Source organism: Heterocephalus glaber, unplaced genomic scaffold (genome assembly GCF_053883595.1).
Source record: "Heterocephalus glaber isolate CG9 unplaced genomic scaffold, H.glaber_assembly_v1.0 deba00000331, whole genome shotgun sequence".
In the NCBI taxonomy this organism is placed as follows: domain Eukaryota; kingdom Metazoa; phylum Chordata; class Mammalia; order Rodentia; family Bathyergidae; genus Heterocephalus; species Heterocephalus glaber.
Genome location: NW_028258142.1, coordinates 6,188,841 through 6,408,062, shown reverse-complemented (window position 1 = coordinate 6,408,062; position 219,222 = coordinate 6,188,841). Strand labels below are relative to the sequence as shown.

The 219,222-nt window shown below is 39.1% G+C and overlaps 3 protein-coding genes, 2 long non-coding RNA genes and 2 pseudogenes across 14 annotated transcripts; 3 read left to right on the top strand and 4 right to left on the bottom strand.

Moving 5' to 3' along the window:
* Positions 1-11,992: 11,992 nt before the first annotated feature.
* Positions 11,993-60,308, bottom strand: LOC106010817 (uncharacterized). Of its 2 annotated transcripts, XR_015443098.1 has the most exons (5): positions 51,162-60,308; positions 32,591-34,329; positions 22,703-22,835; positions 20,150-20,217; positions 11,993-20,049 (listed from the first exon to the last, which is right to left on the bottom strand). It is a non-coding gene; the product is annotated as an uncharacterized LOC106010817 (long non-coding RNA). The 2 variants fall into 2 exon arrangements; XR_015443097.1 differs by having other exon boundaries at positions 22,703-55,405.
* Positions 60,309-69,377: 9,069 nt separating this feature from the next.
* Positions 69,378-104,266, bottom strand: Cyb5a (cytochrome b5 type A). The gene is made up of 5 exons (XM_004861957.4): positions 103,996-104,266; positions 79,136-79,264; positions 77,245-77,274; positions 71,484-71,518; positions 69,378-69,739 (listed from the first exon to the last, which is right to left on the bottom strand). The coding sequence occupies exons 1-5, from the start codon at positions 104,122-104,124 to the stop codon at positions 69,658-69,660; spliced, it is 405 nt and encodes a 134-aa protein (XP_004862014.1). The 5' UTR covers positions 104,125-104,266; the 3' UTR covers positions 69,378-69,657.
* A 14,294-nt stretch (positions 104,267-118,560) lies between these two features.
* On the top strand, positions 118,561-171,612 carry CUNH18orf63 (chromosome unknown C18orf63 homolog). 9 transcript variants are annotated; one of them, XM_087191192.1, is made up of 13 exons: positions 119,046-119,122; positions 120,572-120,737; positions 123,231-123,309; positions 126,541-126,597; positions 130,879-130,990; positions 131,767-131,808; positions 134,039-134,115; positions 141,282-141,391; positions 143,297-143,393; positions 143,503-143,588; positions 147,463-147,646; positions 166,464-167,459; positions 168,860-171,612. In XM_087191192.1, exons 2-13 carry the CDS (start codon positions 120,604-120,606, stop codon positions 168,872-168,874), a joined length of 1,989 nt encoding a protein of 662 aa, XP_087047318.1. In that variant the 5' UTR covers positions 119,046-119,122; positions 120,572-120,603; the 3' UTR covers positions 168,875-171,612. The 9 variants fall into 9 exon arrangements, with proteins under 9 accessions (XP_087047315.1, XP_087047318.1, XP_087047305.1 ...); XM_087191189.1 differs by lacking the exons at positions 119,046-119,122; positions 168,860-171,612 and adding an exon at positions 118,561-118,712 and having other exon boundaries at positions 166,464-168,835; XM_087191179.1 differs by lacking the exon at positions 168,860-171,612 and having other exon boundaries at positions 166,464-168,835.
* On the bottom strand, positions 119,189-126,328 carry LOC110345281 (uncharacterized). The gene is made up of 3 exons (XR_002388500.2): positions 126,284-126,328; positions 122,750-122,855; positions 119,189-119,463 (listed from the first exon to the last, which is right to left on the bottom strand). It is a non-coding gene; the product is annotated as an uncharacterized LOC110345281 (long non-coding RNA).
* Positions 171,613-173,661: 2,049 nt separating the features above from the next.
* LOC101722964 (vacuolar protein sorting-associated protein 26A-like) lies at positions 173,662-176,356 on the top strand (annotated as a pseudogene).
* Positions 176,357-196,154: 19,798 nt separating this feature from the next.
* On the bottom strand, positions 196,155-198,078 carry LOC101711005 (cytochrome c, somatic). The gene has a single exon (XM_087190127.1). It carries the CDS (start codon positions 196,853-196,855, stop codon positions 196,538-196,540), a length of 318 nt encoding a protein of 105 aa, XP_087046253.1. The 5' UTR covers positions 196,856-198,078; the 3' UTR covers positions 196,155-196,537.
* A 19,690-nt stretch (positions 198,079-217,768) lies between these two features.
* Positions 217,769-218,542, top strand: LOC101722628 (mitogen-activated protein kinase 3 pseudogene; annotated as a pseudogene).
* The last annotated feature ends 680 nt before the right edge of the window (positions 218,543-219,222 follow it).

Genomic DNA, 219,222 nt, shown 5'->3' with positions numbered 1-219,222 from the left:
GGGGAAAAGAACTTGACATACAGATAAGTGAGGCATATAGGACTCCAAATAGCCTTGATCAAAAAAAATTTACACATAGGCATATAATTGTTAAGATTCCATGAACTCAACAGAAGAACAAAGTTCTACAAGCAGTTAGAGAAAAGAAACAAATCACATATAAAGGAAAACCCACCAGAATAACAGCAGACTTCTCAACACAAATCCTCAAGGCAAGAAGATCTTAGATTGACATATTCCAAGCCCTAAAGGTAAACAACCTCCAACCCAGATTGATGCAACCTGCAAAACTATCTTTCAAAATTGATGGAGAAATAAGATATGTTCATGACAAAGAGCACCTTAGGAACCTCATGAATACCAAAGGAGCATTCCAAAAAATTTCAGACAATATTCTAGGAACAGACAATGAGGATCACAACCCCAGGAAGCACAACAGAATGAACCCATCAGGTGTGACAAGAAATTAAATGTAAAGGGAGAGAATCCAATAAAGAAGAAAGAGTCATGACAATGATAAGTCAATATGTATCAGTTATAACCATCAATGTTAATGGTCTCAATTCACCAATGAAAAGAAATAGACTGGCACAATGGGTCAAGAAGCAAAATCCAACAATATGCTGCATACAAGAAACATAATTCAAAAAGAAACTCATAGACTGAAAGTTAAAGGGTGGAAAACAATACTCCATGTGACAGGAACCTGAAAAAAAGAAGGAGTACCTATCCTCTTTGCAGATCAAGTAGATTTCAAACCAACACTGATAAAAGAGGCACAAAGAAGGACACTACATCCTTGTAAAGGGAACAATCCAACAGGAAGAGATGACAATCATAAATATCTATGCACCAAACACTAGTGCGCCCAACTATATAAAACAAATACTAATGGACATGAAAAATCATATATGCACTAATACAGTTGTAGTGGGGGACCTCAATACTGCACTGTCACAAATAGATAGATCAACTAGACTAAAAATAAGTAAGGAAATACTAGAACTCAATCGAAGTCTTGAAAAAATGAACTTAACAGATATTTACAGAGTCTTCCACCCCACAAAATCAGAATACACATTCTTTTCAGCTGCACGTGGGTCATTCTCAAAAATAGACCACATACTTGCTCATAGAACAAATTTAGGTAAGTGCAAAAGAATTGAAGTTATCCCCTGTATATTATCAGACTGTAGTGTGATGAAATTGGAGATCAATAGCAAAAGAAACTGCAAAAACTTTATAAACACATGGAAATTGAACAGCACGTTTCTGAAAAACCAATGAGTCACAAAGGAAATTAAAGAAGAAATCAGACAGTTCATACAATTAAAGGACAATGACAATACAACATATCGGAGTCTGTGGGAAACAATAAAAGCAGTCTTACAAGGGAAATTCATAACAGTGAATACTCATATCAGGAAAACAGAGTGAGCCCAATTAAACAACCTGATGCTGAACCTCAAGCTTCTAGAAAAAGAAGAGCAGGACAAACCCAAAGCTCATACAAGGGAGGAAATTATAAAGATCACAGCAGAAGTCAATTCAATGGAGACTAAGAGAATGGTACAAAAAAAAATCAATGAAACCAACAGTTGTTTTTTCAAAAGAATAAACAAAATTGACAAATCCTTAGCCAAAAATATCAGAAAAAGGAAAGAAAAGGCCCAAATCCACTCAATTAGGAATGAAAGGGGTGAAATTACAACAGACCCAGCAGAAATCCAGAGGATCATCAATACCTACTTCCAGAACCTATACGCCAATAAGATGGACAACACAGAAGAAATGGACAGATTCCTAGATACATATGAATTACCAAAGTTGAACGAAGAAGACCTAAAAATTCTAAACCACCCAATATCAACCAATGAAATTGAGAATGTAATTAAAAATTTACCAACTAAGAAAAGCCCAGGTCCTGATGGCTTCACTGCTGAATTCTACAAGACATTTAGAGAGGAACTACTGCCACTACTGTTGAAACTTTTCAATGAAATTGAAAGGGAAGCGATACTCCCAAATTCATTCCTGGAAGCAACCATCACCTTGATCCCCAAAGCAGAGAAAGACCCAACCGAAAAAGAGAACTAACTATAGGCCAATCTCACTAATGAACATAGATGTAAACATCCTTAATAAGATCCTGGCAAATACAGTGCAAAAGATGATCAAGAAGCTCATACACCCTGACTAAGGGGGATTCATCCCAGGGATGCAGGGATGGTTCAATATATGCAAATCAATAAATGTAATACACTATATCAATAGAGCCAAGAACAAAAAAAAAAATCATCTCAATAGATGCAGAAAAAGCATTTGGCAAAAATCCAACATGCATTGATGATAAAAACCCTACAAAAAATTGGAATAGGTGGTGTCTACCTCAATCTGATAAAAGCCATCTATGAAAAACCAATAGCCAATATCATACTAAATGGTCAAAAACTGAAATCCTTCACACTAAAATCAGGAACAAGACAAGGATGTCCACTATCACCACTTCTACTCAATATAGTTTTGAAAACATTAGCCGCAGCAATTAGACAAGAGAAAGAAATAAAAAGAATAAAGGTAGGAAATGAAGAAGTCAAATTGTCATTGTTTGCAGATGACATGATACTCTATAAAGAAGACCCCAAGAACTCCACCAAAAGTCTTCTAGACTCAATAACCAAATTCAGTAAAGTAGCTGGATACAAGGTCAACACACAAAGATCAATAGCTTTGCTCTACACGAACAACAGACTCACTGAGAGAGAAATAGGACAAAGAATTCATTTCACAATAGCATCCAAAAAACTGAAAAATCAACCTCACAAAAGAAATCAAAGGCTTCTTTTCTGAAAACTATAGCACTCTGAAAAGAGAGATTGAAGATGATATCAGAAAATGGAAAGAAATCCTCTGCTCCTGGCTAGGAAGTATCAACATAGTGAAGATGGACATACTTCCAAAATTGCTATATAGATTCAATGCAAACCCAATTGAAACCCCAGCAGCATACTTCATGGACCTTGAAAAAACAATCCAAAACTTCATTTGGAACAAGAAGAGACCTAGAATAGCAAAAACAATTCTAGGTCACAGAGACATGGCAGGGGGTATTACAACCCCCAACTTGAAACTGTACTGCAAAGCTACTGTGATAAAAACAGCATGGTACTGGCAAAGAAACAGACCTGAAGACCAGTGGAACAGATTACAGGATGCAGAAACAACTCCAGACACACTCAGCCATCTCATCTTCAATAAAGGAGCCAAACACCCTCACTGAAGGAAAAATAGCCTCTTTAATAAATGGTGCTGGAAAAATTGGGTTTCAACTTGCCAAAAATTAAAAGTAGACCTATATCTCTCACCATGCACTAAACTAAAATCAGAATGGGTTAAAGATCTAAATATCAAAATAGAAATCCTGAAGTGGCTGGAACAGAACTCTCGGAGACACTGGTGTAGGAAAAGATTTTATGAACAAAACCTCAGTTGCCCGTGAACTAGCACAAACAATCAACAAGTGAGATCTCTTCTTACTAAAAAGCTTCTGCACAGTAAGAGAAACCACCAGCATTGCGAAGAGACAATCCACAATGTGGGAAAAAATTTTCACCTGCTGTTCCTCAGACAAAGGCCTACTACCTCAAATCTATAAAGATCTTAAAAAGATCAGACCTCCCAAATTTAAAGACCCAATCCAAAAATGGGCATCTGAAATGAACAGCCATTTCTCAAAGAAGTAGAAATAGCAAATAAACTCATGAAAAAATGTTCAACATCACTGGTTATTCCAGAGATGCAAATGAAAACAATGCTGAGATTCCACCTCACTCCAGAAAGAATGGCTGCTATCATGAAATCAACCAATAACAGATGCTGGCAGGGCTGTGGGGAAAGAGGAACCCACCTGTACTGCTAGTGGGAGTGTAGACTGGTGCAACCACTATGGAAATCTGTGTGGATATACCTCAAAGAATTAAGACTGAAAGTCCCATTTGACCCAGCTATTTCCCTGCTGGGTATCTTCCCCCAAAGAATTAAAAGAATCATACCAGAGTGATATATGTGCATCCATGTTCATAGCAGCACAATTTGTAACAGCTAAAACTCGGAAGTAGCCCAGATGCCCATCAACTGGAGACTAGATAAAGAAAATGTGGTTTTTTTATAAGATGGAGTACTACTCAGGAAAGAATGAGAAATTAGAGACATTTATAACTAACTGGATGCACACTGAGGTGATATTCTTAAGTGAAATAAACAGGACACATGTGTAAATACCGAATAGTTTCTCTAGTGTGAGAAACTAAAAGAGTAAATAAGGACTAAAAGGTATAATGGATAGTGTGAAATTGGAGGAAAAGGGGTAAACGGGAAGGGGAAGTGGGAGGAGTAGGGGAAAAGAAAGAAGGGAATGGAATTAATATGAGAAAATGTAAAAATGGAAGCAAAGTCTTTGTGAATAGGGAGGAATAGAGGGGTTGAAGGGAGGGCAGGGGAAGGGTGAAAAATAAAAACCAAGAGAGATTATGTAAAGGTGCAAATTTCCAATGATGAATGTCATTATATTGTATACCTAAAATGTGCCAATTATTAAAATGAATAATTGATAATGCACAATAGGAAGAAAAGGTCCAAAGGGGTAGGGGTAGTGGGAGGGTCAGGGGAAAGGAAAGAAGTGAAAGGAAAAATTATGAGAAATAAAAAACTGGAAACAAAGTCTTTGTAAGTAGGGAAGGGAGGGCAGGGAATGGGGGGAAAATAACCAAGAAAGATTATGTAAAGGTGCAAATTTCTAATGGTGAATGTCATATTGTATACCTAAAATGTAGCAATAAAATTAATTTTTAAAAATTCACCTTTATTGCTTTTCTTATTGAGAAATATTCTAAGTAATATTGACCTTTTACCACATAAAATTTAAAATTACTTTCATCAAGGTCTGTGGAAAGCCCTCTGGAGATTGTTTAGTCCCACCACTGAATCTGTAAAAAATTTCAGGGACTAATTCATCTAAAGATTTAATAATGACATTTTCTAAAAATTGCCTATCATATATCTAATGGCAGAACAAGTAAAACTTTACCCAGATCCTTCAAGGTAGAAGTGTATTTAAAAGACAACAACAGTTGTACATCTCAGGCAGGACTGTGAGTCCTGACATTTCCATATTTACGTCCACTTCAAGCACACATTCTGATTTAAGCCCTTAAGGGCTCCCTGGCTGGAGCCCATAGAGCCCATCAAGTTTGGTACTGAGTAAATGCCCCCTCAAGTCCCTGTCTTTAGATGACATGTCCAGGTCTGCATCCATCTCTTCCACAGTTAAACATCCTCCAGCTTCCTCACCTACTACCCTGCCCAACTCCTTACCTGCATCTCCTTTCATGTGGCCCTGGAGAACCACTTTGCAAACCTACTTGGCTTGGACCCAGAACTCCTTTCCCCTTGAGTTGACATCTTTGGTCATTCTTAGAGATTAAATCTTTCTCCAAATCCAGCAAGGTCATCTGACCTCTGACCAAGGCATGCCAGCAAGGATGCTGGCAAAGGTTTCTTCCCTTCACTATTGTCTGGCCAGGAAAATGAACTATCCATCATCATCTCAGACTCATGAGACTACTCTGAGCTGGAGATGCTATCAGTTTTGGAAGTATGGCCATTTTCACTATGTTGATTTTTCCTACCCAGGAGCAGGGGATGTCTTTCCATTTTCTGGTATCGTCTTCAGTCTCTCTTTTCTCCTATAGTTTTCAGAGAAGAGGTCTTTGATTTCTTTTGATAGGTTGATTCATAGGTATTTCAGTTTCTTGGACGCTATTGTGAAAGGAATTGTTTTTCCTGTTTCTCTCTCAATGAGTCTGTTGTTCTCATAGAGGAAAGCTGTTGATTTTTGTGTGTTGACCTTGTATCCAGCTACTTTACTGAATTTGGTTATTAAGTTTAGAAGACTTTTGATGGAGTTCTTGGGATCTTCTATATAGAGTACCATGTCATCTGCAAATAATGACAATTTGACTTCTTCATTTCCTATCTTTATTCCTTTTATTTCTTTCTCTTCTCTAATTGCCATGGCTAATGTTTCCAAAACTATATTGAACAGGGGTGGTGATAGTGGACATCCTTGTATTGCTCCTGATTTTAGTGTAAAGGATTTCAGTATTTGACCATGTAGTATGATATTGGCTGTTGGTTTTTCATAGATGGCTTTTATCAGATTGAAGTAGAGAAAGTCTATTCCAATTTTTTATAAAGTTTTTACCATCAATGCATGTTGGATTTTGTCAAATGCTTTTTCTCCATCTATTGAGATGATCATAGGGTTTTTGTCCCTGTCTCTATTGATGTAGTGTATTACACTGATTGATTTGTGTGTGTTGAACCATCTCTGCTTCCCTGAGATAAATCCCACTTGGTCAGGGTGTATGATCTTCTTGATGATGCTTTGATTTCTTTTGTTAGGTTAATTTGTAGGTATTTAATTTTTTTAGATGCTATTTTGAAGGGAGTTATTTCTTCTCTTCCTTTTTCAGTAAGTCTGTTGTTTGTGTAGAGGAAAGCTATTGATTTTTGTGTGTTGACTTTGTATCCAGCTACTCTTCTGAATTTGTTTATTAAGTCTAGAAGACTTTTGGTGTAGTTCTTGGGGTCTTCTATATAGAATATCATGTCATCTGCAAATAATGACAATTTGACTTCTTTGTTTCCTATCTTTATTTCTTTTATTTCTTTCTCTTGTCTAATCACTGTGGATAATGTTTCCAAGACTATATTGACCAGGAATGATGATAGTGGACATTGTTGTCCTGTTCCTGATTTTAGTGTGAAGGATTTCAGTTTTTGGCCATTTAGTATGATACTGGCTGTTGGTTTTTCCTAGATGGCTTTTAACTGGATGAGGTAGAGACCATCTACTCACGTTTCTTGTAGGGTTTTCATCATGAATGGGTGTTGAATTTTGTTGAATGCTTTTTCTGCATCTATTGAGATGATCACATGGTTTTTGTTCTTGGCTCTATTAATATAGTGTATTACATTGATTGATTGGCATATGTTGAACCATCCCTGCATCCCTGGGATGAATCCCACTTGGTCAGGTGCATGATCTTCTTGATGATCTATGCATTCTATTTGCCAGTATCTTATTAAGGATTTTTGCATCTATGTTCATTAGTGAGATTGGCCTATAGTTCTCTTTTTCGGTTGGGTCTTTCTCTGCTTTGGGGATCAAGGTGATGCTTGCTTCCAGGAATGAATTTGGGAGTATTGCTTTCCTTTCAATTTCATTGAAGAGTTTAAACAATAGTGGCAGTAATTCCTCTCTAATTGTCTTGTAGAATTCAGCAGTGAAACCATCAGGACCTGGGCTTTTCTTAGTTGGTAAGTCTTTAATTACTTTTTTAATTTCATTGATTGATATTGGGTTGTTTAGAAATTTTAGATCTTCTTCAACTTTGCTAATTCATATCTATCTGTTCACTTCTGTGTTTTCCAACTTATTGTTGTATAAATTCTCAAAGGAATATTGATGATCCTCTGGATTTCTGCTGAGTCTGTTGTAATTTTACCCTTTTCATTCCTAATTGCATGGACTTGGGCCTTTTCTTTCCTTTTCTTTTTTCTGATAAGGTTGGCTAAGGGTTTGTCAATTTTGTTTTTTGTTTTGAAGAACCTACTCTTTGATTCACTGATTTTTTGTATCATTTTCTTAGTTTCCATTGAATTGATTTCTGCTCTTATGTTTATGGTATCCTCCCTTGTATGAGCTTTGGGTTTGTCCTGCTCTTCTTTTTCTAGAAGGTTGAGGTTCAGCATCAGGTTGTTTTAATTGAACTCACTCTGTTTTCCTAATATGAGTATTCACTACTATGAATTTCCCTCTTCAAACAGCTTTGATTATGTCCCATAGATTCCGATATGTTGTATTCACATTGTCATTTAATTGATACTGTCTAATTTCTTCTTTAATTTCCATTACCCATTGGTTATTCAGAAGTGTGTTGTTTAGTTTCCATGTGTTTGTGAAATTCTTGCAGTTTCTTTTGCTGTTGATGTCCAATTGTATCACACTACAGTCTAATAATATACTGGGGATAACTTCAATTCCTTTGCACTTACTTAAACATGTTTTATGAGCGAATATGTGGTCTATGTTGGAGAACAACCTGTGTGCATCTGAAAAGAATGTGTATTTTGATTTTGTGGGGTGGAACACTCTGTAAACATCTGTTAAGTTCATTTGTTCAAGAGTTTGATTGAGTTGTAGTGTTTCATTTTGATTTTCTGTTTACTTGATCTATCTGTTTGTGACAGTGGGATATTGAGTTCCCCCACTACTACTGTATTATTGCTTGATTTTTTCAGATCTGTTAGTATTTGTTTTATATAGTTGGGTGCACCAGTATTTGGTCCAGATACATCTATGATTGTCACCTTTTCCTCTTGGATTTTTCCCTTTACAAGGATTTAGTGTCTTTCTTTGTCTCTCTTAATCAGTGTTGGTTTGAAATCCATTTGATTTAAAAATGAGATAGCTACTCCTGCTTTTTGGGGGGGGGGTCCTGTAACATGGAGTATTGTTTTCCATCCTTTAACTTTCATCTATGAGTTTCTTTTTGAATTAAATGTGTTTCTTGTATGCAGCATATTGTTGGATCTGGCTTCTTAAACCATTCTGCCAGTCTATTTCTTTTGATTGGTGAATTGAGACCATTAACATTGATGGGTCAGTATATTGACTTATCGTTATGACTTTTTCTTTTTGTTGGATTCTTCCCCTTTGCCTTTAATTTCTTGTCACACCCAATGGATTAATTCTACTGGGCTTCCTGGAGTTGTGATCCTCATTGTCTTTTCCTAGGAGTTTGTCTAAAATTTTTTGGAGTACTGGTTTGGTATTCATGAAGTTCCTAAGGTGCTCTTTGTCATGAAAGTATCTTATTTCACCATCAATTTTGAAAGATAGTTTTGCAAGGTACATCAATCTGGGTTGGAGGCTGTTTTCCTTTAGGGCTTGAAATACATCACTCCAACCTCTTCTAGCCTTGAGGGTTTGCATTGAGAAGTCTGCTGTGATTCTGATGGGCTTTCTTTTGTATGTGATTTATTTCTTTTCTCTAACTGCTTGTAGAACTTTGTTCTTCTGTTAGGTTTCTGGAATCTTAACAATTATATGCCTGTGTGTAGATTTCTTTTTTTTTTTTTGATCAAGGCTAGTTGGAGTCCTATATGCCTTCCTTATCTGTATGTCAGGTTCTTTTCCCCTCCTTGGGAAGTTTTCTGCCATCACTACTGTAAACAGTTTTTTAATGTCATCTGCACTCTCTCCTGTTTCTTCATTGACTCCCAGTAGTCTTATGTAACTCTTCTTTGCATCGTCTAGTAGTTGCTGGATTGATTTCTCATGGCCCCTTACTATTTTAAAGCAATTTTTCTTTTCCTGGTCACTAATTGCAATCTTATCTTCTATGTCTGAAATTCTGTCATCACATTGGCTCATTCTTCTGTGTAGACTTTTAATGGAGTTTTTAATCTCCTGGAAATCTGTTTGCACCTTTTTTATGAATTCCATTTGTTTCCCATGTTGGGATTCCTTCATGTTCCTCAGCTCCTCTCTAGATTTATTAATCATGTCGAGCACAATCTCTACTGTTAGCTGAGAAATTATTTCTGATTTCATTTTTTCCAGTTTCTGATTTCATGTTACCAGTTCACGGAGTCCAGGTGGTTGAGCATCAGTGTTCCATCTCATTTCCCTTTGTGGTTGCTGTATGTGATCTGGAAGGCTGATTTTGAGACTTGTTTATGTGTCTTCTCATTTCAAGAAGGGGAGGGGTGTGCTGCTGGCACCCCCATGGCTCACCTCCTCTGTGCTGGGAGCGACAGTACGGAGCCCCGGAAACCTCCTCTGCACTGGGAGTGGTGGTATGGCAGCCCAGTACATAGAGGTCCATAAATGGGTGCTCCAAGGCAGAGTGACACATGGCAGTGGGGCAACAGTTCACAGCAGTGGAATACAGCAAAAGCAACAAGAGCTATACTTCTTTTTCTATTTTCAGATGGTCCAAACTCACTCTGTAGGCCATGTTTCTTTGTTTTTTATTACCAGAGACCTCTACACTAGGTTCCAGTCTCCTGCCCAATGTACAATGCAGGGTTAAAGAAAGCCTCAAAAGCAGAAGTAAAGAAAAAAGTTGGAAGCCAGGACGGCCAGAACTGAGCAACCAGCAAAGGCCCTGGCCAGTTCAAGCCACTGATTTTTATTGCTAATCAGATTGGGGTAAAGGGGAACTACATCCAAGGACGTGCAGTTGTGTAGTTCCTATGGATACTAATGCAGGTAAGGCTTATAAAGGAAAAGACAAAGCATTCTTGAATTAGGAACAAAACAGACAAAATATAGAGTTGTAATTAGACCCTTGTCCTTCTAGTTAAGAAGGTTTTAGTCATGAGAATGGAATTTGGGTGCAACTTACTTCAACCTCAGCTATGATGTTATCTCATATTGAGCCGCACAGCTTCACAGGCCATTTATCTGGTCTCTGCTGCAGCTATTAGCGGTAGGTTCATGCTAACCTGCTAACTTGCACACTACTATGGTGCTTATGAGGTGCTTCTATAGGTCATATAAGCTTCAATCAGACTCACTTTTTTTTTTTGGTACCAGAGATCAAACTCAGGACCTTGTGCTTGCAAGGCAGGTGGCAGCGCCACTGAGCTAAATCCCTGGCCCCAGACTCACTTCTTAAAATGAGCCAATTTCTGGGTTAACTCTTTACAGCCTGTACTTCTTAAAGCCTGCTTTGGGCATAATCAATAAGGTGGTCCCCTACATTTTATACCTTTAATAAATGTAAAACCTCACTACTTTTTGTGCTTGTCTTGATCAGTTCTTTGTTCAGGACAGAAAGAACCTAGAAACCACCTCTAGAAGGAGACTCCAGCATCACCACACCTGGTACACAAGGTGCCCAGAAAAATACTGAAAATCTGGTTCTGTTGAAACCTGCTTGGCACCAAGGCTGGGGGTGGAAGTTCACACTCTCAGCATGGGCAAGCTGGAGATATAGCTTACTCAATTTTTAAAGATCTTAATTTTTAAAGATACTTTTTTAACCTCTCTTATTATTGAATGAGTTCTTGGAAATAAGTGGAATGTCAGAAAGGGGACAGACTTTAGAGTGGTGAGTTTTATTAGAACATGGCAGCCATCACTCCAAAGAAACATTAGCTCACTCTGTCTACTTACTTGTCTTCTATAATTGACAAATTTCACAAAAGATCAGGAAAAAAATGAAAACATCAATAAATAGAATAACTTAATATAACCTAATGACTTTCATTTCCTAATTATCTTGAATAAAAATTTTATTTAATGGAGGGAAGGTCAATAATTTGGCTTATATAAATTATATAACATGCTTTTATACTTGTGTTCTTACTAAGAAAAATACTATAGTGAGTGCATTGCATTGAAGAAGAATGTCATTTTCTCTGGAATGTGCCTTGTGGACTGGGAGCCTGGTGCAGGAACACAGAAATCAGGGGCTGTAGTACTGAGCAAGTTAATTAAGACCACCTAATTGTTACCAAATTTCCATGTGTCTATATGCTGGACAATTTCACTTTTAACAGGTCTCTATAATAAATTCACAGAAAGAAAATAAACATATTAACACATGGAAGTAGCAAAAAACAGTGACAGTTGTTTTTTAAATGTAATTACAATTAGTAATTTAGCTCAGTGGCACCATGCCTGCCTCAAAACCACAAGGTCCTGAGTTCAATTCCTAGTACCAAAAAAATGCATATTACAAATTCACAGGCATTACATTCTATGCCAAATTCATGTATAATAAAATTTTTTTAAACAGGGAGTACCATTTAAAAAGCTCTTAACTGTTTTGGCAGGTCTGGTTCTCCTATTGCCTTGTAGACAAGAAAACAATATACAAGTATGAGAATCTAGAGCGAAGATCTTCAAATTGGGCTTGGGAGTGGGTCGGGAATATAGCTAGTTAGGTAGAATTAAATCACAAAATGTGCACAGTGAAGGTATCACCAGACAGGACCCAAGGAGGTCCCCAAAGTGGAGAGGAGGAATCTTGACTCACCTCACCTATGGCATAGGATGCAGGTTCACTGACTTCCATCACAGAAAAAGAATTTTCAGAATGCTTCACTAAGAGGCATAAAGAAGTTTATTAGACAGAACTTAAAACCACTCAAAGTGTGGTCAGTAACTGGTACCCACCTGAGATGTTTGTATCCCATTTTGGATGCTCTGAGGGGAAGCCCTGCTTCAGCATTTCCTGTGCCTCCTCCTCCTCCTCAGATCACCCTCCTAATAGGGCCTTTCTAGCCTCAGCCCTAATTTGTTCCCTGTCCTGCACTGTAAAGAGTGTCAGTACTAGTTGCTGGCAAACATCCCAGGTTGGCAGATGAGTCCTGAAAATAGATTCTGTCAAAGATATTAGAACCTAGGTTTCTCTGAAAATGGTGGATTCTGAGTTTTCCAGTTGTAGAGGTCAGAGGTGACTACCCTCCAGATCACCTGGGCTAGGGCTGGGTCTAGTGAACCTCCTGAAGGCTAACCCACTCCAAAAGAGACCCAGTCAATTTCAAAGAAGGTGCAGAGCTTATTCTTTGACATCTTAACCCCATAGTCACCTGGGAATCCTGAGGAGAAATTTTTAAGCATGCAAGTCAATGGGGAGGAAGGTCGAGAAGCATAGGACCCCATAGTAGGGACAAGTTCAAGGGGTACTAAAGTGTAAAAAGAGGGCAAGTCAGGATATGCAAATCAGGAAACTAAAGGCAAACAAAAGGGTCCAGGAGACAATTAGAAGGACCCTCTTTCAACTAGCAAGCAGTCCTCAGAAACCACTGACATCAATCCAATGCCAAGAAGAAAGGCAGTTAAGATGACCAGGGGGAAGGAAGGCCAGTAGAGCAGTGGGGGAGCAGCTCAAGAAGGCAGAACAAAAATTCACAGGGCAGTGGGGATCCGAAGTGCGCAGTCCTATGGTGGGACCCACAAGACCAGTTACAACCAGGAAAGTGGGGCCTGGGTCCAGGATAATTTGGGCACTTCCAGAGGCAACATTGATAGAGCCACTCCTGATATAGAAAGAGACACCAGAAGGCCAGGTGTCTGAGTGGAGTCAGGAGTGTGTCAACAGTGAGGTCGAGGAGGGAGAGGGCCTGGTAAGGGGGAAGAAAGGGGTTTTGGGAACAGCAGGTCCAAAGAGATGGATGGTGAGTGGGATCAAGAAGACAGTTGAGAGAGGAGAGACGGTGGGGGGCAGGGGGTTGATGAGCAAAGTTCGGGATAGGCTGGCAGTAGAAATAGTTAAGGAAATGAAGGAGTCTGAGAGGTCCCCAAGCATATTCATTGGGGGGTTAGGCCAGGTGGTAGGGCAGAAGGAAAAGAGGCAATATGACAGAAAAGATGGGGCAGGAGCAAAATCCAGATGGGCCCAGAGGGCCAGGGAGGGGGCAAAATGCCAATTAGAGGAATGAAGAGACTTTGGGTGGCGATGACAATAACCTGGGAGGAAAACAACAGCACCCTGATGAAACCATGTAGGGCTGGAAGATGAGGCAAAAGAAGGGGCACAACAAGGGCACTCCGAGGGAGATCGAGAGAGACACTAGGTTAGAGTGGAATTCCCGGCCCAAGGGAGTCAGCAGAGAGCTTTAGAAAGAAGAGGGGACCTGTCACTGACAGGAAGCAGGGATGTTCTGTCATTCGGCAGACGGAGTGAAGGAAGAAGCTAATCCTAAATAGGTCAGAAGGCCAAAAAGAAGGCCCAAGTTGTCACAGGCAGAGTGACCAACCCGATATCCCATAACAGAACAGAAGGGTGAACCTAGTCAGACTCAGCGGGAAAGCAGTCAGGGGAGTCCTGGCAGCAAGAGATCAGCCACAATTCAGAGAAAGAAGACAGATCCGAGTGTCCGGAAACAACAGGGTGTCAGGACATAGAGAGAATCTTTTAGTACTTATGTGGTGCACCCTTGAATGATGTCGTGTGGAGAGCCAACAGCTCTATAAGTATTAAGATGGACAACTTGGATTTCCTATGAAAGGGTTAAGTGAAATATTGTAGAGCTTGCTGTCCAGCTCTGAAGAAGTTAGGCATAGGAGAAAGTGATAAGAGCAGCACAAGGACACGGAGCTAGGGAAAAGAAAACACGGGACTGTCTCAGGCCTGGGGAATTTCCAGATGTGCCCTATGTAAGATGTTTTCTATTCTTGAGTGCTATAAAAGAGAGCAGTAAAGTCAATAAAGTTGTTCGGTCTTGCCTGGGAGCCCCCTTGTCTTCTTTTCTTCAATCCTCACGCCCCGTTTCAGGTTCTGTTCGACTTGCCCCGGCTGGTCCGCGGCAATGTCGTGACAAAGGGAGGGGGTGTTCCTCTCTGTGAAGAAGCACTCAGTCAGTTGACTGCCCACAGGCCTCTCGGCCACTTTAAGGACCATCCAGGCTTTAGGGTGTATTTATCTCATCACAAGAGTACCCACTTGGCCTTCCTTAGATGCATCCATGGAATCACAGTACAACCTCATTCAGACCCCGTAACTCCAAGCGGGGAGAATCTCCCCCTTTGTCATGGGGCATGGACGGAAAGGTCTATAGCTTACACTGTCCATTTCCAGTCATACACCCATTCATACAGCAATCATTGAGAGATTAAAAACATTCCAAACCCTTCCCCAGGGATTTCCCAGATTGGCTGATTTGCAGCCAGACCAGAACAGACCAGACCAGAAGGTCACCTCAGTCAGTGTCTTAACCTTAGGAGGGGCCTAGGGGATGCCTTCCTCAAGGACTATTGTTCCCACCAGAACAGAAGGATCCTTACCTTCAGGCCAGACCAGATGGACTCCGGAAATTTTGGGGGATGTCTCAGGTGTTTCTGTGGTCTCCTCAGCGTTGGCAGTGAGACTACAGGGCCCTGGAACATCTCAGGGGGGCCTCCCATATAGTTTGCTGCCACAGACGGGAGGGACCACAGCGAGGTCAGTCCACACATAGAGTGTCTATCTCCCTGGGGCCTCCAACGTTATAGAGCTGGATGAATTGGAACTATAGAGATCTACCACACTCTGAATCAAGTTGAGTCCTTTATTATTGTCATAAGCCAGTGATCAAGAGTGACTCATGCCAGAAAAATTCTTGACAAAGGAAAAGCAGCTTTTGGGATCCTTTTAAATGGCTCTTCTAATTGTGGAAGGCTCAGGGAGAGGGGGTGTGCAAGTTTAATTTCACAGGAACAGAACTTTGCTAAATTAGTGGGGGTCAAGGAAAGTTTCACAAAGTTTAATTGAAAGAAAATATCACACAGGTGCAGAGCATACTGTTTACAAGATAGTAAAGATAACATAGCTGCAAACTTACACAGGTAAAGAGTACACTGTTTACATGGTAGTAAAGATAACATAGTTGCAGATTCACACAGGATGTGGCAGTCTGTCATGTATTAACTGAGGGGACTCTCATGGGGGAAGGGGAAGGTGACCACCCAGAATCACTTGACTTTATACAAATGGAGTCAGGTTGACTATCACAGGATTCCATTAGACATAAAGTAAAGGTGTGCAGTGGAGTTTGGCAACTGATGGATTTGTTACAGATTCTGGGATAGTGGAGTCTCCTTCTAGAGGTGTTTCTAGGTTCTTTCTGCCCTGAGCAAAGAATTAAGTCAAGACAAGTACAAGCGGTAGCAAGATTTTATTAAAGGTAGGAAAAGAAACTGGCTCTGCAGAGCAAGTCTGGGCAAAGTAAAAGTAAGAAAAGAAATAACCACACAGCGTGAAGGTGGGCCACCATGCAAGAGAGGACACAGAGGCTAAAAACTCAGTGTGGGCTATCTTTTTTGTATCACCCACTCCTCAGGCTGACATCAGGTCTAGGCCATTCTATCAAAAACCTGCTCGAGTTTCCATGAGAAGTCCACAGGCAGGGCTTTGGGAACTATTCCACCCACATATTCCAAAATCTCATCATACTTCCTTTCTCAGCCAGTCTTGACCATGCCCTACTTTCCTGTCTCAAGTTAAAGACAAGTGGTCAAAGTTCTTACACATCAAGGGAAGGATTTAGACATAAAACAGTTTGTGCGTGTGTGTATGTGTGTTTGTGTATATGTGTGTGTGTGTGTGTGTGTGTGTGTGTGTGTGTGGTACTGGACCTTATGCTTGCCAGGCAGGTATGGCACCACTGAGCTACATCCCTGGTCAAGGGAAGGATTTAATCCTCCAGGAAAGGGAGGCACTGGTAGCAAAAGAAATACTGGATCAGATTTATTCTAGTAAGGACTATTATCCCCAGAGTGGGAACTATACTGTTATGGATGATGAGGTCCCAATGTGGAGAACTTTAAGTGATTCTGAAGTGAGATAGAAGAAATAAAGATAGGTAGAAAGGAGGCCAGGAAAAATCACAATTTTAAAAATAAAAACTGCAGCTTCAGAACACAAACCCAGATTAATTTTTTCCTGTCTTTTCTACCAAAATACAAGAAGCCTGGGCAATTCCTTCTTACCTGCAAATTGGTTCAGCCCTTCCCTTTTTACTTGCAAATAGACTCTTTCACCTGGGAGTAGACCACCTCCTTTTATAGAAGATGGTTCATTTAGTTAGTTTATGAGTAAGGCAGCTAGTTAGTGGAAGGGCCTGAGATAGAGTTGGGTGACCAGTCATACAAACAACAAATTTCCTCAGGCAGTGTGAGATGCAGCCCATTCCCTACAAAAGGGAGTTGCAGTCACTCCTTACTAAGCTCTTGAGTTTTTAAGGAATTTAAATACATTGGACTTCCTCAGCCAGTGTGAGGTGCAGCCCACTCCTTACCTTCTTCAGATGTGCCCCATATTACTGAAATGGGGAATAGAGGCAAAGATTTACATAGTATTCTAAAATATATGGAGTGGTTATTCTTATTTTAACATTTTCCATTAATCTAGAGAGGATAAGGAAGACAGGACTCATTTTATTCTTTACTGCCATGTGTTTAACTTTTCAATAAATGGCACCAAATGTTTTCAGAATTTTAATGTGTTGATCAGCAGAGGGAGCCATAGTCTCCATTTCTCTAGCACCTTAAATCTGGCTGTCCAGCTTGTTTTGTAACTAGAGGAATAGTAATGAAGATCCCATGTGAAAGTCCAAGGTTCTGGTGAGTTCGCTGCATGGTTGCTGCTTTAAACATTTGTCTTTTGCTATTGTCTTGTTCTGTCTCCACACTGACGTGGTTTGCTCTCTCCTCTCCCATGAATCCCTCAGAGCCACTAGAGAACCTACTGACACCACTATAACGAGTGAGCTCAGCAGATTCGCTAAACTGAGTTGTAATTATTTACATCATAAAGGCATTTGTTAAAACAATTATTTTTTACATGTTGTTTAAAAGACATTTATCTCTTTAAGATTCATTTATATAGCACTTACTTAAATTTTGAGATTCTTTAGTAAGTCCCATTAAATATACAGGGAAAATATTTCATAGGCTCTAAGCATCCAACACATTTTTAACTGTTACATCCTGCATTCTCTAAGTTTCCATACTAGATCCTGAGGCCACAACATTGAGAAATTACATGTGTAAAGCCAAGTGTGGTGGTGCATGCCTGTAATCCCAGCACTCAGAAGGCAGAGGCAGGAGGATCACTGCTAGTTTGAAGACAGGCTGGGCTACATAGTGCACTCAAGGCCAGCCTGAACTACCTGAACAACATAGCGAGACCCTGTCTCAAAAAAAATTACATGTGTAATACTGATCTGTATGTAAACAAATGTGCATTTTATATGAAAAATGAGGCAATCTATATGCTCCCAACACGTTTATTTACTTGAGACATAAGCATGGAATCATTTCCACACTTTCCCAAGGGGCATATTTGGTGCACCATTCGCTCTACAAAAGAAGAAAGAAAAGAAGGAGCTGGGAATTCCAAGACCTAACAGCATTAGAAAGTTCAAGATGCCTAGTAAACACCTCTATGATGTTTTTCCCATATAAAAAACTGAATTGTTTTCCAGTACCAGGGATTGAACCAAGGGCCTTACACATTCGAAGCAAGTACTCTATCACTGAGCCATAGCCCTAGCCCTGAAATTTAACTTTTAAAAAAAAGGTTATTTTTGAATTGAGAAACATTTATTTTAAATATATCCTTTCTAAAAGCCCTACTGTAGACGGTTCCAGGGGCCCTCTGGATTTGAGAAGCCAGTACAATGTGAAATAGGCCTGGTATGTCATGATATCCTATTTTGGGAGAGGGGGCATCCATCTCTCCTGTTTTGCCTAACAGAGCACAAAAAGCCACAGAACACAAGAGGGAAGAATGTGAACATGGAAATCCCTGCCAGTCCAAAGGCCTGAGCACTTCCCTTTGTGCCACTTACCTCTGCCCTGGGTGTGGACCCTGACTAAAAATTAATCTAACTCAGATAGAGCTCAGGGGAAGCTCAGCCTCTTAACTCCCAGGAGCTTTCCAGGATTATAAACTAGGGTATAGAGAGCAATCTGGGAAATAATGGAGGACCCTCAGGCAATTTTCTCTCTGCAACCAAGAGGCAGCACCGTGTCCATGATTCCTAGCCCCAGGGTCTTGGGGACAGGGATCAATTAACCAGAACCACCACACTGCTACTAAGGGAAGTACTATTTGTAGTCCACAGACTAATAATATTATTCAGCTATGAATTTATTCACAGTTTGAGATTCTAAAACAGAAGAGTATTGGTGACATGAAACTGAGGCTGTGACTCTCATAAAGCTTCATGGTGTTTAGGTCAGAATAGCACCATCTCTAGTGCTGTGTGGCTATGCCTCAAGGGATTTTAAGAAAAGCTTGTTATCATTAATCCTCACAGGGATGGCATAAGAAATGAATAGGATATATGTTGTGTTAGTGGGTTTTCAATTATAAAAATCTATATTGTACCAGAAGCTCCTGGTTTGGGTAATATAACTGCAAGAACTGTGGACCCTGCTGGGGCTTTCATGTGTGCTTTGGTAATGACAGGTGGAGGCAGCAGAGGGATATTTTCATTCAGAATGCTACTGTTTATACTAATACAGGAGGGAGGCTGTTGCATCAGAATATGGTGATGTTTGCATTCAGTAGTAGCTTATGAAAAAGGCTAATGAGCCTATGGAGTTTGGGATACAAATTAAGGCTATGAAGAGTAGAAGTCATGAGCCAAAATAGGGAGAAAAGCCTTGCACTTAGTTATTCTTGTGGTTTCAGGATTAGGGTTACTTCAAAGAATACAATTAGTTCTGTGGCTCCAAGGACATAGTCTCCCTGCCTGTTAACTAGAATACCTGGTCAAGTAACAGAACAGCAATGCCAATTGCTCCTTTGTTCCCACTTCTGAAAGCACACTGGTGCCTGACAGGCCCTCTTTGATGACGTGGTTTGACTGAGGTTTGCAGAGTCCTTTACATCAGTGCCTGTGCAATGGCCAGGGCTGCCCAGGTAAAGCTGCCTTCACCATCCAGGATTCCCATTAGAGTGTTACCTTCCCACAGAGGAGGTATTGGTAACCTGAAGCTGTTAGAACAAAACCCTGTGGGTACTAACCTAAGTTTGTTGTGGAAGGACTTTGACCATATGGATTGAGCTGGATGCTCTGGAGCAGGGCTTGTGGGGAGGGTGATGCCAGTAGTCTGAGGGGCCTTGCATGGATGAGCAGGAGAAGCACTGGCTCTAACCTGGCCAGAATGGGATTTTAATCCCAATTCTGCCCTCTCACAAACTCAAACCTGACAAATGACATCACTGCTCTAAACTTCGGCTTAGTCATCTATAAAATAAAGTTGAAGATTAGTTGAGTTCCTCAAAAAGATATATGAATGGTGCCTTATGTGGAAATAAACTCTTTGCAGATGTTGAATACATAAGTAAATGAAATTGGGCTCTGTTGGATTCAGGTGGGGTCTAAATATAGCTTCAATGTCCTTCCAAGGAGAGGGGATTCACACGGAGTCCCAGGGCTGGCGGCCATGTGCAGACAAAGGAGGCTAGAGTGGTGCATCTGTAATCCAAGCAGTGGAGAGGATCAGCAGCCACCACCGGAAGCTGGGAGAGGCAGCTCCAACATCACCACCACCACCCCAAACCCAGCCCCAACCCACCTTGAGTCTCCCGAGGAAGCACACACAGTCAGGCCAACAACTCGATCTTGGACTTCTCACCTCCAGAACTGTGAGAGAATGATTTTTTCTTGTTTAAGCTAACCAGTGTATGTATTTTAATGGCAGCCCTGGGAAACTAATGAAACCTACTTCATGGGCAGGTTGTGAGGATTAACTGAGATTACATAAGTAAATTCTTATTAAGTATTAGATATCAGCCCTTTTCTTCCTTCTTCTCAGGGCCTGGAAATAGAAAGACATTCAAGAAGCGTTGTGGTAACTCTGCTGTTACCTAAGAATTTAAAGGTGAGTGCTATTGAAATTTGGCCAATCTGATTTAAAAGGCACAGCCAAATTATGCACTTAGAGGCTTAATTTCTGGAGCTGGAGACTTCTGCTCTTTCTCTATGGGCACAGCAATGGAGCCCTGTGTTGTGGAAGGCAAGCAACGGAAATCTATGCACATTGCTGCTGTGTGTTACTCATGGCCCCTACAGGTGCATATCAGCTTCCACAGACCCAGGGTAGAATACCAGGCAAGGGCCTCTCACAGATTGGATATATCTTCCAAAATTTAAATGTTGGAGCCTAACCCCCAGTACCTTAGATTGTGGCCTTAATTGAAGAAAGGGACTCTAGAGGTAAGCAAATTAAAACGAGGTCATTAGGGTGGACCTTAATCCAACAGGACTGACATCCTCATGAGAAAGGGGTATTTGGATGCAGCTGCACACACAGGGAAAACAGCATATTCAAATGAAGGCAGGGATCGGGGTGATGCTTCTACACACTAAGGAACACCAAAGATCACCAGCAACCTCCACATGCCAAGGGAGAGGCCTGAGACAGATTCCCCATCAGAGCCTTAGAAGGAAACCATCCTGCAACACTGTGTTCTCAGATTTCTAGTTTCCAGATCTGTGAGAGAATAGCTCCTGTTGTTTAAGCCACCTGTGATGTCTCCTCTGGCAGTCCTGGCAAGGAAGAGATACAACTTTGTGGGTCACCATGGCCTGACTGCACTCTCTGGAGTTAGTAACATTCAAACAGATGAGGCTAAATTCCTGCTGGGCTAGGACACAGGCCCTGCCACACCCAGGCTGTGTAAACTGGGCCACTATAGCATTCCTCCCTGCCCGTGGGCCTTATCTGATCAACTGAAATTGTGTGAATCGGGTTGCATAAAAAGCACCTTTTACCATTCCCTACACATTATTTAAGTTCACAGTGATTACTTTTAGACAGTCAGTGCTATGAGAAAAATCAAGGCACGCGGGAGCCTTAGAAATTAGCAATAAGAAACCAAGCAGAGGAGAGAGCTACTCTGTCTAAAAAGAGGTCCTGGAGGAGATGGGGGAAGTGTTGTGTCTCAGAGTCGCTGAGACCTTGCAGCTGCTGCCATGGGAAACACTTGTCCCATAACACTCCGTGCAGGAGCACAACTCCCTGTGGGAACATTTGCTTGCACTTTCTGCTTCCTTGAAGTCATTGTTTCTGCAAGAACTTCAGTCATGCAAGTATAGGACCTTCACAAGTTGGCTACTTATACTGGGGGAAGTAGCCAACTTGTTTGAAATTGTGAAACACATCCAAAAACTGAATGTGTCAGGGAAAATTTCCAGTTTGTTGTATTTGGGCAGATTAATGATGAAGGCTCCTGAAGAGGAAATTTCTCTCCCAAGCAGCAGAATATGCTGCTGAGCCACTAAAACTCAGAACACTTTTCTATTAGGGCGCCCTCACCTTGTGGTTTCCACACATTGCTAAGGGGAAAGTATACCTAACTCAAGTGTTTGTAAAAGAAAAAAGAATAAATACAAAATAAGTTGGAGTTTTAGATCCCTTTGAGCTCCATTTTAGAATGTCTCAGTCCTAATGTATGAGGACGGGTCCCAAAGTGCCATGAGGCAGAAGAAAGAGGCAGGCAGGTCCAGAATTGCACCACTCTATTTTAGGGGTTTTTACTGACAGATGCATATTCCAGGGGGGCAGCAAGAGGAGTTAGATTCTTAACAATTTGGGTCAGAAGGAGGGCGTTTTTGTGACTTAGGACAAAAGCAACCTCATCCTAGATGGAATGTTCCCAGTTATCTTAAGATAACTGGGCACTTCTCTGGAACCAGGGTCTAGATGTAAAGCTCCACATCCCCCTCTAATGATTTTGTCTGTTATAGTTTGCTGGGAAATTCTGTAGGAAAAACAACTAGGATTACTCTGGGGCAGTCATGGCCAGTTCAACTCAAAATGCCTGCAGCAATGTCAAGCTGAAGCCACATAAACTTTACATGGTTTAATTAAAGTAGTAGTCTGAGAAGAAAGCATGAATCTACATACCAGGAAAATGATTAGGCACATTACATTCTGAGAACATTTTCACCTCCCAATATGTTCTCAGAAAGCAATGAACACATTTAAATTTATAATTACTTAAAAATATATTTTAAACTATAAATAAAGAAGTATATTATTATGATAAGAAACATGCATAGGGTGATGAGCTGCACAGAATCTAGAGAAAGTAAGGACTGGTCAGGAGAGAACATATGTGGATACCTGTATGGGTAAAGGCTGCGTGTCTCAGGCGTAAGCACAGTTATCAGAAGCAGCACTGCAGGGGACAATGGCAACTGCCTTGCTCTGGAAGCGCTCAGACCTCTTCTTCCACCTTCTATAGCTACTTCAGCTTCTGAAGTCAAACACAGCAGATATGCACGTCTGAATGCAATTTAGTAATAAATTGCTGACATGATACCTAACAAATTAATCTTGTATACATTGTGCATTTTTAACATCAAATGTCAAAAACCCAACTCCGTTTAGGAATAAAGAAATATTACAGCATCTGGAATCTGAAGAAAAGTTTGAGCAGGCAAATGTAAAAAGGTCATAGCTATAGCTGGCCTCAAGGACAGCTGGTAGCAACCTTGACACCCACAGAAATCTTCTCTCCACCTGTGGCCTCCTTCCTTTCCACGTGGCCAGCTTCCTTGACCACAAACAAGGACAAATAGCTCTAGCCCCACAGTGCAGTCTGCAAAGGTCAAGGCTGGTTCCTCCTCAATTCTAGTTGAACAAGTCCTAGCAGATACCATCCATCCCCCTGAACCAGCCATCTGTGGTCTGGATGTGGGGTTAAAGGGAGGCCCAGCAGTTCTGCCAAAGCCACATGCCTACAATCAGGAGTGGGAGCTAGACAGGGAGCCATTCCCAAAATAAATGACAAGTTGGGGAAGGGCCAGAGAGGAAGGGGATATCCCCAGAAGACCTCCCACCAGACCCCATCTGGGTCTGGTTTCCACTCCATCCCAATAGAACCAAACTGAGGACTGAGTCCTTAACTTATGGACTTTTGGGAACCATTTACAATCCAAACGATAGCAGGCACACATAGGTATTTCAGGTGTTAGGACAAGAGCCTAGGATCCAGGGATGAGGAAGATCTTGTCCTTCTTAAGGAGCCCTTTTAAATGTCACTGGGCAACTTATTGAGCCTCTTAGAACCTCAGTTTTTTGCCAGAATAATTGAGATAATTCATACCTTTCCAGTTGCAGTGAGGCACATGGCATAGTTAGTACCCACTACCCTTTAACATTTACTTAACTCACTACCCATAACATCTACTTAACTAATCTTGGATGTTATGGGTAGTGAGTGTTCGGTCATATATCTTATTAATATTAAACATGCACTACCATAATTTATCTCAGTTTTGGAAATCTAATTATGGTAAATCTTACTTATCTTCAGTTTCCCACAATGTTTACAATAATAATACCTAATATTTGAATTATGACTGACAATTTGAGATACTTAGGCTGTCTAATTAAGTCATGTAATAATCATGCCTCATTTATCTTGAATAATTAGAGGCTTAAAATAGTAATGGAATTACATGAAAATGTAAGGCCTTAGAAATAAAGTTAAAGAAAGAGGAGTTCAAAATTAGAATATTTTTAAGATTTTATGAGTAATGCCATTCATGTACAAGAAAATCTATGAAGTACAGTAAGGTATACTTTCACCTTATTGATTTATTTTTTTCAGTAAACAAGAAATTTTTTAAAAATTAATAAAGATTGTCCGAGTACTACAGGTTTTGAGAGCATTTCTGAATTTCTGGTAATTTAAAGCTGCCACACTTAAGTGGCCTGTCAGAGAACAGCTCACCTTTTTTCAGGGGTATGAGTTAGGTTAAAAAGAAATTGATTTCATTGGCTGTAAATGAGCACCCAGGAACCACTTCTAGAATGTTCTGCCTTATAGAAGAGTGGCAGCAATGATGGGTGGAGGTGGGACTAATACCAACAGGGAAAATGCTGTGAGACATTTGGTTTGGTTTTCTTTTGTTTCTTCCTTATAGAGGAAGTGCTCCTGAGTGTTTTCAACCTAAAATTCCTTAATATGGAAAAAAGAGAAATGTCATTCTGACAGAAAAAGTACTATTTATGTGATCTGGGAGTATTACATCCAAGCTCAGGAGGTATAGACAACAAATAATCAAAAGAGGGTAACTTTGTTATTCGAATGGTATAAATGACAGACTGGAAAATACAAGGGCCAACAGTGTTTAACAGTAAAATTAGTGTCTGCCCATTTCAAATTCTGTGCCGGAAATGAAGCAGCAAAAGAAAATGAATACTTATATTTGATGATCAAAATGTTGAGTGTTTTATAATAACTTTACTTAGCTCCTTGTAAATAATTAAAAGGAAATAACATAATTCTATTACACTGCATTGCCTCAGAATTAATTGAATATCTTCATGAGAGAGGTATAAGGCAAAATAATAGATTTATTGCAAAATGTTTAATTTAGGCTAGTGTCTTCTGCATATTAATTTTTTAAATGCCATTGTATATCAAAATAAGCAAACATCCTTCTAATGCTAGGAAAGGATAGATAAATGAAATCCTAATTTTAGATTTACATGTCCAATAATGTTTCTATTAATTAAATCCTGGCCCACATTCCAGATCTAGAATATTTTTCACTCTCCTTTGAGTTGTATCTTAATAAAACTGTTTTTAAAAATAGAGCATATGTGCTCACTTCAGCAGCACATATAATAAAAATAGAGCATGCACTGACCGTAGCCCAGTGTTTAGATGTCACCAGTATACACGTGATAAGTTTGCACAATGAACATCAACCTGGATAAATATCACCTTACTATCAAAATCCTGACATAACTGATATTATTGTACACTTACTGAGTATTATGAAACACTCCCAACACTTCATGGGAATAATATCATTTGATTTTTATGAAAACTGTGATATGTCAGCTTGAATGTATTAAGAAACACATGGTAGATTAGTGGAAAACAGTTTTGGGTGTGTCTGTGGATGACTGACATGTAGGTCAAATTCCAAAAAAGACCCCTTCCCCAGCGCACAGGAGGTGAGCCGCTCCCAGCACCCCGGAGGAGGCTTCCCGAAGGAAGTAACATCCCCTTCCCCAGCCCACAGGAGGTGAGCTGGGCGGGTACCAGCAACACCCCCCCCCCCGTCAAAAATGAGAAGACACGAAAACTAGTCTCAAAACCAGACTTCCACATCACCGAGAACAACCCCAAAGGGAAACGAGATGGAACACTCTGATAGGCAACCACCTGGACTCCCTGAGCTGGCAACAAAAGAGGATCTAGAAAAAATAAAATAAGAAATAATTTCTCAGATAACAGCAGAGATTGTTCTCATAGTATCAGACATGATTAATAAATCTAGAGAAGGCACAGATAAAAGAATAGAGGAACTGAGGGACATGATGGAATCCCAACATAGGAAACAAATGGAATCCATAAAACAGATACAAACAGATTTCCAGGAGATTAAAAACTCCATTGAAAGCTTACACAGCAGAATGAGCCAATGTGATGACAGAATTTCAGACATAGGAGATAAGATTGCAATTAGTGACCAGGAAAAGAAAAATTGCTTTAAAATAGTAGGGGACTACGAGAAATCAATCCAGCAGCCACTAGACGATGCAAAGAAGAATTACATAAGACTGATGGGAGTCAATGAAGAAACAGGAGAGAGTGCAGATGACATTAAAAAACTGTTCACAGTAGTGATGGCAGAAAACTTCCCAAGGAGGGGAAAAGAACTTGACATACAGATAAGGAAGGCATATAGGACTCCAACTAGCCTTGATCAAAAAAAATCTACACATAGTCATATAATTGTTAAGATTCCAGAAACCCAACAGAAGAACAAAGTTCTGCAAGCAGTTAGAGAAAAGAAACAAATCACATACAAAGGAAAGCCCATCAGAATCACAGCAGACTTCTCAATGCAAACCCTCAAGGCAAGAAGAGGTTGGAGTGATGCATTTCAAGCCCTAAAGGAAAACAGTCTCCAACCCAGATTGATGTACCCTGCAAAACTATCTTTCAAAATTGATGGTGAAATAAGATACTTTCATGACAAAGAGCACCTTAGGAACTTCATGAAACCAAACCAGCACTCCAAAAAATTTTAGACAAAATCCTAGGAAAAGACAACAAGGATCACAACCCCAGGAAGCCCAGCAGAATTAATCCATTGAGTGTGACAAGAAATTGAAGACAAAGGGGGAGAATCCAACAAAAAGAAAAAGTCATGACAATGATAAGTCAATACATATCTGTACTTGCTATTTATCATCTTCTTATGTCTACTTTTTAATTGGGTTGTCTATTGATGAGCTGTAAGAGTTTTATATATATTCTGATCTTAGGTTATATGTATTATATGTTTTTTTGTTTTTTTGGTTTTTGGTACCAGGGATCGAACTTGGGTCCTTGTACTTGCGCAGCAGGCGGCAAAACCACTGAGCTAAATCTCCAACCCTATATATGTATTATAAATATGGTCTGTTTAAGGAATACTTTTCATTTTCTTAGTGATGTCATTTAAAGTTCTAAATTTTGATAGAATCTCATTTATCAATTTCTTTCTTTTATACGTCATGTTTTGTGTATCCTAGGAAATTCTTACCTACCCTAAATACATGAACATTTTCCCTTATAATTTCTTCTTAAAGTTTTATAGTTTTAGTCTTTCATATTTAGGTTCATAGATCCTTTCAACTTGTTTTTATGTATGGAAATAAAGGGTTGAGGTTAATTTTTTACACAGGGATACCAGGTGTTCTAGTACCATTTGCTGAAAACATTATCTTTTCCTCTGCTCTTGAATTGAGTTTATGTTCTATAAAATGTTAATGTTAAATAATCTTTCAAACCTCAGTGGACCATATATGTATGGTTCTATTTCTAGATTCTCTGTTTCATTCCATTGATCTATATGTCTTTCCTTATGCCAACACTGCCTTGATTACTGTAGCTTTAGAGGAAGTCTTAAAATTAGGTAATAAATGTCTTTCAACACTGTTTTTTTTTTCTTTTTACTTTTCTAGGTCCTTTGTACTTCTACATAACTTTTAAATTTCAATATCCAATTCTTCATTTATAGCAAGTATACATAGACCTGAATTTTTATATATACCTTGTGTTTTCTAATCCTGCTAAATTCAAATACAAGTTCTAGGGGCTCCTAGAGATTTCTTAGTATTTTCTCTGTAGATGATCATTTCATCTACATATAAAGATTTTACTTCTACCTTGTCAATCGTATGCTAATTGCTTCTTTTTATTGCCAGACTATTTTGGTTTGGGCCTATTTTCAAAGTTTAATGGACAGATGAAGAGTAGGCATATCTACCCTTGTTCCCCACCTTAGGGAGAAAGCATTGTATCTTTTCCGTTCATATAAGGCATTTTTGCTGGAAGTATGGAGTACATGGCTTATCTGTTGAGAAGGTTCTGGTCTACTTCTAGTCTCCTGATAGCTTTCACCATGAACAGTTGTAGAATTTAGTCCAATACTTTTTCTGCAACTAGTGACAGGATCACATGGCTTTTTCCTTTCCTCTGTTAAAATGATAACTTATGGGGGTGGATCTTCCAATGCTGAAGCAACACTGCCATCCCTATAATAAAACCACTTTCTACATACTGCCAGATCTGACTTATAAGAGTTTGTTTTGTTAAACAAATTTTTATTTATGTTCATACTTTTTTCTTCTATTATCTTTATCCAGTTTTAGTATTAGCACAATGCTGATTTCCTAAAATGAGGGGAGAAGTGTTCCTTCTTTCTTCTGCTTTAAATGTTTGATATAATTTATCAGTTAAAATGTATATGAGCCTATTGTTGTCATATAGGTAGGTTTTCAAGCTAGGAATATACTTTCTTTAATAGGTGCTATTCAAATTTTATATTTCCCCCAGAATCAGTTTCATTAATTTGTCTTCCACGGTACTTCTTAGAAGTTGTCAAGTTTATTTCAAAAAGGATTTTTATAATATAATTTCTATATCCTTTTAAATTCTGTAAAAGCTGTGGTAATGTTCTCTAAATTTTGACATTGTAATTTAAAAAATGTATAATGATATTGTGTATTAGGAAGAAAAGGTCTAAAGGAGTAGGCGAAGTGGGAGGAGTAGGGGAAAGGAAAGAAAGGAAAAGAAAAAATCTGAGAAAAGAAAAAAAATGGAAACAAAGTCTTTGCAAATAAGGAAGGGTGGAGGGGGTGAAGGGAGGGCAGGGGAAGGGGAAAAAAAATAAGAACCAAGATACTCATGTAATGGTACAAGATCCCAATGATGTATGTAACTATATTTTATACCTAAAATGTACCAATAAAGTTAATGGGGAAAAATGATAAAAAAAAATCCAAAGAAGAAATAAAGACCCTGGATGTGGGTGGCACCAACCGATAGGTTTGCAGTGCAGATTCTTCAGCCTTTCAGTGCAGACCTTTTGGTCTCTGACGTGGACTTGCACTGGACTCTGCAGGGAGCTCCAGGCCATTCACCTTCAACTGGATCCTCCCTCTCCAGTATGCAGATGGCTATTTTGCATTCTTCCCTTCCTGATTCCATAGGCTGCCATTGTAAGACTGCTTAGTAAATCTTTTATATCATCATATGCATATATGTACATATATAATATATAAATGATACATTTATATTTTGTATATCATACATAAAGGATATATTTATATTCAATCTTTCTCTAGTGAACCCCTAACTAATAAATTTTGGTATTGACAGTGGTGGTTACAGAGAAATAGAAATGTAAGGATGAATTTCTCTCATCAGTTTAGTGATTGCTGGAGTTGGATAATTTAATAAGATCGAAAGTTGCCATGGTCTCTTTTTCTAATAATGTGGAGAGTACTGATAATCCATGGTATGAACTGTTTAAAGTAATATACAACAAAGAGCCATTTGATTATTGTAATTCACCACTTGTGAAATGCAAGGAATTAGTGACTCTATATATAATTCTTTTTAATATTTTTGGAAGAATGGGAAATGTAAGGATAATGCCCTTTGCACCTCTTGACAAACTAGTAAAGGAAAATTATGAGCTCCAGACATACATAAACAATCTAAAGTCTTCTAAGGGTGAAGACAAATTAATAAAGGAAAATAAGGTGTTCAAAGATTCAAATTCCCAAACACATATAAAGACTCTAAAGGTTTCTCAGTGTGTCCTGAAAAAAGAATCTTCTCCCCTTTAGCCACAGGGCTGAAGTCGCAGAAACCCAAGCACAAGCCCTCGTAATTTGATTGACTGAATTACAGTGTAAGTTTAACACTGCCTCAAAGAGTATCTGAAGTGAAAAGAGGGTGCTGTTCAGAAAAGAATGGAATCTTGTATATCAGGATGGAGATGTTTGGGAGAAACTGGATGAAGCCAGGGACACTGAGCTCCTGAATCTTGATGAGATTATTTCCCAGAAGAAAGACTTCCCCACCCTCCATGCCAGAGGCGTCCCCAACCCCAACCCGCGTAGTGCTGGCCTTTCCCGGTATACTTGAGGAAAGTAATCCTGTTTTGCCTATGAAAGTAATGCCATTCCTAGTACAGTTACTGAGCAAATGGTGGTGATACATCTCAACATACACCCACTTTTGCCCCTAGGCCTATAGCCAGGCTCAAATCCCAGAAAGCTCCTAAAGGTGAGATATACAGCATGACCCATGAAAAGGTTTGCCATATTCCTGAAGAACTTCTCAAGGGTTTTTAAAAAATTCCTATAAGCAGAGGTCTGAATAACAAATATGGGAATGGATTTTAAAGAGTGTGGAATAAAGTTGGAAGAAACATAAACCTGGCTCAAACTGAGCTTTTCAATATGGACCCATTAACTAGATTTAGAGTATAATTTTGGAGCTAGTGGAGTTAAAAATTATTAATAGTTTATTTAGCTACCTGGTTGAAGTCTGGATCAAAAAATGGCCCATTGTGAATGAGCTAGAGATGCCTGAAGGACAGTAGTGAAGGGAAGTCTTCACAATGGGCAAACTTTGTTCAGTCTACCTGGTCATACATTTTTTTCCTGGACAAAAAATGGCCAGATGTGTGACTATATACTGATGCATGGGCTATAGCCAACGGTTTGACCAGATGGTCAGGGACTTGGAAGGAAAATGACTGAAAAATTGGTGACAGAGACATTTATTAGGTATGTAGATAGACCTCTCCATACTGATGAAAGATATAAAGATATGTGTATCTCACATAAATGCTTACCAAAAGGTGACCTCTGGAGAAGAAGATGCTAATAATCAAGGGGATAGGATTACCATTTAGTGGATAGCAGTCAACATTTCCCTTCAGCCAACCCTGTCATTGCCTAATGGGCTCATGAACAAAGTGTTCACAGTGGCAGGGATGGCAGCTATGCATAGGCTAGCAACATGGCTTTCCACTTATCAAGGCTAATCTGGCTATAATTACTGCTGAAAGCCCAGTATGACAGCAGCAGAGACCAATATTGAGTACCTGATATGACACATCATGCAATCAGCCTTGTTTGGTGACAAGTTGATTATATCTGACTGCTTCCCTCATGGAAAAAACAGTACTTTGTCTTAACTAGGATAGGCACTTATTTCAGGTATGGATTTGCATTTCCTGCACATAATGCTCCTGCCAAAACTATCTTTTGTGGACTTAGAGAATGCCTCATTAACCATCATGATATTCTATGCACCAATACTTCTGACCAAGACACAGATTTTATGGTCAAAGAAGTGAGGCAATGGGCTCATACTCATGGTCTTACCATGGTCCTCACCATCCAGAAGCAGATGGATTGAAAGAAAGGTGGGATGACCTTTTAAAGATGCAATTACAGTGCCAGCTAAGTGACAATACCACACAGGGCTGGGGCAAGGTTCTCCAGAAGGCTATATATGCTTTGAATCAGCATCCACTATATGGTACTGTTTCTCTGTAAGCCAGGTCCGGAATCAAGGAGTGGAAGTGGAAGTGGTACCACTTACCGTTATTCTTACTGACCCACTAGCAAAAGTTTTACTTCCTGTTCTCACAACCTTATGCTCTGCTAGCCTAGAAGTCTTAGTTCTAGGGGTGGGTAGAGGGCTGGTATCAAGAAGAACAACAATGCATCCAGTGAACTGGAAGCTAAGATTTCCCTCTGGTCATTTGGGTTCCTTATGCCTCTGAGTAAACAAGCTAAAAATGGAGTTACAGTGTTTGGGAGGATGACTGATCCAAACTACCAAGGGGAAATTAGACTATTACTCCACAACAGAGGGAAAGAAGAATATATTTGGAGTGCAGGAGATCCCTAGGGCACCTCATAGCATTACCATACCCTGTTATATAAGTCAATGGGAAACTACAACAACTCAATCCAGGCAGGTTGACAAGTGTCCCAGAACTTTCATGAATAAAGGCACAGGTCACCCCTCCAGATAAAGAACCAGGACCACCTGAGGTGCTTGATGAAGGCCAAGGAAATGTACACTGGGTAGCAGAAGAGGTAGTTATAAATACTAGCTATGACCACATGATCAGTTACAGAAATGAGGATTCTGTCATGAGTATTGCTTTCTTATTTTGTTAATATGCTTATGCACATATACTTATGTATTAAGCAACTATCTGTTTCTTTCTTTGTAACATAATGTTGATAGACAATATTAGTTCTTAAATATTATTAAATCTATATAATATTTAAGTTATAAGGAGAGAAGTAAGCATCACCCAAAGAAAAACTTTGCTTCTATTCTGGGGAAGGAATTAGTGTATTTCCATTGGTATGCTGGAGACTTGTATCACGTCAGGTATAACTATGAACTTGCTATTGTATCTGGAGACTAAATATGGTTTAAGAAGATGTGTATGGTTGTCAAGTTCACAAGGGGTGGACTGTGATCATTAATTGTGATATGTCAGTTTGAATGGATTAAGAATGCCTAGTGGATTAGTGGAGCACAGTTCCAGGTGTGTCTGTGGATGACTGATGTATAGACTGCAAACTGAGGAGGGAAGACTCACCCTGGATGTGGATGCCACCAACCAATTGTCTTGTAGCCTGGACTGAATAAAAAGGGAAAGAAGGAAGTCTTACTTTTGCTTCTTTGGAGGCACTCCAGCCTTGCCCATTGCCTTCGGATGTTCATCTCCAGTTTGTTCAGGCCTCCAGTGCAGACTTTTCAGCCTTGCAACACAGACCTTTTGACTCACACTGGAATCTCCACTGAGCTTTAAGACTTTGACCTTCAACTGGATCCTCTGGCTTTATAGTACACAAACGGCCATTTTTGCATTCTTCCATCTCTGACTTCATAGGCTGCGATCGTACACCTGCTAAGTCAATCTTTTATATGCTGTATAATCATATATTTTATTATATTAAATTTGTTCCCCTAGTGAACACTAATTGATATACCTTTACTTTCTCTATTATTTGAAAGAGGAAACTAAGAGTTGTCCAAAGTCACACAGTTGGGAAGAGAGAGCAACAGAGCCAGGTGATATAGCCCTGAGTGTAGACACTGTCATCTGCTGAGGTTACAAAGGTGTGGGTTCTGAGACCAGGACACAAGTGCTGCATTTGCTCCTCCTCCATCAGCACCTTGCTGGAGGCTCCAATGGACCTCAGTCCCACCCCTATGCCACTGTGAGCCCCTTCGAAGCTCATCATAGGATCACAAAAGGGTATAGAGCCAGATGTCAGAATAACTGAGTCTACATAAAGTAGTTATGCACTAAGGGAGGTTGGCCCACAGGGAAGTGAAGACCTCCAAGTATTAACATCCTACAACTCCGGGAACACCTGGAGACTGACTTCATTCCAGAGTAGATGCAGGTCACAGGCCCTGTTAGGGGCTGACTTTGGACTAGGGACCCCAGAGCCAACCTTGAGCACAACCTGACTCAGGCATGACCTCGCTAGCATGGCTTCACTGCAGGTTTCAACCATGTGCTCCTTACTACTGCTCCCCCAGTACAGAAGCCTAAGCGTCTGAGAAGGAGAAGCTGGACCCTGTGCCTTCTCTTGCCTGAAACATACAGAATTCCAGGATTGCTTCTTTGCACTCTGCTCCCTTAGCAGATTTTCTTAAAGGTTGCAGTGTGGAGTGTGGTCCTGCTCATAACTCTGTGAGGGTTACAGATGCAACCCACTTTCTCAGGGGACCCTGAAGGACAAGGACTGCTTAAAGGTCCCTAACTAGCACTGTATCTCCCTCCAAATCTATTGAAACTCCACAGATCTTACCTCAGACCACCTCCACCCTTCACCTGCCCTCAATACCTTGCTGCTCACCTTGGTTAATGTCTTCTCTTGCATTCTGATATTTTCATATGGAGATTTATTAACAATTTGTCCATTTTCACCTTTCCCTCTAGGTGATCAAACATACTGTTACCCCAACTTCAGAGCTTCACAGATGCCAAAAAGACAGATAAACAAAGTTTGAAATAGCTCTTTATGACATGAAAGATTGGGAAAGCAGTGAGAGAGAACTTCCAAAGTTGAGTTTAAGACAATGCTTTTATAATCTTATCTTTCTCCAACCCCATCAGAATCAGCTTCACGGCAGTTCAGGAGGGTGAATGTTCCAAAGACAGCACAGAGTCAGCTCTCTGGGTTCCAGCAGCAGCAACAAACAAGATGCATGTCTTTTTTGTCTCTCCTGCAGACCAGAGTTAAAATGCGCGTGCATGCACACGGGTGCGCACGCGCACACATACACACACACACACACACACGCGGATCAACAGAGAGGAAGCTTTTCTTTTCTTCTGAATTTACTCTTGATCCTCTGCTTTCAGTCTGTTAATTTAGTAACTCTTTTCTCTTACCTGAAAGGTGATACAATTATAAATATTTGACTTGCCAATACTTTTCGACCATTAAGTTGTTCTCCAGTGTCTTAACCAAACAGTGAGTTGCCCAAGCGCAAGGACCCGAGTCCGATCCCCGGTACCAAAAAAAAATACACCAAACAGTGAGCAAAAGCAGAGAAAAGATAAATTTCAAAGAGGTCTCGTGGTTCTTGTTAGCTGTCTTGCTGAAAGGTCTGTTCAATAATTTTTTAAAACAAACAATTTGGTTTGGTTTTTGTTTGATTGGAGATAAAGCATAATAAGGTATTCAGTTTAATTTGAATGACAGGTAAATAACAAATAATATTTTATGTAAGTGTTTCTAAAATATTGTATATTAGACATATATGATGTATATTTGCACTAAAATATATGCATATTAATTTACTTACAATTCAAATTTGACTGGAAAGTCTCCATTTTAATTTTTTTTTTTTTTTGTACTGGGGATCGAACTTGGTACCTGGCGCTTGCAAGGCAGGTGGAGGAATCACTGAGCTAAATCCCCCACCCTGCATTTTAATTTTCTACATCTGGTAACTAGATTGTTTCTATGTCTTATCACAAAGTACTCTTGACAAGCAAAAAACACATTATTTGAGAGCCTTACAAACTGAAAGGTGACACATAAAAGATTCATAAAGCATAAATTCCTTGCTCTGAGCTCAAAATACACTTACAGAAGTAAATAAGACTATGCTAGTTACCATGGGAGCGAACCAAACAAATGTTTCCTGATTCATGTGTAAGTGTAATATTACCTCGTTGAAATTGGAGGGATGGTTCAATATGGCTGCAAAATTAGTGACCAAATAAAACAGAATTTTGATTTTTATTTATTTTTTGCAAATCTTGAATGCTGGTTTTGAGGGTTTCACTAATGGAGAAGACGGTGCTGTGATGATGTGATGATGTGAGCCAGTTGGAAGAGAACTTTGGGTCTTGCCAAGGACTCTTGGCTTACAGTCAAGTGTGCCTTTCTTATTTCGTCTCACTTTACCTCTCTGCCCACATCACTGCCTTAGTGTATGTGGAGCAGCACTGCTCACAGTCATAATTTTAACTCTCAAAAGAATCAAGGAACTGGGCATGATGGTGCATTCTTGTATTCCCAACTACTGGGGAGGATGAGCCAGGAGGAACCCAAATTTGAGACCAGCCTAGGCAATTTAGTGAGACCCCAAATCAAAATGGGGGGGGGGGAAGGAAGGAAGGAAGGAAGGAAGGAAGGAAGAAAACATTGGGGATCTAGCGCAGTATAAATACCCTGGTACTGCAAAAAAGAAAAGGCAATCAAGGGAAAGAGAGGCATTTTCCCATATGGTTTGGGAGGAGGGGATAAAAGAAGCAACCAAAAGAAAGCACAGCAAGGAGAAGTTAACTGAACTGTGAGTTCCACAGGGGAGGAACGGAAATGAGACTGGCCACAGCCACCAGATGATCAAACGGCCATGGACATGCAGCAGCTGAGGAAGCAAAGGGGCATGGAGAGAATGACTGGTCTTCATCCAGTCATACAGCCTGGGGTGAAACAAAATGTCCAAAAGCCAAATTTCAACTTTGGGGGTAATTCTATCTCACAACTATATTCATTTCATGGTCCTTTATGATTTTTTCCAGAAATATTCATTCAAAAGAAGCCTTTACTTGCAAAGGAGGATATGTGTACAATATTGTTCTAAGACAATTCTCTTCCTAAATTTGACTTTTCTTTTTTTTGAGACAGGGTCTTGCTATGTAGTTCAGGCTGGCCTTGAACTCACTAGGTAGCCCAAGTTGGCTTCAAATTTACAGTGATCCTCCTGCATCAGCCTCCCAAATGCTATGATTACAGGCGTGTGCCACCAGGTCCTGCTTTGCTTTTCCGGGCAGGGGGTGTCTCACTGTGTAGTTTAGGATGGCCTTGAGCTCATGGTGATCCTCCTGCCTCGGCCTTCCCAGTACTGGGATTATCAGTGTGGATCACCACACCCAGCCCAATCTGACTTTTTAAAATCATGCTAAGTATCTAAACCAACACATTTGGAGCTCTAGTGTCAAGGAACACCCCTAATGATTTGATTTTACGGACCCTGAAGGCAGTCTGGTCTGCAGGATGGCTGTCATTGGGGGATGCAACCTACAGCCTGGGCTTGACTTTCCTGGAGTTGCTCATTAGCTATGTGATCCCATCTATATTTCCTCCATTGCAGAGTCAAGTTATAGCACCTACCATCAGTCAGGGGCAGATCAGAAAACCAGAAACCATGCTTTTTTTTTTTTTTTTTTTGAGACAGGGTCTCACTATGTAGTTGAAGCTGGCCTTGAACTCATTATGTTACCCAGGTTGGCTTCAAACTCACAGCGATCTTTCTGCCTCAGCCTTCTGAGTACTGGGATTACAGGTGTGCACCACTATGCCTGGCCCATGCTATGTATGTAAAAGAGCTGGCAATGGCAGAGCTAAAATGCCATTCAGGGATCTGGAAACCAGCCAGGGGATACAGCAGCAGAGGGCAATGGGAGGGGTAAGAGGGAAGGGAGGCAGAGCAAGGGGCCAAACCAGAGTCACTTCAGCCTCTCCAGTGCCAACAAGGCAGGACCAGGGAGGTGCCACACATGCGCCACCTGAGACAGAGTGGAGGGCAGCTCACTCAGGCTTCTTGATCTCTCCTGGTCTCCTGCCAGGTGCATCCTCTTAACTGAGATCAGCCAGAGCCAAATGCCTCTGGGAGCTTAGGAAATGTACCCTGCAAGGTGGCCTTGGGGACACAAAGCAAAATCAGAAAGGCAGGAGGCCAAAGTGACAATAAACAGGACCAGCCTAGTGACTCCCTTAACTCCTTAAGGCCAATCCTTCCCTCACCTGTGTGTAACTCACTTTTATGACCTGAGGTAGCTACCACACAGATGAAGTCACTTTCCTCATCCCTGCTGGCCAGGGATGGACGCACTCCCCTCTCCCTTCTTCAGGGCACCAATGCTCCTCCTGACCCCCAGTCCAGTCAGTGAAGCCAGTAGGATAAGCACAGCTAATGCATGCCGTAGCAAAACTGTAGGGTCCAGGGAAATGAGAAGACCCACAGCCATAGTGCCACCACCAGACTGGTCACCAGTCCAAACTGGTCACCAGGCCAAACCTAATGTAGTCAATTCCCACTATTCGAGGATCCATACTCAAAAATTCCTCTACTTGCTAAAATTGATCTGCAACCCCAAAATCAATTCCTGGGGCACTTTTGTGGTGATTCATGGACACCCAGAGTGGTGATAATTTTGAGTTACCTGAGTGGTACATTCCTGGTCCACCTTCTCATTTAAACTCATACAGCAAACAAGTGTTCTTTTTTGCAGTTGTTTAAGCACCACATTTTTCATACTTCTGTGCTTTCAGTTGTTGATTTTGTTTCTTAGAATGGCCCCAATGTGAAATGCTGAAGCAAGGCCTAGTCCTTGCAAGGTGCAAGACCTGGATGTGCCTTGTGCCAAAACTGCTTGTGTTAGATTAAATCTTCTCTCAGGCTAGAGTTACAGTGCTGTTGGCTATTCAATACTGATGAACTGATAAGATATATTGAATAAAGTGCCTTCAAACAGGAGCACAATTTGAACAAGGTTACCTGTAGATCAGTTGACAATAATGTCATGAAAGAAAGTTCACAGGAACTCAACCTTGAATTTATGGTCAATGTTCAGTATTCAATGTTCACAGAAATTCTACAAAACATAACTACTATGAATAGTGAGAATCTGCTGTATTTATCACTCTCTTTTTCTCTCACCCATTCCATTTCCCTCTTCCTTCAGTGCATACTGACATTAGCCAAAGTTCTTTCCCTGGTGGATGACCCACACCTTCACACCTGCAGTTTCTGAGCCCTTTGAGATCTTGTCTCTATTGGGCTGCTGAAATCTCTCAATGACCTGCACTGCAGGATGTGGAATACCATCCTATATACCAGTAATTCCCTACTCCCATGCACATCCCTCCCTGTCCCCACAGGGGAGTAGCAACCCAATTTCCTCTCTGAAGTTGGATTAATCTACCCAAACATTGGAATACCCCCATCTGGCCTGTGGGACACAAGGAGGTCAAGACAGTCAGGTGATCTTAACTTCCCATGTGATGGAACCACTCAGCCACAGAACTCAGCTACACATCCCATCCTGTAGACAGAACCCTTACTTCCTAAGGTGCTGCTTTTTGGCCAACATGAACTGTTCCTCTGCTCTTTCAAGTCACCTGAGGGGGCAGATGACAAGGATCAATGAGCCCAACACTGCAGATCTGCCTTTTTGGGGAGAAGAGCTCCCTTACATAGGGAAATAGAACATGGGTTTGCCATGCCTGAAGCCCACAAATGCATTTCAGTCAAAGAAGGTACTGTGGTATGGTTGCGGTGTCCCTCCAGGCTTCAAGTGTTGAAATTTAATCCCATTGTGAGGTATTAAAAGGGTGGAAATTTAAACTGACCATGGTATTTAGAGGTGGGGGCTTCTAGAGATGACTAGGATTAGATAAACTCATTAGAGTGCAGCCCTCATGACTGAATTCTGATGGCTTTACAGGAAGAGAGTGAGAACAGAAGAGACACACGTGCATGCTCCCTGCATCTTGCCATGTGACCCCTGGTCCACACTGTAACTATGCCAGCAAGACCACTGTCAGTTATTGACCCTCAAACTTGCATCTCCAGAACTGTGAACCCTAATAAACTTCTTTTCTTTATAAACCACCCAGTCTGTTGCAATGTGTTACTAGCAATAGAAAATGGACTAGTAAAGGTAAAACCATTCCAGAAAATATGCCTTTTAACCAGGAGGAATCAGTCCTGGTGTGATGAATTCCTCATTTAACTACTTATGTGTTTAATGACTGTTTAGACTTACAACTTGTCTTTTTTTTTTTTGGTACAATTCTGTGCATCTTATTTATAGAGCCTTAATGTCTCTTTTGTCAGTACATCTTATTTATATAGTATTATAATTTTTGTTGATTGTACTGTACAGTACAGTGCTATAGTTTTCTCTTATACTTTATAGTACTGCATCTAAGTTACACAAATAAAAGCCAAGTTATCAAGTTGGAGTATCCTTTGACCGTTTCTTTATTCTGTGCATACTATACACAATTCCTCATCTAGCGAGCAATTCAACAACCTAGTCACAGGAATGGAACTTGGTCATTAATGAGAAATGGCTGCATAAGGAGTCAGGTTGCAATTAGGCTTCTGGCAGCACTGCCCACTTCCCACCAACAGACAGTAGCATCCTTTAGTACTGGGACTCAGTATTGGCCTTGCTGTTGGCAGGTTGGGCCTTTAGCAATGGTGGGAACAAGACTGACAAGAGAAGGATAATGTCCATGCTGTCAAGCCTGTAGGTTGCCCCCTGTCTAGTGCCACAACTTCTTGAGTAAGCACTGCAGTATCTGCTCTCCACGGGAAAGATCACCTTGTCCACTGGGAATTGCCTGTCTCCTACACAGTGGGTACCCAAGGAATGCACTTACATGGAACAAATATCCTCATGTTCTGTGCCCATTCCAGCAGAGTCCCATGTAGATCTTCACTCCAGACCTCTAAGTTATCTATTTCTGATTTTTCTCTTTCAAAATCCATGAACACTGGACAGTTTGGGCCACCACCTGTGAACTGGGGTAAATGCAAACCTGTGTGTGTCCCCTCCTGAACAAACTGAACAACCAGGAGGTCTGCTCTCTAGGAGGATTTCATCATACCTGTAAGTTTCAGAGCCTTCCCTGTATGGGGCCATGATGGGACATAAGTCCCAGTGAGCTCAATGACTGTCAGTCACCACTGCACCCACACTGTAATCATCCAACCTGGAAATGGGTGAAAGTCACCAGATGCTTCCACTGGTGCATTAACTCTCTCATCTTGAATATTACACACAGACCAGTAGCTTCACTTGGTTCAATCCAAAGCTATATTGTGATCTACTCTGTGTAATACTCAGTGAATCTATTCCTTCACATATAGCCCAGGGTTAGAAGTTAGCAAACTTGTTTGTGGAAGAAGCTGCCTGCTCAGGAAGCAAAACTTGGAATGCCTCCTCCCACCAAACCTCCCTCAGAGCATGCTAGGACTCTAGGTCTAGAGGTGAAGGCCGTGGGTCAATTAGGTAGTCTTGAGAATAACACACAAAATATTTGCACAAGGAAAAGCCTGCCTTCCTCAGACATTAAGGAATATAGAAAGACAGGTTAAGAGGAATCTTGAGTGAGAGCATCAAGGTTTTTGACTTGGTTGAGTCTCCCTCAAATGTCTCCTTCCCATGACCCTGGTTCCCACTTCTTCCCACTAATGCCATGAATCTAACATAGGGTTTTAGAAGGTTGCCATTGCTGTAATCCACATGATCAGAGATCCTCAACTATACCTGCCTTTTCATTTCATAAGCTAAAATTTTTTTAAGGTTGTTCTCTGCATACATTGTGCCTTGAACCAAGACTTCCGGCTCTGGTCTCACTATTATTTTTCTGAAAAACTCCCCAGCCAGAACCATCAGATATTCCCCAATCCTGTGATTATCATTGCTGGCACATCAGTCAAATACTGCCTATATTTAATCTCCCAAAGTCTTGACCCCAGCCAGCACCTCAAGCCAGGTAACAGTAGTAAGGATGTGGCAATCATGTTGCAACTCCATGTCACAGGTGACTGGAACCCATCCTTCATCTGCAAGAATGCCACCACCATGTGCTCAGATAGGTGGCAGCCCAGTCCCAGAATCTTGTCTTGTCTTATAGATCCCATGCTGATTTTCTTTTTCTTTTTTTTTTGGTACCGGGGATTGAACTAGGAACCTTGAGCTTTCGAGGCAGGCGGCAGCACCACTGAGCTAAATCCCCAGCCCTGGTCCCATGCTGATTTTAATTCTCATCCCAGAAAATTTGTTAGTCAGGGTCCTATTTGAAAATTGAAGAACATTTTAGTATTTGAAACAGAAGGAATCTTGTATTGGCTATACAGGGGACAGAAGAGCAGAAAAACAAAATCAAAGATACGACTAGAGTTACAATGAAGAAGACACACTATCCTTTGTGGGAGGGAAGGGAGGCTTCCTGGAGCCCAGAGTCCAGGGTCACTTGGTGGAAGCGGGCACCACAGCAGGCCCAGCTGACAGAAGCCCGGACTAGAGAGAAGATGGAGCCACTGCCTGAGACACAAAACCAAACAGAGAGGAAAACCCTGGCTTTTCCCCTCTCTGCCTCTCTCCAGTCTCCGACCATTGTCCCATCAGCCAATCAGCTATGTAGAGAGTTTGGGAAGTGGAGCCTGAAAGGATCACCCACAAAGGTACAGAGCAGAACAGGGGACAGGAGAGGAAATCTGAAAGCAGAAACTGCTGTGGAGTAACACTCTACATAAAACAGGCTGTGCTGAAAAAAAAAATTATCTCTAGCTGATGTGGAGAGCTGTGGCTTTGAAGGATGATGTGAATGAACTTTCATGACTTGTAAATAGGACTACTAAATGTGAATAAACAAGAGGAAAGAAAAAAATATGATGTCACAAGAATCAAACAAGCAAATATTTATGTTAGATAAAGGGTTCATCATTCCCAATGTGGCGTTCTGGACACAGTGGTCCTTTTGAGGATACAAAATAGAAGAAGGTGGACACTCAGTTTAAGGTTGCAGTGGGTGCTGAGCGTCTCACCTACTTGCCGTCACACTACCATCCCTGAGATGTCTCTAAGTACCTTGCTAAGAGTTCCCAAAGGTAAACATAGAAGACATTTAAAACATCTCTTTCACAACAGTCATTTCCAAGATACATCAAAGGTTTCAAGAGATGTAAGATTAAACTCTAGCTCCCATATGGGGTTAAAATACTGGGAGCCAAACTTGCAAAGCTGGACTAGGTCTTAGATATGAACTTGTTTATAAATGAGCCATCGGAATGCAATAAACTATCACCAAATTTTCTATTTTTTTAAACTATCATCTTTTTTTGTTTGTTTTTTGAGGTACTGGGGATTGAACTCAGGACCTTGCACTTGCAAGGCAGGCGCAGTGCCACTGAGCTACATCCCCAGCCCTGTTTTTTGTTTTTTGGTGGGTTTGTTTGTTTTTTGTTGTTGTTGTTTTGGAGTTTTTTGTTTGTTTGCTTGTTTGCTTTTTGAGACAGGGTCTCACTATGTAGTTCAGGCTGACCTTGAACTCACTATATAGACCAGGATGGCCTCAAACTCAAAGCATTCCTCCTGCCTCAGCCTCCCTAGTGCTGGGACTAGAGGTGTGTGACACCATGCCCGGCTTGGTTTTCTCTTTTTAAGACAACCCATTAGCATTATTTTCTTTTAAAGTGACTCTTGCTTAACAAAATGTTGTTTATCACTGATTTATTATTTAACAAAGAAATTGGAACACAAAGAAACCACCTGACTCACTGCCCAACATCACACAGTAATTTAAAGGCAAAATTCAAATTTAACATCCAGTTTCCAGCTCCTAATCCAGTGATGTTTATGGTTGCCAAGAACAAGAGATGTGCTTATTACCAGTAGTCGGTTTAAAATGAAGCAACAGCATGTTGCTTCCCAAAGTGACCCCAGAGGTCAGTCCCACTGACCATTGCACCTATGTTGCAAGATGGTTTCAACTATCAGTTAGAATTGTACCAGGCTGGACTTCAAGTGAAAAGTGTGCGTGAGAAGAGGTCTGACTTTGGCCAACTATAACTCTTGTTTGGAAAGAGCATGTTATACTTCAAATACTTCATGTCCAGTGCACTCTGTCTTTGCATGCCCTTTCATCCTGAAGTCTCCAAGATTTCATGTAAACCTTTGCCACAGCATGTGGACCACTGGGTTTCCCTTCCCTACTGCAACTGCCTCCCACTTGGCCTATGTGCTAGCAGCTCTGCACCTCCAGTGATGAACGTCAATCCCAACGCATCCCAGCACCTGCTGAGTAGTTGCTCCACATGTGAATGCATGAATGAGGATATAAGGCATACTGCTCTTCCCACATGGAATTCTTTCATTTGGACTTTCTTGCTGTGAGAACAGGAATTTACAAGACCCAAATTAGCCCCAGTTCCAAAATATGCCCTCCTCATTTGAAGCTCATGTTTATATCAGTCACCAACCTCTCCCACTGCTAATTTCTTTTTTATTTTAATGTTCTGTCTCACAACAAATTCAATCCTAGGTAAGCTGTTTAAGGATGTGCTCTCAATTTCTAGAGACTCAAGACAGCATTAAATTTTTCCATGCACAAGTATATTGAAAATCAATATTTTATTATCTTAATCATTTTTATGGGACGAGTGTAAAGAGGACTCTATTTAGAGCACAAAAGGCTCAGGAAACTTAAATGATTTATGGAAATATTTAGAACATGAAATATGTGTACAGCTTGGGCTTTCATCCAATTTTTGCTCTTTTTTTCTTCTTTCTTTTTTAGCATAAGCCCTTGTTGGTAAGCCCAAGAAGAAAAGCTAGTGGAAATCTCTAGGGCAATGTTTTTACATTAGAAAGCACATCTCAGATATCAAAATCATTTTCACCTGACTTCATTAATTACTTTGAATTTTAATGAAATGTTATCTTCTTACAAGCTTCCAATCATGGTTTAGAATAATTAATATATTTATTCAACAAATATTTGAATCCATACTATAAATTAGGCAACATGCTGGATCCTGATGATAGAAATCCAAACAAGTCAGACCAATTCTACCATCATGAGCTCAGAATCTATCAAGTGACTTGCTATTGATATTTTATCACTTCTTTTTTTTTTTTTGGAAAAAACACGTATTTATTAAACATGATTAACTTAAAAACACCAAGCCAATTTGTTTTAAAGTGCTGCTCATCCAAAACCTTAGACAAAACCATCACCCCAAAGTAAATTTTTAAAAAAACAGATTACAAGGTAAACACTGACAATAGAGAGGTGTGGGCACTACCAAAAAATGCTATTTGCTCTTTAACTAAATAATGTCATTTTCAAGTGATATGTAACAGTCACCTAAACAGAATTCCTTCTTCGTATAAATATTCATAAATAAAAAATTGTCTCTAGGTATTCTAAAGAGCTGCAAATGACACCTTACAACAGCAGCTTAATGTCTATTTTAAGGAGAATAAAAGCACTAAAATCTTCTTCCGTTGAAAGCCATTTATTTCTCTGGTTTGAGGGAGCAAGGTCACCACAATATTAACCTGTTTTGTAGAACAATGTAAATAACAGTGCATACACATCTTAAATTTGGAAGGTAACAAAAGTTAGAACGCAACCATCTTTTGATGCAACAAGATAATAAATAAATAAATACTTAAATACTCGAACTTTAACCCAACATTTGGTATTGACAAATCAGTAGCATCGACTTCACATATGAAGGACAGTAGAGTGTTTTTTTGAAAAATGCTCAATTTGGGCTAAAGATATTTAGCATATTAAGTTTTTCCTTTTTGCTTAAAGGAACACAATTCAATCATCATCAAGCTGCTATCATAACTCACTTTAAGCTGGGGTAAAGTGACCTTTTGGTCCATGGCACAAGTTACATATATCACACTTCTGTCAAACTGAAACCTTGTAAGATTTCATGTTTATAAACTACAATACACACTGACCAAGCTATCAGTCCCTCATAGTTTTTTAGAAAAATGGCTACATTTGTCTTTATGGATGTCAAAATGTTACACCATCATTTGTTTAAAAATAAAAAGATGCACATTCATACTGTGAAGTTATTAGGAAAATACTCTTGCAAATAAACTATATAAAGATAAAATACACTTCAAAAGTATGTGAGTTTTTTATTTGCCTGTTTTACAATATTCTGTAAAGTGCAAGAAATCCTAAGTAAAGGGAATATCACTTCTTAATAATCCAGGACTGATATATAAACTGGGCTCTATGCATTTTCTAATCTATTGAAAAACATTTGCCCATTTTATTGACATTCAGCAGATGTAGTAGAAAAAACATAAGGAGGAAACTAAAGCTAATTCATTCTTAAAACTTTCAAGCATATAAGAGAAAATTTGGGTTGCTTGCTAAAATTACCTTTATAGTTCAAGTGTTTCCAATTCCTAGAACAACAGTATACCACATAAAATGAATTTAATATTTTTTAACTTTTTAATTTGAAAAAGTTTTCAAATTTACAGAACAGTCCTAAAAAATAGCTCAAAAATATTCCTATGCCCCTTAGTTTGCTAGTGGTTCCTATTTTATAATTTTGCTATCACCGTGTTTGTAATTTTTCTAAATCATTTGAGAATAAGTTACATACATCTGACCTTTTCTCTCTAAAATGTGTTTCCCTAAAACAGATATAACCTCTTACAGGCTATAGGACCACTGTCACCTTCATTGACTGTAACATAAATCTGTGTACCTAATACACCACTGGTATTCTTCTCTTTTTGTCAGTTGTCCCAATGACAGTTTTTCACCACCAAGGCAAGATTTGGCATTGCATCTGTCGTGCCTCTTTAGTCACAGTTACTCTGGAACATTCCCATAGCCTTTGCTTACCTTTAATGACATTGCACTTCTGAAGAATAGCTCTCCTCATCCCCAACACAGTGCTACAAACAGAACTATCCTCATCTGGGGCTGGCCTGGTGCTTCCCACTTGTTTGCCCTCCTACCCAATAACCTACACAGGTGCTGCTTCATCTTTCCCAGAGAATGGAGCCATTCTAGATCCATCAGTCCCTTTTCTTGATGTTCATTTGTAGTACAAGCCAAGGCATTTCTCTACTGCATCACTGAATTGCTACTGCTCCCCTGCAATGAGTCAGCAGTCTGTGGAGAGACACTAGAAGACCTTGCCCAGATCCTGATCTTCAAACAAAAATTCCCCTTGAACTTAGCAGCCTTCAGTGATTCTTCCCTGAATCAATCCTCTCGGTGATGGCTGCAGATGATTTTCCATCTCCTGCACTCCTTTACATTTACCAGACCTATGAATAAGAGCTTGCCTTTCTCTCTCCTTTACTTCATTTTTTATTATCATTATGGTCTCAAAGATTCATTTTTTTCCCAATACTATAAGCTAGTATTGTACTTTACTGTCTTATATGCTCAAGTTGTACCAGACTAGCCAATTGGAGCCCCTCAAAGTGGCCCCCTGTGTCCTTTTGATAAGCTTCATCTTTTTATTTTAATCAGTCCTTCTTTTGTAGCATGATAAGGTACTCCATATTCATGCTAGACCTGTACCATCCTAGCCCTGGAACTTGCCACTTCTCTGAGGAGTGCTGGCTCCTTTCAAAAGGAAACAGTGCTAAAGATTACAGTCCGAGAACCATGTGTGCTCATGGATACCACAGCACACTGGCTTCCAGGGCCTTTCAGAGGACACAGAGCACAAGGACCCCTGGACACAATAAACAAATCAGTGCACTTCTAGCATGGAGATGAACTATCCAAGCGTCAATTTTTTGAACCAGCATTATAAAACAAGATTTAAGTTTTTTTTCTAGGACAAAGAGTCCAAGAGTTCAGACTAAGAGAAGAAAGTCAACACAGGTGCAGAAGAGATAAAGGACCACAGCTCACTGTGCAAAAGGCCATGAACCATAGGGCTCTACGTGAAAGCAGCTGCTCCCCATTCAGGACAGAGCTTTTAAGTTGGATCCCAGCCCAGCTCACTTAGTTTTCACATTTATTATGGGTTAAGGCTGCAAGCCACGAGGTTATGCTCACTGGAAAACAGTGCCTTTCTGGGACACTCGTAGGACCATGGGAATCGACTTGAGTTCTGCACTTGCTCTCGTGTGGATCAAATGACCTCAGAGACACTCACTGTGCTCCTCACACAGTGTACCTTCCTAGGCATGGAGCTGAAGCGGCTTTGGCACGAGAGAGCACACAGCCCCTTGCTCTTTTACTTTTTATTCAACATTAAAGCAAATATTTTTTTCAAACATGTAGAAGTCACATGCAGTCACACTAATTATTCTTATTTCATCTTTTTTGCCTTGCCCCCCCCCTTTTATTTTTTTCCAGTACTTGGAATTGAACTCAGGACCCTGTGCTTGCTAGGCAGGCACAGCACCACTGAGCTACATCCCTGGCCCTCCCCTATGTTTTTAGAAAGAAAATTTTAAAGAAAAATTATAAACATACTTTAATATACATCTCTTACAGCTATCATATCCAACAGATTTGAAGTAACAATCTAACATCATCTAAAAGTACATAGCTATTCCTTTATTTTCTCCAATTATCTCAAAAATGTCTTTTTATACCTGTTTACAATAAGAACTAAACAGCCAGGTGTGGTGGCACATGCCTGTAATCCCAGGACTCGGAAGGCTGAGGCAGGATTGATTTGAGTTCAAGGCCACCCTGGGCTACATAGTGAATTCAAGACTACCCTGAACTACATAGTGAGACCCTGTTTCAAAAAACAAAAAACCAAAAAACTAAACAAGGCTTATACATTATTCTTGATGGATGGATCTCTTAACAGTATTTCAACCCATAAAAGTTTCCCTCTTTTTAAAATGTTATTTACTTGGTGGAATAACTATATAGAACTTTCCATATTCTGGTTGTAGGTGGCTGTCATTTAGCTCTTGATATTTAAAGAAGGTTTACCTGAGGAGAAAGGATCCAATGGCCCAACTACACGAACCTGGCTTTGATACAGTGATAAGTACAAGAGAAAGGACACATGCCGAGGCACAATTTAGCAGGTGACAAAAATCCAAAGGAAGGGGCAGAGGGAAGGGGGCAAGGCAGTCTCCCTTTTGAAGTGAGGAAGCAGCCTCTGGGAGCCATGGCACAGGTCAGCTGGAAGAAGGCTACCCCACCAGGGAGTTGACTCCTTGGGCATCAATGAGCTGATGCCATTTATTGCAGGAAACCAAATTCCTCTTTTCCAAACTTGTAGAAAGAGCCACAGAATGTTTACATGGCCTTGGCCACCTTTCTTTTTTGATAAGCTGTTCTCTCTGTGGCAGTTCATATTACCAGAAAGTATCAGCATTTGCATCATTCTTATTGTGGAGAAAAAAAAATCCGCAGTTCATTTTATCACTTTTCAAATAAAACAAAACACTCTAAAATCACTTTTCTTCATGTGATAATTTTTGTCTAATTTACACCTTTGATTTTTCTAAATACCTGAATATGGTATGGAGCCAAAGTTCACAGGTACAAAGTAACCCAGTAATTGTGGAGGAACATGAGGGCGGCTCAGTCCTCCCTGATCAGTTGGCTCAGGACACACACTCCTTTGTTTTCTGTATTTATTTCCTTGTGCTGCTTAAAACAACACAAACTGACCTTTCACAGTTCAAGAGGCGGATTGTCTGGCATCAAGTGTCCTTTAGGCTAAGCCCTGTCAGAGGCCTGCAGGTGAGAAGCCTCCTGCCTATGACTGGTGGGTTGCTTCAAGTCTAGGCACTCCTGGGCTCTGAGGGGCTGGTGGCGCACACCTGTAAGGCCACTCTGTGCTACATAGTCTAGTCAAGGCCAATCTCAACTACACAGTGAGACCCTGCCTCAAAAAAATCCAGGTGTTCCTGGCCTGGCGGCTGCATCCTTCCGATTCCTCCTTTATGTCATATGGCCTTCTCTCTGGGTGTCTCTGGCTTCACGCAGTGATCGTCCTAAAAGGGCACTAGGGACTAGAGATATAGCTCAGTGATTGCCTAGCATTCTTGAGGCCTTGGGTTCAAACTCCAGTCTGGGGGGGCGGGGGTTGCTAGTTGTTTTGGTTCAGGGTACCACACTATTTCAGTATGATCTCATCTTAAATAATTACCCAGCAACAATTCTCTTTCCAAATGAGGTCACATTCTCAGGTACTTCAAGTTAAGAGTTAACCATATTATTTTGGGGAAACACAGTTCAATCTATAACATCTCCTTTCATAAATGGGTTCAATATAATTGAAGCATGCATATGTAGGTGACTTAACTTCTGAATTTCCATTTCTTTATCTGTAAAAAATGAAGCAACCACATCAGACTCCACTTCCTGCTGGCTTTTCAGGCTTTTCGGGGTGGTCAGTGTGCTGTACAGACAGGCTCTTTAGGGACCCAGTCCCTGAGAGTGGGCAGAGAGGACAAAAGAAGAGCAGTCTCATTGCAGGTCAGTTACAGGCACACAGAGAAGCAATCAAGACATGGGTTTGTGTGAAACAGTGTGTAGAAACCTTTGTAAATCTCAGCATTCTGACCAGGTGTTCATGGAGGAAACTTTAACCTTAAGATGTGCTCTGTTGGATAGGCACAGAAACAAACTAAGACAAGCAATGGATACATTCTTTGTGGGTGGGCAAGGTGAGAGACACTTTGATAGTGTGCATGTAAGACATTCCTAAAAGATAAGAAGCCTTGTTATCTGCAGTAGGAATTCAGAGGAGAGTGGGTGACACTTCCTAGGAATGTGAGGAAATAGACAATGAGTTGTCCACTGATGTACATGAAGGGATGTTAGAAAGGGGCCATTTGGATGCCTTATTCTGTAATACATTACTCCATAGAAATCACCTCAAATGCACATAGATATGAGCAAGAAGCCAAAAGGGACTGCAAATGTAAGATGTGTGTAGCAAAGGTGGCTTGAATTATGGGCTACCTTAATTATGCTTTATGGACCCAAATCGTGGTGAAAAGATTTCACAACATAACCATGTAAATTTTGTCCTGGACTCCATTCTTCTGCCTCTAGTGCCGTCCATCTGTGGAGTGTGGCAGCTGAGGTCCTGCACCTCTGACTTCACTTCTTTATACCCGCTTGCTCTCCATTCATCTACTTCTTGTGAGGATGACACAAGCCTAGAAGGAGCACAGGGAGCTGGGTGGCCCCAGGAGCTAGCCCTTCAGTAACTCCCTCCTGTGTTCTCCAAGGCAATGTGTGAATTCTGAGCATGAGCAGAATCCTGGCAGTGCCTGGTTCACTGGTCACTATGCCTCTTCAGAAGGGAAACATCAGTCAGGACCTGTTTCTCTTTCCCCTAATGATGGTAAGACCAATTTCTGGGACAGTGTCTTTCTACTTTGAAATTTTAATTAAATTTAAAAATAGGCCCTGGGATACATTCTCCCTGAATATCTGGTTTAATTTTGGGTTTAGTGTTTCTTATGGGTTAAACTGTGTTGCCCTCTCCCAATACCACATGTTGGCATCCTAGTCCCAGTATGTCAGAAAGTTACCTGATTTGGAATTGAGTCAACTGAAGAAGTCATTAGCTATGATGAGGCCATCCTGGAGTGGGGTGGGCACCTAATTCAACATGTCTGCTGTTCTTATAGAAAAAAGGAAATTTGAATGCAGACACACACATAGAGATACCAAGTGAAGATGAAGGCGGAGGTCAGGTGATGCTTCTACAGATCAAAGAACTCCAGAGATTGCAAGCCACCACTGAAAGCTGGAACAAAGGCCTGGAGCAGATTCTCACTCCCAGTCTTAGAAGCAACCAACCCTGTAGACACTTTGATCTCAAATTTATAGCCTCTAGAATTGTGAGAAAATAAATTTCTGGGGGAAGTTGAAAAAGGGAAGGGGACATAAAAATTAAGATGTGTTATGTACATGTACCAACTCCCAATGATGAATGTAATCATCATGTACTGCAAATATGTACTAATAAAAATTAAAATTAAAAAAATGAAATTTCTGTTGCTTAAGCCACCTAGTTTGTGGTACTTTGTTATAGCAGCCCTACCAAACTAATACAATTAAATAATACACTTAATGTATTTAATTAAAATATTGGCCATCTAACAAATTATAATACACTACTAATATTTAGCTTATATATAATCCATAATGACAATGATTTCTCATGGCAATACTTACAGTTTGTACTTACAGATCAGAAAAGTCCTGTCTACTAGAAACTCTTCCTGTAGCCCATCTCATCACAGTGAGTCTTCTCTCGGCCTGTCCCTGCATCCCGTGTGGCCATTCAGAGTGTTTGGAACAGTGGGACGAAGATGCCATCCTGCAGCAGATCCACCGTGAGAGGGACCCCCCTACCTTGGAACTGGTGAAAACAATGGGCCAGAGTCTTTGCCACCTAACAACATGAAATATAAATCAATAAATGCAACATCAGATACTCCCTCATCCCTTCACTTCCCCAGCAATGTTGGCGATGATACAGGTCAACCTCCTATTAGTTTCCCACATAACTAACTGCTTGGCATGAAACATGAGTTTTCTTACTTATTAGCTACTTTATCGTTATGTTTTTTCCCCCGGTGACTGGTGGTTGTTAACAAATTAAGATCCAGGTTGCCACTGTAGCCTGCATGATTGTACCAGTTTCCAAAAGGCTTTTCTAGCATATTTCCCTCAAAAGGGAGCTCGATCAATTATTTCTTGATTGTTACAGGTGAACTTATGTTCACCTCTATGAACTTATCATAGAGATAAGAACTGATCTTAGTGAAAATATATATGCAAAATTATAGTACAAATCTTGTGCATTATGAAATCTCTACTTGAGACCAGTCCTTCAAAGCAGGCACACTTGGGGTCACACGGCATGAAGCAGATCCTACTTCTTTACTCATGCCCACGCAAGAATCAAAAGCAAGTTAAGCAGTGCTAGGCCAAGTATTGCCTTCAACCTCCAAGGTAAAAGGTTACAATAAGAATAATTTCTTCATCTGAATATTAAAAAAAAGTCACAGCACTGGGGAATCCAATTTTCATATCAGAAAAAGTGCTGAAAGGTGCTCAAATCTGACTCCTGCAATAAGATCCCACTGAGTTCTCTACATTGTACCCCTTAGGAACTGGGTGCATAAACTGTAATTTTTACTTGAACTTCAGCTTATGTAAGGAGAGTGATTACCTAACAGGGTACATATCAACAAGTTAAACTGTCTTCATATGTCTTAGCTCAGTAAGGAATACGTAAACTTTTTATCTGGGTCAGATAGAAAGAAATAAAGCAGTAGTAGGGCAGATAGAAAGGCAACAATGTTTAACTAAAGAACACAGCTGAGTCAGGTCTCCCAGCCTGGCATACAGCCACAAGAAGTCCTTGGATTTGAAAGGTCTGGGCTCTGAGAGTTGTCAACAGACTGTTGCATTGTATCATGATGAAAAAGCTATTCTCTCACATTGGGAAATAGAAAAGCACTGGCAGCCACCCCTGACCTCCAGTCTGGTACACTTTAAGAAACGAGTCATGGTTCAGCGGGAGACCCAGCTCCTATCCCTGCAGAAAGATGAAGATGGCAGAAGGCCCCTCTGAGCACATCCTCCCACTGCCCAGGGCTCACGCTGGCCCTGCGATTCGCGCCAGGCTCCACAAAGCACACATGAATAGACAGGAAACCCGCACTGAAGAAGTTTCCATGCAAACACTAATGTGATTTCTCCTCCCCCCAGAAGGCAAATAGTGAAACATGGTGTGTTAACTCCACTTCGTTATGACCTCAAGCTTAGCCTGTAGTGCACTTAGTGACAGAGAAACCAGTTGAGCAACAAGAGCAGGGGGGAAAAAACCCCAACAGTTTAAATCTTTTGTATTCTAACCGAGAAAAAAAAAGTTTTCACTTGTCACATTCAAATCCCTTCTAGCCATTCCCAAACACTAACTTACAGTTAAAACCAAAACCAAACAAAAATCAAAAAACAGCCTCAAGCCTGTGCTTGTATCTTGTAGGGAAAGGCATTCACGCTGGGCTGTACTGAAGCTTAAGGCAACAGACAGGCAGTCCTCATCAGACACAGCTGCCAGCACAGCCTGCTGCTGTCTCCCACACAGCTCCTGTGTAACTCTCTCCCGTCAGATAACCTGAGCTCAGAATCATCATCCATCCAGGATGGGCTGACTGCCTGGGGACCACCAGGACTGGCTCTGCTGGAAAACAGGCTGGTTTAGCCGACCCCATGCTCTTTTGCATCACCATGGAAGCCAGAGCTCCTCACTCCTGCAGCAAACTTTTGCATCTCTGTGCTGCCCAAGCTTCTATAGTAAAAGGAAACAGAGTGCGCACCAACAGCACACAGACAGACTCTGGGCACTCAGCAGTGAGATTAGGGGTGTACCTCTCCTTGCTCCATGCTGGATTCTAAGATCTAGGGTGTATGAGCTAGAAGTCTGTGAATTGCAGTGATGAAAAATTCGCCTGCCTCAGACAATCAAGGGAATTAATGAGTTTCAACTGTCAGGTTGAAGTGAAAGAAAATGACATTCCCATAGGTCAACACTTCTTAAATTATCAGCAATACCTTATGCCTCCAATCTAATAAAAAGCCCTGCAATTGATCTAGATTCAAGAGAGACATGGTCCAATAGTTCAGCCAGTATCTCTAAGGATTCCAATTTTCCAAGTATTGCTTTAGTTTTTCATTAAGTTCACTAACACATTTTATGTATAAAATACAGTTACCTTCATCATTGGGATCTTGTACCTTTACATGATGTATCTTGATTCTTATTTTTTTTCCCCCTTCCCTTGCCCTCCCTTCACCCCTCCACCCTTCCCTATTTGCGAAGACTTTGTTTCCATTATTTTCTTTGCTCATATTTTTTCTTTTCCCTTCTTTCCTTTCCCCACCCCTCCCACTTCCCATACTCCTTTACCCCTTTTCTTCCTATTACACAAGATCAATTATACATTTTTTAAATTACCATATCAAGATTTAGACTACATTACCACAGATTTTATAGAATTTAAAAGGATATAGAAAGCATATACAAAAATCTTTTTTGAAATAAATTTGACAACTTCTAAGAAGTACCTTGGAAGACAAATTAATGAAACTAACTCTGGAGGAAATATAAAATTTGAATAGCACCTATTAAAGAAAGTATATTCCTAGCTTGAAAACTTACCTATATGACAAGGCTCATATACATTTTAACTGATAAATTATATCAAACATTTAAAGCAGAAAAAAAGGGAACACTTCTACCCTCATTTTAGGAACTCAACATTGTGCTAATCTTAAAACTGGATAAAGACAATAGAAGAAAAAAGTATGAACATAGATAGAAATTTGTTTAACAAAACAAACTATTAAAGTCAGATCTGGCAGTATGTAGAAAGTGGTTTTATTATAGGGATGGCAGTGTTGCTTCAGCATTGGAAGATCCACCCCCAAAAGTCATCATTTTAACAGAGGAAAGGAAAAAGCCATGTGATCCTGTCACTAGTTGCAGAAAAAGTATTGGACTAAATTCTACAGCTGTTCATGGTGAAAGCTATCAGGAGACTAGAAGTAGACCAGAACCTTCTCAACAGATAAGCCATGTACTCCATACTTCCAGCAAAAATGCCTTATATGAACGGAAAAGATACAATGCTTTCTCCCTAAGGTGGGGAACAAGGGTAGATATGCCTACTCTTCATCTGTCCATTAAATTTTGAAACATAGGCCCAAACCAAAATAGTCTGGCAATAAAAAGAAGCAATTAGCATACGATTGACAAGGTAGAAGTAAAATCTTTATATGTAGATGAAATGATCATCTACAGAGAAAATACTAAGAAATCTTCTAGGAGCCCCTAGAACTTGTATTTGAATTTAGCAGGATTAGAAAACACAAGGTATATATAAAAATTCAGGTCTATGTATACTTGCTATAAATGAAGAATTAGATATTGAAATTTAAAAGTTATGTAGGAGTACAAAGGGCCTAGAAAAGTAAAAAGAAAAAAAAAAAACAGTGTTGGAAGACATTTATTACCTAATTTTAAGACTTCCTCTAAAGCTACAGTAATCAAGGCAGTGTTGGCATAAGGAAAGACATATAGATCAATGGAATGAAACAGAGAATCTAGAAATAGAACCACACATATATGGTCCACTGAGTTTTGAAAGATTATTTAACATTAACATTTTATAGAACATAAACTCAATTCAAGAGCAGAGAAAAAGATAGTTTTCAGCAAATGGTACTAGACAACCTGGTATCCCTATGTAAAAAATTAACCTCAACCCTTTATTTCCATACATAAAAACAAGTTGAAAGGATCTATGAACCTAAATATGAAAGACTAAAACTATAAAACTTTAAGAAGAAATTATGAGGGAAAATATTCATCCTAGGCAAGAATTTCCTAGAATACACAAAACATGATGTATAAAAGAAAGAAATTGATAAATGAGATTCCATCAAAATTTAGAACTTTAAATGACATCATTAAGAAACAGACCATATTTATAATACATATAACCTAAGACCAGAATATATATAAAACTCTTACAGCTCATTAATGGACAATCCAATTAAAAAGTAGACATAAGAAGATGATAAATAGCAAATACAGATATGTATTGACTTATCATTGTCATGACTTTTTCTTTTTGTTGGATTCTCCCCCTTTGTCTTTAATTTCTTGTCGCACCCAATGGATTAATTCTGCTGGGTTTCCTGGGGTTGTGATCCTCGTCTTTTCCTAGGATTTTGTCTAAAATTTTTTGGAGTGCTGGTTTGGTATTCATGAAGTTCCTAAAGTGCTCTTTGTCATGAAAGTATCTTATTTCACCATCAATTTTGAAAGATAGTTTTGCAGGGTTGGAGGCTGTTTTCCTTTAGGGCTTGAAATACATCACTCCAAGCTCTTCTTACCTTGAGGGCTTGCATTGAGAAGTCTGCTGTGATTCTGATGGGCTTTCCATTGTATGTGATTTGTTCCTTTGCTCTAACTGCTTGTAGAATTTTGTCTTCTGTTGGGTTTATGAAATCTTAACAATTATATGCCTATGTGTAGATTTTTTTTTTGATCAAGGCTAATTGGAGTCCTATATGCCTCCCGTATCTATCTGTATGTCAAGTTCTTTTCCCCTCCTTGGGAAGTTTTCTGCCATCACTTCTGTGAACAGTTTTTTTTATGTCATCTGCACTGTCTCCTGTTTCTTCATTTACTCCAATGAGTCTTATGTAATTCTTCTTTGCATCATCTAGTAGCTGCTGGATTGATTTCTCGTGGTCCCTTACTATTTTAAAGCAATTTTTCTTTTCCTGGTCACTAATTGCAATCTTATCTCCTATGTCTGAAATTCTGTCATCACATTGGCTCATTCTGCTGTGTAAGCTTTCAATGGAGTTTTTAATCTCCTGGAAATCTGTTTGTATCTGTTTTATGGATTCCATTTGTTTCCTATGTTGGGATTCCATCATGTCCCTCAGTTCCTCTATTCTTTTATCTGTGTCTTCTCTAGATTTATTAATCATGTCTGGCACTGTGGGCACAATCTCTGCTGTTATCTGAGAAATTATTTCTTATTTTATTTTTTCTAGATCCTCTTTTGTTGCCAGCTCAGGGAGTCCAGGTGGTTGCCTATCAGAGTGTTCCATCTCGTTTCCCTTTGGGGTTGCTTTCAGTGATGTGGAAGTCTGGTTTGGGGACTTGTTTATGTGTCTTCTCACTTTGACAGGGGTGGGAGGGTGGGGGGTATTGCTGGCCCCCCCACGGTTCACCTCCTGTGCCCTGGTGGAGGGGGTGGTACTTCGGCCTGGAAGCCTCCTCTCTTTTCCCAGTATTTCTAATTTGACCTCTGTGGTGTCAGACTCAGTTTCAATCTCTATGAGATCTACTCCAGAAGGACCAGATACTTCGTGATGTCAAAACAGCTGCAGCAGTTCCAGAAAGCATGTATCATCCAGGGGAACAAAAGTAGTCTCTTTTTACAGCACACACAGAATAGGAAAGTTTCCTTGTCCATGAACATGGCAAGCATCTCTCTTACCTTCTTGGTTCTGACAGAGTAGAATAGTTCTCCACTATGACCAGGAGATAGGATGTTTTTTGGCTCAAGCTAATCCCACCCATATTACATAGCTGAGAATGAGGGAGATGAATCTCCTAAAAGTTGCTTTGCTATAACCAGAAAGGGAATATATATTTGGTGGCAAATAGAGATGCCATGAACACTGCTAGCACTGAGATGAGTGTAGACAGAGCAAGTCTTTGGCCCTATGAGTCCTCTGGGAGACAGGATTCACCTCCAGGACAGAGTCACTCTGGGGACAGAAGGACCTGACCTCCTACTAAGGAGCATGTTGAGCTTTGAGATAGCATTTGGATGGACACTGGAGAAGAAGTTTGTGTCCAAGCTTCAACACCAAGCACCCCACGTACAATGGTTTCTTTACTTGACTTTAAGCCATCCACCCATCTCAGTAGAGTGGGCTCTAATACCTTCTCAAATCGATAAGACTGAAATCACACAGGGAAATATGGGCATAAGGGCACCAACAAGCTGACTTTTTACAAAGCTGAAATGCCATCAGTCTTATTCTGCCTTTCTCCTGGCAAAGAAAACAGACAGAGAGGTGCTACTCTGTAACTCTGAGGGGGAGAGAGCTGTATAACCAAAGCACACACAGATGAGAAGGTAGAAGCTGTAAGTTGGCTCTGGTGAGAAAATGTTACGGGGACAGAAATGACAGCTGTGGAATCTCAAGACAGCTGGAAAAGTCCAGGGAACCAGCCAAAAATGGGCACAGCTCTCAGTAAAGATGACTCTGAAAAACAATAAAGGGATACACAAAGAGCCATTGGAGATAAAGGGGAAAGATCTACTCCATGTTTTCCTTAAAAGGATTTTTCTCTGACATGTGAAAATTTCAAACCAAAACATTTAGCTGCTTTAAATTACATCTCCTGGGATCTACAAAGTGCTTGGTGTCTAAAGGCCTCAGTGACCAAGCTGTACAGGAGAGGACAACAGTGCCTTCTCTAGTTATTGCCAGGCCATACGAGGAAGTCTGAAGTGATGGAATAACTTGCTTTTTCACAGGAGGCGGGTGTCACTTGGGAGTCTCCAACAGCAGAAGGCTTAGGACCAGACATACAGCCAAAAGGTGAACTTCATCACCAGAGAGGAGTCCATGGCCTCAGGCTTGAGTCAGTGAGCTGCAATTGTGAGATACTGCCACATGGCAGAGATAAAGAATGACTGAGCAAAAGTTATCAGGCTCCAGTCCAAAGCACAGAACTTCCTTGACCTGGGAGGGCACAGCCAGCCCTTCGCTCCTTCACTTTTGCTACTGATAACCTTCCACTTTCCCTTCAGTCTTGGGACAGACTCCAAGATCAAGGTAATAACTCAGCCAGCCTTCAGTATTACATAAGCCACCAGGACGTAGAGTGCGAAGAATATTAGATAGCATATTCTTCTTCCTCCTTCTCCTCCTCCTTTTTTTTTTTTTTTAGACAGTGTCTCACTGTGTAATTCAGGCTGGCCTTGAACTCACTATGTAGCCCAAGCTGGCCTGGAACTTGCAGCAATCCTCTTGCCTCAGCCTCATGAGTGCTGGAATTACAGAATTACAGGCATGCACTGCCAAACTATTAGAGTCTAAATGCATCTATGCTCCAACATACAAAACTCAGAAGAAGCCTTCTGGCTTGAAGCTCTCAACACCCCCAGCAGAGTGCTTTAACTGAGCCTTGAACTTGGTGCCATCACTGGAGTGTGTGGGCAAGAGTGACAGCAAGTTAGTGTCTAATGAGAATAATCTAACTATCATGGGGACCAAAGAGTGAAAATAGAGATTAGAGGAGACTTCAGTCTCAGCTATTCAGTCAACACGTCCCAGGAATTGGAAGAGGCTCTGAGGATACAGTGCAGAACAGACAATGGCCTGGGAAGACCAAGTAAGACCAAGTGAGCGCTTGTGGGAGTAATTCAGGAGAGAAGAACCATGGCTGAGGCTACAGTTGCGGCACTAGAGGTGGAGAGAGGGCATGGGTGTTAGGGCGGGTGGACAGATCAGTGGAGCAATCTATCAATGAATTCTACATATAAATGATTAGCTTACCTCCAATTGCCAACATCATCTACTTAACTCAGTCAATATGTAAGTAGATAATATAGAAAGTAAAATGTAAAATTCCCTCTTGCAGCTTGACATCTCACCCTAAAGGCGGCCACTCAGACGGGCTGGTGATGGTAGGAAGCAGTGTAGAAGAGGAGATTTCTGCTGTGATCTTTATAATTTCCTCCCTTGTATGAGCTTTGGGGTTGTCCTGCTCTTCTTTTTCTAGAAGCTTGAGGTTCAGCATCAGGTTGTTTAATTGGGCTTGTTCTGTTTTCCTAACATGCCTATTCATTGCTATGAATTTCCCTCGTAAGACTGCTTTCATTGTGTCCCATAGATTCCGATATGTTGTATTGTCATTGTCATTTAATTGAAGGAACTGTCTGATTTCTTCTTTTATCTCCTCTGTGACCCATTGGTTATTCAGAAGTGTGTTGTTCAATTTCCACGTGTATATGAAATTTTTTGAGTTTCTTTTGCTATGGATCTCCAATTTCATCGCACTATGGTCTGATAATATACAGGGGATAACTTCAATTCCTTTGCACTTACTTAAACATGTTCTATGTGTGAGTATGTGGTCTATTTTTGAGAATGATCCATGTGCAGCTGAGAAGAATGTGTATTTTGATTTTGTGGGGTGGAAGACTCTGTAAACATCTGTTAAGTTCATTTGTTCAAGAGTTCGATTGAGTTCTAGTATTTCATTACTTGTTTTTAGTCTAGTTGATCTAACTATTTGTGACCGTGGGGTGTTGAGGTCCCCCACTACAATTGTATTAGTGCATATATGACTTTTCATGTCCATTAGTATTTGTTTTATATAGTTGGGTGCACTAGTGTTTGGTGCATTGATACTTAGGATTGTCATCTCTTCCTGTTGGATTGTTCCCTTTACAAGGATGTAGTGTCCTTCTTTGTCTCTCTTAATCAGTGTTGGTTTGAAATCCATTTCATCTGCAAAGAGGATAGTTACTCCTGGTTTTTTTCAGGTTCCTGTCACATGGAGTATTGTTTTCCACCCTTTCACTTTCAGTCTATGAGTTTACTTTGGAATTAAGTGTGTTTCTTGTATGCAACATATTGTTGGATTTTGCTTCTTGACCCATTCTGCCAGTCTATTTCTTTTGATTGGTGAATTGAGACCATTAACATTGATGGTTATAACTGAAACGTATTGACTTGTCATTGCCATGACTTTTTCTTTTTGTTGGGTTCTCCCCCTTTATATTTAATTTCTTGTCATGCCAGATGGGTTCATTCTGCTTTGCTTCCTGGGGTTGTGATCCTCAATGTCTGTTCCTAGGATATTCTGTAAAATTCTTTGGAGTGCTGGTTTGGTATTCACGAAGTTCCTAAGGTGCTCTTTGTCATGAAAGTATCTTATTTGTTCATCAATTTTGAAAGATAGTTTTGCAGGGTACATCAATCTGGGTTGGAGGCTGTTTTCTTTTAGGACTTGGAATATGTCACTCCAAGCTCTTCTTTCCTTGATGGTTTGTATTGAGAAGTCTGCTGTGATTCTGATGGGCTTACCTTTGTATGGGATTTGTTTCTTTTCTCTGACTGCTTGGAGAACTTTGTTCTTCTGTTGTGTTTCTGGAATCTTAGCAATTATATGCCTACGTGTAGATTTTTTTTGATCAAGGCTATTTGGAGTCCTATATGCCTCACTTATCTGTATGTCAAGCTCTTTTCCCCTGCTTGGGAAGTTTTCTGCCATTATTTCTGTGAAGAGATTTTTTTCTGTCATATCCACTCTCTCCTGTTTCTTCATTGAGCCCAATCAGTCTTATGTTATTCTTCTTAGCATCATCTAGCAGCTGCTGGATTGATTTCTCATGTTCCCTTATAATTTTGAAGCAAATTTTCTTTTCCTGGTCACTAATTGCAATCTTATCTTCTATATCTGAAATTCTGTCCTCACATTGGCTCATTCTGCTGTGTAGACTTTCAGTGGAGTTTTTCATCTCCTGGAAATCTGTTTGCATCTGTTTTATGGATTCCATTTGTTTCTTATGTTGGGATTCCATCATGTTCCTCAGCTCCTCTCTAGATTTATTAATCATGTCTTGCACTAGGGGCACAATTTCTCCTGTTATCTGAGAAATTATTTCTGATTTCATTTTTTCCAGATCCCCTTTTGTTGCCAGTTCAGTGGGTCCAGGTGGTTGAGTATCAGAGTGTTCCATCTCATTTCCCTTTGGGGTTGCTGAAAGTGATCTGGAAGTCTGGTTTTGAGACTTATTTACGTGTTTTCTCATTTTGACTGGGGTGGGGGTCTGTTAGTACCTGCACGGATTACCTCCTCTGAGCTGCGAGAGGTGGGACAGGGGCCGGGAGCAGCGGTAGAGATGGTGACCCAAAAGCTCTTTCCTGTGGGCTGGGAGCAGCAGGAGGGATGGTGACCGGGAAGCCCCTTCCTCTGGACCAGGAGCAGTGGGACAGCAGCTCAGAAGCCCCTACCTTTGGGCTGGGAGCGGTGGGAGGGATGGTGGCCCAGAAGCCCCTTCCTCTGGGCTGAGAGCAGCAGGAGGGTTGGTGACCGGGAAGCCCCTTCCTCTGGGCCAGAAGCAGCGGGACTCAGTACCTTGGTCTGGTGGTCTGGTGTCCTCTGCGTTTTTGTAGTGTGGAACCAGGTATCTGTTTGTCTGCAGCGGGGCGACTCGGCGTTCTCCGCGTGACTCGGTATCCTCCGCGTGACTCAGGACCTCGGCAGGGCGTGCACAGACCTGCCTGTCTGCAGCGGGCTGACTCGGCGTGTTCCGTGCGACTCAGGACCTCGGTAGGGCATGGGCAGACCTGCCTGTCTGCCCAGAAGCTTTTTAATAAGATGAGATCCCATTTGTAGATTCTTTATTCTAGTTCACATGCAGCTGAGGTTTTGTTCATGAAATCTTTTCCTATACCAATGTCTTCAAGAGTTCTACCTAACCTCTCTTCCAGCCGGTTTACTGTTTCTGTTTTAATATTTAAATTTTTGATTCATTTTGATTTTAGTTTAGTTCATGGTGACAAATATAAATCTAGTTTTAATCTTTGGCATGTTGAAGCCCAATTTTTCCAGCACCATTAATTAAATAGGCTATCTTTATTCCGGTGAGGGTGTTTGGCTCCTTTGACAAAGATGAGGTGACTGAGTGTGTCTGGAGTGGTTTCTGCATCTTCTACTCTGTTCCACTTATTCTCAGGTCTGTTTCTTTGCCAGTACCATGCTGTTTTTATCACAGTAGCTTTGTAGTATATTTGAAGTCTGGAATTGTGATATTCCCTACCTTGTCTTTGGTGCCTAGAATTGCTTTTGCTATTCTAGGTCTCTTCTTGTTCCAAATGAATTTTTGGATTGTTTTCTCTAGTTCGGTGAAGTATGCTGCTGGAATTTCAATTGGGATTGCATTGAATCTATATAGCAGTTTTGGAAGTATGGCCATTTTCACTATACTGGTTCTTCCTACCCAGGAGCAAGGGATGTCTTTCCATTTTCTGATATCCTGTTTAATCTCTTTTTTTTCCACAGTGCTGTCATTTTCAGAGCAGAGGTCTTTGATTTCTTTTGTTAGGTTGATTCCTAGGTATTTCATTTTTTTCAATGATATTGTGAAAGGAGTTATTTCTCCAGTTCCTCTCTCAGTTAGTCTGTTGTTTGTGTACAGGAAGGCTACTGATTTTTGTGTGTTGACCTTGCATGCAGCAACTCTCTTGAATTTGGTTATTAAGTCTAGAAGACTTTTGGTGGAGTTCTTGGGGTCTTCGATATAGAGTATCATGTCATCTGCAAATAATGACAATTTAATTTCTTCATTTCCTATCTTTATTCCTTTTATTTCTTTCTCTTGTCTAATTGCTGTGGCTAATGTTTGCAGAACTATATTGAACAGGAGTGGTGATAATGGACATCCTTGTCTAGTTCCTAATTTTAGTGTGATGGATTTCAGTTTTTGACCATTTAGTATGATGTTGGCTGTTGGTTTTTCATAGTTGGTTTTTATCAGATTGAGATAAAAGCCATCTGTTCCAATTTTCTGTAGGTTTTTTTTTTTATCATGAATGAGTGTTGGATTTTGTCGAATGCTTTCTCTGCATCTATTGAGATGATCATATGATTTTTGTCTTGGCTCTGTCAATACAGTGTATTACATTTATTGATTTGCATATGTTAAACCATCCTTGCATCCCTGGGATGAATTCCACTTGGTCGGGGTGTATGATTTTCTTGATCTTCTGCATTCTGTTTGCCAGTATCCTACTGAGGACTTTTGTGTCTATATTCATTAGGAAGATTGGCCTATAGTTCTCTTTTTCAGTTGGGTCTTCCTCTACTTTGGGGATCAAGGTGATGCTGGCTTCCAGGAATGAATTTGGGAGTATTGCTTCCCTTTCAATTTCATTGAAGAAATTAAACAGTAGTGGCAATAGTTCTTCTCTAAATGTCTTGTAGAATTCTGCAGTGAAGCTATCAGGACCTGGGGTTTTCTTCATTGGTAAGTTTTTAATTGTATTTTTGATTTTGCTGATTGACATTGGGTTGTTTAGAATTTTTAGGTCTTCTTTGTTCAACTTTGGTATTCATACATATCTAGAAATCTGTCTGTTTCTTCTGGGTTTTCCATCTTATTGGCATATAGTTCTCAAAAAGTAGGTGTTGATGATCCTCTAGATTTCTACTAGGTCTGTTGTAATTTCACCCTTTTCATTCCTAATTGCATGGATTTGGGCCTTTTCTTTCCTTTTATTGATAAAGTTGGCTAAGAGTTTGTCGATTTTGTTTATTCTTTTGAAGAACCAACTCTTGGCTTCACTAATTTTTTTTTTCTTTTTGGTACCAGGAATCAAACTTGAGTCCTTGCGATTGCGAGGCAGGCAGCAGAACAACTGAGCTAAATCCCCGGCCCCATTCATTGATTTTTTTGTATCATTCTTTTAGTCTCCATTGCATTGATTTCTGCTCTGATCTTTATAATTTCCTCCATTGTATGAGCTTTGGATTTGTCTTGCTCTTCTTTTTCTAGAAGCTTGAGATTCAGCATTAGATTATTTGAGCTCGCTCTGTTTTCCTCATATGAGTATTCACTGCTATGAATTTCCCTCTCAAAACTACTCTCATTATGTCCCACAAATTCCAATATGTTGTACTGGCATTGCCATTTAATCATAGAAACTGTCTAATTTCTTCTTTAATTTCCTCTGTAATCCATTGGTTGTTTAGGAGTATGTTTTTCAATTTCCATGTATTTACGAAATTCTTGCCATTTCATTTGCTATCAATCTCCAATTTCATCACACTGTGATCTGATAATATACAGGGGATAACTTCAATTCCTTTGAATTTACATAACCATTTTCTATGAGCAAGTATGTGGTCTATTTTTCAGAACGACCCACATGCAGCTGAAAAGAGTGTGTATTCTGATTTTGTAGGGTGTAACACTGTAAACATCTGTTAAGTCCATTTTATCGAGTTTGGTTGAGTTCTAGTATTTCATTTGTTTATTTTCTGTCTAGTGGATCTATGTGTGACAGTGGGGTATTGAGGTCCCCCACTACTATTAGTTATTTGATTTTTCATGTCTGTTAATATTTGTTTCATATAGTTGCATGCACTAGTATTTGGTGCCTATATATTTATGATTGTTATTTTTTCCTCTTGGATTTTTCCCTTTACAAGGAAGTGGTGGCCTTTGTCTCTCTTAATTAGTGTTGGTTTGAAATCCATTTTATCTGCAAATAGGATGGCTACTCTTGCTTTTTATTGGGTTTCCATCACATGGAGTATTGTTTTTCACCCTTTAACTTTCAGGCTATGGGTTTCTTTTTGAATTGTGTGTTTCTTGTATGCAGCATATTATGGTAGGTATATTTTTATTGCCTCAGTTTTATTGCCTTATTGGATTGTTCAGAGATTTTGTATCTTAGTGGTTCAGTTTTAATGATTCTTTTGTTTACAAATCTATTCACTTCTTCAAGATTTTCTAATTTGTTGTTATATAATTTTTCTTAGTTGTTACTAGTGATCTTCTGGTTTTCTGTGGTGTCTGTTGCGACTTTACCTTTTTCATTTCTAGTTGATGTCTTTTCTTTCCTTTTGTTAAGATTGGCTAAAGGTTTGTCTACTTTATTCTTTCAAACAACTGGCTCTTCATTGATTTTTTTTTATCTGAATTTCAGTGATTTCTGCTCTGATCTTTATGATTTTCCTCCTTGAACCAGGTTTGAGCTTAGGTTGTTCTTGTTTTTCTAGTATCTTGAGGTGTATTATTAAGTTATTTATTTGAGTCACAGCAATATACCTCCCTCATAGAAGTACCTTCACTGTATCTCACAGATGCTGGTATGTTGTACTGGCATTATTGATTTAGGAACTATTTAATTTTTCTTGATTTCTTTTGTGACCTATTGAATAGTCAAGAGTTTAATTTTTAGGTGTTTATAAAATTTCTGTGGTTTCTTTTACAAATTCTAATTTCCAAGTTCTATGATCTGACAGTACACATGGAATGATTTCAATTATTTTATATAAAAACAGGCATTATGGACTACTACATGGTCTTTTGGGGGGGGGGGTACTGGGGATTGAACTCAGGTCCTTGCACTTGCGCAGCAGGCAGTGAAACCACTGAGCTAAATCCCCAGCCCTTATATGGTCTGTTTTTGAGAAAGTTTCTCATGTGCCCCTGAGAAGAAAGTGTATTCTTTTCTGATAGAGTAGAAGACTCTGTAGATAATTATTAAGTTCATTTGTTTGAGGCTGTGCTTAAGTTCTGATATTTGTTTATTTTTTGTTTAGTTGATATATCTATGAAAATGGGGCATTGAGGTCATCCACTATGATTGTGTTGGTGTTGATTTCATCCTCTATGTCCAGTAGTATTTGTTTGATGAAGGTAGGTGCACCAATATTCAATGCATATGTATTTACAAATATATTTACAATTCTTATCTCTTTGTGTTGGATTGTTTGCTTATTATGTAATAACCTTCTTTGTCTCTTCTAATAAGTGTTAGCTTTAAGTTTACTTTGAGAATAAAATTTCTATCCCTGCTTGCTTTGGGGGTCCTGGTGAATGGAGTATTGTTTTCCATGCTTTGGTTTTTAGTCTATGAATTTCTTTCATGATTAATCTCTTGAATGCAACAATTGGGCTTTTTTTAATCCAGCTGGCCAAATCTGTCTACTAATTGGGGAGTTGAGGGCAATTACAGGGATAGTTATTCTAAAAGGTATTGATTTATTCCTGTTATTGCATTCCTTTTTGTTATTGACTCCTTTATTTTTCCCTTTTTGTTTAACTGCTCACCTTACTTGATATGTTCACTCAATCTGACTTTTGGCTTTGTTGTCTTCATTGTACCTGTTTAGGATATTCATGCTTTTTCCAGGGCTGGTTGGATGTTCATGAATCTCTTAAAGAAATTGTCATGGAACATCCTTTTATCTCTATTAATTTTAAAAGATAGTTTTTTGCAGGATATATTACTCTGGGTTCCAAGTGTTTTATGGTTTGAAACACCGCACTACAAGTTTTCTTGGCCTTTAAACTTTGTGTTGAAAAGTCTGCTGTAATCCTAATGGGTTAACTTTTGTTAAGTGATTTTTTGCTTTTCTGGGACAGCTTTTAAGATTTTGTCTTTGTTTTGGACTTCTGGGCTTTTGATTATGATGTGTTGTGGGGAAGCTTCTTTATTCATCATAGTTACTTCTGTTTTGTAACTCTTGCTTACCTGTATGTTATCCCCACACACTCAGAAATGTTTTCCAGATTGTTCATCTGTACACATTTTTTATACCATGTTTACTCTCCTCTAATTTTTCTAACTTCAATTAGCCTTAGGTTAGTCTTCTTAGTGTCATCTAGTAGCTGTTGGATGAATTTTTCTTGCCTGCTTATAATTTTTAAGGTTTTTATAAGTAAATTATGTATTTTCATGTTGTTCCTGACTACTGTTCCTATGTTCACATTGGCCATCTCTGGTGTTTATGAGTTCAACAGAATTCTTTATCTCTGTGTATCAGTGAGTGCTCACTAGAGAAACAGATTTAATGTAAAATACATAAATATATATGGATTTTCTGGGCATGGTGGCACATGCCTATAATCGGGCAACATAGTGAGGCCCTGTCTCAAACATACACACACACACACACACACACACACACTATATATATATAATATATATTATTAATAAATGTTTAAATATATTTATAAAATATTTACATATTATATATTATTTAAATATATATATATTCACAAGGTAGGTTTATAATGGCCTCCTGCAGGCAGGTATGGAAGACTGTAAAAGGGTTTATGCATGCTGGAGATCGAAAGGATCCAGTCAAAGGTTGAGGGCCTGGAGCTCACTGCAGTGTCCCATGTGAGTCTGTATCAGGAGGCTGAATGGCCTTGATGGAAGGCTGATGAGTCTGTGCTAGAGGCTGAAGAGTCTGCATTGGAAGCTAGGAGACACGACGTCCAAGGTGAAGGTAAAGACTGAAGCTCCTTTGAAGAAACAGAAGCGAGCCTTCCTTCTTCATTCCCATTTTTATTCCACATAGCCCATAAGTCCTTTGGTTGGTACCACTCACACCCAGAGTGGGTCTTCTGTCTTCAGTAAATCCATTCAGCTACATCCAGAAGTATGCTAGTCCAACTAATTGGGCACTTCTGAGGCAAGATGACACAACAGTTAACTATCCCTTTCATGGAGTTGTGATAGTTAACTGTGGTATCAACCTGAGTAAGAAACACCCAGCTGATTGGCTCAGCATAATTCTAGAAGTGTGTCTGATGGATTTATTGAAGAGGGAAAACCCACCTGGGTGTGGGCAGCACCAATAAGCCTGTAGCCTGGATTTAATAAAAAGGGAAAGAAGGAGGTCTCACTTCTGTTTCTTTGGAGGACCTCCGGTCTTTACTATTACTTTTGGATGTGCAACTCTAGGCTTCTAGCATACTCTTCAGTCTTTGAGCTCAGACCCTTCAGCTTCCTGATATGGACTCCCAGTGCTTTCACCTTTTGACTGGATGCTTTGGATCTACAGCTTGTAGATGGCTCTTTTGAATTCTTCTATACCTGACTCTTATAGGTGGCCATTGTAAGCCTACTTTGTAAATCCATATATATATATACATTTTATGTTATATCTGTTCCTCTAGTGAACACTGACTGATACAGAATGGGTTTTTTTTCTTTTTTTGAGACAAGATCTTGCTATGTTGCTCAGGCTAGCCTTGAACTCACTATATAGCCCAGGTTGGTCTCAAACTCCTGGCGATTCTGTCTCAAATTCTATGATGCTGGGATTAAAGGCATGCGCCACCACATTCAGTTATTTATTTATTTTTGAGGCAGGGACTCACTATGCAGTTCAGGCTGGCCTTGAACTCACCATGTAGCCTAGCTGGCCCCAAACTCATGGTAATCTTCCTGTCTCACTCTCCCAAAGGCTGAGATTACAGGTGTGCACCATCATGCCTGGCCAGACTTATTTCTTTGGTATATTTTTCATACATATTTTGAATTGTTTTGGTCAGCTCTTTCAATATTTGATTCGCCCATAGCCACAACGGTCAGTTTGTTTGATAGTTCCACTCTCTTTTGGGTCATGTTTTCTTTGAGCTGAGTTTCTTTGCTTCTTCAAGATACCCACTTTTCTCCAGCACTGATTCAGAGACACTCACCCTTGCTGTCACTCCTAGGCAGCTATCTTCTCTCCTTGCCACTTTCAGAAACAATTCTGGAACTCCTCTTTCGTGAATATCTTTAGGTTATACTGTCGTGGCTGCCTCACTGTCTTGAATCATTTCAAAATGTTTACCTTTCATGGTCATTTTCATTTTGAGGAAGAATCAAAAGTCACACAGTAATAATAGATTTGGTAAACAGGGAGGATAAGGATACACCATAATATTTTTACAAGCCTGTTTTTCCACTGGATGGCATGCCAACAGTAACATCCACTGTAGTTTTGACTACAACCTATAAAGATACATATAAAAAGGATTTCCTGCACGGCTTCAGAAAGTAGCAAAAATGATAGGTAAGAGTGTTTGAAGTGTGGGAGAGTATTTTGAGAGGGATTAGTGTCAGTCTGTCTCTTATTATAATAAACTTTTATTTTTTTTATTTTTTTATTTTTTTTGGTACCGGGGATCAAACTCGGGTCCTTGTGCTTGTGCAGCAGGCGGTGAAACCACTGAGCTAAATCCCCGGCCCTATAATAAACTTTTAAAATTTAAACATTTATCATATGTTTTGATCACTCCTTGTATACCCAACAAACAGGCAAACACGATGGTATATTTTAAAAGCCAGATATATTTTTAAAAGATCACTCAGTAAGTAAATTATGCAGTGAATAAACATCAAATGAGGCTCATGAATAAAAAGGCACATCTGAAAGGTTTAGGAGAAGTAGAAATAACAGTTCTTTTCTTTCTAACTCAGGAGGAAAGAAAAACAGACATATTAAAATTATTTTTTCAGGTGAAAGTTTCTGTCAGTGGAAGTGATTAACACTGGCTTCTACTCTCTCTTGTCCAAGGCAGTCTTTGCTTTCCTTGTCTTCTAAGAGGTGTTCAGTCTTCTGCTATGTAGAAGCGATACATCATGGCAACAGCCAGAGCTGAGATGCCTGGGATCACCCAGTTGGTCCACCAACTACAAAAAACACATGAATAATGATGCTTGCCTGAAGTTCAATGCAGAGAACATAGCTGCTCTCTTTGGTAGAAAACTATCATGGCATGCTTTTCTTACCTCTTTAACCCATTTGGCTAAAAAGGTAACTCAGTTTTGCTAAATGTAATGTGAGTATAATGCATGCCTAGAATACTAGCAATCACTCTCCTCTGCTGGTGTTAGGACATAACTAATGTCCCACCAGCTCTGCTTAAATCAATTGCTACACACTTTATACAGAGAGAGCTGTAATCCCCCTCTCAACACACTGCCTAGGAGAAGTGACTTTCTCAAGGACTTAAACTCTGGATTATGTATTGCAAGGTAAGAAAAGTGAATATTCTCAACCTATTTTATTATAGATATGTATACTAATTAAGAATTTTTAGTGGTACTAAGTTGAGAATCAGAAGTTCCAGGCTCTCATTTTGGGTGAACTGTCAGCAAGTGCTACAGTCAAGGGAAGATCATGTCTTTTGAGTTGTAAAATGAATGGGTCTAAACCAGATGAGTACAAGGTGGCCACCTATACCTTAGCTCTTATACTCTGGATCTGCTTTGAAAATCTTATCATGACAACTGTGCTTGGTATATTTAAATTGTTAAGAAACAGCATGCCCAAAGTAATTAATTTGTGGTCTACAAATTAAATTAAATTACAAAAATATCTAATTTGCTCACTGTTTGTTTTTGATGCATAAAATTTCATTTCTATTTACTATAAATTACAGAAAATGGGTTAAATCAGGACCAGTACTGAGAAGAGCATCATTTTAGACTTGAGTCTTTAGATTAGATTTGAATTGATTTAGATTTCAATGTCTTAGACAACAGAAATCCATATAGTCTTTGGCATCCAAACTACGTATACATATATTTCCCATCATAAACTTTTTATTCTTTAATACTTTTCATACATCAACCTATTCAAAAGTCAAGTTCTATATAAAGACTTAAAGTGCAAAAAGATTACAAGTGTGATTTTTTTATCTCATTGGGGTTTGGTGAGTTTTCCACTTTCTATTTAGAAAGAAGACACCATAACAGTGGAAAGTCAGATGAAGCAGTGTAGGGAGGCAGGGAAGGTTCAAGAACACCAAAAAGCTAGATAGTTAAATATGACATGATGAAATGCAAACATGTGGTTTTGAGCTTGGGTTCTTTATCATCACCAACACTACCTCCAAAAAAAAAAAAAAAAGTCAACATGGTAGGCCTGCTAAAAACACTAATATGACCTTAAACTGTAATAAAGACATCAGGTCCTGAAATTGGATTACTGGATTCAATTTTAGGGCCAATTCAGTGACAAAGAAAAACTGAACCATGCTTAGAGAAATGTAATCACCAGAGCTGAAGATGACCAAATATAAAAGAGGAAGGAAATGCAAGTTTTGCCTGGAGGGGGCACTTATGGTACTCATCATCTGAAGGGCTATCACGGGGGACATGGACATTTCATTTGTTCTGCGTGTTTCTTTGCACAGAGGCAGCCAGAGGGCAAGATCTGGAGTCACTATGGGAAGTGTTCATAGTTGATGCTGATAGTTTAGGACAGAAAACCTTGAATGGTCTGGGCAGTCAGAGGAGGTGGCCCAGGACGACCACAGGCAGGAAGATCAGTGGAAACCAAAGTACAGAAGGTCAGAGAGGGGAAGTGCCCAGTCCAATTCTGACTTGAGCCTTCCAAGCCAATACTGCTTTTAAAAAAACTACCACATACCTGGAATTAGACTCAACAGTAGTAATAAGACTTTCCTGGAACACAAGAGAAAAAGTAACTACATAAGGCAATGTCTGAACATTTATTCTGTTGACTGAACACCTGTTTTAAAAGACCACAATATTTTATTCAATGCCATCTTTTAAAAATGTTGAAAAAAAATCATAATCTTTTCACTAAAATGCCGTACCATTTTTTCCAAAATGCAAAAATTAGTAATTATCTATATTTAAATTACTTAAGAATATGACCTTGAAATTTGAAAATATTCAAGATTAAGACTTACGTAAAATATCCTGCACACAACAGGCACCTAAATACTTTGACAGAGAAACTGAAAATAGATATCCAGGAATACATAACACAACACTATCATCGCCGTTATGTAGGGCAAATTAATCTTCAAAAGCATGAAAATGTGCAATAAAAACATCAATTATTTCATTCAAAACCAATAGGATGTAAAAGCGTACCTAAATTAAATATATGTCAACAAACAAACAAAAAACCCTGTGATTTCAAGCTCTAAAATTATAGACCACCTTTTCTGAACTTCCTTTAGCTCTGACCAGAAGGTACCCATAAGTGCCTGGAGGCCATGGGTACTGTTCTACCTGGCCTCTAAATAAGGAAGCCTTGTTTGTACCTTCCAGCACTTCCTGAGAGTAGCCATTCTTGTGAGGCTCAGAGAGTGAACTGACAAGGTCTCTGGAAAAATGTATGCATTCCCAAATGGCTAGAAAACTAAGGACTGGTGAAACAAACTTTTCTGGGCTTGAAACCATGTTAAAAGCATTCTTTTAGTGCTCCACACCAGCAAAATATTAGTGCTTCACATGAAAGAAGCCATTAATGAGGCAGTTTCAGCAAAGACTCTGATGTCTGCAGTTTCCTGCAGCCCAGATATAAAAGCATTAGTAAAACAATAAGCTGTTTGCAGTGAGGCACAGCTGCACTCTGCTGAGTACAAAGCCTATTAAAGACACTTCCGTGAAAAGGGAGAAAACTTTCAGGGAAGCGGAACCAAAGCAATCATAAGATACACCAACCTTGAAACATCGCCTTTACAATTCCTGACACAGTAGGGGGAAAAAATTAGTCATTTAAAAAGAAAATTTCACATTTATTATCTATTTAAGCAATTTTAAATCTTAGTATCTATAAAACGTACTCACAACTACTACTGAATTTTCAAATTTTGTATATGTAAATAAAATTAATAAAGCAGCAGAAATAATCGAACTATGTAAACAATGTTATTGAGCTATTAGAAGAAAGACAATCAGTTCTGAAAGCACAGACTTCACTGAAGGTAAATTATTATTGTGACAATGGAGAGTTAGGTATGAGACAGTAAAGAGAAGGCAAACACACACAACCATGACTTTGTTACACTAGGCATGAGTGTATGCATTTTACCAAACTTGCAACTCTGCAACCTCGGCTGGCTTCTCTTTCTTTAGCCTTCTTAGTTGACATCAGTTCTAATGTTAATATACCACCCTAGTGCTAACATACCAGCTGCTAATATGTAAAAATGCTGCTATCATATCATTACCATCAGCAACAATGACTCTCTAAAAACAGAACCTACAAAAAAATACACTTTTTGATTTTTTTTTTTTTTTTATTATCTTCTTGGCTCTATAATCCAGGCCTGAAGTACTGCTTAGCACTTGGATGTAAAAGCAAATTGTCTTTAGTGACCAATGCTGTGATGGGTCTCTCAGTTGGGTTTAGGGATGACACGATCAAATATGTCAACAATTGACAGGGAGAAAAGATTATAGTTTGTTTTGTTTTGTTTTGTTTTGTTTGGTACCAGGCATTGAACTTGGGACCTTGTGCTTGGGAGGCAGGCAGTGGAACCAGTGAGCTAAATCACCGGCCCAAGATTACAGTTTTTAAGACAAGCTCTGCCACCTGTTTAATCCACAGCCTGGAAGGGTTCCAACTTCTAGTAAAAAAAAAATTGATAATTTAATTGGGATATGTCATGTATAATGATTTATAAAAGGCATGTAAACAGTATAAATTATAAGCTCCATATTACACATCCAAAGCCCAAGAAACTTTTGCCAATCAGTCACTTCATCTAATTTAGCTCACTCCTCAGTAAAAAGACTTTTTCTTTTAAAATGCTGACAGTGTACCTTCCTGAGAAGTGCAGGGCCTGTGGAAGCTTAAGAGACCATAACTGACAAGCCTAAGGTGGGTGCTAGACTCAGTGCTGGATGGATGGGTGGTTTTGAGCAAGGTGCTTAACCAAGTTTCCTTGTCCTCCCCATCCTTGGCAGGTCTGTGGGTCTCACAGGAACAAGGCAAGAGCCAAATAAAAATTTACATAACAATACTTGGAAAATTATAACCAAGAAAAGGTATTGCTACTACTAATACATTCGACCTAAGCAAGTTTGAGATATGTATCTATATATATAGCTATATATATATATCATATATAGATGGATACATTTAATTTAAAGTGAATAATTTTGATGTATAGAAATATCACAATCTGGCAATTTAACGCTATAGTTCCTTCGGGCAAGTTCAAGTTAATTATCTTCAGTGTACCCTATTTCACAATTCAGATAAGTCATTTTAAGCAGCTCAATTATTTAACTTTTTTTTCCCCTTCTGTGCTGAGATAAACACCAAGGTCTGAGCATAGTAGGCAAGTGCTCTATCACTGAACTATATCCACAACCCAAGCAAGGAACATTTAAAAAAAAATCAAACTACATAACCTTAAATCTCACATAGTTTCTCTTATATGAGAAAGTAAAAAAGAATTTTTATATATATATATACAAAAATTTTACATATATATTTATAAATATACACACACAAATAAATAGCAAATTAGAAGGTAGATAAACACAAAGTAGGGAGAAGTTCAAACAATTCCAAAAATTACCTATTCTGTTGGTTCAGAAATATTTAAATATATATGCTAATTTGTTCCATTTATATATATATACAAAAATTTTACATATATATTTATAAATATACACACACAAATAAATAGCAAATTAGAAGGTAGATAAACACAAAGTAGGGAGAAGTTCAAACAATTCCAAAAATTACCTATTCTGTTGGTTCAGAAATATTTAAATATATATGCTAATTTGTTCCATTTATACTACTAGTTTTTCTTAGTTCATTGAAAAGGTTTTGTGTTATTATCTGTTTGTTTCTTCTTTGTAAGAGAATCTTCTTGTCTTGTACTCTGAGTACTTTGAAGGTAATGAAATACTGTATTAAGAATTGTCATTCTCTTACTATTTTGTTATTTAATTTTATTTTTTATAAAATAAAAAATATGGGCTATAGTATACATTTTCCAGCCTCAAGACCGCTAGTTATAGACACACAATTAAGAATATATGTGCACCCATGTTCATAGCAGCACAATTTATAATAGCTAAAACTTGGAAGCAGCCCAACTGCCCCATCAACTGGAGACTGGATAAAGAAAATGTGGTTTCTTTATAAAATGGAGTACTACTCAGCCATAAAAAATGAGAAATTAGAGACATTTATAGCTAAATAGATGCACATTGAGGCCATACTCTTAAGTGAAATAAATAGGACACACATGTGTAAATACCAAATAGTTTCTCTAGTGTGAGAAACTGAAAGTGTAAATAAGGACTAAAGGGTATAATAGATAATGTGAAATAGGAAGAAAAGGGGCAAAGGGGAAGGGGAAGTGGGAGGAGTAGGGGTGGGGGAAAGGAAAGAAGGGATTGGAATTAATATGAGAAAATGAAAAAATGGAAACTAAGTTTTTGTAAATAGGGAGGGATGGAGGAGTTGAAGAGAGGGCAGGGGAAGGGGGAAAAAATAAGAACCAAGAGAGATTATGTAAAGGTGCAAATTTCCAATGATGAATGTCATTATATTGTACACCTAAAATGTACCAATAAAATTAATTTTAAAAAAAGAAATATCTACAGATCACCCTTTCTTCTTTAAACAAAAACACAAAGAAGACAGACCTAGAAAAATGGTCATACATTTTCTTATATTTCATTTGTTATGGCCTCTAAAATAACTAGTAGGTTCTTGTCCTATCTTCCTCCAGCTCTGCTCTAATTAGAGCGGTCATAAGGAAAAGACTTATACTTTCTGTTATTTATTTGAAGCCAAACTTCCCCCCACAGTTCTTTAGTTAATAATTTATTTTATAATGAAACACTCAAAAGTTCATACATCTGTAAAATTACAGAAGAGAGTACAAAAATCTTTAAAAAGTGTGATTCAGACTCCAGTGAGATCTTCTATATCCAGCAAGCTGATCAAACATCAAATGCTAGTTTTGAACTGAAGTAATATTCAAAACTGCTGGCTCTAGCACCATGTGCCAAGAACACTTTCTTTGATGTTGAAATCTTGATTCCTAGAATTTAGCAGGTAAACTTTCTCTCTTTTCTCCCAAGATAACCCAAGAATCTAAGTGACAGTGTGTTAAAACAGACAACTAATGTGCACACCCAGAGAGGACAGCAAATAGCAATGGGCAATGGGCAACAGAGCACAACACACCTATGCTAAAAGCAAATGAAGAGGGATGGAGGCTAGCCTCCAACACAAGGTGGCTGTGGCAGGAGACTGCTCAGCTCAGCACCTCAAACCTGCACTGGGCATTATGTTTAGGGGCAGGGTCGCTAGCCACACCAAATCCTTGTTTATCTCCCTGAAGTGCTTATATCAACAACACTGAAGTTAGGCCTTTTTATTTATTTATTTATTTTTTGAAAAGGGAAAGGGAAAAATATAAATGAAACTGATTTTTTCTAAACAGCACTACTCAAGACTTTCATTGGACTATCTGAGGGACTGAGGTCAACATGGCCTTTACACTCATACTACTGAATGAATTACTTTGTACTATAGATGGAAGACCACATCCTGTCAGCACCGGTAGCAAAATCAGTTCACCAGTTCTTACTACAAGCTCTGTGGAATGCTGTTGTCTGTCTTCACTCCAGTAAAACCAGCAACATACACCAAATGAAAAAGTGTTATTTTTTTCTGTCATTTGTTTGAAGCAAAACTCTCCTTTGTTCTTTAACTATAGACCAGGAAATATTTTGCCTATTTGTACTTTTTAGATACTGTGGCTATTCTCATCAATTCGTACTCTGAATTTATCTTCAAACATAAGCAAGGACAGTCAGCTCTGAAGGAAGAATTAGTGAACCAGTGTGTAAGACTAGTGCAGCTTATTGAACACCTACTCTGCCCAGAGACGTAGAAAAGAGAGAAACATGGGCAGTCCCTTCAAAGATTCAGGCAAAAGGCTTCAACTCAGTCAGGCTTTAAACTGTGAAAACAGGGCTCATGTCATAGCTTGCAGGTCAGAAGCTCAGTGCTACCGGTAAAAAAGTAGCTCTTTGTAAGGTTAAATTGTTTTGTTTTTTTGGCTGTACAGGGTTTTTTGTGTGCTATGTAAACAATCGTTCCACCACTGAGCCATGCCCCCAGACATGAAAAGGTATTTACTGATAATTATGATGAAATAATTTAAGTATTGAGAGTTGTACAAAAATAACACACAAGCTCTCTGCATAAAACATACCAATTCGTCCTTTCAAATAAAACTTTTGTGGAGCCAGCAGCTTAATTATTTATCTTATCTACAAAGAACTCTGCCTCAATCAGGTAAGTAAAAGACCTTTGCCTTGAGTTTGACAGGTATTAAATAAAACGAAGATAACCCCCCATCCACTAACACATCTGAGATAGTCACACTTACCGAAGGCTTGGCTAACTTTGGTCTGTCATCCTGCAAAAAGTAAAAAGAACCACATTGTATAATAATGAAACATCTACAACTGTGTTCCTTTGAGATTTGTTTTAAAATTACTATTCAGTAATTAGCATTTTGGGTTGAGCATTCCACTGTTAAACACAAAGTCTGATGGCTTCATAGCAGATGACGGATGATTTAGCGGCAACGGGTATATTCTGTGTAGAGTTTCAGAGCTGAAAATGGTATTCATGACAGTTCTACTTATTTGTAGATGTGTGTAGGCATTTACTAGACCTGTATCATGATCTGTAATTTGAGGAGCAGCTGATTCCTTCCTTCTCTCCTGTTAAATTCCCTTTGAGACGTTATCTCGTATTCATGTGCCATCCTCAGTGAATTCCTGCAATTTCTCATGCACTATTTAAAACTTAGCCTGAGGATGTCAAACACCAAAGGTGTCTACAGGCCAAGCACAGGTAAGCTCAGCAGGCAGGTAAAGAAGAACTGCTGTAGTCATGGCCTGAATTCCTCTCCCCATGCTCACAAACACTGGATGGGGAAAACAAGGATGGGATGGACCTCTCTGATTACCATGAAACTATTTCATTTCTGGAAAGTATGGTGATGAAAATATAGAGGCATATAAATTTTCCAGATAGGTGAGACATACTCCTTCAAAATATACATCTCTTACCACCAAAATGAAACAAACCGAAGCAAAATCCTCCTTACTCAATGAAGGTTGTTTACTCAATGAAGGTTGTTCTAAGATGGATTTCCTACTTGCCTACTTTGTAGGCCTTCTACAAAAAGCCCAATTTAACCTTTCCTTCATTTACAGTCATTAAAAAGCATCATTTATATCTAACTCTTGTAAATGTAACTCTTTTTTTTTTTTTTCGTATTGGGGATTGAACTCAGGACCTTGTGCTTGCAAGGCAGGCAGCAGCACCACTGAGCTAAATCCCCAGCTACATCTAACTCTTTATGTATTTTTAAATCTTTTTCATAGCTTGATCACTTGAGATACGGCTATTGGCTGATGTTTCTCATCAGAGAAAAGCCTGCTCCTGGCAGCTTCCCCACCCTGGCTGCTGCTTGTGATGTACCAGGAGCCAGGGAAGCAGAAAGGAGCTAGATGATGTCTTGCGGCAGAAGACAGTTTAACACATGGCCTGGCATCCACTGTCTACTCTGAAACCCAGAGAAATGAAAGATGCCCTCCCAAGTCTTCACCTATGTACCCAGTAAGTCAGTTAGGTGACTGACTACAGAGCTCCATGTGGTCACTCAAAACTGCCATAGTAGGATCTAACTTCATACTACAGCCCTGTGTTTATATAAAAGCCAAATGGGGCCAGTGTTTTTCAAAAGTCAGGGAATCCACTGGGACCAAAGGTCAGGGGAGAAAAGTGAACAGAACAAAGACAATATACGAGTTTTACATAAGACAGAGCCTATTTGTTTAATGTAGCATGGCCCTTAAAATCTTTTAAAATTAAAATATCCTCAAACGAATGAAAATAGAAACGGAATTTCTTCAGAAAAAAACATGTTGGTCAAAAAAACAAGGAAAAAAAGCTATGCTGAGTTGACAGTACCACCACCTTTTAAAATATGCTACTTCATGAAACTTTCATCAAAGCCTGAGATGTGCTCTCCCACCCAGCATAGGCCCTAGGGGCCAAAGCATTCTGACTCAGGGCCAGTGAAAAATGCAACCAATGAAATCCAATGAAAATTCAGGTTGACTTATTTACGATAAAAAATGGTTTTCTCAAATTAGGAGTTGCTTTTGTCTTACTCCTTTTAACTTTTGTGTACATACAAATCTTCACTTGGGTTAGGTCCAATAGTCTTAAAAAGAAGAAAGAACTCCAGAAAAAATACTTACAGGGTGGACCTCCCCAATGATAAATGTTTTAGACAGTTCTCTAGCATCAGTAGAATGCCCGACATCTTCAAAATTCTCTGTAGCATCACCCCCAGCTTGTTCTCTTAAGACTTCTTCCCCACCGGGATGCTATTCAAAGGATAGACAGAATAAAGTTTAGTATGTTCTCAGGAAAATTAGTTTAAAGAAATGATACGCTTATTTAGCCAAATAAGTCACTCCAGAAATCAGAAATGACAATGGGTAACTGCAATTGTCTACAATGTGCATTAAACTTACTCTTTTGCACTCAGTTTTCTTCAGAAAAGTGCAGTAGCGCCTTCCTCTGTTATTCTCCTCCATGTTGCTCACATGGCAACAGAAGTTTTACAAAGGTATCATGAATGTTTTAGTAATGTCTGCTTTGCTTGTTCATAAAGCTGTCAAGACTGTTCCCTTTCATCTGTACCTAATCTATGTCTTTAGTCCTCCACTTGAGATTTTCTCAATCTAAGTGTGGACTTAGGAGTGGCTACTGGCCTGAGATAACAATTTGCAAAATGGAGAAGAGTATGTTATTTCCCTTTGGGAAGCATATCGTGCACCACTTTCTAGTAGGAAAAAAAGAAAAGTAACTTGCCCACGCTGCTGCCATCAGAATATATTACTGATAGGGATCAGCAGCAACAAGGAAAGAGGCCATTTCTACAGACAGAAGAGGTGGGAAGAGCCTCCTCCCTTTAATAAGTGCATGTCAGTAATACAGAACAGCTTTGTTCATTCTAGGGAACTGGTACACGTATAGAACACATCTTGATCATTTTTGATACTTTTACTCGCCTTTCCTTTTTCTCCCATCTCCCCTGATCCCCTTCCCCATCTCCAAGAATCTACTTTCAAAGTCTTTTCTATACTAGCAGCATTTTATCTGCTTTTATTGGTAAAACAAAGAGCACTCATGGGACAGGGAGAGAATTTTTTTTCCTTTTAAGATGCTTAGTAAGGGGCTCCATCACTGGACATTCGTGAGGAGATCTAGAGATTCTCAGGTAAGAGAAGGCATTCTCAGACAAGCAAAAACAAAATGGTGCTTGACTAAATCCTATTTTATAAAGTGGGAGGGGACCTTTCTTAAATGGACCTTGAGGATTATCTTAGATCAAATTCACCCTGACCACAAGCATATCACCAATAAGAGGCCAACAACAACAATTATTACTGTTTGAAGTTATATTTCATATCATTTTGTTCGTAAAATTATGTGGATAGAAATTTTGTCTACCTTGTTCACACTATTTATCCCATAGTTCAATGCCTAGAAGTATTTGTTGTATAAATAAATAAGAACAAGTCGGGCCAGGGATTTAGCTCAGTGGTTTTGCTGCCTGCTGCACAAGTGCAAGGACCTGAGTTCAATCCCTGGTACCAAAAAAAAAAAAAGAACAAGTCTTCATATGTTGGTTTTAGAACTATTATATATATCTGTTCAGTAGCTGATGTGAACTTTGTCTCACTCCAATCAGTTCATACAACTCTTTTCCCTGGACCGTAAGTTCTTACATTCAGATCATTTGATTTCACATTTAACTGCTGCCTAACTCATTTAATCAAAATATTTCACAAGCATGTGCAAGGCACTGTGTAGAACACAAGAAAGTCTGTGGAAAATCAATGTAATTTCATCCTGAAGAAGCACACGATTCATTTGGAGTAAGAAATAATGGAAAAGACCTCTAGCCTTCACAGATATGGCCTCACAGTTTTGACTACCCATGAACAATGCCACGGTTCCCAAACACGCAGCATCTGTGCAGTAAGGCAGGACGGAACCAGTTCTAAAGAGGGCAGTGTGAAGGAACCACCTGCCTCAGGGCTCTCCAGGGCCACTTCACAGTGCAGCCTGCCCATTCCTAACTTATCTTTTTTTTTTTTTTTTTGAGATAGGGTCTTGCTATGTAGTGCAGGAGGGCCTTGAACTCACTGTGTATCCCAGGCTTGTCTCAAACTCAAGGTGATCCTTCTGCCACATCCTCCAGATGTGTACCACCACACCCAGCCTTCTTATCTTTTTTAACTTTAAAAAATCTCTCCCAGTTTTGCTAAGGTAAAAATGACTAATACATACCACAGAATGTACGGTATATAATGTAACATAATATTCTGATATATGTTATGAAAGATTCACTCAATGTACTTAACCTATTACCTCACACACATATCAATGTTCTTGTAGGGAGAATATTTAAGATCTACTCTTAGCAATTTCTAAGTACACTTTATTATTAACAATCACCCCTTGATATACAACACATCCCCAGAATGAGAGTTCAGCACAAACCAGCTCTGAAAGAAAAAGCTTTTGGCAGCTGATTCATCTTAGGAGAGGCCAATGTACAAGGAGTACGTGACCAATGACCGAGTATGCTTCTGTTTTAAGATCAAGGAGAACCTGTTTTACCATCTTGTCAATCCAAGGGCATGAAAGGGTAAGGGGAAGTTCTTATCTGTAGAATGCAATGAGAGCTTACAAAATACAGTTTAGCTTATTTATACTAATTTTATATACATTAAGAATTTTATAGCTTTAGTCCTTGTTTTACAATCACTAAAGGTCTAAAGTGTTTTTCACTTACACTTTATTTAATGTGAGAAATACAGTTATAACTGTACTTCTAAGTTTGAGGATTTACCAAAGTTCAGGGTGTACCAAATACATTCAAAAATGAAAGGAGTCAAGTGCAGTGGCACACTCCTGTGATCCCAGCACTTAGAAGGCTGAGGCAGAAGGATCACCCCACAAGTTCAAGCCAGCCTGGGCTACATAGTGAGTTCAAGGCCAGTCAAAACTATGTAGGGAGACCTTGACTCAAGGAGTAGGGGCGGTATGGGGAGGGATACAAATAAGGCAAGAAACGAAGTGTTGAATGAAATCAATAAATTCAAGGAAAGGAGAGGAGATAGGTCATTTCAGTTAGGAGGATGAGCAACAAAAGAATCCTCAATATGCCAAATACTGACAGGGAAGATGAACTATTCCTCAGTCCAATTACCCCTCATTCCAATTAAAGGTACTCATTGAGCCTGGGTGGACTTAATCATCTCATAGGGGTATCCAGGCTTTCAGCTTGCTGAGGCCACAGTGAACAAACAGGAATTGTCCTGAGCTGCATATAAAATACAGATATAATACAGTTAATGTATGTAACAAAAACTCCTTTATATTTTTATGCTTGTTATTATCACATTAAAAGCAGAGGCATCCTGTGGGTTATAGGTTGAACCCATCTGAAGATATACACTGGTTTTCCAAGAAATTTAAGAGCTTAAAATGAAAATATTATAAAATTGATAAATTATTCCTCACTAGGCAACAAACATCCATAATGAATTAAACACAATTTACAGCCTCTGGACAATGCTAAAAAACAGAAGTAAGCCCAGAATTGCATTTCATCTTCCATTAACACTGCCAAGCAATATTTTCAGGTACTTGTTGAGTTACTGGCTGTGGAAAAGCAACACACTTAAAACTATGACCAACATATCACACTTTACCTACAAGCCAGCCATGTCCATGGCCACACCACATCTTTGCATTAAACCCCAGTGGTAATAATTTGCTTTAATCTAAAAAGCACTCAATATGAGAGAACTTTATCTGCTCCTGGGATTGCTTCCTTCAGTAGAAAAGCCAAGGTTATCAGGATTAATCATACTTAAAGCCTCCCTCTGAGGCCACATGATAAGAGTCATTCACAATCAAGTTCTAAGAACCTCACTAAGACACAAGGACTGCTTAACACTAAGGGGCTCAGTGGTTTACACACAGAGATTCGAAAAAAAAAAACTTAACCCAAACCTTATAGACAAAGAAGCTCTGGTGCTCATAGATGTCACACCCCACGCTGCTCATATGGCGAAGCCTGTCCCAGCAGGTCTCATTCATCTGCACCTCATTCTCTGTCCCTCAACAGTCTCTTCTTCAATAACAACTAGTACTAGTATTACATACAGCAAGCAACATGCAATCTTTTCCAAATGAAAATGAAAGAGTCCAATTTCCCATCCGCAGGAAAAAAAATAAATATCAAGTAAAATAGAATGTGCTCTGTAAAAGCACAACAATGGAAATACAACAAGTGTCAACAACAGAGTAAATACCATTGATAAATGTATGATTTGGGGGTTACTTTTTATGTTAAAAGGCCAAGAATAATTAAATATGCACATGGAATGTGATGTCTCAAATCCTTTTTAGAGAGGTCAAAGAAAAATGTTAAAGGTAAAAATGCATTAGTATAGATTCCACAGTATTCAAGATTTCTGAAACTGCAGTAAAATCTATTTCATATTTAATAGTGTGCACTAAAAATGGAGTAAGATAAAAACTGACAGGATACTATTATTATTAGATTATGTATTATTAGATACTATTCCAGGTACAGACGATTCCAATAAATAACAAATTCTTAATATGAAGGCATTAACCTCAAGGAGAAGGAAAATGTTGCTGTTAAAGACAAAGTCACTTTAGACTCACATATGCAGAATGCAGCTATGATTTACTCAGAAACTGCTTACTAAGTAAAAACAATCTCCAGGCCCATTCTTCTTCCTGTTTGTTTCTATGGCTATTTTACAGTTCCCAAGACTCTACCCAGAAAATAAAATGGGCATATTTTTGGAATTAATCTTTGCAGTTATGTTCCTTTGTCAGAAATAATTTAATATAATAAGACTGTCTGAGGGTTGATACAGAATATTTTTGTTTAGTAGTTGTCCTTAAGCCCTATAATTCCTATATTTTATTGGCACAAAGAATAAACTTTCAAACTCAAAGATTAGATGGTCTTGTTCATGTGACAGGAAAGTCTTGCATCCTTGTCAAGGAAACCAGGGGGGCTTCTCATGCATTTCATTGCTTCAGCCACCAACTGGCTTTCTTTGTTCCAGTCCCTCACCCATTCTTGCCCCTCTGATGTAGCACTATTGTAATACTCATCCTCAAATTGTTTTGACCATTTCTTGTACCCTACCCAAAAACTATATTGGTGAATTACTCAAGTCAAACGCCTGTCGAATTTCTCCACCAAGGGAGTACCATCACCTAAACAGCACAGGTGCCTTCAGCTGAGCAACTAAATCAAGTGGGGGAAGGTTGTTCATTGCTCCAGTCTCTGTTTCTCCTTCCTCCATAATACTTAAATTTTTAGTTGAGAATCAGCCAGTAAATATAGTTCCAGCCTCCCTTGCTGCTGGGTATCCCATGCAATTAAATTCTGGCTAATGGAAACCAAGCAGAAGTGTTTACAGAATGTTCTAGAGGTCTTTCCTTTAGAGTGCTGTGTCCTTCTGCCCTCTTTTCTGCATCCCTTAATCTTACCTGAAATAGGGATGCTGCCACTGAACCTGAAAATGAGGGCAATGCCCCAGGCAGCCCAAGAAGGGAACTAGATTCATGGACTCCTCAAGGCCTAATGGAACACAGTCATCACACAGCCCTAGGGAATAAGTCTAGCTTCTTCATGACAGATGAATAAACTCCTATCCTGTTTAAGCACAATTATTTGGGGTTCCACTCAGCCTAATTCTAATCACTATATTAATTATTTAGTCAAGAAATATAGCCTGCCAAATACCATGGCAAGTACATAAGCATATTTCTAAGCCTCAAGAAACTTAAAGCAAAGTCAGGGCAAGTGTCTTGACATATATGAAACAAGTCAAGAAATGTTAAAGGGCCACAATGAATTGGTAACCAAACAGTATTTTTAGACTTCTATCTAGAAAAGTAGAAACTTTAAAGAAATAATCTAAGTCCTTTTCAGATATTCAGAATTTGTATAAACCAAAGAGATAAATAAAAATGAATGAGCCAAAGAGGAGTATCAGCTCATAAGAAGGGTTGCTGTACAAAGCATGCTTGGGGTTGGGGAGGAAATTAGTTTGAAGAAAGAAAAAGTATGTAAGGCTGGATATGGATGGTTAGAATGGAGCCAAGTATGTAGGGGGTGGAGGGCCAGTGTGATGTGAAGGATAATGACCACTCTGAGATCCTGAAGGAGAATGTAGCATGACAGTATGCAAGGGGAATCTGTCTACAGAAGACCAGAGGGGCTGAGGGACTGGGCAGTGTACATGCCAAATGCACCACAGCTCCATGGCAGCATAGCACTGTTGTTACAGAGTACCCTTGTGGCACGACACCAATGAAGCATGGCATGGCACTGTGAAGAATGGCACCAGAGTGCAGGACACCAAAGCAGCTCAGCACTACAACACCCAACACCAACACTGTTATGCAGGGGCCCCATCCCTAGGCATGACACCACCACAGCTTGCCTCATCTGACCCAGTCAGGAGCAGCACAATGTTTGGCTTCTTGGGCCTGCCACTGCCCTCAGCCCATCCTAGACTCCAGCCTTAATGAACCACTCCCAAATTCCTGCAAAGTCTGAGCTCCATTATAGCTTTGAGCCTAGCTCAAAAGCATATAAAGCTGGAGCTTTTGACTCAAATTGGCAGGCTGAAGCTTAAAAATCCCAGAAGGCTAGAGTTTTAAAGGACTCTCAGAGACCCAACATCCTAAATTTACAGGTGGAGAGAATGGGACTCTAGGGCTTGTATAGATGTTACCCCCAAAGCCTCATGTGGACATCGGTGGAGCTTTCAAAGGTGGCTGGATCTAGAGTATGTTATGCTGGAATCTGATGCTGGGATTGATACCCTAAGGGCAGGTAGCCTGGATAGAATATAAGGGACAGAAAGAGGGTGACTTGTCACTTGTCACTTGCTGCATGCTACTTTTGCTGCCTTCTGCCTGCCATGAAATGTTTCTCCTCTGCAATACCCCTTTGCCATGCTGCCCTGCCTTAGAGCCAGTCAATTATGGACTGAAACCTCTACAAACTGTGAGCTGAAATAAATCTTTCCTCCTTTAACTTTGAGTGTTGGGTATTTTATCTCAGCATTGAGAAAAAAGTAACTAAGATAGGGACCTAGAGAAATATGCCCGTGCCACACTGATAATTAGGAAGAAGGCAGGCCAAAGCCAGGTTTCTGAATTTTAATATAACTCCTCTCCTTTCTTTAAACTTGCAAATTAAATGACCATTTTTATATTTTAACAAAGTAAAAATAAGCACAAAAAGGTTATCTTCAAAATAAAGTTTCTTCATAAATTTCTGTTTTGGGAATTTGGAGGGAAACCTCTCATATCCTCTAAACCTAAAGAAATTTTCTCATTTGCTTTACTTTTCTGGAAATTATCAAGAAAGATTCAAAAGACAAACTTCTATGACAATACTCCAACTGGGTACAATGTTATCCCAATTAAAAAGCCAAAAGGTTAGGCAGGTACACTATAACATCACAATATGCATTCAGTTAGTGTCTGGCTCTCTGAATTTGCTTAAAAATAGGACTAAACAGCAAATGAAAAGAAAACAAAACAAACAAAACCCCCAACCCTTTGCCACCTACATGTAATCTATGTGGACCAAAAGTCCAACATTTCTGGCCCTGAAACAGGCTCTTTCATTCCAAATACGTACACTGCAAAAAAAAAAAAAAAATGTGAAGTGAACAGACTGTCCAAAAACAATGCCTAAGCCAAAAAATAAAAAATAAAGGTAAAGATAAACCAAAAGAGTTTGAAGAGCAAACAGTTCATGTAAGATTTAAAATAAAGTAACAAGATAGCCTGACCAAGTGTTTTCTGGATTGTGTTTTTCTAAGATAGGTTATCTAAGATAGCAAAGGCTGACTGTCTCAAAGTAGGTTTGAGTTCCTTAGATTTCTTCCTGCTGGCCCTGGACTCTGTGAAGGAGCAAGCACCTGCATATACGAAAGGCTCACCTCCTCAGTGAATCCTCACAGGCACCATCTGAATCACTTCTCCCCCTCCTATTTTGATGATCTGGACATGAACTTCACAAGAGCTCCATTTGGGCATTACCTGGCTGGCTCCCAAAGCCCATCACTCAAACATCTGCTTAGCGCCACGCCAAGCACTGCAGCCACCAAGATAAGAAAGTCACAGCCTCACCCTCAAAGAGTGATTCCCTTAAGGAAACTGACATGTAGACCAAAAAAGCTGAGTATATTAAGTACCAGGTACAGGAGCCATGGCACAAAAGATGGAGCAGAGAAAGGGCCAGCAGAGTTGACAGGGTTAGTAAGGAAATGGACATCACAAAGGCCCAGGGGTATAACATAATGGCCTTGATATGGAGAAACCACAGGCAGCTGTAAATAACAGTGGAGGACACTTTATGTGGCGGAGGTGAGGGATCCTGCCTCTAGTGGGAATTAACCTATTAACCTGCAAAGACTGGACAGGAAGGGAGAGCCCTTAGAGTTTTGGCCTGAGATATCTGCATTTCACAGGCCAGGGTAACTCTGTCATCCAAACTGTCCATCCTTTCTAGCTTTCAGTCTCTCCTTTCCACTTGAGCAGTTCGGGGGGAAGGACTAGGGGAAAAAATGATATTTAACAGTGGGTAATATTTAATGAATGCCAACTTATCAAGAAGTGTTCTCAGAATGTGGGTATGGCCTTTCAACTCTCAGAACAAACCTACAAGTTAGTTATCCTCATCCCCATTTTACAGATACTCAAGGTGACAGAGTTAGGGAGGAAATGGGGCAGGAACAGGAACACAGGCAGTCTGACTCCAGACCAAGTTTCCGCATCACTGTGTATCCTGAGAGGAAGATATCTTCCTGAGATCTGCTAACACATCTAAATCCAGGTGCCACCCAGCAGTCCACCACACAACCACCAGCCCTTTCTCCTTCCTCTCTAGATGTTCTCTGGTGCCTCTTTGCTGCCCCAAGGTTGTCTCTGCTAGTCAACTTAGCCAGATTTCACAAGTATAAAAATGTGTTGTTTAATCGTTTGTGGTATTAAGATGGTGGGAAAGCACTGTGGAACAAGAATTAAGCACATATCACTTCCCAATATTTTGTAAATAACTCTCATGTCACTTATTAAAATGTTAAAGTAGACCCTCTTAAAAGATTAAATGCTATAATTAGTATGTCTGGCATGTAAGAGGTGTTCAAGTAAATCTACTCTCCTTTCTTCCCACTCCTGTTCTCTCTCTCTCTTCTTTCTTTCTCTTTCCTCTCCTGTTTTCTCTCCTTCTTGCTCTCTCACTCTCTAACTCTCTAGCTCTCTTTGCCTTTCTCTGACAGGATCTCCTTATGTTGCCCAACCTGGCCTGAACCACCCAATCCTCCAGCCTCGGGCCTCAGAGTAGCTAAGATTATAGGTGTGAACCACCATACCCATCCCCCACTCTGTTTTACATTGCCACTAAGAAGTGTATAGTTCCTGGCACATTTTGGTTTCTATAAACTGTTAAAGCCCAATTTTAGCACCATACCCCAAAAGATTCCTCTTCTTTGCAATGTCCTTCACCTTCATGGGATTTCTATGAATTTAATCAGCTGGCTAGATTCTACTATGCCACAAAACCAAAGGACAAGGGTTAACAGAAACATAAGAATAATCAATATTTGTACATGAGATCATTTTCCAGGTAAGATTGAGGATAGACTGGTACTGCAGATGTTAATGGGTTGGCATATACCCTGAATATCACTAGTAATTCTCTTTCCTTGAAAAAGAGGAACAAAACTCTTGTTTTTTAGAACTGAAATAATGTTTGGCCTAAAATGAATCATAAGTGAAAGACAATTTTGTGTTTGATCAGCCCTCATCAACATTTTAAATTCCACCATTACTAAATCTGTCTCAGTAGGTTTAAAGCAAGTAAGCTAACTGGAGATCTAACTATTGCTCTGATTCCTAAGTCTATTCCTAACTATTGCTCTGTCTCCTAAGTTTCTGCTTCTGACATGATGATGTTAGGGGAGAGGGAAGGGCTGGGGCCAGGCCTACTTCTGAAGGACAGGGACAGGGAGCACTGTGCACCGAGCCACCTCCAGGCAGGAGGTGGCAAAAGCAAAACCATCAAAACTGGGGCCCAAGGGCAAATGATTTTTAACCTAAGAGGAGTTGCTACTCTCTTTGTGTGATCTACCTTGAATCAGCATGGCTAAATGATGAGATAATAGAACCACCTCCTTTAAAGCCAAAGATGGGAGGAAATAAGGATTGATAGTAGCACTATTCCTGTCCGATACCAAATAATTAAGCCTTCTTTTCCTTTTATGTCCAGTGTTAAGAATAATAAATTGGGTGGAAACCTATATATGGGGCAAGGGAGAAATTAAACAAGGTGCCAGGAAATTACTCACTCTGGTCCAACAGCCACTCTGTATCAATTTTCCAATATTTTATACATAAACTTTTAATTATTTAATCAATAAATACTTATTGAGTCCTTTCTATGTGCCACACTGTTCTAGGAAGTGGATATATTAATAAATAAAACAAAAATGTTTGCATAAAGCATACTAGTAGGAGACAGAGAAGCAATAACATAATAAAAGTAAATTACATAGTATGCTACAAGGTGATATGTGCTATAGAAAAAAATAGCTGAGGATGTAGCTGAGAGGTAGAACACTTGCCTGGATGCACAAGGCCTTGAGTTTGATCCCCAGCAAAACACACACACACACACACACACACACACACACACACGCAGCAAAATAATGGTTCTCAGGAGGTCAGAAGGCTAAAGACTTGCATAATTCAAAATAGTGGTCAGCACACAAGTGGTTTCTCTTATATGAGAAACCTAAATTATAAATAAAGAGCAAAATAAAAGACAGATAAGAGGAAATAGCTAAATCTTTTGCAAATGGGAAGGTGACCAAGAGATGGAAGGAGGGGGGAGGGCAGGGAGAAAAAGAGGGAAAAAAGAAGTGAGATGTGTTATGTACATGCATCAACTCTCCACAAGGAATGTGAGCATTATGTACTGCAAACATGTACTAATAAAAAATAAAAATTAAAGAAAAATAACTAAGTAAAAACAGTGATCAGGACATGCTTAATTGAGATGATATTTAATTAACACTTGAAAGAGAGGAAGGACTGACCCACTGTATTAGCATTCTCCTCACCAAGACACAATACCAATACCCACAACTTAAAAGAGAGGTTTGATCTGCTCTGGGTTTCAGTCCATAATCAGCTGGCTCTGAGGCAGAGACATCATGGTGGAAAGGTTTGCTGGAGCAAAGTCCTTAGTTCATGGTGGCCAGAAGGGAGAGTAAAACACAAGTTCCAGAGCAGTAGGTGCCAGCAACCAGATATAGACCCAAGGCCATGCTTCCATGATCCACCTAGGAGTGTGCTCCACCAATCCCTGAGGCTGATCCCAACCCAATCAAGTTGAAATGCCACCCTAACCACCACAGCTGTGCAGATATTTCAGGGAATAACTTTCCAATGCAAAGGACTTAAAACAGATCACACTTCCACTACCTCAAAGAACTCTTTACCTAGGAAAAGATTTTATGAACAAATCCTCAGTAGCACGGGAACTAGCACAAAGAATCAACAACTGGGATCACATCTTATTGAAAAGTTTCTGCAATGTAAGAGAAACCACCAACAGAGCTAAGAGACAACCTACAATGTGGGAAAAAAATTGTAACAGCTGTTCCTCAGACAAAGGACTACTATCTGGAATATATAAAGAACTTTAAAAAATCAGACCTCCCTAAAGACCCAATTCAAAAATGGGGATCTGAAATGAACGGAAATTTCTCAGACAAAGACGTAAAAGCATCAAATAAACATATGAAAAAAATGTTTGACATCACTGGTCATTCGAGAGATGCAGAAGAAAGCAACACTGAGATTCCACCTGACCCCAGAAAGAATGGCTGCTATCAAGATATCAACCAATAACAAATGTTGGTGGGGTTGTGGGGAAAAAGGAACCCTTCTCCATTGTTGGTGGGAGTGCAGACTGGTGCAACCACTGTGGAAATCATTATGGAGATATCACAAAGAACTAGGACTAGAGGTCCCATTTGACCCAGCTATTTCTCTGCTGGGTATCTTCCCAAAAGAATAAAAAGAATCATACCACAACCATATACACACACCCATGTTTATAGTGGCACAGTTTGTAATAGCTAAAGTGTGGAAACAGCCCAAGTGCCCATCAACTGGAGACTGGATAAAGAAAATGTGGTTTTTAAAAATAAAATGGAGTACTACTCAGCCGTAAAGAATGATGAACTAGAGACATTTATAGCTAAATGGATGCACATTGAGGGCATATTCTTAAGTGAAATAAATAGGACACACATGTGTAAATAACGAATAGTTTCTCTGGTGTGAGAAACTGAAAGTATAAATAAGGATTAAAATGAATAACTGATAATGTGAAATAGGAAGAAAAGGTCCAAAGGGGTAGGGGAAGTGGGAGGGGTAGGGGAAAGGAAAGAAAGGAAAGAAAAAAATATGAGAAAAGGAAAAAATGGAAACAAAGTCTTTGTAAATAAGGAAGGATGGAGGGGGTTAAGGGAGGGCAGGGGAATGGGGAAAAAGTAAGAACCAAGATACATCATGTAAAGGTACAAGTTCCCAATGATAAATGTAAATGTATTTTATACCTAAAATGTACCAATAAAAGAATTTTTTAAAAAAGATCGCTCAAAAAGAAAAAAAAAGAACTCTTTGCCTAATCCTAGCCCCTTCAAAAAAGTTCCATGTTTGGATCTGTGGTGCATTTTGAGTTCTTTTTTATGAAGATGTGTTTTTAGGTCAAGGTTTGTAATTTTCGGCCACTGATGCTGAATTGCTGCAGAACTACATATCTGTTGAAAAGACTATCCTTCCTCCATAAAATTTTCTTACATCTTTGTCCAAAATACTTGTAAATATTTGTGTGAGTCTATTTCTGGATTCTTTTTTCTGTTCCACTGATCTGTGTATATTATATCTCTCTGCAAGCACCACATATTTCTGACTACTGTAGTTATATAGCCTAAATTGTTTTGGTTTGGTTTGGTTTGGTTTGGTTTTTTGAGACAAGAGTCTAGCTATATAGTTCAAGCTATCTTTGAACTCACTATGTAGCCCAGGCTGGCCTCAAATTCAAGATGATCCTCCTGCCTCAACCTCCCAAGTGCTGGGATTACAGGAATGTGCCACCATGCCTGGCTAGGCTAACTTTTTAAATCAGGTAGTATAATTAGCCACTACAGGATTTAAACAGTGACTTCCCTCTTAAATGTCACTGCATTGTGGTGAGAAAACACTACGTAGGGCAAGGGAGACCAGAAAAGAGATGATGATGACAAGAGCACAGACAGTGAATACTGGTCAGATTCTTATTATCTTACAAAACTTAAAACAACCAAATATTCTGGGGAATTGGGTATGGGGTGTGAAAGAAAGAAATGAGTCAAATATGATCCCGAAGTCTCTACACTGAGCAACAATAATTGAAAGGGAGCACCCAGAAGGAAGCTCCCCCACCGCCTTCCGATGCTCCTAGGGCAGAGAAGGTGAGTCGGTCCCAGGACCGAGAAAGAAGCTCCCCCACTGCCATCCCATGCTCCTAGGGCAGAGAAGGTGACCCGGTCCCAGCACCCGGAAGGAAGCTCCCCCACCGCCATCCCAAGCTCCTAGGGCAGAGAAGGTGAGCTGCGCGGGCACCAGAAGCACCGCCACCTTGGAAATGAGAACACACGTAAACAAGCCTCAAAAACAGACTTCCGGATCACCTACAGCAACTCCAAAGGGAAACGAGATGGAACAATCTGATGATACTCAACCACCTGGACTCTCTGAACTGGCAACAAAAGAGGATCTGGGAAAAATGAAATCAGAAATAATTACTCAGATAACAGCAAAGATTGTGCTCATAGTGCAAGACATGATTAATAATCTAGAGAGGACACAGATAAAAAAATAGAGGATCTGAGGAACATGATGGAATCCCAACATAAGAAACAAATGGAATCCATAAAACAGATGCAAATAGATTTCCAGAAGATTAAAAACTCCATCGAAAGTCTGCACGCAGAATGAACCAATGTGAGGATAGAATTTCAGATATAGAAGATAAGATTGCAATTAGTAACCAGGAAAAGAAAAATTTCTTTAAAATTGTAAAGGAACAACGAGAAATCAATCCAGCAGCTGCTAGACGATGCAAAGAAGAATAACATGAGACTGATTGGAGTCAATGAAGAAACAGGAGAGAGTGCAGATGACATAAAAAAAACTGTTCAGAGAAGTGATGGCAGAAAACTTCCCAAGCAGGGCAAAAGAACTTCACATACAGATAAGTGAGGCATAAAGGACTCCAGCTAGCCTTGATCAAAAAAAATCTACACATAGGCATATAATAGTTAAGATTCCAGAAATCCAACAGAAGAACAAAATTCTACAAGCAGTGAGAGAAAAGAAACAACTCATATACAAAGGAAAGTCCATCAGAATCACAGCAATCTTCTCAATGCAAACCCTCAAGGCAAGAAGAGCTCGGAGTGATGTATTTCAAGCCCTAAAGGAAAACAGCCTCCAACCCAGATTGATGTACCCTGCAAAACTATCTTTCAAAATTGATGGAGAAATAAGATACTTTCATGATAAAGAGCACCTCAGGAACTTCATGAATACCAAACTGGCCCTCCAAAAAATTTTAGACAATACCCTAGGAAAAGACAATGAGGATCACAACTCCAGGAAACCCAGCAGAATGAATACATTGGGTGTGACAAATTAAATGCAAAGGGGGAGAATCCAACAAAAAGAAAAAGTCATGACAAGGCTTTTAAAACTTTTGACTTCATCTCCCTAATGAGCGTATAATTCAATCTTGTTATTGTACTGATTAGTATTTTTCTGATTCTAGAGTTGCACACCTTTCCTTGTGCTGTACTGGCTATATTATCATCTTCTTACGTCTACATTTTAATTGGGTTGTCTATTAATGAGCTCTAAGAATTCTTTATATATTCTGCTCATAGGTTATATGTGTTGTAAATATGGTCTGTTTAAGGGACTACTTTTCATTTTAATGATGTCATTTAAAGTTCTAAATTTTGATGGAATCTCATTTATCAATTTTTTTCTTTTATACATCATGTCTTTTGTATCCTAGGTAGTTCTTGCCTACCCTGAATTCATAAACATTTTCCCTTATAATTTCTCCTTAAAGTTTTATACTTTTAGGCTTTTATATTTAGGTTCATAGATCCTTTCAAGTTATTTTCATGTATGGAAATAAGGGGTTGAGGTTAATTTTTTATATACGGATACCAGGTGTTCTAGTGCCATTTGCTGAAATCACTCTCTCTTCCTCGGCTCTTAAATTGAGTTTATATCCTATAAAATGCTAATGTTAAATAATCTTTCAAAACTCAATGGACCATATATGTGTGGTTCTATTTCTAGATTCTCTGTTTTATCCAAATGATCTATGTGTCTTTCCTTACACCAACACTGCCTTGATTACTGTAGCTTTAGAAAAAGTCTTAAAATTAGGTACTAAACATCTTCCAAAACTGTTTGTTTTTTTTTTAAACTCTTCTGGGTCCTTTGTACTCCTACATAACTTTCAAATTTCAATATCCAATTCTTCATTTATAGCAAGTATACATACACCTGAATTTTTATATATACCTTGTGTTTTCTAATCCTGCTAAATTCAAATACAAGTTCTAGGGGCTCCTAGAGATTTCTTAGTATTTCCTCTGTAGATGATCATTTCATCTACATATAAAGATTTTGCTTCTACCTTGCCAATTCTATCCTAATTGTGTCATTTTATTGCCAGACTATTTTGGTGGGGGCTAGGTTTCAAAGTTTACTGGACAGATAAAGAGTAAGCATATCTGCCCTTGTTCCCCACCTTAAGGAGAAAGTATTGTATCTTCTCCATTCATATAAGGCATTCTCACTGGAAGTATGGAATACATGTCTTTAATCTGTTGAGAAGGTTCTGTTCTACTTCTAGTCTCCTGATAGCTTTTACCATGAACAGCTGTGGAATTTAGTCCAATACTCTCTCCAACTAGTGACAGTATCATATGGCTTTTTCCTTTCCTCTGTTAAAATGATGACTTTTGGGGGTGGATCTTCCAATGCTGAACCAACACTGCCATCCCTATAACAAAACCACTTTCTACATAATGCCAGACCTGACTTCTAATAGTTTGTTTTGTTAAACAAATTTCTATCTATGGTCATACCTTTTTCTTCTATTATCTTTACCCAGTTTTAGGATTAGCACAATGTTGATTTCCTAAAATGAGGGGAGAAGTGTTCCTTCTTTTTCCTGCTTTAATTGTTTGATATAATTTATCAGTTAAAATGTATATGAGCCTGCTGTTGTCATATAGGTAGGTTTTCAAGCTAGGAATATACTTTCTTTAATAGGTGCTATTCAAATTTTATATTTCCTCCAGAGTTAGTTTCATTAATTTGTCTTCCAAGGTACTTCTTAGAAGTTGTCAAATTTATTTCAAAAATTTTTTTTGTAATATGCTTTCTATATCCTTTTAAATTCTGTAAAATCTGTGGTAATGTCTCCTACATCTTGATATTGTAATTTTAAAAATGTATAATTGATACTGTGTAATAGGAAAAAAAGGTCTAAAAGAGCAGGGTAAGTGGGAGGGGTAGGGGAAAGGAAAAAAGGGAAAAGAAAAAATAGGAGAAAAGGAAAAAAATGGAAACAAAGTCTTTGCAAATAGGGAAGGGTGGAGGAGGTGAGGGGAGGGCAAGGGAAGGGGAAAAAAATAAGAACCAAGAGACCCATGTAATGGTACAAGATCCCAATGATGAATGTAACTGTATTGTATACCTAAAATGTACCAATAAACTTAATGGGGGAAAAAAAGATAATTGAAAGGGTCATTAAATAAATAAAGTTCCACTAGTACTAAGTGATAAATCTTCTGGATCAGAATTTCCATAAATGTTCACTACCACTAGTATGTGCATTTGTGTGAGAGGTAGGGGATAAGAGAGCAGTAAAACATAAGGCAGCATATGTATTCCTCCACTGGACTGGACTCTTCCACCACTGAAGGATTATCTGCCAAGTAATTACTACTGCCCATCAGGCAGCAATGAGAGGCTGGGCAAGAAGCCTGCCAACCGATGAAGGGACAACAAGCACATGACAAGGAAAGCAGCAGATCCAGGTTCATATAAGTGCTAGAAGAAACGTAAAAGAGAAAGATATGACAGAAAGTTATCCTTCTTGGGCTGGAACTTGAAGCTGTGACGTAGAGAGCAGTGATCAAAGGAACACAGGCTGAAAGGAGAGCAGAATAAAGGTTTTTGAGGCAGAAACAAGCTAGGCTGGTTTGAGAAACAGAAAGAGCAGGGTGGGAGAAGGGGATAGCACTAGCTGAACTGGGCAAGGCAGGCAGGCCCCGGTCACCCAGTGCTTTTTAAACCAGGGCAAAGAGATTGGATTTTACTCTACAGGTAACAGGAAACTATTGAAAGGAATTAAGCAGAGAAATGACCTCTTTCACAAGATGAAGTTTTGCTTTTTTTTTACAAAGTACATTAATGTAATGATGGCATCTATGACTTAAGCTGAGACCTCATAAAGGCCACCACCCATTGGAGGGAACCAATGAAATACCAGGGCTTCCTCCACAGGGCCACTGTGAGAGGAGCTGCAGATGCACGGGACAGATGCCAGGGCATCTGCTCAGTCTAGAGGGAGAAAGATGTCCTGGCAACTCAGGTGGCAGTGTGACATATCAACAGCAGTGGAATTACAGGGAGAGATCGGAACTGAAGACAGGAAGGAGCAGGACCCACTGAAGGAGTCACAGAGCAGAATGAGCCCTCCCCAAGCCAGTTACTTAAGGGGCATTGTTCAAAACAACCTTACCCTCCTCACCCAAGCCTGACATACATGTGAGCAAGCTCTTTCCTAAGCCCCTCGGATGCTGAAGAGCAGGCCCAGGGGAGTGGGTCCTCTGTGCCAAGAACAAACTGGCCCAGGATTCTGGAAATACCACTATGAGAATCAGGAATGGTGGCTTCCTTCACCTTCTAGAAAGCAACACAGTAAAGTGACAACAGATGGAATTAAAGAAGGCACATCTCTTCCTTTTACCTTCCAAGGATTTTGCTGTGCTCCACTGTCCCACTTCCCTTTGTTTTCTCCCTGGTTCCTACAGAGAATTCCCCAACAAGAGGCAAAAACCTCAGAGCAAAAAATTGCACCTCTGTGCCAAGGGGATGGCTTCTTTTAAAACTATGCTGGTTCTCTTCAAAGCTCCTTAGGACTTGTGCCCTGTTGGCAGAATTAGCAATGAAGAACTGGGGCTGTGCTCGTTCTTGGCGGGAGACTTGAACAACTTCCCCAACCCACAGACTCACGGGTGTTCTGAAGATTAAAAGTACAAATGCAAAGAAGGTCTTATGCATAAAAAAGCATGCATCCACTATCTACTACATGCTGAGTGTTAATAAACGTAAGATTCCATGTTCACTAATATACTGTTATTATTAGCTCACTGGGGATTATATGAGAGAAGGGAGAAATCACTGAATGGCATTTTACCTTAACACTTTCTGAAGAAGACAGAGAGAGGGAAAGCAGGCTGGATCTATTTTGTGCCCTGGTTAATTTTGGACACAACTGCACACCAGCTCTGCCAAACAATAGAAGGCACTAGAAGAAACAAGCTGAAAACAGATATCCCCAAGGCTTTCAAATACAATGCCTGAGTTACTGCATTTCAAACAAACTGGAAGCCAGGTAAAGGTGACCTTTCACTGAGCCTGGAGGGTGTTAAAACCATCTTCTGCTTCTTCCTCCTTTCCCTACCTTTCCTCTCCTTCTACCTCCTTACCCAACATTCACTCTGCTTCCAGCGCCTTCCCAGATTAGTGCTGGATGGAATGCCATCATTTTGCCACGGGACTGACAAGAAGCATAATTCTGTAACTTCTATCCATCATCCACAGCGATGTCAGCTCTCCCTAAAGACAGGTCATTTACCAATGGGCTGGACAGGCCAGATTCTATGTACCCAGATGAACTGAGTTTCTCCCATCCAATCTTCAACTCATTCTCCTGCTTCCCATGTTAAAATCTAATAAAAGGCACAAGGAGCTATACACCTAAGTGTATGTTCTCAAGAAAATTAAGTTCAAAGCTTGGGGGGGGGCATATTAAGTAAAAGGGAATGTCTTTGGGCCACTGCCATTTTGATTCTCATTCACTGTGCTGTCATTTCCAGTCACTTTTCTGATGGCTTTGAACTTCTGAACAAGAGAGTGCTGGAAATGATGACTAATGTTTTTCATGGGATAGACAAAGTATTACTTTCTGCAGCTGCACTTTTAAGAGAATGTATATGCTAAGGGTACTAAATTTTCAGTACATTCACTTCCTAACAAACACACATAACCAAATAATTTAAGAGAAGCAAGTTTCTCAGTTACTAAGATAACTAAGACCCAGGGAAACAAACACACTGGTGTGTGAGCCTTTACGTATGATACTGCAACCACAATATTTCAGGGCATGTTGGTAACACACATCAAAATACTGTATTAAGTATACATTCTTTCAGCCAAGAATCCCACTTACAAAGATTTACCATATGGAGGTAATCCCAGGTGGAGAACTAAACAAAACAATATGCAAGAGAGGAGTGGTTACAAGTGTTATGATCCATCTACATAATAAAGCAGCCAGGAAATATATGATCACTGAAATAAAATGGCATCCTCAACACAGAGTTCAGTGGGAAAAGCAGCAGGCTACAAAATAGCATGGAAGGACTCTTTCCATTTATGTAAAATATATCCATGAGCAAGCATCTATGTATACAGAGCTAGCTGGAGAACATTCACCAACCAGTTCATGGTGCCTGCCTCAGGGGAGTGGGATTCTAGAAACCTTTGACTTTTTCCATGTACTTTTCCATATCATCCAATTCCTTACAATGATCATGTATTCTTTTCTTCCACAAAACAACAAAGTTACATGTGTTTTAAAGCTCCAGAAAGGAAATGATTTCTAATCATAGAGCATATTCCTGGAAATCCAAATTTCAGATAAATATTTGTATTTTGACTTGTTTCTTTTCATAAAGGTGAACACCATAATTTCTGAGATATGTTTTCTGAATAAACATGGGCCTATCACAAAAATTAATTAAAACAATTCACAAGAAATAAATTTTTTTTCTGGTGCTGGAGATTGAATCTAAGACCTTGCACATGCTAAGCGAGTACCATATTCTGAGCACCACTGAGCTACTTCATCACCCCTAAGACAACTTTTTAATCAAAACATGTATAGTCATGCAAGTGCCTTCTCTTTATATACTTTTCCATGTGTTTTCACCCACATATCACTTCTCCCAGTGTTCACAGACCTGAGGTAGATGTGAATGACAGAACAGTCATTATTTTACAATGAAGGAACTGATTTAGAGAATACCTGCCTAACACTAAGGCCAGAGCTAGTTTTCCTGACCTGTTTTCCTTTCTTTATATTTAATTTCATCCACTTTAAAGAAAAACAAAAAAGCAAAAGTCAAGGTGGGGTTTTTTTGGTGTTGTTTTGTTTCCCCTATTTCAAAACAAAGTAGCTTCCAAGAACCTGTTCAAAAAAGTATCAACTGGTCACCAAAAAAGAAAAAGTAGAAATATATAAGGTGGCCTTGTGAGATGCCTAATTACCCAAGATGCCTAAGTTACTGTTATCAGTGATCCTTTACATTTCCCTCCTTGGATTTCATATTTTCTAAGTTATTTTTACAAAATATATATATATATATATATATATATATAAAAAATAATAACTAATGTTCCCTTCTGCATTAATCAAAGGCATATTTATGTAGTAGCAATGGCGGCTTTTAGTAGCATGAGAATAAAATCAAACTTCTTGCAAAAAGTAAAGGCATTTAGTATTTTAGCCCTAAAAATGGAAATCCTATCAATGGTAAAGTTATGTGTTTCTCAGAATTAAAGAAACAAAGCCTAAATACTCATACTCTCTGCCTCGATCTCTGGGAGACAATGGTCCCCCAGGCTCAGAACCCTTAGTCCACACAACTTAGGAAGCCATACTCCATGAAAAATAACAAAAAGTAAATTTCCTACAACAAAACCTCTGTAAGCATCCAAAAGCCAAAGTGAATAAGGAACCAATAGCTTCTGTGGAGCAGAAGGCTGTCAATGAATATTTAAGACTCAGCCTCAGTAGTCTCTCAGAATCCCCAAACCACTAAAAATATTCTAAAGAAACAAATTCCATCTTTAAAATAAAGAAGGGGTCATAACTTGCACAAATTTTCAGAGAAAATTTCTACTTCACATGTTAAACACCGACTGATTTTAAATGAAAGTGATAACTAAATAACTGCAATAACATCATACAATGTTATTTCCACACCTCTACTGAAAACTGAATAAATGCTGCTGCCCAAATTACAGAAGGGGAAATGCAAACCGCCCTTCCATCCTAATGGCCTAAGTCTTCATTTCAAATAATTGTCCCTCAAACTCCTATAATCATTAACCCAGCTAAATATATAACCAGACATGACAGCCCTCAATTTCACAAAAGCACTCCAGAAAACTAGAAGTTAGGACTAAAACAAAAAACCTAGCTCAAAATATGTAGGCAAGGACATAATCTTCTTGGCAGGCTTCAGGAAGTAGCCAAACACCTGCTGATATTTAGACTGCCCTTACTAATAAGTCCGCCCTCCCTCTTAGATTTCCAACCCTCCTCTTGAACAAGAGAACATAGCTTATTTCAGAAGGATAGAGCTCACATTGCATAACACCTAAACTGCAATCTCTTCTCTTGACCAGAAAGATCATTTTTATAATACTTTCCTGTTTCAATACCACCCATCAGATTTTTACCTTTATCTAAAAATGCATGTTAAATATTCAGCTACATATGGTGTTGCAGAAAGAAAACCACAGCTCAACCTAGACCCCTACTGCAATTAAAGTTTACAAATGTATAAAAGCACCTGCCATCAGGCTACGTATTTAACATGCACTAATCTGTTTAATTCTTATGATAACTACATGAAGTGGGCACAGAGAAGGTGCAGATAATACTCAGCCACACCTGTCCCTATGGGTAGGTAAAGTCAGAGAAAATGGAGACACAGTTCATTTTAGAGGTAGGAAGGACCAAAAAAAATGGGGTTTTTTTCCATATTTAAATAAATTAGGGAGCCGGGGATTTAGCTTATTGGTTCTGCCGCCAGCCTCACAAGCAAAAGGTCCAGAGTTCGATCCCCGGTACCAATAAATAAATCAATTAATTAATAAGGGAAAGATAAAATATTGTTTAGCTAACATGCTTCATGAAATTTCTGGAGCCTTTAAAAGGAAAGAAAAAAGGGCAGGGCAAAGGGGTAAGAGAACCAGACATTCTGAACTCATTTCTCTCATTTAAAGGTAGGTAAAAGATAAACAGGGTTGAACTAATAAATAATGGAAACCAGAAGACTTTAGGAAGAAGGAAAACTATGTAGCAGAATGTCCTACTAAAGGTCTAAGTAGAAGACACACCCAAGTGAGCACAAGAAGCCACCTGCAGGGAACCCCGGAACACTGGTATACTTAGAGACCGGCCCAAAGGCCAAGGCCATGCTGGGAGGTAGGGAGCCAGTGACTAAGACACTGCAAGAAGCAAGAAATGGTCACAGGAAGTAAAAGTAAATAATTAAAATGGCAAATGGAAAAAACATGTCAACCAAAGGCAGGATGTGCAGAGAAGGAAAAGTCCTATTCTAAGTTCCAAGCCCCTAGAGCACGTTGGCAGAGTGAGTGCAGAAATGAGAAAAGTTCTGATGCCTTAAGACCCCTCCAAATCCTTAGTCAACAAGACCAAAACCAGACTGGTTATGTTTCTCCCAAACTCAAGACTCCTCACACTACTCCATGTGGCTGTCTAATTTCCAATGATCATCCCTCTTTCTCTTCATGTGATTTGAGATACATTCTTCCCAAACCACTTTGATAGGGTCCTGAAAAGTTTGTGAAGGAAAGAATAAAAGAATGTTTTTCGCTAATGTACCCAATTGAAGAGATTGTTATCCCTTCCAGTTTTGCTCAGATAAGTTTTGTGCAACCTCCTCTTTCTCAACTCGTATGAATAAAATGTATAAGTAAATGGTTTTGAGCAAATTTATTATTTTTATTATTACTAATAATCTTTCCTTCCTTATGTATTATCTCCTGAAAAATATACCCTTAAAATTTGTGCACAATGTTTTAGAGCTGTGATTCTCAACTAGGAGCAACTGTGTGCCACATGGGGCATCTGGCAATGTCTGGAGACTGGGGAAAGGGTGTTGGGACACCTAGTAGGTACAGGCCAGGGAGGCTGCTCAGAGTAGTGCAATGTCCAGGGCAGACCCATAACAAGGAATTATCTGGCTCAAAATGTCAATAGTGCCAAGATCCAGAAGGTACAAGGTAAGTTAGAATGGTTTGAGGTGGAGGACTCTTCATAATATAAAATATCTCAATACTCTTTCACAAATGCTACCCTCTTTAATAGACACAGAATCGAAGTGCACACTATGTCTTACAATTTCATAATTATATATTCCATAGGGGAGAGGGTGAAGAGATAATTGTACATGAAGACTCAGAGTTACATGGACCCCCGATGTCATCACATGGGACTGATAGTTTGAGAAACTGATGGTAAATATGTCCTGTAGCTCAGAAGCAGAGTGGGCAGCTCTGATTTCACATTGTAAGCCAGTCTTTTTTTTTTTTTTGGTACTGGGGATCGAACTCGGTGCCTTGTGCTTGCGAGGCAGGCGCCGGAACCACTGGGCTAAATCCCTGGCCCTTGTAAGCCACTCTTAATCGAATCAGAACACTATTTTATCTTCTGGCACTCTGCCAAATGACAACTGAAAAGTAAAATGTCTTACCAAGAAACAATTCCAATCTTAAAAAAAAAAAACTTTTCTGGTTTTGTCCTAACTTTAGCATTCTCTGCAAAACAAAACTCCCTTGATGTAAACTGCAATCCAGCTAAGATCAGGCCTCTATTTTTCTACATCCCTCCCTTAAAACAAATTAAAAAAAACCCACTGTGGATTATTCCCATCACTGTTCATTGTCATTTATGGGGGGTGAGGAGTGGGAAAGTGTTATGATTCAAAAACTCCCCCAAAGCCACGAATTACATCCAGAAGCAGTAAAGCAAGAAACGCCCCTTAGGCTGTGGAGCAGAAATTAAAATTTAATGCTAAGGATCTTAGCAAAGGAATATCATCCTTGCCAGAGTTATTGTACAACTCCCAATGTTGCTCAAGGATCAACTCCTACTGGCAGACTTCACTCTGCTGCTTGTCCTTTTCTCTTGTATTCCTCAAGGCACACACCACTGAGTGCTGACCCTCGCTGCCAAATCACCACTGGATGAAGTTATCACTGAGTCCCCGCTGGGTGTTGGCGTGTAGGGGAGGGTGGGCTCCTGGATGTCAGAGAGCAGTCTGAGACTGCCCCCATCCTAACTGCGACCCTAGAGCCCCTTCTAGCTTGATCCTACAATTCTCGGGCTCTCCACCCGGCTGATATTAGAAGTCCACTCCACAAATAACACTGGGGGGTCGACCTCAGTCCCAGATGAAGATCAGCCTATTCAAACTCGGATATAAAAGGGACTTTTAAATATCCTAACGTAACTGCACTCTCTTCTAGAAAGTGTATAGTAGACAGCGTTCTGGAATTCTCCAGCACAGGGTCTCAGGAGCCAGTTCCGGAGCAGACAGAGGTGTGCAGGCATGGGCTGCGCTCCCAGGTGTGCACACACAAATGCGCACACTTAAGGCGCAGATCCAAGTGTGCAGACTCGGGGCGCAGACTGGGCCACAGCGCCCCAAGAGACAGATCAGAGCAGGGAACCGCCAAACCCGGGCCACGCTCCCTGCCGAGGTCGCCCTCCCCAACTCACCTCTTCCAGAAAGCTGGTCAAATCGTACACTTTGTAGTGCAGAATCACCCAAGTGCTTTTGTTATTTTTGTGCTTCTGAATCTCTTCCAAGGTGTAGTACTTTACAGTCTGGTCCTCCTGCGCGGCCATCTCGGTAAGCAACGAACCACCCTAGGCCCAGAACACACAGCCGCGCTGGGTGCAGCACAGCCCGTGTCTCAGCCACCTCCAGTCGGGACATTCCCTGTGAGTCCTGGCCTGGTGCCCGTCGCTGGAAGGGTGCGCAAGGGAGGGGCCGGGCAAGGCACAGCCTCTGAGGATTGGTCGACTCCCTCCCCCAGTCCAAGCGCGCCCCCGCCCAGTGTGCGGTAGTTGATTGGCTGTGGGAGGTGCATTTCACAATCACCCGCTGCTAGGGAGCGGAAGGCTGGGCAAGGCAGGACTTCCTTGAGACTGTGTAGTAAGCAGCGGAGAGGTTGCGGTGCTGGTGAAAGCTCTGGCAGTGGGCTGAGGAAAGGCGCTGGGAGCCTTGACCTGCGGAGTGAGGTGGACAAGTAGCGATGGGGCCCTTGTAGGCTCCATCCTTAGTGAGGTCAGCAATCCCTAGGAGTGTTGTTTCCTAATTAAATCAGATCAACTGTAGGGTCCTACGTTGTTTACCTGGTGGAGTGACCCATACCTTCATTCCTGAAGGTTCTGGACATTTGTCACTCTGCCCGAATCAAGTTGTTCTTGTTTCCCATTGACATTTATAATGGGGCATAGTAGTAATAGGAGGCTCCCTAAGGGTCTCTTGCACTCCAAATATATTTCTCCTTCCCTTCATTGTACAATCCCCCTCGACCCCCTCCATGGCTCTATCACCACTGCCAATATCGTAACTCCTTTTCAGCTTGTTTACTCAGAGGATGAGGAGCCCAAAATGACCACAGGGAATACTTAGCTTCCAGTTCAATGGAATCATTGTTTTGCTTCCTGATACAAGCTTCCTTGTTCTGGAATTAAGACTTTTGGCCAGCAGAGCATAACATGGCAACAAGAGGCAAACATTCTGCTAGTGGGTCACTACGGGTAATGGTGAGTTGTAACGTTCCCATTTCCACTCCTTGATTCCTGGACCTATGAATCCTGGCTATGGGAGAAGTAGTACCATATACTGGATGCTAATTCAAAGCCTTCTGGAGAACATAACTCTGGCACTGCAGTGTATTGTCATCCAGATGGCCCTGAAAGTTCATGTTAAAGAGGCCTTCCCACCTTTCTCTCAATCCAACTGCTTCTGGATGGTGAGGAACATGGTAAGGCCAGTGAATTTCATGAGAATGAGCCCATTGCCTCTTTTCTGTGGCCATGAAATGTGTTCCTTGGTCAGAAGCAATGCTGTGTAGAATATCCATGACAGTGCTTGAGGCATTCTGTAAGTCCACAGATGGAAGTTTTAGCAGCAATTTTATGTGCAGGGAAGGCAAATTCATATCCAGTTTCTGTGCCAGCAAAGACAAAAGAGCTGTCCTTTCCATGATGGAAGCAGTCCGATACAAGCTACTTGCTACTGGATCATAGGCTGATCATCGCAGAAAATGATGCTCTATCAGGACTCACTGTTTTTCTCTGTTGCTGGAAGACCAGGCATTCAGCAGTAGCTACAGCCAGGTCAGCCTTGGCAAGTTGAATCCATGTTGCTGAGACCACACATAACCTCCAACCCTGCCACAATAGCCATTCTGTTTATGAGCCTATTGGGCAATTACAGGAGTGGTTCAGACAAAAGACTGACTGCTATCCACAGAACAAGTCATACTACCCTCTTGATCATTAAAGTCCTCTCTGCTGAGGTCACCTGTTGGTTAGCATTTACATGAGACACAAATATCTTTACACCCTTTGCCCATTTGGAGAGGTTTATCCACAAACCTCTTCCCCAAATATCTTTGTCACCAATTTTCTAGTCATGATCCTTCCAAGTTCCTGACTATCCAGCAAGACCACTGGCTACAGCTTGTGAATCAGTATAGAGTCATACAACTGGCCATTTTCTTTTCCAAGCAAGATGCACGACCAGATACACTGCCCAGAGTTCTGCCCACTGTGAAGATTTCCTTTCACCACTGCCTTTCAGGAATGTCCTGGAAAGGGGCTGGACTAGTGCAGCTCTCCACTTTCAGGTGGTGCCTGCATGATGTGCAGAACCATCTGTAAACCAGATCCTAGTGCTCTCTTCCTCTGTCAACTAATCATATAGTACATCCATGAAACCATAGGCATGTGCTGCAGGACAGAAGGCAGTGTAGCAAAAGTAGGCATGGGCACTTGGGCAACTTTTTCATGTAACTTGTGCTTTCCAGATCTGCTCAGGCCCAATCACATATATACTTCTAACATTTAATAATGGATCATTGCTATGCACAATCAACTTTATGATTTGGTGGGTCAGGTGGCACCCAGTTCATGATGGACAGCACAGATTGCAAGGTAAACTGGTGTCCTATCATCAAGCTTTCAATTACCACTAAGGTCTTGTAGCAGGCAGGAGCTGCTTGCCAAAGGGAGAAGAATTGTCTGCATATGATGGCAGAGCCTTGCTCCAAAAGCCTAAGAGCATCTGCTGTGATTCAACCACCATAGGCTCCAAACAGCATCCCTATCTGCCAGTAGCACCTCAAGTACCATTGAGCCTGCTGGTTCATCCCCCAGAGGGAGTGGATCCTGCAAAGCAACCTGGAACAGGTAAAGCCTTCTCTTATTCTGGGTCCCCATTGAAAACTAGCAGCCTTTCAACCCATTCAGAAAATGGGCCAAAGTAATTCACCTATGTGAAGAATGTGTTACCTATAAAATCCAAATAAATAGACTAGGTGTTGTGCCTCTTTTCTTGGTTGTGGGAGGAGCCAGATGCAGTAACTTATCCTTTACCTTAGAAGGGATATCTCTTCTTTCCCCATACCACTGGACTCCTAGAAATTTCACTGAGATAGAGGAACCTTGAACTTCAGTTGGATTTGTTTCCCATCCTCTGGCAAACAAATGCTTTACCAGTAAGTCCAGAGTGGTTTCTATTTCCTGCTCACTTGGTCCACTCAGCATAATACCATCAATATAATGGACCAGTGTAATACACTGTGAAAGAGAAAGATCTTCAAGGTCCACGCAAACTAAGTTGTGACACAAAGCTGGAGAAATAACATACTCTTGAGGTATGATAGTGGTGTATGCTGGCTTTGCCAGCTGAAAGCAAATTGCTTCTGGTGGGCCTTATGGATAGGTACGGAAAAAAAGTCATTTGCTAAATTAATAGCTGCACACCAGGTATTGGAAGATGTGTTAATCTACTCAAGTAAAGAGACCACATCTGGTACAGCAGCTGCAATTGGAGTCACGACTTGATTAAGCTTATGGTAGTCCATCATATTCTCAAGATCTGTCCCTCTTCTGCACAGGCCAAATAAGAGTTAAATGAGATATAGTGGGAACCACCACTTCTGTAACTTTCAAGTCTTTGATGGTGGTACTAATCTCTGTATTTCCTCAAGGGATGCAATATTGCTTTTGATTTAATGTTTTCCTTGGTAGAGGCAACTCTAATGATTTCCACTTGGCCTTTCCTATTATAATAACCCTCACACCACAGGTTAGGGGGTCAATGTATAGATACCCCAGATGCCATATCTACCTCAATTATGCATTTTGGAATTGGGGAAATGACTACAGGATGGATTCAGGGACCTGCTGGACCAACTGTGACTTGGACTGTCTAAAACTCCATTGATCACCTGACTTCCATAGGTTCCTACTTTTACTGGAAGGCCACAATGATGTTTTGGATCTCACTGAATCAGCATTAGTTAGAAACCAGTGTTTAGTAGTTCCCAAATTTTGATCATTTCCCTTTCCCCAGTGTACACTTATCCTTCTGGGAAAGAATGGAAGAAAGATTAACAGTATAACATCTTGATAGTGCCCCAGAGTTTTTTGTAAAGGAAGCACAGCCTCCTCTTTATTCAAGAGATCCTGGGCCTGTAGACTGGCTCAAATCTGTGAATTGGTTGAGGGGCCATGATTTTCTGTTACCACAGTTTGAGACAGATTTCTGTTCATTTGTTCTAAAATTTCCCTGCTTATATAAATCCAGTAAAAATTTAGTAGGCTTCCTGTCTATTTCACTTTTGGGACCACCATGAATAATTAGCTAACACCATAGGTCTGTTTACATGTCTCAAACCATTCTGATCATTGCTTTGCTTCTGTTATCCATTATGGTTAAGTGCACCTTGTCTTTGGTAGTTGAACACTGTCACTTGACATCTGTTACTCCAGTATCCAATTAAACCCAATGCCTTTAAGTTTCTCAATTGAATGACTGTAGTCCCTGCTGTAAGAGCTGGCATACAAAGAAGAGCAATGATAGGGCTCTTCAAGAGTGCTAATATTTCTCTCACAATTCTGTTTCTTAAGATAATTGTGAAAGTCACACTTTCTGTATCTTCCCAGTGTGGAGAATTAGGTTTAACCTGGCAAATCCACTCTACTATTTCTATTTCTTTGAGCCTTTGGCTCCTCTCATTAATAGTAAACCAAGGAATATCAGACATCACTAGTTCATTTACAGTGAGCCATCTTTTGATGTATACTTCAAACAACCAGTCAATAATCTATTAACACCTTTTTTAAAACTCCACAAGCTGCAACACTAAATTCAGAATCTCTGCTTAATGTGACCCTATTAAGAAACTCACCCTGAGCCAGGTTTATGTTTCTTCCACCATTATCCCACACCCTTAAAATCTATTCCCATACTTGTTCCCCAGACCTCTGCTTGTTTTGTTTGTTTTTGGTTTTTTGAGACAGGGTCTCACTATGTAGTTCAGACTAGCCTTGAACTCACTATGTAGCCCAGGCTGACCATGAACTCACAGCAATCTTCCTGCCTCAGCCTCCCAAGTGCTGGGATTACAGGCATGCACCGCCCCCCCCCAGCCCCAGACCTCTACTTGTAAGAATTAGAAAATTTATGATGTTCTTTGGAAATATAGTTGACCTCCTCATGGGTCATTCTGTGTACCACACCCTCGGGAGACCTCTGAGATTTGAGCCTGGTTATAGGCTGAGAGGCAAAAGTGGATGGTGAGGGTAAATCTTGAGGAGTGTCAGCACTGTCATGCTTTGTAACTGCACCAGAGATGGTCTTTACCAGTTCCTTAGGCAACACAGGACTGGTTTCCTCAGGTATAGGAAGAAAGGCTAACGCCACAAAGGGTAAGGGTGGGGTGGGCATGCCTCTGCCACTGAGGGTGAGGAAATCTCTAGAAAAATAATGTCATCAGGATTTAGGTTGTTCTCAGAGTGTCAAGGTTCCTCCCAAATGTCTCCATCCCAATTCACAGGATCCCATTCTTTTCTAATCAGAAGAGGAGATTCTTTTGCAGGACATATTTAGAAACCTTTAGATCCTTTATGAATGTCTGGAGCTAGGAATATGAATCTTTGAACTCCATATTTTCCTTTATTAATTTATCTTCACATATAAAAGACTTTAAATTGTTTATCCATGTCTGGAGCTCATGATTTTCCTATACTTGTTTGTATAGAGATACTAAGAGCAAGAATCCAGCAAGAATCCCACTCTTCCAAATATATGCAAAAGACCAGCCAGGGATGTAGCTCAGGGGCGCTGTGCCTGCCTGGCAAGTGCAAGATCCTGAGTTCAATCCCCAGTACCAAAAACAAACAAACCCAAAACCAAATATATGCAAAAGTATTGTATATACAGTCACTAAATGTCTTGCATGTCTTAAGTGGTTAATTAGGATAATCAAATCCATCTATGTTGTGTATTACTTTAAACAGTTCAAACCAAAGGCTATCAGTACTTTCCACATTATCAAAAGGAGAAATCATGGCAGCTTCAGGTCTCATTAAATTAGATAGCCAACTCCAATATGATTGTATAAAAGATTTACAATGACTACTTGTGGAATGAAGGGTAGAAGATGCAAAATGGCCATCAACATGCTGGACAGCCACAGGGTCCAGTCAGATGTCCAAGGCCTAGAGCTCACTGCAGAGTACAGTGCAAGCCTGTATTGGAAAGTCAAAGAGTCTGCATTGAAAGACTGAAGACTGTGCTGGAAGTCTGAAAGAACAGGAGATGAATGTCCAAAGGCACTCATGACTAAGGGACCTCCAAAGGAGCAAAGGGAACACTTCCTTCTGTCCTTTTTTATTCTGTCCATGCTATAAGCCTATTGGTTGGTGGCACCCACATCAAGGGTGGGTCTTCCCTCCTCAATTTGTGGCTTACATGTCAATCACCCACAGACATACCCAGAGCTTTACTAACCTTTACTAGGGGTTTCTTTTAAGTAAAATTGACATGTCACAATTAATAATCACAATGAACTTTTGAGATTGGCTTTTTTAATACCCTTGAGATCCATACAAGTTGCTGTGTATATCAATAGTCATTCCTTTTGATTACTGAGTATTATTATTGCATGGTATGTATGTTCTATGGTATCATTGTTTTAACCATTCACTTGTTGAGGAACATTTCCATTGTTTTCAGTTTTTGGTTACTACAGTGTTGCTATGAACAATCATATACAGCTTTATGTGAATATAAGTTTTTTAATACAATAAATGCCAAGAATATGGCTGTTCAGAAATATAACTAAGTATATGTTTAAATTTAGAAACTTCCAAACAATCTTCCACAAGGCCTATGACATTTTACATGCCTGTCAACAATGCATGAGAGATCCCATTTCTCCATATCCTCACCAAGATTAGGTATTGTCATCCTTTTATATTAATTTTGTTGTTGTTGCTTTGGTCTTGCTATGTAGTTCTGGTGGGCCTTGAACTCACTATGTAGCCCAGGCTGTGTTCAAACTTGCAGCAGTCCTCCTGCCTCAGCGCCTGAGTGCGGGGATTATAGGTGTGACCACCATACCCAGCATTACATGTTCTAATATTGTACAGAGTTGTGGTCCTAATTTGGAACATTTTTACATATGGGTAGTAAATTTTAGGAATGTCATTAAGAGATCTATGAAGGTGATATAAAAGCTAGTGGAAGATAAGGGTTACTTTCAAGAGTTTGTTACCCAGTTACTAATCTCTAATGACCAAGGCTATTTTCCAACCTTGTCATGGGAAACACATGCCTTTCCAAAAAAAAAAACATTCTAGCCTGTCGCAAGTAGGAACAACAGGCTTTATTACTCTTTCTTTCTAAAGTCACCATTTCTCAAATGATTTTAGCTTGAAATAAGCAATGTGCCCATTCAGCATATTTTGGGATGCTATACCCCTAACTCCTATACTATCCTTCATCCACTAAATTGCTTTTTATCTTTATCAAATATTAGTTCATTGTACTTGTATTGAGCTAATTCTGAATTCTATGTATTATTTCATTGATCAATGTAACTATCCTTCCACTAATACCATACAATTTTTTTTGGTACAGGGGATCGAACTTGGGACCTTGTGCTTTTGAGGCAGGTGGCAGAATCACTGAGCTAAATCCCAGGCCCCATACAGTTTGAATCAGTGTAACTATGTATTAAGTCCTGAAATCAGCAGTGATTTCTTCTGCTTTTATTTTTTTTCCCTCAGAATTGTTTTAGCTATTCTAGTGTCTCTGCCTTTATGTGTAAATTTTAGAATAATCTTGTCCATCAATATATTGTTGAGATTTTGACAGGAATTTCATTAAACCTGTATATCAATTTGGGGAGAATTGTAATCTTTACTATGTTGACTTTTCTAATCCATGAACACAGAATATTTATTTACTTTTTCAACATATTTTAGTTTCAGCACAGAAGTCCTATGCATAGTTTTTGAGTACACACCTAAATATTCTTTTTTCAAAAGTGATTTATATGGTATTGTACTTTTTTATTTGTTCCCACAAGTTCAATGCAAATATATAGATATACAACTTTCTTGTGTCCTGAAACTGCTGAGCTCAGTTTTTTATAGATTTTTTGGAATTTTCTCTGTAGACCATTGTATCACCTGCAAATGATATATGCTTTTTAAAAAAACTTTTTTATTGGTATATGTTTGTGACACATAAAATTTACATTCATTTTGAGGAAGTGATATATATATATATTTATTTATATCTCATATTGTGATTACTTTTGGTGCCCTTTCTTTACCACCCTCCCCTCCCCATTTAAGCCTTTAATTTCCTTCCTTTTTTTTTTCTTTCTTTTTCTTTGTCTTAACATGTTGGTTAGAACATCCAATACTATATTGAATGGCAGTAGTAAGGGTGTACATGATTGTCTTGTTATCAGTCTTGGGAAGAAAGCATTCAGGTTTTCACCATTAAATACAAATATGATGCTAGTTACATGTCTTTCCAAATGCTTTTAATCAAGTTGTATCAAAATGAGACAAATGAATTGCATGAAGATGAGAAACTTCTCCACTGTGTTAGTCAACTTTTTGTTGCTGGAACAAAATGCTCAACTCCTGTAACTTGGAGAAGTTTATTTTGACTCACAGTTTCAGCAGATTCAGCCCATAGCAGAAACAGCACAGCTGAACAGCATTTTAGAGGAAAGCTCCTCACCACATGGTAGACAGAAAGCAGAGGGAGAAGAGAGGAGCTGGGGATAAGAGTGTATTTTACCAAGCCTTATCAGTGACTCACACCTTCTGACAAGGCCCCACCTCTAAATGGGACACTTTTGTGGAACATTTTCAAAAATTTAAACCATAACATTCTGCCCCTAGCCTCTAAAATATTCATTTGGGAGGCTGAGACAGGAGGACAGTCTCTTCTAGGCCAACCTGGGCTACATAGTGAGACCCTGCCTAAAAAAATTAAAAACAACAATAACAAAAAACCACTTTAGGGCCAGCAAACCTAATCATGGTTTTGTGACTTATCAGGTTCATGACAATGAGATAATAACTATTCTAAGCTACTTCCTTATAAAATGCTTAGCACAGGGTATGGCACATAGAAAGTAATCAATACATTTTAGCTAACGCTATCATTATTACTCAACAAGATTTCCTAATAAAACAAGATTTCCTCTAAAACACAGGGATGAGGAGGCATCTATTTGGCAAGTACTCCACTATAAAGTAAATCTAGCCAAATTTAGAGGTAAACAAATCTTAAAGTAGAGAAACACAAATATTTACAAATTCTCCTGACTTCCCCTAGAGCAAAGAAATTTTTATGAACATTTCTTTTTTGTGTGTGTGTGGTACCAAGTGACTCTTGTCAGTCTCAAGAGCCCAGAATAGAAGTTTGCACTTCCTTATATACCTCTTTTACATCTATGAAGCTTAATTCCATTCGAGTTTCCCTGGGAATACAGCAAGCAGGATTTACACAAAGTAGAGCAGCAGACGTGGGGAGAACAAAGAGTTCTGGCAGGACTTTCTGAGTCCATTAGGCTCCTTTGGTGACAGATTAAAGAGGTTGTCATGACTACTCAGGTACATTCTACAAAGAGCATAGTTACCTAGTTAACCTATAGTTTCCTAATAACACAGTTCTTAGGAAAAACTCATAGTTGCCCAATTCTATATGGATGGCTGGTCTCCTCTCTTAACGTCAGACAATAAGTTAATTATGTAGAGGGCATTGTATTGTACTAATTATTTGTAGTCACATCTACAAATATTTTTGTAGGTCAATCATGAAGTAGGAATAGTTCAGTAAGCTTAGTAAATGATTACAGAATATACTTAAAATGGTAAATTTATTTTTTTAATCCTTTGCTGTCTACAGCACAAGTAAATGGAACAAGAGTAAAGTGATATAGATTTTTTTAAAGTACAAATGACCTATTCAATTTTGTAGTGTTCATGGATCTAAACTTCATCTTGGCCAAAAGGCCAAGAAGCAATGAATTTATGCTTCTAGACAGCCATATAAAATACAGCTGATGGTGTCGCCATCATCAGGTCACCCAAGTCAGAAGCTTGGGAATCACTCAGGTCATCCTCAGAATCAAATCCATCACCAACAGATTCTATCTGCTAAACATCTCTCTAATCAGTGGTCTTCTCTTTATTTCTACTGATTGCTCCAGATTTGCCTCTGTGATTATTTTCCCATGCTGCTTTTGAAACTCAACTCCGGTCTTGAACTCCTCAGATCCACCCTCCATAGAGGATTGGGCCCCAAATTAAAATCTGATAATATTACTACTTGCTTATAACCTTCCAATGCCTCCCTAAAACCAAAGTTCACATTCCTTACTGCACCGTGCAAGATCAAAATCTGGTATCTACATTTCTCTGTCTTCAGCCTCTTTTCCACCTAAGATAGTGAATAACTTTCAGTTCTTCGTACAGCACATTTTCCTTTCCTTACTCTTTTTTGCCAAAATAGAGACGTGCTATACAGTAGGACAGGCCCTTGCCTTGGCTCCATTTTTTGCCCCCATAGAATGTTTTGTTTTGGAAATGTAAGCTTGTGCTGCCAGGCTCCTGCCCAATGTATCAGAATGGTTTGTGGCTGTTTGAACTGTGTGACCTTTCCGGAATGTTCTGTTGAATTCTGTCCCCTCGCATGAAGGTCCTGTTAAACTCTCCCCCCTCTCAGGAATGTTCTGTAATTGCTCAATTTGTGCTCTGGGCAGAGCTCCCGCCCAATGTATCAAAATGGTTTGTGACTGTTTGAACTGGGTGACCTTTCAGGAATGTTCTGTTAAACTCTGCTCCCTCACAGGAAGGTTAAACTCCGCCCCCTCAGGGATGTTCTGTAACTCCGCCCCTCTGTTTCAGGGATGTTCTGTAACTCCGCCCCCTTACTTAAGTGAGCATTCGCACTTACCCGGTAGGTCCCTATGTAAGGAGGCTCTCATTTCCCGTAGAGCTCTCAGGCGCCTCTGAGCCCACACGGGGCTCACTGGTGTAATAAAGGTTTATTTTTCCACCTCTTCAACTGACCATCAGATTCTCAAGTCTTCAAATTAGGAGAGCTATGTTCCAGAGCTGCCACACTGAGCTGTAAAGCTCAGCTGTGCCTCGAAGCTGGAGATGTGGCACTTGGCTGCAACATTGAGTTGTAACACTCAGCTGTGCCTCTGAGCTGTGGCACTTAGCTGTGACATTGAGCTATAACACTTGGCTATATCACTGAGCTGCTCTGCTCTGCCGAAACACTACAGCACATTTTCCTTTCCTTACCCTTTTTGCCAAAGTGCTCTCCTTATCGCTTTTCTTCCCCTGCTTTTGCCCTGGCTGAAGGCTCAGAATGTGTTATGATTCAGCCTAGGAGTTACCTCCTAGACAAGGCACATGATGACCACAGCCTTCCCTCCTATTAGTGGTCTTCTAAGTTCTCCCTTGATTCTTTTGTTATATTCTTATCACAAATATTTGCTACATTTGTGTCTACATGGCTGTCTTTCTCATTGGGCCCTGGTTTCCCAGTGCAGACATACTTACGTTGGATCCCCAGCAGTGGGCACAGTGCCTGGTGCACAGCAGATGCTCAATTTCTTTTTTAATAAAAGTATAAGTGTGCTATAGAGGATAGACTTCATACACTTAGAAAATAATTATTATACTATAATATACTGAGAAATGTAGATTAATTCATTTATCTGTCACTAGTAAAAGTACTAGCCATGGTTTTACATTTTTTTCCAGGCCTTCTACTAAGAAAAAACATTTATTTATTTTCCATTCTAGAAAACAGGTGGAAAAGAAGGCTAAATGCAGCAGGGGTATGAAAATACAGAATCTGCCAAAAATATACAATCCAGGAAAAGAAGAATTTGTATAAATATTTTAATACTAAATTTATTGAGACATTATGAAAATCCTAATGTGGACAGAGCAGTCAGTTTAACTGGAGTCAATGTCTACTGTATATTAAAATATTTTTACAAGTTTTTCTTTTCCTGGAGTATGTATACAAATTTTGAAAGTTTAAAATGCACAAGCATACTATAACTTAGGGTGAGTTCAAGGTCTTCCATCCACCCAGAAAAGTGCAAAAGTTAGTAAAATGAACCGATCATCTCGTGAGTGTGTATGACAGTATTTCCAAACATTTCATATGCATTATCTCATTTACTCCTAACAAGAAGGTTCTGACCTATTGACTTCTGTATTACTCCCATGTAGCATACGGTCATCACACAGTAGCATAGAGAAGTAAAATATCACCTCCAAGGACACATAGTAAATATGATTAGTATCTGAACCATCAGAGACTGTAATACTTCTTCCCCATGGGTATGGCATTAACTACAATTGACACTAATGGTCTTTAACTTATATAAAGCATTGATATAAGTATTTAATACATAATTTCTTTTTATATGAAAGGACATGTTAACACCTTAATAGGTACTATTATAGTACCTGTTTATAAAGTACTGAAACGGAAGTGCACAACAAATAAGCATCCTACCTAATATCAATGTGTTAGCTTTTGCATCACTGTATCAAATACTTCAGAAAATCAATTTATAAAGAAAAAAGGTTTATCTCATTCTTTCTTAGTATAACTTCTGAGTCCTGGAAGGTATGATATTGAAAAGTAGCAAATCACTTATTTAATAAAAATGTCCTGACATTCTTTCCATCCAGGTGGTTCCTTCATATCACTGTAAGCTTATGTAGGGAGTATCCCAGGATTAAGTATGAGGATTTCTTTTATTTATGTAGTTTTTTCATAGACTGTTCAGGTTATAAATGCTCATTCTTAAATGCAGGTCTTTCCCACAGGACTCCTCTCCTATACATTGCCCTACTCTTTAGTTTTGTTTTGAATAGGGTCTTGCTATGTAATTCAGGCTGGCCTTGAACTCACTCTGTGTCCCAGGCTGGCCTTGAACTCTCAGTGATCCTCTTGCCTCAGTCTTGAGAGTGCTGTTATTACAGGTGAGTGCCACCACACCAGCAATGCTCTGCTCTTCTTCCTCATTTCTTAATGTCATCATGTCAAAAATTAATATAAATTCCTTCTGATCTTCATACCCAAACTTGCTCCTCTCACGGTCTTGCCCTTTTTAGTTAATGGGAACCTCATCTTCCCAAGATTGTAATATGAAAACCTTGGACTTAGGCTCGACTTCTCTTTCTCTCAGATCTCACATTAATCTATAGCTAAATCTCATTATATCTAATTTCCAGAGTCCAATCCCATTTCATCCATTCCACTGTCACTCTTCTGATCCAAGCCCAATCACCTCGCCTGGATTATTGCTGTTGCCTTCCAACTTCTCTTCTTTTGCTTGCACGGTGCTATTTCTTTCCTCCTTGGCTGCAGCCACAATAATGACTTTCAAGCGTTTATTCCCCTATTTTCTCTCTTGCAACATATTCTCCCCCTAGACATACATACACAATGTCACCGACTCTCATCATCATGTCTTGAACACAAATGTCACTTCTCTGAAACCTTCCTGACCACTCTTAAAAATAATGGCCTTTCCTCCTCCCATTTTATTTTTCTCCAAGGCTCCTATCTGATCATACTAAGATTTTCTTCATTTACCTTATTATCTGTTCTCTCTCAACTTCTATCAACCCAAATGACAATCAGAGAGAAAGAAAGTGTCCAAAGAATATTAGGAGTGAAAAAGCATTGCAACGGGAATATATACACCATAGTAAAGTATGGGTATATTCAAGAAAGGAGAGGAAAGATGAGCTTTTAAGCAAAAAGGAAGACATTTATGTAAACCACTTGGATATAAAATTCACTGGCCCTTGAGAAGTAAGGAAAGAGTTGGTATCAGCTCGTATGAATTATTCTGTTGAGAACATCTGGTTTGAATGTTGTAGTCATGAACGACGTTAAAGATAAGCATTACAGCACTGGGGATATAGCTCAGTGGTAGCGCTGCTTACCTAGCATGCACAAGCCCTGGATTCAAACCCCAGTATCACCAAAAAAATTAAAAATAAAAGATAAAATTTGTTACAGAAATCGGTTCATATCTGTAAAGAGAGCTCTCGTTTGGACCTTGGAACGCGTATTTAAACAAACCTGAGCCCTCTCCCTTCATTTCTTCCCAGCTCTAATTTCATGTGCGCCTGACAAGAATGTTTCATCTTGGTATCACCAGGACAAAAACATAGGCAACGATGTAAGCCTGGAGTCAGCACGCGCACCGAACCCCAGACTAACCTAAATAAGCCTCATTAGCATATATTTAAAGTGTGGTTTGCCCCTATGCCCCTTTGTATAGGACCACAATCATGCTCATTAGGGCCAAGACCATATAAGACCGGTAAAGACCCACTGCCGGTTGGCGGCGGGGGGGAGCCACAGCCCTTGACGTGGTCTCCAAGGTCCGAAAAGCCAAGCCCAGTCCTGGGGGCTGCAGCCTCCTTCAGGCCCTGCTCCTTCTCCCTGTCCGAGAGGACCTGCGATCTCTCAGGGCCTCCGTTTTCACCCGGGTCCCCGCTTATCTCCCAATACATTTGCTTGCTAAAACTGCTCTTTGTTCATGCTGTGCTCTTTCCACTGGGCGGGGAGGGGCCTCCTTGTAATTCAGGGAAGACCCAACAACCAAGACTCCTTTCATAACTGAGACCAACCTCTGGTAACAGGATCTGACAGGACACGTGTTCCACGACCTGCCGGACAACGCTCAGAGTCACTGAGGGGCGAGTGACTCCTCTGCCTTCCTGTTGGGCCGATCCAGCTTTCCTGTCTTGTGAGTCAGCCGCACCAGCTCCAGCTATGGTCTTAAGCAACAGCGAGGGCTGCCTGACTGGCATCGGGCAACGCTGAGGTGGGCGAGAAAAACTGATAGGCTTGGCGTGCAAGAACATGGGGCATTCAGGGTATGCCAGGTGCACTGCGGGCGTGTAGGACAGCAGGGCATGGGAGCGGTTCCTGGGGTTCACAAAATGGCGCCGAGGCACTCTGTGAAGAAAGCTTGGACTATGGAGCATACCAGTAATAAGGTGTCGGCAGGAGCGCAGGGCCTCCGGGAGCACGGAGCCAGCCGAAAGCACAGAGCCCTCTAGAGCCAGTTCCCAAGAGCCACTGGCAGGTGAGGGAGACCGCAGGGCCTGCTGGGAGCGGCGACGTGGCTATTTAGTCAGGCCGCGGGGAGCCCAGGGGCTGCTGGGAGCGATTGCTGCCCTGGCGAGGAAGGCGCTGAGGAGCTGCCAGAGCCACCATCTCGGTCCTAAAGAGGTAGCAGCTGCTTAAGCGAGTGAGGCTGCTGTGGGCTTTGCTGACCACTCTGCCCTTACCGTGTCTCATGGGTAGGCCTGGTACATCCGTGCCTCGGGAAGCGGTGGCTTTGGAGCTTTTTTTCTTTCTGTCAGGAAACAGTCCGGGTAGAGAAGAGTAGGGAGGGAAAAGATCCTTTGTTGAATTCTTAGTCGGTGATTGCTTTTCTTCTTTGAGAAAATTTGTTGATAATTACAAGTTTAAAGTACTAGAGTCCAAGTTACCTTCCACAGATGTATTTTGCGTGTTGGAGTACTTGAGCTTCAATACATTGCTTTACATTTATACAGTATTCCAATTTTCTGTAATACATAATATAAAATTTAAAGATGCCCCATGTGAATTACCAGCTATAAAACGTGCCCAAAATAAAAGGGTTTTTTGTTTGTTTGTTTTGAGACGGAGCTTCACTACGTAGTTCAGGCTGGCCTCGAACTTGCAGTGATCCTCCTGCCTCAGCCTCCCAAGTGCTGGGATTACAGGCAAATAAAAGTTTTAAAAGCCAGATAACTTAGTGGAAAACAACTTAGAAATATTAATAAGCATAGCAATTTAGGTATCTCAGTAAACATTTTGTTTCATGAAGAATGAAAAATAATATATTCCTCAACCTTGAACTGCTTTATAGAAATAATTTGAAATAACAGATAATTTGGCTATTTTGATTTTTAAATTGTATTGTCAGAGGAAATATTTTGTTTTCCTGAAAACAAAAGGAAACTTAAGCTGCAAAAGGAATTTATTAAGTAAACATAATATGGTAAAAACATAGGAAGAACATAGAACAGACTAGGCATTTAATAAATTAGCTGGTGTTTTGTATTATTTGTCTTTATTTATTTACCCTCCCCTACCAGGATCGAACTCAGGACCTTGTGTGGCACCACTGACCTAAATCCCCGCCCCTATTTGTCTTTAAATTACTTAATTTGTGTTAAACAATTGATTAAAACTATCTATTGGGCTGATGAGAATGTTCTAAAATTTATTGCATTGATAGTTGCACAAGTCTGTGAATATAATAAAAAACATTAAAGTGCACACTACTAGTGGGTAAATTGTGTGTTAGATTAACCTTAGCTTAATAAAACTTGAACCGAAAAATTCTAGAACATCATTAGAAAACCTTAAAGATAGATTGCCAGTTTGTTCACTAATTTATTATTCTAACACTGCATCAACTTTTTTCTTTTTCGAGACAGGGTCTCTCTAGTTCAGGCTGGCCTTGAACTAACTATGGAGCCCAGTCTGGCCTTGAACTTGCAGTGATACCCCTGCCTCAGCCTCCCAAGTGCTAGAATTACAGGCCTGTGCCACCAAGCCCAGCAGCAACTGTTATGTGTTGAGTTGGTATTGAAACTCTATTGGCAAGAAAGTTTACTAATTTCTCTTTGCTGTTTGTGTTTAAAGGTCTGATTGCTGAGACACACAGTTGACAAAATATGAATGAGTCTAGGCAACAGTCACTGTTCTTCATCACACTTCCAGATTTACATCAACTGTGTGCTGTCCCAGTAATATTAAGTAACAGGGTGGTGGATACTGAGATTAGGAGTACACAAATGAAGATGTGCAGGTAAAAAAAAAATCTTCTAGCTAAGTTTTATAATCTTTAAAGAATCTATGCAAATTGTTTAAGCAGTATTTCCTTTAAAGCAAAATGTTCAGTTTATATATTTAAAATAATTAAATTTCTATCAGTGGATTGCATTTAAGATATTGAGATCTTAAAATACTTGAGATGGAATGTCTCACTACTGAGTTTTAATATTTGTCAATTCTTCTGGCTTTTTAAAAATTTTAAATCTTTACAGACATTCATGAATTAAATCAGGCACATAAAAATTTAAGAGATACTAATTAATACATACTAACCCACTATGGAAATCATTATGGATATTTTTCAATAAACTAAACGTAGAAATTCCATTCAAACCCAGCTATATCTCTTCTGGATATCTTCCCAAAAAGAGTAAAATACATCATGTTACAGTGATATATGTATATCCCTGTTTGTAGTAACGCAACTCACAATAGCTAAATCTTAGAATGTCCATCAACAGATAAATGGATAAAGAAAATGTAGACATACACAGTGGAGTACTGCTCAGCCATAAATGAACACACCTTCAGACCATAATGCAAAGTAAAATAAATCAGACACAGGTTGAATATCACATGGATTCTCAAAATGTAAATTAAGGAGCAAAATAAAAGATGATGGGAAACAAGGAGGTAAGACCTTTTGCATTTGGGAAGGGGATCTAGGGATGGAGGAAGAGAGGAAGAAGGGGAAGTAAAAAAGGACTAAGATGTAATATGTATATGTACCAACTCCCCATGGTGAATGTATTCATTGTGTATTATAAACATGTAGTAATAAAAGTAAATGTTTACTATCTACTTTTTGCATAACACTTAAAGATATTCTCAATGGATTGGTATAATTTCTCAATTTTCAGAGTAATGTAAGACACTGAAAAATATTTCTCCAAGAATTACTTTGACATATCTGACCCAAGATAGTTTTTTTTAACTGGTTTAGTTGAAGCATAAAGTATAATTCTGTGATTACTGAGGAATCACTGTATGTTCATTCCTGAATTTTTTTTTTTTTTGCCCTGGTATTGATTTTTTTGTTTTGTTTTGATACTGGGGATGGAACCCAAGGCCTGGGCATGGAAGCACTGCTGAGCTACATCCCCACCTCATTCCTTAAATTATTTGAGCTACGTGAAGCACTCATACAGTGTATGACAAGATTGTATCTTTAAGTGAATTTTTTAAAGAACAAATGCCTGTAGGATGCTAGGGATAAGAAATGAGGAAGGCTCTCTTAGGGTGTCCTCCATTTTCCTCGTATTTGTCAGATGTTCTCACCATTGCATATTTCCCCACCCAAGTCCATCAAGGAGCCTGCATTCTTCCTGCTTAGGTATAATATAGTGTCAACCATTGAGGATCTACCTGGGATCTTTTGGGGAAATACTGAAATATGTAAACAAGTGAGATTTTCTTCTGTTTGTCCTTGAATTGAAGGCAACTATGCTCATAGAGTAGGGCTGTCTTAACCCACGGTGCTAATAACAGCTGGCCCAGAACAGAAAGCAGAGATGAGGCCGTGTCAGATAAGGGCAACATATATGGGTTACAACAAATATGAAGCCACTGGAAACAGGTTGGCTCATCTTGCATTTTGATGTAACTCCATATGCAAAACTCATGGTCATCTAAATTTTTTCTTTCATGATAAGTAATACTGAGAATTTTCAAATTTCCAACTGTATTCCTTTTTTTTTTTTGAGACAGGGTCTTACTGTGTGCCAGGGTCTCACTGTGCAGTTCAGGCTGGTCTTGAACTCACTATGTTGCCCATGCTGGCCTCAAACTTGCAGTGATCTTCCTGCCTCAGCCTCCCAAGTGCTGGGATTATAGGCATGTGCCACGATGCCCGCCTTCCATTTTGTTTTTCCTTATTTTTACCTTGGCTTTTGAAACAAAATTATTGCTAATAATTTGCATTATTATGATTCTGTCATAAGTTCACTTAGCTGTTGAAAGCTAAACTACTAGAAAACTACTACTCACTTCTTTCTGGCTTGGAAAGAATTTCCTTCTTGAAGGAAAAGACTCTAGTTAATGGGTGGAATTTTGAATCAATAACCACTCTTGCTTCCAGTGCCACCTCCCATAACTGTAAAAAAAAAAAAGTGGATAAGATTTAAAAGAGGTGAATTCCTCACAGTATTTAGATTTTTTTCTAGTCTATACTTGCAACAGAAACGGAGTTTTAAAGAATTTAGATTCACAGATGAAAAAGATTGGCAAACTCAGATGCAGGGGCTGGTTGCCAGATTAATATTGGTATATAAAACTTTATAATTCTTATTGGTTGAGTCTCTACCATGTTCAAGGTACAGTATGGGGACAGATGCAGAAATTTGTAGTAGAATCCTAGCCTGATGAAATTTGAACTTTTTAACTAAGAAAATTGTCCATGTATTCCAGTAAAGTATAAGCATAGACAGTGGGCAGTCCACACTGAAAGTAATACATTTCTTCTCTACAGACAATTGCTACTTTTGCATGAAGATATTCTTATATCACCTGTCCCTGGAATATTCAACCAAATTTGGGTGGTGATGACGGTTAGTATTACTAATTATTAGGAGCAATTTTTGTTTTAGCTTTTTTTTTTGAGACAAGGTCTTACTATGTAGTTCTGGCTGATGTTGAACTCACTATGTAGCCCAGGCTGGCCTTGAACATGCAGTGATCCTTCTGCCTCAGGCTCCCAAGTGCTGAGATTACAGGCATGTACCACCACGCCCTGCTGTTGGGAGCAGTATTAATAAATGATAATTCAGATACTATAGCTGAAATTGAAGCTGGTTTATGAGGATTAATCACTCTGTTATAGTTTGATTGAGCTATTAACAGACTTAACTGTGATATGCCTGATGTTTAAATTTTAATAATTTAGGTGTCTCTGTCATAAATAGTAAGATAGGCTACTAATGACATTATTATTATTATTATTATTATTATTATTATTATTATTATTATCATTATTACTGGTGGTGGTAATACTGAGGACTGAACCATAGGCCTTCATACTGAGCTACATCCCAGCCCCCTCCCTCTTTTTTTGATGCAGGGTCTTGCTGTGCAGTTGAGCTCACTACGTATCCTAGGCTGGGCAATCCTGCTTCAGCCTCCCAAGTGCTTGGATCACAGGCATGTGCTACCACACCAGCCTTTTTTTTTTTAATTTGTTTTTGAGACAGAGTCTCCCTGTGTAGTTTGGGCTGGCCTTGAACTCACTGTATAACCCAGGCTGGCCTAGAATTCATAGCAGTCCTCCTGCCTAAGCCTTCCATGTGCTAGGATTACAGGTGTGCACCACCATGCCTACCCGTCCTCTCCCTTTTTAAATTTTTATTTAGAATCAAAGACTTGCTAAGTCTCAGAGTTGCCCAAACTGAGCTCAAACTTATTGATCCTTTTACCCTAGACTTGCAGAGTGCTGGTATTACAGGCTATGCCACTACACCTGGCTTTACAGTATAATATTTAAGAAAGCATAGGCTTAATGCTTTTTTATCATATTTTAGTCTTTAGATTTATACTTAAGGAAGAAGCTTCTCATTTCATTTCAATAAATCAACTATATTTAAAGAATTAAGATCAATATTTCTTTTAATTACAAATTTTATTTAAAGAATTTTTATACTTAGTGAAATTAGAAATATATTTCCCAATGTTGGATATAACAGGAATGATAAGTGCCAAAAATCTTTATAAAAATTATGTCCTGAGATTTTTGTCAAAATATCTTTCTGAACTAGGGCTAGAGGTCCCATTTGACCTGGCCATTCCCCTGCTGGGTATCTTCCCCAAAAGAATTAAAAGAATCATTCCACAGTGATATATGTGCACCCATGTTTATAGTGGCACAGTTTATAATAGCTAAAATTTGGAAGCAGCCCAAGTGCCCATCAACTGGAGACTGGATAAAGAAAATGTGGTTCTCTTAGAAATATGGTTCTTTATGGAGTACTACTCAGCCATAAAGAATGAGAAACTAGAGACATTTATAGCTAAATGGATGCATATTGAGGCCATACTCTTAAGTGAAATAAATAGGACACACATGTGTAAATACTGAATAGTTTCTCTAGTGTGAGAAACTGAAAGTGTAAATAAGGACTAAAGTGATTAAAATGAGTAGTTGATAATTTGAAATAGGAAGAAAAGGCCCAAAGGGGTAGGGGTGGTGGGAGGGGAAGGGGAAAGGAAAGAAGGGAAAGAAAAAATTATGAGAAAAGAAAAAAATGGAAACAAAGTCTATGTAAATAGGGAAGGCTGGAGAGGGTGAAGGCCACACAGGTAATGGGGAAAAAATAAGAACCAAGATACATCATGTACAGGTACAAGCACCCAGTGATAAATGTAAACGTATTGTATACCTAAAATGTACCAATAAAAGAATTTAAGGAAAAAAATATATCTTTCTGAAAATACTATTTTTCTGAGATTTTTGGATCCTCAGAATCCATTAAAACTACCCTTTACTAACAATATAATTAAGTCATCCAAAACCCTCAGTTCTTTTATTGTTCTTCTAGATATTGGCAGTATGTCCATATCTTATCTTCTTATCTTTAAAATAATTTTCAGGATAGACAAATTGTTAGACTCTTTGTTTGAGACAGGGTCTCACTGTTAGTTCAAGCTGGCCTCGAACTCACAGCAACCCTCTTGCCTTGGCCTCCCAAGTGCTGGGATTATAGACTTGCACCACCACAACTAGCACAAGTAGACTCTTAGCTGTATTTTTTTTCTATTTGAAATTTTATGGAACAGGAAGGTATTGTTTTAGAGTGCTACCAAATTCAGGTATCCTAATCTTAGAAAGGGTAATAATAAGAGGAAAGTAGCCATATATTTTTTAGAAATATGTTTTGTTTTTTACAAAGATTACATTCTGTAAAAATTTTTACAGAAATGATTGCAGTATAAAATTGAATTATTGTACATACTACTCTGAAACTTGCCCATTATAAGTGCTTTAACAGCCTCTCCTAGATGTCTTTCCGTATTAGTACATATATGTTCCATATTTTAAAGCTGTGAAATATTTCATTATATGGTTGTGCAGTAATTTATTTAATACTTTCTAATGCACATCTGCATTTCCAGTTTGTGTTATTACAAATAGTGCTTCAAAAACCATCATTGAAATTATATCATTTTTATTTGATAGTTTATAAGGATTAAATTTTTATAGATGAGATTGTAACACATCATAAAGTATAGATACTGCTAAATTGCTGTCTGAAAAGTTTGTGCTGGATTGCATTTTACCAGATATCAGTGAGGGAATCTATTTTTCTACACCCTCACAAACCCTAGATAAGCAGCCTTTAGATACTTGTGTTTGCCAATCTGGTAAGTTTAAAAATATCTTTCTTTAATTTCTTATTTTCTTTTTAATTTGTATTTCTTTCATCAATAAATTGGAGCACTTAGGCATTTTGAACTTGATCATCCATTTATGTTCATTTTCCGTATTCATGTGTAAGCATTCATGGTATATTAAGAGAGGTGTTAAATATTTACATAGAAGATTGATTGGTCTTTTCTTCATGTGGCTTCTGGAGTCTGTCTCAGCCAGAGAGACTTACTTCACTTTCAGAATGTTCCCACAGATTGTTGCTCAGCGAGGCAATAATCACTACTGTTTCAAGGCATAGATGCTGCTAGAATGATGGCATGATTCAGTGCTTTCTGCTCTATTATGCTTAAAATCTGTATGTATTACATTATTTATATATTTGTGTTAAGTCCTTTTTACAAATCTGAATTTTGTTTTGTAGATACCATTTTTTAAAGCTGGGAAACTTCATGCTTATATTGAAAAATATGAAGCTAAGGTAAGTTTTAAAAATAATAATTCCAGGTGTTGTTATATTGATTATGTGTTTAACTTTTGTCAGCCAACAAAAATTAGTGTATGTTTCTTATAAGTTTTTGTTATGCATGTGAAAGAACCCAACAATTTTTCCAAACAATTATTTTGTCCTCATTTAGTACAGTAAGAGAGGAAAAGGCTTGTTTTTGTTGGATACTTTATTATAGGAACTTCTTGTGGCATAATCTCATTTACCATATACATTTTTAAATAAATGAATTTCCTCGTTTTTACAGATTAAAAAAAATAAACTTGGAGAGATGGAATTATTGTCCAAAATTAGAGAGCCAGTATATGGAGAAATAAAACATTATAGGTTATAGTCTACATCATGATGAGCTTCTGGATTTTACCGATGGAAAAAAATGAATATGTGAAGTTAAGCACTTATTTATCTCAGCTAATCAAGTCATGGAGCATTGGCTAAAGCTCACTTTGTGCCTCTGCAGTTAGCTGTGTGACGCTGTGTATTACTGTTCTAGCAGCCTGTCCAGCCATCACTGCTGGCCCTGCTCCTAGATCTGCTAGGGCTCAAGACAGTGAGATTTCCAGTTATCTCAAAGATGAGATGCTACCTTCAGGTTCCAGGAGGGTAATGAGATTTTGCAATATCTGGAGGAGTTCTGCAGTTCCCTAAGAAATCTTTGAATGATCTGAAAGTTAATTTAGGCCCTCAAGAATCTTCTGGTAGAAAAAAATCCTTTCTTTTATAAGTTTTTAGAAGAGATTGTATTGAATTTTATTTCTTCAATAAATATTTGGCAGAATTCATCAGGAAAGCTATCTGGGCCTTACCTTAGCTACAATTTTAATTTCTTTAATAGGTATTCAAAATTATCAAAACTATTCAAAAATTATCTATTTCAAGAAAACTGATCATTCCATCCAGGTTGCTTTTTTTTTTTTGCTACCAGAGATCAAACTCCGGACCTTGTGCTTTCGAGGTAGGCTGCGGAATCACTGAGCTAAATCCCTGGCCCTGGGTTGCCAAATTTTATTGGCCTAAAGCTTGCTTATAATAGTCTCTTATTTTTCTTTGCTGTAGAATCTAAAGTGATGTCACCTCTCGTTCCTGATATTGCTCATGTGTGTCATGTTCTCTTGTTCTTTCTTTCTGCACTCCCCCCTTTTTTGGGGGGGTCTGGTGAGTCTAGAGATTTTGCGACTGAACTGATCATTTTAAGGGATGAGCTTCTGGTTTCATTTATTTTTCTCTGTTGTTTAACTGTTTTGTATTTCAGTGATTTTTGTTTTGGTCTTCATGATTTCTTCCACTTAGTTTAGTTTGCTCTTCTTTTTCTAGTTTCTTAGGGTGGAAGCTGAAGTCATTGATTTGAGAACTTTTTTTCTTTTCAAATGTAAAGCTATTTAGTGCCATTTCCTCTGAAGTAGGTGCCTTTTTAAAATTTTCTTCAGCTAGAAATGCTTTTTAATTCCTGTTTAACATTTTCTTTGATCTATGAGTTATTTAGAAGTATGTTATCTAGAATCCAAATATTTGAGGATTCTCCAAAGATCTTGATTTCTTCTTTAATTACTTTTAGATAATATGTTTTATATAACTTGAATTTTAAAATTTTATTGAGATTTGTTTATGGTCCAGAATATAATTTATCTCAGTAAATGTTTCTTCTGCCTTTGAGAAGAATGTATTTTCTGCCCCCCTTTTTTTTCTGGTTCCAGGGATTGAGCTCAGGACCTTATGCTTTCCAGACAGGTGCGCCACCACTGAACTACATCCCCAGCCATTCTGTTCTTATTGTGTCAAGTATTCTGTAAATATTAATAGGACCACATTGGTTTGGTTGATCATGTTGTTAAGTCTACTATATTCTCACTCAATTTTTCTTTGTGTCAATTATTGAGAACAGTTTATTGAAATATCTACCTATAATTGTAGATTTGTCTGGTTCTCTTTAAAGTTCTGATATGGGAGAAATACAACTCCCAAACTGCTGGATGTCAGATGTGCCAAGTTCGTGTTCCCTGAATATCAAAGAATGAATTCCAAGGAACAGTGGAGGTTAAGAGAAAAGTTTATTGAGAGAGAGCTCCTAAGAGACAAGAGGGGTCCTGAAAGTGGGTTGCCATCAAGGCCCTTTGTCAGGGATAACTTATACAGTAAAGTCACAATATGGGTCCAATGTGGATCCAACTACAATCAACCTATAGGATTGATTAGCTGCTGAGCTAATATTGATCCAATAGGAAAATGAGTCATATAGCAAAGGTGTATGGAAAGAACAAAGGCGTTATGGGTCCAGATGCTCTGGTCACCCACATGGGTGAGTGATGCCTATCTGTACTTACTAGACCAGCTGGTGCTAATTACAATATAATATTATTGTTTATCCCTTAGGGAGGCCATTGCATCTTTATCTTGAGGCCTAGCTTTCTTCACATGTGCCTCCAGCCACAATTCTGATGTCTTTATTCTTGTGCTGACTTCTTTGAGAGCCCAGCCTCTCTCTGACTGTATATTAATTTCTACATAACTTAGATGCCTACAATAGTTCTATCAGTAGTATCAGACAGTCACAGAGATCTAAACACAATGAAACCATACTTGATATTTTGGGCCAGCTTTCTAGAGGGATAAATGATTTGTTCTTCATACTTACCCTGTGAGCAGTTTTTCCAGTAATGAAAATCACCCAGCAGAAAAGATGGAACAGAATCTGTCCTCAATATTAGCTGAAATGATAAATGAAATCATTTTCAGGTTATCAGCAGAGTTGGTGATAGATTATAGAATTGCCTCATACTTCCTTTTGGAATGTCAAGGCTGAATTTGTTCTAATATTTACTGCTATATTTGGAGTAATTCTTTGGGCCAAGGAGAAAATCAGCATTGAGGAAAAGCCACCTGGCTTTTTATAGTAGCCCCTGGTGGTTCTTAGGATCTATTTAGCTGATTGGGTTTAGGGCCCTGGAGCCATGATTGAGGTCATTATTGTAGATTGGCTTCATTCTGCTGCTTGTAGTCCTAGTGATGACAGCCTTAATTAAATTCTCTCTGAGACAAACTGAACATATTCTGCTAATAGATTAGTCAGATGTATCCTGGAAACTTTACTGAGAGCCAAAATGGTACAAAAATGAAGGGTAGAACTGGGGATGGTGGTGCACATCTGTGATCCCAGCAGATGAGGCTGATGCAGAATTGGCAAAAGTTTGAGGCCAAAGAACTACAAAGAGATCCTGTCTAACCCCTGCCCCCAAATGATGAGTGGATAATATTGGGAGACAGTTTTCCTTAGCTCTCTCACTTTTCTGCTGCCTTTCTCTCAGATGCAAGGACAACCTTGCATCCAGAGGAGACTCTGGGTGGTATTTTCAAGGATGTTTGTACAATAAACAGCCTTGATTCTTGTCCCACCCTTGGGAAGTTTCTTCACAGACACATGCTAATCCATATTCAGCCGGATGCTCCAGAGGGGTTCTACTGATCTCCGGAGTTTTCTCTCTGTGCACCTTTCTCCTGTCTCGTACTGTACCCAAAACTAGAAAACTGGCTTCTTTGACCTCTTTGGAATCCCAGGTCTGTCTTCTGAATTCAGGAGACTACTAGGGTTTTTTGTGTTCCCTCTCCCTGACTGCAGCCTAAAAACCCTCTCTAGTCAATGAGCTGGGGAAGTTACAATGAACATCTTGTTGGTTTCCCATTTCTTGGACTTCATTCATCTTTGTAGCCTGATGTCTAATATTCTATGAACCACTGTTTCAATATAGCTTGCCTAATTTTGTTGACATTTCAAAGGGAAGGATAAATCTGATTCCTATTACTGATTGGTCAGAAGTGAAAGTCCTGATTTTTAATATTAATTCTGTATGAATAGAGATATTCTTTTGTCACATGTAAGTATTTAACCATTTCTGATATTGAACTAGTGAAAATAATGAAAAATATGACAAGCTCACTCTGGCCTGAGTTCCTCCATGTGGAACAGAATGCAAAGTTGCGGGTCCTCAGCACAAGCTTTTGAGGTTTAGGCTTAATGAGCCAGTATAAGCAGATGAATTTGGCCATATAGCAGCAATAGTGATGGTTTCAGATTAAATATGCCTCCACACTTTTTGATTTTAGAAACAGATAGTATTAGCTATAAAAGCATCTAATTTCCATCCAGAATAGCCCAGTTTGTTGACTGATGATCTAAATATGCAGACATTTCCTATGAGTCAATAGAGAAATAGCAATTGCTCTAAGTTTGTTCATGTTTTGCTCTTTAATATTTTTTAGATGGAGGCTCCACAAAGAGTAATTCCTGTAATTCTTCAGAACTGCCTTTCGTATTCATTCATGGCTAGACTTGCTCCAGCCTGGAATAGAGCTGGACATCTCTTGGTACAAGGTGACTTTACATCTGTCAATCATTGGGATTTTTATAATAGATTACTCCTATTATGCACATATTTTTAATTTCAAGGTATCTTATTTTTAGGGAATAGTTCTTAGAACACCCCAACTAAATGTTCTTAAGCAGGCCTATAACATAAATGTCATCTTATTTTGGATTACATACATATACCTGCTGATGTTTAAGAAAATCCCTTTTTATTCTTTTAAATTTTTTCAGTACTGGAGATTGAACCCAGGGCCTTTGCACTGAGTATATCCCCACCCTTTTTATTTTTTTATTTTTATATTTTTATGAGACAGGGTCTTGCTAAATTGCCCAGGCTGTTCTCCAACTTGCAGTCTTACTGCCTCAGCCTTCCAGTGCACCAAGATTACCGGTGTATCCCACCATCCCTGGCTAAAAAACTTTTCATTGTATAATATTTGATCCTTAAAGATAAACATATTATGAAGTATTATGATAAAATGAACACCTGTTGTGTCGGTATTGCTGGAATCAAAGACCATCCTGAATTTTTGTTGAAATCTGATAGTTTCTAGGTATTTTATAGCAGGGGATAAATTCATGAGAGAAGAATTGGGTATTTTTATCTTCTTAATTGAAGAGATACTATTTCACTGATTGTATTTTTTTCTCTGAGTATCATAAGATATTCCTATATATAAGTTTATTTTATTTTCCTTTGCTTTGATAATTTCATATCAAAAAATTGTATTTATCAAGCATGATTATTTGAGTTAAAATATGGAATATTATGTGTTTTTAAGGAAGAGATTTTCTTTCTCAGATGGGAAAACAAAGTGCCATTGGTAAGTAAAAGTATAAAAGTCAATAGATAAGACATTGATATAATTAACAGTTTTTTAAAAACAATGTTATAGCCCATTGGGTTGTTTTACTATTAAAGGTTAAATTATATCATGATCTAATCAGACATTGTAATCAGAATTTTACTGGGAAATCACTTTTAGTTCAAAATATATACTTATCTATTTGAGAAAAATTTATCTGAATTGGAAAAAAAGCTATCTTTCATAGTCTACTTAAAATAATAATTATGAAAGGGTTTATTTCTGCAGGTATTTATAATGTATAGTTTCTAGAATCATAATCATTAAAATTTTTGTCAGTACTGATGTAAGTCAAAGCTTTATTTATTTATTTAATTTGTTTTTGTTTTTATTTATTTATTTTTGGGTACCGGGATCAAACTTGGGACCTTGTACTTGCAAGGCAAGTGGCCGGCATCACTGAGCTAAATCCCTGGTGTTTTTGTTTATTTTGAGACAGGGTCTTACTATGTATTTCAGGCTGGCCTTGAACTCACTATGTAGCCCAGGCTGGCCTCAAACGCATGGTGATCCTCCTGCTTCAACCTTCCAAGTACTGGGATTACATATGTGAGCCACAACACCTGGCTCAAGGCTTTATTTTTATGAATGTATTCTTTTTATCCTTAAAAAAGATTGTCTAAAGTAACATAGATAATCTAAAATACAGCATTTACTGTAAAGTCCAATCAGTTCTTTCATTGATTTGTATGGTTTGTATTGCAAATAGATAGTTTCCTAAACAGTATCCTTGGATAGCACAGAGTTGGGAATCCTAAGCCCAGAGTAGCCGTTATTAATCAGTTGTGATAGCTTTTCCTACCCTTTGGGCTTAGCCTATCCTGATATGTAATCCACACTGTTGGAGCTGAATAGAGTATCCAGCTGAAGGCTGGTTGGCCTACTAGCTTTAGTTTTATGATTCTGTTATACAGAGGCAGTCACTGAAATCTCTCAGGATGAAGGGGTTTGCTACTTAAATTTAGAGACCACTGCTAGATATTAAAAATAACAGTTTAGAAAACTAAAATTCCTCTTAGCTGTGTTAGAGATCTTTTTTTTTTTACTCTTATCAAAATGTCATACATTAAGGCAAAACTCAGAAACTCTAAATGTATACTCATTGAACTTTCACACACTAAGCATCCTTGCAACTGGTTCTCAGATTAAAAAAAAAACATTATAGTACTCCAGAAGCCCCCTAATGCTTTCGGTTTTCCACTGCTGGGACAAAGTACCTGACATACACAACTTAAAGAAGAAAATGTTTATTTTAACTCATGGTTTCAGAGATTTCAGTCCATGATGTTCTTGCTCCATTGTGTTAGGCCTGTGGCAAGGGAGAAACATCATGGCAGAAGGGCATTGTAGAGAAAAGCTGCTCACCTTATGGCAGGCTGGACACAGAGTGAAAGGGAAAGACCCCAAGAAAGAGGAGGGGGTTGAGGACAAGAACATATCCTTCAAAATGATATACTCAGTGATATACTTCCTCTCTCAGTGTTATACTTCCTCCAAGTGGGCTTTACCTCCTAATAGTTCATTCAGCTATGAACTCATCGGTGGGTTAGTCTCCTGATGAGGTTAGTACCCTTTTGATTCAGTCACTGCTCTAGGCCCCACCTCTGAACACCACTTCACTGGAGATCAAGCCCTCAATACTTGAGTCTTTGTAGAAACATTTCATATTTAAACCACAACAGCTTCCTTCGGATAAGATCCCTTCCCAAAGTCACCACTAAGTCACCATGAAAAAGTAAGGAAGTAGTTCCAGGGCTGTGGGAGATCTGCAACATATCTGCCAATATATTTGACGAAATTTGCTAATAAAAGACTACTGAAGTCAAGAGGCCTAGTGTGAGACCTTTTCTAACATGAGACGAGGACATCATCTATTTCTAATATATAATGGATGTCAGATTGATATAAGGTATTTGTTGATTTTTCTTCTTAACTGTAGGATGTCTTATTTTTTTATTATAATCCTGTCCTATGATTTCCCTTACACATATGCATTTTGTTTCATATCTTTGAATTTTAAATGTCTTATCTGTAGACTGTGAAATATTATATAGTAATTATTTAAATTTTACTCTCTATGTAGAAAAAAACGTTCTTCACTTAATTTCTAACAAGTAAATTAATTTTTATTAAAATACTCAGCTTGATAGAATAATTCCAGATAGTTCATATTAAAATTTTTTTTCAGTATTAGACATCAATGTAACAGAAGCTCAAGTTTGTCTAAGTATAGAAGTTTGCACTGTCAGACTGCCACCACCTGAGGTACCACATATTTGATTTCTATAATTTATTATATTTACTACATATTTAATATGTATTTCTTTTACTAATATGTTATTAGATTTCAATTTTCAACACAGTGATAGGAAGGTTTTTGTTATTGAAGGACATACTACTAAATGCTTGATATATTTATGTATATTGTTCTAAATCTTCTGAAAAGAAGATATTCTGTTCTTTTAACACAGGTCTTATCATATCCCTTATTAAAAATTTCTCAGTGGTATCGAAAATTCCACAACCTTACCCTGTCTCAGCGCCCACTTCCTGCCTCTTTTTCTAATCTCTAAATATTAAAAGCACAGTTTCAACTCCTACTAAATGTAATGTTTACCCCCACCCTTGTTTAATAGCATTTTTTCTATTTTTTATACATAATACTTTCCATATCCTTTGTAGAAGGTTATATCTTCTATTTTACTTTTTCCTGTGACATTTAGTATAGAACCTTTCTTACATATTAGTAGTCACACAGTAAATGTTATCTTTTTTACCCTGCATACTAGTAGTTCCCAACAGAAGGAGCTAGAAGGGGAAAATAACAGTTTCACTTCCCATGAATTACTTGCCAGTGTCTACAGACAGTCTGGTTTATCAAAATGAGGAAAGGATAATGTCACTACTGGTATCTAATGAGTAGAAGCCAAGGATTCTAATAAATTATCCTGCTGTGACACTTGATAGATAAATTAATAAACCAGACCATTCCCTCTAAGACCACTTAGGTAAATTAGTAAGCCTGTCCTTCTAGTCACCCACTCCAGGAAAAATTGGGGGGATGAATGGATGGTTGAGTGGCACAGACTAATTTCTATTTTGAAGTTGCTGGCTTTTGTTCCTAAATTCTATTCCTCTGAGCTACAAAATAGTTTTTAAAATCCTGATCTTTCATCCTACTTGATAAATTTTAAGACAGTTTATCATAATTCATAAGAAATGATATTTCAGGCCTTAGTTTTTTTTAGTCCATTCTCCCCTCCCCTCCCTATGTACAGAAGCTTTGTTTCCATTCTTTCCTTCTATTTTTACTTTTTTCCTTTGTCTCTTCCTTCCTTTCTCCCTCCCTCCTCCATTATTACCCTTCCCATTTGAACATTTTCTTCCCATTTCCCAATATCTATTATATACTTTGTCCTTATTTCCACTTTCAGTTTCTCACAATGTGGTATTTAAACATGTGTATCCGATTTATTTCACTTAAGAGTATGGTCTCAAGGTGCAGCCATTTAGCTAGAAATGTCTCAAGCTTATCCTTCTTTATGGCAGAGTAGTACTCCATTGTATAAAAAAAAAACCCACATCTTCCTTGTCCATTCATCTGTTGATGAGCATTTGGGCTGTTTCCAAGATTTAGCTATTACAAACTGCTGCTATAAACATGAGTTTGGCTCTTAGTTTTACAATTAAAACATTCAGAGAAGTATTTCAAACAATAATCTTCTGAGTTCTGAATTTTAGTGTTAAACTTTAAAATAGTATTTTTCTGGAAGTCATTTAAATGTTTAGGGAGGAACTTATATGCATAAACTGCTATTTTACCGGTTGATAAATTGAGATTATAATAGAATACACTGTTACATGAGGGATGTATTCCAGAAAACCATTTGTAATCTTAACTGTTTGCCTTGAAGAATTAATTACATGAAAAATTCGGGAATTGAGCACCTGGAAATAAATTTGTGTTTATTCTGTAGTTACCTATTCAGTGTGATTATGGTTATGTGCAAGGTGCTGATGGAAGTCATCATCTTTTCTCCTGAAAGTTTTTAATCTAGGTCAGAAGAAAAAGCACATACATGCAAATAATTAGAAATTGAAAACATTTACTGAACACTGGTTAATATTCACGCAACCTCAAAGAACAGTGTAGGCTTAGAATCACATTAAAATTCCCAGTTTTGCATTTAATAGCAGTGCTACTTTGGGGCTGTTACTAGATCTCCTGAATTACAACTTTCCTTGTAAATTGGAGATAATGATATCTGTCTTATAGGATTGTGAGGAAATGAATGGAATAAAGTACATTATTAAGTGATTCACAGAGCATGTGATATAAAAGTTCAAATATGATGGCTATATTATTGTTTTATAAGTAAATGAATTAAAACATTAGTTAAATAATTGCTGTAGATCATAAAGGTAGTAACAGATTCAGTATTTACGGTTTGTCCTTTAACTCTGTTCCTTTTACTGTATTATACTTTCTTCATTTATATAGTTTGTCTTAGTTACTTTTCTTGTTGCTGAGACAAAATATCTGACACCCAAAGTTATAAGGAAAAAGGTTTATTTAGCTCACAGTTTGTAGAGGTTTCAGTCCACAACTGGCTGGCTCCGAGGCAGGGCTTGGCAGAGGGGCAACAGTTCATGGCAGTGGAAAACAGGAAAAGCAACAAGGGACCTTAAGAGCATCTTTCTGCCCCTCTTATCTTATCCAGACTACTGGGATTAGGGTGGTGCCAGACCAATCAGTGTACTAGTTTAATAATCACACACCCTTAATCCCAGTATCAAAGACTCTAGATTCAGCCACTTCTGAAAAATCCACCTATCACCACATGAGGCCTTGGGGGAACATCAAGACCCAAACCATAGTATGGTCTTTGGTTCCAATTTGTATGTCCCACAGTTTTTTTGTTTATTTGTTGTTTTTCTGCGGCACTGGAGACTGAACCCAGGGCCTTACACTGAGCTACATCATTAGCCCTTTTTATATTTCTATTTTAAGGTAGTGTTTTGCTAAGTCATTAAGTTTCCTAGGCTGGGCTCGAATTTGCCATCCTCTTTTCTCAGCCTCCCAGAGTGTTGGGATTACAGGTGTTCACCACCACACCCAGCTCCCATATATGTAATAAAAATAGAGTTAAATGACAGTGTTTTGCAGTGTAGAGTGAAGTTTTATAGGAACTGTATTACTTTTGGGTTTCAGATAAAAAGGAGGTGTCTAAGGGATTTTTATCTTTGAAATCATTTGAACCGTTGCACTATATTCTACCATTTTATTCTTCAAATCATTTCCTTTCTTGATTTCTCAGAAGTGACTTCTTTTGTAGAATCTTCTACCATTTGTTCATAGTTCTTTGTCTTAAACTAATTAGATGTTGCTGTTTTGTATAGTTCAGTTTTCAGACCTCTTATCTTATTTTTAGCAGGTTTAACCACCCCAGTGGCTTCAGCCTACCCACCAATACCTCCCATGTATTCTTACATAATTACAAGTTCTTGATGGGGACTGGCTGAGGAGTGAATGGTTAAACTGCATGGCAAAAGCACACAGGATCTGTGAGGAGAGAATGGTTAAACAGCAAGAAGTTTAAATTGGTGAAGCATGCTGTATTTGGCTGTTGTCCTTTCCATTTTCCCAAGGAAACTGCCTAGACTTGAGACAGTCCTTTACCCAAACTGCTTTTCTTCTGTTTTTTTCTCTTACACTGCTATTCTAAATAAAAGCCTGAGAGTTCTCAGCTTCAGTGCTACTCCTGGGAGTCTCCCTAACACTGGGTGCTCTCAGTTGAGACAGCCCCTCTGGTCCTCTTGGTGACTGAACTACATTTTCTCTGAGTGATCTTTCATTCTGTATGCCACTATGGTCATACACTGCAACAGGTTTTCTCTTGGCTACTTTCACAGGAGTTATACCAATACTAAAAGTCAGTTATGTCTAAAACTGACTCTCAGCCCCAAATCTGTTCCTCCTTTGTGTTACTCTTTTGGCTTCTGGACTGGCATCAAAAGCTAATAAATTGCATTCCTAGAGACTTCAGAGTCAACTTTGGCTCTTCACCTAACTTATGTCCTCTATCCATTTTGTCTTTAATAGCCAATTTGTTCTCTGTAACTGGTTCCTCTCTGTCTCCATTTCCATTGCTCCAATTAAAACCCCATTCCTTTGCCTCCAACCATTCAACCAGTCTCTATACAGGCCTCCTTAGTACCTGTCTTCCCCCTTTAGTTTATCCTTTAATTCTTCCTCAGAGTGTCAACAGAATTCTCTTTCTAAATCAAATGTTCCCAACCTAAATATCTCTGTATCCCAACATTGCCTGGAAAATTAAGTCCAAATTTTTTACATTGGCATTATAAAAAGAGGAGGATTTATTTTGTACTTTCTTACCAATATGGTTTTAGTCACGTAAGGATACTTTATAAATATTTGTTAAGTAAATAAATACAAGGCGTTAGCATTCTCTTGGGGTGTGTGGTGAATAGTTGGGTAGCTTGTCAGCCTTTAGAATAACCTGGATTGAGAAACACTAGTGTAAATAAGTGCTCGTATTATGAGTATCCCAGAAGCAGTTGCTTGAGTCTCTGAATAGTGTTGAAAATATTCAGAAGACATAAACTCAAGCTATGTTGTTGTGGCAGAGTGGAACAGCTTAGTGCCATAGCCAAGTCTTACAGCTTAGTGTCACAGCCAAGTGCCACAGCTATGAGGCACAGCTGAGTGTTACAGCTGAGTGTTACAGCTCCAGGTTGAGCTTATCACAATTTGAAGATTCAAGAATCCAATGGCCCCTTGAAAAGGTGGAGAAAAACTTTTATTATGCTGGCAGGCTCAGAGGAGTTCATACTCTGAAGTCTGAGAGCTCTACCAGAAATGAGAGTCTCCTTATATAGGGATCTACAGAGGAGGTGAGCATGCTCACTGAAGCAGAGGGGGCAGAGCTACAGAACATTCCTAAAACACATGCCATGTGAGTATGCTCACTGAAGCAGAGGGCTGTAGTTACAGAACATTCTTCCAAGGGGGCACAGCTTAACAAAACATTTTTGTAAAGGGGCAGAGCTTAACATTGTTGTAAGGGGCAGGCTTAACAAAACATTCTTGTAAGGGGTGGGGTTAACAGTCTCATAAGGAGGTGGAGCTTACAGAACATTCCTGAGGGGCTGAGGCAGCAGAACATTCAAACAGTTACAAAACATTTTGATACTTGTGCAGGAGTATTGCTGAGCAGCACAAACTGTTACATTTCTAGAACAAAACTTTATGTGGGAAAAAAACCAAAACATGGAAGTAAGGCAAGGCCTGTCTTATTGTATAGTATTGCTTTATCAATTTAAGTAGGTGTATATGAGAACCCATAAACTTAACATTTGAACCTGATACCTACTTTTTGAATTTTGTTTTAGGCTGTTTTCCTTTAGACCTAGTCACCCACCTGCTCCAGCCTTTTTCTGACATCTGACATTCATGGTCCCTTGCCCTAACCAATTGTTTTTATCACATAGTTTAGGCAACTGAGCTCTCTCTCTTTTTTTTTTATTTTTATTTTTGAGGCAGGGTCTCAATATTTAGTCCAGGCTGGCCTCAAACTTCTGACAATCTTCCTGCCTCAGCCTTCTGAGTGCTGGGATTACAGGCATGCACCATCCCACCTGTCAGCAACTGATCTCTTAAACACAATACAGCAAAAGATTTATTTCATATACAGGATGCCATGCATTCTTGTTTAATCTGAGTGGCCTTATATACTCTCATATTCTCTCTCTCTCTCTCTCTCTCTCTCTCTCTCTCTCTCTCTCTCTGTCCTTCTCTCCTCTCCCTCCCTCTCTGTGTCCCTTCCTCCCTCCCTCCCATTCTCTCTCTATATTATAACATTTAGGAAGGGCTGTAGAAACCCTGAGAAGGATCAGCCACCAGATATAGAGGAAAGGAGCCTTGATTAGGGCCTGTAAGACTGTGGCTGGTAGGAGTCAGATAAATCAGTGTGGTCAGCGTTTTAAGCAACTATATCATTAAGATTCTAGTGAATTTTGTAAGCAGTAAAAAGTGGAGTTCCTTGAAAATTCCAGTAAAGAGGTTAGAACATTGTTTCCTAGAGTTGCTATGGTGATTTAAAAGGGGATGAAGAATTATGACCATTCTCTGTAATCTTAATATATGTCCTTTCACCCATTAATATTTCTTTACCTCACTTGAAGCCTCTTGCATCTATTAGAAAATGCCTCCCAGGAGACTTTGCAGGGTGAGAGAACTGTAAGTGGTAAACTCTTACTGGCTATATAAGGGCTGAAATACTGCTTAGGTAGGAAACCTGAGGAATAAGAAAAGAGAATTATAGGAGTCAGAAAGGGAATATAAAAAGCAAATTGAGCATAAGCACTATCATCCTTTAAAAGATCAGGTAGAAGTGTAACTCCCTTATATTCTACTGAAAAATACGTAGTTTAAAAATTAAGAAGCTACTCCTCGCAAAAATCAACAATAATGCTGGTGAGGATTTAGGAAAAAAGGAACCCTTTTACACTGATGGTAGGAATGTAAAGTAGGACAACTGCTATGGAAATTAGTATTGAGATTTCTCAAAAAACTGAAAATGGAAATTCCATTTGATCCAGCTATTCTCCTGGGTATATTCCCAAAAGAGTTAAAGACATAAAATTATAGTGATACATGCATACCAATGTTTATAGCAGTGCAATTGACAGTAGCTAAACTCTGAAAACAGCCTAGTTGCCGATCAGTGGATGAATGGAAAAAGAAAATGTGGAATATGTACAATAGAATTTTATTAAATCATTAAGCTAGATGGATGCAGGAAAATGGATAGAAGTTGAGATAAGACTATTAAGTGAAATATAAGTCACACAGAAAGTTAAATTTTGTATGGTTTCTCTGAGAAACCCAAAATATAAATAAATTAAAGAGTAAAATAAAGGCAGACATTTTAGAGATGGGGAAGGAGATCTGGGAGGGGGAAGTTTGGGGGGAAAGGGAATCAAAATTTATGAAGATATGTTATATATATGTACCAGTCCCCAAAACTAATGTAAATATTGCAAACATATACCAGCAAAAAAGAACTTATTCTATAAAATATAAAAACCTTTGAGAAGGGATTCAACTTCTTATAAATTAATATAACAAAAAACTGAAAACTGGTTGACATTAAGTATAAAATAGGAGCTTTGGTTTGGAGAATACAAGGGAAAGCATGAAATACTTGATACGCTGTACAAAGGAGAAATAAGGTGTGCTACAACATTGATCATAGCATATATATAAAGTGTATCAGTGATTCAGTAAAACTTAAATCTTTAAAACTATAACCAACTGTGTGCGTGTAAAGATATATATATTTTAATATTTCTTTTTCTTTGATGAATGCTTTGATGACTTACATATTAAAATCTTATTTCAATTAAAGCTAAAGGAATTTGATATTTCTCAGAGTACTATAGAGAATTTTCATACTAACAAGATGGCTGTTATTGAAAGACATTCCATTTTGAGCAACTGGTGCTATATTTTGCCCAGGTGAGATTTAGGTTTATAATGTCTAGAATGGGTTCAAATTATAGGAGTTTCTTCCTTAACATTGCTATGTGCAATGATGAATTTGAAGAATTTTAAAAATCAAATTATAACTTTAAAAACATATTGGAATAACATAATTACACAAGCCATAAATTTTCTTTATTAATTACTAAAATAATTTTATTATATTTTTACATTTTTATTACTTTTAGTTTCAAATAACAGTAAAATAATTCCTAGATTTTTCATTAAACCTATCATAATTATGAAATGAAAACTTTTTAAATTTGTACCTAGTAATGATTCATAATTTTATATGAGCTGAGTTTTATTTATATTCTCTTCAAAGAAATAACATATAACTATTGAGATGAAATTTTAGCTTGCTCGGGAAAATAAACTAATTAACTAGTATTATACACATAGTTAAATATTGTAGCAGGGAATAATAGGGAACAGATGTGACTGATTTCTTCAACTCTTAATAGACTTTTCCTTAAAGTCTGATAATTAATAGACAAACTTTTATGTGGCCATGTTTACCCCCAATTCATTTGAAAGTAACTTTACTCTCAACAGTGAAAAGTTGAAAGCTTTTCCTCTAAAATCAGGAAAAAGACAAGAATGCTCACTTTCATCACTTCTGGTCATCACAGTACTGAAAGTCCTTGTCTGCAATTAGGCAAAAGAAAGAAATGAAAGGAATCTAAAATGGCCAGGCATGGTGGTACATATCTGTAATCCCAGCCCTTGGGAGGCTGAGGCAGGAGGGAGGCTGGGCAGGAGGATTCCCATGAGCCTCAAGGCCAGCCTGAACTACATAAGGAGACCCTGTCTCAGAAAACAAAGCAAAATAATAAAAGGAATCCAGATTGAAAGGAAGGAGTTAAATTGTCGGTTTGCTAATGATTTGATGTTTTATATATAAAAAACCCTAAAGATTCCACCAAAAATACAAAAATCAGTAGTACTTTTGTATCCTAATAATTAACTATCTGAAAACAAATCAGGAAAACAACCCCATTCACAGTAGCTACAAAAAAAAGTCCTTAGAAGAGGATGAAGAAAAAAAAACCCTTAGAAGGGGATGAAGAAATAAATCATGGACCAACTCCCCAAGAGGCATGAAATTATGTTCTGTGAACGTATACTAATAAAAAATAAAAACTGAAAAAAATCCTTAACAGAAAAGGAAACCCTGTCATTTTGGAGCAACATTTATGAGGCTGGAAGACATTATATTAAGGGAAATAAGCCGGATAGAAAGACCACAAAATCTCATATAAGGAATCTAAAAGATTAAACTCATAAAAACAGAGTAGAATAGTAATTACCAAGGGCTGGGGTGAGGTGAGAAGGTACATTAGGGAGTGTTGCTCAAAGGATACTGAATTTCAGATAGAAATAAACTGAAGAAATTATTGTGCAACATGGTGACTGTAGATAATAACATTGTGTTTTATTTTTGTTTGGTTTGGTTTTTTTGGTACCTGGGATTAAACTCGGGACCTTGCGCTTTCGTGGCAGGCAGCAGAACCACTGAGCTAAATCCCCAGCCAACTGTGTTTTATTCCTGAAAATCACAAACTTTTAAATATTCTCACCACAAAATTTACATGTATGAGGTAGTGCATATGTTTATTACCTTGATTTAGCTATAGCACAGTATATACATATTTCAAAACATCTTGTCATATATGGTAAATATATGTACTCCTTGTTAATTAAGATAAAAGATTTAATACAGTGTTTGGAACTAGAAGCAAATGATTCATTTGTTATTTATACACAGATAACAAAATGGTTGCTAGATCTTTTTGAATATTTTCTAAATCAGATAGTTAATTTGTCAAACTATATTTAGACATTGACACCTAATATTTTACAAACTCTCATTTTTCATAGTATGAAAATGGGACAAATAATAAATATTCTTCATGCTGTACCTGCTGACTGTCCATTCCATTCATTCGAAGATTTCCAGATGCACTGGGATGACTTGGTAGAAACAGAAATATATATTACATTAAGAAGTTATTTGATTTTGTTTCTTGTAATTTAACCTGTTTAGCTTTCTCCAAGTTGATTTAAATTTTGTGCTTAATTTATAGTATGGCTATAAACTTCCAGAAGATGATAGAAATAGTAAAATATACTGCAACATCTACTTCAGAATGATCAGAGAAAGGACTTTTACGTATCCTTTTTGCAATAGTACTTGTAGGAGATGCCCTCTGACCACCTTATTTTCTGGTCTTGCTCCTGCTCCATGATGTCGTATTTAAATGAAATTAGCTTTCCTCCATTTCTTACCTGCACAAGTGTTTTGGGTTTTGCTTAGACTTTTCTCATATTTCATTTGAGTATGAGCTTAAGAATAATTTGTTTCCTTAAATACTGTCTCAACAATTTAGAGAACAAAGGAAAATTTGAGTATCCAAACAAAATATTTACATATTTGTTTCCCAGTAGAAAGTGAGAAAACAATTATTCTTCTTAGCTAAGGGCTCCCTCTAGTGGTAGTTTGAATATTATTGAAAACGTTGAATTAAATCAATTAATGATTATTTTTTGAAAAGATTATTCTACAGGCAAAGTTTAGAGAATTTGACTTAATGGATTGCACTCATTGAAGAAAATATCTTTAACAGTATTTCTAAAAAGCCACACACAAAAAACAAGAGCACAGTTACTCAGGTGGAAATCTTTTTTTTTTTCCATTAAGTTTATTGGTACATTTTAGGTATACCGTACAGTTACATTCATCATTGGCATCTTGTACCTTTACATGATGTATCTTGGTTCTTATTCTTTTTCCCTTTCCCTTGCCCTCCCTTCACCCTCTCCACCCTTCCCTATTTACAAAGATTTTGTTTCCATTTTTTTTTCCTTTTCTCATATTTTTCCTTTTCCCTTCTTTCCTTTCCCCTACCCCTCCCACTTCGCCTACTCCTTTAGACCTTTTCTTCCTATTGCACAATATCAATTATACATTTTTATCCATATTTACACTTTTAGTTTTACACGACAAAGAAACTATTCAGTATTTACACGTGTCCTATTTATTCACTTAAGAGTATGGCCTCAATGTGTATCCATTTAGCTATAAATGTCTCTAGTTTCTTGTTCTTTATGGCTGAATAGTGCTCCATTTTATAAAAAAAAAAACAACACATCTTCTTTATCCAGTGTCCAGTTGATGGATACTTGGGCTGTTTCCAAGTTTTAGCTATTACGAACTGTGCCGCTATAAACATGGGTGCACATATATCACTGTGGTATGATTCTTTTAATTCTTTTGGGAAGATAACCACCAGGGGAATAGCTGGGTCAAATGGGACTTCCAGTCCTAGTTCTTTGAGGTATCTCCCCACTGATTTCCACAGTGGTTGCACCAGTCTGCACTCCCACCAACAATGGAGAAGGGTTCCTTTCTCCCTACAACCCCACCAGCATTTATTATTGGTTGATTTCTTGATAGCAGCCATTCTTTCTGGGTGGAGGTGGAATCTCATCTCTCGAATGACCAGTGATGTTGAACATTTTTTCATATGTTTGCTTGCTCCTTTTACTTCTTTGAGAAATATCTGTTCATTTCAGATGCCTGTTTTTGAATTGGATCTTTATATTTGGGAGGTCTGATTTTTTTTTTTTTTAGTTCTTTATGTATTCTAGATAGTAGACCTTTGAGGAACAGCTGGTAAAAATTTTTTCCCACTTGTAGCTTGTCTCTTAGCTCTGTTGGTGGTTTCTCTTGTGTGCAGAAGCTTTGTAAAAAGATGAGATCCCAGTTCTTTGTGCTAGTTCCCGTGTTACTTAGGATTTGTTCATAAAGTCTTTTCCTATACCAATGTCTAAGAGTTCTACTTAACTTATCTTCCAGCAAGTTTAGTGTTTCTGTTTTAATATGTGATCTTTAATCCACTTGGATTTTTCTTTAGTGCATGGTGAAAGATAGGGGTCTAGTTTCAATCTTTGGCAAGTTAAAATCCAGTTTTTCCAACACCATTTATTGAAGAGGCTATCTTTCCTCCAGTGAGGATGGCTCCTTTGTCAAAGATGAAGTAGCTGAGTATGTCTGGGGTTTTTTCTGTGTCTTCTAATCTGTTCCATTGATCCTCGAGTCTGTTTCTTTGCCAATACCATGCTGGAGTTTTTTTGTTTTTGTTTTTGTTTTTTAGTGGTTTTGGCGAGCTCTTCTAGTTTTTCCTTTTTTTAATTAATTATATTGGTACGTTTAAGGTATGCAATATAATGACATTCATCATTGGAAATTTGCACCTTTACATAATCCATCTTTGTTCTTGTTTTTTCCCCATTTAACCCCTCCACCTCTCCCTATCTACAAAGACTTTATTTCCGTTTTGTCTTTTTCTCATATTAATTACATTCCTTTCTTTCTTTTCCCCTACCCACTGTTTTTATCACAGTGGCTTTGTAGTATAATTTCAAGTTGGGGATTGTGATAACCCCAGCCATGTCTCTGTTGCCCTACAATTGCTTTTGCTATTCTAGGTCTCTTCTGGTTCCAAATGAATTTTTGGATTGTTTTCTCTAGTTCTGTGAAATATACTGTTGGGATTTCAATGGGGATTGCTTTGAATCTGTATAGCAGTTTTGGAAGTATGGCCATTTTCACTATATTGGTTCTTCCTACCCAGGAACAAGGGATGTCTTTCCATTTTCTTATATCCTCTCTGATCTCTTTTTTCAGAATGTTGTAGTTCTCAATGTAGAGGTATTTTGTTTCCTTCATTAGATTGATTCCTAGATATTTCATTTTTGGAGGATGCTATTGTGAAAGGGATTGTTTCCCTAATTTCTCTCTCAGTGAGTCTGTTATTTGTGTACAAGAAGACTATTGATTTTTGAGTGTTGACCTTGTATCCAGGTAATCTACTGAATCTGTCAATTAAGACTAGAAGTCTTTTGGTGGAGTTTTTTGGGTCTTCTATGTAGAATATCATATCATCAGCAAATAATGACAGTTTAACTTCTTCCTTTCCTATCTTTATTTCTTCTATTTCTTTCTCTTGTCTAATTGCTGTGGCTAATGTTTCTAAAACTATATTGAACAGGAGTGGTGATAGTGGACATAGGTGGAAATCTTAAATCTTAATTAGTGCTGATTTCATCATTACTGTCTCCTACCCTTTGAATTCTGACTAGCTAGAGTTTAGAATTGAGAGAGCCAGCTGTTTTTCCAACAGAGATCTCCACAGTAAAACTGAGGTTGACATATACCAGTTGTTCTTCTTTTCTTAGATGCCAAGACATTATTCCAAGTTATTTCTCATCACAAAAAGTAACTGCTTTCCTCAAAGGACTGCTTTTGGAGTTTGAATATAATCAATATTCTGTACTGAAGTTTTCACTGCTGTTGGAACTACAACCTTCATTGTTTGCTAAATGCATTTTTTGAATCTGTAAGAGTAATATGGTTTTTCTTAAAAATTTTTGGACTGTTTTAGATTGTCAGTCTATTTAGGAAGCCATATAAGGGCACAGTGAATTGCCTTCATTATGATTTTTGTTTTGTTTTGTTTTTTGAGACAGGGTCTCACTATGTAGTCCACTCTGACCTTAAACTCATGGTGATCCTTCTGCCTTGGCCTCCCAAGTGCTGGGATTACAGGTGTGCACCGTCATGCCCAGCCTTAATTATGAATGTTGTATCAGAGCATTATATCATTCCTCATAAACATCTACAATTATTTGTTAATAAAAATAATTTTAAGAATAAAGATGTATGAGATAAGCAACATAAAAATACGATTTATTTATTTATTTGGGGGGGGTTGGTATTGGCGATCGAACTCAGGACCTTGTGCCTGCAAGGCAGGCACTGTGACACTGAGCTAAATCCCCGGCTATTTATGTGTATTTTTAATGTAGCTATATAAATTTGTGTTTGTTTTTGGTACCGGGGATTGAACTCAGGTCCTTGAGCTTGCACAGCAGGCAGCGAAACCACTGAGCTAAATCCCCAGCCCTATAAATGTTTTTTAATTCCATAAAATTGCTGTCTCTTATGTACAAACCCATTCACATTGTTCTTTAACTTTGTACAGATACCCTCTCAGTTGCATTAGAAGTCAGCCCATACAGTTCTTCCCAAGGGTAGATTTGGAAGGCGTATTGAAAAGTTTCCTTTCAGATTTAAAATCTAAACTGCCTCATATATGTGGATTGCCCATAAAGATGACAAATAAGCCATGCTACTATACAAAGGAACTAACCAAACCTCATATACAGGTAAGAGATGTTTTTATCATATCTAGTTCAAGACATACTATGCACTTGTCTTACTTGGTTCTCTTGCTTTCTCTTATATAATTGTTCAAGGACTCCTTTCTCTCAGTTTAGTGTTTCTCTGATACTATTTATTATTTTATTTAACAATTTGTTATTATTGTATTTAGCATGGTGTTATGGTAGTTGTTTACTGAAATGTTTCACCCCATGAAGTTGGGCTGTTGAAGATTAACGAGGGAATTTGTAAGGATGATTTATGTGGAGAGAATGTTCCATTAGTGCAGGCTTTGCTCCCCATGCCAAGTCAGTGGAGGGCTTCTCTGATACCTGCAAGTGGGAAGAAAGCAGGCCAGTGTCTGGCCCCTGTATGGCCTCATTAAGAAACTGATGTAACTTGCTGTCTCCAGATGGAAAAGTAAAAGACAGAATGGTCATTTAAGGTTGTTCTGCACTCTAGAATATGTCAGAACAAAGGAGTAGAAGACTTAAGTTGAAATCAGTTCAGAGTTTTGGTGTTTTTTTTCATCATTGGTTACACTTCAAAGTTTTTGTTTTTACTGAAGCTAAAAAACTTTGGGGAAAGAACAGCTGATTCCTCTTGTTTTGTTCCCATGTACACTTTTAAATCCATTTGTATGATGCTAATTAGCATACATTTAGAAAAGTACATTAATGAACAATTTAATTAATGATTATCACATGGTCATGTAACCAAAATCAGGTAAAAATCTAGAACAGGAGCTGCCTTTTTGCATTTTCTACTCCATCCTCCTCAAAACACATGCACAAAGGTAACCACTGTCCTGACTTCTTTGGGAATTATTTCTTGTTTTCTAAGGTTGTATCAACTAAGTATATTTCCTTAAGCACCATATTTTAGTTGTGTCTGCTTTTGAACTTTATGCAAAGGAAATCCTAAAAATTGTGTTCCTTTATGTCTGGCTCTTTTAATTCAATATCACATTTGTGACATTCATCCATGCTGTTTCACTTAACTTTAGTCAATTCACTTTCATTGTATTATTTGATTATACCACACTTTATTCATCCAGAATACTATAGATGGACATTTGGTTTAGTTCTCTTTGAAGGCTATTCATAGTAATGCTGCAAGGAATACTCCTGTGTATGTACCCTGGGCACATACACATGAAAGCTTTAGTACCTATGCCAAACTATTTTTTTTTTTTTTTTTTTGGTACCGGGGATCAAACACAGGACCTTGCGATTTCAAGGCAGGGGGCGGCACCGCTGAGCTAAATCCCCAGCCACTATTTTCTAGAATAGTCAAACCAGTTTAAATAATCATGCCTCCTTCTAACAGGCAGTGTAAGAGTTTATATGTTTCCCCACATCCTTGTCTGTACATGGTATCATTAGCCTTCACTTTTAGTAGTTATGGCAAATGTATTAATTATTGTGTGTTTTTGATTTATATTTTCCTGATTATTAATGAGGGTGAACATATTTTCATATATATATTGTCTACTTGGATATCTTTTTTTTTAAGTGCCTCTCTACCATTTCTCATCTGTGTCATGTGGTTTTTTAGAGTTCATTTATAGGTATTCTTTATTCTATTGGTACATTTTAGGTATACAATATAATGACATTCATCATTGGAAGTTTGAACAATTATATATCTTGGTTCTTACTTTTTCCCCATTCCCCTGCCCTCCCTTCAACTCCTCTAATCGTCCCTATTTACAAAGACTTTGTTTGCATTTGTTCATATTAATTACATACCCCTACCCCTACCACTTCCCCTTCCCCTTTGCCCCTTTTCTTCCTATTTCACATTATCTATTAAAGCTTTTGATCCTTATTTACACTTCCAATTTCTCACACCAGAGAAACTATTCAGTATATACACATGGGTGCCCTATTTATTTCAGTTAAGAGTATCACCTCAATGTGCATCCATTTAGCTATAGATGTCCCTAATTTCTCATTCTTTATGGCTGAGTAGTACTCCATTTTATATAAAAAAAAAAATTTTCCTTATCCAGTCTCCAGTTGATGGGCAATTGGGCTCCTTCCAAGTTTTAGCTGTTACAAACTGCTGCTATGAACATGGGTACACATATATCACTGTGATATGATTGTTTTAATTCACTGGGGAAGATACCCAGCAGGGAAAGAACTGGGTCAAATGGGACTTCCAGTCCTAGTTCTTTGAGGTATCTCCATACTGATTTCCACAGGGGTTGCACCAGTCTGCACTCCCTCCAGCAGTGGAGCAGTGTTCCTCTTTCCCTACAGCCCCTCCAGCATCTGTTATTGGTTGATTTCATAATAGCAGCCATTCTTTCTGGAGTGAAGTGGAATCTCAGCTTTGTTTTCATTTGCATCTCTCAAATGACCAGTGATGTTGAACATTTTTTCATGTATTTATTTGCTATTTCTACTTCTTTGTCTGAGAAATGTCTGTTCATTTCAGATGCCCATTTTTGGATTGGGACTTTAAATTTGGGAGGTCTAATCTTTTTAAGTTCTTTATAGATTCGAGATAGTAGACCTTTGGCTGAGGAAGAGCAGGTGAAAATTTTTTCCCACATTGTGGGTTGTCTCTTCACACTGCTGGTAGTTTCTCTTGCTGTACAGAAGCCTTCTAGTAAAAAGAGATCCCACTTGTTGATTGTTTGTGCTAGTTCATGGGCAACTGAGGTTTTGTTCATAAAATCTTTTCCTACCCCAATGTCTCCGAGAGTTCTACCTAACCTCTGTTCCAGCTGGTTCAGTATTTCTGTTTTAATATTTAGATCTTTAATCCATTTTTATTTTAGTTTAGTTCATGGTGAGAGATATAGGTCTAGTTTTAATCTTTGGCAAGTTGAAACCCAGTTTTTCCAACACCATTTATTAAAGAGGCTATCTTTCCTCCAGTAAAGCTGTTTGGGTCCTTTTTAAAGATGAGGTGGTTGAGTATGTCTGGAGTTTTTTCTGCATCTTTTAATCTGTTCCACTGGTCCTCGGGTCTGTTTCTTTGCCAGCACCATGCTGTTTTTATCATGGTAGCTTAGTAGTATAGTTTCAAGTTGGGGGTTATAATACCCCCTGACATGTTTCTGTTACCTAGAATTGCTTTTGCTATTCTGGGTCTCTTCTTGTTCCAAGTGAATGTTGGGATTGTTTTCTCAAGGTCCATGAAGTATGCTGCTGGGATTTCAATTGGGATTGCATTGAATCTATATAGCAGTTTTGGAAGTATGACCATTTTCATTCACTATGTTGATTCTTTCTACCCAGGAGCAAGGGATGTCTTTCCATTTTCTGATATCATCTTCAATCTCTCTTTTCAAAGTGCTATAGTTTCAGAGAAGAGGTCTTTGATTTCTTTTGTTAGGTTGATTCCTAGGTATTTCAGTTTTTTGGAATTGTTTGCCCTATTTCTCTCTCAGTGAGTCTGTTGTTCATGTAGAGCAAAGCTATTGATTTTTGTGTGTTGACCTTGTATCCAGCTACTTTACTGAATTTGGTTATTAAGTCTAGACGACTTTTGGTGGAGCTCTTGGGGTCTTCTCTGTAGAGTATCATGTCGTTTGGAAATAATGACAATTTAACTTCTTCATTTCCTATCTTTATTCCTTTTATTGCTTTTTTAAATTTATTCCTTTTAATTGCTGTGGCCAACGTTTCCAAAACTATGTTGCACAGGAGTGATAGTGGACATCCTTGTCTTGTTCCTGATATTAGTGTGAAGGATTTCAGTTTTTGACCTTTAATGTGATACTGGCTATTGGTTTTTCATAGATGGCATTTATCAGGTTGCGATAGAATCTGTCTACTCTAATTTTTTGTAGGGTTTTTATCATGAATGGGTGTTGGATTTTGTCGAATGCTTTTTCTACATCTATTGAGATGATCATATGGTTTTTGTCCTTTCCTCTATTAATATAATGTATTACATTTATTGATTTGTGTATGTTGAACCATCCCTGCATCTCTGGGATGAGTCTCACTTGGTCAGGGTGTATGATCTTCTTGATGATCTTTTGCATTCTATTTGCCAGTATCTTATTGACAATTTTTGTTTCTGTGTTCATTAGTGAGTTCGGCCTATAGTTCACTTTTTCAGTTGGGTCTTTGTCTGCTTTTGGGATCAAGGTGATACTTGCTTCCAGGAATGAATTTGGGATTATTGCTTCCCTTTCAATTTCATTGAAGAGTTTAAAGAGTAGTGGCAGTAGTTCTTCTCTAAATGTCTAGTAGGATTCAGCAGTGAAGCCATCAGGACCCAAGCTTTTCTTAGTTGGTAAGTTTTAATTATATTTTCAGTTTCATTGATTGATATTGAGTTGGTTAGAATTTTTAGGTCTTCTTCATTCAACTTTGGTAATTCATACATATCTAGGAATCTGTCACCTTCTTCTGTGTTTTTCATCTTATTGCCCTACATGTTCTTGAAGTAGGTATTTATGATCCTCGGGATTTCTGCTGGATCCATTTTAATTTCACCCTTTTTATTCCTAATTGCATGGATTTGGATCTTTTTTTTTTAATAAGGTTGGCTGAGAGTATGTCAATTTTGTTTATTCTTTCAAAGAACCAACTCTTCATTGATTTTTTTGTATTGTTCTCTTAGTCTCTATTGCATTGATTTCTGCCCTGATCGTTATAATTTCCTTCCTTACATGAACCTTGGGTTTGTCTTGCTCTTCTTTTTTTAGAAACTTGAGGTTCAGCATCAGGTTGTTTATTTGAGCTCGCTCTGTTTTCCTAATATGAATATTCACTGCTATGAATCTCGCTCATAAGGCTGCTTTCATTGTGTCCCATAGGTTCTGATATGTTGTATTGACTTTGTCATTTAATCGGAGAAACTGTCTGATTTCTTTTTTAATTTCCTCTGCAACCCATTGGTTGTTCAGAAGTGTTGTTAAATTTCCATGTGTTTATAAAATTCTTGTGGTTTCTTTTGCTATTGATCTCCAATTTCATTGCACTATGTTCTGATAATATGCAGGGGATAATTTCAGTTCCTTTGCACTTACTTAAACATGTTCTATGAGCAAGTATGTGGTCTATTTTGAAGAACAACCCACGTGCAGATGAAAAGAATGTGTATTCTGATTTTGTGAGTTGAAACACTGTAAATATCTGTTAAGTTCATTTGTTCAAGAGTTTGATGTAGTTCTAGTATTTTGTTGTTTATTTTCTGTCTAGTTGATCTATCTGTGACATGGGGTATTGAAGTCCCCCACTACTGTTGTATTAGTGCTTATTTGATTTTTCATGTCCATTAGTATTTGTTTCATATAGTTGGGCACAGTAGTATTTGGTGCATGTATATTTATTATTGTCATCTCTTCCTCTTGGATTTTTCCCTTTACAAGGATATAGTGTCCTTCTTTGTCCCTCTTAATCAGTGTTGGTTTGTAATCCATTTGGTCTACAAATAGGATAGCTACTCCTGCTTTTTTTCAGGTTCCTGTCTCATGGAGTATTGTTTTCCACCCTTTAACTTTCAGTCCGAGTTTCTTTTTGAATTAAGTGTGTTTTTTGCATGCAACATATTGTGAATCTTGCTTCTTGACCCATTCTGCCAGTCTTTTTCTTTTGATTGGCGAATTGAGACCATAAACATTGATGGTTATAACTGATACGTATTGACTTATCCTTGTCATAACTTTTTCTTGTTGTTGGATTCTCCCCCTTTGCATTTAATTTCTTGTGCCTGATGAATTCATTCTGCCTGTCTTCCTGGGGTCGTGAACCTTATTGTCTTTTCATAGGATATTGTTTAAAATTTTTTGGAGAGCTGGTTTGGTATTCATGAAGTTCCTAAGGTGCTCTTTGTCATGAAAGTATCTTATTTCACCATCAATTTTGAAAGAGTTTTTGCACAGTACATTAATCTGGGTTGGAAGTTGTTTTTCTTTAGGGCTTGAAATACCTTACTCCAGGCTCTTATTGACTTGAGGGTTTGTGTTGAGAAGTCTGCTGTGATTCCAATGGGCTTTCCTTTGTATGTGATTTGTTTCTTTTCTCTTAACTGCTTATAGAATTTTGTTCTTCTGTTGCGTTTCTGGAATCTTAACTATGATATGCCAGGTGTAGATTTTTTTTTAATCATGACTAGTTGGAGTCCTATATGCCTCACTTATCTGTATGTCAAATTCTTTTCCCCTGCTTGGGAAGTCTTCTGCCGGTACTTCTGTGAACAGTTTTTTAATGTTGTTTGCACTCTCTCCTGTTTCTTCATTGACTCTGATCAGTCTTATGTTATTCTTCTTTGTATCATCTAGCAGTGGCTGTATTGATTTCTTGTGGTCCCTTGCTTTTTTTAAGAATTTTTTCTTTTCCTGGTCACTAATTGCAATCATATCTTCTATATCTGAAATTCTGTCCTTACATTGGCTCATTCTGTTCCATAAACTTTCAATGGAAATCTGTTTGTGTCTGTTTTGTGGATTCCATTTGTTTCCTGTGTTGGGATTCCATCATGTTCCTCAGCTCCTCTATTTTTTTTTATCTGTGTCTGCTCCAGTTTTATTAATCATGTCTTTCACTATGGACACAGTCTCTGTTGTTATCTGAGAAATTTTTTCTGATTTCATTTTTTCCAGAACCTCTTTCATTGCCAGTTCAGGGAGTCCGGGTTGTTGAGTATCGGATTGTTCCATCTTGTTGCCCTTTGGGGTTGTCTTAGGTGATCTGGAAGTCTGGTTTTGAGACTTGTTTACGTGTCTTCTCATTTCAACAAATGCTGCCTGCTATGCCTTTGTTGAGGCAACATTTTGCTCACCCAGTGGTCTGCAATTCTCATCAAGCCACCAAGCAGCCTTTTCTCTGTTGCTCACTACTGCACCAATTCCTGGGTTCAGAGTGGTGGCCTTCTGGATCCCTGCACTGTCCTGTTGTCTGGCAGGGGTTTTGGCTGGAGCCTGTGCACACTTGGGGTGGTACCTAGGCATACCTATGGCTACGGCCTGCCTGCCTACATAGCTGTTGCCTGGGAGGGCTTTTGCCTGGGGGCTGTGCATCCCAGTTGCTGGTGTCTGAGTGGGCTTCTGGCTAGGGTCTGCGCATACTGACCAATGGTATTGGAACAGGCCCAATTTATAGGTATTCTTAACATATGCCAGGTACCAATTCTTTATCAGTTGTATATATCACATATATCTTCTTTCATTCTGTAGCATGCCTTCTCATTCTCTTAATGATGTCTTTTAATTGGCAGTCTTAATTTATCAAGTTTTTTCCTTTACGACTAGTGTTTTTGTGTCCTTTCTAAAAATACACCACATGTACCCTCAAATTCAGAAATGTATTCTCCTATAATGTTATCTAATAAAAGGGTTTTCATTCATTCTCATTTAGATATACAATCCAATTGGATTTTTATAATATAGTATGATGTGGACAATTAGATTTCCTTGTTAATATGGATATCTCTCTGTCTGAGCAATAGTGTTGAAAAGACAATTCTTTCTCTAATACTTTGCAGTACCACCATTCCCATAAATGTGTTTAAGTGTGTGGTATTGTCTTGGATCTCTCTTCTTTTTCTTTGGTTTGTTTACTTTTCCTTGCACCAATAGTATACTTTTAGAATTAGAATTAATATTAAACTTAAATTTGTATTTATTACAAATTGTATTGTAAGAAATTTTATGAGGTTTAAAAAATCAGGTGAAGCATGTTAGCTATTCTTGATCCATGCATTTCCATGCATAGTTTCAGTTTATCAAGTTACACACACATATACACACACACATTGATTCTTTTGGGTTTATGATTAGAACTTTATTAAGCCTTTTAACCATGAATATTTTATATTTCTCCCTATATTTAAAATATATCTTCTTTAATTTTTCTAAATAGTAGTTTATAATTTTCAGTCTTTCGTACTTTTTTTTGGTACCAGGGATCTATCTTTTGTACTTTTATTAGATTCATTCATACATATGTCATACTCTTAAATGTTATTTTGAATGATAAATTTTTATCATTTATTTCAAAATATTTTCAGATTACTATTATTTCATTTTGACCCTGAGTTATTTAAAAGTGTATTTCTTAATTTTCTAGCATATGAGAATTTTCTAGTTGCCTTTTTCTATGAATTTCCAGCTCAAATGCATTAAGATCCAGCAGGTGCTGAGAATTGTGTTCTAATCTCCCAGTATAATGGGAATTTGTCTGTATCCCCTATTTTTAGCTTTTGCTTTATGTATTCTGAGACCACAATCACAGATACATGTAAACTTAGAATTTAAAATTGTCTTCCTAGTGAATTGAATTTGCTGACATTGTATGCAGCTGGACTTTCTTTTTGCCTAAAAGCAATAGGAATGGTGGACCTGCTCAATTTTATCCAGAGGCAGAAGAAGCCCCCTCCTCTGAATGCATTGGGAAGGAATGGGGAGACTAGTGTTGCCTTGTCATCAGATTCCTCGAGTCCTTCTTGGGAAGCTGCTGTGTTCTGTTAACATTATGGAGATTTAGCTGGGCATGATGGTGCATGCCTCTAATCCCAGTACTCTGGGAGACCAATATAAGAGAATCGCAAGTTCAAGCCCAGCCTGAGCAATTAGTGATATAACAAGACCGTCTCACAATAAAAAAATAAAATAAAAATAGGCCAGTAATGTAACTTAGCATGAAAACTCTTGTTCAATCCTCAGTACCACAAAAAGAAAAAAGATTATGGAGATTTTCCTGAATGTAACTTTCTGTGATGGTCTATGGCTAACAGACAAACTTCTTTGTTCTAATGGGGAAGAATGTTTTCCATTATTGAAGTAATGGGGAGTGTTTTGTTTTACAGGGTTATACATACTGGAACTATATTTGGAAAACTATCTGAAACCAAGTGTACTCTGAAGAGAATGGCCATGGGCTACAGTCTCTCTCTGTTTCGATGTGTCTGTTTTCTTGGCTCACCAGGGGCCTCTGTTTTATTGTAGTTTCCAAATACCATATCTTCATGACACTTTTCAGCTTTTGCAACTATGATGATTATTTCATTCTCTTTATAATTGTTAATTAAGATTCACCAGAGCCAGTATCTGAGACCGTTTGTCTCTCCAGACCTGGCCAATCCATATCATCTGTCACTAGTTAGCTTATGAATTTGGTAAGCGTGGGTCAAGAGCTGCTGTATTCAGGTTTCTGTCATTGGAAGAAAATCCTGACACCCACAGTTTAAAGGAATACAGCTTTATTTTGACTCAGTTTCAGAGATTTTAGTCTGTAGTTGATTGGTTCCATGGCAGAAACATGTCAGAGAGTCATGGCCAAGGCAAGCAGCTCAACTCATGGTATCCAGGAAGCAGAGAACAGGGAAGAGACCAAGAGACAGGTGCCAGATTTAATCCCCAAGCTCACACCCCCATGACCCACTTATTAACAATCAAAGGGACCACACACACACACACACACACACACACACACACACTCATACAACTATTTGAAGGAAGATAGGTACAGGTATAGGTAAGGCCATATAAAATTTTTAAATTTATTTTTTACTTTTTATGTTTTATTTAAAGACTTTTTTAACATGTAAAGAAGGTACACAAATACAGATTACATTATGATGACTAAGGCAGTATTCTACATGACAAAATCAAAACAAAACAAATTTATAAAGCAAATGTACCAGCACCGAGCAAGCATAGTACTTGATATTTAATTCAGGCTACATATGCATAAAATGATCTGACCGCAGATTTATGCAAAATAAATTATTTCCTAGAACACCAAAATACCAGCCATTCCGATTATAAACTGCCTTATTCCACTGGTGATTATTTTGAGAGAACTATATATAATATGAGAAGAACTGGCATGATACTTAAACACTTTTAAAAAAAAGAACACAGTTAAAAATATATTTGTAATGTAATTCTGCATAAAATATACACAGTAACTTTTACTACTTAAAAATTTTAAAAACAAAAGTCCACCCTGAAAAAAGGTTAAAACCTCATCAAAGAAAAATGCTCATCATTTGTATATTATTGGCAGAAAACTGACAAAGAATTTGAGGGAAACAAGAAAGATACCTAATGAAGTCATTCATTTAAAGTCTATTCAAAAATGTTCATGAGGTTGTAACTGGCTGCTTATACCATCTTAAAATATTTTACCATGAATATAGTTCCTAGTGTTTCTCAAAATGAGGTCCAAAGGTCCAGAAGATTTCTAATGTGAGCCCAGTAATAAACATTATAAATAAATTTTCTATGTGATTATTCTACATACTAAAATGTCCTATGGGAAAGAGCACACTTGAAAGAAAGATCATGATTATAAACAGATTCATTAGTAAACTGAGAAACAAAGTTGTCCAAATCAAATTCCCTAGAAATATTTGGTTTAAAAAGAGGTACCACCTGCTTTTGCTCCTTCGTATCCCAGTCAACATTTTGAAAGGATAGATGGTCCTGAATATCAGCGGTATGTGTATTTTTCTTTCCAAAATAACTTGCAAGAGATAATCGATTGAGTCTTCATAAGAGCTATTAAAGCTGTCAACAATATAAAATGGAGACTCTCCAACCATCGTCTCAAACATCAGTACTCCAAGAGTCCACCAGTCTTCACGGAAACCATAATCTTCTCCTCTTATAATTTCTGGAGCAAGATAATTAGGAGTGCCACAGAAAGTGCTGGTTTTATCTCCTGGCTGTAAGCCTTCCTTAGACACATGATAGTCGGTGAGTTTAATGTGCTCTTCTGAGTAATAAATTGTCTAATTTCAAATTTCTATGAATTATTCCTTGCTCATGAAGATAACTGAGTGCTAAACTGATTTCTGCAGAGTAAAACCTGGCATGTTCTTCAGGAAGTATTCTTTGTTGCTGCATATGAAACGTTAGATCTCTTCAATTTACATAATCTAGAACAAAGAACAGTCTGCCTTCTGTCTGAAAGCAAGAATGCAGTCCAACAAGAAAAGGATGATTAGATGCCTTCTCTAAAACATGCTTCTCTATCTGTACCTGGTCAATATTGACAAGCTCTTTTTTCACAACTTTCATTGTATAAATATGATCTGGGTTTTGTTTGTTTGTTAGGGGTTTTTTTGGTTTTGTTTTGTTTTTTCTTTTTGGTTGAGACAGGATCTTGCTATGTAGTTCAGGCTGGCCTCCAACTCACTATGTAGCCCAGGCTGGCCTCAAATTTATGGTGATCCTCCTGCCTCAGCCTCCCAAATGCTTGGACTACAGATGTACACCACCATGCCCAGCACAATTCTTTTTTTTTTTTTTTGTACCGGGGATCAAACTCAGGTCCTTGCGCTTGCGCAGCAGGCAGCAAAACCACTGAGCTAAATCCCTGGCCCCCCCCCTTTTTTTTTTAATTGAACCAATAGTACTTTCTCATAACTTCCTCTCCATATTACGTGGAGCAAATTGAAGTCCTGAAGACCTAAACTGGATGAAGTGTTGCCACTTTCCCTGGTGTTCACTGTCTCATTCTCTTCATCAACTTGTTCCAAACCCTCATGACTTAAAGGATTATATGGGATTACAGTCTGTGCAGGGTCTGAAAGCATGGATGATTTATCCATTGGCATAATGGGTTCTGGTGGCACAGAATGCTTCCCACATTCAAATGTGATGAGTTTGTGGCACTTCTTATGAACCAAGAGTTTACAGTTGATACACTTACATGCCTGGCATCCATGTCTCCTTATATGGTCTGTGCAGATGGCACAATGAGCACACCTGTTGAAACATTTGGCTTGAAAAGTATGGCCATTTGTACAATAAAGCTTTCTCCATAGGCATGCACCTCTGCAATAGATGAATTTGTCTTCTTCTGGACAAGGCATTTCAGGATGTTCTGGTATACAAGGCAATGCATGAATTAAGAGTTCCGAATCCTTGTTTAGCTCAGAAAACCTAAAGGCTTCTTCTAACTCCAACTGAAGTGATACAGTACACAGGTCTCCTTCCTCATCTACCAGTCTCCTGGTGAAAAGCTGTTCATTGAGAAAAGAACACACATCTTGAACATCATTACAGAGGCCCTCAAAGAAGATGGAAGTCTCAAAACATGTTGTCATGATATCTCTTCCCATAATCAAGGCCTATCGGGTAGAGGTGTGGGTGGTGGAGGTAATCAGAGAGAAGGGACTATAGAAGGGTTGGCTTCCCAATAAACCTGGCATCAAAGGGTCCCTGAGCAAGTGCGGCCTGACTGCCTGCACTGACCACAGTGGCCAGACTTCTGCCAAGCTCCCTATGAAGTTATTTCCAATAGCGGTAGCTAGACCTGGGAGGAAATACACTAGGCTTCTCAGTGTTTCTCGGGCTGGTGGCTGTGACTTCAGTCTCCCACCCTGAACTTCTTGACTCTAGGTTTTTTGTGCCCATCTCTGGAGAGATCTTCCCAGAGCTACTGGGTGTTTCTGGACCTGATGAAACTTGTCTTGGTGGGCTCTTTCCAGCTTCTGTGCCTCCGGTGTTTGGGCTTAGGGATACTTCGCATGGGTACCTTGCTTTTTCTAAGTCACTGGTGGTCAGTCCTAGGGAGACCTTCCCTGGGATGTCTGTGACAGTTGGGTGGCTGCTGCAGTGAGGCCTGTGACATCTGGATGGCATCAACTGTCTTCACAGTCTTTCACAGATTTTTTTCTGTGTCTGAGTTCTGGAAGTAGGGAAGCAGCTCAGCATGTTCTCTGTTGACCTTCCCTGGCCAGGTGAGGTTGGGAGACAGCTGTTACTAGAACGTGACACCTATTAACCAGGGTTCTGTTTGAGCATGTTGCCAAGGGATGAGGTCGTGTCTTGAGGTTCTACAACCTGAGTGCCTCCTCTTTAAGAAGAATCTATGGGCCTGTCTTTTTCTTCATACTAAATAAATCAATGGCCTCTTATTTTTATCTAAGTATCTATCTGTGTATATTTTTATCTAATATATCATCTATCTAACCACTGTATTAGTTTTTTTACTTTTGCAGTGCTGGGTCTTGAATCCTGCATCTTCACATTTACTTTTTTTTTTCAGATACTCACTCTTGGGCCAGGGATTTAGCTCAGTGGTGCTGCACCTGCCTTGCAAGCACAACGTCCTGAGTTCAATCCCCAGTACCAGAAAAAAAAATCAGATACTTTCTCACTGAGTCACTAAATTTGTCAGCTTGGACTCCACCTTGTGATCTTCTTGCCTTAGCTACCCAAAATGCTGGAATTACACTAAGGCATCATCTTACCTAATTAAGTGTGTGATTTAGAAATAGCAAAAGAAAAACTAGGAAAGCATTCTGTGATATTAGGCATTGGTGACATTTTCACCTTTAAAGCAACATATGGCATTGACACTTTGCATGTGTCGGCCACAGTGCTGAGGTCTTTTCCATAAAAAGGAGCCATTTTCTCTGAAAATGCAGTGTTGGGTATTTATACTTAGCTGTAAAATTTTAGGATACTTTTCTTTCTAGATTATGTCACATTTTCAGTTAAATAGGGAGTACTGAGACATGCCAGAAATTTCTAGAATAATTTTCCTTAGGAGATAGATATGTTGGTTTCAAATTGTAATCTCTGGTGTGGTTGCAGCTTTGAGGTACACAAATTATACACTCTTAGCTAATGAACTTGATACCAACATGTAGTATTCAGTATTGTGACATAGAGTGAGGTGGGATAGCATATGATGACTACATGGCAGATAATCTTTGTAGACCCTAAAAACCATCACTCCACTGGGGATGGTGAATACATACAGCACTTTGAATCTTTCCTTGTGGCCACTTATAATCACTTCCTGTCCTCCCATCCCAAGGAGCCCATGTACTTTGTGTCCCAGATGAATAGTTTGCACTTTCTAGATATGGCAAAGCTGTAATCATTCAGCATGTAGTTTTTAAAAAAATTTTTTTGCAGAGAGTATTCAATCAGGATAACTCTGCTGACTTTTATGTGTGCTGTTGCTTGTCAGTGGTTGAGCCATCACATGCCATCGAGGGGATGAATCACAAGTTGTTCATGCACCCATCTGCTGTTAGCAATTTTTGTTGTTTCCAGTTTTGATTCCACCGTATGAGGCTTTCACTGGGACCTGGTGAGAGTTCTCCTCACTGCTGATGCCCCTGGCCCTGTGGATGTGCTGTGCTGTACCCCTGTGGAGCATCTCCCCACCCACTCCCTCCCTGCGAAAGCCAGTGTGGTTCAGGGGAGGAGATGTCACACAGGACTTGTTGGTTGGAGCCTGCCTGAGTGCTGTTGGCCCCCTCCTTGCCTCCCTACCTTCCAGCCTCACCAACCCCAGGGTCACTTGGCCGGGGAGTGGTAACCACGTGAGCCCTCCCACCACCCCTGGCAGCTGCAGTTCCTCCACTACAAGTTACTTTAAAGGTTAAAGATCATCATGATCCATTTCTTAAGCTGACTAGGAGGTACATGACCTTTACATTGTATTTTACCTTACAGTTCCCATATATAGTACACATATTTGTACACATCACATATTTAATTTTTAAAAGCCAAAAGAGAGTGTGTAAAATAAATTTGTAATGAGCCTTCAAACTTGTGTCATAAAAATGCATTGCTTTATTCTTTGTGATTTTATGAACTTTTAGCCTAAGGAATCATTGAAAAATGGCTCCGGCAACTTATAATTTTACATAGTTAAAATTAACTAAGTGGAAACAGTGATTATTCCTTTCTAATCTTCCTTTTCCATTTGGTGGTATGACAGCAGTAGGGCGTACAAAGTATGCAACAGCAGTGCTGAGTGCCCCACCACCTGGATCCACGGTGGCAGTCTCCATCACATTAAAACTGGAAGAGGTTGACTGAAGCCGCAGTGTCAAGAGGAAGGAGAGAAATGGTTTAATATCCAGTGATGGTTGCAAAGGAGAGACTGGTGGAGGGACCAGGGTTGTGAGAGCAGGACTCTGGGATGTACCACAGAAAACGAAGCAAAGTGAATTCTGGAATTGGCCTGCTTTGAGACTGCACTCAAGGCATCAAAGAGGAAGTCCCCATTCCAAACATCCTAGTGGCCTTGTGCTCATTTGAGTCTAAGGAAGGACCACTTACTTAAGAGCCCCAAATTCACAAGAGGCTGCCAAGTTTGCCTGGAGGAGACAGAACTGCCCTCAGTGCCTTAAGGAAAATGTAGTCCAAGGCCAGAAAAGTGGTGTTGCTGGTAATAGAGGATAATCATATCTAGCCTAGGCCTGGCCAGTCACACTCAACAAGGTCATTTTCTTAGAAGACAGTATAGGTGGACAAATACCATTGACATCTTTTTGACAGTGATTCTTAAATTTTTGCTCAGCCATAACATTTTTAAAAGTTTAGCTCCTGGCCAAGTCCAAATCTTAGGAATTTGGAAGAAGACATATAATTGTATTGTGCACTTTTATGAAATATATTATTGACTACTTAATATTTCAATTCCATGACTGCTTTAGAAATAGTAAATCAGGGCAATATACTTGAAGAAATTTGCTTTTAAGTATAAAAACCCTTAACTGGAAATTCTGATCTTTATATTGCTCCTGACAAATGGAACTCTGACAGTAAGAATTTATTCTAATCATTTCTGTTACTTTCTGTGTGCTAGCTATTTTTGTAAGGATTATCTCATTTAATTACTAAAACTGACCCCTAGAATAAGGAACTGTTTTCTCAATTTTGCAGAAAAGGGAACTGAAACACAGAATATCCAGATTTTTGTTGTTGTTGTTGTTTGTTTTGAGACACGATCTCACTATGTAGCCCAGGCTGGCCTCACACTTACGATGATCCTTCTGCCTCAGCCTTCTGAGTGCTGGGATTACAGGCATGCACTACCATATCCAGCTTCATCCAAATGTTTTAGCCAATGACATGTAGTTAAATACATTGTAGAATTAGAATTGAAACCCAAGTAGTCAGATTCTTAATCTTCATATTCTTAGTCCTATAATGGAAAAGTTTAAGTTTCTGGTTCAGAACTTAGGCTATAGAGTCAGTCTGTCTGGATTTGAATCCCATAGTACCTATGTAATTTCAGGCAAAATTTGGTCTCCCTGTGCCTTTGTTTCCTCAGGTGTAAAGCAGGATGAAGAGAAAGTGGTGGTGCTAACAGACTTTGTCATAGATTGGATTTTCTAGGAGTAACTCTGAATTGGCGTCTAGGGACTGCCCCTGAAAGCAACACCTGGAAGACAGGAAGGAACTTTTGCATTGGCCAGAATAGCCAGGTCTTTGTAGCCCCTCCTGAGTATTTTAAGCTCAGCTGATTTAAAAAATAATAATAAATTAGCAGGAGTGCTTAGCTAAACTGTTTTTTTTAATCTACAGAAATTTTCAGAGATATTTTTATAATATTGGTGTAATGAAATCTTACATGCCTATTATCCAGTTCCTCCTTGACATTTTTAGGTCGGGGTAAACTGGAACATTTTGAAACAAATCTCAGATATGATGTGATTTCACCTGTAAAAAACTGTAGTATGCATTTTAGCACACACGAGCTTTTTAAAAATATATATTATATAACCCCCATGTCATTATTACAACTAACAGAATTAACAATAGTTCCTTAATACCATAAAATACTAGTTCATACTGTAATTCCCCATGTTTCTCAAAGACTTATTTTAAGGGATTTTAAGTCAGGATAAATAAATTCCACCTCATTTTGTTTAGTCATCATGTCTCTCAAGTCTCTTTTATTCTATAATATTTTTAACAGAAGTTATTTGTTAGAAAAACAAGATCATTTATTCTGGACGGTGACCTAATATTCTAAATTTCACTGGTTACTTCTTTGTTGTGTCATATCATTTAAAGTTAACATTCTTTGAAACCTCATATTTCCAAAGTCTTAGGGTTAGATTTAAGCTTAATTGACTTCAGTTCAGCTTTAAGCAAGACACAAAGTGATGTATGCATAAAACCAAATTTTAATAGGTAAGTTTGATCAGTCATTTTAGTTATTTCTCAAGTTTTATTTAATTATGATCTTAACAGGCCTCCATTAGATATCCATTCATATCTAAGTATAGGCTAAAGCTTTCTGATTTTCTCTATGGTTTTATGTTAATGTATAAAGTTACACACATTATATGTAAACTCAAGAAATTAAGTCAGCCAAACTACATTTTCTAATGACACCTGAAAGAATAATGATAATGATATAGTAAGCACATGTTTTCTGTTGACATGTAACTTCACAAAGCTTTGGTTTGTTGACCATTTAAGTTCTGTGAATTATTTATGATCTCATCTGCTGTTTACATAGACCCTTTTCAGTCTTTTATAAATTTTGAATATAAACCTAGAGGTTTCCCCCTTCGGGCTATTTATAGTATTTTAAACATTGAAAGAATAAATAAATAATATATTGACAGGCTAGGGGGCAAAACAAACTCCTGGAAATTGTTTTCAACCAATGTGTATTTCTGAGTTAGATGAAGAAGAAATAGGGTATAAATGTAAATATATTTCAGACACAAGACATGTCTACTTTAAAAGTTTTATGTCAGAATATAAGTAATTTATTCTTACATGACTAACGTTTTTCTTTTAGTATCTCAAGTAATAGCTATATTGTTCAAATGTTACTAGTTTATGAAACCCAGTGGTCCAAAAAATGAGTGGTTTTTTGCTTTTCTATAATCAGGTTCAACTCTTTCTTCATGAAGTAGAAAAAAAAAGCAATCTGGAGTCACTTCTGACAATGCCTTAAGATAAAATTTCAATCAGATTTAGAATTCTCATAATCACATCTGCGTGCTTATGTGGCATTCATAGGGTGAGGGCAATGGTGTGTGGCAAAGTGTATTGCTGGTTTTTATGGCCTATAGCAGAGGAATGCATGCAGTAAGCTCTGTCTGCTCTGGACATTTGCAAAGCTGGTGAGTGGGCACTTGAGCTTCTGCTAACTTCTACTGAAAAGGCATTCATAATTAAGCTTTTGGCTTTCCTTGATGCATCTGACCAGTCAGTTTGACGGATACTTCCTGAATTGCTGGTAGGTACCAGGCACTATAAAAGGCAAACACAATTAAAACATAATTAAGACACAGAATACCTTACCCCGTAGGAAAAAATTCCACATATTCTTAAAGGCCTAGTGTAAACACAGCCCCTTCTTACATTAGTTTAATTTTTTCAACAAATATTTGTGAGTAACTATAAGGGATATTAGAATAAATAAGTCAAAAAAAAGAATAAATCATAGCTATTGTCCTCCAACAATCTTGGGTCTATTTAGGTGAGCTAAAACATCACTACCTTGAATTATTTTTGTGGTAATAAATACTAACTGGTAGTCAATCTTCAGAGAGTTGAGACAAAAATAGTCACTTTATGGTTGATTGGTAGGGGATTCAGAGAAAGTGATACTTTAAAAACTTAGAGAAAGCCACACGTTGAATGGAGCAGTGGCGAGAAGAAGGAAGCATTCTGAGCAAGATGATTGGATGAACACATTTTCAGTACAATGTGTAGCTCTATCTATAATTTTTATAGTTGATTTATATAGAAGCTAGAATATCCTTTCATCTTTATTATCTTGAAAGAATGGATACAAAACCATCAGAAATTGTACATATTATACCAGGAAGCTCATTTATTTTTTTTATTCACCTGTTCTATAGATCATAATGTCTTTGGAGGTGGGAGGTAGGAGGTAGGGTCTCACTGTGTAGTTCAGACAGGCCTTGGACTCACTATGTTGCCCAGGCTGGCCCCAAATTCACAGAGATCCTCCTGTTTCAGTGTCCCAAGTGCTGGGATTACAGGCATGCGCCATCAAACCCTGTTTTTCTATTCTTATTTTGATGATATTTTATATTTTATTTCTTTCCAGTTAATGCCATTATTATATTTGAAAACTTCTCTAATCTCTATCCTTACAGGAAAACAAAGTCAAGCCACCCAACTTGACCACTAAAAAACTGTTCAGGGCATCTGTGACACAAGCTAGTTCCAGAAAACCTGCTCCTATTCCAAGTCTTCTCCCATGTTCAGAAGTAGCAGACCACAAGGTGGAGCTTCCCATCAGCAAGTCACAGTCCGGCATTTCCTCAGTTCTACATCACCAGCCAGAGTACATTCTAGGTAGAAAGCAATCTCTGTCTCACAAGGTACCACAACTACAATTGGAAGAATCAAATCCCAACAGAGGAAATACTCAAGTTTCATACACAAATCTTAGCTCCCAAAGTAAGATCACCCCTAAATTCATACCAGTTTTCAAAAAGGGATTGTCACCGATGAACAAAAATATTTCAGTACTTGGCAACAGGAAAAGAAAACACCATGTCATAACGGAATCAAAATTGTATTCACTTAAAACTAATGTAATCCAGGATGACAAACTGAATTTAGGTCCAACTAGTAAAAAAAGACCTAACAGTAACATTCAGGTATATGATAGAAATTTAAATCAAAAGGGCTCTAGACCTCTGCAAGAAAAAAATACCGAATGCTATGAAAATATAAAATATCCCTCTCCTAATGTGAGCTTAAATGAAAGTAAACAGTTTTCTAACAGTATGATGTGTCAGGTGTCAAATAACAGTTTAAGTGTGATGAAAAATGCTGTGGACTTCCATGGAAAAGAAAATCTAACAAGTAAATGTATAACACAGATTTTAAGGAAAGGCTGTGAGTCAATAAAACTGAAGAGGCAACCATACATTTTTGAACCAGACACAGAAACTGAAGATCCCCAACTGCTACAACAGCCAGCAAACCAAACTAAAGAAGTTGATCTAAGTGACCACAGGTTGGTAGTAAGCAGAACAGCCTACAGGTCTAAAAGAAAAGTATGTCCTGAGTCTTCAAAAACTTCAAAGAAGCATCATTCCAATACTATGCATTATGAACAACCCAGTTCTTCTAGGAGACAGGTAAAAAAATTTTTTAATCTGGGGATATTCATGATATGATAGCTAGACCTTTAAGACTCCTAAGTAAGAATTTAAATGATTTGCCCCAAATTATTTAGAAACACAGTAATTAAGAAACAGTATACCTACTGGAGCATAACCATATTTATACAGCTAATTTGTAACAAAATACTCTTCTTCAATCTGATATAGATACATTACTTAAATAAGTCAAAACCTAACAAATTTCTCACCATTCCTAAACCTTAGAACATGGATATGAAAGAAGAGTAGTATATCCACCAGGTAACTGAGGTGAAACCTTTTGTTTTTCTTTACATTATTCAAACTGAGATTGCCACACTTAAGAATACCTAGTCCCTTGGTAAAAAGGAACTACTTTTAAATTCCTTGATATTTTTTAAACTCAACTGCTTTATATAATAAAAGCCTCAAAGAGGGATGGATAGTGGGTTAAGAACCCCCTCCCCTCAAAGTCCCTCCCTTTCTGTTCTGGGGCCTTTTCCGTCTAGGAAGCAAGCAAGCACATCAGCAGCAGGCCATTAGAATACTTCCTCTGGGATACCTACCCAAGACAATAGAACTTAAGTGAGCCTTCAGGGCTAATCTTTAAATTAAAACTTATACCCAAAATGCTGCAGTACTGGTTAGCTGTAAACTTGAAATTTAACTGATGTCTAGTCCATTGCACTAAAGTTACAGAATTATGCATCTGGAAATTACATTTTATTCCGCTCTCCCATTTGTTCTAAGAACAAACATAATACTAAAATTGCACTTTTTTTTGCATAGAAGTAATGGAATACTTTCAAATTCTTTAAGAACCAACTAGAAAACATTTTCTTCTTTTCTCTTTCAAATGCTATTTTTTTTCCTATAATTAATGTAATTTTCAGCCTGATTTGAGTTAAATAAAAAGTACTTAAGTCTATTCCTGCATATAATATGGTTTATGTACTTTTTGACATTTTACATTTCAATGTACTCTGTAGGTCGTTGAGGAAAAAGTGTGCCTTAAAAATTATTATTTACATTTTTTTGTTTGTTTTTTTGGTACCAGGGATCGAACTCCGGTCCTTGCCCTTGCGTAGCAGGCAGTGAAACCACTGAGCTAAATCCCCAGCCATTTACATTTTTAGAAATAAATGAAATCTATTCCAGATTTCATGTTGTTTTGCAAGTATAGCACTTTCTTACTTTGAATTGCCAAAGACTTGACAGTTTTTAATACTAAATCATTCTGTCAGCTAGAAAGAAAAACAATGAAAAAAATTATAGGCTATCATTACAGAAAATAGTTTCCCTTATTTATAAAATTAATAAATACTACTGTGAAAAGTTTGAGTAACTCAAAGCAGTTCCAGGAAAAAATAAAAACTCCCTGTAATTCCTCTTTGCAGAGATGTCCACCCTGAACCCTGACAAACACTCTTCCAGGTGTCTCATGGTCATTCCTATGAAAATGAATCCAGCTTTACATGCTGCTGTGGAACATCCTTATTCACTTTAAAATTGTCTTCTTAACGTTTGCATAGTATTCCATTATAAGTGGTATACTGTATTTAATTCCCTATTGATTGAAACAAGTTGCTGCTGACTTTTCACTATTATAACAGTCATGTAAATAGACTTGTATGGGTCTTTGTAGGGTATCCAATTATATAGTATAGTTGAAAATATGTGACCCTTTGTATTTTTATTGTTGAAACTTATTTGAAGTCAGTATTTTTATTGTCAAAATTTTCAAACCACTCAAGGTACAGATAATAGTATGAAAAACCCAGTGCCTATTGCCCAGATCTACCACTTTTACACACTTTTTCTGTGATATTTTAAAGCAAATTCAAAACATCATATAATTTCATTCATGAATACTCCAGTGTGTATCTCAAACATATGATATAATATGTTTTTAAAGGTAAAATATGTGTATGTATTAAATTTTGGGGGTGTCTATCTCCATTGGCTCACTAAATTTCACTTTTATTTTTATATGCATACTAATAGGAAGCCCTGAATACATAAAGCCTCTTTCACAACACAACTAGAGCCTTTTTACAGTAGAGATTTCTGTGTTCAACAATATTCATTCTGATAAGTGCCAGACTTATCTGGCACTGAGTCCATTACCAAAACAAACAAGATGTCCAGGGCCTGAGCCCCAGGGCTGGCAGTCCAGTCTAGCAAACCTTTCTGCTCCTGGCCCAGGTTTAAGGATATCTATCTATATCTATATCTATATCTATATCTATATCTATATCTGTATCTATCTATATCTCCAGAATAAATAAGCCTTCTGGCCCATATTATAAATAAACTAACATCTAGAAAAAAAGAGAGAAACACAAGTAGAGCTTTTCACTTAATGAGTATTTTTCTGACCTTAAACTTATGACATTTGTTTTATAAAATATGATATAATTGTTGTAAAATTGTTGTAAGTGATTTAAAAACCAAAAATCTTCATTGAACATTTCAATGAAGTAATCCTTTATTAAGTAAAAAGAATCAATAGAGAACTAAGTTGAAGTTGAACTTTGACCACTTAAATGTGGTTTACTGTCTCTACCAAATCACTAAACCATTGCAGTAAAACCATTGCAGTAAATGTAACTTTTGCTCCTGAAATTGTGCCTAGTCAATTAATTTGCTGTATACCTTTATTGTAAGCATTTATGTTTTCCAGAATTATTTCTGTTTCCCAATTTTGCTCTTTTCATAGGGACGTGTATTTTGCTTAATATATTTTGAATGTGCCTTTCTCTTTTTGAAGCTGGTGTTATGGATAAGTAGTAGACTGTAGTAGAGTTAGACATCATTTCGTTTGTGAGGCCATAGTGACAGTCTTTTTTTATGAAAGTACTGTTCATAAGTATGTGTGTGTGGTCAGCAGAGTCATGCACACACATGATCATTCTTGCACCAGACTGCTTACTGCTCTTTGAATTCCAGGCTTTTTCCTGCTGGTGTCCTTTCATTATGCCTTAGGCAATGAAGATGTATAGTATTATTAACTAAGAAAAATAGTTAAAAAGATTACTCTATTGTTGAAGTGTGTATAGTAGCTCCAGTTCTTCATGTAAAGAATCCAGAAAGTCCTTCTTTCATTAGTATGTAAAATTTAGAATTTACAGTATATTTCATGTAGATAAATGTTAACCTACGTGGCAAAACCTGCTATATTAATATCAGCCCATGTTCTTGTGTAAAGTAGGTTTCTTTTTTGTCTTACTGTATTCCAATGACAGTTTAATATATATGCATATATGTATATGTGATTTAACATAGATTGTGGACTAAGTATTCCATGTACAGAGAAAAGTTTCTAGACCAAATTTCTGGGCTCAGGATCACCAAAGAAATCAGGGAAGATTTTGTCCATTTCAATGATTGCAACTTCTGAAAGCAAAGATAATTCCAAATTTGATTAGAGAACACTAAACTTTACTTCTTTGTTTATTGAGTTTTTGGTGACTTATGTGGAGTGTGGACCCCTCTCCCCACAAACAACAAAAAAAATCAGTCTTCGTATTCCAATTATGCATTGGCTTTTGAACATTACAATTTTAAAAGCATAAATAAATGGTTTTATGTTTGCCTATTGCCAGAAGGTTAAGAAATTAGCCATACCATTTTTTTAAAAAGCCTGTGGAAATAGGCCAAAATTAATGCCAAGGATTATATTTATAGGCCAGGGATTTAGCTCAGTGGTTCCGGTGCCTGCCTTGCAAGCACAAGGTCCCAAGTTTGATCCCCAGTACCAAAAAAAAAAAAGAATTATATTTATAGGAATGCAGAAGTGCTTCTCATGTGCTATTCATATATTTTTACCATATTTGTTACTATATTTGTATCTGTTTTTATTTATATTTTTATTATATTTTCAATTATTTACACATTTTTATTGTATTTGTTGCTTATGGTTGCAAAAGTTTAAAAAATTTGAGAGTCTCAATGATTAGCTTTTATTTGACTAACCAGTTTACTACTGAGTTTTTGCCCTCTTTTTTCAAATTCCATATCATCTGGTATTATGTTGACACTGCTAGTGTATTCAATATTTATTGATATTTATGGATGATTAGTATAAAGATTTAAGATGTTGTGATCCTTATGTATTGATGCTTAAAATGTTCATGTTTTAGTCACATGTATTATTTTAAATAAAAAATAATGAAAGTTTTAAAATGACTGTATTTTTCATAATCAGAGTGCCTGCATATAGGGATGGAAAGGCTTAAACACATCACAGATTCCTTTGTCTCTGTGATTCCATTTTTTTCCCATGCATTTGCTGTTAGGCCCATGTAAATTAGCTTAGGTCCTTAGCACTTTATAGAATTTTTATTCTCAAAAGTCCTTCATATATTTAGTACTCTGTTCCTGTGATAGCCAACCTGACTCTATTTGTATAAAGTTGAGTGATTCCAGGTGGTTGCCTCCCCCTTCCCCCTTGGGAGTCCCCTCAGTTGATACATGACAAACCAGCATCCCATTTGGTAGAGCAATCTTTATGACCTTGTGAACAGAATACTCTACACATGTGTGATATTTTCTTTCAATTAAACTGTGTGAAAATTCCCCTGACCCCCAGTAACTTTGCAAAGTTCTGCTTCTGTAAAATTCTACTTGTGCTCCCCCTCCCCAACTAGAAGAGCCGCTTAAAAGAAACCCACAAGCTGCTTTTCATCATCGAGAGTTTTCAAGCATGAGCCACTCTGAATTGCTGGCAATAAAAGGACTCAAATTTGGCTCAGAGTGTGGCAATTCTCTATAATCTCTCGATTGATTTAGAATATATAAAAGAACACACCAACTTTACATTCTAACAGGGAGATGAAAAACATAGCAAGTAGTTAAATTACACAATGTATTAGTAAGTGGCAACAGAAGGGAAAGAAAACTCAGACAAGGTGAGGAAATGGCTAGGGTAGTAGTCTTCCTTGAGCAGACAGACACCTAAAGGAGGTGAGGGAGTTGGTCATGTGGATATCTGAGAAATGAGCTTTCCCAGTACAAGAACAGCCTATGAGTTTAAGAAATGTCCAGGAGCCTGAAAAGGCCAGAATAAAGGAGCCAGAGGGGAGTGAGAGGGCCAAGAGCTGATCACATTGGGCCTTGTCAGCTGTGGTGAAGTATTTACTGATGTGGGGTTGGGCCCAAAGGAGTGGCATGAGCTGATAGGTCTCTGACTCCTGTGATGAGTAGACTGGAGCTGACTGTGAGAGAAGAAACAGGGAGACCAGTTAAGAATCTAGGCAGAAAATGATAATGGCTGGGGCCACTGTGGTAGTGATACAGGGCACCAAGTAATCCAAATAAGCAAAATAATTCAAACAAGGGACATATAACTTCCAACCTGCTAGATATCCAAAATGCCAAGTTTATGTTCTTTAAAATCAAAGAATGAATTCCAGGAAAAATGGAGGTTAAGAGTAGGAAGAATTTATTGAGAGAAAGATAGCTTCTGTCTAAGAGAGACAGAAGAGGGACCAGAAAGTGGGCTGCCTGCCCACCCTGCTTTTCTAAGGTATTTTATTTATTGAGCAAAGCCACAAGGTGAGGGAGGCACAAGGTGGGACAAAACTATACTCAACTAATAAGATTACAAGTATCATCGCTTAGATAGTATTGATCCAATAGGAAATCATGAGGTGGGACAAAACTATGATCAACCAATAAGATTACAAGTATAATCACTTAGGTAATGTTGATTAAATGTGTATCAAATGGGGAAGCTAGACACATAGCAAGTGTACGAGGAAGGAACAAGGACTTTCTAGAAGGAAAATGGGATAGGAAGATTTTAGTCCCCTTATAAGGTGATTGATGCCTATTTAGACTATCAATCATTGCTATTCATCTCTAGGGGAAGTATGTAAGTGTAGTACTTTTTCTTTTTTATAATGCTAACCTTTAACAAATGTGTCTCCATTGTCTTTCCTATGGACTCCTCAAGGGCCAACCCTGTCTAACTGCCTACAAGATATCTAATTAACTTAGCTGTCTACAATAGCAGCCGGAGGATATGAGAAGTGGCTATTCTGGATATATTCTGAAGGATAGAACCCACTGGCTTAGGGATTTGAGAGAAAGGTGTCTAGGATGGTTTTAAGGTTTTGGGCATGATCACTTGGAAAGATGGAGTTATTATCAAGAGATAAAAAGGGGCAGGTTTCTGTTGACCATTAGATTTCACAACATGGAGGCCCTAGCTAACCCTAATGAGCAGTTCCTGTGGAGTGATGAAGTGTCCAATTGGAGTGGCTTTAAGAGAGAAGCGAAGAGAAAGACTTGGAAATCACAAGTATAGACAGATCTTTTGAGAAGAGTCATCAATGGATTTTCTAATTTCATTCTCCTAAACATTGCCCTTTGATATTGTCCCCTTCCTGGAATGCTAGTCTCTCATAGTTGCTATAATGTTAATATCTCTGGTTATATTTTTTTCAATTTCCTTTACTGATTGGCATCAAGTGTCCCAAGGACATTGAAGTCTCGAGAACAGTACTTATGCCAGATACATTTGGGGTGTAGAAGGAATGGGAGCAAGGGCATTCCAAAGGGAAGAAATAAAGTGAGCAAAGGCATGAAGATGTATCTTCATGGAAGAGTGGGTGCCAATCCTGACAGGTTACATATGCCTTGTGCAGGGACCAGAATAACTCCAGATGATGCTGGAGGGTTGTCCTGGCCAGGGGTGAAATCCTCTGGAGACTGTTTCAGAACCCTAATCCAAACGGAAGATGCTGGAAAGTCAGATGGTGCTAACAGAACTAGAAATGGCAGGTCCTGGAAACTGAATGTACATAGAGTATGCCAGACAGGGGGCTCTTTAAGTTTGAGCAAGGAGAAATATAGAAAATGGGTACAATAGGGAAAAGTGTAGCAGGAAGACTATGGATGTATGTGGTATGGCTTGGTGACATTAGCAGAGATCCAAGGAAAGATGGCCAACAGATAACTAGACTGAGTCATGGGAAATACTAGAATGTTTGGGAAGAGGGGTCATCCATATAGAAATGTTAGTTGAAGCTGTTTGTGAAAGTGTAGGGAATGAGAGAACACAGATAACCATTTTGAGGACACTATACCAACACTTAAGGAGTTAGGAAAGAAGACAGGCAGCAAAGAACAGTTAGGATCAGGTCAGAGAGCAGAAGTCACAGAGGCTGAGGAAATAGAGGTTTAGTGGGGTCAGCTAGGAGAAGTTCAGTAAAATGTCCTGGAGGAGGAGCTTGAGAAGAAACAAAGGAAGTTTGTGTCTAAGAGATTTCTGACAGCTGCTGCAGTTAATCTAATTCCATGAAGACATGAGAGAACCATCAGGAAAGCAGGAAGAGTCTTCTATGACAGCTTGGCTGTGACAGTATGACAAATGACAAGTTGGAAGGGATGGCCTGATCAAAGGAATATGATGTGACATAAAAGGATAAATGCTTAAATATGATTTAAAAGTACTTGGTGAGAATACACTAAATGGACAGAACTTCTCAATTTTATACTTTTTCTCTGACTTTTTAAATTTTTTTTGGTATGTCTCTGTGACTTTTTCAGTTTCTGGAATTTGCTGTCATTTGTATTAGTAGGAAAAACATAAACCATTAACCATCTTAGTTTATCAGCTTTTCAAAGACACATGATATGAATCAATTTTTAAAGTATTATATGTATCTTTTATACTCTGGTTTCCTGCCCATAAAAATTTTCCTACTTTCAACAAAAAATAAAATGCTTCAATGTTTTATTGTATTTCACAAAGATCATCCTGGCTACAACTATGTATTGATAATATGAAATTCTTGAATTTAACAACATTTGAGGAATGTTTTGCTATTTACATGCAGAGATTTAAAACACTAGATATATGGGGGAGTTTTTCTGAGGGAAGAGTGAAGGGAGACACAGCAGCGGCGCTGACAGAGTTTTCTTGGAGGCTTTTTTGGTCCCATTTGTGAGATTGATGTTGTCCTTCATGATGGGGAAACAAGGAAGATGGCAGAGATGAAGACCGAAGATGGCAAAGTGGAAAACACTGTCTCTTCTATGACGGAGCGTCTGTTTCAGGAAAGGTAAACCTAGCCTGTAAGCACCCGGGAAGGAGGCTAGAGCACCAAGGAATTAGAAGTGAATTCGTAGGTCAAATTGAACTTTTCAAAGACAAGAGTCATACTCATGAATTTGTAAACCTAGTGAAAGAACTAGCTTTACCTGGAGAGCTGACTCAGAGCAGAAGTTCTGATTTTGAATTTACGCAAGTTGAAAAGCCATGTGAATCTTACATCGGTGCCAATGTCTGCTTGAGGTATTTTCTTAAGGTGACAATAGTGAGGAGACTGACGAATATGGTGAAAGAGTATGATCTTATTGTTCAACTTGCCACCTATCCTGATGTTAACAACTCTATTAAAATGGAAGTGGGCATTGAAGATTGTCTACATACAGAGTTTGAATATAATAAACCAAAGTATCATTTAAAGGATGTGATTGTTGGAAAAATTTACTTATTAATAAGAATAAAAATACAACACATGGAGTTACAACTGATCAAAAAAGAGATCACAGGAATTGGACCCAGTACTACAATGGAAACAGAAACTATCGCCAAATATGAAATAATGGATGGTGTACTAGTAAAGGGCAAATCCATTCCAATAAGACTATTTTTAGCAGGATATGACCCAACACCAACAATGAGAGATGTGAACAAAAAATTTTCAGTAAGGTACTTTTTGAATCTAGTGCTTGTTGCTGAGGAAGACAGAAGGTACTTCAAGCAGCAGGAAATCATCTTATGGAGAAAAGCTCCTGAAAAACTGAGGAAACAGAGAACGAACTTTCACCAGCGATTTGAATCTCCAGATTCATAGGCATCTGCTGAGCAGCCTGAAATGTGAACTGAATAGGAGGAAAAAAGGAAAAAATCCATAACCCTTAAGTTCAGCAGGTTAAAGATGGTTGCATCATGGGGGGGGGGGGGGGGAAGAGGACAAAACTCCATTTATAATAGTCTTCCTTTATCTTACAGTGCTGTGTTTATTTTACAGTATGACTAAATGTTCTTCATGTGTAAACATTTTAGAAAGTGCTTTCTTTGAAACACTGGAGATTTCCTAAGCTGCCTTTTTTATTTATTTATTTTTTTTTACTGCACACTTTGATGATAAGCGCTCAGATATTGCATCAGCGTAAACATTAAAGATTTTCAGCCGGGGATTTAGCTCAATGGTTCCGGTGCCTGCCTTGCAAGAGCAAGATCCCAAGTTCAATCCCTGGTACCAAAAAAAGCAAAAACAAAAAAAACAAAAAACATTAAAGATTTTCATTTGAATAGGCTGGTATTTGTAATTTTACTTTCTTTCCTCATAATGTTGACTGTAAATCCTTTTCTTCTGACTAATGAATACCCTTTTCTGTACATGTAAAAAATTAAATATTTTGTGTTCAAATCAAATTAGAAAGCCTAAGTGGACCTTATATCTTGCAAAGATTTAGAACATGGCATATTAATATTTTTGAGAACTACATTTCTTTTTACAAATGCATTTGAAAATGTACATGGAGTGTTTCACTGAAGGTGCTTCTGGGTCTACTGTTTCATAGCTTTCTGCATTTTATCCTCTTTGAAGACTTCTGTGTTACAAATATTTTTCCCCCTGGGAATTATATGGCATGGCATTGTGGCCCTTTTTTCTCCCCCATATTAAGTAATCATTTTGGTATTATTTCCCAGCAGTACCACCATATGTATTCTGCAACATGGAGTTGACATATGTTGGCATTTTAGAACTTGTTACAACAATGTAATTTTTCCATAGTTAGAAATGTGTATGTATATTTTTTTAATTTAAGAAATAGTCTTGTCACATGTATGCAAATACCGCTTTCATGATTTTACAGATTTATTCATTCTTCAGTGGAAAATTGGGAGGTGGGAGATCGGGGGAATTTTATCCAGATCTGGGCAATTTCATGTTTGTTAAACTGGAATTATGTCTAGTTCAAACTCCATTTCCACCTCACCCAATCTGTCTTAATTTTTTTAAACACTAAATTCAAGTCATTTGTTCAGTGTCTAAAAAAGAGGTTGTGGGGCCGGGGATTTAGCTCAGTGGTTTCGCCGCCTGCAAGCTCAAGGACCCGAATTCGATCCCCAGTACCAAAAAAAAAAAAAAAAAAAGAGGTTGCAGTCATCCACTCATACGCATGGGGTCTGATCCCAGATACACTAAACGTGGAGCGTGGAAACCTAAACAAAGCCTGCTACGTAGAACGTACTTTCACTTACGGTTCATTGGTTTTTGTGCCAATATCTTAAAATACACTTCAGTGCAAGTTTTGTCAGTTAATCTTACTTTATGAGTAAGCTAAGAACCCAAACTACATTTCTTTAAACCTGTTTTACTACTATGGCACTTTGATAAAATGGTCAGTAACCAACTTCTTTACTGGCCAAAGGTTCCAGGTACCATGTGCTGGAGCATTTTAAATGTGAGTATCTATGAATGGTAATGTTTTCCTTCATGTAAGTGCCTGTTCAGGATTTTTAAAATGCCAAATATTTTCATGGTCACTTGCATGTAGCAATTTAGAAAATATTCAGAGATTTTGAAATTTAATTGTATTTAACCAGCCTCATTGTGCAACCATGATGTATAATAAAGAATTTGAAACAGAAAAAAAATAAATACAATAAAATAAAACACTAGATATATAGAGATATATAATTTTTTTTTCCACTAGTGTCTTTCCAAGGCATCAAAAGGAATTAGTTCAAGTTGAAAGCCTGTATTTCTGTATAGAAGGAACAAATCTGCAGTCATACTTCAGGAGGAAATTGATAAAACATAATTGGGTCTATGGTTTGTTGTATTATCTAATTACCTTACCACTAAAATAATTTTAAAATAAAAACATTAAATCTCTGAAGAACATGAATTAAGGTTGCCTTAAGATAAAACCCCAGGACTCCTCTTAGAAGATCCCATCAGTTTAGTCATTTCGGTAAAATAAATAATGTCACAGAATTTTATTTTTAAAATGTTTCAACCATTACAAAGAATTATTTCTGAGAATAAGGATTTTATATAAATTTTCAAAACTTTTTCTAATTTGGCCCCTTGCCAATATTGTCATTCTGAAATAAGTACAGGACTCTTCCTAAGCAAAGAGTATCTAGCTTCCTTCCTTTCCTCTTTACTTCTAAACTTGGTCAACCTTTATTTTGGTCAGAATTTGAATTTAAAACTAGCTCCCTGCTGGAGCTAATGACAAGCCAAGTTTTTTAAACTAAACTTCTTACTGAAAACAGTACTGTTAGATGGATTTTTTAAAAGTTTACAGAAACATCAAAGAACCAAAATGATATTAGGAATTCACCAATTTAAAACTTAAGAGAAATGAGAAACCAGAAAGGTTAGCAGAAAACTCAAAATCATTTTTGCTCTTAAAGGATTTGATAACCCACACTTGAAACTGAACTTTGGATTTGGTGACACTAGGGGTGAGAGAAGCGGAAATGAAGAAATCCCAGGACTATGGAAGGTGGGCACCCTAACCAGAGTTGGCCACCACACCCTGCATCGCACGCCTTGCCAGGACCCTGCAGGGCTATGCCCTCAGCATCCACGTAGGCCATCAGTAACACTCCATGCCCTTCCCCAGGGAGGACTTCGGGGCTATAATGTCATAGTGCTGACTAGAGTAAGGGAAAAACAGTCCTGAAGAGGACCCCAATGGATTTCAGCCTAAATTCAATCATGAAAGTTACCCGAGAAACCTCAAACCAGGAATTTAGTTTAAAATAGCATCAGAAATAGCAAAAATTTCAAGGAGGAAAAGATGAAACTACTGACTGGCCCTAAAGCAGCTTAAAGAAAATGGAGAACTATATCATATTCATAAATTATCAGAGGAGGAGCAAGGAGAGCCATGTTGGTAAGCAGGTAGCATTTCCTGCTCTCTTCCAGCCTTAGGCTCTGTGCTGGCAGCCTGGCACTGTCAGCATTGAAAAGATGGCACCTGGTCCCTGTGCTTTTGTTTGAGGCCCAATAAGAGATTCCTAAAGCCAGCTCTGCAGTCATAGAGGCAAAAAATTTCCCCTTAGTCTTAGGGCAATTTCCATTAGGTCTTTTTGCCCCTTGTGGCTCAAAAAAATACAACCAGTACACATCCTAATTATAAGAAGTTTATAGAAGAAAAATGCAAGGAAGGAAATAAGAAACACTCCAAACCTCACCACCCAGAAAGAATCCTTGTTGACATTTTGGCATTCTTCCTTACAGCCTGTGTATGTGTGTGTGTGTATGTATTTTTACAAAATTGAGAACATATTGCCTGTTTCATACCCTGATTTTTTTTGTTACCATTGTTTTATGTAGTCCTATTTGTTGAGTATACATCAAAAACATTAAGAAATGTATAAATTTTCATTACCTAAATATGGCAAAATGTAATATTCATTTTCTTATTATCCTATTCTTGTCAAGTAGCTATTGAGTTTGAGAATGACTCCATGAGCAGATACTTAGTAAACATTTTGAGTACTGGATCCTATCCTGTCTCAGCACCAAGGATACAGAAATACAAATCCTCAGCATCAATGAGCAGTTCATTGTGTTAGACAAGAGCACCAGGTTCATGCAATCTGCCCTTTACATGACCTGCTGTTGCTAGGAGAAAACTAGGAATCATTACAAACCTTAATAGATGAATCCTTTATCTGTACTGCTTTAGCCTATGGTGTTTCATTATACTGGCAAATCCAGTACAGCTACTGAGATGTACTAGAATTCCTCCTACTTTGAAAAATTAACTCACAAAGAAATATTAGCCAAATGAAATCTACTACCTTTGTGGATCTTTAAAAACAAGATTTAGGAGTTTTGAAACCAAGTTTATACTACTTGAAGACACTGTTCTAGGCTCTGAATATTTTTTGTTTCTAATTATATGACATCTTTTAAAAATTCACAGACGATTTTCAAATTCACAAAAGAATAGCTTTCTGATTGCTGTTGTTATTTATAACTAATCCTGAAAAAATACATATGATAAGAAAATAATATGTTAATACATGTAATATTTTATAATTAAAAGGCACCTTTATTGCCATTTTCCATTTTATGTTCTTGATCACATGAGATCACTGTTTTCATTTACGAGATGAGAAAATTGATGCTGAGAACATTTGTAGTTTTCTCAAAGTCATGTACCCAACTAAGTGACAATGTTAATGCTAGAATCCAGGTTTTTGGTCTAGTTTTTTTTTGATAATGGCTTCTGATGTCCTAGAAGGGTATCTTGAGCTGAATAAAACAAGAATCCGCCCTTGAATGTGGGGAAACAGAGCAATTCTGAAGATTAAATTTTCAGTCATCCTGTAGAATTTGCAACTTCCTGCTGTGCTTTCTTTATCCTCTTCTGATGAGTATGGGCAAAAATTAAGAGTTCCCATAATCCTGAGTTTAACTTCTAGTGCTTCCCCTCTTGGGAAATGTAAGTTTTAGACAGCAAACAAGTGGTCTATTTAAAGAAAAATAAAAGGGGAAACTAGTAAGGAGGCCTAGCAGGTGTGTGCCTCTTGACTGGCAGCAGGAACTGGACCATGATCTGAGGTCTTTGCTCCTTCAAGGGAGGCATCTTGCTCTTGTTACTGGTAAATTCCGTTCTTCTTTTCAACAGCTTCTTTGCAGGGGAAAGACCTCGTGTGGATTCAATGACATGTATTTCCTTTTGTGGAAGTATAGAAAATAGAACAAGAAAATGTTTGTCTTCCGGATACATTTCTTGTGTAGAAAATTTTATCTATTTATAGGAAGGCACTTCTTTTTGAGGGGGGTACTTGGGATCAAACTCAGGACCTTGCGCTTGCGAGGCAGGCAGCAGCACCACTGAGCTAAATCCCCAGCCCCAAGAAGGCTCTTCTTTAGAGGGAAGAAACCTGTTTGTATAGTTAGTAAGACTATGACATGCTTCCCTGAGATATTACAAATTTTTTAGGTTCTAAATGAATTGAAAAGTCCTAGAAATAAGAAGAGTTCTCAGAAAAGGTAACTGACAAGCACCACATCTAGCCAGATCTAGACTGTGATTCTCACATATGATCTGATGTATCATGATATTAAATGGTCTCATAGTATGCTAGTTGAGGTTTTAATTAAAAATGATTAAAGAAAAGAGAGTAAACTGATCTGTGATCTTAAATTACAATTGTCATATAACTTTTACTCTATGGGCCTCATTCTTAAAAATTCAGTTCATGTACATTCTGAAAAAATTATTTATACTCTTTCCAGTTTAGTTTAATTCAGTATTTATCCACATAAAAAGATGATAAGAGGCCTGAGGAAAAAGGAAGTTCCATGTTAAGGCTACTTGTGGCCTACAGGAATCTCAGGTATTACTCAATGTATCTTCTTGCAGATTGACTATAAAGAACAAGAAGACATCAGAAAACTGTTCTAGTTACCAAAAAGCTAAATTATTTGAGAATGAATGGGGGAAGATAATAAATGGGAGGAGGATAAGAGAGGACATGGAATTCCTTCAGAACCTTAAGGGCACCACCAGGAGCTTTTGAGATGGCTCCCAAGAGTCCTATCTCTGTCTTCCATCCCATAGCCAAGTCACCCTTCAGTCCCTGACCCTGGAAAATGGCAAAAGATAAGTCTCTATAGCTATGATAAGCCACTGAATGTCAGAGTTAATTTGTTACACATCAATAGATGACTAATATTGTGGTACAGTGTAGAAACAAGATCAAGAAGTAGAGTTACAAGGAAGATTGCTTGGAAAGTGCCTGAGAACATTAATATGAGAAACATAAGAAAATATCTGCAAGTTTGATTGGGTTCTTTCTCATTTTCCCAAAGCTCTGAAGCTTCACTACCCAATCAGATTCCCGGAAAGCCTGGAGAGATCTGTACTTTCACCAGGCCTCCCACACTGTGGGAAACACAGATGTAGCTGTTCCCTGAAGACTGGGAGAGGATTCAGACCAAGTATTCCCATTGTGCTTCTAATGGACCTCCAGGAAGCCTGACTGGCCCCTCTGTCGGGGACAGGTGTGCATCCCCAGCACCTCATACTTTCCCTGCCACAGAATGTTCCAGTTTTACAATTATCCCTTCACTTATCTCTGGCCCTGCTGGGCTCCAGGGCCATCTGTGACAGCAGGGGCCACATGGCATTGCCTGCAATGATCAGTCTTAGAAGGAGACAGAGGCTGTTCTGAGAGGCAGAGTGACCCACCTGAGCCAGGGCAGATGGCCAGAAATGCTCAGAATGAAGACCTGGTGCAGTGTTTTTAATGCTAAGCCACAGTAGGTTACAATTTTAAAATGTGTGCTGTAAAGGAAGAATGTAGAAGATGCATTTATTGTGGTGCCTCGGTTCATGAACTCAATTCTCTCCACGATTCCGGTTACAAACTGAACTGGATGAGAATTGAATCAAATTTCCCCATAAGGTCAACATTGAACTTAACCATTGACTGATTCAGCTCTCATCCAAACTTGGTTTGCAAGCAGAATGGTGGAAAAATCAAGTTCATGAACTGAGGTATCACTGTATATGGCAATTTTCAAGGGTGTAAGTAGTCTCTGGGTACATACAACTTTTTCAAAAGCCTTTCTGAAAATTAGTGGTTCTCAATTTTCTCTTTTTCCCAATTCTCATGTAAACTTGCTCCCTTTAGGAATATTTCTCATTTCACTCAACTGTGAGTGAGTACTTAGGAGTGTCATATGGAGCTTATACTGCATTTTGAAAAAGCTGCTCAAAAATCTAGTTCTTGATCTGAGGATATCAGTGGTAGAGCACTTGTGTCGCATGTGTGAGACCTTGAGTTTGATCCCTAGCACCACACACACACACATGCACGCACACGTGCATACACACAATCTAACTGGATATAGTGGCACATACCCGGAACCCCAGCACTCTGGGAGACTTGAGCAGGAAGATTACAAGCAATTAAGTGACTTAGCCAGACCCTGTCTCCAAATAAAAAATTTAAAAAGGACTGGAGATATAGCTCGGTGTGAAGGCCCTGGGTTAAATCCCCAGTACTAAATTAAAAAAAAAAATCTAGTTGTGCAGAAAAGGGTTCCTCTCTCTGCCTACTCAAGAATCCTTCTTTTTCTCCCCCCAGTACTGGGGGTCAAATCTGGGACTTCACACATGCTACACAAGCACTATATCACTGAACTACAGCCTCAGCCCAAAGATCACTGTTAATTGTTTGGGGCCAGTGCCCAGAGTCTTCCGAGATTACACCAGCAAGAATCATCTGAGAAACAAGTGTTAACTTTTCTGTTATCTGCAGAAAGGTCTGACCCTCAGCGCTCTGCATCATGGATTCCAAAACCTCTCCAACAGAAATATTTCTCCACCACCCTGCTGGTCCCCTGGGGGCCTGCAGTTAGCTGTTTGGGAGCCTCTGTGCATGCTGGGGCCCTATGAGCTCCCAACTCAGAAAAGTTCAGGAAACTCAGCAAACTGGTATCCATGGAAGGTAATCATTACCATCTAGATTTTATGACATATCTATTAAACAAAAGACTTTTATATACTATAAAATTGAGCAAGTTCTGTGTTTCCCAGAGCAATAAATTCTGTTGCCTCTAAAAAAACCAAGTTTTAGTATTTTGTAAACCAAAGTAAGCCACACTAAATATGGGGCTGCTGAGATGAAACAAAGGAAAAGTATTTTTTTAGTCATATTTCTCCCTAACCAGATTTACCACATTTCATTACTTTGCTGCCTACTATTGCTCAGTGATCACTAAGGAAATAACCAGATGAAATTGAGAATAAAAACAACGTAAAGTAAGATATTCAATACCCCAGGTTGCCAATACTCAGTCAGGTCACAGAATGATTGAATTTAGCTCTTGTTAACCTAATTTGAAGCACAGTTCAATGCTAAGGGACAACGAGGAACAGAATGTTTGCTTCACATTATCAGGAAATATTTGTATTGAAACATATGGTTTTGAGTTTCCCTACTCTACAGGAACATTTACACACGACAGGTTCTATTTTCACTGAATATTGCCTTTGTACTAGTAACTTAATAACAATTTTATTTGGCCAAGGAAAATAATTAACCAGTGCTTCTTGCTGCTGGCCCCTGCACACACACACACACACACACCCCATGGTAAAGGAGAGAGTGCCAGTGATGTTGGGAGTCCTCATATTCCTGACAGGCAGCCCATTAGACTTAGTTTCCTAAAATTTTGTGAACTTTCATATGTCAGCATTTTATTTGAAAAGATGCCTCGAATGTGAGCCCAGCCTGGAAAACTTAATGAGACCCTGTCTCAAAATAATTAAATTTAAAATGGACTGGGCAAGGTAGTTCAGTATAAAAATCTTGGTTTAAAGAAAGGGGGGGGGCAGGGAGAGAGAGAGAGAAGGATTTTTAAACATTTAAAGTTTATTACATAGCAAGGCTATGTAATTTCTTCCCAAGAAAAGGGAGAGATGGGATTTCCAAATCAAAATGGTTCCCTTTTGCCTGGACTGGTTTTTGTGGGTTTTTTGCCTGGACTGGTTTTAATGAAGCAGTAATTTGGCTGTAAAGTGTGGAGATGGACCAGATGTCCCTCAAGATGCTTTCAAAGCAGCCCAGCCTGCTATTTATTGTGACAAAGAACGATAGAACAGAAGGCTGTCTTCCACCACAGGAGTCCAGTTCCCTTGGTTTACAGAGAGGGAACTGAGAACAGTGATAATGTGCAGTTCACACTTGTATGTCATCATAATGCTTTATTTTTTTTATTTTTTAATTTTTTTTTAGTTCACACTTGTATGATAATTAGGAAAAAATAATGCTTCTCTTGAGTCCATCTTTCTTTTTTAAAAATCCTTTGTATTGATAAAAATATAGATTCAAGTGTTTATACATGTACAATTTAAAGACTAATAATGATATTTATCAAAGAATGATAGTGAATAATAATTGAGAAATATGTATCTACATGTTCATGAATAATAGTGAGCCATCAAGATTACGAGACAGAACCCCACCAGAAATTTAGAAGCTTGCTCAGACCCTCTTTCTGATCCCATTCACTCCAAGAAGCACCTACTCTCTTGAGACCATAAAGGAAGCAAAGAGGTGGAGGTGACTGAAGTTTCCAACATAGCAAGCAGATGGTTGGTGGTGCCATTCATGGAGGAAAAAGTCCATGGAGGAGCTGGAGATAGGCAGGAGAGAGTGCACAGTAGAATGCACTGACTCTTGCACTTGTTGAATCCCAGTTACTTGCAACTCATCGGAAGAGTGAGGAAGAAGCTAGGTTCACAGAACAACTAACCCCTGTTCTTCTACTTTAATCTCCACATTCTGCTGCGCTGCTCCCAGGTGGGATTCAGCTGCCACGTGCAGGTGACCCCTTCTCAGGGTAATCAGCAGTAAAAACAGCCATTCATTTTGGAAGAAAAATTTATTCACGGAAATGGATTGGGATATTCCTGCCCTACGGTTCCCCCCAAATTTAGAGTACCTTACCCAGCATTGGCCCATTTCCCAGTCTAGATTGCTCCTTTTGAAATAACACATCAGCTAAAATAGCAGTAACCTAGTGTAAGTTGCACTGCCCCAGGCCCCACTGATTCCTTCTATTTCTTCCCTGATGTGATCTTACCTTACTTCCTTCTTTCTCTTCTTCTTTTTCAATAGTTTCTCCGTTTTTCTTTTCCTTGGCCTTCTCCAGTGCAGAAAAAGAAAGAAATGGTCAGTCTTGCCTGGGTTTCTTACAGTCCACTGTAAGACTTAGGATTTAACTCTATTTCTTAGGATTTAACTCCTTTTCTTAATATTTAATTCCCTTGGTGTGGAGTTATACACCAACTGCACAAAAGTAACCAATAAAATATTGACATTGCAGTCTAAATCTACTTTTAAGAAAGAAAATCATTCTAAAAAATTAAAGAACCACAATCTGCAGAAATGCAATTCTGCCCACAGTAGTTACATGTACATTATTACTGCGAAGGAGCTTAACTCCTTGAATTGGAGTCACACCATGGCTCCTTCCCAAAAGAGGATCTTTCCCCTTTGGGGTGGTTTCTCAGAAGAAAGACCTTTAGCCTCAAGTACAAATTCAAGCTCCTATTCCTTAAGAAGCAAGAAGTGCCAAGAAATTTTAAACTTTTTCTATTTTCTTTTTAGATGATGGATGACAGATAGATAGATAGATGGATGGATGGGTGGATGATAGGATCTTAGTCCTACCTAGCGTCATCATGTTTTATTAATATTGTTCCATGAGGAAGAAAATCATGTATTGGGTTGGGAACATAAGCTAGGAAATGTGTGATCCACTTTCTGTCTTATAAGTAGCTGGAGCATAAAAATAGCTCCAAGTCCCACGGGTGCCATTGCCATCAAATGCCTTCTGCACTTTTCAAATTTTAATAGTCTCTGGAAAGTGACTCTGGAAAGTCCAAACCAGTTCTTGCAACAGTGGAATTCTAGAAGGTTTTGAAGTACTGTGGTCATTTCTCTCGTGGTAGGGATTTAATATGCCTAGAGATATTGTTTAATATGACTATAGATATCCTGACTCATGCTGTACAGATTCCCTCTTGTGAACAATCAAAGTAGTACCTCATAGAAACACAGTGAAGAAATTCTGAAGTTCATAGTTAAAATTCAAGTAATGCTTAAAAAAATCACAAATGTTAAGGAGTTTGGTAATATGTAAAGGGAAAAAACCCAGTAACTTTTGTTGGTTTTTTTCCAAACGTTGTACTTTGAAAGGAAGTGGAATAAAGAAAGGGCTATAAAATAGGCTGAGAAGTCACATGGTAACCTGCAGCCATTTTAACAATAAACAGCTTGAAGGCACTTTTTATTCTCTTTTGGATGCTATGTCTTCTTTGGGTACTTAAAACCATAATCTCTACCCTCACTCCTTAACTGGGAACTTTTAGCCACATCCGTCCCACATCTGAAAAGATCACATTTTTTTTCTCTGTCAACATCTTGGGAAGTTCTGTTCCAGAGATTACCCTCACATTTTATTTCTCCATCAGTTTCCAGTTTGGAATTCCACAAGTCCTTATTTAACCACAGCCTGATGAGAGATATCATTATTTCTTACTCTCTAATGAATATTAGAGAACTCCACATTCCATTGAGACAGGAGAAAAAAGCATGGCAAACCATGACTGGGCAGTAGGTGTGACCTGTTAATTACAAAATCCCAGGACAAATGCTAACCCTATTTCTTTGACTGTGTACTTTGACTGTGTACTCCTGGCTTTCCCTCTGATGGGGTCAGGGAAGAGGGCTGAGCCCAGCCTGCTTGCCTGGCAAAGGAGCTTCCCTGCCAACTGGCTGATCTCTCTGTGTGTCAGCCCTGCTCTGGAGAGTTAAGCACAGGCCACCAGCTGGCAACCTACACCGCAAGTCTGGTGGGACCCTGCCGCTGATCCTGGGGAGGCCCAGAGTGCTCACCTGCTCCACAGCCCTGCCTTGGGGCCATATCCTCAGTCATCCCTGCCCAGCATACTTCTTTCCCCTTCTCTGTGCCTGACTTCAGGAGCAGTTGGCAGATGTGAGGGGAGGATGGGAATTGCTATGGCCTTGCAAACACCTTGGGCTTTATAAGGCTCTTCCCTCTCACTTTGCTTCCAGGAGGGAGCAGAGCATCTCTTTCTCATCCCCATGGGGAGAGGAAGGGTGGGACTTGCAGTCTTCAAGAACACTCAACCCCTAAAAGGGCCGACCACACCTTCTTCCCCTCACTTGTCCCCCGCAGTAGAGCTGGGATGCTGCTAGCTGAGCCGGGCCTCTTCACCGACCCCAGCAGCTGCGGTTGTGTCGGGAAGAATGTGGAGTTCTTAGCACCCTAAGCCTTGTCCCAGAGCCAGTCAGTGTTAACAGCTTCTTATGGTTCATGGGCCTCCCCACATGTGCTTATCTAAGCACGCATGGATCTACTGATACATTTCTTTCTTTTTGGTACCAGGGATCGAACTTAGGACCTTTCACTTGCAAGGCAGGTACAGTGCCACTGAGCTAAATCCCTGGTCCAGAGTAATTATAGGATGGACAACTCTGTTTTCAGCAATTTTTTCAGAATTCACTTGTTTTATTTATTTATTTAGGTACCGGGGATCGAACTCTGGACTTTGTGCTTGCAAGGCAGGCGTGGTGCCATTGAGCTAAATCCCCAGCCTTTGATGTGTTTCTTAGTTACACACAATATCCCTGCATGCTGGGTTCTGCCTCTCACTTTTCTGTTACTACCTTGTGCAGGCCTTTTTATCTCAGCACGTGTCCAATAGCCACATCCTGTTCATCCACTGCACAGAATCTGTTTCACCTACCACTAGCTCTGCACAAGTGACAGTGTAGTACGTTTGCTTGTGGGCTGTTTTTACCACACCATGACAATGCTGTCCTCAGTTCACAGCATTTACTGCCCATGCATCTAGTATCTGGTCTGTTTAGTGACTATGACTTTGCTAGGGGAGAATCAACTCAAAGGGAATTCCCCACCTTTGACAAAGGATTATCATCAACACCAAGTGCTGTGTCCAATGATAACACTTTATACTGTGTAGCATTTTATAGTAGACAAAGCACCAACAGCCTGTATTCCCAGCATTCTGGAAGGCTGAGACAGGAGGATGGCAAGTTCAAGCTCAGAGTGATTTAGTGAGGCGCAGTCTCAAGAAAAGGGGGTGGGGGTGGGGGCTGGGGATGCTGCTCAGTGCAACAGCCCTGGCTTCAGTCCCCAGTACTGGGGAAGAAGGAAGGCACCAACAAAATTATTAAGGCTTTAAACCTCACACTGAGCTGTAAGCCAGGTGATTTGCAACTTCCTGGCTATACCGGAACTCCCTGGGTGGGAGCTGTAATCGTACCAGACCAACTGCCTCAGCCATCAAGGGTAGATACAGGCCTCAGTGTTACCCTGAAAGCTCTGGGAGAAATTCCAGTAAGTGGCCAGCGTTATGAATCTCAAAATTCACTGTAGATGGGAGCAGAGAAGCCAAACTGGAGGCAGTCATGGACTCCCACTCTGTGTTTATGGAAAATCACGGGAAGACACACTCCCCAGCTCTTGTTTTCTTTATGGAATTAAGATGCACTTGCATGGGACTCTGTATCCTCTTCATTTTCTCAGTATACTTCCCCTCCACTGAGCCAAATCCCTGGGCCCTGAAATGAATTTTTATATGTGTCATTTATTATTAACCATTTATTGTTAACCATCAAAAAGAAGCATAGTGTTGCTGCCTAAGTTAGCCCCATGCTTTCCTTTTATCATTAGTTTTATAGCCAGCACAATGTTCATTTGCAAAAGGAACAAACATGAAAAGGATCTATAGGGAAGCAGTTTGTCATTAGGGCTACGGCACAGTGCACATGGGAAGATAAGATAAACTAACTGGAAACCCACTCCCTGCACGTGGATCTCTGTGCTGTTGGTATTCTTATCAATCAGGATTATAAATAAGATGCTAGATGTAAGGATATGGGTATGCACAAGGCCAAACCAGTATCATGATAATCAAGGGCCAGATACAGAGGTTAGGGAAAGCTTTAAAATTCCTGGCTCAGAGAACTATAAAATGTCATCATTCCCTTGGGCTGATTGGGCCCTGACCAGAGGCAATGGGGATGCATCAATGTTACTGCCAGGAAAGCGCCACAGAACAGGTGAGACTGTAGTTGTGCCTTGGAGGACAGGAGAATTTGCATGCCTTCGAATGTTGATGCCCTTGATTCAGAAACTGGAAAACCTAAACTGTGTTTAGGGTCATGGTTGGATTTACATGTCATATCTCAAAAACAGGTCATGAACAGAGAAGCTGTACTTGGGGTGTCAGACTCCTGGAGGGCAGAGCCAGCAGGCAGCACCTCTGGAGCGCTGCTTGCAGAAGGTACTGGCTCAGGTCACAGTCGCCAAAGCACAATGCATTCTCTGTGGCAGTGGTTCTCACATCCCCAGTGTGCTTCTCTGCCTTTGTCAAATTAATTTTGAGAATCCCAGCAGAATATAGCTACTGAATCTGCTTTTCTGGCTAAGGAAGCCTAGGTTGGCATTTGTCTTAGTTACTTTTTCATTGCTGAGACAAAATACCCAACACCCAAAGTTAAAGGAGGAAAGATTTATTTGGTTCACAGTTGATAGAGGTTTTAGCCCATAATCAGCTGGCTTCAAGGCAGGGTGGCATGGCAGAAGGGTATGGAAGAGGAGAAACAGCCCATGGCAAAGCAGGGCAGGTAGAAGGCAGCAAGCAGCAAGTCCAAGCCACCTTAGCAGCTTCTTTCTGCCCCTTTTATATTCTATCTAGGCTGCCAGGTTTAAGGCAGATGCTAAACCAATCAGTGGAGTGATTTAATAGTCACACACCCTTAATCCCAGCATCACACACTCTAGATCCAGCAACTTCTGAAAAAGCCCCTACCTATGACTATATGAGGCTTTGGAGGGACATTTAGACATAAGTCATAAGAGCATTGAAACTCTTTGCACACAAGGCCCTCTCTCTGCCAGAAAAGCAATCAAAATGACACTGCTGGGCTCTCAAAAGAGAGGTGCACACTTAATTTAGTGTATATGCACATAGAAGTTGCCTTCCCCTCCTCTCGGTGGGACCCCAGCATTCCACCCTGTCCTTCACAATGTCTATCTATCCATCAGTGATGGGCAGATAGATCATTCCCCTATGTTGGCTATTGTGATAATGCTACAATGAACTTAAAGGTGCACGTATTTCTATGAAGTGCTGATTTCATTCCCTTTGGCTCAATACTCAGGAGCGGGATGGTTGGCTCATACAGTACACTATTTCTAATTTTGGAGGAACCTCCATATTATTTTCCACAGTGAATCTACTAATTGACATTCCCACCAATATTATACAGAGGTCCTTTCACAGATGTCTTGAGTAGCAATGTGGTTTAAAAGTCTGGAAACCACATGAAAGGTACAAACAACTTAGGGAAGGGGTGAGATGAAGCGAGACACTAAGAGGCATTTGTGCAAGGAGCAAACCTATATTCCTTCCTGGTTCTCCTGCCCAGATGACTGACCCTCCTCCCCCAGTAACAGCTTGTGGTTTTCTTCTCTGCAGATGCAAAGCTGACTCTGCAGCTCTGAGTATCAGGCACAGTGGAGAGCAGGAGGGAGAGACCAAAGGCCCAGAGCATTGGAGGCATAGAGGAGATACTTAACAGTTACTGAACTGACATTCATTATTGATAAATTAATAGTCATGCAGTCGGGTAGAAAGACTTAATGGTTCATTCTTCGTGCCAACTTGGCCAGGCAATATGATGCAGTTATTAATTAAACCATAACCTAAGAGGTCCCTGATGATATTTTGTAGAGGTGGCCGACACCTACACACAGTTCACTTTCTGTAAGCACATTATCCTCCGTACTTTGTGTTGAATCAACTGAAAGCCCAAGAGCAAAATCTGAGGTTTCCAGGAAGAGTCTGCTTGGAGTCAGCAGCCCCAGCTTCTGTCTGAGTTTCCAGCTGCTGCCTGCCCTGCTGACTTCAGACTTAACAGCCCTGTCATTGCATAAGCCAATTCCTTAAAATGAATGTGGGGTGTGTGTGTGTGTGTGTGTGTGTGTGTCTGTGTGTTTTGTATTCTCTGGAGAACTGTGACCATACAGAGATATTTGGCTTTTTCCAAGTTGCATTCAGAGCTCAAGTCCCCCAGCCAAGCAATGAAGAAATGCTTTCCTTGGGAACCTGACTGGCTCAAGAGGAAATTTCCTATCTGCACACATTGGTATCAAAAATTCCCAGTTACAAAGTTCAGTAGATCACACCCCACATGTACCCCAAGTCCTCAGAGCTCCGATCAGTTTCTTAATCCCCAATCAATCGTTAAATCCAGGGACCACCACTCATCAAAGGGGTCCTCTGATGTGAAAGTCAGAGACCGAACCAGACAGGAGACGACAACATGGAAGAAATGAGACTGGGAGAAGAAAACTTCCAAATACTAGTGTTAGCTTTTTGAGCAAGAGAAGGGAAAATATTTTACCTATGAATGAGAATACAATATTATTTTTCAAAAAGAAACACTCAGGGGACAACAATAAAATAATTCTTGGCTACTGAAATATGACAGCAAAATTTAAGACTTGATAGAAGAATTTGAAGGTAAAGTGAGGAAATGTCCATAAAAGAGCACAAAAAGAAAATATGGAAAAGAGAAGAGAAAAGATAACAGATTAGAGACGTTAAAGGAGCTTAATATCTTAAAAATGAAAATAATATTTAGAAGAGATGAAATCATCCAAGAATTATTTAAAGAGAATTTATGAGAAGAAAAGGGCATTAGTTTCCTGATAGAAGAGTCCACTGAGTGCACAATACTACGAAATTTCACAGGGTGGTGAAAAGTCAGAACATTGGAAACAAAGGGAAAAAATCCTACAAATCTCCTGAAAGAAAAAATAGGTGGCATACAAATGAGTAGGAATCAGGATTCCTCCATAAAGCAACAGCAAAGCCAACAGCAGAAGAATCCGATTCTTCATTACAGTGAAGGTAAAATAAATTTCCAACTTAGAAGTCTATGTCCAGCCAAACTGTCAGCCATGAATCAGTGCAGATCAAAGACATTTCAGAGGAGCAAGTTCTAAAATAATTAACTCCCTACATTCCCTTTCTCAGAAACCTACTGGAAAATGTGCTTTACCAAAACAAGGGGTAAAACCGAAAAACTGAAAACGTAGGATAAAGGAAGATCTCCAGTGCAGAAGGGTGATGACCAGAATGTTCACGATGATGATGAAGGATGGTCCCAGAACTTTTACTGCTCACTTGCTCTAGAGGTGACCATCAGACAAAGCAGGGTAAAGGACCTCAGAGAGATGTCTCCGGGAGAGTGAAACAGAAGCGTCCAAATGTCTTGACAAGAGATTCAGGTAGATAGAAGATAAAAACATGAAAACCAAGCGGAAAAAAAAGAAGCCTATTATGAAGTTCAGTTAAAAGAAAGCTTGTGCGGGAAATTCATAGTTCAGCTGTGAACAATCTTTATTCATAATAATAGAAGCATTGAGCATGGACCCAAACAAAATTGCTATAAAACATTGGGAAGGTACATAAATGTGGCGTGTGTGGGAGCAAGGAGCAGACAGGAGCAAGGAGCAATAAGCAGTCACATCCATCACAGGTAAATCAATAATGACTGACTCTGAAAGGTGGGGGGACCTGGTGATGATCGGGCACAGAGGAACACATTCTCAGAGACACAGGAAAATTCTCAGCTGCTCCTTGGAGGTCAGGTGGTTGCTTCCTCAAGAGGGAAATGAGAGAGACACACGGGCTGGGGATCACTATTTTTTGTAACAGTTGCCATAGAACTACTTGGACTTTTAAACTTGTATGCATATATAATCTGGATGAAAATAAAAACTAGAAAACAAAACAAAAAGGAAAATCCTTAAGATTTAGCCTGGCCTACATCCAAATGATTTCAAATATGTCTAAATAAGAAAAATATTCATGACTCACTGTCATAAAACTATATCACATTGAATAATTCTAGCATGTGACTTTCTTATTAAAGTCTTACAGTTTTGGAGTCATTGGTAGAATTGGAAAATTTAAGGTGCTTCCAAGATTGGAGCTGTCACCTTCCTCAAGACTGGGCTGTTTTCATTCCCTATATTCCAGCGATCATAACACCTGTCTTACCTTAGCGAGTAGACCATCGGCCCCCACCCCCATTTTAGAATGTCTTTCACCTTCCCTTGGTTGATTTGTGAGGTTCACACTACGCTGAGTATCCTGATGACCAACTGGCAGTGCTGACTGAGGGGACCCCCAGCACCAAGGTGAGGAGGAGCTCGTCAACACCGGAGGGCGGGTGTTAACCACTACAGGATGGGAATCCTCACGGGCTGCTGCTAAGAGGCAACAACTGAAGGCAAAATTAGCTTGGCAAATGGATTTATCCTGGTGTTTCCAGCACTTTCCCTGCACACTGTGCAGTGTGCTGTGGGTGGTCCTATGTGGAAGGGAGCTGAAACTAGGAGACAGTAGTACTGGGGAAAATTCTTCTTGTAAGCAATGTAAACTTTGGTTAGAAATGTGCACCCTGAGATTACTGAAAAGCAAGACTTAGTGTCTTTGAAAGATGCTCCTGGTTCTTCTTGTGTTCTATGTTGTTGCTTCCTTATCTGGAAAAATGTTAGAAGCAATCTAATGGTTCTTTTTCCATGGCAACTTGACTGGCCACAAGATGCCCAGATACTTGACTAAACATTAATTCTTTTTTTCTTTTTCTTTGCTAATTATATTCCAGACTCTATTCATACTTGATTGGTTTTTCCACTTAGTTTTTTTCTTGTTTTGAGATCCCATCCATGATGTCGCGCTACATTTAACATATATAGATTTTTGAACAGAATGACTAAGCCTTGGAGTTTATACATAGTTTTACTTTAAGAAATTAAATTTCCTTAAACATAAGGAAGGGGATTGCACATAAAACAGTTTGTTGAAACATTAAAGTTTCTTCATGTATGACAAATGAAATTTAACCAAATAAACTTGCCAGTCTGGTCATTATATATACATACACACAGTCATCTTGACACTCCAAGAAATGATATAAAATTGAGGATTATGATACAGGGAAACTAAATTTTAAATAACTCATCAAGAATTTCCAAGAGACAAACAAGAATATATTGTGTAATTTCTTCTTTGTTTGATATAATAAAATCGTAGAGCAACTCTCTCCAAAGAATACTTATATTTATTTGGGACTACCATTGCAACAAGAATGTGAGTCCTAACAAACTATGGGCATTATCAAAGAGGCTGGGGCAAGGGAAAGTTTTTAGATACAAAAATGAGGATGACATCAGGCACTTTTAAATGATAATCATTGGTCGCAATGACTAATTACAAGGATAGTTATTCAAGGTTGAACGGACAGTTGCTGGGCAGAAGTGCTTTGTGTATAAGGTTGCAGTGGCCTCTGAGCCTCTTGTGGTTCTGATGGCACCTTGTGATAGCTACATCAGACTATCATGCATGAGGAACCTTCCCTCATAACCTCCCAGCTGTGTTTACTGCATTTGGGTTGATAAAAACTACTTCATTGTAATTTTAATAACTTTTATATTTGTTACATAATTGTGTGAAATAGCAATGGCAGAAGTACTTATTACTGGCTTTCAAGTTTTTTTTTTCAATCTGATTTTGTTTTTAATTAAGTATTATGGTCACATACAAATTTGTGCTGATGTTGTACCTTCCCCGCTTTAATCCTGCTAAAGAGCTGACAAAAAGCACCACTGCCAATCACACAAAAAACAGTCCTTTCAATCTTGTGTTTTTAAATAGCTGTTTAAATACTATCCTGAATAATAACTTAGTCCAAAGTAAAGAATTAAAAAATAAAATCTAACTTACTATTGTATCATGCTTTTAAAAGGATCTGAACTTACAGATCAACTATAAAAGGTGAGAAGTGTTAAATATTCTTTATTCAGTATTATACATACACCACACTAAAATGCCTTTCAGTAAGTAAAAAGCACCAGTCTTTAGATACAGGGAATTCTAATTAAATTGGCATAGTCAAGAAAAAAATATATACATGTTCCTTCCTTGTCTTCAACCACTGTCTTTAACAAGCTAATAAGCAAACTGAAACAGGAGTCTTGCTTGGTTGTGAGACTGTGAAGGATTTCCCTGGTATTTAAACATATTCACACAACCAGTTATACGTATGAATCTAAATATAAAACCAGCCTCCAGTAGGTTTTGAGATAACATTCTCCATCTTTGTGAAAAGTCGAACATTACTAATCAAATCCAACCATATTTTTAGAAAGGGAAAACAGTGACAGTATTTACTGAACTGGAATTACCATCAAAACTTGAAAAACAAAGATATCCATTTAACTATAAGCCAATTTTACTTAAATCAGGACTGTCCAACAGAAATATTCTGTCAGCCACTCATGATCTGAATTCTGGTGTATGAGATCTATTAAATTATGGTACACATAAAAAAGCCATGAGACATTTCTGTTCTGTAATAAATAAGGCAGTGACTATTACTCATTAGTAGCTGTTTTGAGGTAAGCTGTTAAGTCTGCCCTTTCTCCCTTCTTCTTAATGCCAGTGAAGATCATTTTTGTTCCAGGGATGTACTTCTTGGGATTCTCCAAGCACTCCATCAATGTATCCTCTCCCCCGGTGTTGCCTTTGTTCTTGCTGGCATCTGTGTAGGAGAATCCAGCAGCTTGACCTGTCTTCCGCCCAAACAGACCATGGAGATTTGGCCCAGTCTTGTGCTTGCCTCCCTTCTCCACAGTGTGGCACTGGGCACACTTCTGACCAAAAATCTTCTTGTCTTTCTCAACATTACCCATTTTTAAATCTGCTGTGGCTTCCACGTCTGAGGCTCAGCACTCTTCCATCGTTACCACAGAGAAAGTCTCAGCTCAGAAGCTCTCTACCTGGCTTTCAAGTTTTATAGATTATATCGTAATATTAAGTATACTTTTTTAGTTGTATTATTTCCTACTCTGCTAGTGCATGTCTGCTCATTCATTTTAAAATATTTTTTCCTTAAATATATTTTTCCCTCAAATTATAGTTGTTGATGTGTTGGAAAATTTTATCTTTCTCAAAAGCATGTGTTGATTAAACAACGTTTCTTGGTATATTTGTGAGGGTGCTTACCGATGAGACTGGCATTAAAACAAATCAGTCAATTCAGTAAAGCAGAGGGTCCTCCCACTGTGGGTAGGCCTCAGCCATCCTCAGAAGCCTGGAGAGAACAAAATGCTAAGGAGGGGTGGGTATCCACCCCTCTGCCTGATGCTTTCTAGCAAGGGCCTCAGTCTTCTGCCCCCATATTGAGGCACCTTCAGCTTTCCTGAATCTCAGGCCTTGAGACATGGGCTGGAGCTCTACCACTGGCTCTCCTGGGTCTCCAGCTTGCAGACAGCAGGCCCTGGGGCTTCTCAGCCTCTGCACTCATGTGAGCTGCCTCTAATTGGCTATTTCTCAGGAGAATCCTGACTACCAGAGCCACCTTTCTTCAAAATAATTCTGAGTTCTTTCTTGAACGTCTATTTATTTTCACATCTAGTACATCCTAGTTTCAGGGAGGTGAGATAGCAGACAGCTAGGGCTGGTAGCTGGTCAGTGGCCCTAGGATGTTCTCAGCTGAATGCCTCTTGGGCTCTGACAGAGATCTCATTCCCTGCACAGCCTGAGTAGAGCCAAGGTTCCCAGGAAGCCCAAAGCCAAAGACACTGCCCCCATGCCCAGCTTGGAGTGGCACGGGACAGTGGGTGCTGGTTTTCACAAAGTCAGGAACACATATGCACTCTCACTCCATGTATATGAGACACTGGGACTTCACTGGGATTCTGGATCACACAAGGAGTGGGAAGACAACCAGAGAGCAAGAGCCACAACAGAGCTGTGGAAATATGGAGCCTTCCAATCACTACAGGTCTGAATATCCACAAAGATGGGCTCTTTTGTTGTTTTGTTTTTCCGCTTGTGTTTGAGCATGGCCTCCTCAGAGTCTAATCTAAATATGAGGAGAAAATAAGATTGGACATATTGACAAAATCCTCACATTTAATGTACTTTTTTGAAAGATATAGTTCTCATTCTCTTTAGTTCACATTAAAATTTTACCATCTTGGTTTCAAATTATGAACTCTTATGCCTCACTGACAATCAGGAGATGGCAGAAGGCACAGACATCTCATGTGCACTGGGGCTGGCTTCGAGCCAGATTAGAAGCAGCCAGGACCCCAGTCCTGCCCACAGCCCACTGGCTCACTCACACATGGATGGCTCCTGACCTCCCCCTCCCACTTGGCTTCCCATCAGCTTTGACATCAACACCTGTCCTCCTGGCTGTCCCTGGCCAGCCTGACTGGCTGGGACACAGTGGGCAAGGCCCTACCCATCCTACTGGGGGAATTGTAGATTCACTGCTGTCCATCAGGCCAGGGATTCATGCTGACCTTGACCTTCAGCTCTAAACCAATCACTGCCAGCCACCAAGTTTCCCTCACCTGGAAATCAATTTGCCTTCTGAACTCACCACACACAGAGTCAGATTTATTGACTAAAGCTGTATTTCCTGAGCACTCTTTATGTGACATGCCCTGGGGACCAGTGACCCTCAGGCTCACGAGGGACCCTGCTCCATAAGCAGGCTGCGATACCTTACATGGGCAGGCGGCTGGTGCCTGCCTGGGCACTGGTGAGGTGAGTCATGGATGGTGAGAGCCAGAGCCAGAAAGGTCAAGTGTGCTCCTCACAGGCGAACCAAGAAACAGGACCTGGAGGTCAACACTGCTGATGGGATTCGCTGAGAGCACTCAGCGGTACCCTGGAGAATCAGGGCCAGAAACCAGGTCTCCAGCTGAGGGCCAGGGCCATCCCACCCACCATTCTGCTGCAAGCCACAGGCATTGTGTTCTTGACCAAGCTGGGGCTTGTCAGACTTTTGCTAAGAAAGAAAAAGATACAAATCCTACACCATGGCAAAAAGAAGGAAAGAGAGATGTTTCCAGACAACAGCAAGCCAATCAGTCTTATTTCTAGACTTGGGAAACATGCGCCCAGTTTCAAATCACTGGGCACGTTCTCAAGAAACATGGCTACTTACATCTATTAAAAGCTCCCTCAGAGAGCGTGGTCTGTACTTAGGGTTCTAGTTTATATATTAGGGTCTCATGTTTCCCAGCTTGGAAGACCACAGTAAGCACATCAACATCACAATGCAGCCCTTGGAATTTGTGAATGTCAGATTGAATCCGGCCTTTCCCTCGAACCTGCAGAAATGAAGACCCTGGGGAAAATGATGGCTAGCAAGCATGTGTACCTTAGAGCACTCTGTAACTGCAAAAGTGCTTCTAAATGCTTTGAAGATATTTATTTCCCCCAATACCTCGCCTGTGACAAAATGGCTGTGGATCAGAAAAGTTAGGTTAGGTCATTTCCATATTTGTGTCACAGCCATGAGGATGGCCAGCACTTTGGTAGTTTTCAAGTTTAGATTCATTGCTAAAGGGTACAGGGCCCCTTCCTCAACACAAGCCAGAATGAACTGGTTAACACTGTAACCTGCTACCCTAGGAGGAGCCTAAAAGGAACTCTTTCTCCCTGGTCACTTAGTCCAATGTGAATGTACAAACCACCTGTCCCATTTTACCCTGACACAGCTGCACCCTAAATCCCAGCCTCCTCACATTTGTTCATCTTATCCTATAACACAAAAATAATGCCCATTAGGAGACAAGGGCCTTTTGATTTAACCAGTAAAAAGTTTCATACACAGGAACCATGAGTCTCTCTCTTCAGTCATACAGCTGTAATAGTTGCTGATGGTCTGAGTGTTGCTGGGGCAGGGCCCAGAGAGAGTGCAAAGTAAGTGTGTCATCATGTTTCTGAATTTCCCCTATTATACAAAAAGGAGAGAAAGTGCTTCACAGAAAAGGAATGCATCTCTAATTGTGGAATCTCCAGTACCCACAGAAGTGGGGAAGGGGCCAGGATCAGGATCTCACTGGTCTTGGAGGCTCCTGCAGGAGCTCATAGGCTCCCAGAGTGTGCTCGGACGTGGTTCTCCAAGTCCACTGTGCACCAAAACCATTTACTTCAAGGTCTCGGGTGATGCTGCTGCAGCAGCTGGTCTAAGGAGGACCACAGGGCGGGAAGACCTTGGTCAGGTAATGTCCCCTCAGAGGGAAGGGGCACCAGGTTTCCCTATTGTTATGGTGTCATCAGGCACTGGACATGGACTACAGTGTGTGTAGAGTTCCCAGCCCACCCCTATATCTCCTGCATACTTAGCTCTCAGGCAGCTCAGGCTGAGATAACAGAATACCATCTGCTGGGGGCTCAGATAACATTGATTGCTCAGCATTCTGGAAGCTGGAGGTCAAAGACTGGGATGCAGGTAGGGTCTGCTGGTTCTAATGAGCGTCTCCCTGCAGGTTGCAGACTGCTGCCTTCTAGTTATAATTACACATGCTGGAGCCCAGGGATTTAGTTCAGTGGTTTCGCTGCCTGCTGTGCAAGCACAAGGACCCAAGTTCGATCCCCGGTACTGAAAATATATATATAAATATATATATATATAATTACACATGGTGGAAAGAGGTGCAGAGAGTGCTCTGAATCATCTTTTATAAGGGCTCCACCTCATGATCTAATAATCCCCAAATACCTCCACATTGAGATTTGATTTCAACATAAGAATTTTGTAGCAACACGAACATTCAGTTTGTAACAACAGTATTCAAAGTAGATAAGGAAAATTATTTGAAGAAAAGGGAGGGAGCTTTTAATGTGAAAAGAGAGGGACGATTAATTGGTTTAGTTTTTGAAAAAAATTCCTAGGCTTTGAAAGATTCACCCTGAAAATGGATGGTGCCCAGGTGTTCCTGTGGAGAACACCCAGACACCAAGTCTAATCGTTAGGCTCATGTTTCCTAAACAATCATTGAGCTCATCTTGTTTTTTCCAACCACCAAATATATGTAGCGGTTGTTATTAAGGAAAAAGCAGAAAAATATTAAGAACCCAGTATAAAACGAGGTAAGCCAACAGATGTAGAAATGATCAGAAGTTGTGCTTCAAATAAACCAGTTCCACATTTCCCATTTGTCTTGTAACCAGCTCCTTCTTCTGTTCTACAGTGGCACTGGGGTCAAAGAGCCAGAAGAGATGTTTACTTCCCTTCAGCAGGTTCTCCTCTTCCCTTTCTTCCGGCAAGTTCTGGAAGATTTTGTATGCAAACAAAGAACATGAAAAATGGAGTGGAAAGGAATAATAAAGAAATCAAAATAAAAACAAAGAAGGCAGATGGAGGTACCCAGGTTCTCTGAAGGCAATGCAAACAGTGTTCTATAGGGGGAAAAGCCAATGGTCACATCCAAGGATGCCTTTTACTAGGCTTGGTCAAATGAAAATTGGCCAGCCATTGGATGCCATGCCTGGGTCTGATGGCGAGGAGGGCCAGAGGAAACAGACCAGAAGGGCCAGTGAAAGCTTCACCTTCAAGGGCCTCCCAGAGCTCTAGGAGGACGGGGTGGACAGAATAACGGCTCCACAAAGATGTTGCACATCCTAATTCCCAGAAACAAAGATTCTGTTCCCTTACGCAGCTTCTGATTCTTTGCAGATGTGATGGAGTAAAGGATCCTGACATGGAATATTATCCTGGAATATGTGGTGTGGCCAATGCCATTGAAAGACTCTTTTAGGGGGAAAAGGGACCAGGAGAATCAAAGGAGACATGACAACAGAAGCAGAGGTCGGGGAGAGGTGGAAGAGACGAGGATTCTGATTCTGAATATGAGGACAGGGCCATAAGCCCAGGAATGCAGGCAGCTTCTAGAAGCTGGAGAAAGCAAAGAAATGGATTCTTTCCTAGAGCCTCTGGAAGGAACATCATGCTGCCAACAGCTTGATTTCAGCCCTTGAGATCCATTTCAGACTTTTCCGGAACTGCAAGTTACTGTTTCTGTGTTGTTTCAAGGGAAAAGATTGTGGTCATTTGCTGCAGTAGCAACAGGAAACCCCATAGAGGAAGAGGGACCTAGAACCATGAAACAAGCCTGAGTCCCTACCCCTGCTCCAGTCAACGCTCAGGTATAGTCTGAGCCAGCTCCAATGTGGGTATCTGGCCATGGGTCCTCCTGCACGTGGGCAGCTCTGCCATGTGTCCTCCTCATTCGGAGGCAGAGTGGCCCCTTCATCCTCATTGGTGACTACAATGGGACTTGAAAGTTTTTGTGCTAATCTGGACATATCAAACATTGTGGAAATTCTAAGAATTATTTTCCAGATCTGAGAAACTTCTCCTTGGAGAACCAACTTAGAATTCTCCATCTAGCTGAGCCAATAGGCTGTGTACAGTACCCATGAGCAGAAAACTGGGTCAGGGACAGAGATTTATTAACAAGAAACATTGTCCAGTAATACTATGAATACGACATGCAGACAAGCACTACATTAAGCATTCAGAACAGAAAAACTTGATTTAAAGCCATTCCCTAAGTGAGCCAAAAATAATTGCCAAGGGGTTTGGAACAGTGCCGGAAAAAGCACAGCGCAAAGTCCATGGAAATACATTAGACCTAGAAGTACATTCACTATGCAACTGAAGTTGGTCCTTCCTGTCCTGCACCCTATTTAGCAGGAAACTAAAAAGGGGGCAACATGCAGCACCTCCCCATGTGCAGGTCAAGAAAAGAAAGAACTTAGAGTGAAGCAGAAGTTGGTTTTAGTCCAGCCATATTCTTTACTTGGCAAAGAGACACGAGACTTAATGTACTTTGGAGATTGCAAAGTGGAGTATGGCAATAGGGAAGAGAATCAGGAGTTATGGGGCTTAACTCTACCCATCATCATTCAGTCAACAAGCCCTGAGTGTGATGTACCCAATGCTGCACTAGGTAATGAGATACAAACGTGCGCGAGGTAGTGCTGGGCACCTGTATGAGGAAGCGAAGAAAGGAAGTGGATGGAGCTGCTGGAAAGATGTAAATATGCGTGTGATTCATTGTGTGGATGCTTCTTGATTTACAATGGAGTTACATCCAGGTAAACCCATCATCAGATGAAAATATCACAAGTTGAAAACACATTTTATATACCTAAGGCACAGCACAGGCTATCTTAAATGTGCTCAGGACACTTTAGTCTACAGTTGGGCAAAATGATCTAACACAATGCCATTCTATAATAAAGTGTTGACTGTCTCATGTAGTCCATTGAATTCTGTACTGAGAGCAAAGGACCGAGTGGTTGTATGGGCATACTTCGAACCATCGTACAGTTGAAATATTATACGTCAGGGACCTCCAAGGCAAGGGGTGCTGATTCTGGGTAGGTGGGGTCTTTGGGGCTTCCCAGAAAGACTTCATCCTAATTAAGTCCTGAGGCACGAGTAGGAATCTGCCAGGTGAAGAGGGTGACATTCCAGCAGAGGAACAGCTGAAGAATAAAAACAAACGTGCTGTTCAAACTCACACTCCTTAGGCTCTTCATCCATTTCTGTCCTCCACTATCTGGCTAGGTTTCCTGCAAAGCGAGGACCTTATCATCCATGCAAGCCCTTGGTGCAGTGACTCTAGGCAGTCATCAGCAGTGGGCTCCTCCCCTAAGCCTGGGGCCCATCTTTGGTCCTCAAGAACAAGGTCTCTGAAGGATCCAGCTGGCGTGCTGTCCCCGGTTTTCTTCCCGTCTCCACTACTGCTGTCACTCTTCCTCTGAAAGTGGAATAATTCACGTATTTTTACAACAGCACTTCCAGCCATATCTGGAAATCCTGCCCCCACAAAACTGGTTTCAGGAATTTGAGCCTGCTTTGAGGGCTTCGGAGGCACCCTCTCTCCAGTTCATCTCTGGGGGCACGTGTTGTGCGAACTATCTTCTGTTTAAAGTGTGCAACTTCATACTTCCATATTGTTTTGCAACCATCACTACTCCCCAAATTCAAAATGTTTCATCACCCCAAAGCAGTCATGTCTTCCCATTCCCCTCTCCTCTATCAACCACAAACCTTTCTGTTTCCATGGATTTGCCAACTCTGATATATCATATGAGTGGGATCATAGGATATGCCACTTGTTTTCCTCCTGCCTCGTCCTCTCGAGTGCTGGGATTACAGGCATGCACCACCACGCCCAGCTTGATATACCACTTTTTGTGACTGGATTCTTTTATTCTGTGTAATGTCTTTTAAGGGTCAAAGCTGCACTGTTCTTTATGCCTGCCTAACATGCCATTGTGGAGATAGACCACTTTTTGTTTTTCTGTCCATTTGTTAATGGACCTTTGGGGTTTTTATACCTCGTGATAATTTGAATAACGCTGCTATGACCAATGTTTACAAATATAGTCATGTGCTGAACAACATTTTAGTTGACAATAAACTGTATGAGACAGTGGTCCCAAACTTTGAATCACGTAGTGACATTGTAGCTAACTTAGGAGGTGCCAAAGCATTTCCTCCCACCAGTAGTGTAGGAGGTTCCAGTTTCTCCACACTCTCACTGATACTTGCTGTTTTCAGGTGTCTGTTTTCTTTTGGTTTGGTTTTGTGACAGTCACACTGGTAGGTACAGAGTGGTCTCTCACTGTGGTTTTTATTTGTGTTGCTCAAATAACTAACATCTCATATGCTGTTGGCCAGTCATATTCTGATCATCATTTTTTATTCATAAGAAAAAAATTTATTTCTGAGATAGTTACACTAAATGATGATAATAATACCTAATATTCATTTCTATGTATCATACATACACTAGAGTTCTTTCCATGGATTAATGTTTATGACAATCTCTTGTTCCTCCTTTTAGTAACTTGCCCAAGTCACAAAGCTTAGAGTCTTTGTAGGCTATCTAATCAACACTTTCTGAAAGTTGCCATACCATCACATTAATGGGTCAATCGGAGGAACAGTGATTTATTTTAGGCTACTTGTTTCATTGTTTTTCTAAAAGATATGAAGTTGGGTCTTCTTTTGAACATTTTCCTCACATCAAAAATACATTTATCACAACTATAAAGGAAAGGTGAGAGACTAACTCCCATAGAGAAATAATCGATTTTGCAACAACCCTGGATTTTTATCATACGAACAAGTGGCTAACCATTTGACTGCTCTGTTTCCAGGAAAGGGGTGGAAAGGCTCACTTCTACCTGCATGTTTTCCAAATTATTTCTGTGTTTTCTCCCTAGCCTCAAAAAGAAAGTGAGGAAGAGAACTACAGAGCTGTATTTAGGTGTACAGTTTTGGTCACTCCTTGTTCTAGAAATGCAGCATAATATTCTCTCCAGCTGCTTTATGACATATTCATATAATCTTTCTCTCCCAAAGTAGGTAATAAACGCACAATTTTGGCTTAAATTATAATTGGACAAATCAGTAAAATAAATATGGTTGTCTAGGTTTATGACTCACTTGAGCCTATTCATCTGGAGGGAGGGAGGGAAAGAGAAAGAGAGAGAGGGAGATAAAAACAAGCAAGAAAGAGATTGCAGGCATGTACCAAACACGATTGAACAGTCCCTCACCACCATACACATGAGTGACATAAATAAGTTGTTCTCTTTGTATTGAGAACTGCTTGATCTTTCTTTGAACCATATGGATGTAGGACGAGTAATGAGAGAGTTATTGCATCATGAAAATACCCTCAATTGGGATCAAATACCTGCTCCCTCTCGCTAAAAACCGAGTGCCCCAGCCATGCAGCAAGCTCACATGCAGGCACTCCAGCGACATACTCAAATTGTAAGTCAGTTCAGACCACGGCCCAGACCCAAGAGGAAGACAGGGTCTTGGAGGTGGGTGGATGTTTCATCCCTGCCACAGAGCGAGGGCTGCCCCAGCATGGTGCTGCAGACCTCAACCCACAGATTCTGTGAACATCATAAAAATGGCAGATTGTTGTGCCACTATGTTCAGGGTGGTATTTTTACAAAGTAAAAGCAACCACAAAGAAAAAGTGGCACTTTCGGGGGCTTTTTTGCAGCCCATACACAGCACTCTTGATCTCCAAAAAGAAATCTTGCTACTAAATTTTAGATGAAGAATATCATCATTTTAAAAGAGAAATCTTAAAAGGGTTCATAGCATGGTTATGCATATAAATTCCATCCCATGTTGGTCTTTCTAAAATTTTAAGCATTTTTATTCGGTCATGTTTGCAGTACATAATGATTACATCCATAATGAGGAGTCAGTACATATACATAACACATCTCAATTCTTTTTACTTCCCCTCCCACCCCACCCCCCTCCACCTCTAGATCCCCTTCCCATTTGCAAAAGATCTAGCTCCCTGTTTCTTATTATCTATCTTTTATTTTGCTCTTTGAATTATTTATACTTTGAGTTTCTTGTATAAGAGAAACCATGCTAGATTTAAGCAAGCTTGTTTGTCTGATTTATTTCACTTAACATTAAAGACTCAAGATACTTCTATTTTCCTGAAAATGATGAAAAATTATCTTTCTTTATGGCAGAGTGGTACTCCACTGACATGATTATAATGTGTCTTAGAATACACATGTATTCATTATAGATCTCTGAATCCGAGTAAGTCTCCTTTCCTATAAAATTAAACAATTTTCTTCATAATGTTATATATATTATAAAATATATATTATATATTTTCTTCATGTTATATTTGTTATATTTATTGCTAAATATTTTATTCTTGTAAATTATAAATATTATTATAACATAACATATATTATAATAATATATAATTATTAAATATATAATTATAATATTATAAATAGCACCTCTATCAATTCTATTTATTCCACTTACTGTTTCCAGCAGCATTGCTAAATTTCTTATTAGTTCAAGTGATTCTAGACTTTTTTTATTCTTTAATCATGTTGGGGTTTTTGTTGTTGTTTTAAGCTGATTCCTTTTGTCCAACTGAAATTTTGTGTGCTTTAACCAACATCTTGCCACCCCACCTACACCCCCACCCCTTACAACCACTATTCTGCACTCCAGTTGTGTGAGTTTGACTTTTTAAGCTTCCATTTGTAAGTGAGATCATACGGTAGTTGTTTTTTTGTGTCTGGCTTATTTCACTTAGCATAATGTCTCCCAGGTTCATCCAATGGTCTTTCAAAATAATAAGTTCTTTGGGGTTTTCATGTGACCTAAAAAATAATGAGTTTTGTTTTCTTCATCCAATAACATTTCTTTTTCTCATATTACTGTATTCACAAGGACTTTCATCCAGAACCACATGGATTTCTTCCCATCATGGCTTTTGATTTTCATTTATTTGCTTTATATTTAACTTCTTTTCATTTTTCAAAAATTTGATTTATCAAATTTTGTTTAGTTCCCCTTTTTTTCTCCTGGTTGGAAAGTTGTACTTTCTATTACATTTTTAACATGCATTCTTAACTTTTAAAGCTCTAGATGTTAACTCCCTGTTATATGCTGCCTGGGAATGATCAGGTCTCCAGAATATTATGCTTAGATATTTCTGAGTCAAACTGTTGTGGATCATGGGCATCAAGAACAGTAGCTTCTGGCCCAGGATTTAGCTCAGTGGTTTCGCCGCCTGCTGCACAAGCTCAAGGGCCCAAGTTTGATCCCCGGTACCAAAAAAAAAAAAAAAAAGAACAGTAGCTTCAAGTTTTTCCAGTCCAGAGATTCTTGGGTTTCTTTCCAAGCAGTAATGTTAGAAAAGACAATGAAGCACAGATTAAATTAACAATTGTATGTGATCTGTTATCTAACAGTAGTTCCACCCTGAGTCACTGATGTGGAATATCCAATAGCTGTTCCTGGTCCTCATTAACCCATAAGAGCTTCATAGGAGTATTTGGTCCAATGAAAATATCAACAGCATTTCACCCAGAACTAGAGAAAACAACCTTAAAATACATATGTAATCAGAAAAGACCCAGAACAGCAACAGCAATTCTGGACGACAAGAGCAAAACAAGAATCATAAAACAGATTTCAAGTTATGTTACAAAGCTACAGTGATAAAGCACAGCATGGTACTGGAACAGAAACAGATATGAGGACCAATGGAACAGGATAGAGAATGCAGAAACAACACCAGATGGATTCAGCCATCTGGTCTTTTATAAAGAGGCAAAAAACATGCATTGCAGGAAAGATAGCCTCTTTAACAAATGGTGCTGGGAAAACTGGCTATACACATACAGAAAATTGAATCTAGACCCATGTAGTAAACTAAAATCAAAATGGATCAAAGATCTAAATGTTAAAACAGAAACACAACCAGCTGGACGATAAAATAAGTAAAACCCTTGAAGTCATAGCTATAGGCAAGGGCTTCCTGAACACAATCTCAATTGGACAAAAAATAACATAAAGAATCAAAAATTGAGGTTGTATCAAATTAAAGAGCTTCTGCACAACAAAGGAAACAATTAATAGAGTGAAGAGATAACCTGCAGACTGGGGAAAAAATTTTGTCAGCTATGCCCTGGACAGAGAGCTAGTACCTAGAATAAATAAAGAACACACACAAAAAAATTAGTTCCCAAAAATAAAAGACCCAATCAAAAAAAGATAGGATCCAAACAAAACTACAAATATATTAAGAGGTTCCAACAACCTCACAGCTTCCTTTAATCTCTAATTACTCTTAGCTTCCTCTGCACCCCTGCCTCCACAAATATCCTCTTAACCTGCCTCATACGAACCCTCTATTCAAGCCATAAAATACTTCCAACAGAGTCCAATTTCCTATTTTTCACTACTGACATTTCTCTTACATCCCTTTCCTCCTGCTGACTTTCCCCCTTCCTTTCCCCCTTCTGCTTTCCTTTCCTTCTCCCTCCACATTCCAAAATAACTGCTGATAGCAGTATAGTATAGTCTGTATGGTACACTAATAAAAGGGGGGGAATTGTCAAAACATATTTTGATGTTCACAACTGGACTAGATCTGTGGCTGCTGTTACAGGCAGTAGGAATTCTTTCCTTACAACGCAGTGACTGGGTCCAATCTCGATTAAACAGAATAGGCTGAAATGGTAGACAATACCTCTTGACAAACAGCCAAGATCACATCACTGGAAAACAGAACCTAACTAAAGAGTGCCTCTTACTAACAACAAAGTCTCTTCACTCTATTTTATCTCAACTCCTAGCACAAAACAAACGAAAAGAACATAAAAAAAAAAAAAGGCAATGGAAACTCATAATTCTCTCAAAGCAAACCTAAGGGGCACCAGTGGAAAGGAAATCAAACACCAAATAACAGAGCTGTATAAAATAATCAAAGAGGAAGCAAAGAAATTTGATGAGTTCAAAGATGGTAGAAGAGAGTAGAAATAACAAATTGATAGAAGGGGTTAAAGAAGAGTCAAAAAAATATAAAGACCTAACCAAAATTATTAGAAATAATTGTTTTGTCCATGACACAGAGTCTAACAAAAATCCAAGAGATAAGGTGTTCTATTGAACATATAAATAGCAGAAGTGACCAATGTGAGAAGAGTTTCAGACCTTGGGGACAGAACAGAAGCATGAGATTATATATTCAGAGATACCTTAAAAACAACAAGAGAATAAGGACTATCGATCCAACAGCTACTAGATGACACTAAGAAGACTAATCTAAGACTAAGAAAAAATAGAGATCAGCGCACATGAAATTAAAAAGTACGTTTACATAAATCATAGCAGAAAAATTTCCAAGTGTTGGGAAAGATCTCAACATACAATAGGTGAAGCATACAAACAGCTGAGTAATTCTGAGAGAAGAAGCTCTTCGTGACATATAACAGGAAAAATTCCAGAAGTCCAACATAAAGCCAGAATCTAAAAATCTGTCAGAGAAAAGAAAAAAAAACACTTACAAAAGTAAACCTATTAGGAATACAGCAGAATTTTCAATACAAACTTTAAAGATTCTGAGTGCTTGGAGTAGTGTTTCAAGACCTCAAACAAAACAACTTTTAATCCAAACTAATATATCCTGCAAAAATATCTTTCAAAATGGTTGGAGAAATAAGGACATTCCATGACAAAGAACACCTTAAGAAATGCATGGCCACCCAACCACCCTAACTATTCTCAAGTCTATCTTAGACTAAGACAATGAAGTCAACAATGCCAAAAAGTATGATGGAATCAATACATTAAACAGGGTGAGTAGTTAAGCAAAAAGGGGGAAAGAAAGGCATCAACAATAAGAAAATAATGTAATGATAGGAATAAGTCCATACCTTTCAGTAATAACTCTCAATGTGGGCTGGGGATTTAGCTCAGTGGTTTTGCCGCCTGCTGCGCAAGTGCAAGGACCCAAGTTCGATCCCTGTGTACCAATAAATAAATAAATAAATAAATAAATAAATAACTCTCAATGTAAATCACCTCTACTCCCCAACTAAAAGACGCAGCTTGGCTGACTGGCTCAAACAACAAAGCTAAATGGTTTGCTGCATACAAGAAACATATCTAATCCAAAAAGCAATTTACAGACTGAAAATTAAAGGATGGAAAAGAATATTTCATGCAATAGGAACCTGAAAACAAGCAGAAGCAGCTACCCTATGGGCCTCAAGCCAAAACTGGTCAGAAGCAAAGAAGATGACTACATATTGGTTAAGGGGACAATTCAATAGGAAGAGATAACAATGATACACATATATGCACCAAAACCCACCATCCCCAATTTCATAATACAAATACTATTGGACACAAAAGATCAAATAAACATCAGCACAATCATAGTGAGGGGCCTAAATACCCCACTTTCACAAATAGATTAACTAGATTCAAAAAAATCAACAAAGAAATATATGAACCACATTTCAAACAAATGGGTGTAATGGATATTTATCCAGTGTTCTACCTGACTACAACAGAATGCACATTCTTCTCAGCAGCACATGGAACTTTTTCCAAAATAACCACATACTAGCTCACAAAGCTGGCTTAAATAAATACAAATGATTAGAAGATGTCTCATGTATACTATCAGACCATAGTATACTAAAACTAGAAATAAATCACAAAAGAAATTACAGAAATTTTACAAGCACGTGAACATTAAATAACACTCCTAAATACTCAGTGGGTCACAGGTGAAATCAAGAAAGAAATTCAACTATTCATAGAATCAAATAATGATGCCAGTACAACATACCAGAAGCTATGGGACACAAAGAAAACAGTCCTAAGAGAGAAATTCGTTACTGTGAATGTTCACATTAGATAAACAGAGTGAGATAAAATGAATAAACTAAAGATGCACTTCAAGATCCCAGAAAAACAAGAACAGTTCAATTCCAAATTTAGTACAAGGAAAGAAATCATAAAGATCAGAGCAGAATTTAGTGAAATTGAGACTAAAATAACAATACAAAAATCAATAAAGAGCTGATTGTTCAAGAAAATAAAAAAAAAACAGACAAACCCTTAGCCTTTGTAAATTTTACAAAAGAAGGAAAAAAAGACACAAATAAATGCAATTAGAAATGAAAAAGGAGAAATTACAATAGATACCACCAAAATGAAAATTTGTACTCCAATGAATGGGAAAATCTTGGAGAAATGAACAGATTCCTAGATATATGAATTGCCAAAACTGAACCAACAAGACATAAAAACCCTGAACAATCTAATAGCAGCAATGAATTTGAGGCAGTATAAAAAAGAAAACTACCAATTTAAGAAAGCCTAGGACCTAATAGATTCTCCACTAATTTCTACAAAAACTATAGGGAAGGTATAATACCAGTAATCCTCAAACTCTTTAATGAAATTGAAAGAGAAGGAATACTCCTGAAGTCATTTCTGGAAACTAGAATTACCCTGATTCCAAAACCAGACAAGGACCCAACTGAAAAAGAAAACAACAAGCCAATCTCCTTAATGAACCTAGACACAAAAATCCTCAACAAGATACTGGCAAAGAAAATGCTACAAATCTTCAAGATGATAACACATCATGATGAAGTGGGCTTCATTCCAGGGATACATGGATGATTCAACATATGCAAATTAATAAATGTAATACACCACATAAATAGAAGCAAGAACAAAAATCATATGATCCTGTCAATAGATGCAGAAAGAGCTTTTGATAAAATCCAACATTCATTCATGATAAAAAAGCATCTGAAGAAAATACTTAACCTTATCTCAATCTGAAAAAAAGCCATTTATGACAAATCAACGGCCAACATCACATTAAATGAGGAAAAGCTGAAAGCTTTCTCTCTAAAATCAGGAACAAGAAAAGGATAACCATTATTATCAGTCTTGTTTAATATAGCACAAGAAACTTTAGCCAGAGTAATCAGGCAAGAGAATGAAATTAAAAGGATATGTATAGAAAGAAAGAAATCATTATCGTTATTTGCAAATGACATAATCCTCTACATAGAAAATCCACAAAAATTCAACCAAAAGACTCCTAGAATCAATGATAAAATTCAACAATATAGCAGGATAAAAAATCAACTCACAGAAATCAATCGCATTCTTGTATATCAATAATGAACCCATTGAGAAAGAAACTAGAAAAACAATAGCATTCACAATAGCATCAAGAAAATTAAATACTCAGGAATCAATCTAACCAAGGAGGTAAAAGACCTCTATAATGAAAACTAAAGCACTCTGGAAAAAAGATCGAAGATAAATTCAACAAATGGAAAGGTATTCCTCATTCCCAGCTAGGCAGAATCAATATTGTCAAAATGGCCATACTACCAAATTGACATATAGATTTAACATAATCCCAATCAAAATACCAACAGCATTCCTTACATGGAACTAGAAGAGACACAGAATAGCAAAAAACAATGCTGGGCCACAAAAGCAAAGCAGGAGGCATTACAATCCCAGATTTCAAGCTATACTACAAAGCAACAATGATAAAAACACACGGTACTGGCACAAAAACAGATATATGGCTCAGTGAAAGAAAACAGAAGATGAAGACCACCCCAGCAATATTAATTCATCTGATTTTTCACAAAGGGGCCAAAAACATATGCTGGAGGAAAAGGTCTTTAAGAAATGGTGCTGGGAAACTGATTACACATATGTGGAAGATTTAATCTAGACCCATATTTATCACTATGCACTAAAACAAAATAAAGTGGATTGAAGACATAAGTATTAAAACAGAAACACTAAATTGGCTGGAAAATAGGTAAAACTCTTTACATAGACATAGTTCTAAACAGAACCCCAATTATACAAGAAATAACATCAGGAATCAACAAACATGGTTAGATCAAATTAAAATTTTTCTACACAGCAAAGGAAACAATCAATAAAGTGAAGAGACAACTTACAGAATAGGAAAATTATTTCTGGTGGCTACTCCTTTGCCATTCCCAATGTCTCCTTAAATTACAGGGCAATATAAACACTAATATTTGCATTCTTCTCGGGTAAATTAAGCAAACACATTCATATTTTCCTAACTTTGCATCCAGGCACTTGGAATCATTTGAATAATTTTGTTGAACTATAAAAATGCGAAGAGAATGAAATGGTAACTTTGATAATGGGGTGACTGCTTGGCTTTTCTCCCTATATACTCTGGTTTACATGGATTTCCCAATTTATTTTTTTTTATATTTCACTACCTAAGCTAAATTATTTTCCCTCCATTTGCAAAAGTTTTCCTCACTTTCTCTTACTTAAAATTAGTTAAATTTCTAGTATTTTCTGGAACCTAACCACTCCCTTAGAATCCTTTCACTCCAAGCTAGGTGTGGTGGCATGCCCCTATAATCCTGGCATTTTGGAGGCTGAGGAAGTGAAGAACCCTAGTTAGCAAGACAGACTCCATATTGCTGCTGAATGACCCACCTGCCTGCCCTTTAGATGAACTCAAAAGGAGGAAGCTTAGAAATCTCGCCCCCTTAGAGAGTCTCTTAGAAACAACAATTAATCAACTATTGTTTTGCAAATGTTCTAACAACAGGACGTTCTGCTTCTGTACCTTTCTCTTGCTTTGCTAGTTCTATCCCATAGTGGGGCCTAGAAACTGCTGGCCTCAAAGGTGTATAAAACATGTTTGTCTCCCCCCAGTCAGGGCTCGAGTCTGATGCTCGGCTCAGGTCCTGGCCAGTAATAAACTCCTGCCAGGATTTAATATCGGTCTCTGGCTGGTTCTCTCTCGCTGGGTCTAACAGAAGGAGGGTTGAAATTTTGAACCCAACCTGGCAATTGAGTGACCTAGTGAGACCATGTCTAAAAAAAGAAAATAAAGTGGGGGTATAGTTCGGTGCAAAAACCCTGGTTTCAATGCCGAGTAATGCAAGAAAAAGTCTTCTACTCCAAATTCCTTCCATTTTTCACACAAATTTTTGTTAATTATTTTAATTCCAGCTGATCTTGCATTCCCTCAGATTAATTCTCTTAAAGAAAAAACTTAAATAAGATTTCCTATCATGTGTAATTGATTTTTTACCTTCTTGTTTCTTTCATCACCCACTGTCAGGGATCAGTTTCCTTCTTTCTGGATACATGTCACCGTTTCAGAGAGGGCTTGGGCTGACAAACACCAACGACTGGAAATGTTTTTATTTCATCCTCATCCTTGAATGACAAGCTAGCTGACTATAGAGCTCTAGGTCAACAGCTATTGTCTGTTACAAAGAATAATATTCACTGGAATTTAATATTGCTGATAAGAAATCTGATTTTAGTCTAATTGTTGTTAGTGATTACGATGGTCAATCTGGATGGTTATCTTTTTTTTTTTTTTGCAGTATTGGGGGTCGAAATCAGGACCTTGCGCTTGCCAGGCAGGTGTGATGCCACTGAGCTACATCCCTGGCCCTGAACAGTTTTCTTGACTGGATGAAGAGGTGCCTAGGGAGGTGATTGGATTGTGAGGGCGCTAACCTCATCAGTGGATTAACCACTGAGGCATTCATAGCTGAATGGGCTCTTAGGAAGCAGGGCCTATGTCAGTAGAAGTGAAAAGCCTATCTTTTCTTGGCTCTTTTTCTGCTTTCTCTGCTTCCTGGCTTCTATGAGGTGAGCAGCCTTCCTCCACCATGCCCTTCTGTTATTTTGTTGCTGCTCCACTGGAAGCATAAAGCAATGGAGCCAGCCTGTCATAGACTGAAGCATCTGAAACCATGAGCCAAAATAAATCTTTCTTCTTTTAAATTGTGTATAGGTATTTTGTCCTGGCAACAGAAATCTGACCGACCACAGGATGTTTATTTTTTTCTGCCAAGTAATACAAAGAATTTGCTTTATCTTTCCTATGCCATAGTTTTATGAAGGCAAGTGTAAGTGTGGAGCAGCTTTCGTTGTTGTTTGCTTGTTGAAGTCCCAGGGATGGAATCTAGGGCCTCATGCATGCAAGGTAAGTGCTTTATCCCTGAGTCATATCCTCAGCCCTGAGAAGTTGCTTTTATTTTCCTCATCCAGTACATTGTTTGCTTTTTGAACTTGAATACTCATGTCTTTCTCAAATTCTAAAAATTCCCTGCCTTTGTTTCTCCCAACACTTCATCTTCCTTATTCTGCGCACTCCTTCCTTTTGAGGGAAACTTTGTGGGCTGGATCCCTTCTAAGCCAGCTGACATATCCTTCAAACCTGTATTGAAACTTCATTGTGTCTCCCACATGGCTCAGCAGACTGTTTTCTATCACCGAAGCTCTCTGTGTTGTACTGTAGGGACCTCTTCAGACCCACCTTCTGAATCACTAGTGACCTTTTCATAAAATCTGGCCTCTTGTGTTGCCATCTACTGAGGGTTCATTATGATAGTCCTATTTTTTATTTCTACACTCTTAATTCCTTTTTAAATCTACCCACGCTTCCTCATTGCCTCTCCTCTAAGATTTCAAACTTACTTACATTGGCATTTGCTTCAGCTTGCTTCCTGGGGTGTGCTTTATCTACTTGCTGAATTCAACCACTTGTGCACTAGAGTCTGTTTCCTCACCTGATGCATGAAACCAGCTGTAGTGAGTCACTGTCAGGCACAGCTGCACATCTGCCCTGAGAGATGGGGACACCTCCGGAGTCCTTGAGCGCCACCATTTCTCGACCAGATTCGTGTGTTCATTCTCCAGGGTAAGGTTTCTTCTCTTCATAGAGATGTAAAGTCAGGCCCTACCCCTTCAAGGGGCCTGGAATTCTGCACAATATGGCCCAAAGTGTCGATCATGCTTCTGAGCTGTGCCCCCAACTAGATGGGCAAGATTCTCAAGCCCCCATTCACAGGTGGGACTGTCCTCCCAAGCAGTCCATGGAGGCCACAGCGCAGCTCTTCGTTGTACATGAGGCTTGGGTGGGGACAGAGGACATCTGTGGGCTCAAGTCCTTCCTTTCTACAGATAGGAGCAGAGTTCTGAGAGCTTCGTAGGTCATGAAGTTCCCATCCTGGCTCCTGGCTGTGACTCGGAGTCCCCTTCGTCCCAGCACTGGGGAATGGCCCAGCAGATCCGAATGGCCATAGGCTTTATCGCTTCATCAAGCATTTTAGGCGCGTGGAGAGAGAGGGGCCACATTGTGAGCGGCGACCTCCCTATCAGCTCCATCCACCGAGGCATGTTGACCAAAGTTTGAGATCATTGATTTTCCAATAACAAAATAATCAAGTACAGCTTGAAAGGAAAACCCAAGGTTATCATCTCAGTGCCAGTAACTTATTCTTCAGGCTGAAAGCTGTCGTTGTGCCCTGTGCTGAAAATGAATGGGACAATCTTTGCATCTGCCCAGCCTTGTGCCTGGCCAGCCTGAGTTCTCACACTGTGGACAGCAGCCCTGATTTTCTCTAATTTACATTAAGGTGTAAGTAGGTATGTTTTGGGTTTTGTTCCTCTTTCTACTGTGGCTAAAATACTTATGACATAAAATTTACCATCTTTCATCATTCTAAGAGCGGAGTTCAGGGTGTTTAAACGTGTTCGTGAAGTTGCACACCCCTCACCAACCCTCCATCTCCAGAACTCTGTTCATCGTGTAGAACCAAAAACTCTCTTCCTGCCAGATAAACACTAGCTCCTCATCCCTACCACCGAACAGCACCCTTCTGCCCTGACAACCACCATTCTACTTCCCTCTTTCCTCTCTCTCTCTCCCTGTCCATCACACTCAGCTTCTCTGAATGTGTAGAAGTGTGTTTCCAACCCCCAGCTCCCAGGTTAAAAGGCAGAGGCTGATACGGGGGAGATTAGATTACACTACTAAGGTCTCTCTGAGTCCAGTGTCCCTTTCAGGTGCTGCAGCTCCCAAGGCACTGTGGCTCCTTTCTCAAGTGTGCTGGACACCTGAGCCCAGGAGAGGAAAGAGACCCATTTCACATGTCCTGGGCAGTAAGATGAAAGAAAGGAGAAGCTAAATAGAAATAGATTTGAGTCATAGGAGGAATTTTTATACCAACTAAAACATGCAAGTGAGCCTCCTAGAAGGACACTGAGTTCTGGGCCCTAGAAGAGCTGGTGTGGAGTGGGTAGCCTGGCAGGGACACGCAGAGGGGATCCCAGCCCCACTGAGCCAGGGCAGATGGATGTTCCCACGCTCCATCCTGGAACTCTGGTGAAAGCTGTGTTCACATCTATTCAGAGCCTGCCATTCATTGGACTATAATGCCCCCATTTGATCTAATTGATGACCTAAATAGCTTCCAGTAGCTCTCTGCGGGTGGCCAGCCCATTGTGGAGGGTGTCCAGTTTCAACTGTGTACACCAGGGGCCTTTTCTCTCCCGGGGGAAGGGGGGGGTGCACGGCAGCCCCCACGCCTGTCGGCTCCAGCCTGACCCCACATGATGATACAGAGACATGTATTTGGGGGTGGGGGGTGGGGGGGGAGTCTTGGAGCACGGCAGCCAGGGGAGCAGCCTAGCAGCAGTGCAGCAGTGTGACCACTTGTGCGAAAGCTTGGCAGCCTGGCTTTCATTCCAGATCTGTGATTTTGGCCTGGCCCGGATTGCTGATCCTGAGCACGACCACACTGGCTTTCTGATGGAATATGTGGCCACACACTGGTACCGGGCTCCACAGATCATGCCTAACTCCAAGGGCCACATCTGGTCTGTGGGCTGCATTCTGGCTGAGATGCTCTCCGACTGGCCCATCTTCCCCAGCAAGCACTACCTGGACCAGCTCAACCAGATTCTGGGTATCCTGGGTTCCCCATCCCAGGGAGACCTGAATTGTATCATTAACACAAAGGCCCGAAGCTACCTACAGTCTCTGCCCTCTAAGACCAAGGTGGCCTGGGCCAAGCTTTTTCCCAAATCAGACTCTAAAGCTCTCGACCTCCTGGACCAGATGTTAACCTTCAAGGCCAATAAGCAGATCACAGTGGAGGAGGCACTGGCTCACCCCTACCTGGAGCAGTACTGTGACCCCACGGATGAGCCAGTGGCTGAGGAGCCCTTCACTTTCCACCTGGAGCTGGATGATCTGCCCAAGTAGTGGCTCAAGGAGCTTATCTTCCAAGAGACAGCCTGCTTTCAGCCAGAGGAGCCAGATGTCCCCTATCCAGGACAGACGTCCCTGCCTTCTGGGGCCTGGCCTGGCTCCTGCCTGCCTCCCCTGCTGGACTGTTAGGAGGTGGACACTGTGTGCAGCCCTGGCCGGGGCTGGGGGTGGGCCTGGATCCTTCTACTTTTCGGGGGACTCCTTTGCCAGGCAGCCCAAGGCTCCCTCCCACCCCACCTGGCCTGAAGCCTGAGGAGCTCACATGGCCCACAGCAAATCTGTCTGCTGCTCTGCCTTCATCTCCCCCAGCTGGCCTATCTCTGGCAGACCTTTCTGGAATAGAAGGGCTCTGGCTGCTGTAGGACCTACCCCAGGTGCTCAGAGTCTGAGTAGGGACTCTGGACAAACCCTGCCTCTCTCACCCCATTGAAACCCCACCCCACTTTCCTGGAAGAAACATTCCTAAGTCTCAAGGGCTAGTATCCCTGAGGAGCCCCTTCATCTGCCACATTTAATGCCCTCGCTGCTTCTGTGTGTGGGTGAGCGGAAGTGGAGTGGGGGCCGGAGGTGAGAGCAGTGCCCTTGCCTACTTCCCATGCCTGTATCTAATATATAAATACAGAGACGTGTATGGGTGGGGGAAGAAGGGAGAAGAAGGGAGTGGGCAGCTGGCCCATCAGGCACCAAAGAAGGTAGAAGCTAGGAGAGGAAGAAGACAAGGGAGGAAGGTATAGAGACAGCCTCTTAAGGTTTTTCTGGCATTGATTTATCAGTCTCCACCTTCACTTCCTCACCTGCTGACTTGGTGG

Coding starts and splice junctions, on each gene's coding strand:
- Cyb5a (XM_004861957.4), bottom strand. CDS start 104,124: ATGGCCGCGCAGGAGGACCAGACTGTAAAGTACTACACCTTGGAAGAG. Junction 77,275..79,135: donor TCATTGGGGAGGTCCACCCT/GTAAGTATTTTT, acceptor TACTTTTTGCAG/GATGACAGACCAAAGTTAGC. Junction 69,740..71,483: donor ACTGTTGAGTCTAATTCCAG/GTATGTGGTAGT, acceptor TGTTTTTTGTAG/TTGGTGGACCAACTGGGTGA.
- CUNH18orf63 (XM_087191189.1), top strand. CDS start 120,604: ATGAATGAGTCTAGGCAACAGTCACTGTTCTTCATCACACTTCCAGAT. Junction 123,310..126,540: donor AAATTTGGGTGGTGATGACG/GTTAGTATTACT, acceptor TTTGTTTTGTAG/ATACCATTTTTTAAAGCTGG. Junction 143,589..147,462: donor ATCAGAGAAAGGACTTTTAC/GTATCCTTTTTG, acceptor AACTTTGTACAG/ATACCCTCTCAGTTGCATTA.
- LOC101711005 (XM_087190127.1), bottom strand. CDS start 196,855: ATGGGTAATGTTGAGAAAGACAAGAAGATTTTTGGTCAGAAGTGTGCC.